Here is a 259,448-nt window from a genome sequence, read left to right on the forward strand (position 1 = left end):
TTTGAAATCAGAGAATAAAATACTTATGCTTTCAAAAAGACATTTAACAGTGTAATAAAATAAAATCAAGAAAAAATCTGTAAACACTCAGCAGGTCAGGCAGCATCTATGGAGCAAGGTACAGGGTGAACACATCTGGCTGAAGAGCCTTATTTTGATAAATTTATTTAGAAATAAGAAATTCTCATGGGTGGTGGAAAAAAATAAAAGACAATTATTTCGTAATAATTCAGTTTGGGCACGAATAGTGATCTTCTTCATTATTTTATGTTCTAGGAGCTTGCGAAAATAATTACCGGCATATAAATATACTCTTATTGTTTGGAGAGGTCAGTACAGGTAACCTGAGATGTAGCAGCCAAGACTTCTTTTTGGACTGGTGTGCTGTTTCCTGCAGCTGTGTGACTTGCTAAACTGCTTTGGAAAAGATTGACTGAAAGTCATGTCAAGGGCAGCAAGTTCTCTTCCCCAAAGGGAATGTGTAAAAAATTTGGGTATTACACATATAGATACACTCATTTTGAGGTTTTCATTTTAAATCAAATTCATTTTTTCAAACTGCCGCCAAGAGGATTAGGTTCTTGAATTTGTGGTTCAATAATATAACCATTATGCAAACAATCAAATTTCTATTGCTGCTGCAACGTGGAATTATTTGCAACTTTGGATCAGTTTAGACCCTTCATGGCCTGAATTTTCAAAACTGAGTTTTGTCGTATTTGTTCATTCATAGAGCGTGCATGCTGTTGGCAATGCCAAGATTTATTGTTTCTCAAGAATTTCTCCTCTGTAAAGGAAGCAGTTAAGTGTCAAGCTTATTGGAGGGTCTTTAGTCACATGTAGGTCACACTGGTTAAGGATGACAATTAAAATTCTTGATGAGCATGGTAGGTTTCAAAACCAATAGGACATAATTTGAAGGTGAGAGGCAGGAGATTTAAACAGGATCTTATGGGCAACTGTTGTCTACACAAAGAGTAGTTGACACTTGGAATGTTCTGCAAGAAAAGGTGGTAGAATCAGATACATCCACTAATTTTAATAGATATTTATGCAGACACTTAAGTAGGCAAAGAATAGAGGGATATGTTTCCTTTCTTTTTCAATCTTTTTATTAATTTTGAAATATAGAAACAAAACATAGCAATAATACAAATAGTAGGAGATATATTGTTACACTTAAGAAAAGTAATTGTAAAATCAAATAGTGTAAATTAACAAGGCTCCCAATCATGTAGAGCTAACAACGGATAATACAAAGCAAAAAAAAACTGGAAAAAAAAATCATGAAAAAGAAAAAAGAAACAAACAAAAAAAAACAAACCCCATCCCCAAAGAAAAACAAAATTAATCAACTAAACTAAAAGACTTGAGCAAAACTAACAACTTAAAAATGGAAAAGAAGAAAACCTTAGTGTCGACGACTCCATTCCCCTCCAACAACAGTACAGAGAGATAAAACAAGTTTGGAAATGATCAAATTACATCAAATGAAAATGCTGAATAAATGGCCTCCAAGTTTTTTCAAACTTAATGGAAGGGTCATAAACTGCACTTCTAATTTTCTCCAAATTCAAACACACCACAGTTTGTGAAAACCAATGAAATACATTAGGAGGGTTAATCTCTTTCCAATTCAACAAAATGGACCTTCTAGCCATTAAAGTAAGAAATGCAATCATCCTTTGTGATGAAGAGGTTAAATTATGTTTCCAATGTTGGCAAATTGTAGATGGGCTAAAAGGTCATTGATATGGTAAGTCGAAGGAGCCACTTCTGAGCTGTACAACTCTATGACGCAATGACATCAGTGAACTAACTGGTTTCATGGTTCCTGTAACGATGACTACCTTTAAAAAGACGTACTTAAATTACCTGATTTAAATTTATGTCTTTGATCAATAGTCTAGGAACTTAACTGCTGCACTGGATTTATAAGTTGATATATTGAGAACATCTTGTTTTCTTCTTTGCCTATTTTCAAGATTTACTAATTCAGGTTAACGTTAAAGAAATATGTTTGAAAATTAAGTAGAAGATAATGGTTCATGAGCAAAGTAAGGTTTGATTTATATCTCTTTATTGACTGATCACAGGCAGAATTTATACAAATCAGGGAACATCTTATTTTCTTATTTTTTTCTTTTGCAAATGGCACGGGTGAAGAGTGAAGGTCAGTGCAAAAAGGGAGGTGCCTCTGATGCTTCAGCAAATTCACAGAACATATGGGTGGTCCTGGCTTTGTTTCACTGTTAGTGCTAGGTCAGCTAACCCAGTCAAGCATATGCTGGGAGGAAGACATGGACTGGGTTGTTTGTGGCCTGCAATGGTTTTTGGTTTGGGAACACCTGGATTGTCCTCCTCGGTGCACAGTTCTCAACACAGTTGCTGATAAAGTCCATGACAGCAGTGATATGCCCATCCAGGTTTGCAGCTGAGTCTTTGACATGAACCAATCTACCAACACAAAACAGTCACTATGAAGCTCGTATGTTTTCTCAGACTATCAATGTGGACTCCTTGTACAGGATCCTTCTATTTCAGCTTCTGATAACATGCAGGGAGTAGGTGCTCTGATTTACTGAAGTGTGGATGGTGGGGAGAGGGTAGAGGTGGATAGGTAGGCACTTTGATGGTGGTATAGTAATGGTTGAGGGTGATCAGACCCCTGGTGGGACAGGAGATATTTTGGTGATGTGGTCTTGAATTTGGCCTGGTTGAAGTCACCAGAATAATGAAGTGGGCTTCTGGGTATCCTATTTCACCACAGTACAGGCTTTGTGGCTGTCTGAGGTGGGATGCAGATTGCCAGCAGGAGAGCTGAAGTGAACTCTGGTGGCAGGTAGTACAAGTGATACTTCATCATTACATATTCAAAACTGTGTGGCCAGGAGTTTGACAGAATTGCCAGATCCTAGCAGCATAAGGCATTCATTAAGAATCAGGCACTCCTGCCTCTAACTTTGCCCAGGGATGCCATATGGTCCATCCGTTTGAATGGTGCAATCAGGTGAAGCAGGTATAAGCCACATTTCGGTGAGACATATCACACAGCATAGAAGGCTACCGACTAAATGTGGGTAGAATGGTTGGCATGGACATGTTGGGGCATAGAATATGAATACAAATTACAACAGAATTATGATACAGATCCAGTCTATTTTCAAAACTACAGCCCCTCCATAAAAAAGCACTGTTGTTGTTATCTTCTGTTCCTCCCTAATCCTAAAGAGGATCCTAATCCTAATCCTAAAATTAGAAGTGTCTCTGTGCAATCCATGCTCAATTTTCCTGCAACTTACTGTTTGTAGCCCTCCAAAAGTGTTTCTATCCTGGCACCACTGAAATAGCCCTAATTTAAGATACATCCTCTGTGACTGTAAGTGTAGTGAACTATTCTTCCTCCTGCTTCTTGAATTTGGCATCACTGCTCCTCCTGAAACATTTACTTATTCTATTTTTCCATATTACCTAGTTGGGTTCTTTGTTCAATCCTCAGCAAGGCTAAGCTCCCCTGTTGCTCATTTCCTAACAAGCATCAAGACCTGCTCAGCCTTCTGCCCTGGACTTGTTGGCCCACTCCACTGGTAGCTCAGTTGGAAGATTCTTACCTAAATGCAGAAATCCCCATTTCCTTCTCTTCTACCTTCTGCATTCCTATCATCTTCCCATTGCTTTCTGCCAGTCCTTTCCTTTGATGACTGTCTGGGCACCAAGCTCTGGAATAAGCACTCCACCGATTTTGCTTGTGCCTCTATCACTCATTTTTTTAAATCAAATAACTGATGCTCTTTAAAAACTACTTCTTCAACCATGTAGTTGGTCACATCAAGCATGGTGTTAGAAAAGCTTACCAGAACCTGTGTTATAGGTTCAAATTGTTTTTGACAAGGAAAAGTGCAAACCAATTAGAAGATAATATCAAATCTGGGTTTTAAAAAAAAATGGTGTATTGCAAGGAGAAAGGAGCAGCGATGATGTAAAGAATTCCACAGTTTATTGGAAAGAATGAGTGAACAATGACGTGAGCAACAACGTACGTAACATGGAGGGGAACAACCAGTTGACATTTTGGGCTGAGGCCCTCCATCAGGACTGGAAAGGATGGGGGCAGAAGCCAAACCCCTCCCGTAGATGCTGCTTGACTTGCTGAGTTTCTCCAGAATTGTGTGTGTGTTGCTCAAGATTTCCAGCATCTGAAGAATCTCTTGTGTTGTGAAATATGATGTGAAGTGTTTATTATAATGAGGTGGTAGGTGTCCAAGATTCCATTGGACATTTTGACTACATTATTGAGAAACATGATTGTCTTGCTTCTATGCAATGATGAAACTTATTCTCACTCTTGTCCTTGTTTGAAATTTTTGTGGTTGAAAAGACTCCACAAATAGTTGCAGATTTCGAAATGTCCCTTAGTTGTTAAGTTAATACATACTGGTAATGCGGTGGAAATAAAGATGAACAGGGAGTTGTAGGGAGGGGTTTGAAGCCCCCCAATTTGGAGAGATGGGATCATGGAGTCAGTTAGAAATTATAAGGTTTTAAATCATAGTAGTAAAGACAGCGAATTGTGCCGTGGTTGTTGAATTTGTAGTTTAAAAACAAGTTTCTCATTACTTTGTTTCTTTGTTTCCTTTGCTTAATCTCCTTTTTAGCTTGTTAGTTTTCAGATTCTTCTTATCACTATTTCTTAACATTACTATTCTACTTCCTGACTAACACATGGAGTCTCAGTTGCTACTTACTTTCATTTGATTGTTTTCTTGATACTTTGGCTCAGTCTAGCTTATGGAATTTATTTTTCTGTTTTCTCTTCCCTCTTTTGTACATTGTTGATCCCACACTCTCTGCTCAGGGACTGTACACTATACAGATTGCTACATACCAAAAAAAAGAGATGCAATGTACTTATTTAAAAAAGATGGATTCTCATCATACAATGTGCTGGTGTATCATTTCGTAATTGCTGGAAGTTTGCCAGGATCAGTTAGTCTAAATGCTAATCTTGATGTAAAAAGCTGAGCAGTAAATACTGGCAGACTTCCAGGATGGAAGAGAAGGTTCATAACAGCCAAGATGGATCTTTTCTTGATCAATCATATTTCAGGAAAATCAAGAGAAATATAGGCCGATGTTCATTTTCCACTTAACCGTTGTTTCCAAGGCCATGATTATTGCCCAGATTGCCACCAGACATTGATCAATAGTGATCCTATTTGACTTTAATTTAATATCAATTGAAAGGCTGAAATGAAGAACAGAAAATACTGTAAACACTCAGCAGATTAGGCAACATATGTGGATGGAGAAACAGGGTTAATGTTCCAGGTCTGGGACATTTTTTCAGAAGTGAGAAAAAGAGAAAACAAGCTAGCAAAGGTTAGGACAAAGAGAATATCTCTGATTGGCTGAGGCTAGGGTTGCCAAGGCAATAAGCTGTTGAAGTAGCCAGCTTTTAAAGTGTTGGATGCACTTTCTAATGAAAGGTCATCCATATGAAGCTTGTTCTGAATATCCAGTTGGATGCCAACCAATTTGCAGTCACAACTTGTGATCTCTGGTAACCCCTCTTCCAGCTGCCAACCAGGGTCAGAAGGCTGGCCTTCTGGCAAATTCTACACCACTCAACAGTGATCAGAAGAGCTGGGGAGATGCTGGTAGGACAAGTAACCATCCACATACAAGTTTCTAATGCACATTATTCAGTCCTCCCAGTGCTCGTCTGGAAAATCCTTGGAGATTTTTGTCAGTTGTGTCATCTTTGACATTGCGATCTCATTTCCAAACAAAAATCAAGTCACCGTGTCAGTCACCTGAGAGAAAGGATTAATTAAAAAAAATACTAATTAATATGCAGCTGGCATAAAATATATCAATGGCTCTCCTACCAAAGATCAAACATCTGCATTCGTCCCCAAACTCAATTCACCAAGTCTCTGTCTTCCCAAGGACACCAGGGAATTGCACAGCTACCCAATGTCTTCACCCCATTTTCCAATCCAGAGACACATAGTCCTTTCCTGAGTCTTGTTCAGTCAGAGGCCTCTTGCTGATCAGTGATCTAGTTCACCAAAATGTCTCAGAAGAGTCACTGATGGGAAAAGCTACCCACTGAAAGTCAATCCAGCAAATTAAGTTGTCAGTGGTATGGCAAAGAATTCTCTTCACTAGCTGGCCATTCTCTAGGTGGACCTATTGCCAATGTCTGTCGGATTTTGGCCATCTGGCCAACTTCTACTTGGGATAAATATTCAACAGGTCAGGCAGCAGCAGTGGTGAGAAACAGAATTTCTACTTCTCGTGCTGCAGATCACTTCTGTGCTTGGAGTACATTTCCCGCCGCTAAGGGGGTATTTGACCAGAGAACACAGTCTCAGAATAAGGAGTAGGCCCTTTAGAATTGAAATGAAGGATGTCTTCATGTGTGGCGTGGTGAATGTTTGGAATTCCCTATCCTGGGGGCTGTGGAGGTTCAGTCATTGATTTCCTTCAAGGTAGGTTTTTAGGTACTGAGGGATCTGTGGGATAAAGGTGAGGATATTCCAAGAAAGGTTGATGAATGGGAGACCAGGCTTGAAGGGTTAAATGGCCCACTCTGCTTCTATTCCTTATGTTCTTAGATCCTGTCTTATTTCAGAGTTCCAGTTTTTTATTGTTTTTACACCAACCCACCAGTTATGCAGCAATGATATAAGACCATAACATATAGGAGCAGAATTAGACCATTTGGCCCATTGAGTCTGCTCCACCATTTCATTATGGCTGATCCACTTGTCCTCTCAGCCCCAGTCTCCTGTCTTCTCCCCCATATCCCTTCACGTCCTGACCAATCAAGAATCTAAATCTCTGCCTTAAATATATGTAAATACTTGGCCTCCACAGCCACCTGTGCCAACAAATTCCACAGATTCACCATTCTTTGGCTAAGGAAACTTCTCCTCACCTCTGCTCTAAAAGGACGCCCCTCTGTTCTGAGGCTGTGTCTTCTGGTCCTAGACTCTCCCACCATAGGAAACATCTCTTCACATCCACTCTATCAAGATGCTTCACCATTCGATAGGTTTCAATGAGGTCACCCCTCATTCTTTTGAATTGTAGTGAATAGAGGCCCAGAGCCATCAAATGCTCCTCATATGACAAACCGTTCAATCCTGGAATAATTTTCATAAACATCCTTTGAATTCTGTTCAGTGTCAGCACATCTGTTCTAAGATAAGGGGCCCAAAGCTACTTGTAACACTCCAAGTGAGGCCTCACCAGTGCTCTATAATGCCTCAACATTACATCCTTACTTTTATATTCCAGTCCTTTTGAAATGAATGCTAACATTGCATTTGCCTTCCTCACCACAGGCTCAACCATCAGACTAACCTTTAGGGAATTCTGCACAAGCACTCCCAAGTCCCTTTCAGCATCAGATTTTCGTATTTTCTCTCCATTTAGAAAATAGTCAACCCTTTCATTTCTTCTATCAAAGCGCATGACCGTACCCTTCCCAACACTGTATTCCATCTGCCATTTTTTTGCTCATTCTCCTAATCTATCTAAATCCCCTGTAGCCTTTCTACTTCCTCAAAACTACCTGCCTCTCCACCTCTCTTGATATTGTCTGCAAATTTTGCAACAAAGCCATCAATTCCATCATCCAAGTCATCGACATATAACACAAAAAGAAGCGGTCCAAACACAGACCCCAATGGAACACCACTAGTCACCGGCAGCCAACAAGAAAAGGCTTCCTTTATTCCCACTCTTTGTCTCCTGCCAATAATCCACTGCATCATCCATACATCTTTCCTGTAATACCATGGGCCCTTAACATGTTTAGCAGCCTCATGTGTGGCACCTTGTCAAAGGCTTTTGAAAATCCAAGTACACAACATCCACTGAATGTCCTTTGTCTATCCTGCTTGTTATTTCTTCAAAGAATTCAAACAGATTTGTCAGGCAAGGTTTTCCCTTGAGGAAACCATGCTGACTATGGCCTATTTTATCATGTGCCTCCAGTACACTGAAACCACACCCTAACAATCGACTCCAACATCTTCCCAACCACTGAGGTCAGATTAACTGGTTTATAATTTCCATTCTTCTGTCTCTCTCCCTTCTTGAAGAGTGGAATGACATTTGCAATATTTTCATCTTCCAGAACCATTCTGAAACGTAGAAAATCTACAGCACAGTACAGGCTGTTCGGCCCATAAAGCTGGACTGAACATGTCCTTACCTTAGAACTACCTAGGTTTACCCATAGCCCTCTATTTTTCTAATCTCCATGTATCCATACAGGAGTCTCTTAAAAGACCCCATTGTTTCCGCCTCCACTACTGCTGCCAGCAGCCTATTCCACACACTCACCACTCTCTGCATAAAAAAAATTACCCCTGACATTTCCTCTGTACCTACTTCCAAGCACCTTAAAACTATGCCCTTTCGTGCTAGCCATTTGAGCCCTAAGGAAAAAGCCTCTGACTATCCACACAATCAATGCCTCTCATTATCTTGTACACATCTATCAGGTCACCTCTCATCCTCCGTCGCTCCAAGGAGAAAAGGCCGAGTTCACTCAACCTATTCTCATAAGGCATGATCCCCAATCCAGGCAATATCCTTGTAAATCTCCTCTGCACCCTTTCTATGGTTTCCATGTCCTTCCTGTAGTGAGGTGACCAGAATTGAGCACTGTACTCCAAGTGGGGTCTGACCAGGGTCCTATATAGCTGCAACATTACCTCTTTGCTCTTAAACTCAATCCCACGACTGATGAAGGCCAATGCACCATATGCCTCCCGGACGTCTACATCTGTGTCAAGTGCATCGAGATGCAACTCCTAAGGGACCGCATTACAGAACTGGAGCTGCAGCTCGATGACCTTCGTCTGGTCAGGGAGAGTGAGGAGTTGATAGAGAGGAGTTGCAGGCAGGTGGTCACACCGGGGCCACGGGAGGCAGACAAGTGGGTCACGGTTAGGAGGGGGAAGGGGAAGAGTCAGGTAATAGTGAGTACCCCGGTGGCTGTGCCCCTTAACAATAGGTACTCCTGTTTGAGTACTGTTGGGGGGGACAGCTTACCCGGGGGAAGCGACAGTGGCTGTGCCTCCGGCACAGAGTCTGGCCCTGTAGCTCAGAAGGGTAGGGAAAGGAAGAGGAGAGCAGTTGTGATAGGGGACTCGATAGTAAGGGGGTCAGATAGGCGATTATGTGGACACAGTCCAGAGACCCGGATGATAGTTTGCCTCCCTGGTGCCAGGGTCCGGGATATTTCTGATCGTGTTCAAGATATCCTGAAGTGGGAGGGTGAGGAGCCAGAGGTCGTGGTACATATAGATACCAATGACATAGGTAGGAAAAGGGAAGAAGTCCTGAAAGGAGAATATAGGGAGCTAGGAAGGGAGTTGAGAAAAAGGACTGCAAAGGTAGTAATCTCGGGATTACTGCCTGTGCCACGCGACAGTGAGAGTAGGAATGCGATGAGGTGGAGGATAAATGCGTGGCTGAGGGATTGGAGCAGGAGGCAGGGATTCAAGTTTTTGCATCATTGGGACCTCTTTTGGTGCAGGCGTGACCTGTACAAAAAGGACGGATTACACTTGGATCCTAGGGGGACCAATATCCTGGCAGGGAGATTAGCAAGGGCTACTGAGGTGACTTTAAACTAGAATGGTTGGGGGTTGGGAATCAAATTAAAGAGGCTAGGCGAGAGGAGGTTAGTTCACAACAGGGGGATGGGAACCAGTGCAGAGAGACAGAGGGGTGTAAAGTGAGGGTAGAAGCAAAAAGTAGTAAGGAGAAAAGTAAAAGTGACAAATCCAGGGCAAGCATCAAAAAGGGCCACTTTTCAACATAATTGTATAAGGGCTAAGAGAGTTGTAAAAGAGCGCCTGAAGGCTTTGTGTGTCAATGCAAGGAGCATTCGTAACAAGGTGGATGAGTTGAAAGTGCAGATTGTTATTAATGATTATGATATAGTTGGGATCACAGAGACATGGCTCCAGGGTGACCAAGGATGGGAGCTCAACGTTCAGGGATATTCAATATTCAGGAGGGATAGACATGAAAGAAAAGGAGGTGGGGTGGCGTTGCTGGTTAAAGATGAGATTAACGCAATAGAAAGGAAGGACATAAACCGGGAAGATGTGGAATCGATATGGGTAGAGCTGCATAACACTAAGGGGCAGAAAACGCTGGTGGGAGTTGTGTACAGGCCACCTAACAGTAGTAGTGAGGTCGGAGATGGTATTATACAGGAAATTAGAAATGTCTGCAATAAAGGAACAGCAGTTATAATGGGTGACTTCAATCTACATGTAGATTGGGTGAACCAAATTGGTATAGGTGCTGAGGAAGAGGATTTCTTGGAATGTATGTGGGATGGTTTTTTGAACCAATATGTCGAGGAACTGACTAGAGAGCAGGCTATTCTAGACTGGGTTTTGAGCAATGAGGAAGGGTTAATTAGCAACCTTGTCGTGAGAGGCCCCTTGGGTAAGAGTGACCATAATATGGTGCAATTCTTCATTAAGTTGGAGAGTGACATAGTTAATTCAGAAACAAAGGTTCTGAACTTAAAGAGGGGTAACTTTGAAGGTATGAGACGTGAATTAGCTAAGATAGACTGGCAAATGACACTTAAAGGATTGACGGTGGATATGCAATGGCAAGCATTTAAAGATTGCATGGATGAACTACAACAATTGTTCATCCCAGTTTGGCAAAAGAATAAATCAAGGAAGGTAGTGCACCCGTGGCTGACAAGAGAAGTTAGGGATAGTATCAATTCCAAAGAAGAAGCATACAAATTAGCCAGAAAAAGTGGCTCACCTGAGGACTGGGAGAAATTCAGAGTTCAGCAGAGGAGGACAAAGGGCTTAATTAGGAAGGGGAAAAAAAGATTATGAGAGAAAACTGGCAGGGAACATAAAAACTGACTGTAAAAGCTTTTATAGATATGTAAAAAGGAAAAGACTGGTAAAGACAAATGTAGGTCCCCTACAGACAGAAACAGGTGAATTGATTATGGGGAGCAAGGACATGGCAGACCAATTGAATAATTACTTTGGTTCTGTCTTCATTAAGGAGGACATAAATAATCTTCCAGAAATAGTAGGGGACAGAGGGTCCAGTGAGATGGAGGAACTGAGCGAAATACATGTTAGTAGGGAAGTGGTGTTAGGTAAATTGAAGGGATTAAAGGCAGATAAATCCCCAGGGCCAGATGGTTTGCATCCCAATGTGCTTAAGGAAGTAGCCCAAGAAATAGTGGATGCATTAGTGATAATTTTTCAAAACTCGATAGGTTCTGGACTAGTTCCTGAGGATTGGAGTGTGGCTAATGTAACCCCACTTTTTAAAAAAGGAGGGAGAGAGAAACCGGGGAATTATACACTGGTTAGCCTAACGTCGGTGGTGGGGAAACTGCTGGAGTCAGTTATCAAAGATGTGATAACAGCACATTTGGAAAGCGGTGAAATCATCGGACAAAGTCAGCATGGATTTGTGAAAGGAAAATCATGTCTGACGAATCTCATAGAATTTTTTGAGGATGTAACTAGTAGAGTGGATAGGGGAGAACCAGTGGATGTGGTATATTTGGATTTTCAAAAGGCTTTTGACAAGGTCCCACACAGGAGATTAGTGTGCAAACTTAAAGCACATGGTATTTGGGGTAAGGTATTGATGTGGATAGAGAATTGGTTAGCAGACAGGAAGCAAAGAGTGGGAATAAACGGGACCTTTTCAGAATGGCAGGTAGTGACTAGTGGGGTACCGCAAGGCTCAGTGCTGGGACCCCAGTTGTTTACAATATATATTAGTGACTTGGATGAGGGAATTAAATGCAGCATCTCCAAGTTTGCGGATGACACGAAGCTGGGCGGCAGTGTTAGCTGTGAGGAGGATGCTAAAAGGATGCAGGGTGACTTGGATAGGTTGAGTGAGTGGGCAAATTCATGGCAGATGCAATTTAATGTGGATAAATGTGAAGTTATTCACTTTGGTGGCAAAAATAGGAAAACAGATCATTATCTGAATGGTGGCCGATTAGGGAAAGGGGAGGTGCAACGAGACCTGGATGTCATTATACACCAGTCATTGAAAGTGGGCATGCAGGTACAGCAGGCGGTGAAAAAGGCGAATGGTATGCTGGCATTTATAGCAAGAGGATTCGAGTACAGGAACAGGGAGGTACTACTGCAGTTGTACAAGGCCTTGGTGAGACCACACCTGGAGTATCATGTGCAGTTTTGGTCCCCTAATCTGAGGAAAGACATCCTTGCCATAGAGGGAGTACAAAGAAGGTTCACCAGATTGATTCCTGGGATGGCAGGACTTTCATATGAAGAAAGACTGGATGAACTAGGCTTATACTCGTTGGAATTTAGAAGATTGAGGGGGGATCTGATTGAAACGTGTGAAGTCCTAAAGGGATTGGACCGGCTAGATGCAGGAAGATTGTTCCCGATGTTGGGGAAGTCCAGAACAAGGGGTCACAGTTTGAGGATAAAGGGGAAGCCTTTTAGGACTGAGATTAGGAAAAACTTCTTCACACAGAGAGTGGTGAATCTGTGGAATTCTCTGCCACAAGAAACAGTTGAGGCCAGTTCATTGGCTATATTTAAGAGGGAGTTAGATATGGCCCTTGTGGCTACGGGGATCAGGGGTTATGGAGGGAAGGCTGGTGCAGGGTTCTGAGTTGGATGATCAGCCATGGTCATAATAAATGGCGGTGCAGGCTTGAAGGGCCAAATGCCCTACTCCTGCACCTATTTTCTATGTTTCTATGTTTCTAACCACAGAGTCAACCTGTGCAGCAGCTTTGAGTGTCCTATGGACTTGAACCCCAAGATCCCTCTGATCCTCCACACCGCCAAGAGTCTTGAAGTCTAGTGATTCTTGGAAGGTTATTACTAATGCCTCCACAATCTCTTCAGCCACTTCTTTCAGAACTCTGGGGTGTACACCAGCTGGTTCATGTGATTTATCTACTTTCTGACCTTTCAGTTTCCCAAGAACTTTCTCCCTAGTTATGGCAATTTCACATACTTCTGACCCACGATACTCTGGAACTTCCACCATACTGCTGGTGTCTTCCACAGTGAAGACTGATGCAAATTACTTATTCAGTTTGTCCACCATTTCCTTGTCCCCAATTACTATCTCTGCAGCATTGTTTTCCAGCAATCCAATACCACTCTCACCTCTCTTTCCCAGTTTATGTATCTGAAGAAACTTTTGGTATCTTATTTAATATTTATTGGCTAGCTTACTTTTGTATTTCATTATTTCCTTCTTAATTATTTGTTTAGTTACATTCTGTTGGTTTTTAAAAGCTTCCCAATCCTCTGACTTCCCACTAATTTTTGGTCTATTATATGCCCTCTCTGTGGTTTTTATGTTGCCTTTGACTTCACTTGTTAGCCACAGTTGTGTCATCTTGCCTTTAGAGTACTTCTCCCTCTTTGAGATGTATATATCCTGTGATATAGAGACTGCAGATGCTGAAAATCCAGAGCAACACACAGAAAGCTGGAGGAACTCAGCAGTCAGGCAGCAGCTATGGAAGGAAATGAGATCTGACCTGACCTGATGAGTTGCTCCAGCTTTTTGTCTGTTGATGCATTGAACCTTCCAGCTCCTCAGTCATATTGATCGTAAGTTTCATCATTCCAGCAATCTCTCCATGCTTCCATGGTTTCAAATTCTTCTGATCAACTATAAATACATTTACAAAAATTAAACATTGTATTAAACATTGTAAGAGAATATATTCTTCCAGAAGGCCGATTTACTACCTCATCTTGAATGCCAAGCGACTGAACCTTCTTGACCAACCTCCCATGTAGGAACTTGTCAAATGCTTTGCTAAAGTCCATGTAAACAACATCTATTGCCTCACTTCCATCAACTTTCCTGGTAACTTCTTCTAAAAACTCTATCAGATTGGATAGACGTGACCTACCATGCATGAAGCCATTCTGACTATCCTTAATCATGTATCCTGTCTCCTAAAATACTTTTCAATAACATTCCCACTACCTATGTCAGGCTAACCGGGCTTTAATTTCCTGGTTCAGTTTCAGATCCTTTCTTAAACACTGGAACAACATTGGCTATCCTCCAATCATATGGCACCTCACCTGTCGCTAAGGATGTTTTCAATATTTCTGCCCTTGCCTCCCATTGGGTCGAAGGGAACACATGTCAGGAACTGGGGATTTATCCACCTTAATTTGCCTCAAGGCAACAAACCTCCTCTGTAATCTGTATAGGGCTCATGAAGTTGATGCTGTTTTGCCTCTTCAGGCTCTGTGTCTCCTGAGTAAATACAGATGTAGAAAACCCATTTAAGATCTCCTCCATCCCTTTTGGCTCTAGACACAGATTACCATTCTGATCATCCAGAGATCAGCATTGAAGAATTTAAATGTTAAAGACTCAGTGACACTTTAAAATTATGACATGATCCATGGCTTGGTATGGAATAGCTGACAAAAAGTAATGGATACAGCCCAGCCCGTCACAGGTAAAGTCCTCCCCAGCATTGAGGCCATCTACGAGACTCACTATCACAGAAAGAGGTGTCCATCATCAGGAAATTCCACCATCCAATCTAGGCTCTCTTCTCCCTGCTGCCATCAGGAAGGAGATTCTCAGCCTTAGCCCCCAAACCACCAGATTCAGGAACAGTTATTTACCCCTCAGATGTCAGGCTCTGAAATCAGAGTTGATAACTTCACTCACCCCAGCTCTGAACTGAGTCCATAATCCATTGATTCACCTTCAAGGGCTCAACAGGCATGTTCTCAAGTGTATATTTATTATTATTACTATTATTTTCTTTTTGAATTTTCTTTTGCACGTTGGTTGTCTCTCTTTTTTGTGTGCAGTGTTTTTTTTTCATTGATTCTACTGTCTTTCTTTGTATTTAGAATCAGAATCAGGTTTATTATCACCGGCATGTGTCATGAAATTTGTTATCTTAGCGGTTCAATTGAATACATAATATAGAAGTGGTAAAATACGAAATAAATCAATTACAGTATACATATATCAATTACTAAAAATACATATATTATAGACTAAAAATTGTGGAAAAAACCAGAAATAATATGTATGAAAAAAGGTGAGGTAGTGTTCTCGGGTTCAATGTCCATTTAGGAATTGGATGTCAGAGGGGATGTCATAGGATGGTGGCTGGGAACAGACCCAAATGCAAGACACAGACACTGAAGTGTTAGGGACAGGACTAGGATACAGGGTGAGGGTTAGGACATGGACACAAAAACTAGGAACCTGGAACAGGACTGGACAAGAGAGCTAGGAGCCTGGGCTTGCACTCTGAGCCAGAGACTGGACAAGGACCTAGAACCTCAGTCTTGCCTCTGGCTTGGACCCCAGAACTAGGCAAGGGCATGACTTGGCTGGCAGGCAGGACGAGGCTGGAGTCTTCAGGCCTGAGGCGAGGCCGGAGACCAGGGACTTGAGGCGAGGCCAGAGACCAGGGACTTGAGGTCTTGAAGCTTGGCTTGGTGTGAGGCTCGAGGCTTGGGGTCTTGAAGCTCCTCCTGGGCAGGGCGCGGTACTCCACCCAACGGAGGCAAGGGACAGAACCAACCACAGGGTAATGGCAAGACGGCCTGACTTACCCGGCGGAGGCAAAGGACGGGAAGGGACAGAACCAACTGCAGGTAACGGCAAGATGGCCTGGCTTACCTGGCGGAGGCAAGGAACAGGAAGGGAGCTAGGTACAGGGTGGCTCCAAGACAAGACTACAGGTGAAGCGAGGCGAGAGTTACCAGCAAGACAAGGCAGGGCTTCGGGCCAGGTAACAGAAGGCAGGGGAAAGGATACAAGGAGTAAGGACAAGAACAATCCAGCAACCACGCACTGGTCTCTGGAGGTAGTTATGCAGCCAGCCCCAACGAGAATCAGCTGACTCAATTAGTACTCAACAAGAACAGAAACTTCAAGAAGATTTTGACAAATGGATGATACTACCAATAACATTAGTAGGTAGAGTCAATGTTGTAAAAATGAATATATTTCCTAGATTACAGTATTTGTTTCAAACATTACCAATACAATTGCCACAGAAATTTTTTCAAGAGTTAAATAAATGTGTGAGAAAATTTCTTTGGAAAGGTAAAATGTCAAGAATATCATTGGAAAAATTGACATGTAAATTTGGGTTAGGAGGGTTACAACTTCCAAACTTTAAAAACTATTATAAAGCAAATCAACTTAGATTTATTGCATCTTTCTTCGATGATCAAAAACCAGCATGGATTAAAATAGAACTAGATAAGATAGGAGAAAATAGACCTGAAGATTTTATATATAAATGGGAATCTAAATGGATACGGGAAAAGAAAGAATCTCCTATATTAACATATTTGATTGATTTATGGAATAAGATAAATGTTGATAATGAAACACAGAAATCTCTGTTAGCAAGGAGACCTTTGTTTCAAAACAGACTTATTCCTTTTACAATGGACAATCAACTTTTATATAATTCGTACCAAAAAGGGATTAAATTTATAGGAGATTGTTTTGAACGAGGTATATTGATGTCATTTGAACAATTAAAGGATAAATATAAAATATCTAATAATACTTTCTTTTGTTACTTTCAATTAAGGGCTTACTTAAAAGGTAAGCTGGGTCAAACAATGTTTTTGCCAAAACCTAATGAAATTGAAATTTTAATTCAAAAAGGGAAAATTAAAAAATTTATTTCTTGTATGTATAATTTGATTCAAGAACAGACAATTAAACAAGGAACCCATAAGTCAAAGCAAAAATGGGAAACAGATTTGAATATTAATATTGATGAAACAAATTGGTCAAGACTCTGTCTTGACAGTATGACAAATACAATAAATGTTCGACTTAGATTAGTACAATATAATTTTTTACACCAATTATATATTACACCACAAAAAATAAATAAATTAAATTCAAATCTATCTGATAAATGCTTTCGGTGTAATCAAGAAATTGGTACTTTTTTACATTCTACTTGGTCTTGTTTTAAAATTCAACCCTTTTGGATAAATTTAAGAGTCTTATTGGAACAAATTACTGGAACTCAACTTCCACATAACCCTGTATTATTTCTATTAGGTGATATTGAAGGGATAAAACCAAAATTTAAATTGAATAAATATCAGAAAGAATTTATAAAAATTGCATTGGCAGTAGCTAAGAAGACTATAGCAGTTACTTGGAAATCTGATTCGTATTTAAGTATGGATGGTTGGAATAATGAAATGGCTAGTTCTATTCCACTGGAAAAAATTACTTATAATTTAAGAGATAAATATGTAACATTTTTGAATATTTGGCACCCTTATTTACAAAAGATAGGATGGCATATTTAAGTGCTCCGATAAAGACCTTGGTCCCTTGGGGAAAGTAACAAATAATTATACCGAATTTATTTTGAATCCCATGGAGCATGTGGAAACCTTCCAACACCCAGGTGGTTCTTTTCTTTTTTCTCTCTTTCTTTCTTTTTAGGTAGGACTATATATATGGGAGGGGGGAGGGTTAAGGGGAGGGGGGAGGGTAGATTTTATCTTTTCATGTATTCTTTTTGAAAACTCAATAAAAATTATATTACAGAACAAGAACAGAAACAGGGTAGACAGGAAAACCTGGAGCAAGGGTCGATGGTCTGGACCGTGAACCAGAATGCGGACTTCATGGACTGGACCATGACAGTCCCCCAGCTTAAGGGTGCCTCCTGGTGACCAAACAGGCTATCCAGACTATGGACAACCCGGGCGGGTGGGAAGGTATTTAACAGAAGGGAATCCCGGGCGACAAGAGGGAAACAACAGTGTCTGTGTCACTGGGTCCATGGTTGGGTGGATTGTTCTTTCATTGGATGGTGGCTTGGAACAGACCCAAGTGCAAGACACAGACACTGAAGTATTAGGGACAGGACTAGGATACAGAGTGAGGGTTAGGACATGGACACGAAAACCAGGAACCCGGAACAGGACTGGACAAGAGAGCTAGGAGCCCGGGCTTGCACTCCGAGCCAGAGATGGACAAGAACCCAGAACCTGGGTCTTGCCTCTGGCTTGGACCCCAGAACTAGGCGAGGACATGACTTGGCTGGCAGGCAGGACGAGGCTGGAGTCTTCAGACTTGAGGCAAGGCCAGAGACCAGAGACTTGAGGTCTTGAAGCTTGGCTTGGGATGAGGCTCGAGGCTTGGGGTCTTGAAGCTCTTCCTGGGCAGGGCACGGTACTCCACCTGACGGAGGCAAGGGACAGAACCAACCACAGGGTAACGGCAATATGGCCTGGCTTACCCAACGGAGGCAAGGGACAGAACCAACCGTAGGTAACGGCAAGACGGCCTGGCTTACCCGACAGAGGCAAGGGTCAGGAAGGGACAGAACCAACCGCAGGGTAACGGCAAGATGGCCTGACTTACAAGGCTGAGGCAAGGGACAGGAAGGGAGAGAACCAACCGCAGGTAACGGCAAGATGGCCTGGCTTACACGATGGAGGCAAGGGACAGGAAGGGACAGAACCAACCGCAGGGTAATGGCAAGACGGCCTGACTTACCCGGCAGAGGCAAGGGACAGGAAGGGAGCTAGGTACAGGGTGGCTCCAAGACAAGACTACAAGCGAAGCGAGGCGAGAGTTACCGGCAAGACAAGGCAGGGCTTCAGGCGAGGAAACAGAGGGCAGGGGAAGGGATACAAGGAGTAAGGACAAGAACAATCCAGCAGCCACACCCTGGTCTCTGGAGGTATTGATGCAGCCAGCCCCAACGAGAATCAGCTGCCTCAATTAGTGCTCAACAGGAACAGAAACAGGGTAGGCAGGAAAACCTGGAGCAAGGGTCGATGGTCTAGACCGTGAACCGCAATGCAGACTTCATGGACCGGACCATGACAGGGGAAGAAGCTGTTCCTGAGTCGCTGAGTGTGTGCCTTCAGGCTTCTGTACCTCTTACCTGATGGTAACAGTGAGAGAATGGCTTGCCTTGGGTGCTGAAAGTCCTTAATAATGGACACTGAGACACCACTGCATGAAGATGTCCTGGGTACAGGTACTTTGTTGGCTAGTACCCAAGATGAAGGTGATTAATTTTATGATCGTCTGCAGCCTCTTTTGGTCCTGTGCAGTAGCCCCTCCATAACCAGAGAGTGATGCAGCCTGTTAGAATGCTCTCCATAGAAACATAGAAATAGGTGCAGGAGTAGGCCATTCGGCCCTTCGAGCCTGCACCGCCATTCAGTATGATCATGGCTGATCATCCAACTCAGAACCCTGTACCTGACTTCTCTCCATATCCCCTGATCCCTTTAGCCACAAGGGCCATATCTAACTCCCTCTTAAATATAGCCAATGAACTGGCCTTAACTGTTTCCCGTGGCAGAGAATTCCACAGATTCACCACTCTCTGTGTGAAGAAGTTTTTCCACATCTCGGTCCTAAAAGGCTTCCCCTTTATCCTTAAACTGTGACCCCTCGTTCTGGACTTCCCCAACATCGGGAACAATCTTCCTGCATCTAACCTGTCCAATCCCTTTAGGATTTTGTACGTTTCAACAAGACCTCCCCTCAATCTTCTAAATTCCAGCGAGTATAAGCCTAGTCGATCCAGTCTTTCATCATATGAAAGTCCTGCCATCCCAGGAATCATCTGATGAATCTTCTTTGTACTCCCTCTATGGCAAGAATGTCTTTCCTCAGATTAGGGGACCAAAACTGCACACAATACTCCAGGTGTGGTCTCTCCAAGGCCTTGTACAACTGCAGTAGTACCTTCCTGCTCCTGTACTCGAATCCTCTTGCTATAAGTGCCAGCATACCATTCATCTTTTTCACCGCCTGCTGTACCTGCATGCCCACTTTCAATGACTGGTGTATAATGACACCCAGGTCTCATTGCACCTCCCCTTTTCCTAATCGGCTACCATTCAGATCTGTTTTCCTATTTTTGCCATCAAAGTGGATAACCTCACATTTATCCACATTAAATTGCATCTGCCATGAATTTGCCCACTCACCCAACCTATCCAAGTCACCCTGCATCCTCTTAGCATCCTCCACACAACTAACACTGCTGCCCAGCTTCATGTCATCCGCAAACTTGGAGATGCAGCATTTAATTCCCTCGCCTAAGTCATTAATATATATTTTAAACAACTGGGGTCCCAGCACTGGGCCTTGTGGTACCTCACTAGTCACTGCCTGCCATTCTGCTCAATACCCAGTCTAGAATGGCCTGTCCTCTAGTTGGTTCCTCGACATATTGGTTCAGAAAACCATCCTTCATACATTCCAAGAAATCCTCTTCCTCAGCACCCTTACCAATTTGGTTCACCCAATCTATATGTAGATTTAAGTCACCCATTATAACTGCTGTTCCTTTATTGCACGCATTTCTAATTTCCTGTGTAATGCCATCCCCAACCTCACTACTACTGTTAGGTGACCTGTACACAACTCCCACCAGCATATTCTGCCCCTTAGTGTTATGCAGCTCTAACCATATCGATTCCAAATCCTCCCGGCTAATGTCCTCCCTTTCTATTGCGTTAATCTCCTCTCAAACCAGCAATGCTACCCCACCTCCTTTTTGTTCATGTCTAACCCTCCTGAATATTGAATATCTCTGAATGTTGAGCTCCCATCCTTGGTCACCCTGGAGTTATGTCTCTGTGATCCGAGCTATTTCATATTCATTAAAAACAATCTGCAGTTTCAATTCATCCACCTTGTTACGAATGCTCCTTGCACTGACACACAAAGCCTTCAGGCTTGCTTTTACAACTCTCTTAGCCCTTATACAATTATGTTGAAAAATACACCTATAGAAGTTTTTGCTTTTATTTGTTGACATACCAAATCTCTTCAAACTTCCAATGAAGTATAGTCGCTGTCTTGCCTTCTTTATAACTGCATTGATATATTGGGACTGTGAATGCCCACAAGAAAATCAACTTCAGGTTAGTATATGATGACATATATGTAGTTTGATAATACATTTATTTTAAACTTTGGAATTCATTTCCTTACGGACCCTGTTTCACGCTTTTCTTTATCCCTTTGTATTGCAAAAGTAAGCTGCTTTAGTGATGATAGGTTAGATTAGATTATGAGGACACTCAGTCCTCGTTTATTGTCATTTAGAAATGCATGCATTAAAAAATGATACAATGTTCTTCCAGAATGATATCACAAAAAAAACAGGACAAACCAAGACTAAAACTGACAAAACCACATAATTATAACAGATAGTTACAACAATGCAAAGCAATACCGTAATTTGATAAAGAGCAGACCATGGGCATGGTAAAAAAAAGTCTCAAAGTCCCGATCGAGGCACCATCTCACGCAGAAGGTAGAAGGGAGAAATTCTCCCTGCATGAACCTCCAAGCGCCGACAACTTGCCGATGCATTGGAAGCACCCGAGCTCAGCTGACTCTGTGTCTGTCTGAAAACTTCGAGCCTCTGACCAGCCCCTCCAATATAGCCTCTCCGAGCACCATCCTCTGCCGAATGCTTTGACCCTGCCACGGCCACTGAGCAATAAGCAAAGCCCAGGACTCGGGAACTTCTCCTCCAGAGATTTTGGACCACACAGTAGCAGCAGCAGCGAAGTAGGCATTTCAGAAGCTTCTCTGGATGTTCCTTCGTGCTCTCACGTCTATCTCATCAAATCAGGATCGTGCATGGCACCCTACTTGACAAATAGCAGACATCACCACCGGAGAGGCTGCTGCGAGCTGCGTCGTGCTGCCATCTTCTCCTCCTGACCGAGCAAGTATTTTGGTTACTTGAATAATATGACTGGAATGTCATCAGCCCCTATGATCTCCACAGCTACAACTGATAAAGCTGCCGACTCAGATTAAATGTAATCCTGTGGATTCATTGCATGGCCTTTTACCTCTTGTCCATTGTCCCACCAATCAATACGTGACCTTCTAAAGAGCTCCAAAGTAAGTGACATACTCTGAGTTCTTAAACAGTATTTTCACATGTTGATGCAAACATGAGAAAATCCTCAGATGCTGGTAATCTGAGCAACACACACAAGATGTGGAGGAACTCAGCAGGCCAGGTAGCAGCTATGGAAAAGTGTACAGTCGACATTTCAGGTCGAAATCCTTCAGTAGGACTTTCGGCCTGAAACATTGACTATTTACTCTTTTCCTAGATGCTGCCTGGCCTGCTGAGTTTCTCCAGCATTTTGTGTGTGTTGCTCACATATTGAAGCTGGATTATGAGGAAATTCAATCGTGCTTTAAGATGACAGTATATTTGAATCTTATTAAAATGTTTGCTTATATTTGGGGCATATCTGTTATATATCCTTGTTTCCTGTATATTTTTCTAATGACTTCTTTGTTACTGAGAAATAATTGAATTATAAAAATGGCAAAAGGAAATGTAGTGATGTGACTAACAAATTTGCAGATGATATAAAATCTGTTGTCTACACCGAAAATGCAACAAAGCAAGGAGATAATGCTAAGCCTTAATAAGACACTAGTCAGGCTGCACTTGGAGTATTGTCAACAGTTCTGGGCCCAATATCTCAGAAAGGATGCGTTGTCACTGGAGAGAGTCCAAGAGGCGGTTCACCAGGATGATTCCGGGAATGAAGGGGTTAACATATGAGGAGCGTTTGGCAGCTTTGGATCTGTACTCACTGGAATTGAGAAGAATGTTGGGGGTGGGGTGAAATCTGATTGAAACCTACTGAATGTTGAAAGGACTAAATAGGGTGGATGTTTCGTATGGTGGATGCTTCAACCATGTTACCAAGGCTAGAACACTGCCCAACTTCACGCAGTACGTGAGCTGTACAACCAGAGGAGAGAGGACTCTGGATTTGATGTATGCTAACGTTAAGGATGCATACAGTTCCTCTCCCCTCCCCCCATTGGGAAGGTCAGATCACAACCTGGTGCATCTAAAACCCTGCTACGTGCCTCTGGTGAAGAGTAAACCTGCAACCTCGAGGACAGTGAGGAAATGGCCGGAGGAGGTTTATGGGGCTCTCCAGGGTTGTTTTGAGGTGACAGACTGGCAGGCACTCTGTGAGCCACATGGAAAGGATATTGATGGGCTCACAGAGTGCATCACTGATTACATCAACTTCTGTGTGGACTGCAATGTTCCAACAAGAACTGTCCTTTGTTATTCAAATAACAAGCCATGGGTAACAAAGGACATTAAGGACATCCTGAACGCTAAAAAGAGGGCGTTTAGAGATGGAAATAGGGAGGAGCTGAGGGCAATACAGAGGGACCTGAAAGCCAGGATCAGGGAGGCTAAAGACAGGTATAGGAGGAAGCTTGAGTGGAAACTCCAGCAGAACAACATGGGAGAGGTCAGGAGGGGGATGAGGACCATCACAGGGATCCGGCAAACTGGCAACAGAGGAGCTGAAGGCAGCATGGACAGGGCCAATGAACTTAATCTGTTCTTTAACAGATTTGACATTGTGGCTCCTGCCCATCCCCCACATGAGTCATCTGCTGTCGGCCCCCAACCAACACATATTCCACTCTCCCCTCCTACCCCTCCTCACGGCCCCCCACCCTGCTCTCATGACTATACCCCTCCCCCACACGAAACCACCATGGTGGGCTTCACAGCTGAACAGGTGAGAAGACAGCTGAAACATCTCCACCCAAGCAAGGCTGCAGGACCGGATGGTGTCAGCACCAGGGTGCTCAAAGCCTGTGTCCCTCAGCTATGTGGAGTACTTCGCCATGTCTTCAACCTGAGTCTGAGGCTCTGGAGGGTTCCTGTGCTGTGGAAGACGTCCTGCCTCGTCCCTGTGCCGAAGATGCCGCGCCCCAGCAGCCTCAATGACTACAGACCGGTGGCATTGATGTCCCACATCATGAAGACCCTGGAGAGACTTGTTCTGGAGCTGCTCCAACCTATGGTTAGGCCACACTTAGATCCCCTCCAGTTCGCCTACCAGCCCCGTCCAGGAGTTGAGGATGCCATTGTCTACCTGCTGAACTGTGTCTACGCCCACCTGGACAAGCCAGCGAGCACTGTGAGGGTCATGTTTTTTGACTTCTCCAGTGCGCTCAACACCATCCGCCCTGCTCTGCTGGGGGAGAAGCTGACAGCGATGCAGGTGGATGCTTTCCTGGTGTCATGGATTATTGATTACCTGACTGGCAGACCACAGTACGTGTGCTTGCAACACTGTGCGTCAGACAGAGTGATCAGCAGCACTGCGGCTCCACAGGGGACTGTCTTGTCTCGCTTTCTCTTCACCATTTACACCTCAGACTTCAATTACTGCACAGAGTCTTGCCATCTCCAGAAGTTTTCTGATGACTCTGCCATAGTTGGATGCATCAGCAAGGGAGATGAGACTGAGTATAGGGCTACGGTAGGAAACTTTGTCACATGGTGTGAGCAGAATTATCTGCAGCTTAATGTGAAAAAGACTAAGGAGCTGGGTGGACCTGAGGAGGGCTAAGGCACCGGTGACCCCTGTTTCCATGCAGGGGGCCAGTGTGGACATGGTGGGGGATTACAAATACCTGGGGATACGAATTGACGATAAACTGGACTGGTCAAAGAACACTGAGGCTGTCTACAAGAAGGGTCAGAGCCATCTCTATTTCCTGAGGAGACTGAGGTCCTTTAACATCTGTCGGACGATGCTGAGGATGTTCTACGAGTCTGTGGTGGCCAGTGCTATCACGTTTGCTGTTGTGTGCTGGGGGCAGCAGGCTGAGGGTAGCAGACACCAACAGAATCAACAAACTCATTCGTAAGGCCAGTGATGTTGTGGGGATGGAACTGGACTCTCTGACGGTGGTGTCTGAAAAGAGGATGCTGTCCAAGTTGCATGCCATCTTGGACAATGTCTCCCATCCACTACATAATGTACTGGTTGGGCACAGGAGTACATTCAGCCAGAGACTCATTCCACCGAGATGCAGCACAGAGCGTCATAGGAAGTCATTCCTTTCTGTGGCCATCAAACTTTACAACTCCTCTCTTGGAGGGTCAGACACCCTGAGTCAATAGGCTTGGGTCCTGGACTTATTTCCTGGCATAATTTACATACCATTTTTTTTATTGTTTTATATTGCTAATTTTATACTCTATTCTTGGTTGGTGCAACTGTAACGGAACCCAATTTCCCTCGGGATCAATAAAGTATCACTATGACTATGACTATGGTGGGGTGTCCATAACTAGCGGGCACAATCTGAAAATTGCATGGCGACTTTTTAGGACAGCTGTAAGGAGGATTTTTTTCGCCAGAGGGTGTTGAATCTGACGAAGGGTGTCGGTCCGAAACGTCGACTGTACTCTTTTTCCATAGATGTTACCTGGCCTGCTGAATTCCTCCAACATTTTGTGTGTTGCTCACCTATGGTCTGCCAGTTTAAGCTTCAACCTCCCACACCTTCTTATTCTGGCATCTGCCCCCTTCCTTTCCACTTAGAGTCTCCGCCTGAAACGTCGACCATTTTATGCCCCTCAAAAGATGCTCCCTGACCCGCTGAGTTCCTGCACAATTTTCAGAGAGAGGCTCAAAAAGTCTAGCATCTGCAGAATCTCATATGTCTATAGCTGCAGGTCTCATCCCTTCAGTTGCAAACTTGCACGAAACAGCCAGGGGTATGTAATTCAGCTCAGATACAAAGCTCATAATAGAATAAATCTGAATTAATTTAAACTGTAAACTGAAACTCGTAAGTAATAGAACAACTCCACAGCCTGTCGGGACTGTGAATGAATGCTGCCGCGGGTGTTGTCGGGATAGCGGAGGAGCACCGGGCGCGCTACTTGCTGGGATACTGGTAGAGTGTCTGCAGGCGGGTGAGAATGATTGATTCGTGTGAGGCCTGAGGAAAGAGAGCTGGATTCACAAGAGAACTTCTGCGTAAGTAGCGTGGAGTAGCGGCTCCTGAACGGTTGCATCGCTTAAAAGCCGAGGCTACCGGGTATCCTGGAATCGGACAGCCGAAGACTGGGTTCAGAAACGATTCGCCCGAGAGAGGAATGTGGGAGGGATTGGAGTGGCGAGAGCTGGGGCGAAGGGGTTGGGGGTCGAGGGAGAGACTGGAACTAAGTGCGAGGGGAGAAAACAGTTTGATGAAATAAAAAGGCTTAATATTAGGAAAGACACAAGTAGAAACTGGTCAGAAATGAATCTCGTTCACACGCAAAATGCTGGAAGAACTTAGCAGTTCCAACAGCATCTATGGAGGGAAATAACAGTCGACTTTGCGGGGGGTGGGGGAAGAAGGTCGACAACCTCCATCAGTACTCATCCTGTTTAACATCCCCCCTACAGTCTCTTCAATAGCACAGCTGTCTAGTTAGAGACATACTGCGCCAAAATGGTCTATTTCTATCAGTTTCTCGCTTTTTGTAAGGTCTGTATGGTGTCCTTTTATGGTGTTAGCTGCCTATGCAAAACAGGCAGGTCACCTCAACTATTATGCTGCTAGCTGGTTTTTGGACACAAGTTCTTGGAGCTCAGGGTGCAGCCATCAACGGATATAATTAACTGGTCTGGTTCTAAGCACATCCTCATTAAAGCCATGTCTACATGGACCAAAATGTCTTTGAATATGAAAATGGCTTCCTACTATTTAATGTCCATCAAAACTAAGCAAATTCTATTCAAAACACTTACATTAATATGCTTCAGATGAGGTGTAATACTTGCAGGTGTAAACATTCTGTTTTTCAACTCCAAGTAATGAAATAATCATGCCCTCTGTCTCATTCAAGAATAGGCTACATCCACACCTTTTTCTTTTTAAGGTACAGTTTCTCCCTTGAAACATTCTGTGGCAGCTTGCCAAGTGAAGAGTTCAGTTCAGTTTCTGCAATTTAAACCCTTACTAATTCTCAGATTATACCTGACCATGCGAAACTGCAGTGCTTTTTAGTTCGCACCATTTTAACTTCTGAATTGTCATATATCCTATTTTTTCTAACTCATTTCTTCCATCGACCAGTTATGTATATAACTGTGGTTAGTTGTGGAGGTCCCATCTAAAGAAGAGTAAAACCAGGAACTAATGCAGCACTGACCTTTGAGACTTTTTCCTTAAATATGTTATCTCATTGATCTTCAAATGATGAGTGCTTATACTCTGCCAGTTTCTGTAGTATTGGTCACAGTCTGAACCTGGCCTTCTCTGTGACTCATAGAAGAGTACAGCACAGGAGGAGGCCACTTGGCCTACAACGTTATACTGAACCAGCTAAAGAACAAATCAAAAACACTCAAACGCTAACTCCTCCTACCTATTCCGTGTCAATATCCTTCCATTTTTCTTGCATCCATACACCTATCCAAACATCTCTTAAAAACCTCTAATGTATTTGCCTCTATCACCATACCAGACAGTGCATTCCAGGCATCCACCAAGTAAAAAAAAATTGCTCCTCACATCCCCGTCGAACCTTCTGGTATGAGACATCTCAACCCAGAGAAACAGATACTCTCTGTTCATTCTATGACTCTCATAATCTTATAAACCTATCAGATCTCCCCTCAGCCCCAGCGCTTTAGATAAAATAAACCCGTTTATCTAACCTCTTGAGATAGCACATGCCCTCTAAACCAGACAAACCTTTTCTGCACTCGCTCCTCAACATCCTTGCTATCACAAACAGAAAATCTGATGCTGGAAATCCAAGCAACACACAGAAAACATTAGAGGAGCTCAGCAGGCCAGGCAACATCTATGGAAAAGAGTACAGTCGATGTTTTGGGCTGAGACCCTTTGGCAGGACATCCTTCCTATAGTGGGGCAACCAGAACTGTAAGCAATGCTCCAGATGTGGCATAATTGGAGTTTAATAAAGTTGCAACATAACCTCTTGACTTTTGAACACGGTGCCTCGACTAATAAAAGCAAGCATTCTTAACCACCTTATTGACCTGTCTGGTCACTTTCAAGGAGCTATGAACTTGCACTCTGCACAGCAATACTCTTAAGGATCTTGACCATAACAGCGTACGTATCGTTGCATTTGCCCTGCCAAGGCGTAAAACTGAGGGTTGGAGGGATCAGCATGCTGACTTGAGAGTTTTTGTAGAAGAAAATATTCTCTTAAATATTAGTTAATGATATACCTAGCGGTACAGAAATACGGAGAAAAGGATGCATATGTTCTTAAAAATCCCAATTTAATATAGAAATTTCTCTACCTCTCATAAGATTAAACTATATCTGCATGGTATGAGCTATGAAGGAAGATTGAAAGAATTAAATCTTTTTAACTTAAATAGATGTAGAATGAGAGAAGACGTGATAGAAGTGTTCAGAAACATTTAGGGTGTAAGTAGATGGATGCCGGCTGCTGCTTCAAAATTAATCGATCAACGAAGACACGGGGCAATAGATGGAGACTGGTTAAAGGAAAATTTTAGACTATCATCTGTAAACATTTCTTTACACAGCAAGTTGTGGACACATGGAACAAACTACCTAGTTGCGTAGTTGAGAGTATTACCTTAAGAGACTTTCAAATCTAAACTCTTAAATTATTTTAAGACCAAGTGTGAATAGGAATTTGCCAAGCATCGATGGGCCGAAACTTTCAAATGTTGTAATATGAAATTAACAATTTTAGATATAATCAATCAAATATAATTTATAAGTTTTTTTGGTTGAAAATATTTTCTCATTCTGCAGACCACTGGAGAGGTGATACTAAAATTCTTCACAATGTTTCAGACATGACTGGCCATGATTTCCTTAATGATTCTTATTCTATATTTTTCATAGTGTAATTTGAAATAAGCTTTCACAAATATATTCTGAGAACCCAGAGAGGTGAACCACAATTTTTTTTGTGTGGTGTACCAAATATCTTTAAGTATATTAACCGCAGAAGTTGATAGGTTCTTGATTGGTCAGGGGATGAAGGGATACGGGGAGAAGGTAGGAGACTGGCCTGAGAGAGAAAATGGATCAGCCGTGATGAAATGGTAGAGCAGACTTGATGGTCCAAATGGCTAAATTCTGCTATATCTTATGGTCTATCTGTTTCTGTTGTGATAGTTCATAGGTTTAGGTCTATAATTGTACAATTAATCCTCCTTATTTGGTGGATGTCACGATGTGTGGAAGCCCTCTGCTTCCTATTCAAGATAAGAAAAATGGAATGCTATCTCATGAAACATATGTAATCTGTGTAGAACTGTAAACAAGTTTATGTTTTTGTTTTTTGGTAAAAGATGGGCTTTAATTTTATTTAGGTTCTATTGTAGCTTTCAAAGCAGCGTTTGGGGGAAAATAGCTGAATGTAGTTACATTAAGTGGATAATGACATCTTTTGCATCCTATTTGATTACAACTGGTTATTTTTCATTGTCATTTCCTTGAAATGTTGTTGAAATCCTGATTATTGCATGTATCCTGTTCAGTGGCTAGCTGCCTTGGAGTTGGAGGATTCCAGTTGGAATATATTCCTTCTTGATGAATGTCGTAATTTAATGGGAAATGCATGTTCTCATTAGATAACAGTTTGCTGGAGAATTCTTGGTTTACCCTTCCTTTGGTCTGTCCAGTGCACTGGAGCCGGTATAACATCAAACTTTTATCCTGGCATCAAGTTTGATGGTAAATGTACACTCACTGGGTAGTGATAAGTAGAAGGATCGTTGGTTTTCTTTCCATCCTGAGTCAATGGCAGTGAAGGTAATATTAACATCAAGTCCTAGAGCTTCTTCATTGGTATAGAGGCGTTTGTTGTTCTTATTAGATCATTTGTTGAATATATGCCATTAGAGTGGATCATCTTGAATTTTGAATACACTTTTTTTTAAAAACTTATCTTTATATGTTCTGTAATTTTTTTGCACATGATGAAGGTTGATAGTTTAGGGGTGTCCAAATTTGTGGATTTGCTGTTGTGTGTCGCTGCAGTTTGTTGGAGCAGGAATTTCTTCTGTCTTTATGCACATTACTTAGATGGAAGCATTCCAGATAAAGCAAGTGGTTTGCAAATACCAGACTTGTTAAACTCCGGTATGAGGCTTAAATTTGGAAATCAGGGATTGAAAACCCATTAGGAAGTATTTTATATCTCGGCGAGACACACTTTATGCGGACCTGTTAATAGGACTCTCAGATTGAAAGATTTACTGTGTGTGTGTGTGTGTGTATATATGTATATATATATATATTCTCACATCCAAGACTAGTGTACAAGGACTGAGTTAAAACGGTGGGAGTATTGAGTGAATGGATTGTAGCATCGGATCTAGATTGTTATGAAGTAACTGTTTTTATTTTAAGGGTGGAGAGCGTTGTTGTCTGGGAATATAACTCCTCTGTTCTCACTGCATGCTTCCTCTTTACAAGGTATTGTACATCCTGATGTTTTACTCCAACCCTGTCCTTTGTGCATTCTCTGATATGCCATGAGTTAAATCTGTCTCTCCAAATTTTCTGTTGCTGCTCTATTTATTCATACAGACATAATCTGTGTCCCACAGCAGAGCAGAGGACGTGGTCTTTCATTCATTTGACGTACTGAACTTTGATTTTTGGCGCACAAAAGCTGCATTTGTTGAATCCTTCTAATTGCTGCACCTTTGTCAATTCAGTTTTAAAGACATTTTGGTAAGTGATGTACAAATGTATTCATTTCATTCATTATTTAACCATTAGAGAGGGAATAACAATATTATATTAAAAAGAACTTTTAGAAAGAAAAAATGGTGGAAAATCCTGTTGTAAAAAGAATTAAGGTAATTTTGAAATTATATATTTAGTCTTGCCTTTATGGAAATTATTTGAAAGATCCGTACTATTGATTGAAATTAAGGGATGTTTAAAATAGTGTGGGTTAATTAGGAACTGCTGGTTGTAATGCATAAAACGTGTCCAATGGAACCAGATTCATTTCTTATGCATTGACTATGTAAAGCCATCACTAATTGTGATTACACAGTAATATCATCATCATCATCAGGTGCCACGCCCAGTTTGAGCTTTGACTGCCATGGCCCACACACTCCTGTTTCGGGTTAAGTGGATCAATTCATTGGTATTCATTTCCAGTTCTCTGGCTGCTGTCTCCATCATCATTTGTCTTTGTCTTCCTCTTGCTTTCTTCCCTTCAATCTTTCCCATAATTACTGTGCATTCTAACTCCTCTTTCCTAATCACATGTCCAATGAAGTTACATTGCCTTTTCATGATCTCATACATTATTTTTCTTTTTGTGTTTGCTCTGTTCATGACATCCTCGTTAGATATTCGTTTCGTCCATGATATTCTTTGCATCCTCCTTGAAAACCACATCTCTGCTGCTACAATTTGTTTCCTCATGTTACTAGATACAGGTTTCCCCTGCCATCCGAAGGTAGAGCGTTCCTATGAAACGGTTCGTAAGCCGAAATGTCGTAAAGCGAAGAAGCAATTACCATTTATTTATATGGGAAAACTTTGTGAGCATTCGCAGACCCAAAAATAACCTACCAAATCATGCCAAATAATACATAAAACCTAAAATAACAGTAACACATAGTAAAAGCAGGAATGATATGATAAATAAACAGCCTACATAAAGTAGAAATACTTTTCCACAGTCATTATTGCACTGTTCTCCGTAGCTCAAATCTCACGCAAGTGCCACCAGCAGAAAATCTCACGCAAGCGCTCTCCAGTAACCTTTAAGCTATGAAGCTGCCAAGTCATACCAAATAACACGTAAAAATACACAGCCGATATAAAGTAGAAATAATGTATGTACAGTGTAGTATCATGGAAATTGGAAAGACAGCGCCGAGCACACTGATGATGGTGTGTTAGACTGAGTCGTCACAGGTTGGGTCGTGCAGTAGCTCCCACCCTCCAGGCTGCCGACTGATACATTGCTGCGAGGCACGCAGGGGTCCAGCAGTAGCTGGAAGTCATGCAGCACATCTTTAAGAAAAAAGCTGAAATAAACATGCTAATTAATTAGGTGCTGCCCGGCACATAATTGTTGGCCCAGATCAGTGCCGATTTCATCGCCTTTGGTCTGGGCCGACATATATTTATTTTATTATTCTCCGCGAATCGGTACAGTATACGTCCGGGGCCCGGGTGTTGGGGTGGTGGGACACGGGGGTGTCATCTCATCGTCGATCAGGGCAGGCAGCTCATCTTCTCCTATGATTGCCCGCCTCGATGTCGAAGGTTGAGGGTAGTTGTCTGCTGAGGCTGATGTGGAAGGCTTGCTTGACTGCTGAGCCTCGTGCATTTTTCTACCACACGGTTCTTTGTAAGGACTCAAACCATCTTGAAAATATCCCCTAAACCTACGTACCCTTTCAAAATTAAAGTCGTACTTTATCATTGCAGCAAAAATCTCATGTAGTTGCTTCACTTTCGCTACTGCATTCGGTTTCGATTGTTATCCTTTCCTCTTCCAATTGCATCAGCTCTTCAACTATCAGTTCTTGGTCATGGGATGCCAAAACCTCTTCAACATCATCTTCGTCAGCTTCCACAAACCAAACTCACTTTGTCCTTACTTCGTTCACCAAAATCGAAACGCTTAATTATGTCTAGTTTTACACTAAATGTAACACCCTTACGAGTTCTTTTAGGCTTTTCCGATACCATAGAACTCTTGCAAACGGCTGCTCACAGGCATATGTTAAAGCAATGCCGGCGAGAATCCAGGGGAGAGCGGCTGCTCGGGGCGCGCGCTGCCTTTTATTGCGCGCTGATTTTTTCCATAACAGTGAAAACACCTTCTGAAAGCGGAAACAGGTTACTAATGTAGGTCTTTCGTAACAGTGAGGTTTCGTAAAGCGAACCTTCGAAAATCGGGGGACACCTGTTTTGTCTAACATTCTGAACCACATAACATAACTAGACAAATATAACATTTCAGTACTATGAAATACACAGTAATATATCACTCATATAACATTAAGTCCATTGTTGATGAGTCGAAACGTCATTTCCTCACCTCGATCTATGGAGCGTGGGTGTTGCTGATAAAACCAGCATTTATTGCTCTCGATTGTAATAAGTAACTTCATGGCACAGCTCCTTGTGGTTGAGGTGCTCCGATAATGCTGTTGTATAGTTCCAGGAGTTAAACTGAGTTCCTGATCCCTGCCCTGATCTCTTCAGAACAACTCAAACCAAATTCATGGGATAAGATTTTGCCAAACACAAACACTGTTTTTGAATTTGATTATTTTGCAGTTGTCAGGGAACACAATTCCCTATTATATTTTTGGAGGTTATTGATTAACCAGCAGGAGCTGCTTGATCTCATGATATTGCCTTGATGAACATACATAGCGATTGATTTCCAACAATCACAACAATCCACCTTTTATATTATGTGTGTCTACTATGTATGTTTTCCCATTGATGCTCATTGACTTCAGTTTACATAGAAACATAGAAAATAGGTTCTGGAGTAGGCCATTCGGCCCTTCGAGCCTGCACCGCCATTTATTATGATCATGGCTGATCATCCAACTCAGAACCCTGCACCAGCCTTCCCTCCATACCCCCTGATCCCTGTAGCTACAAGGGCCATATCTAACCCCCTCTTAAATATAGCCAATGAACCGGCCTCAACTGTTTCCTGTGGCAGAGAATTCCACAGATTCACCACTCTCTGTGTGAAGAAGTTTTTCCTAATCTCAGTCCTAAAAGGCTTCCCCTTTATCCTCAAACTGTGACCCCTCGTTCTGGACTTCCCCAACATCGGAAACAATCTTCCTGCATCTAGCCTGTCCAATCCCTTTAGGATTTTATACATTTCAATCAGATCCCCCCTCAATCTTCTAAATTCCAACGAGTACAAGCCTAGTTCATCCAGTCTTTCTTCATATGAAAGTCCTGCCATCCCAGGAATCAATCTGGTGAACCTTCTTTGTACTCCTTCTATGGCAAGGATGTCTTTCCTCAGATTAGGGGACCAAAACTGCACACAATACTCCAGGTGTGGTCTCTCCAAGGCCTTGTACAACTGCAGTAGTACCTCCCTGTTCCTGTACTCGAATCCTCTCGCTATAAATGCCAGCATACCATTTGCCTTTTTCACCGCCTACTGTACCTGCATGCCCACTTTCAATGACTGGTGTATAATGACACCCAGGTCTCGTTGCACCTCCCCCTTTCCTAATCGGCCACCGTTCAGATAATCTGTTTTCCTATTTTTGCCACCAAAGTGGATAACTTCACAATTATCCACATTAAATTGCATCTGCTATGAATTTGCCCACTCAGCCAACCTATCCTAGTCACCCTGCATCCCCTTAGCATCCTCTTCACAGCTAACACTGCCGCCCAGATTGCACACCAATCTCCTGTGTGGGACCTTGTCAAAAGCCTTTTGAAAATGCAAATATACCACATCCACTGGTTCTCCGCTATCCACTCTACTAGTTACATCCTCAAAAAATTCTATGAGATTTGTCAGACATGATTTTCCTTTCATAAATCCATGCTGACTTTGTCCGATGATTTCACCGCTTTCCAAATGTGCTGTTATCACATCTTTGATAACTGACTCCAGCAGTTTCCCCACCACCGACGTTAGGCTAACCGGTCTATAATTCCCTGGTTTCTCTCTCCCTCCTTTTTTAAAAAGTGGGGTTACATTAGCCACCCTCCAATCCTCAGGAACTAGTCCAGAATCTAAGGAGTTTTGAAAAATTATCACTAATGCATCCACTATTTCTTGGGCTACTTCCTTAAGCACATTGGGATGCAGACCATCTGGCCCTGGGGATTTATCTGCCTTTAATCCCTTCAATTTACCTAACACCACTTCCCGACTAACATGTATTTCGCTCAGTTCCTCCATCTCACTGGACCCTCTGTCCCCTACTATTTCTGGAAGATTATTTATGTCCTCCTTAGTGAAGACAGAACCAAAGTAATTATTCAATTGGTCTGCCATGTCCTTGCTCCCTGCAATCATTTCACCTGTTTCTGTCTGTAGGGGACCTACATTTGTCTTTACCAGTCTTTTCCTTTTTACATATCTATAAAAGCTTTTACAGTCAGTTTTTATGTTCCCTGCCAGTTTTCTCTCATAATCTTTTTTCCCCTTCCCAATTAAGCCCTTTTTCCTCCTCTGCTGAACTCTGAATTTCTCCCAGTCCTCAGGTGAGCCACTTTTTCTGGCTAATTTGTATGCTTCTTCTTTGGAATTGATACTATCCCTAATTTCTCTTGTCAGCCACGGGTGCACTACCTTCCTTGATTTATTCTTTTGCCAAACTGGGATGAACAATTGTTGTAGTTCATCCATGCAATCTTTAAATGCTTGCCATTGCATATCCACCGTCAATCCTTTAAGTGTCATTTGCCAGTCTATCTTAGCTAATTCACGACTCATACCTTCAAAGTTACCCCTCTTTAAGTTCAGAACCTTTGTTTCTGAATTAACTATGTCACTCTCCATCTTAATGAAGAATTCCACCATATTATGGTCACCCTTACCCAAGGGGCCTCTCACGATAAGGTTGCTAATTAACCCTTCCTCATTGCTCAAAATCCAGTCTAAAATAGCCTGCTCTGTAGTTGGTTCCTCGACATGTTGGTTCAAAAAATCATCCCGCATACATTCCAAGAAATCCTCTTCCTCAGCATCTTTACCAATTTGGTTCACCCAATCTACATGTAGATTGAAGTCACCCATTATAACTGCTGTTCCTTTATTGCACACATTTCTAATTTCCTGTTTAATACCATCTCCGACCTCACTACTACTGTTAGGTGGCCTGTACACAACTCCCACCAGCGTTTTCTGCCCCTTAGTGTTATGCAGCTCTACCCATATCGATTCCACATCTTCCCGGTTTATGTCCTTCCTTTCTATTGCGTTAATCTCATCTTTAACCAGCAACGCCACCCCACCTCCTTTTCTTTAATGTCTATCCCTCCTGAATATTGAATATCCCTGAACGTTGAGCTTCCATCCTTGGTCACCCTGGAGCCATGTCTCTGTGATCCCAACTATATCATAATCATTAATAACAATTTGCACTTTCAATTCATCCACCTTGTTACGAATGCTCCTTACATTGACACACAAAGCCTTCAGGCGCTCTTTTACAACTCTCTTAACCCTTATACAATTATGTTGAAAAGTGGCCCTTTTTGATGCTTGCCCTGGATTTGTCGGCCTGCCACTTTTACTTTACAGTTTACTGGGGCCTTTAATGCCATCCTTGGTCATATTCAAGTGTATTCACTTTCAATTTGTCTGCAGAATTCAGCCATTTTGTCCATATTTGGGTCAAGATTGTAATTGGATCTGAAGTTAAGTGAGAAAATTATTGGTAAATTCTTGTTGCCAATAGTGCAAACAGCACATTTTTAAACCTTGCTGTTTGTGCAAAGATCATAGAGGATTAAAAAGTGCAGCACATTACAGGCGCTTTGGTCATGAGGTTGTACTGACTTTTTAACCTACTCCAAGTACAATCTAATTCTTCCCTCCTGCATAGCTCTCCATTTTTCAATGTACCTATCTAATTCTGCCATGGATGATCCCAAGCCCAGCTGCCTCTGACATCCCCCCTGTACTTTCCTCCAAACATGTTAAAATTATGCCTTCTCCCGCCGGCTGGTGGCGCAATGACATTGGCGCCAGTCCCAGGAGTGGAAGTTTCCGGGATTGAAACCAGTTGGGTCCGCTCCCGAGTATGCTTTCCATCCGTGCTGGGTTGAGTGTTGGGATCACAACTCGACCTCATAAAATAAAGGGAGAAATACTGCGAAAATGTCTGTGTGAGGAGTGGCGCGCCACACAGTCTCTCACTCTCGCTCCGCGCCTTGTAAAAGCCATCATCATGCACGGACACGCACAGTCATGGACGCGCACACACACAGACTTGGACACATGCAGGCACACGCCCGAAAAAAAGCCTTCTCATTTTGGCTATTGCTGCCCTGGGAAAAAGCCACTGGTTGTCCAGTTTATCTGTGCCTCTCATCATCTTGTTCACTGCTGTCAAGACACCTGTCATCCTTCTCCACTCCAAAGAGAAAAAACCCTAGCTGGCTCAACCTTTGAGACATGCTGTCTAATCCAGACAGTATCCTAGTAAATCTCTACATCTTCTCTGAAGCTTCACATCCTTCCTATAATTAAGTGACCAGAACTGAATACATTAGACTGGTAATCTGCTAGATTGGATCTGTCTTGTATTCGTGGACAAAATATCTGGGCAATCTAATTTAAGTGATTTATTTATAGAGACAGCATGGTAACAGGCATTTCTGATGCAATAAGGTTTTGCCACCCAATTACACTCGTGACCAATTAACCAACTAACCGATACATCTTTGAAATGTAAGAGGAGATTGGAGCACCTGGTGGAAACCCACGTGGTCTTTGGGAGACCAGACCAACTCGAATGATCTAATGAGTATTACATACTAAAGCAGCTTGGTTGGAAACATTATTGTTACGAGGGCACAAATTTTCAGCACAATAGTGGTGACTGTTTTGTCTGTCTTGCCTTTACTATCACCATTTGTCTCAGAGCATGGCCCCCCATTCCCCTCTCTTCCACGTACCTAACCAGACTTCTCTTCAATATTACAATTGATGTCATTTCTGTGGCTATTTGTTCCAGAATCTCATCACCTTCTGAGTGAAGAATGGAGAGTGAGCCTGTACTCTCTGAAGTTTAGGAAATGAGAGGTGTACATTTTTAAATATACTGCAGTTTTTATGGAATTTGATTATGTAGATAGGGATGGTTTCCTTAGTTGTGGTGCTGGAAATGGATCACAGTCTCAATGTTAGGATTGCACTTTCAGGACAGTAACAAGTTAAAAAAAAAACATTTTTATACAAAGGGGAGTGAATCATAGAAACTTCCAAAAAGGAGCTGTGAAAACTGAGATGTTTGGTGTTTTCAAGATTGATATTGAAAGCTTTTTTGATATTTAAGGAATTGAACAAAATGGGATTTGTGCAGGAATGTGGGTTGAAGTGAAAGATCAAATGTGATCTTCATGGGTATAGAGGACTGAATAGCATCCTCATGTTTCTTGTATTCTTAATTCTGTTATGTTTGTAAGACAGATTTTGTAAGGTTTATTGAGGTGGGGTTGATGTTGCCACATCAGGATCTAGAGAATTCGGTGTGGCGGATTTTGAAATCTTGTCTTGAGATCATCAGTCCAGGCCTCTGAGTAATTCAGCTGACTGCTAAGTGAAGTTTAGTGTGTCATAGAAAAGATATTAAAACCTTGCAAAACTTGCTGTATGTTGCCAAGTGATCCAAATGACTATTTGAAAGAGAATATATGAATTTGGTTAGTGCCATGACCAACACTTGTCCCTTAGAAAAAAACATAGAAAACCTACAGCGCGATACAGGCCCTTCGGCCCACAAAATTATGCTGAACATGTCCTTACCTTAGAAATTACCCAGTGTTACCTATAGCCCTCTATTTTTCTAAGCTCCATGTCTATCCAGGAGTCTTTTAAAAGACCCTATCGTATCCGCCTCCATCACCAACGCCGGCAGCCCATTCCACACACTCACCACACTCTGCGTTAAAAAAAAACTTACCCCTGACATCTCCCCTGTACCTACTTCCAAGCACCTTAAAACTGTGCCCTCTTGTGCTAGCCATTTCAGCCCTGGGAAGAAGCCTCTGACTATCCACATGATCAATGCCTCTCATCATCTTATACACCTCTATCAGGTCACCTCATCCTCTGTCGCTGCAAGGAGAAAAGGCCGAGTTCACTCAACCTATTCTCATAAAGCATGCCCCCCAATCCAGGCAACATCCTTGTAAATCTCTTCTGCACCCTTTCTATGGTTTCCACATCCTTCCTGTAGTGAGGCAACCAGAACTGAGCACAGTACTCCAAGTGAGGTCTGACCAGGGTTCTATATAGTAATAGTCATACTTTATTGATCCCAAGGGATATTGGGTTTCGTTACAGTTGCACGAACCAAGAATAGAGTATAGATATAGCAATATAAAACCATAAAAAATTAAATAATAATATGTAAATTATGCCAGGAAATAAGTCCAGGACCAGCCTATTGGCTCAGGGTGTCTGACCGTCCAAGGGAGGAGTTGTAAAGTTTGATGGCCACAGGCAGGAATGACTTCCTATGACGCTCAGTGTTGCATCTCGGTGGAATGAGTCTCTGGCTGAATGTACTTCTGTGCCCACCCAGTACATTATGTAGTGGATGGGAGACATTGTCCAAGATGGCATACAACTTGGACAGCATCCTGTTTTCAGACACCACCGTCAGAGAGTCCAATTCCATCCCCACAACATCAATGGCCTTACGAATGAGTTTGTTGATTCTGTTGGTGTCTGCTACCCTCAGCCTGCTGCCCCAGCACACAACAGCAAACATGATAGCACTGGCCACCACAGACTCGTAGAACATCCTCAGCATCGTCCGATCCCCACGACATCAATGGCCTTACGAATGAGTTTGTTGATTCTGTTGGTGTCTGCTACCCTCAGCCTGCTGCCCCAGCACACAACAGCAAACATGATAGCACTGGCCACCACAGACTAGTAGAACATCCTCAGCATCGTCCAACAGATGTTAAAGGACCTCAGTCTCCTCAGGAAATAGAGATGGCTCTGACCCTTCTTGTAGACAGCCTCAGTGTTCTTTGACCAGTCCAGTTTATTGTCAATTCGTATTCCCAGGTATTTGTAATCCTCCACCATGTCCACACTGTCCCCTGCATGGAAACAGGGGTCACCAGTGCCTTAGCCCTCCTCAGGTCCACCACCAGCTCCTTAGTCTTTTTCACATTAAGCTGCAGATAATTCTGCTCACACCATGTGACAAAGTTTCCTACCATAGCCCTGTACTCAGCCTCATCTCCCTTGCTGATGCATCCAACTATGGCAGAGTCATCAGAAAACTTCTGAAGATGGCAAGACTGTGCAGTCGTTGAAGTCCGAGGTGTAAATGGTGAAGAGAAAGGGAGACAAGACAGTCTCCTGTGGAGCCCCAGTGCTGCTGATCACTCTGTCAGACACACAGTGTTGCAAGCACACGTACTGTGGTCTGCCAGTCAGCACAGTCTGCCATATAGCTGCAACATTACCTCTTGGCTCTTAAACTCAAGCCCACTATTGATGAAGGCCAATGCACCATATACTTTCTTAACCACAGGGTCAACTTGCGCAGCAGCTTTGGACTATGGACTTGGACTCCAAGATCCCTCTGATCCTCTACACTGCCAAGAGTCTGACCATTAATACTATATTCTGCCAACATATTTGACCTACCAGAATGAACCACCTCACACTTATCTGGGTTGAACTCCATCTGGCACTTCTCAGCCCAGTTTTGCATCCTATCATTGTCCCGCTGTAACCTCTGACAGCCCTCCACACTATCCTTAATCAATGTCACCAAATCCTGTTAGCATCCTGTTGCTTGAAGGGGTTGCAGAACCTCAAATTGGGCAATTTATTTCACCGTTATTCTAGCAAAGATGCTTCCTAAATCCTGCATTCACTTTGGAGTGATGAGATTATATCGACACAATGTTCTTTGCGTAGATGTAGTTCTGTTATTTTTCCAAGATGGATTATCTAGATGTACTTGTGAAGAAATACCAAACAAATTGGTATTTTTTTTACTAGAACAGGACAAGTAAATTGACGAGGGCAACAATGACCTTCATGTTTCTAAAATATATTATGAGAATACATCCTAAGTATGAGTCGTGAATTAGTAATTTGGCAAAGTTCAGGATTATCAATTGAACAAAGTGGGTGTGTCAGAGGAAATGCTTTTACAGTTGGCTGTCGTGGCATGGAATGCTTTAGCATAAGCAACAATGAGCTGAGATTTATCATTCTTTCAGAAGTGATTGGTTAAATAATTGAAAAGGCAGAACATGGAAGGAGAAAAGGGATTACAAAACAATTAATTTTATTGAGGTTTAGTATGGGTAGCCCTTTTCCTTGCTGTATTTTATTCTTGAAGCTTGCGGTTTCTTCATGGCTAAGTCAGTACATTGCATCAGCTCATTTAGTGCTGTGGTTAGTCCATGGATTCCTTTTGTTTTTGGACTTGGTTCTCTTTATGGTTCATGGTGCCATTAGTTGCCCCTCTTCATATTTAAAAGTATCTGTACATTGGGATTTTACGTAATTTACTGCAAATCCTGATGCTTTGTCATTGACTCGGTCCCTCTGTGCTCTTTGATTCGGAAATCTAGAGTCTCAGTTGTGTAGTGTTGCCATGTTACCCTAAGGAAATACATTTTTCTGTCTTTCAATGGAGGAAAGCGATTTTTAGTCTTCGGTAAATGTGTTGTTTTGCAAGACTGTTGTGGAACCAAGATTGTAGCATGTTTGAACATGAGTGCAAAGTAGACATCTGTAGAAAAGAGTTAACAGTCGATGTTTCTGGCCAAGACCCTTCAGGGTCCTGATAAGCGGTCTTGGCCTGAAGTGTCAACTGTTTACTCTTTTCCACAGGTGTGGCCTGGCCTGTTGAGTTGCTCCAGTATTTTGTGTGTCACTTGGATTTCTAACACCTGCAGATTTTTCTTGTCTGCGATTAAGGTGTCTGGATAGACTGTCTGTTGATTTAATACACTCAGTGTTTACTTCATTAGGTACCTCCTGTACCTAACAAAATGGCAAGCATGAGAAAATCTGTAGATGCTGGAAATCCAAAGCAAGACACACAAAACGCTGGAGAAATTCAGCAGGCCAGGCAACATCTATATGGAATTACTGTTCTATGTGATAGTTGGTGAAATTAACTATTGAATGAATGTGTGAAGTATGTACAATTTGATATCCCTTAGTTTATGCAACTGTTGAAAATGAATTACTGTGTATCTGGTTACATTCCTACCAGAATAGGAATATTTTACTTGCATGTTTTTAACTTGTTGTGGGTCAGGGTACCTGATTATTCTGTTTTTTATATATTCCAGTGTCACTGAGGGAAATTGTGCACCTGATTGTCATTGGTGAGTTGAGAAGTGGAATTGGAGGTATGACATCTGAAATTTGTTAACTAATGCAGAACCTTATTGAACCAGCTGGGAGCTTGAAGTGGGTATCAAATGTACCAGAGGTTAAAAACATGTAACCAAAGAAGGACAGAAAATACTAATTTATAGCTGACATCTGAAAGAGATTTCATCAACAACCACTTTCTGGTAACTTCTGGCTGTGGTAATGCTGTTTGATTTAGAATGAAGTGCTTTTGGGATGGTATCTCTGTGAAATGATATGCCTGGTGAGTTGTATAAATGCATTCATATTAAGAGGTGCAGGATAGATACATCTCAAAAATGAAGTAGTATTCCTAAAGGAAGAAGGAGGCAACCAAGGGATGTCAAAGACAGCATAAAAGCAAAAGAAGGGGCTTATAATACAGCAAGCATTACGGGCAAGCTGGAGGATTTGGAAGCTATTAAAAACCAACAGAAGGCAACCAAAACAAGCGATAAGTGAGAAAAGATAAAATATGAAGGCAAGCTAGCCAATATGAAAGAGGTTACCAAAGGTTTTGTCAGATATATCAAAAGTAAGAGAGGCAAGAGTGGATATTGGACCACAGGAAAATGGCACTGGAGAGGTAGTAATGGGGGTCAAATGACCAAAAAAATGTGGTAGACAAACTTAAGTATTTTATGTTAGTCTTCACTGTGGAAGACACTAGGAGTATGCCAAATGCAAGAGTTTCAGGGTGCAGAAGTGAGTGATGTTACTGTTACTAAGGAAAGGTGCTCAGGAACCTGAAAGGCTGAAGGCAGATAAGTCACTTGGACTAGATGGATTGCATCCCGGGATTCTGAAAGAGTTACCTGAAGAGATTGTGGAGGCGTTAGTAATGGTCTTTCAAGATTCGCTAGATCCTGGAATGGTTTCGGAGGATTGCATAATTGCAAATGTCGTTCCACTTGAAGAAGGGAGGGAGGCAGAAGACAGGAAAATACAGGCCAGTTGGACTGACTTCAGTGGTTGGGAGTCCATTATTAAGGATGACGTTTCGGGGTACGTGGCTCTTCGGGGCACATGATAAAATAAGCCAAAGTCAGCATGGTTTTCTTCAGGGGAAATTTTACCTGACAGATCTGTTGGAATTCTTTGAGGAAATAACATGTAGGATAGACAAAGGAGAGTTTCTTCCACCAGAGAGTGGTGAATCGCTGGAATTTATTGCCACAAAATGCTGTGGAAGCCAAGTTATTGGGTATATTTAAAGTGGAGGTTGATTGATTCTTGATTAGTCTGGGAATTAAAGGTTACAGATTGAAGACATTAGCAATATACCTGATAGCCAGAGCTCTCAGGGAATAGAGTTAGGTACAGTCAAGATTACTAGAGAGAAAGTGCTTGGGAAGCTAAATGGGCTAAGAATAGATAAGTCTCTTGGACCGGATGAGGTGCACCCACGGGTCCTGAAGGAGATGGCTTTGGAGATTGTGGAGGCATTGGAAATGATCTTCCAGGAATCAGTAGACTCTGGCATGGTTCCGGAGGACTGGAAGGTTGCAAATGTAGTTCGGCTGTTTAAGAAAGGAGGGAGGCAGCAAAAAGAAAATTACCTATTAGTCTGACATCGGTAGTTGGAAAGTGATTGGACTTGACCCTCAAGGATGATGTTATGAAATACCTCGAGGCGCATGACAAGATAGGCCCAAGCCAGCATGGTTTCATGAAGGGAAGATCCTACCTCATCAACCTATTGGAATTTTTTGAGGTAATCTCAAATAAGATTGATAAGGGAGAGGCTGTGGATGTTGCGTATTTGGATTTTCAAAGGGCCTTTGATAAGGTACTGCATAAGAGGCTGCTTAATAAGATGAGAGCCCATGGAATTACAGGAAAGATATTGGAATGGGTGGAGTATTGGCTGATAGGCAGAAAGCAAAGGGTGGGAATAAAGGGATCCTATTCTGATTGGTTGTCGGTTACTTCTGATGTTCTGCAGGGGTTGGTGTTGGGGCTGCTTATTTTTACGATGTATATCGATGATTTGGATTATGGATTAAATGGTTTTGTGGCTAAGTTTGTGGATGACACCAAGATAGGTGGAGGAGCAGGAAGTGTTGAAGAAACGGAAAGGTTGCTGAGAGACTTGGTCAATTTAGGAGAGTGGGCAAAGAAATGGCAGATGAGATACAATGTTGAGAAATGTATGGTTGTACATTTTGGAAGAAGAAATAATCGGGCAGATTATTATTTAGATGGGGAGAAAATTCAAAAATTGGAAGTGCAAAGGGACTTGGGGGTCATCGTGGAGGAGACCCTAAAGGTTAACCACCAGGTTGGATCGGCAGTAAGGAAAGCGAATGCTACGTTGGCATTCATTTCAAGAGGAATAGTGTATAAGAGTAAAGAGGTGTTGATGAGGCTCTATGGGGCACTGGTAAGACCTCATTTGGAATATTGTGTGCTGTTTTGGGCCCCCTATCTTAAAAGGGATGTTCTGATGTTAGAGAGTTCAGAAAAAATTTACGAGGATGATTCTTGGAATGCAGGGGCTAATATATGAGGAGCATTTGTCGGCTCTTGGACTGTATTCATTAGAGTATAGAAGAATGAGAGGGTATCTCCATAAGACCATAAGACAAAGGAGCAGGAGTCAGCCATTCGACCCATCGAGTCTGCTCTGCCGTTTTATCATGTGCTTGTAGCAGTGTGCTACACACAACGCTAGAATAACGACATGTAGTCGGAGAGTTGGAGTTGCGATAAAAGAGATTTATTCAAACTTTGCGGCCTCCTTTAAACCCTTCCCGTTCCCGCCCTCCCTGGGTGGGACTGCTGTGGGGAATGCATATTCCCAGATCCTTTCTGTGCGCGGGATTTTCCCCCTGCTGGTGAAGATGGCCTGGTGCCCTTTTTGGAGCCGGCCTCTCTGCGGCCGTGCACTATTTCATGGGCTGGTTCATGTGTGCTAGAAAGTGGGTCGCCACATAACCCCCCCCCGCGAACCGGCGATACATCCCCCAATGTTCACAGTCTGGATTGGCCTCTGTTTGGGATGTCTGCCCCTGTGCCGCGGTGCCTGAGCCCGGACTGGCTGCGCCAAGTCCACATGGGCCGGTTTGAGTCCTCTCTCCCCCCAATGTCCAGCACGAACGTGGACCCGTTGTTCCTGATCACCTTAAACGGCCCCTCGTAGGGCCGCTGTAGCGGTGCCCGGTGTCTGCCCTGTCGTACAAAAAGAAACTTACAGTTCTGCAGGTCTTTGGGTACGCAGGTCGGGCTCTGTCCGTGCTGTGAAGTGGGTATGGGGGCCAGGTTACTGAGCCTCTCCCGTAGTCTGTCCAGGACTGCTGCGGTTTCTTCCTCTTGCCCCCTTGGGGCTGGTATGAACTCTCCTGGGACTACCAGGGGTGCGCTGTACACCAACTCGGCCAACGAGGTGTGCAGATCTTCCTTGGGCGCCGTGCGGATTCCGAGCAGGACCCAGGGAAGCTCGTCCACCCAGTTAGGCCCTTCCAGGCGGGCCATGAGAGCCGACTTCAGGTGACGGTGGAAACGCTCCACTAGCCCGTTCAACTGTGGGTGGTAGGCAGTTGTGTGGTGTAGCTGTGATCCTAAAAGGTTGGCCATAGCTGACCACAGGCTGGAGGTGAACTGGGCGCCCCTGTCGGAGGTAATGTGGGCTGGTACCCCGAAGCGTGCTACCCAGGTTGTGATCAGTGCTCGGGCGCAGGATTTGGAGGTGGTGTCGGTGAGCGGGACTGCCTCTGGCCATCTGATGAACCGGTCTATCATAGTTATGAGGTACCATGCTCCTCGCGACACTGGCAGGGGCCCCACGATATCCACATGAATGTGGTCGAACCTCCGGCGGGTGGGTTCGAACTGCTGCAGCAGAGCCTTGGTATGCCGCTGCACCTTGGCCGTTTGTCACTGCATGCACGTTTTGGCCCATTCACTGACCTGTTTACGAAGCCCATGCCAAACGAACCTGTTGGAGACCAGCGGGATGGTTGTCCTGATGGAGGGGTGCGCTAAGTTGTGAATGGATTTGAAAACCCGCCGGCGCCAGGCTGCCGGGACAATGGGGCGCGGTTGGCCGGTGGCTACGTCACACAGTAGGGTCCTCTCACCTGGGCCTACGGGGAGGTCTTGGAGCTGCAAACCGGAGACCGCAGTTCTGTAACTAGGGATCTCATCGTCTGCCCGCTGTGCCTCCGCCAGTGCTGCACAGTCCACCCCCTGGGATAGGGCCTGTGTGGTCGGTCTGGAAAGTGCGTCCGCCACAACGTTGTCCTTTCTGGAGGCATGCTGGATGTCTGTCGTGTACTGGAATTGTAGGACAGATGTTGCTGCTGGCGGGGCGACCAGGGGTTGGACACCTTCGTGAACGCAAAGGTAAGCAGTTTGTGGTCCGTGAACATGGTGAAGGGCCTACCTTCTAAGAAGTACCTGAAATGCCGATTGCCAGGTATAGTGCCAATAGCTCCCGGTCAAAAGCACTGTATTTGAGTTCGGGTAGCCGTAGGTGTTTACTGAAGAATGCCAGGGGTTGCCAGTGACCCTCGATGAGTTGTTACAGCACTCCACCGACTGCTGTGTTGGATGTCCACCGTGAGGGCAGTAGGAGCGTCCGTTCTGGGGTGCACTAGCATCGCGGCATTTGCCAAGGCTTCTTTGGTTTTGACAAAAGTGACTGCAGCCTCTTCGTCCCAGGTAATGTCCTTGCCCTTACCCGACGTCAGGGTTGCTGAGGGGAGGAAACTGTGGTAGAAATTCACCATACCCACGAGTTCCTGCAGGTCTTTGATTGTGTTGAGTCGCGGGAAGTGGTGGACCGCGTCTACGTTGGCGGGCAGCGGGGTTGCCCCGTCTTTAGTAATCCTCTGGCCCAGGAAGTCGATAATGTTGAGTCCGAACTGGCATTTGGCCAGGTTGATTGTAAGGCCGAATTCGCTCAGTCGGGCGTAGAGTTGATGGAGGTGGGACAGATGCTCCTGACGACTGCTGCTGGCTATGAAGATGTCGTCCAAATAGATGAATGCAAAGTCCAGGTCGCATCCCACTGCGTCCATTAGCCGCTGGATTGTCTGTGCGGCATTCTTTAGGCCGAACGGCATTCGGAGGAATTGGAAGAGGCTGAACGGGGTGATGAATGCTGCTTTGGGGATGTCGTCCGGATGTACTGGGATTTGATGGTATCCCCGGATGAGGTCCACGTTGGAAAAGATCCTTGCGCCGTGTAGGTTTGCTGCGAAGTCTTGAATGTGCGGCACAGGGTAGTGATCTGGCGTTGTAGCCACGTTCAGTCTGCGGTAGTCACCGCATGGTCTCCAGCCCCCCCCCCCCCCCCCGTTGCCTTGGGCACCATGTGCAGGGGGGAGGCCCATGGGCTGTCGGACCGTCGTATGATCCCCAATTCCTCCATCTTCTTGAACTCCTCCTTCGCCAGTCGGAGCTTGTCTGGGGGAAGCCTTCAAGCATGGGTGTGAAGAGGTGGTCCCTGGGTTGGGATGTGGTGCTGTACTCCGTGTCTGGGCATGGCTGCCGTGAACTGCGTTGTCAGTACTGATGGGAAATATGCCAGGACCCTGGTGAATTCGTCGTCGGACAGCGTGATGGAGTCCAGGTCTGGGGCTGGCAACTTGGCTTCACCCAGGGAGAACGTTTGAAAAGTCTTGGCGTGGACTAATCGCTTCCCTTGCAGGTCGACCAGCAGGCTGTGGGCTCGCAGAAAATCCGCCCCCAGGAGTGGTTGGGCCACGGCGGCCAGCGTGAAGTCCCACGTGAACCGGCTGGAGCTGAACTGTAGCCGCACCGTGCGGGTGCCGTAGGTCCGTATTGTGCTGCCATTTGTGGCCCTCAGGGTGGGTCCCGGTTCTCTGTTGCAGGTGTCGTAACTCGTTGGAGGTAAGACACTGATCTCCGCTCCGGTGTCGACCAAAAAGCAGCGTCCCGACTGCTTGTCCCAGACATACAGGAGGCTGTCCTGATGGCCAGCCGCCGTAGCCATCAGCGGCGGCTGGCCCTGGCGTTTCCCGGGAATTTGCAGGATGGTCTACAGCAGCGGGCATCTGTGCTCCACCGCTGGTGGTAGAAGCACCATTGTTCGTTGGGCTCCTTACTCCCGTCGCCGGGTTTTGTTGGCTCTGCTGCCGGGCCTGGTCTGGTCTGCCGTTGGACACGCGGCTTGGTGACCTGTGCGATGGATGCCCCTCTCTCTTTCCTGGCATTCCACAGTACATCTGCCCGGGCCGCCACCTCCCAGGGGTTGCTGAAATCTGTGTTGTACAGCAGCAGGCATATGTCCTCGGGCAATTGCTCTAGAAACGCCTGCTCAAGCATGAGGCAGGATTTGTGTCCTTCAGCCAGGGCCAGCATTTCATTCATTAGTGCCGACGGCGGCCTGTCTCCCAAACCATCCAGGTGCATTAAGCGGCGTGCTCGTTCGCGCCGTGAGAGTCTGAAAGTCTTTATGAGCAGGGCTTTGAATGCTGTGTATTTGCCGTCCTCCGGGGGCGACTGTATAAACTTCTTCAAGGGAGCTCAGCACATAGTAGTAGCGAGTGGACTCCGAGGTTATCTGCCAAATGTGGAATTGTGCTCCCGCATAAGCGGGGTCGCAGCGTCCAGAAGCTTGGCAGTTTTAATGAAACTGCGTGAACAGATGCGGTGTTGGTCATCTCTGGTCCAAATATTGTTTGGGCCGTCAGGGTCACCTGTTGTAGCGGTGTGCTATACACAGCGCTAGAATAATGACATGTAGTCCGTGAGTTGGAGTTCCGATAAAAGAGATTTATTCAAACTTCACGGCCTCCTTTAAAGCCTTCCCATTCCCGCCCTCCTTGGGTGGGACTGCTGTGGGGAATGCATATTCCCAGACCCTTTCCATGTGCGGGATTTTCCCCCTGCTGGTGAAGATGGCCTGGCGCACTTTTTTGGGGCCAGCCTCTGTGCCGGCGCGCGCTATTTCGTGGGCCGGTTCATGTGTGCTGGAAATTGGGTCGCCACAAACTGATCCATTCTCCCATTTCATTTCACTCCCCTGCCTTCTCACCATAACCTTGATGCCCAGATACCTATCAATCTCTGCTTTAAATACACCCAATGACTTGGCCTCCGCTGCTGCTCGTGGCAACAAATTCCATAGATTCAGCACCCTCTGGCTAAAAAAATTTCTTCGCATCTCTGTTCTGAATGGGCGCCCTTCAATCCTTAAGTCATGCCCTCTCATACTAGACTCCCCCATCATGGGAAACAACTTTGCCACATCCACTCTGTCCATGCCTTTCAACATTCGAAATGTTTCTATGAGGTCTCCCCTCATTCTTCTAAACTCCAAGGAATACAGTCCAAGAGCGGACAAACGTTCCTCATATGTTAACCCTCTCATTCTGGGAATCATTCTAGTGAATCTTCTCTGTACCCTCTACAATGTCAGCACATCCTTTCTTAAATAAGGAGACCAAAACTGCCCACAGTACTCCAAGTGAGGTCTCACCAGCGCCTTATAGAGCCTCAACACCACATCCCTGCTCCTATACTCTACTCCTCTAGAAATGAATGCCAACATTGCATTCGCCTTCTTCGCCACCAACTCAACCTGGAGGTTAACTTTAAGGGTATCCTGTACGAGGACTCCCAAGTCCCGTTGCATCTCAGAACTTTGAATTCTCTCCCCACTTAAATAATAGTCTGCCCGTTATTTCTTCTGCCAAAGTGCATAACCATGCACTTTCCAACATTGTACTTCATTTGCCACCTCTCTTCCCATTCTTCCAATCTATCCAAGTCTCTCTGCAGACTCTCTGTTTCCTCAGCAGTACTGGCCCCTCCACCTATCTCCGTATCATCAGCAAAGTTAGCCACAAAGCCATCTATTCCATAATGCAAATCATTGATGTACAATGTAAAAAGAAGCGGCCCCAACACGGACCCCTGTGGAACACCACTGGTAACCGGCAGCCAACCAGAATAGGATCCCTTTATTTCCACTCTCTGTTTCCTGCCAATCAGCCAACGCTCTATCCATGTATGTAACTTTCCCGTAATTCCATAGGCTCTTATCTTGTTAAGTAGCCTCATGTGTGGCACCTTGTCAAAGGCCTTCTGAAAATCCAAATATACAACATCCACTGCATCTCCCTTGTCTAGCCTACTTGTAATTTCCTCCAAAAATTGTAATAGGTTTGTCAGGCAGGATTTTCCTTTAAGGAATCCATGCTGAGTTCTGCCTATCTTGTCATATGCCTCCAGGTACTCCGTAACCTCATGCTTGACAATCGATTCCAACAACTTCCCAACCACTGATGTCAAGCTAACATGTCTATAATTTCCTTTTTGCTTCCTTGCCCCCTTCTTAAATAGCGGAGTGACATTTGCAATCTTCCAGTCCTCCGGAACCATGCCAGAATCTATCGACTTTTGAAAGATCATTGCTAATGCCTCTGCAATCTCCACAGCTACTTCCTTCAGAACACGAGGGTGCATTCCATTTGGTCCGGGAGATTTATCTACCTTTAGACTATTCAGCTTTCTGAGTACTTTCTCTGTCGTAATTGTGACTGCGCACACTTCTCTTCCCTGCCACCCCTGAGTGTCTGGTATACTGCTGATGTCTTCCTCAAAAAATACTTGTTCAGTTCCTCTGCCATCTCCTTATCTCCCACTACAATTTCTCCAGCATCATTTTCTATCAGTCCTATATCTACTCTCATCTGTCTTTTACTCTTTATATACTTGGAAAAAGCTTTTAGTATCCTCTTGATATTATTTGTTAGCTTCCTTTCATAGTTCAACTTTTCCCTCTTAATGACCTTCTTAGTTTCCTTTTGTAAGCTTTTAAAAACTTCCCAATTCTCTGTCTTCCCACTAATTTTTGCTTCCTTCTATGCCCTCTCCTTTGCTTTAACTTTGGCTTTGAATTCTCTTGTCAGCCACGATTGCATACTTCTTCTATTTGAAAATTTCTTCATTTTTGGAATATACCTGCCTTGTACCTTCCTCACTTCTCGCATAAACTCCAGCCACTGCTGCTCTGCCGTCCTTTCCGCCAGCGTCCCTTTCTGGTCAACTTTGGCCAGTTCCCCTCTCATGCCACTATAATTTCCTTTACTCCACTGAAATACCGACACATCAGATTTCGGCTTCTCTTTCAAATTTCACAGTGAACTCAATCGTGTTATGATCACTGTCTGCTAAGAGTTCCTTCACCTCAATCTCTCCAATCACCTCCGATTCATTACACAATACCCAATCCAGTACAGCAGATCCCCTAGTGGGCTCAACAACAAGCTGTTCTAAAAAGCCATCTCGCAGACATTCTACAAATTCTCTCTCTTGAGATCCAGTGCCGACCTGATTTTCCCGATCCACTGGCATGTTAAAATCCCATAGAAACATTTTGAATGTTGAAAGGGTTTGACAGAGTAGATGTGGAAAGGCTGTTTCCCTTGGTGGATGAGTCCAGGACAAGAGGCCACAGTCTTAGAATTAGAGGGTACCCATTTAAAATAGAGATGAGGAGAAATTGTTTTAGCCAGGGGGTTGTGGATTTATGGAATTCGTTGCCACATACAGCTGTGGAGGCCCGATCATTGAGGGTGTTTAAGGAGGAGATTGATAGGTATCTAATTAGTCAGAGTATCAAGGGATATGGGGAAAAAGCCGGAAATTGGAACTAGATGGGAGAATAGTTTAGCTCATGCAGACTCAATGGGCCTAATGGCCTACTTCTCCTTTGTCTTGTGATCTTTTGAAGGTAGGAAAATGGGTTTTTGAGAGGGATAATAGATTGGCCATGATAGAATGGCGGACCAGATTTATTGGGCCAAATGGCCAAATTCTGTTCCAGTATCTTATGGTCTCATAGACTGGAAATTGAACAGGTTCTGTACTGCCAGAGTAGCATGTTGTGCTATCTGTGCGTATATTTGTTCTCAAAATAAACATATACAGATCATGGAATCTCACCTAGAAGTTGCTGTTTTCTGTGCTGGTGCGCTGCAATCTCATCCAAGGTGCTTTTCTTGGGCTCTGAGTTGATAGGAGTATGTCTTTGAGATAAGTCTCATTAGTCTGCTGAAAAATTCAAGATCCAGATACTGTGGAGCTTTATCTATGGCACTGATTATGTGAGTGGGCTGGTGAGATTTAAAATGAACTCAGCAGTTGTGTCTGGAATATAGAAACTTTTAAGTGTTTGGAACAGGGGGATTCTGGAATGTTTGTGTCATTGAGTCAGGGTGGAAATGTCTTCATGCGGGTCAATAATGTATAAACTCCAGAATCCTCTGTACATTTTATTGTTCAAATATGTCACAGATGTGTTCTGGTGCAGCCAATTGCTTGGTCTAATAAACAACATAATGGAAGATTTCTGATGCTCCAGACGATACAGTGCCTTGTAAAAGTATTCAGCTCCCAACCCTTTGGTCACATAAATGAGTATTGCAACCAGGGACTTTGATTAATTTAACTGAGAATTTTTATTTGTGTATCACATCGTCCTTTTTTTTCCACAGTACAGCCCAAAAGCAGGGAAAGTAGTAAAGTATGAAAAACTAGAAATTCAAAAACTGGAATGTCAGCAGTTCAGGAAGTATTCTTTGCTTAGTATTTAGTTGAAACACCTCTCCCAGCTATTACAGTTTCTTCTTCTTTTTGGATATATCTCTTATTAGCTTTGCACAATGTGATAGAGCAAGACTTGTCCATTCCTCCTTGCAAAATTGCTCAGGTTGCGTCAGATTAGTTGGGGAGCGGCAGTGGACAGTGATCTTGAGATCTTGCCAGAGATGTTTGATCAAGTTAAGACCATAAGATTAGAAGGCATAGAAGCAGAACTAAGCTAATCAGCCCATTGAGTCGGCTTTGCCATTGATCGTGACTGATCTATTTTTCTCTCAACCCCATTCTTCTGCCTTCTCCCGTAACCTTTCATCCCTGACTTATCAAGGATCTATCAACCTTTGCCTTAAATACACCCAATAACCTGGCCTCATACCTACCTCTGGCAACGAATTCCATAGATTCACCAACCGTCTGGCTAAAGAAGTTCCTCCTCATCTCTGTTCTTAATGGATATCCCTCTATTCTGAGGTTGCGCTCTCTGGTCCTAGACTCCCTCACTATAGGAAATATCCTCTTCATAATCACTCTATACCTTTCAACTTCCAATAGATTTCAATATGATCTCTTCTATATTTTAGTGAATACAGGCCCAGAGCCATCAAATGTGCCTCATATGATAAGCCTTTCGCTCCTGTGATAACTCTCGTGAACCTCCTTTGAGCCCTCTCCAATGTTAGCATATCGTTTCTTAGATAAGGGATCCAAAACTGCTCGAAATTTTCCAAGTGAAACCTCACCAGTGCCTAATAAAGCCTCAGAATTACATCCTTGTTTTCACATTTCATCCTGTAAGGTCAGGGCTCTGGGCCACTCAAGGACATCAATTTTCTTCATTTGAAGCCACTCCATGGTTACTCTGGCAGTGTGCCTTGGGTTGTTGTCCTATTGAAGCTGCAGAAGATCATGAACATGGCGCAGCACATCACACAAACCAATCTTCCGTCCGTGGACTCATTTTACACCGCACGCTGTCAGAGCAGTGCTGCCAGGATAATCAAGGACACAACCCACCCAGCCAACAGACTTTTCGTCCCTCTTCCCTTTGGGAGAACTTTCAGGAGCTTGAAGACTCGTACGGCCAGATTTGGGAACAGCTTCTTTCCAACTGTGATAAGACTGCTGAACGGATCCTGACCCGGATCTGGGCCGTACCCTCCAAATATCCAGACCTGCCTCTTGGTTTTTTTGCACTACCTTACTTCCCATTTTTCTATTTTCTATTTATGATTTATAATTTAAAATTTTAATATTTACTAATTTTAACTATTTTTAATATTTATAATCCAGGGAGTGTGAAGAGCAGAATCAAATATCGCTGTGATGATTGTACGTTCTAGTACCAATTGTTTGGCGACAATAAAGTATAAAGTAAAGTATTGAAAGATGTATGTCCTCCCCAGTTTAGGGGAGGCTAGAAGGTGTTTAGCGAGGATCTCTCTGTATTTAGCAGTATTCATCTTCCCATCAAATCTGACCAGACTTCCAGTCCGTGTTGCTGAAAGGCATCCCCATAGCATGATGCTACCTTCACCATACTTTACAGTAGTGATGGTGTAACCAGGCTGATCCACAGTATTAAGATTTACAGCACACTTAGTGTTGAGGCCAGAAAGTTCCACTTCAGTCTCATCCAAGCACAAGACCTAACTTCCACGTCTTTACAGTATCTTCTGAGTGATGCCTTGCAAAGTTTTTACAGGCAAAGATATGGCTTTTTTTTTTTAGCTGGGGCTACATCCTTGCTACTCTTCCATGAGTACCCTTTTTGTGCAAAGCCTTAGAGATTGTCGAGCCATGAACTTCGTCTTCAGTTGCGGCCACTGACTTCTGCATCTCACTCGCACTGACTTAGCATCACAGTGACCTCTCTTACAAGTGTCGTTCTTCGGTGATTAAATTTAAAGAGGCTGCCTGACCTAGGTAGTGTGGCTGTAGTTTCAAATTTTTTCCACTTTCTCATGATGGACTGCACTGAGCTCCAAGGTATGTTTAGTGCTTTTGAGATGGTCTTGTATTTTATTGTCAGGAATTGTTTGTTTGAAGACTTACATCAGCTACCAACATGTTGTTCAAAAACATTTGTACAATGGGTGTTTAGTGAAGGTTGTTAAGTCGCAAAATCAGTTTTAAACTCTGCTGGTATATCTGTAGTGAGTAAAGTGGTTTTGTTATTATTGATTCTAGTACAACATATTCTCCCAGCTTTTGCACCCCAGATAAGTGTTTGTTTTTGCTTCAGGAGTGCATATTTATAATAAATTAGATGATATAGGCCTGGTGTTATCCTTGATTCATATTTGAAGTTTAAATTCCACATAAAGTAACCAGAGCAGTATTTCTACTCTTAAGAAATATTGCAAAGGTACATCTGGTTCTGTCATGTAATAATGCTGAAAAACTATTTCATGCTTTTATATGGAATAGACTAGGTTACTGCGATGCACTTTTTACTGGCCTTCCTAAGCAATCTATTGACAAACTTCAACTCATTCAGAACAATGCTACTCAATTTTTAACTAAAACCATGATGAGGGAGCATATCACTCCCATCCTAATTACTCTGCTTTGACTTCCTGTATCTTTTAGAATTGATCTTAAAGTTCTCTTACTTATTTTTAAAGCTCTTCATTGTCTGGGACCAGAGTTCATCATAGAACTGATTTTGCTTTATAATCCTTCTCGAGCTCTCAGGTATTCTTTTGCCGGTCTATTAAATTTAACCATTGTCCCTCAAAAGATAATTAACAGGTCAGCTTTTTTGAACTACACTCTTAAACTGTGGAATTCAATGCCTAAAACTATAAGGGATGTAGACTCAGTTTAAACACCAGCTTAAAACCTATTAATTTAGCCTTACTTTTAACTAACATCTTCTTGTCGTTCATTGTCATGCTTATGTTTATTTTTATTTTTATGTTTGCACTTTATCTAATCGTGAAGCACTTTGAAGTACATCATCTGTATGAAAAGTGCTCTATAAGTTACCTTTATCATTTTGAGTTAAGTTTGTTTATTTTCCAAAATCAGCAGGCAATGACAATGTGGTTCAAGTCATCACTCTAGTTAATTTTGGCTTCAGAGTGCACAAGACCATAAGATATAGGGGCAAAATTAGGCCATTTGGTCCATCGAGGCTGCTCTACCATTCCATCATGGCTGATTTATTATTCCTCTCAACTCCATTCTCATGCCTTCTCCCTGTAACCTTGGGCACCCCGATTAATCAAGAAACTGTCAACCTCTATTTTAAATCCACCCAATGACTGTAGAAAACATTCTCTCCACGTGCCCTCTCTCTAGTCCTTTCAATATTCAGCAGGTTTCAGTGAGAATCCCCTCATTCTAAATGCCAGTGGATACAGGCCCAGAGCCATCATGTACTTTTCATATGTTAACCCTTTCATTCCTATAATCATTCTCATGACACATCTTTTCTTCGATAATGGGCCCAACACTGCTCACAATATTCCAAGTGTGGTCTGACCATTGCTTTATAAAGCCTCAGCATTGCATCCTTGCTTTTATATTCTAGTCCTCTTGAAATGAATGCTAAGATTGCATTTGCCTTCCTTACCAGTGACTCAGCCTGCAAGTTAACCTTTAGGGAATATTGCATGAGGACTCCCAAATCTATTTCTACATCTAATTTTTGAATTTTCTCCCTGTTCAGAAAATAGTCTAGGCCTTTATTCCTTCTTGCAAAGTGCATGACCATATAATTCTCTGTACTATATTCCATCTGCTACTTCTTTGTCCATTCTCTCAATCTGTCTGAATCCTTCTGCAGGCTCTCTACTTCCTCAGCACTACCTGCTTTACCACCTATCTTAATTTTGCATCATCTGCAACAACATCTGATGAAGTGAATGGCTTTCAGCACCATTTCTTCATTGTGTGTTCTGTGCAGGTAGTTTTAATGTTCCTGATTTGTTCTGTTAATTCCATGTATGTATTTTTTTCCTTCAGATTTTGAGCTGTGAAGTTAAACGCCAGCATGTCAACAGAAAAGGCAAAGGTTAGTAACTTAAATGAGTAGCTACACGATTGCATTCGTTGAACTGAAATTCGGCGTGGTTTAATAATGCCCGCTTCACTTACATAATTCATTTAAAATGCCTTTTGATAAAACATTCCTGAAATGGCCATAGGTGTTGTTGTAAGATGTTTGGAGAAGTGTGTGTGTGTGTTGCAACATTGGAGCTTTGTTACATTCATGCTTGTGTGAAGTCTGAAACAGATGGAACAAGTTGAAGCTCTCGCAATTGTAAATAATGCAAGAAAACGTGTATATTTTCCCTTGGCTGACGAGTCCACACTTTTGTTGGGGCGGGGGCAGGTGTTGGGTGGGTGCAGAGAGTAGTTAGTCTTAAAGTATTTGTAAACCCATTCAGAACAGAGGTGGAGAAATTTAAGCTAAAATTGATTATTAACTTTCAATTCCAAATTCGTCGGACTGTTCTTCATTTGGTTTACTTTCCAGTTAACTGGTACAATTAAATGACATCAATAGCTTTGATCAACCATAAATTTTAGTTATAAATATAAATTCCTTATTAAGGAAGTTCCTGGTACAAGTTTTAGGTATTTCACTGCGTTATCTGGAATTGTTTAATTATTTGCAACTATTTCTTGAACAGTATGAGAAGAAAGCAGTTCATTAAGTGCAGCGATTGTTCAAACTTCAAACCAGTTTTCCTGTATATACATGATTGTCTTTGCAGTTTCTGTTTTCTCTGATTTAAGGTTTACTATCTGTGCCCCACCTAAACAAAGATCTAGGAAATGTGAACAATACACCAGATTGAAGAATTATGGTGAACCCAGGCTTACTAGACTATTAAAATTAAAATAGGCTAATAAAACAGTGGGATAAGTTGCAACAGTATCTGGAAGAGTGGCGGAGGGAGGAGTGCATGATTTGTGATACATGTGTATTCTAGTTAGTACACATGAACTAAAAACTGTTCACATGTCAGCATTTATTGTCAGTGGCAGTTCTGGTGTCGGGGCTCAGCTGCCATCTTCTCCTCCGCACAGGTTCATTGTGTTATATACACATTATTTTTGTGCACAATAGCCTATGGATTTAATGTTCTTTTATCTATTCTTTAATACAATCTCAAACTCAAGCGAACATTTGAATTGCTGCTTATCTGATTACTTTAAATGCAGAATAGTCTTCATGTCACATTCAGTGATCTGCAGTGTGGGCAGTTATATCCTTAAATCCTTCTGAGGTTTGTAACTTTTCTCATAATGTTTTTATGGAAGATGCCTAATAGTTGCCTGAATAGCTCAGGATGAAGAAACAAACTTTTTAGTTTTAAGAAGGGATACACTTGGTATGCATCTGTTGTTTAGTTTGCATTTCTATGAGTTCTGTCTGGAGCTCTCTTCAGATGTGTTTAGTTTTTTCATACAACATGTAGTGGTAACTTGTGTTCCATGTGCTGTGCATGTAAGCATTACAGTGAACTGTGCCTTTTCATTCTCCAAAGGGCTGAGGAAGTTCTGTTTCTAAACAACAATATGCCATTACTGTGTTCAGGGAAAACGGTTGCATGCCATGCTTTACAATTCCATTTTATACCCTTTGGCAAATTTAGCTTTGCTCCTTTTCATCTTATCCACAGGTTTCAATTTTGTTAACAAGTTTAATGTACGGTACTTTTTTATTATGAGTCATTCATAAACTCAGCATTACTGCATACTGTTGTCCATCTCATCAAAAAATTCTGTCAAATTAGTCAGATAGGATTTGATCTGAACAGGTCCATGCTGCTTCTTTATTGGCTTGTGCTGGTTCAAGTGGTTTATCAATTCGCACCCCCCCTCCCCCAACGCACAATGTTTGAACACATAAGACATAAATGTTTCATTTTACTTGGCTAACAATTTCCATATAAAAATTATTAAGAAGATTTAAAGGGATAAAAGTAAAAATTAATGTTTCAATGCAAGTATAAATTAAAACGATGAAATCATTAGTGGCTGTTTTGAATCCTTTACATATCTTGGATAAGATCTAATTATGTTATATTAGCCCAGTTACATTTCAGGAATGGTTTCTAGGAGCTCAAAGTATCAGTATTGTTGAATACAGTTTCTTCTTATTGATCAAGACTAGTTTAAAAAAAGGTAGTATGCAATGGTGAACAAATAAACAAATGATCAAGTTCAGCACAGCTATCCTGATAACAGAGGAGTAGTTCATACATTTCTCTTAAAACAATACAATTAAATTAGATTTACTGATGGGACACTTAAAAATGCTTTAAATGGAAAGTGTAATTGAGTAGACATTGATAAGTATTGCTCTGCCATCTGAGGCTCTAAGGTTATGTTGAACTGTAGAGACAGCTTCTCTCTCCGGCATAATGCTAAGAACGCATCCTTGGTGGGGGAGGAGGGGCGGGGAGGAGATTATATGATTAGAGTCATAGAGTTGTACAGCGTAGAAAGAGCTCCTTTGGTCTAACACTTCATGTTTATTTGCATAAATTCCCTATCCCTCTATGCCTTGGTTATTCAAATACATATCCGGGTAAAAGAACAATTCATTTGAAAACTCAATTTAATATTACTTAATATAGTGATTGAGAAATTTGTACTAAGGTAGAACATTGTTAACCTGTGGTTTGCTTGTTCTGAAATGCTAGTGGTTTGGCATTCCGTCCCTATTTCTCTTTAAATTCTCACAGCTCTATTTCCCACACTTTTAAGTTCATAAGGCTTTGTGAAAATATTGTCATACTACTGTGTAATATCTAAAAACATGAATGTGTTCAGATGTTAATAGTTGCAATAGCTGATAGTCTGGAAAATCTGCTGGCCTGGAATTGCCAAGGCCCTGAAGGTGCTGGGTTATCAGAATTTTATTGAATGTGTGTTGGCATAAGCTGAACAGGGAACCAGCTTGACCAAACCAATAATTTGTGGAACTCTGTATGTATTTAGCTCATCCCTTAGAAGTTGAACTTGTTAAAGTAGAGAATATGTCATGTAAATGATAGCATTGTTTATGTGGTGCAGTTTCATGGTAAGCTATTGTAAGCTGAGAGCAGCACATGTTTATTATGGCTTTACAGTGTATTGAGGAATTTGGGTCATGCCCTAAACAGATGAGCATCTGTGTCAAGAAGGATTTACTCAGGAGTTGTGAGGATGGATTTTGGATGGAGTGGGAATGGTAGTGGTAAATTTCTCGTAATTGGTGAACTACCTTTCTTTGTGTGTAGGACTTCCGTAGTTTGGTTTCACCACCTAAATTTGGTTTATCTTTTATATGTGACTTGGTAAGTGGTTATACGGACCGCTCTTGTCTCTTTCCTGAGCTGAGTGGGTTGATACAGTGCCTCCCTATTAACTGTATTTATTCGTTATTTTAACCTAGGTGTGAGATTTATGATTTGATAAATGATGCTGTTTCGTTCCATGTTGCAGCATTAACTATTCAGACAGTTGTGCATCAGTATAGCTTATCATGCCAGTCGCCAATTTGTTAGCAATGGGTTTTGTTTTTTTATATATATATATATATATATATAGTTCCTAAAATGTTGAGTGTGTGTATTCAGGATTCTGTACCACCTCTCTGAGGGTAGTAATAAGAGAGCATGTCTTGAGTAATTGGGAGTGTGTTCTTAATAATGGATGCCAACTTTTTCAGCCATGGCCTTTTGAAGATGTTCTTTGCTGGTGAGGCTTGTGCCCATGATGGAGCAGTCCGAATTTGCAACCCTCTGCATCTTTTTCTGATCCTGTGCCGTGGGCGCTCCATACCAGACAGTGATGCATCCAGTTGGAATGCTGTCCGTGGTACATCTGTAGAATTTTACGAGTCTTTGGTGACAAATCAATTCTGAATTATAACTGCTGTTGTGCCTTTCTTGTAATTACATCTATATGTTCGACCCAGGATAGATCTTCAGAGGTGTTGACACCCAGGAACTTGAAAACTGGTCACCTTTTCCACTTGTGATTCCTTGATGAGGAGGACTGATGTGTGCTCCCTCAACTTGCCCTTCATAAAATCCATAATCAGTTCCTTGGTCTTACTGATGTTGAGTGCAAGGTTGTGACACCACTCAACCAGTTGATCTAGCTCGCTCCTCTAGGCCTCCTGCTCACCATCTGAAATTCTACCAACAATCAGTGTTTTGTCAGCAAATTTGTAGATGGTGTTTCAGTTCAGGGGTGTGGCGCGTGACCAAGTGGCTAGGGCGTTGGGCTCACAACCTGAAAGTCGTGGGTTCAAGTCTTGGCCAAGGCAGCGTGTTGTGTCTTTGGGCAAGGCACTTAACCACACACTGCTCCAGTTTCACCCAGCTGAAAATGGGTATCGGCAAATGCTGGACGGTTAACCTCGTGATAGACTGGTGTCCTATCTGGGGGGGGGGGGGAGTCTCGTACTCTCAGTTGCTTCACGCCACAGAAACCGGCATAAGCACCGGCCTGATGGGCCAGTTGGCTGGGGACAGACTTTAACTTTAACCTTTAACAGTTTGGGGAGGGGTGGGATTGCTAATTCTACACAGCTGAAACTTAGTCACCTTATTTTTGCCGGAAAAGGTTGCGCAAACTGTTCTGACAATTTTCTTATTTTTTCCAATGCCTCTGACGACTAACTATGGAAAAATTAAATAAAAATTCATAGTCCTCTTATCTCAGTAATTTTCTTAAAGGCATCCAGCATTGTTGGAGACTTAGCCTCATCTGCACAGACTCTTACAGTTGTATTGAGATAAGCATAACGTCCTCATAGTCATGAGATTGAAGTTTCAGGTAACTGTTATGTGCATGGTCATAGAGGAAATGGCATGGAGGGGGTGGATGAAGTCACTTTTCACAAATCCCTGTGCATTCTGTGAAAAGTGTCTTCCAGTTTTTAAGGCCCAGTGTATTTTTTGCAAAGCTGCATTCAGACTCAGTTGAATGAGAGGTAAAGCTTTCAGCAGAATCATCACCAACCCTTTTGTTTGTTGTAGAAAAAATGAACCAGGAATCATTTTATTGGCAGGACTTGTCACTTCTTTTTCTGTGACTAAGCAGCTAGTGTTTAGCCTTCACTATAGTCCCCAATAACGAAATTCTCAAATGACAATAGCTATCAGTGTTTTGAGGGTAAATAACATATTCAACATACTTAATTTATAGATGAGAGATAATTAATTGAAGCTGTTTGTGGAATTGGTTATTAATTTGTATTAGAACTTTTATGCATTACATTCTAGTATGGAAACACCAAGGCCCTTGAACAGAAAATCTTCAAAAAAGTAGTGGATTCGGCCCAGCACATCAAGGGTAAAGCCCTCCCCACCATTGAGCACATCTACATAAAGTGTTGTCACAGGAAATCAGTACCCATCCTCAGGGACCCCCACCACCCAGGATGTGCTCTCTTCTCACTACTGCCATCAGAATTAAGGTACAGGAGCCTCAGGAGTCGCATCACCAGGTTCAGGAACAGTTACTACCCCTCAACCATCAGGCTCTTGAACCAAGGGCGATAACTTCACTCAACTTCACTTGCCCCATCATTGAAATGTTCCCATAACTCACTTTCAAGGATTCTTCATCTCAGGTTCTCAATATTTATTATTTATTTATGTAATTCCCACCCCCCCCCCCCCCCTGTAATTTGCCCAGTTTGTTGTCCTTTGCATAGTGGTTGAGTGCCCGAGTTTGTGTGGTCTTTCATTGATTACATTATAGTTAAAATTCTATTATGGATTTATTGAGTATGCCTGCAAGAAAATGAATCTCAGGATTGTATATGGTGACATGTGCACTTCGATAATAAATTTACTTTTGAACTTTGAGCTTTTGTTCTTGGTAGAGTAATTTCCTTTATTAATTGACAGAGGTCTATATTAAAAATTGAGCTGAGGTAAACAATTACTCTGCATTTTATAGGATAAAAATATAAAAGATTGATAAAGATGCACAGCATTTTAAAGTACTGTGAATTTCTGTGGGGGGGGGGGTGGTGTGGAGGCATGTGACCAACAAGCCACCACTGTATTTTTAATGACCAGCGCAAGTTATTGTTGTGTTAAAATGTTTTTGCAGGATTATGGTGGGAAGTTCAAGTTCATTTATTGTTACGTTTTAGCTTGGGTTATACAGTTATTCGCATGTATGTTTGTGGGTCACCCTGACTGTAACTGGGGTGTGTAATAATCAGCTCCCTCATCTGTATGTGACTGAGCAAGTTCTTCCCTGGGTCGTAGTGCCCGGTCTGTTTTTGTGTTTATCACAGTGAAAACAGTTGTTAAGTTATGCAAGCTGTTCTCGTCTGTTATCCAAATATCTATCTATCTATATATATATATATATATATATATATATATATATTCTGAAGTAGACAACCTAGAATAATTATATTATATAAGTAATTGGATTGTTTTGCAAGGTATTATTATAACAGGAGTTGGTACGTGGCCAAGTGGTTAAGGTGTTGGTCTAGTGTTTTGAAGGTCGCTAGTTCGAGCCTTGGCTGAGGCAGCGTGTGTGTCCTTGAGCAAGGCACTTAACCACACATTGCTCTGCGACGACACCAGTGCCAAGTTGTATGGGTCCTGATGCCCTTCCCTTGGACAACATCGGTGGTGTGGAGAGGGGAGACATGTAGCATGGGCAACTGCTGGTCTTCCATACAACCTTGCCCAGGCCTGCGCCCTGGAAACCTTCCAAGGCGCAAATCCATGGTCTCATGAGACTAATGGATGCCTATATTATAACAGACGAATGTTCATTTCATTGTAGTACTGTAATTAAGAGTGAATCCTGTGCTGGAAAAGTGTGCTTTCCTCAGAAGAAATAAGGTTTTGATAGGACTCAAGTGTGATGATGAGTCTCAGCATCAGACACTCTTCCTTCTGACTTGCCAAGGAGTGGTGGGTAACTGCGGTAAACACATTGGGGAGTTGGAGAATTTTATTCTCAAAATATGAAGATATGAGAATAGTCTGATGTAAGTTCCATATCACTTAGGGCACATATTCTAGTTAATTCATTGTAAATATTTTTATTTTGGCAGTATATTTCACATTGTAACAAACACTGTCAATAACATTCTTCTGGGCGATCTTCTAGTCCAGTTTCTCTCCACAACTCAGGATTTGTGGAGAGAACTTGCCTCACTACAGGAATGATGTGGAAACCATAGAAAGGGCGCAGAGGAGAATTACAAGGATGTTGCCTGGATTGGGGAGCATGCCTTATGAGAATAGGTTGCGTGAGTTCGGCCTTTTCTCCTTGGAGCGACGGAGGATGAGAGGTAACCTGATAGAAGTGTACAAGATGATGAGAGGCATTGATTGTGTGGATAGTCAGAGGCTTTTTCCCAGAGCTGAAATGGTTGCCACAAGAGGACACAGGTTTAAGGTGCTGGGGAGCAGGTACAGAGGAGATGTCAGGGGTAAGCTTTTTACTCAGAGAGTGGTGAGTGTGTGGAATGGGTTGCTGGTGACGGTGGTGGTGGCAGATACGATAGGGTCTTTTAAGAGACTGCTAGATAGGTTCATGGAGCTTAGAAAAATAGAGAGCTATGGGTAACCCCCGGTAATTTCCAAGGTAACGACATGTTCGTCTCAGCTTTGTCTGCTGAAGGGTTGTGTTATAGGTTTTCTATGTTTCTACGTAAATGCTCACCATATTGGTGTCAGGAGTGGGATCAGAAATTGATGATGAGACGGAAGAGCTGAAGACTGGGTGTGCGGGAGAAGGACCTGGGAACCGAGCATTGTGCCTTCCCAGGGAATGCTGACAGGCTAAGTGTGCCCAGGTTCCCCAAGCTGGGGGACATAGCGGGGCACCTCACCCACCTCCGTCTTGGCCCGCCGTGGAGAAGCAAATACACCAGAGCCATGGGAAGATCGGCACCATGACAGAATGCCGCCTGAGCAAGAGGAAGACTTACGGCCCTTGACAATTAATGCCATAAGATCCATCCTGAACCTCCCAAATACAATGGTACCAGCAGCCTAGAGCCTTACCAGGAAGTCAAACTTGCCACATGGCACAATGGGTGGGGCCCCACCAAGACGGTGGTATTCTTTGTCCTGGCATTGGACAGTGCCTGTGGGCCCTCCTTGACCTGACGCCGGCTGAGCTGCGTAACTATAGAGCCCTCAGAGCGGTACTTCGAGCAGAGGCCTTTGGAGGAAGCAGTGACGGAAGAACTGTGCAGCAGACAGCTCCCTATGGGAGAAAGCCGGGGGTGTTTGCAGCAGATCTCCATCACTGTGCTGGGCATGGCTACCTACAGTTCCCACTTGTGGCCTGGGGAGAGCTTGCTCTCTATGCCTTTGTAGGCCAGACGCCAGAGTGCCTTTGGCAGTATGTTTGCCTGGCATCACCATCATCGCTGGCTGAGAATGCTGGCAGAGCTGGAGAAGCAATTTTAGGTTCCCAAGGTATGCCAGCCTCCCCCACATGCCATGAAGCCAGTCTTGTGTCACTGAGGCAGTGGTGGAGCCTGTGAGAAAGGCCCAACCAGCGCTGTGCTGACCCCACCGGGTACCACAGAACAATCTCTGATACTGTTGTGGCGAGGCAGGCTACTGGGCCTGGAACTGCTCTGTACCAGCACCACGCCACAGCCCAGTGCAGCCATCGGAAATGGACGGTGCTTCTCGAGACCTCCAGCAGGGTCGCTCCATTGTTGCCTCTTTGGGTGAGCCGTTTGGGTGTAGAGCTAGGCTCATATGTGGACTGTGTGGTGGAGGGCATCAGATGCCATGCAGTGGTGGACACGAGGTCAACCATCACCATCATCCGTCCGGGTGTCCTCCCCAGCATGGACTAGCCATCCCCGCCTGGCTGGACAGCAACAGTGGTCCAGCTGGCTATGGTCACCTACGACTGTGCGATGATGAGAGGGAAGAGGTGGGAAAAAGAAAAAAAAAGACCACAATGTCTGGCAAACGGACATCCAGTTGTCCTGCATCATTGGGCTGGACTTACTGTCCCACTGGGGTGGGGGGGTGGTGGTGTGCGGTGGGAGTGGCTGGCAACACTACCTTGGCACTGAAACCGTGGCTCTCCGGCAGGGCAGCTCCAGGAAGTGGACCAGGCAGGCGCAGCAGCAACCACCACCAGTCTTGCAGAGGCCCATGGTACTGCAGCACACTTTGCATTGGCTCAATGCACTGCAGCGGAACCAGGGGCAAGATGCAGTGGCAGTGAGGTAGACCTTTCCACCATCGACCAGCAGCTGCGTGGCGAGCAGGTGAGCAGTCCTATGCTGGCCTGGGTGAGGGGGATGGCTGAGTGTGGGACAGCGGCTGGAGTGGGCAGGGGTCTCCACGCTGGATTCAGAGACCAAAGTCCTGTACTCTCAGTGGGGAATGCTGAACATGCACGACTGGTTGCTGTTCCAGCGGTGGCTGATTTCTGACGGCAACAGACATCTCCTGCAGTTGGTGGTCCCCCAGGAGCTCCGTGCCACGGTGCTGCAGTCAGTGCATGGGCTGGTGGAGGCCGGCCATTTCAGTGTTGCAAAGACATTGGGCAGGCTGCACAAACGCTTCTACTAGCCTGGGTACAGACAAGACAAGACGTGGAGCTGTGATGCTTGCACATCCCAGAGGGGCCAGGCCATGTGTCTAGGCACCAATGGAGCAGCACCTGGTGGGGACCCCACTATGGGTCCACTGGATCTCCAAGAAGAAGGGACTATTTCTTCAAGCTGGGAAGCCACTGAAGAGGGGCTGGGAGATGTACTCGACCGCATCTTCGATGTGGTATATCGGACGGCAGAAGGCAGTTGTGCTGCACTGGGACTGGCTGGCGCTGTACTGGCCCTTGGCCATCACCAGCACAGCGAGGCTAAAGAAAGGAAGTGACACACCATATGCCCTGCCTCTTGCCTCATCAAACACTACCTACCCTGGGGGGGGGGGGGGGCTCCAGAAATCCTCCGGCGCCCCAGGCGGCAGCGTTGACTACTACCAGGACTTTTGGACTTTGTTATGGTTTCTGGGGCTGCCGAGGATGGCAGACCCCTCGGATGGGAGCAGTGTGATGCTCCAGGGTTGGGGGCGGGTGTTGCGTGTGATTGTCAGCCTGCCCCTGAATTTCTGATGATTTCTGTTTACTGTTCTTGTGTTAAAATGCTTTTGTGAGATTATGATGAGAAGTTCAAGTTCATTTTATTGTTACATTTTAGCTTGGGTTGTACAGTTATTCGCATGTGTGTTTGTGGGTCACCCTGACTGTAACTGGGGTGTGTAATAATCACCTGCCCTGTCTGTTTGTGACTGAGCAAGTTCTCTCCCTGGGTCATAGTGCCCGGTCTGTTTTTGTGTTTATCACAATAAAAAGTTGTTGAATTGTCTAAGCTGCTCTTGTCTGTTGTGGACCAAATGCTCGCCACAGTATTTTTAAGGCAAAACTTATGACCCATTTTAAAACACTTAAGTTCACGTCCAAGTTGTTGAACATGTGTTACATGCTCAAGGAGATCTGTTTTTTTGTGAGAATGATGTAATGGTCTTTTGGAGGTCACCTGATGTGATTTTCCCGCCGATGTGAGGTCACATGATGACATGTGCCCCGTGACTATATAAGGGTCGACCCAGGTGACGCAGTTAAGTTTCTTGAGTTTGTAGATTTCCGGGTAGAATGTGCTGTATCTCTGTTTCTGTTGTGTGTTTGTTTTTGTGATGCAGTTTCATTTTTAAAACGATTGTGCGTTCTGTTGAAAGATTCCATATTATTGGACTGGAAATTTGTGGCTGGATGTGCCAATTTACTCAATTCCAACAGTTGAAGGGAGAGTGAAGAATTTATCGAAGGATTGAGAGAAGTTGGCATCGTTTGGTGGTTTAATAAAGAATCGACCTTATTGAGTCTTCGTTGGAGGAGTACCTGCATTGAGATAACTCTTGCCAGAAAGAGCAAACAGTTCATGCAAAAAGGTTCTCTCTCTCTCTCTCTCTCTCTCTCTCTCTCTCTCTCTCGCTCTCTCTCGCTCTCTCTCGCTCTCTCTCGCTCTCTCTCTCTCTAAAAGAATTTAAGGTCAGTCGATTTAAACTGTTTATTTTCGGCATCGTGAATCCTGTGGACAGGACCAGCAGTAAAGGTGCGTCTGTGAAGAAATCCTTCTCCAGAGAAGTCTCTCCCAATTGAAAGTGTAAATCTGTTGGATTTTTAAAGTTATCGCTTTAAGAACTATATCTGACTATCGCTTTAAGAACTGTTTTTGCATTTAACGCTTTAAGAACCAGAGCCGAGTGGAGTTGGTGAACGGCTGCGTACCTGTTAACCTCCGGTTAAAGTTTTCGTTTGTTTTTTTTTTCCCTTATCGTTTATACGTGTTTAATAAATGCTTGGTTGTTTTTATATAACCTGTCTCGATTGATATTCATTGTTGCTGTTTACGTAACACATGTTATGATAAATTTTGCTGGATCTGTGATGAAAAGTTAGCTTGATATCTACTGTGAGAAGCACTTTATAGTTATAATTTACTATTGTAACAGCCTGTGATGCAGAAATGCAGGACCCCAATAACACCATAGTAATGACAGTTGAATGATTGCATTTTCTTTTTCCCTGCCACAAGTTGATAATGAATAGGTGCTGTCACTTGATATCCTTCAGTTTATGGAGCTTGATGGGATTGTGAAGCCATCTTTATGAGACTGAAAGTGTAACGAGGGAAATTTATATTTAATTTCAAATGCCATTGGGCACTTGTTGATAATGTACAATGTAATGAGTGGAGTGGAAACTGGCCTTTTTGTCACAGTCAAATTTGTTTTGATGTAGTGGAATAGGAGGAAGGCATAATACATCTTAAAAGCATTAATAAGAAATCGAGGTTGGGAAGGGAGTGTGAATTTGTTTGTGGCTGACTGTACATGATAATGTGTGTGAGAAATAATGGGAGATGTGAGAAAGGAGAATTTTGTGTTCTGCCTATTTTTTTCCTATTTTCTTCAATGATTCAATAGACTGGAATTTTTTTTTCTCTCAACAGTTTCCAGATGTTGCTGGATATGTGGGATTTGCAAACCTGCCCAACCAGGTCCACAGGAAGTCTGTGAAGAAAGGATTTGAATTCACACTGATGGTAGTTGGTGGGTTGTGCTGCTTATTTAGGCTCTCAATGGAAACAAATGTTCCTAAAGCTTGTTAACTAAATTTTGTCTGTGATTTCAAAAGTTTCACGATAGACTTTGAAAATTGAATTTATAAATGACCGAATTTTAGGAGAGGAGACTTGTTTTTGTTTTGTCTTTCCGGTTGTTTGCACCTGAAATGCTGGCCATTCTTAATCAAACTCACAGTAAGAAACCTGGCATTGTCCTCCCTGAATGGACGCAGTCTACAGCAAATGAAATGATTGTGTAACTTTTTCTTCAGATACGATAATTGGTTACAATTTTTTAAAGAATGTTATTTATAAATTCCATGACTTAATTGCTCTAAGTCATTGGTTATATAACTAGTTAATGTTATTAGATTGCTGAATGAATTGGAGAACTACAGTATGTTCTCAAAGATGTCATTAAAACTCACTTTTGCATCTAATATCAACTTCTCCCTAAGACTGGATGAATGATCTTTATAGTAGCCATTATTCTCGTTTGCTCCGAGTATCTAATGTTTACTTGGCCATTACTTGGTCTAAATACAAACTGAAAGCTACTTACTGTATATACCTTAGAATAATGGCCTAGTGTATGAAAACTGTTTGTATACCTTTGAACAATGGCCTAGTATATTTTGACAAATTTTCAAAATGGTCATGAGAATTATGTCATTTATTCCTGGCAGTGGTGTGTATAAATAAAGCCCATCTGTCAGGATGACATTTCCTGTCAATTAAAGTAAAATAAAACAAAATTGAATTATGGATATTGGTCCCTCCTAATCTGTTTTGTTTTGTTTCTTAGTTTGCCTTCATTTTGTACTTGATTCCCTTTACCATATATTTGATTACTCTTATGATTTCATTTTGCTCCATTCCTCCTTCCTTAGGTGAGTCTGGTCTTGGAAAGTCTACATTAATCAACAGCCTGTTCCTGACTGACCTCTACCCTGAACGCTATGTACCTGGGGCTGCAGGTGAATGAATTGCTGGAGGATTTCCAAAATATAAGATATTAGTAACAGAGACATGATATCACATTAATAATAATGATTACACTGTTTACCACAAAAGAACAGTGCTTCATTGCTGACTTGCTGAATTAGGTAGTGTAAACTGTGGTAAAAGTTCAGATGGCTTAAATAGTGTTCTGGAGCATCAATGGAAGAAATAGCTGTGCAATTTTTTTGTTCCTGATAATTATCATATGCTAGGTTTTGGAATGTGTTTATGTTTTAGTACAATTTTTAAACTTGATGTGCAGTCATAACTGATGCCCTCCTTGGCTGAGTAATCAGTGCACTCCCAATTTATGCTCAAACAAAAGGAGTAGTAGTTGAGTTATATTGGCAGCCTTTGAGCCTAATGAAATTACACCCAGTAACAGTTAATTGCTGCAGGGAAAGAAAAAGTGGACAGTGAGAGAGAAATAAAAATTAAAGCCTGCAGCTGCAGTATATTTAAACTGGTGTTTATAGTTTTTCTGAAATTGCCTTTCTTTGTTTGGGTTTCAAGGTCAAGGCTCATGAGCTGTCTGTCATGCTGAAATCCTCTTGTTGAGTGCAATGTAATAGCTATAGTACCGGTTATCAAAACTACATGTGTTTGGATTTAATGTTCTTTTTCCAAAATATCGTTGTTTTTCCTCAGATAATTTGATAGTATCCCACAGCAGAGGCGTAGCAAGGTGCTGTCAAGTTTAACCAAACATTTATGTTGGACTCCTTTATTTGTCTCTCTTTTAAATTCTACTACCCTCTTCCAAAAAGTAACACAGACCTCAAATAGATAGTGAATCATTAAAGTTATCTAAGAATAATGTGTGAGCAATCACAGAAAAATGGTTTCTTTGTACACAGATTGATGTACAATTCGGCCTTCATTCTGATAAGTTGTAGCCCTAAGCTTGTCTTATGGCTTCTTTCATGGTTGCCCATTTGTAAGCCTTTAAACAGTTGTATAAAAATACTTCCATGTTGAGAATTTTCATGCTTTTGGGAGCTTTGTAGTGAGAGGGATATGTCTTCACAGCAAATGGTAAATACAGCTGTTACAAGAGATAAAGTGTTCTCTCCCATTTCTCTTGTGAAGTTAACTGCAAGGTTGATGCTTTTCAGTAGGTAATAACCTTGGCCAACCAATACTTTTGCTGCACATTAACCCGAGGGCTTACCTGCAGTAGATGAGAAGCCATGCTTTTGGGCAGATTGTGAGAGAATGTAATTGACTCAGACAGTAGCCTTTAGGTGTTAATAATTCTGCTAGTTAAGAAAAAATATCAGAGTTTGAAAGCCTGCTGCTAGTGCCAAAAATATTTTCTTCAAGAATAGGAATAGTTGAAGTATAAAACAGAAATCTTCAAGAATTGATAAATGGGGCCAAAAATGTTGCTGGCTTCAAATAGGAAAAGAATTATATTTTAAAAATGGAAATTTTGACATTGGAATTATCTGATGGCTCCCAGAAACATGACTAGCAAAGTGTAGAATGACTGAATTTGCATGAGACTTTTGAACCTTAAATTTCATTGTGTAACGTCACAGAAGTTTCAAACAGAGCCTAAAGTAACATCAGCTACCTTCAAGGCTGTAATAATATTTGTTTCTTGACTGTACTTCGAATAGATTGTAAACAAATTGTTGTGTTACCTATTACCTTCACAGAAAAGATTGAAAGAACAGTACAAATTGAAGCCTCAACGGTGGAAATTGAGGAGCGAGGAGTCAAACTACGCCTGACAGTTGTAGACACCCCAGGATATGGTGATGCTATTAATAGTCAAGATTGGTAGGTTCCATATTTCTCATGTGAACAATTTATTTGCAGTTCCTCAAAGTAGAATGTTTCAGCCTATTGGTTTTAATTAGCTCTGGAGTTTGTGCCAGCTGCTGTGTATGGGAATTTCATCGTGGAATTCTTAACCAACACCTACATTGTGGCTTAATTAGATATTGCTGTGAATTAATTAGATAAGGATGCTGTTATTTCTGTTCAAATGTTTTTTTTGTTTGTTTTGAAACAAAGGGCACCATGAGAGTTAGATGTGGAACCCCTTAAGATTTGGTATTTTCTTAGTTAATAATAACATTTCCTGGAGGTTGATCTAAAATCAATGTTAAGTTGATGTAAAATGAACAAGAAAGTGGGGAAATAATGTTACAATTTCCTTTGTTATAGTTTATTTTAGTAATTTCCAAAACTAGGATAATGCCAATCACTGCAGAGGTAAAATTTAACTAAGGAAATTGGCGTCAGCCCAGAGAAAATGTATTTTTCTCTTTTGTGCAGCTTCCTTTAGGAAAATGAACTAAGTGCAACACTAACTATTGTTGCAATTGAATTGCTTGTAATCAGTGCATTTGCTCTTAAGGAGTTGTCTGTCAATGTTTAGCCTGTTTTCCTTTCAGTAGGTTTAGTCTGGATTTTCAGTTTGCTGTGTGCTAATTGGCAGCTTTATGGTTGCTAAAGAAATCCTACGGTAATTACAGAAATGTTTTGGGCATTTTTAAGATCTCCCTAATATTATTCCCTTGTGTTTTTTTAAAAAATCTTTCAAGAATAAAATAATGTTTTGCTGAATTTTGTTTGCATTATTTTTGTGTTCTCAATTGCTGGAACGCTGCATCTGGAAGTCCATTTGCAATTTTGAAAGTTTGGAAGTCATGACATTTGAGAACTGGGATTGTGGCTAGTTTTCAAAGTTCAAAGTATATTTGTTATCAAAGTACACATATGTCACCGCATACACCCTATCCTTGTTATATGCAGGGGATACGTTCCTCGAAGTTGACGCATAATGTAAAATCGCATAATGTGAATAATTATTTAAATAGAGAAAATAGGGATGCGTTCCAGAGGGCTTCCTAAAGATGTTTTATCTGTAATTTATTCACATTTTCATACCAATACGACACAAAAGCAGTACTACAAGACAACATTTGTATTATATTTCATCAATTTAAGGTAATATCCAATTTAATAAATTATAGAAAGTTAACATCTGAGGATGTACAGTACTCATCAACAGTGGCAGGTTTGTTCGCTCCAGGAGGTAAGTGATTGTTGTGGTGTCGGGCAGCTTTACATGATAAGGTGGATGGTTGTGGTTGTCAGGATCATATCAAGCACAGCAAGGGGTGAAGGAAAGACTCATAGAACTCTTAGAACTGCCGGCAGCAGAAGGTGTTACCGATTTGAATGAAGTGGTGAGGGTTGTTCGCTTGGTAGCATTTTGGTTTAAATTTGCTTGTAGGGAAGAAGGGTTGACGGCAGGGAACAACTAAAATGTGGACTCCGTTCTAAACGTGGGCCCATGCCCATCGCCATTTGTGCCAAGTGTTCTGACTTCCACCATTCCCTCACCGTTGGTAAACTCCTGGGATTTTCAAAATCATCTGTTGCTTGCAGTATCTGAGAGATAGTTTGCGGTAAAAAAAATACGTATGCCTTGAATGTGGATTACACCTTGGTTAAGTGGTTGAATCAGCGATGTTGTGTTAAGTGGCAGGAAACGCACTTTTATGTTAGGATGAATGCTGTCCAAATGCTTAGGATGGGCTGGTGCATTGTCAAGCAACAAAAGAACTTTAAAGGCAAGATTCTGTTCCCGGCAGTAGCGTCCCAGAGCTGTGTTACCTTCAGCTGATGCCGCGCTGTTTATAATTTCCAACTTTTTTTCAAGTGTTAAAGCGGTTCTCTGCTGCTCGGCTGACAGCCCAGGACATGACACCGGACGCTTAGAAGGCATAGTTAAATATTTCAAGCGCAAAATCACTGCACCATTAGGTAAAATCAACAGAAGTTTAAGATCACGCATCCACACCTTGCCAAAGCCAATGCGAGAGTGGCGGGAGAGAGATTGTGAGGCGCGCGCACCTGACTTGTATTGGCCGGAAGGCGGTGCTTCTCATCCCAACAGTGGGACTGTGAGGTGTGCGCACGTGACTTGTATTGGCGGAAAAGCAGTGCTCCCCACATAACTGTGAGTTTTGGACGCATACAACGAGAAGTTGGTAGAAATGGGTTCCTCCCATATCTGTGAATCCACATTGTCTGAAGACGCATTTAACGAGGATAGGATGTATAATGCTGAGATTCATCTTCCAACGGGTATTCACAATAAATACAAAGAAACATCATAGAATTAATGAAAAATCACACCAGCAAGAAGGACAAACAACCAATGTGCAAATGACAATTTGTGCAAATACAAAAAAAAAGTAATAAGTATTGATCATAAGGTGAGTCCGTGATAGTGTTGGGAACAATTCAGTGATGGCACAAGTGAAGTTGATTGAAATGATCCCCTCTGGTTCCAGAGCCTGATGGCGAATGGGTTATTAAAGTTTATTTATTATCAAAGTATGAATGCAGAATACAATTCTGAGATTCTTCTTCTCTATATAGTCACAAAGCCAAGAAAAAAGAATGGCAATGTGATCGTCAACCTCTAACCACCTCCCCCCCGCATAAAATGCAACAAGAATATCGGCCTCCAAATACCCCTCACCCTACGCCAAAAAATGAACAAAAACGCAACAAGAGCACCCCCTCCCTTCCCAAGCACCCTCTCTCTTCTCCCCCCTCCACCCCCCAAAAGAAGAGCAACAATAACCGGCTCCAACAGTTCCAGAAACACATTCAAGATGAAAAACAGACATAAAAGATGTGGAAAAAATAGTTTCGTAGTCTATCCAGAAGATGTCGACTGAGGGAGCATTGTACGCAGGTGCCATCTTGACCAGAAATAACCGTTCCCAAATCTGATGGTATGAGTCCTGAGGCTCCTGTACCACTCTCCTGATGGCATCAGTGAGAAGAGCGCATGGCTTGGGTGGTGGGTGTTCTTGATGGATGCTTCTTTCCTTCCTTTTCTCTATCATGGGGAGGATCTTACCCTCGATGAACAGGGCTGTATCCACTACTTTTTGTCAGCATTTCTGTTCAAGTTCATTGGTGTATCCATACTAGGCTATGATGCAACTAGTTAATATACTCTCCACCACAAATCTATAGAGGTTTGTCAAAGTTTTAGATGATATGTTGAATCTTCACAAACTTCTGAGGAAGTAGCGGCGTTGTATTTTCTTTCTAATGGCACTTGCGTATTGGACCCAGGATAGATCCTCTGAAATGATAACACCGAGGAATTTAATGTTGCTGACTGATTTCCCGATGAGGATGGGCTCATTTTGATTTCCCCCTCCTGAAGTCAGTAATCAGCTACTTGGTCTTGCTGACATTGAATGAGAGGTGGTTGTTGTGGCACCACTGAGCCACTCCTTTCAATATGCTGATTCACCGCCACCTTTGATTCAGCCAATAACAGTGGTGTAGTAATCAAACTTGAAAATGGCATTGGACTTGTGCTTAGCCTCACAGTCATAAGTGTGAAGCAAGAAGAGCGAGGGGTTAGGCACACAACTGTGGTGCGCCTGTGCTGATGGAGATTCTGCATTTTCACTGTCCAGATGTTCCAGGGTTGAGTGAAGAACCAATAAATTGGCATTTGCTGTTGACCTCTTGTGATGGTAGGGAAATTAGAGCAGATCAAAGTCGCCTCTCAGAAAGGAATTTATAAGTTTTATGACCAATCTCTCAAAGCGCTTCATCACAGTTGATGTAACTGCTACTGGACAATAGTCATTGAGGCAGGTTGCCACATTCTTCTTAGGCACCAGTATAGTTGAAGCCTGCTTAAGAAGGGAGAGGTTAATGATCTCAGGGAGTATGCCAGAAACAGTTCCTTAGTACTTGGCCAGGTTCTCCATCTGGGCCAGATGCTTTCTAGGGTTCACCCTCTTGAAGGATGCTCGCAAATTGGCGTCAGACTGAAATCACAGTGTCATCGGGGTTGTCGGCGTTCATGAAAATGCCTCTTTGTTTTAATGGTCAAAGTGAGCATAAAAAGTATTGAGCTCATCTGGGAGTGAAACAGTTTTTTATCACCTATGTTGCTTGGTATTTTAAAATCTGAAATTCGTAATGCAATAAATAAGATGAAGAAAAGAAAGGCAGCAGGTCCTGATGAATTAGTAATAGAACAAATTATTACCCTTGAAGATAATGGAATTGAAAAACTTACTGATTTAATCAATGACATTTATGAGACTGGAATAATACCAGAAGAGATGAAAAAATCAGTATTTATCACTCTTCCTAACAAAGTTGGAGCAATAGAATGTGAATTACATAGGACCATAAGTTTAATGAGTCATATCACCAAGATACTTCGAAGAATTTTGATGACAAGAGGTAAAAGTAAGATACAAGCTGAAATAGGCAAAGAACAATGCGGTTTTGTGAAAGACAAAGGAACAAGAAACGCAGTATTGATGTTAAGGATACTATCAGAACGAGCTATTCAACTGCAAAAAGATTTGTTTGTTTTATGGACTACACAAAAGCATTTGATGAAGTGAAGCACAATAAATTATTTGAAATATTACAGTAAACTCTAGATCTAGATTCGAAAGACCTCCGCCTAATCAGAAATCTGTACTGGGAACAAACTGCCACTGTAAGAATAGATGGAGAAGTGAGTGAGTTTATGGAAATCAAGAGAGGCATTAGACAAGGGTGTGTTGTCTCCCCTGATTTATTTAATGTGTACAGTGAACCAATAATACAAAAAAAAGGAGACATCTTGGGCATCAAAGTTGGCGGTGAAAACATCAATAATTTCAGATATGCAGATGACACTGTGTTAATTGCAAGTATGGAGGAAGACTAAAAAAATTAACTGATATAATTGTTGAAGAAAGTGCAAAAATGGGTCTATCAATTGCAAAAAGACAATGTATGGTGATATCTAAAAAGAAGGAGAATCCTTCTGCAGGCTGAGAATAAATAAAGAATCTGCAGGCTGAGAATAAATGGGGAAGACATAAAACAAGTAAAGAACTTTTGCTACTTAGGAAGCTGGGTGACATCAGATGGCAGGTGCAACTTGGACATCAAAAGAAGAATAGGGATGGCAAAAGACACCTTTACGAGAATGAAGAGTATACTGACCAATACTACACTAGGCATGACAACCCGCCTCAGAGTACTGAAATGTTATGTTTATCCAGTTATTTTATATGGTTCAGAATGTTGGACAATATCTAGTAACATGAGAAAACGAATTGTAGCAGCAGAGATGTGGTTTTTGAGGAGGATGCAAAGAATATCATGGACGAAACGAATATCTAGCGAGGATGTCATGAACAGAGCAAACACAAAAAGAGAAATAATGTATGAGATCATGAAAAGGCAATGTAACTTCATTGGACATGTGATTAGGAAAGAGGAGTTAGAATGCACGGTAATTATGGGAAAGATTGAAGGGAAGAAAGCAAGAGGAAGACAAAGACAAATGATGATGGAGACAACAGCCAGAGAACTGGAAATGAATACCAATGAATGGATCCACTTGACCTGAAACAGGAGTGTGTGGGCCATGGCAGTCAAAGCACAAACTGGGCATGGCACCTGATGAAGATGATGATGTTGCTTGGTTTCATTTTGTGGGAGGTGGTAGCATGCAAACAACTGCTACAGCTGTCAAGCATCCTTTAGTGATTCATGTTTGGTCTGGAATTGCGACTTCACGTGTGAGATGGTTTTCTCAAGATTGTACCTGGACCTCTTGTATTTTTCTTGGTCGCTAGACATGTATGCCACTGATCTGGCCTCAGTTGATTGCGGATTTTGTGGTTCATCCAGGGCTTCTGGTTGTTGAAGACTCTGAATGAGTTTGTGGTATGCAAGTTCCATGACAGACTTTATAAAATTCCTGACGACCATGATGTATTTGTTCAGGTCCTCGGAGTCCTTGTACACAGACAGTCCACCAACTTGATGCAATCCCACTGCACTCCTCTTTGCTGGAGCCTTGCTCTTTAGCCATTGCCTGTATGCAGTTGGGAGGACTGCCAGGTGATCAGATTTGCCTAAATGCAGTCGAGACATGGAATAATAGGCATTCTGAATCATAGTAGTGGAATTTTTTAGGACCCCTGGTGCTACAGGTTATACGTTGATGATAACTGGGCAGAGATTTCTTCAGGAAGCCTGACTGAAGTTCCTGACTATGATTTGAAAGGTGTTGGGGTAGGCTATTTCTTGTTTGCTGATGGTGCCACTCAGTACATCGAAGGTCTGTTTAATATCGCCTTTGCCAGTATGTAAACTGCAGTTAGGATTAGAAGAACTGTCTTGGTATGTAGAATGGTCGGCATTTATTTATTAGAATTTCCAAGTTGTGGTTACAAGAGTATGACAAGATCATTAAATCTGAGTTTACCATGAAACACAGACCCCCACTTTTTGCCTTCTCCAAATCAGCAGTCTGGTCCATTCTGTATTGGGAAGCCCTTGGGTTCTACTGACGTATCTGGCTTGTCCAGAGTGAGCCATGTCTCCATGAAACATAATGCAGCAATTCCTGATTTCCCAACGATAGAGCAATCTTGTCCTCAGATTCTCCATCTTGCCCTCCAGCGACTGTAGATTTGCTAACAAGGTACTGGGTAGAGAACTTTTATACCCCTTTGTATTAGTCTGGCTTGGAGCCCTCCCCACCTTCCTGTCTTTTGGTCAGTACCTTCATTTGCTTAAAGGTGCCGTACTTGAACGCTTAAGAGTTTAGTCAGCCAAGTCCTTTGGAAGTATGCAAAATCGCTAGCTCGTTAAGATGGCACTAATGTACATTACTGAAAGAGAAACTACAGGCTGCAGATTGCCATGATAGGACAGAAGAAGTATATTTAGAAGTTTTGGGTAAGTTGGCTGCAATATGTCAGTATTTCACCAGCGCCATCTCGCAAATTGATATTTCTTCAAATAAGAAGTTTGATTATTGAATGTGGGGGGAAAAGGTGACAGGTATATTGCAATAGCACCGACACCTTTTCTTTAATCTTTTAATTGCATAAGCCTGGATTGGCTTTGTAATTGGATGTCGATACTGTACTGCGCAAAAGTCTTAGGCACATGTGTATAGGTAGAGTGCCTCAGACTTTTGTACAGTACTGTATTTGTCAATGTGGAGTGGAGAACAAGTTTGTAAATCTAGCGGGAGCAAAGTGTGTAGGCAAAGGTGAGGGTGGAGAGGCGTCTGGTACAGGTGGTAGAGAAGGACTGTTGGAGCGGAGGCTGGTGTGGGTGCAGATGCACCCACACTGTAACACTGGGCAAGGACGTTTGATTCTAAACAATTGGTTTATTGATCATTACAGAATGTCTCTCTGGTGCTTCCCATTCCCTCTCCTCTTGCTTCCTTCTCCCTTCCCCCTTCCCCTTTACCAAGCCATGATTCCTGTCTTCATTCTCTCTCCTTTCGCTGTCTCGTTAATATTCAGCTTTGTCAATTTCTGTTTCTAAGTATTTGGCTAGTGAGCATTTGCATAAATAGCTAAAGTTATTAACTACTTTCCCTTCATCTTTCGTTACAAGGTTGCATGATCAAACCAGATTTGTTTCATACCTTTCTGATTGGTAGGAGCCGGTTAGCTACAGAACTCCCATTTCAAGGAGACAAATTATAGTCGCTTTCATTCTGCATTCAATTCAACAATTTTGGATTATGAACGTTTCCTGCATATTTATTTCAGACTTCTGGCATTTATAATATTATCCTTTACGATTTCAAATGATGATTCTGCTTTTCCCATTTGTCTCTCTCCCTTTAATTACTATGATGGCACGTTCTTTCTCCTTGCACTATCATTTCATTTTATATTAAATGTCTTTTGGCTTGTGCTCATTCATTTTCCCTTTTTTTTCTTTTATTTGCCTGTATTTAAAAACCTGCTTATCTCTAATAGTTCCTACTTTTGATGAAAGATTATTGACCTGAAACATAAACACTTTTTCTGTCACCACAGATGCTGTCTGCCCTGTGGAGGTCAGAATTTTCTGTTTTATATCAGATGTTCAGAGTTGCAGCAGCTGGAGTGCTTTCCTTTAGAATGAAAAATTAATTCCAGACTTAAATGTATTCAAAATGCCCTTTTATTTATCTCTCCATAGAATGGCTCAGGTGCTGCACATTCTGTGGATGAATGTGATCAGCAATTTTCACACAGCAGTTAATCCTGTTTTGGTGATGTTGGCAGAGGATAATATGTTAGCCATGGTACTTGATCTGGATATTTAGGACCTTGGCTTGGTGTATAATCTCTGTATTTTAAACTCCCTTAAGAGCAATCAAGTGCCAGTTTGAATTATTTGATTTAAAATGTACAGTATTGTGCTTTGGTTACAAATTCGATTGCAAATGTAGAATAGTACAGCACAGTACAGGCCCTTCGGCCCACAATGTTGAGCTGACCCTCAAGCCCTGCCTCCCATACAAGCCCCCAACTTAAATTCCTCCATATACTTGTCCAGTAGTCTCTTAAACTTCGCTAGTGTATCTGCCTCCACCACTGACTCAGGCAGTGCATTCCACGCACCAACCACTCTCCGAGTAAAAAAACCTTCCTCTAATATCCTCCTTGAACTTCCCACCCCTTACCTTAAAGCCATGTCCTTTTGTATTGAGCAGTGGTGCCCAGGGGAAGAGGCGCTGGCTATCCACTCTATATCTATTCCTCTTATTATCTTGTATACCTCTATCATGTCTCCTCTCATCCTGCTCCTCTCCAAAGAGTAAAGCCCTAGCTTCCTTAGTCTCTGATCATAATGCATACTCTCTAAACCAGGCAGCATCCTGGTAAATCTCCTCTGTACTCTTTCCAATGCTTCCATATCCTTCCTATAGTGAGGCGACCAGAAATGGATACAGAACTCCAAGTGTGGCCTAACCAGAGTTTTATAGAGCTGCATCATTACATCGCGACTCTTAAACTCTATCCCTCGACTTATGAAAGCTAACACCCCATAAGCTTTCTTAACTACCCTATCCACCTGTGAGGCAACTTTCAGGGATCTGTGGACATGTACTCCCAGATCCCTGTGCTCCTCCACACTTTCAAGTATCCTGCCATTTACTTCGTACTCTGCCTTAGAGTTTGTCCTTCCAAAGTGTACCACCTCCAGGCTGAACTCCATCTGCCACTTCTCAGCCCACTTCTGCATCCTATCAATGTCTCTCTGCAATCTTCGACAATCCTCTACACTACCTACAACAGCACCAACCTTTGTGTCATCTGCAAACTTGCCAACCCACCCTTCTACCCCCACATCCAGGTCGTTAATAAAAATCACGAAAAGTAGAGGTCCCAGAACAGATCCTTGTAGGACACCACTAGTCACAATCCTCCAATCTGAATGTACTCCCTCCACCACGACCCTCTGCCTTCTGCAGGCAAGCAATTCTGAATCCACCTGGCCAAACTTCCCTGGATCCCATGCCTTCTGACTTTCTGAATAAGCCTACCTTGTGGAACCTTGTCAAATGTCTTACTAACATCCATATAGATCACAACCACTGCACTACCCTCATCTATATGCCTGATCACCTCCTCAAAGAACTCTATCAGGCTTGTTAGACACGACCTGCTCTTCACAAAGCCATGCTGACTGTCCCTGATCAGACCATGATTCTCTAAATGCCCATAGATCCTATCTCTAAGAATCTTTTCCAACAGCTTTCCCACCACAGATGTAAGGCTCACTGGTCTATAATTACCCGGACTATCCCTACTACCTTTTTTGAACAAGGGGACACCATCCGCCTCCCTCCAATCCTCTGGTACCTTCCCCGTGGACAACGAGGACATAAAGATCCTAGCCAGAGGCTCAGCGATCTGTTCCCTTGCCTCATGGAGCAGCCTGGGGAATATTCTGTCAGGGCCCGGGGACTTATCCGTCCTAACGTATTTTAATAACTCTAACACCTTCTCTCCCTTAATATCTACATGCTCCAGAACATCAACCTCACTCATATTGTCCACCCCATCATCAAGTTCCCTCTCATTGTTGAGTACCGAAGAGAAGTATTCACTGAGGACCTCGCTCACTTCCACAGCCTCCAGGCACATCTTCCCACCTTTATCTCTAATCGGTCCTACCTTCACTCCTGTCATCCTTTTTTACTTCACATAATTGAAGAATGCCTTGGGGTTCTCCTTTACCCTACTCGCCAAGGCCTTCTCATGCCCCCTTCTTGCTCTTCTCCCTGCTTCCTAAACCTCATGTATGCTGCCTTCTTCCACCTGACTAGATTTTCCACCTCACTTGTCACCCATGGTTCCTTCACTCTACCATTCTTTATCTTCCTCACCGGGACAAGTTTATCCCTAACATCCTGCAAGAGATCTCTAAACATCAACCACATGTCCATAGTACATTTCCCTGTAAAAACATCATCCCAATTCACATCTGCAAGTTCTAGCCTTATAGCCTCCTAATTTGCCCTTCCCCAATTAAAAATTTCCCTGCCCTCTCTGATTCTGTCCTTTTCCATGATAATGCTAAAGGCCAGGGAGCGGTGGTCACTGTCCCCCAGATGCTCACCCACTGAGAGATCCGTGACCTGACCTGGTTCATTACCTAGTTACTAGATCTAGTATGGCATTCCCCCTAGTCGGCTTGTCCACATACTGTGACAGGAATCCGTCCTGGACACACTTAACAAACTCTGCCCCATCTAAACCCTTGGAACTAATCAGGTGCCAATCAATATTAGGGAAGTTAAAGTCACCCATGATAACAACCCTGTTATTTTTGCACCTTTCCAAAATCTGCCTCCCAATCTGCTCCTCGGTATCTCTGCTGCTACCAGGGGGCCTATAGAATACCCCCAGTAGAGTAACTGCTCCCTTCCTGTTCTTGACTTCCACCCATATTGACCAAAAGAGGATCCTGCTACATTACCCACCCTTTCTGTAGCTGTAATAGTATCCCTGACCAGTAATGCCACCCCTCCTCCCCTTTTTCCGCCCTCTCTATCCCTTTTAAAGTACTGAAATCCAGGAATATTGAGAATCCATTCCTGCCCTGGTGCTAGCCAAGTCTCTGTAATGGCTACTACATCATAATTCCATGTATGTATCCAAGCTCTCAGTTCATCACCTTTGTTCCTGATGCTTCTTGCATTGAGGTACACACATTTCAGCCCTTCTACCTTACTGTCTTTACACCGTTTATTCTGCTTCTCTTTCCTCAAAGCCTCTCTGTATGTTAGATCTGGCTTTACTCCATGTACTCCTTTCACTGCTCTATCGCTCTGGGTCCCATCCCCCTTTCAAATTAGTTTAAACCTTCCCGAACCATGCTAGCAAACCTTTCTGCAAAGATGTTGTTCCCTCTCGAGTTCAGGTGCAACCCATCCAATCTGGACAGGTCCTATCTTCTCCAGAAGAGATCCCAATGATCCAAAAATCTAAAACCCTGCTCCCTGCACCAACTCCTCAGCCACGCATTCACCTGCCATCTCCTCCAATTCTTACCATCGCTATCATGTAGCACTGGCAGCAATCCTGAGAACGCCACCCTTGAGGTCCTGTTCTTCAGCCTTCTGCCTAATTCCCGAAACTCACACCTCAGGACCTCATCCATCTTCCTGCCTATGTCATTGGTCCCAACATGTATCACGACTTCTGGTTGCTTTCCCTCTCGTACCAGGATGTCGTGCACCCAGCCAGAGACATCCCGGACCCTGGCACCCGGGAGGCAACAAACCATGTGGGTGTCCTTCTCACGTCCACAAAATCTCCAGTCTGTTCCCCTGACTATAGAGTCTCCAATGACAACAGCTCTTCTCTTTTCTGCACCACTCGGTCAGACTCAGTGCCGGAGGCCCTGCCACCATGGCTCACACCTGGTCGGTTGTCCCCGCCAACAGTATCCAGGAGGGTAAACTTATTCTTCAGGGCAATGGCTACAGGGGTGCTCTGCACTACCTATCTGCTCACCTTCACTTTCCCCCCTCTGACTGTCACCCAATGACCTGCTTCCGACAGCCTCGGTGTGACTACCTCCCTGTAGCTGTCATCTATGACTGTCTCATTCTCCCTTATGAGACAAAGGTCATCCAGCTCCTGCTCCAGATTCCTTACACGGTCTTCCAGATCGCCCAGCCGTATGCAGTTCTGGCAGGTGTGACTCTGTCGGAGTGGGGCGTTCCCCCAAGTCTGCCACATCTCACATGAGAGGCACATCACCATCTCAGGAGGCATTGTAAAGACTAACTGCGAGCAAGCTTGTCCTCCGCCTCCTGTCGTCAAAGCCTCTCGAGTCAAAGCCTCAAAGCTCCACTCCTTCACTGGCCCACTCACTCACTGGCCGCTTTCCACAGGCCACTTCGCTTGAGCTATCCCTCTATTTATCTGTTTGAGCTTTTCAAAATGCTTGGTCACCTGACCTTGACTGTCCAATCAGCTGCTTTCTGCAAGAGCAGAGAATTTTCGGGGGGTGTGAGTACCCAAAAGTAATGACAGTCTTCGTGTCAGTTTCACTGATCAATTGAAAAGGGAAAATAATACTGGGATCACCTTAGATAATACATACATGTGTCTGGCAGAAACTGATTTGCAAAAGGGAGTAGAGAGTGAAGATAAAGTAATAAGACTAATTCAATTTAATGTTGGGAAATGTCTAGGAGAGCTGATCAAATTTCCACCTCACAATTTAGCTGGAGCCCATTTTGGGCTAAATATATGTAAGCTCATCACTATTATGAAATAAACATTGTATTGCATGGTGTGAGCTTTCTATGACTAATTGTTCCATTAATTGAAACAATTCCAGTTCAGCTTTTATAAACAGCATAGGTTTAATTGCTGAACATCTGTATAAACACTATTTTAATTGGTCATGGAATATTGAATGTGGTGTCCTTGCATGAGCAAAAGAATAAATGTTAAATGTGAATTACAGCTTTGTTTTCATTCCTTTGTGATTAAGGATAGGGAGTGCAATGTGTGTTCAGAACAGTTGCTCTCATTCAATGAAATATGGGTGTTCAAAATGTTCAGTGTACTGAAAAGATGATATGTGATAGAGTTATGATGGCTTTCAAGCTTGACTGTCTCTGGGGAGTACATTCTGAGCAGAGGAACGCCTGTAGAAAACAGTGGTTGCAGAATTACTATTATTCTGTCATGGGAGCATTTTGAGGTGATGAACCAATGTATTATCTAAGTATATTGATTTTATCTTCTTCACATAATTTGATACTAGTGCGCTATATTATTGTCATTTATTCATAGGATCTGGGAGCTTTCTACCTATCTCCCTTTTATTTTTTGATGAGATGGCAATGAATCCCTTTTTAGTACCTGCAGTCTCTGTGGTGTAAGAAAATGTGCAAACAACTTTGGATCCAGGAAACGCGAAGAGATAGTGCCATATTTCTAAATTGGGTTGGTGTCTATCTAGGGGTGGTTGTAAATGTTGATTTTGGCTGCTCTTACCATCTATATGGTAACAATTAATTGGAAAGTCCGAACAAGAAACTTGGGCAAGTGGCTGCTGTGTATCTTTTGTGGCATATTCTAGCCTCAGTGAGGTAATGAAGACCTGACTAAGGTGTTTGGAAAGCTAAACAAATGGAATGCCAAGGAAGGAAGAGACTCTGTTCTAGTTGATCATTGCCTAGCACTAACACATTGTCAATAGATGGCTTCAATATTTGAAAGGTTATAATTGAAACTGTAATCGTGTCAAAATCCTGGAACTTTCTCACTAACAACATTGTGGGCATCTCGAAGAACTCCTGCAGACAAGTTCTTAGACTTCAGACAGTGAAACAGAGCAAGGCCTTTGTTCAGCTAGGCTAGAAGGATGGCAAATAACATTTATGTGCACAATGTTAAGCATTTACCATTCAACAAGAGTATTTTACTGCTTTGCCTTTGGCATTTAATTACATTACCAGTGTTGAGCCCCTATATTTGGCCAAGTACAGGAAGGTGGCAGGGACAAATGATTTGCTACCCAGTAGCCATGGTCATCTTCCTTTGCATTATGATTGACTTTAGCCAGTGAAGAGTTTTCATTCTGATTAGCTTCAGTTTTGCTGAGATTCCTGAATATGATACACTTAAGTAATGACTTGGGGGCACACCTAACAATGTCTCTGGATTTTGTTGTTAAGTCAAAGCTATGACTGAGACTTGGAGATAAATGATCTAGGGAGATCTGAAGGTGAATGTTATTGTGCGGTGTATTTGGTAAACAAGTGCTTCAGAATAGTACTGTCCTTGATACTTTAATTTTTGTGCTAATGACTGAGAGTATTCTGATGATATGGTCACTGACTGGAATGGATACTGCATCTCCTGGCAACCTTGGGTGAGTTTGGACTCGACTAAGCACGTTGTTGAAAAACCTTCAGTTGTTGACTGAGAGACGTGCTTCAGCCAGTGCTTGATGGCCCTTCCAAAGTTATTCTTTTTATACTTTATTACAAAGGTTTTGACCTTCTTGGCTAGTTTGTCACATTGCTGTAAGCTATGAATTGCAGAGTCGTAAAAGAATAAGGATTGTTAATGAAGCAAATGATATTAAATAACCATTTCTTGCTAGCATATCATTTTAAAATCATCTAATGCTGATTTAAATTTCTTGGTGATTGGATTTTGATTTGTCTCCAGGTTTTTGAATTGCCAGTCGATAAATGTCATGTTTTTAAAACTCACTAATTAGCATTAATTGCGACAGCAAAAGTGGCAATGTGTATATTCAAATCCAGCTTCACTCAGCATTTCCTGGGAGTGTCTTAATGCAAACAGTATCGTCATCATTCACATTATCAGTATCACTTCTACCAATTTAGTGGTTTACATGAAATTCAATATGTGTTGCACTTTTTACACTTGAACAGAATGCTTTCATTTTTGAGTTCTTCAGCTATTTCATACACCAAAAAGCAAATCAACAGGTCATCATCTGTTTACTTGTTTGTTGGATTTTTTCATGCTTAAGTTGCTTCCTTTGTGTTAATACTATGCATTCACTTCAAAGTAGCTCATTGCACTTGAATAATTTGGGATGTTCGAAAGATGTACAATATGAGATTTAAATTTGTATTATTAATAAGGGCATTCTCTATTTAACATTCTTCAAATTAATATAAATATATCTTTTGTGAAAGAAAGTGCATTGAGTTTCAGTGCAAATCAGGCTAACTGATTAATAAGGTACAATGCTTGGAATCTGCTATTCTGATATATTGCCTTTTAAGTTTGGCTTTAAACATGAGAAATTTGATGACCGAAAGTTATGCCACTATTGATGTGAAAATGGATGTTGTCAGGAGTAACCCTCTGGGTATGGATTAGTAATATTTGAATTTCCATTTATGGGAATTGTTGGCATTTTTGTGAATACTTGATATAAAGGACTTGAAAGATTCCAATTAAAGAGCAGGTGACTTGGAGGGCTTGCATTCGTAGAAAACTCTCGTGTATTACAACTTTTCCCCAATGCAAATATCCCTCAGCTGTTTAATCCTGTGTTATAAGTGGAAATTAATTTCCGCAGAGACTTGCAGATTTTATTTTATGGTGTTAAATTAATCGCACAAATAGTTTGCAGAGCATCCAGCTAATGAAAGTTCTAGTGAAATCCAGATGGAGTTCTTTATGGGTTGGAGATTTATTTTGTCCAAATGTTATTGTGTTTGCTGAGACATTTTAAGGAACGTTTACGCCAGTACACACACTGTCGTCATTTATTTTCATCTGGTGGAGGTTGTCCATGAGGACCTCAGACTTGGGACAGTAACAACTCTGGTTGCCAACTTAGTTTGCCAGTCACTGTGCACTGGGCATGGATAAGGGTGGTTCAGAGTTCAATTCTTTAGCAACACACATCAAAGTTGCTGGTGGACGCAGCAGGCCAGGCAGCATCTCTAGGAAGAGGTACAGTCGATGTTTCAGGCCGAGATCCTTCATCAGGACTGGAAAAGAAGGTAATAGGTGAAGCCAAGTGGGTTGGGGGGGGGGGAGATGAAGTATGAAGCTGGGAGGTGTAAAAGGTGAGGAGCGAAGAAGGAATCTGATAGCAGAGTAGAGTGGACCATGGAAGAAAGGGAACACCAGGGGAGGTGATAGGTGGATGAGGAGAAGGGGCAATTACCAATAGTTAGAGAAGTCGAAGTTCATGTCCTCAGGTTTTAGGCTGCCCAAATGAAATATGAGGTGTTGTTCCTCTAACCTGAGTGTGGATAGATCTGAGTCTTGGCCCGAAACATCAACTGCTTGTTCCCCTTGATAGATGATGCCTGCTTTGTTGAATTTTTATGTATCCCAGACTCAAATCATTTTGAAGGTCCTCCCAAACACACTAAGGCATTCTCACAATCACATTCCCATTACAACAACCCCCCCCCATTTCACAAAGGCTTCATAATCCTGATACCCATCCATTCCGTGCTTTCTTACCCAATGACGCATCACACTCCTGCCATCAGCGGGGAAGCCCATAGACAGGAAAGATAGGAGATTTGGGGGGGAGGGCCAACATGTAGAGGGGAACATAGGGGGAGGGTGGGAGAGAAGGGACATGTGGAGGGGATGTAGGATGATTCCAGGGACGAAGGGTTAACATATGAGGAATGTTTGGCAGCGTTGGGCTTGTACTCACTGGAATTTAGAAGAATGCGGGGGTGGGTGGGAGGGATCTCAATGAAACCTACTGAATGTTGGAAGAACTAGATAAGGTGAATGTGGAGAGGATGTTTCCTCTGGCAGGAGTATCCAGAACTAGAGGGCACAGCTTCAAAATTGAGGGGCAACCTATCAGAACAGAAGTAAGGATGATTTCATTTAGCCAAAGAGTGGTGAATCTCTGGGATGCTCTGCCACAGTCTGTGGTTGAGGCCAAGCCCCTGCATATACAGGTGTCCCCCGCTTTTCGAGCGTCCGCTTTATGAAACCTTGCTGTTATGAAAGACCTACATTAGTTACCTGTTTTCGCTAACAGAAGGTGTTTTCACTGTTACGAAAAAAGGCAGCGCAGCCAAACTCCTCCCCCAGAACTGCATTCTAGCCCGCATTGCTTAAACACATGCCTGTGAGCAGCCGTTAGCAAGATGAGTTCTAAGGTATAGGAAAGCCTAAAAGAGCTTGTAAGGGTGTTACACTTAGCATAAAACTAGACATAATTAAGCATTTCGGTCGTGGTGAATGAAGTAAGGACAAAGTGAGTTTGGCTTGTGGAAATTGATGAAGATGATGTTGAAGAAGTTTTGGCATCCCATGACCAAGAACTGATAGATGAAGAGCTGATGCAATTGTAAGAGGAAAGGATAACAATCGAAACCGAATGCAATAGTGAACGGACTGAAAATGAAGTCGTCCAGGAACTGAACATGAAGAAGATGACCTGCCTGCCCTGATGGAAACAGAGGACGATGAGATGACACCCCAGTGTCCCCCCACCCCAACCACCGGGCCGCGGACCGATACATTATTGCGGAGAATGCAGCGGTAGCCGGGATGCGCCCAACACATCTTTAAGAAAAAAGCCAAAATAAACAAGCTAATTAATTAGGTGTCGCCCGGCACGTAAATGTCGGCCCAGATCAGAGGCGATTGCCGATTGCGTCGCCTCTGATCTGGGCCGACATTTACGTGCCAGGTGGCATCTAATTAATTAGCTTGTTTATTTTGGCTTCTTTCTTAAAGATGTGCTGGGTGCGTCCCGGCTACCGCTGCATTCTTTGCAGATCGGTATCGGTCGGCAGCCTGGAGGTTGGGGACCACTGCACCACCCCAACTTCTGATGATTCAGCCTAACACACCATCATCAGTGTGCTTGGCGCTGTCTTCCCGATTCCTGTAGGTGATACTACACTGTACATACATTATTTCTACTTTATATAGGCTGTGTATTTTTATGCATTATGTGGTATGATTTGGTAGCTTCGTAGCTTAAAGGTTACTGGAGAGAGTGTTTCTGCCGAGAGCACTTGTGTGAGATTTTCGCTATGGAGAACAGTGCGGCAATGATTGTGGAAAAGTATTTCTACTTTATGTAGGCTGTGTATTTATCATATCGTTCCTGCTTTTACTATATGTTACTGTTATTTTAGGTTTTGTGTTATTTGACGTGATTTGGTAGGTTATTTTTTGGGTCTGGGAACGCTCACAAATTTTTCTCATATAAATAAATGGTAATTGCTTCTTTGCTTTACGACATTCCGGCTTACGAACCGTTTCATAGGAATGCTCTACCTTCGGATGGCGGGAGAAACCTGTATATAGATTGTAATGTGCATTTGCAGCTGAATTATTGACCATCTAAAATTAAAACAATAGCCACTTTCAAGTGATAGTTCATCACAAATATCCTTTTACCCATTCAACATGTGTGACTGTTGTCTTTACATTTGCTCTTTTTGCTATAGTTCTTACTGGTTGTTGGATTCTATATGTGTTTTACTTTCTCAGAACTTTAGCTTCCTGATCTTTAACTTTGTTTTCCAGATTTGCATTAAAACTTAAAAGAATAAGGTGGAGGAAAGTGGTTAATTGTGTTTGCGTTCCTCCATATTTATATTTAGGAAAACTGATTTGCAAGAAATAAGGCCTTTAAGAATTTTTCCAGAGGTCAATAAATTGTATCTTATTCCAGAGCAACTGCAGTGACATTGCTTCTTTGCCAACAGTTCACGAGGGAAGTTTAGTCTTGGATCATCTACAGTGTCAATCTGGAGTTGTCTATCTGGAATTCTCCTAGCACTGAAGATGCACAGCTAATAATGTTTTGGGATTGGGTGTGTTTGAATTGGCTCTGATAATGTTTTAAAAATGTGACCTCACTCCTACAAAAATGATCAAAGCTGCCTCAGGATGCAGCTGGCTCCTCCCCTTCATGTTTTTAGTGGCAATGATCCAGTGTAACTCAAAGTGATGGGCCAGGGTTAGCTCTGCAAATTTTATTTTTATTTTAAAATAGATTGCCTGTCTGCTCCATTCTTTACTTTAACACTGATTCTTATTAAGACTTCATTCCTGAAATGCTAGAGATTGTCCATTGCATTCCCTAACTGGCCAGAATTCATGTGTGAACATTGACAGTACATACATGTGGTCTGGCTGATAGATGGTAATCTGAATGTCAACTGTAATGCAAAGTGCACACTTTGAAGTCTGGGTCATGGAATTGTGAGATCATCTAATGCCACCCTCATGCACTTCAGGTGGCATTAAAAAGTTAAAAGCTGTGCGAATTATATGAATTAGTGCAGGAGTATAACAATCCTTTGTATAGGCTGCACCATATAATAGGATCATGATTGGTTTGGTTATAATTTGAACTTGAAATTCCCTTTTATCTCCAGTAACCTTTCTTTTCAAGAAACTATTCACCTCTATCTTTTAAAAAAAATTCAATGCTCATTTATCTCTGCCCAAAGACTCTCAACCTTCAGGATTTAAAAACAAAAATTGCCTTATTGGTCTCTTAAATGACCTCATTTACAAGCTGTGACCTGTAGTTATAGGTTGGCCCAAGAGGGGAACCATCCTCTCCACATCTATCCTTGCAAAGTTTTGTGTTTCATTCATCTCCTTTCACTTTTCTAAGTTCCTATACATACAATCAAGTCTATTCAACAATTTCCAGTAAGAAAGCCTGCTCATTTCAGACATTGATCTAACAACTTCTCTCTGAACTGCTTCCAGCCATCAACATCCTTCCAGAAACAAAGAAGCAAGGCCATGAAAAGAATTCCAGATGCGATCTCATCTGTATTTATACCTTAATCAAAGTCACTTTTTTGCTAATTGAAAATCTAGAAATGAAATGCTGGAGATCTGAAAAAGAAACAGAAAATGCTGGAAAAATTGCTGAATTGGTTTATTATTATCAGAATCAGGTTTAATATCACTGGTATATATTGTACAATTTGTTAACTTTGTGGCAGCAGTACCAAGCAATGGATGATAAATATAGGAGAAAAAGTAAGTATGTATATTAAATAGTTAAATTAAAATAAATAGTGCCAAAATAGAAATTTAAAAAATGTAGTGAGGTAGTGTTCATGAGTTCAATATCCCTTTAGAAATAGGATGGCAGAGGGGAAATAACTGTTCCTGAATTGGAGTGTGTGCCTTCAGGCTTCTCTACCTCCTTCATGATGAGAAGAGGCATATCCTTGGTGGTGGGGATTCTTAATAATGGACATTGCCTTTCTGTGGCGCCGCACCTTGAAAATTTCATGGATGTTATGGAGTCTGGTATCCATGAATGAGCTAACTAATTTTACAACTTTCTGCAGCTTATTTCACATCCTGTGCAGTACCCCCCTCCCCCCCACCCAAACCAGGCAGTGATGCAGCCAGTCAGAATGCTCTTCATGGTACATCTGCAGAGGTTTTTGAGTGTTTTAGGTGACAAATCAAGTCTCCTCAAACTTCTAATGAAATATAGCCACTGTCTTGCTTTCTTTATAGCTGCATCAATATGTTGGGAACAGGTTTGGACCTCAGAGATATCGACACCCAGGAATTACTCACTTTCTCACTTCTGGTCCGTCTGTGGATTGATTTGTGTTCCCTCATCTTACCCTTTCTAAGGTCCACAGTCAGCTCTTTGGTCTTGCTGACGTTGGTTGTTGCTATGAGATTCTGCCAACAATGGCTGTATCATCAGCAAATTTATAGATGGCATTTCAGCTGTACCTAGCCACACAGTCATGAGTGCAGAGAGAGTAGAGCAGTGGGTTAAGCCCATACCCCTGAGGTGTGCAGTGTTGATTGTCAGTGAGATGGAGATCCAGTCCTCACAGATTGTGGTCTTTCGGTTAGGAAGTCGAAGATCCAGTTGCTGAGGGAGGTACAGAGGCCCAGATTTGGTAGCTTTTTGATCAGGACTGTAGGAATGAAGGTGTTAAAAGCTGAGCTATAGTCAATAAACAGTATCCTGACATTGGTATTTGTATTGTCCAGGTGATCCAAGGCCACATGGAGAGCCATTGAAAGCCATAGAACTATTGTGGCGATAGGCAAATTGCAGTGGGTTCAGGTCCTTGCTGATGCAGGAGTTGATTCTAGCCATGACCAATGCATTTCATCACAGTAGATATGAGTGCTATTGGGGAGATAGCCCTTAAGGCTGTTCTTCTTGGGCACTGGTATAATTGAAGCAGGTTTGGAACTTTCAAGCATAGCAGTAAACGTTTTTCAATATCCCTGCTGATTGGTTGGCACAAGTTTTCAGAGCCTTACCAGGTACTCCCATTGGGACCTGCCAACTTGTGAGTGTTGACTGTCTTGAAAGACAGCCTGACGTCAGCCTTGAGACAGATCACTGCACAAATCCTCACAGTTGTAGTTTTATTGTCCCTTTCAAAGCAAGCATAACAGGCATTAAGCTCATCTAGTAGTGAGGCATTGCTGCCATTCATGATGTTGGGTTTCACTTTGTAGGAAGTAATGGCCTGCAGACCCTGCCAGAGTTGATGTGCATCCGATATTGTCACCAACCACACTCGGAATTGTTTTGTGGCTCTTGAAATAGCCCTCCGCAAGTCATACCTGTTTTTTTATATATATACAGACTTGAGTTGCCAGATTTAAATGCCAGAGATCTCGCCCTCAGCAGATTATAAACCTGGTTCATCCATAGCTTCTAGTTTGGGTAAGAATGCTAAGCTTTTGTAGGCACACATTCATACACACAGATTTAAATGACGTTGGTGACAACTGTGGTATAGTGATCCAGACTCAAAAATGAATCGCTGAATACAGTCCAGTCCACTGATTCAAAGCAGACCTGTAAGTGCTCCTGTGCCTCCCTAGTCTTTATCTTCTTGGTCCTCTCTACTGGTGCTGTAGTCTTCAGTCTTCAGACTCTGCCTATACCCAGGGCTAGAAGTGACTTTCCAAAGTGTGGGCAGGAATAGCACGGTAAGCACTCTTGATCTTAGTGTAACAGTGGCCCAGTGTGTTGTTTCCTCTGGTACTGCAAGTGATTTGTTGATAATTATTCAGTGACTTTCCAAGCTGGCCTAGTTGAAATCTCCCAAAATGTGGGATGTGCTGTTTCATGCCTGTTGATTGCATCACTCAGTTCACCTAGAGTAATGTTTCCCAATCTGTTTTAGACCAATGCCCCCCTAAAGCACTTTAATACTTGCCAATGCCTCTCTTAGGCACATTATACTTTCTGGCGCCCCCATAGAGTAAAACTGTGTCTACCATATGCTAACATGAGAAAAATGATTCTGCTTTAAAGTTATAATTATTTGTCTTTAAACCCAGCTTTCACAGTACTTGTGCGCTGTATAGCAGCTTCAACGTCAACATTATCCTTGAGCTTGATGGTTTTTCGCAAGAGTTGAAATATCTGGTTCAAGTTGCGACAGCAAAAGTCTTAAGTTCCCACGCGTAACAATGTCAATGTCCAAGAGGTTTCTGTTTTTTGAGAGTGTATGGTTCACTGCACTGAAGCCTCTTTCAATGAACAGTCTAGGTTGATGGAAATGCAATGAAGAGGAGTTTGGTTTTTCCAAGGACCAGGAAACTTTGTATGACAGTGTAGCCACATACCACAAAAGCCAACATTTTTGAAAAGCATTTTTGCTCTTTCATTATTCTGAGTTTTGATAATCTCTTCTTGGAAGCTCTGTTCCTGTTCTTTCACCTTGCAAAGAAATGGGTTAATTATCCAGTCCGGAATTTCCAGTCATTTAAATCCTTGAATTGATTCCTAAATACCTTCTTCAGGGACTGTAGGTGTAAGCAGAACTCTTGCAAATCACAGTCTGTGAAAGAGAGTGCCATACTTTCAGTGCAGGGAAACGGTGAGAACTTTCTTCTCCTGATGTTTTGCTTATATATTTCCAATTTTCTGATAAAAGTGGACAGTGTACTTTCTGCCTGGTTTAAATTGAAATTCTCACCCTGAAATTTCATATATAGAATGTTCAATTTGTCATACAAATTGGCTAGGTGTGCCATATCTCCACATGGAAGTTCAGTCTTGTTTCCCAAGCTCTTGTTGACCTTGAGCAGAAACTCAACCACAGTGTCAAAAAGATCAAAGAAGGGATTTAAGCAGCAGCCTTTTGATAGCCAACACACTTCAGTGTGAAGAAGCAAGCAGTCAAACTTTTCATCATTATCTTGGCAAAACTGGTGGAAAATTCTGCTATTTAATGGATGAGTTTTAATTTTGTTGATAGCAGATCTTACAAGAATCATGTTTGAAAAAATTCAAAAAGTCACTGGCTGAGGTTTTTGGCTGTGAGATGTTGATGATGAATTACATGTAACCTCCTGGGAAAGGTTTCACTGCTAATATAATGTTTTTTTCCCTGTAGAAGCACTGCTAATGTAATGGTTTTTCTGTAGCAGCAGTGTTTGGGTTATGACTAGAGATAACGGGGGCTTTGGAATGTGCGCCGACCAATGAAGGGAGTGTTTTTTTTTCTTGTGTGCCTGAGAACGAGGTGATCTGGGTCTTTTGTTCAGTGGAAGATGAAGTGAGAAGATACCTGAAAGGAGAGGTCATGGACACCCAAAAGGCGTGGACTTGGAGTGGGGCCGTGAGTTGACGGCGCCCAGGGGGAAATTGATGGAGGACCAACGGAAGGGAAACCCTGAGCTCCAACATGCACATTAGACTGTTTCATTAAAGTTGGCCCTTTTCTTTTTGCTTTTCTTTACCAACCCTTCAGTCAAATTTAGGATTATAAAGCTAAATTGTTTAATTGCATATGGTGTACTGTCTGTTATTTCGTGGTACTGATTTGTAACAGGGGAACACATCACGCAGCATCCACACAAACAAGAGGTTTTGCACCTCAGATTTCACACGTTTGGTGGGGCCACAGTCTGTCTTCATTAGACTAACACCGCTGGCCGAACCTGGGCGTCATATACACAATAGGTTGCAAACAGATTAGGGAGTTATTTTTTTCATAAATGCCACTCAACCAACATGGCGACCTGTCCTATATGGTGCTCCATCTGTTGCACATGAAATCATCTTCCTAATTGGAATACTTTTATCCTCAATATATAACTCACCTTTCCATAGAAAATTGTTACCATGAACCTTAGGCCAGACTTGGTTCTCTGGTCCAATTCATTACAGGTTGTCTACATCATGGAACTCTCAGTCCCATGGGAGGATTCAGTGGTTGAAGCATATGAGCACAAGAGGCTACGCTATGTAGATCTAACAGCTGAAGCTTAGCGACGAGGCTGGAAAACCAAAGTCTGTCCTGTGGAGTAGGTTGTAGGGGATTTATAGCCACATTCACCATCAAATTGTTAAAGGAGCTAAGGATCTGTGGTCAGACTCCACGGCAGACCACCAGAGTCGGTGGAAAGAAACAGTCACTGGCTTTGGATCAAGCGAAAAGACCTCTTCTGGGCTCCAAGATAGCATCAAGAGACCGTGCAGACAGAACGGTGGGTGACTCTGGGACGTCAGAAATCATTGTCAAGCCCTCCGAGATATAGAAACACTGAGATACGAGAGTGCCCACTTGAAAGCCCGTGTGTCAATCCTGTGCCACTCCCAACATCAAGGCAGTCTTGAATGAGTGCTCCCGACCCATTGGCACACGGGATATTATCATTTTATCCTGTGTTTTTGATTTTTTTTGAGCTCACCGTAGATTGATTTTCTATTGATATTTGCTGTTAACTTTTTACAAAAGAGAATCTCTTCATAAACTTTTCCATTTTTGATAAACCATTAGCACTGTGCCATATGCTATTAGCAATGCCTTGTTGTCTTGCATAGTTATAATGTTAAACCAATTAGAATTTAGAAAATAGTAATTTAAATGAAAATATGACAAGTGATAGAGAGAAAGTACAATGGATTCTGGTTAATTGGGACATACTGTGACTAGTATATTTTGGCCTATTTAAGCATCTGCTCCAATTAGCCAAAGTTTAATGGAAATAGTTAAAAAGGTATAAGACAAAGACAAACTACCATTTTACTGAGTAACAAATTATGTACAGTTGCAAGAAAAAGTTTGTGAACCCTTTACAATTACCTCATTTTCTGCATTAATTATTCATAAAATGTGGTTTGATCTTCATCTAAGTCACAATAATAGACAAACATAATCTGCCCAAACTAATAACACATAAACAATTGTACTTTTCATGTCTTTATTGAACACATTGTTGAACTATTCACAGTTCAGGTTGGAAAAAAGCTGGAACCCTTGGAAGCAATAACCTCCACCAAACATTTCCTGTAGCTGCTGAACAGACTTGCACAATAATGAGGAAGAATTCTGGACCATTCCTCCATACAAAACTGTTTCAGTTCATCAGTATTTGTGGGATACCTTGCATGAACAGCCCTCTTTAGGTCATACCACAGCATCTCAATTTAAACCATTCTGTTGTTGTTCCAGTGCAATGGCTTTTCTACTTTAAAAACTCTCATTCATGTTTCACTGTCATCATTGGATACAACAGACAACCAACACGCTGGTGTGTTCTTTTGATTGATTGTAAATGAACAAAATTAACTCAAACACCTAGTGCAGATAATGGACTGCCTTCATACAATGCTTTTGATGATTACCTCTTCCAAATTGTGATTTTCATTGTAACATTCAAGGTGTTTGTTGATACCTTCAAATTCTTCATAATTTCTAACTTGTTGAAGTAGTGAAATTGTTTCATTTTCACTCTGAGCCGTTTCTGGCATCTCCAAACCTGAATGCTTGAAACTGTAATGAGCAAAACAATTTTCAATTTTCTTGCTGCTTATTTCTCACCAAATATCAGTGACAAAAATTGTTGCCATTTGAGCACAAACACACAACTGATGCTATTTAAATACTGCTTCCTCCAAGCACAGTGTAGTGTCTAACTGCCACTCATGTTTATGTGACTTGACACTAGAATGAAACTGCTCGGCCACAGTCTCCTGCCCCAGTTAAGCAGAATATGTTCAGGGAAGGGAATCCCGACTAGTTTTTCAATTACTTTTTGTTCTATAAGAGTTGTCCCAAATAGGTGGCTGCCTCAATTAACCGATAGGCCAATAAACTGGAATCCACTGTACTTACATGTGCTAGAAGTACAAATCAGTCATGGTCTAAGTTTTTGTTATGTATCTATTGAATGCCATACTAGATCTAGTATTAGGTAATGAACCGGGTCACGTCGCAGATCTCCCAGTGGGTGAGCATCTGGGGGACAGTGACCACTACTCTCTGGCCTTCAGCATTATCATGAAAAAGGATAGAATCAGAGAGGACAGGAAAATTTTTAATTGGGGAAGGGAAAATTATGAGGCTATAAGGCTGGAACTTGCGGGTGCGAATTGGGATGATGTTTTTGCAGGGGAATATACTATGGACATGTGGTTGACGTCTAGAGATCTCTTGCAGGGTGTCAGGGATAAATTTGTCCCAGTGAGGAAGATAAAGAATGGTAGGATGAAGGAACCATGGGTGACAAGTGAGGTGGAAAATCTAGTCAGGTGGAAGAAGGCAATATACATGAGGTATAGGAAGCAAAGATCAGATGGGTCTATTGAGGAATATAGGGTAGCAAGAAAGGAGCTTAAGAAGGAGCTGAGAAGAGCAAGAAGGGGGCATGAGAAGGCCTTGGCGAGTAGGGTAAAGGTAAACCCCAAGACGTTCTTCAATTATGTGAAGAACAAAAGGATGACAGGAGTGAAGGTAGGACCGATTAGAGATAAAGGTGGGAAGATGTGCCTGGAGGCTGTGGAAGTAAGCGAGGTTCTCAATGAATACTTCTCTTCGGTATTCACCAATGAGAGGGAACTTCATGATGGTGAGGACAATATGAGTGAGGTTGATGTTCTGGAGCATGTAGATATTAAGGGAGAGAAGGTGTTAGAGTTATTAAAATACGTTAGGACGGATAAGTCCCCGGGGCCTGATGGAATATTCCCCAGGCTGCTCTATGAGGCAAAGGAAGAGATTGCTGAGTTTCTGGGTAAGATCTTTATGTCCTCGTTGTCTACAGGAATGGTACCAGAGGATTGGAGGGAGGTGAATGTTGTCCCCTTGTTCAAAAAAGGTAGTAGGGATAGTCTGGGTAATTATAGACCAGTGAGCCTTACGTCTGTGGTGGGAAAGCTGTTGGAAAAGATTCTTAGAGATAGGATCTTTGGGCATTTAGAGAATCATGGTCTGACCAGGGACAGTCAGCATGGTTTTGTGAAGGGCAGATCGTGTCTAACAAGTCTGATAGAGTTCTTTGAGGAGGTGACCAGGCATATAGATGAGGATAGCGCAGTGGATGTGATCTATATGGATTTTAGTATGGCATTTGACAAAGTTCCACACGGTAGGCTTATTCAGAAAGTCAGAAGGCATGGGATCCAGGGAAGTTTGACCAGGTGGATTCAGAATTGCTTGCCTGCAGAAGGCAGAGGGTGGTGGTGGAGGGAGTACATTCAGATTGAAGAGTTGTGACTAGTGGTGTCCCACAAGAATCTGTTCTGTGACCTCTATTTTTTGTGATTTTTATTAACGACCTGGATGTGGGGGCAGAAGGGTGGGTTGGTAAGTTTGTAGACGACATAAAGGTTGGTGGTGGAAATAGTGTAGAGGATTGTTGAAGATTACAGATAGACATTGATAGGTTGCAGAAGTGGGCTGAGAAGTGGCAGATGGCGTTCAACCCAGAGAAGTGTGATGTGGTACACTTTGGAAGGACAAACTCTAAGGCAGAGTGCAAAGGAAATGGCAGGATACTTGGTAGTGTGGAGGAGCAGAGGGATCTGGGGGTATATGTCCACAGATCTCTGAAAGTTGCCTCACAGGTAGATGGGTAGTTAAGAAAGTTTATGGGGTGTTAGCTTTCATAAGTCGAGGGATAGAGTTTAAGAGTCGCGAGGTAATGATGCAGCTGTATAAAACTCTGGTTAGGCCACACTTGGAGTACTGTGTCCAGTTCTGGTCGCCTCACTATAGGAAGGATGTGGAAGCATTGGAAAGGGTACAGAGGAGATTTACCAGGATGCTGCCTGGTTTAGAGAGGATAGATTATGATCAGAGATTAAGGGAGCTAGGGCTTTACTCTTTGGAGAGAAGGAGGATGATAGACAATAGATGCAGGAGTAGGCTATTTGGCCCTTCGAGCCAGTACCGCCATTCACTGTGATCATGGCTGATCATCCACAATCACTATCCAGTTCCTGCCTTATCCCCATGACCTTTGATTCCACTATCTTTAAGAGCTCTATCCATCTCTTTCTTGAAAGCATCCAGAGACTTGGCCTCCACAGCCTTCTGGGGCAGAATATTCCATATATCCACCACTCTCTGGGTGAAAAAGTTTTTCCTCAACTCTGTTCTAAATGGCCTACTCCTTATTCTTAAACTGTGGCCTCTGGTTCTGGACTCACCCATCAGCGGGAACATACTTCCTGCCTCCAGCATGTCCAATTCCTTAATAATCTTATATGTTTCAATAAGATCCCCTCTCAGCCTTCTAAATTCCAGAGTATACAAGCCCAGTCGCTCCAATCTTTCGACATATGACAGTCCCGCCATCCCGGAAATTAACCTTGTGAACCTACGCAGCACTCCCTCAATAGCAAGAATGTCCTTCCTCAAATTTGGAGAGTAAAACTGCACAGAGTACTCCAGGTGTGGTCTCACCAGGGCCCTGTACAGCTGCAGAAGGACCTCTTGCTCTTATACTCAATTCTCGTTGTTATGAAGGCCAGCATGCCATTAGCTTTCTTCACTGCTTGCTGGACTTGCATGCTTGCTTTCAGTGACTGATGTTCGAGAACACCTAGATCTCGTTGTACTTCCCCTTTTCCTAACTTGACTCCATTTAGATATAATCTGCCTTCCTGTTCTTACCACCAAAGTGGATAACCTCACATTTATCCACATTAAACTGCATCTGCCATGCATCTGCCCACTCACCCAGCCTGTCCAAGTCACCCTGCATTCTCATAACATCCTCCTCACATTTCACACTGCCTCCCAGCTTTGTGTCATCAGCAAATTTGCTAACGTTACTTTTAATTCCCTCATCTAAATAGGAGACATGATAGAGGTATACAAGATATTAAGAGGAATAGATAGAGGGGACAGCCAGCGCCTCTTCCCCAGGGCACCACTGCTCAATACAAGGGGACATGTCTTTAAGTTAAGGGGCGGGAAGTTCAAGGGGATATTAGAGGAAGGTTTTTTACTCAGAGAGTGGTTGGTGCGTGGAATACACTGCCTGAGTTAGTGGTGGAGGCAGGTACACTAGTGAAATTTGAGAGACTACTAGACAGGTATATGGAGGAATTTAAGGTGGGGGGGGGGTTATATGGGAGGCAGGGTTTGACGGTTGGCACAACAATGTGGGCCAAAGGGCCTGTACTGTGCTGTAGTATTCTGTGTTCTATATATCTTAATAGCACACATTGTTCCTTTGACTGCATTTTGATTTGTACCATTATTGTACAGTAAGGAACAAAATGTACTTGTACTTGTTGAATAAACTAGGACTGAATCTGAATCCTGTCAATTTCTGTTTGGCCTTTAAACAGAAATTGCTAAGTGTTTTTTTTAATTCCTGAGGGCAGTATGACAAAATACTGAGCATGTTATCTGGTAGGTGTTGGGGAAATGAATTTGGATCATTTTTGGGAAGTTGGAAGAGTTGAGTTTTATAAATGAGAGAGATGTGACGTTCTGTGGCCTGGTGGTTGTCCTTCATGTCCAATGATGACAGAAAATCCTGTGTGGGAGAGTTTTTAAAGTGGACAAGCCATTGCACTGGCGTAGTTCCACTCTCTCGATGTCAGAAGTCAGAGTCCAGTGGTACGAACAAGCATCACAAACAGGTGTTCCTTGGTTAAGTGGATGACCGTGGTGTCTTCTGTGCCTTGTTATGCCCTTTGGTCTCCATGGAGCGTTGCCCTACCACCTTCCTTCAATTGGATCTCACTGTAGATCTCATTGCCCAGAACGCTGGAGCTGACTTTGCAGGCTGGAGCTATCATATCCTTATCTCACCAGGGTGTATAGGATACAGGGCGTATAGGGTATTGGCCGCTCTCCAGCTTCTTGGAGCCAAGGGTGAGAGCTGAGTGTGCAGTGTCGACCAAAGGTGAGTGAGTTGCCCAGGAATGGACGTGATAAGCCCCTTCGCCAGAGGTGCAGCCCTCCCTGGACGCCCCACCCCTTTTGTAATCGCCCATATAATCTATAATATATGGAAAAGGGTTTCATTTATTTTTATCTGAAATATTTATTGCACACTCAGATATCTAAATATGACGTTCCAGGTTCAAGCCTCGGAGCTTAAGCAACTTGTTTAGGCTGATATTTTGATGTAATTCTGTAAGACTGCTGCACATAAGCAGTGGCTGTCGGTTGTAATTTTTAAGCTCCTGCTGTATTTAGATGAAATGCAAAAAATACCATTACAGTGGTCAAAATAGTAGATTTTTTCTTGTATCTTGGCCAACACATGTTATTCTGATACTCAGATTACTTCTATGTAGTTCCAATCTCCAGGAACAGAGGGCATTGAAGTATCAGAGAGGATAAAATATTTCTAAGGATGTTATTGCAGCTTCTAAGCCTTTTCCTTAAATTCAATACAATCTTTAAGTTCTTTTTATCATGGTGAGATAGTTTCTCCTGCAGTTTGTTTGTCTTAAATTCAATGAGAATTATGAAATATTTGTTCAGAAGTCATATATACCAGCTGTACATTTTTAATTTAATTTTCCAAACTGCACTTCATACCATATTATATATTGGCTGAAGTAGTTTGAGGGAAAATAAAAGGTAAGAGGATGAGATGATATTTATTGAGATTTTAGTGCTGTTTCTTTTAATATAGGAAGTCAAACGTACTACAGAAGAAATAATTCAATGCATGATATCTGAAGAAACCAAGGATGTATTGGGTTAAAAGAAAAAAAACTTACAAAATTACAAGGATCGATCTGTGGGAGAAGCTTAGAATTCAGCAAAGAATTTTTAAAATATGACATGGGAAAATACAATGAGGGAAAAATGTTAGATGGAAATTAATAAAAAGGATATACAACTTGTAAGTACATAATAGAGCAACAGAGGTAAATCTTGGTCACTTAAAAGCTATGTCAGGAGGATTAACACATGAGGAATTAAAAAAAAACTGGCAGAAGTGTTAAATATTTTGTATAGTAGAATACACCGGAAGCATTACAGTTATAGAAAGTAACCAAGGAGCAAGAGAGACTGAGGATAAAGACAATTAATGCCACCATGGGGAGGGTGGTGGGGAGCCTGAAAGCCTATATCCTCAGGGTCTAAAAGAAATAGCAGATACATAGTTATTATGCAAAATTTCGTTGAGTTTGGAAACATTGTAGCAAACTGAAAACTGAAAATTCATTAAAAAAAGGAAGAAAAATGGGGGAGGGAGGAGCTTCAGGCTTTACGTTAAATTATCACTCTTGCTAGTATCGGTTGTTGGTAAAGGAAAGGTGAAAGGTATTGAAGAAGTGATAATGGTAGTTATAATATAACTAAGTAGAGATGACATTTACTATATGAAAGGAAAATTTAACATTTATAAGTGTCTGAGGGCTTAATTAGCAAAGCAGATTAAGGGTAACCAAAATATGCATTTTTGATATCCATAGAGCATTTAAGTAACTACATAAAAGTTTGCTGCACAAAGTAGGGTTTGTGCTGTAGGGTTAAAGTAACCATATCAGCACAGACAAAGGATTGTTTAACATATAGGAAACAGGGTAGGTATAAATGGACTATGTTCAAGTTGGGAAACTAATTATTTGGGTCAATTCTGATTCAGATGTTTTGCAATCTATATAATTGGTATGAAAGGATAGAGTGTAATATTTCCAGGTTTTCTAGCAGGACAAAGGTAGATAGAAAAGTATGGTTGTGAGGAAGTTACAAAGGGATACCGATTTATTAAACAAGTGTTCAAAACGGTAATAGGAAATGGAAGTGAAAAGAGAAGGAAATTAACATTTAAATTATTGAAGCCTATTAAATTTTAGTTATTGGAGAAATATGGGAGATTTGTACAAGAAAAAGATAATTGGAATGCAGATACAACAAATAATTAGAAAGGCAAATGAAATATTTGTCATTTAGTAATGGAAAACAGGTGTAAAGGAGGCCTTGCTATGAGCGTGCAAGATTTACAAAACACAACTTATTGAATACTGCTTATGCCATTGACCTTACTTGTGAAGGATAGATGTAGCTTTTTTGGGTGGTACATTGAAGGATCACTAGTTTGATTCCAGGGATTAGAAAAGATCAAGAAAAATGGGCTTATGCTGCCTGGAGGAAGGAAAAGTGGTCTCAATGAAAATAAGATTGGGAGAGGACTGAACAATGAGTTTTAGTTTGTTTCCACATCGGGGGAAATATTCTCATTCTCCAAGAGAGTTGTGAATATTTGGTATTCTTTACATTAGAGATCTGTGGATACTGAGTCAATAGATTCTGGATTGCAGTGTTTAAGTGGATTGCACAGGAATATGGTGTTAAGGTGAAAGAGCAGGGGTCATAAAACACTATTTTCTTATCAGTAAAGACTAAGCTGTATTTTTCTTGATCTGGACTAGAGAAAGCTGAGTGATATAAGTTTTCTACCGTATTAACATTAAGAAATGATTTTTATTTTGTTTACATATAGGATGTTTGAGGAATATAGAGCCAAGATTCATAAATACACATTACTATCAAGTACAGCAGGGAGTTGAAGAGCAACTTTATTCTACACAGCATGGTTAAAAAGGGGATTTTGTTACCATGTATAGATCAAGAGGCAATTAGAGGTGCTTCTGGAAATCATTGCCGCAGACAGCAGTGGAGGCCAAGTCATTGTGTCTATTTAAACCGGAGATTGATAGGTTCTTGATCAGTAAGGGCTTAAAGGTTATGGGGGAAAAGACAGGGCAATGGGATTGTGAGAGAGAAAATAAATCAGTTGTGATGAATGATGCAGCAGACTTGATGGACCATATGGCCTAATTCTGCTCCTGTGTCTTATGGTCTGAATTTCTAAACCTGCTTTTAAGGGTAAGCTAAATAAGAAGAAGCTAGAAGGTGAAAGGTTTTGATGGCATGCAGTGAGAGAGGGTTCATGCCTAGAACTGAATGGCCTGTTTCTGTTCTGTAAGATCTCTGCAGTTCACCTTTATTATTTCCTCTTTTTTTGTTTGGGAACTATGCAGACAAATCAATTCCTATACGTGTCTACATAACAATCATGAAGTTAAGTTGCTTGCCGTAATATTGAAATTGTCCAATAGTATCTGCAGCTAGAGGAGTTCAGTTACACAGATAATCACTTTATATAGAAACAGTGAGCAGAACATTCTGCAACTGCTGCTGCATTAAAACTGTATAAATGTATCACAGACCTGAAGCAAAAGTCAGTTGTTGTAACACTGTGTCACCATATTCTAACAATGAAGAGAATGTGGCTCTGTGGGGAGACACCCACCATTGTAATTCTGCCGTACTGTTTTCTGTTGAAATTTCCTTTCATTGGCAGAACGCAGGCACATTTTGGCCAGCTACAAGATTTTTTTTTTAACGGATATGAAACTCCAAAAATGTTTACAGTGTGAGTAATCTGTTTCTAGTTGTGATATTTTGTTTTACAGAGCCTGAGTAACAACATTCCCTCTAATTTTTTTTTAACAGCTGCTTGGACCAACCATTGCTCTAAGTAGAAAATTTCACACGACCTGAAAACTGCGTGGCACTTTAAGTGTTCTTTTTTGTAATATGCATCTATGAATATGTAAAATGAAAGTTGAAAAATCACATACTTTTGATTTTATTTATTAATGGAAGGTTATAATGAATACAGTACAACAAAGAAAATCTTCCACACTTTGTAAACTTTTTCTCATCTGCCTTTGTTACAAATACATTTTCTATAAAAACTGTTAATTAATTTTGCATCCATATGAAAGATGCATCTTAAACCTCATTAATCATCCAAATGTTCCACTTCTAGTCTGTTTCTGAATTTACATTTGATTGAATTCATAAGACTGAATCCACATTCACAGTCATCCTGAAAAGCTTGAAGAGTTCCAGTTTTTCAGCATTAGTTAACAATGAGCTACCGAATTCCATTTTGCATTTGTTGTTACATTTTGTAAATGTGTTGTAATTTTAAACACTGAATGTAAATATGTTGAAGCTCTAAAATGTTTCAAAGTAAAGGTTATGACATGTTTATTATTTAGAAAATTTATGGATTATATTCATTAACACATTACAGGGTATTTCACAATTATATTAACAAAAATTCCAAAATTATATTAGCACAATCTCAAAATTATATTAGCATTATATGAAAGAGAATTCCAGCTGTGTGCAACAAAGGCTATATGTGTGGGAGCATCTCAGTTACTGTGCATTTGCTTACCCAGCGCAGCTTAGAGGGAGCAGTGCTAGGTGACTATTATCTCTGAAGTAATGAAGATGTTTGGATGGGTAGATTTTTCAGTGTGTATTATTTCCAGAAAATCCAAAGTAATTGCTCACTTGATGCTATGAAAATCACTGAAATGCTTGTGACAAATTAACATTGGAATTCCCACTATTTAGTTTGGTCTAGTAAAAGGCAGAAATGCTTTTTGCAGTTTTACTTAAAAGTATTTAGTCTTTGACGAGGTCTCTTTGAGTCACAGGTGCAGTGATGAGACAAACTTGATGGTGACTGGAGTAACACAGATTTGTATGTATGAACTTGTTATAGGGAAAATGCATCATGGTTTGGAATCCTTGCCTATCTAGATGTCTCTGTGTATTGTCTTAATTAGAGGAATTATGATCAGCCTCCATAGCATAGTGTTAAGAGATTAAAGATCAACTTTGTGGCATGTACATCAAAACATACAGTGAAATGCGTCATTTGCTTGAACGACCAACACAGTCTGGGGATGTGCTGACGGCAGCCCTCAGTGTTGCTGTAACAGGAATCGAACCCTGGTCGCAATAGCTGATGCTGTAAAGCATTACGTAACCGCTAAGCTGATCTTTCACATTTTACCATCCTGTATCTGGGAATATTTCAACAAGCTTCTGTAATGTTGCTCTGCTATTTTGTAATATCTAGGCCATGTAGACCTGTTCTTTTCCCCCCACATGCCCAGTTGAATTTCATCATGTGTTTCCTCCCACGGGTGCAGTTAGCTCTGCAGCTTGAGTAAGGCATTGCACTGGCCTTTCTTTCTCTTGTTTTGCTGCCAGGTTGCAGTATGCGCCAAGCGGTGTGTGTAGTTTCATTGGTATATAACGCAAAAGCCTGAGACAGAATGAGGTCATTGTAGCTTTAACGCACATAGTATCGCTGTGAATGTTGATTTGGTGTTCATGAGATTGGAATGTTCTTGTTGTCCCATTTGCTGAGTTCTATTTTTCATAAATTCACCAAAGGGATTTGAAATTGAAAAGGGAGTATTTGTCTTGGGAATATTGCCTTGCTGGTCTTAGAATTAGATTTATAACATAGTGATTTAATCGTATTGATTGATTTATTATTGTCACATGCACCAAGATACAGTGAAAAGCTAGGCTTGCATTATGTTTATACAGATCAAATCATTGCACAGTGCATTGAGTTAGAATGAGGTAAAACAGTAACAGTGCAGAATAAACAATAAAGTGCAAGATCATAATGAGGTAGATCGTGAGGCCAGGAGTCTATCTGATTGTACAAGAGATGGACTTTTGGCCTTGCAATCTGCCTGATAAATGAAATCGCAAAGAAGGATTGATGCCTCGTTAGACCTGAGAATGTTGATCATTTTGGACCATTGTTCAATCTCCCTTGCTGTACGATTTTCGTTCATGTATTTATTCAAGATTGTGCAAATTGAAAGATATGGAGCTTCCAAGCCTTCTGATAACTGGGTATAAGAGGCCACAACTTCAACCCTATAGACAAAAAAAAACTGCCTCAATGTGGAGTGTAGAACGTTAGGCCAGAAGGATGACCTGGTATAAATTGCTGTGTGGCAAAGCTGCAACACATCTGGTGCATGCTGATCAATAGAGCCAGTTTGCTGAAGAAAAGAGCCAAGTGATCTCACAACCAGTAGAATCTTATCAAGATCAGTGCTGATTGGAGACTGCTGTGTGATGCTTCCCATCAATAGATGTAGAGGTAAGAAATTAAAACAAAATTATGCTGGAGGAAATCCTCAAGCAGATCTGGCAGAGGTTGGCACATAAGCACAAGAGACAAAGCTGAAATATCAACTAGAGGTGCTCTGTGGATGCTCCAGTTTGCTCGTCTCTAAATTTCTTGTGGGCACTTAGGGTGAAACAAAAGTACGATGGAATCAATGAGAAACTACACACAAAGACTGACAAACAACCAATTTGCAAAAGAAGACAAAGTGGAAATATAAAAAAGCAAATAATAAATAAATAATACTGAGGACATGAGTTGTATAGTCATTGAAAGTGAGTCCATAGGTTGTGGTTCAAAGTTGAGGTGAGTGAAGTTATTCTCACTGGTTTAGGATCCTGATGGTTGAAGGCTAATAATTGCTCCTGAACCTGGTGGTGTGGGATCTAAGGCTCCTGATGGCAGCAGTGAGAAGAGAGCATGGCCTAGAGTGGTAAGGCACCACTCTAAATTTTTACTTCCTTGAACACTGGTATCCCACCCCTGCAGTGTGTACCATCTTGTACATGTACTGCAGCATGTCATGGCCTCTTCTTCCTAAGAGAACCAAGCATTGCAAGCACGTTGTAATGCTATTGCCTCCTAGTTTTTGGTACATTGGCCTTCATAAATCGAAGTATTGAGTACAGGAGTTGGATTGTTATACTGAAGTTGTACAAGATGTTGGTGAGGCCTAATTTTGAGTATTGTGTGCAATTCTGGCCACCTACCTACAGGAATGATTTCAATAGGATTGAAAGAGTGCAGAGCAAATTTGCAAGGATGTTGCTGGGACTTGAGGATCTGAGTTATAGGGAAAGGTTGAATATAGGTTGCAGGTAAATAACCTGGAAGACTTGTAATTAAGGAAAGCAGGATTACTTACTCTCTGGTGGACTGAAGGAGTATAGAGTTGTAGGATTTTATTCCCCAGAGCATGAGGGGAGATTTGACAAAGGTATGCAAAATTATTAAGGTATAGATATGGATAATGTAAGTAGGCTTTTTCCTCTGAGGCTTGGTGAGACTAGAACTAGAGGTCATTGGTTAAGGGTGAAAGGGTGAAACATTTAATATGAGGGGCAACTACTTCACTCAGAGGGTGGTGAGAGTGTGGAACAAGATGCCAGCGGAAGCGGTGGATGCAGGATCGATTTGAGCATTTAACAGATGTTTGGATAAGTATATGAATGGGTGAAGTATGGAGGGGTCGATGGGACTAGGCAGAATCATAGTTTGTACAGACTAGATGGGCTAAAGGCCTGTTTCAGTGCAATAATATTCTATGATTCTAGTAATGCACCAGTGTGATCCATTGTATAAAGTTATTTTATCTTTGCCTTGTCAAAATCTTAAGAGCTTTCTAATTAACAGTGATGTTGGAAATAGTTCCAGTGACTGGTTGATGACTACCTCAGTGTGTGGGATATATGCTAGCTATGCCAGTGATGTCCATATTCTTTTAAATCATTAAAATGAAATTGTTTACAGATAATGTAGCAAGATTTACAAAAACCAGAAATTGTAGTGAGCAGGAAAAAGACAGATGTGCATGATGAAGTCTTCTATTCTGCTTTCTGTAGCACTGCAGGATGTCACTCAACTATAGTTTGCTGCTGTAGAAGTCAGTAAAATGCACCACTGTCTCTCGAGATGTGCCAACAAGACACTTATAGCTCAATAATCAGCCATTATTCTTGTGTGAACTTGAATACTATTAACAGACATTTTCATTTATGCGTTTGTTGCAGCTGAACCTAATCTGGTCCCAGTGTATAAGGCTTTTTTTCAGCTTTTGTAAGTTAGAACCTTGCATGTTCCTAACAGACAGCACTGAAGATCTAAGTGCAATGTACCAGCTACAGCTTTCGCTAAGAGTGACTAGTTCTGTACAAAACTTGTATCAGGGATGTTTCCAGTTGGTTCTTTGAATAAGTAACTGTTAGGAAGCTAACCTATTCTCTGAGTGGCAAGATTATAATTCATTGTTAGCTTGAGTCAATTTCAAGTCCATTTTGGGCCAGCTTTAACATAATACTGGCAGGAAGGAGATCACAGGTCAAATTATGTGATTGCATTGTGAATACATACAAATTTTCATTGCCACAGTGTGAAGGCTATTGTATATAGGACAATAGGTGGCTGGTAATCACATTGTACTGTTTCATTTATTCAGTTCTCATGATTTTAAAAAACATTCTGGAGACATGAGACTCCAGATATTGGTATCTTGAGCACCAAACAAGGTGCTGGTGGAACTCAGCACGTCAGGCAGCATTGGTGGAGTGAAATAGACGATGAAGGGTCTGAATGTTCAGCGTCAACTAATCATTTTCCTCCATGTGTATTTGCTGAGTTCCTCTAGCATGGTAGTTGTTCTACAGATTTGTGTTACTTACTCTCTTAGGGACTAACTTTCAGACTTCTGGAGATAAACTAAGGAGGATCATTAATTTAAAGTTCTCATTAATCTCAAGTACTTTACTTAACTAGTGATCTGTACTTATTAATTGTACTCAGTAATGAGCCTATATGATGAATCACCAGCAATAAAAGGCAGTTATCTGTTGGTGCTCCTGTAATTTCATTTCAATGTTTGTTTGACTAGCTGCCTTTTTAAGCAGCCCTCTTGAATGAAGGACAATTTGTTTCCATTCTGTTTCTGTGAATTCTGAGGTAACTAATGGACTCCAGTATCCTCAGTCTGCCATAGGTGGAACAAGTGAAACTTGCTGAGTCAGATGGGTTTATCGAACTGTTGTTTGCCTGTCCACATCCTCCTCATGCTCCCATTCTGTGCTTGCTCTTCAACTTTCTCTGCTGAATCAGTGAAAATGTTACATTTTTTTCAAGGTGACTTTGAGAACTGGAAACATTTTTTCTATCCTCTTGGAAGCTGCTTACTATGTTAGAGCAAGTTGAAGTTATATGCTTGTTTAGGGATATGCGTGCAGGCAATTGGAAGTGATTGTACTTGATCAGAGCCTCATTGCTGGGAATATCATCCACGAAAGAGAATGCTGATTACTTACTTGCCTTTGGTGCCAATTGGGTATTCTGCAGAATCACTGTTGATGATATTCCAGTGCTTCAAGGCGTCTACTGTTCACTACATCTCCAGAACATACAGGATAGTGCATTCACTATTACATGCTGGGATTGAGGACTACAAACACACCTTTATCCTTTAGGTGGTGATTGGAGGAGATGGTAGATCTTCTTTTTGATACTGTTTCTGCTGGGAGGTAGCTTCTGGGAAATGGGGATAATTTTTGTTGAATAGGGTCACATTTGGATGATTGTCAGAGCATAGTGTTGTGCAGTGGGGCCTTTGTCTTTCTTTTGTTTAATCTGAGACCCATCCTCTTGCAAATCCTGAAATACTGAGATATGGTTTGAAGCTTGACCTCTGAATGTAATTGTGTTCTGTAACTGAATGAGGTTGGAGTAATTTTTTTTCTGGAATGGAGGTGAAGAACGTTGGACAGTTTACACTCTGATGAGGTGACTTACTGTAGGAAAGATTATTGAGAAACTTGTGTTCAAAGGAATTCAGAATCTGGTGGATTTGTTGGTATGGATATTGTGCACATCATTGTGAAGTACTTCCTTGCCCTCTTTATAAACTTAATTGATTTTGTTAAATGAAGGCTTCTATGAAATAAAAAAATGGCTATGTATGGTGGTTGATGTATTTTTCATGGATTTCTCGCAAGTGGATACAATTTTCACTGTGGCTCTTGCTGGAAAAAATCAGAATTGCAACTCTATGGAGCTTCATAGCCATTGAGGAGGGTTCTTGCAGTGACTTCCTATAACAGATGGCATGAAGACTTTTGTAATTACTACATTTGGACTTCTTGAAGATTCTACTGCATTATGATTATTGCTGTTATATTAGCTAGTAGGTTAAAGACCTGACATTTGCAGTATACTGTATAGGGCTTGTTTCTATTTAAGCCATTCATTTCAGATTTCAATTTACAATATCTATTTAAAGAATGCTTATGAACTACAACAGATAATACCTATACCGGATACAGCAGCAAGGTATCACTGTATTTAAAAAAATAAGCGAGCTCCTTCAAATGTGACGAGAGAATAGTTTTTGTGATTAAAAATGAATCTCAGTTCTGGCCATCAATTGTGATTGCAAGCAACCCCATGTCCCTAGGAAATAGCCTTTATGCTATGATCTGTAACATGGGGCTGCATGATCTGTGCTTGTTTCAAGAAATGAGAGTTGAAAACGAAGTTTGTTGTTCTTTAACTTACTGTCTTTCAGTTTAAAGTTCACAAGTGAATTTTCCATATCCCAGATTATTGGATAGTGGTTTGTGAATTCTGTAAGGATGCATTCCTGTTACTCAGCATGCCATAATGAAAGATTGCTGAAAAATTAATTATTCACTTTGGCTGGGAGTTGTGTCATTTGTAGACCATTGCCTCCGATCTTAGAAGTCAGTCCCATTTTGCAATATTGGCAATTAATTTGAGCTGAAGCCAATTTTTGGACCTTGCTGAAGCGCAAGACTCTTACAATTTATTTATCTTGATAAAATTAGTCTGGAAAATGTGGTGAACAATAGTGGCAAATCAAGATCTGAAGGGGTATGCACTCATTTAATTAGTCCTTCAATAACATCTGGAAAGATTATTTCCAAGGCTACCTTTGCATTGTAATAAAATTGATGGTGAAACAATCTGGTGGAATTGCACAGGCTCTCTGACAAATAATCATCTTCAGTGGGGAGTTAGCACATTAGTACTAAGGTTTGAAAGGCTGAATTTTATGGTCGTAGAACAATCTGTTGTTGTTTTTAAGACCATATTGTTTGTCTCCTTACAGCTTCAGACCTATCATTCAGTACATTGACAATCAGTTTGAACGATACCTTCATGATGAGAGTGGCTTGAACAGACGCCATATAATAGACAATCGAGTACACTGCTGTTTCTACTTCATTTCTCCTTTTGGCCATGGGTAAGTAAAAATCCTGATTCCAGAGAGATTTGTTCATATTCCTACCTTAGTCTTAACTGCATTCAAGCTTAGTTAATATCACTGTACATCTTTCTGCAACTATAAGTCAGTAAGCTAATGTGTGTTTTGACTGTTTTAGCATGAGATATGTACAAAAACAGTTACTGCGTAAAGTGTGTGGCCACTCAGTATAACAATAAGAACCAGTTGTATGAATTGGTGATTGAGGTAGGGATCCAATGAGATCATAGCTTTGGACATGAAAACCATCCATTAGCTCCATTCGGATCAATGTAGTTTTTGGAAGCATCTGCATCCCAATCCCAATCCCAGTGTCCTACTTCCTGCATCATTTGTGTTAATTTTTTTCAAACACTTTCTTAACTTCCCTTCATATTCTTCAACGGCCAGGCCATCTAAAAGCCTAATTTTCCAAATAAACTGTGAACTTTCTGTTGTCAATATTTTAGGTATGTGAGACCTTTGTTTGACCATCTTTTTACCCAATCCTGATGAAGGGTCACGGCCGGAATTTCATTTCCAAGAATGTTGCCTGACCTGCTGAGTTCCTCCAGCACTCTAGTGGATCTGCTGGTTTCCACTAGAGGAATTGGGTTTAGTTTATACTGTACAGTACTGAGAAAGGTCCTTTGGCTCAACATATCCACGCTGACCATTAATTGCTGTTGTATCCCTGTTTATTATCCCTTGGCAATGGAAGGCTCATACAGATACTTAAATGTGAGGAATCCACTTCCACCACCATGGACAGTGTATTCCAAACTCCAAATACTCAAGTTGTTCTTAATTCTTCAACCAGCAAACTTTTCTGGAACAATGTACATTATTGCAGAAAACAGAACCTCCCCTGCAAGTGTTATACTCTGTCACTTCCCTTTGACCAGCAATTGCTCGAGTTTGTGTTCAATTCCATGCAGGCAGCGGATTATTTATGACCATGAATTTGGATCCTTAATGTAATAACTAGTGTTAACACAAATATAAATTCACGGTACTTGATTAAGAGATGAAATTGCACATACTGTACGTAGTAGAAACTTTCAGATAAACTATTTGATTTGGATATATTAGCAATTACACTGTCTTGAAATCTGTTGAGAAGGTTTGGAGTTTATGCATTGCCTTGTTTTCTTGCACTTTGACAATTCACCTATAAATATATATATATTAAAAATATTTTTTGCTCTTGGTGGAGCTGTCTGTTGTCACAGTATTTGGGTAAGTTTGGAGAGCCAAATCACTGCAGATTGAACTTCTGAACCTTTGCTTGGGAGTTCAAATATGCACTGTTGGGACTATTTTTTTTCTTTCTAATTTTACTACTTTGAAGTATTTTTTCTTCACTATTTATAGATACAGTCAGCAATCCTTATTTAAAAAAAAATCTTGTTTTTATCTGAATCCTGCTGATGTTATTGCCAGTTTAGTAAAACTATCTTGTGGTTTCATCCTCTTGTTTCCACTCCCCCAGCAATTTTGTTACTTTTATGGGTCATTGTTTCATAGACTTCTGACCCTTTATCCATTTTTTTGTTCTTAAGGAGCCTCAGCTAACAAGTCAGGTGATTAACTTGCTGTTGGGATATCAGAGCCAATCTGAATCATGTCTGAATAGAAGAGCATATTGTAGCCATTGATGGATGAGAAAGATGCTCCAAAATGCCATTTTTCTTCCCTTTTGGTACAGATTATGACTAATTGGAACAGGGTTATGAAAGTAAGCCAATGCCAATGTTTACAAGAATCACCCCTTGTAATAATGCTCGGGAGGCACAGAGAGAATCTGTAATTACCAATAAGTAACTTTATTGTCTCGACGGAAGAACACGTGAACTTACAGAACCAAATACTTGTGTTGGCATCTACTAAGTTTTCCTGAACTTCCATGAACAGTCAACGAACACAATATAATACCAGTTGAAAAGGATTCTGCTGCTGATCACATGTTCCTCCTAGCCCTGTTTTGAATCTTCACGTCTGTGTGGACCTTCTCATCAGCGATCGTTGTTCTCCTACAGAGTTACCGCTACATTGTGTAAAAACCTCTGCTTTAAACTTATTCCTTATCAATTCAAATGTTACATTATAGTGTCACTGGCTGTGGGTGACGTGCTTAACTCTAACACCTTTTTATTGGCTCTACTCCAGCCCATCATCCATTTATTCCCTCTTCTCAGAAAATAACAATCAGTAATTTATGACTCTTTGTTCTCAATCAGCAACCGACTTGAATCAATAGACAATAGGTGCAGGAGTAGGCCGTTCGGCCCTTCAAGCAAGCACTGCCATTCACTGTGATCATGGCTGATCATCCACAATCACTATCCAGTTCCTGCCTTATCCCCATAACCTTTGATTCTGCTATCTTTAAGAGGTCTATCCATCTCTTTCTTGAAAGCATCCAGAGACTTGGCCTCCACTGCCTTCTGGGGCAGAGCATTCCACATAGCCACCACTCTCTGGGTGAAAAAGTTTTTCCTCAACTCTGTTGCAAATGGCCTACCCCTAATTCTTAAACTGTGGCCTCTGGTTCTGGACTCACCCATCAGCGGGAACATGCTTCATGCCTCCAGTATGTCCAATCCCTTAATAATCTTGTATGTTTCAATCAGATCCCCTCTCATTCTTCTAAATTCCAGTGTATACAAGCCCAGTCACTCCAATCGTACAACATATGACAGTCCCGCCATCCCGGGAATTAACCTTGTGAACCCACGCTGCACTCCCTCAATAGCAAGAATGTCCTTCCTCAAATTTGGAGACCAAAACTGCACACAATGCTCCAGGTGTGGCCTCACCAGGGCCTTGTACAGCTGCAGAAGGACCTCTTTGCTCCTATACTCAATTCCCCTTGTTATGAAGGCCAGCATGCCATTAGGTTTCTTCACTGCCTGCTGTACCTGCATGCTTGCTTTCATTGACTGATGTACAAGAACACCTAGATCTTGTTGTACTTCCCCTTTTCCTAACTTGACTCCATTTAGATAATAATCTGCCGCCTTGTTCTTACCACCAAAGTGGATAACCTCACATTTATCCACATTAAACTGCATCTGCCATGCATCCGCCCACTCACCCAGCCTGTCCAAGTCACCCTGCATTCTCATAACATCCTCCTCACATTTCACACTGTCACCCAGCTTTGTGTCATCTGCAAATTTGATAATGTTACTTTTAATCCCTTCACCTAAATGATTAATGTATATTGTAAACAGCTGCGGTCCCAGCACTGAACTCTGTGGTACCCCACTGGTCACCGCCTGCCATTCTGAAAGGGACCCGTTAATCGCCACTCTTTGTTTCCTGTCAGCCCGCCAATTTTCAATCCATGTCAGTACTCTGCCCCCAATACCATATGCCCTAATTTTGCCCACTAATCTCCTGTGTGGGACTTTATCAAAGGCTTTCTGAAAGTCCAGGTACACTACATCCACTGGCTGTCCCTTATCCATTTTCATAGTTACATCCTCAAAAAATTCCAGAAGGTTAGTCAAGCATGATTTCCCCTTCGTAAATCCATGCTGACTCGGACCTATCCTGTTACTGCTATCCAAATATGTCATAATTTCATCTTTTATAATTGACTCCAGCATCTTTCCCACCACTGACGTCAGGCTAACTGGTCTATAATTCCCTGTTTTCTCTCTCCCTCCTTTCTTGAAAAGTGGAACAACAATAGCCACCCTCCAATCCACAGGAACCGATCCTGAATCTATAGAACATTGGAAAATGATTACCAATGCGTCCACGATTTCTAAAGCCATCTCCTTAAGTACCCTGGGATGCAGACCATCAGGTCCCGGGGACTTACCAGCCTTCAGACCCAACAGTCTATCCAATACCATTTCCTGCCTAATATAAATTTCCTTCAATTCATCCATTACCCTAGGTCCTTTGGCCACTATTATATCTGGGAGATTGTTTGTGTCTTCCCTTGTGAAGACAGATCCAAAGTACCTGTGCAACTCGTCTGCTATTTCCTTGTTCCCCATAATAAATTCACCTGTTTCTGTCTTCAAGGGCCCAATTTTGGGCTTAACTATTTTTTTCCTATTCACATATCTAAAGAAGCTTTTACTATCCTCCTTTATATTCTTGGCTAGTTTACCTTCGTACCTCATTTTTTCTCCACGTGTTGCCTTTTTAGTTACCTTCTGTTGCTCTTTAAAAGTTTCCCAATCCTCCGGCTTCCTACTCATCTTTGCTATGTTATACTTCTCTTTTATTTTTATACTGTCCTTTACTTCCCTTGTCAGGCATGGCCTCCCCTTACTCCCCTTAAGATCATTCTTCCTCTTTGGAATGAACTGATCCTGCACCTTCTGGATTATTCCCAGAAATACCTGCCATTGTTGTTCCACTGTCATCCCTGCTAGGGTATTGTTCCATTGAACTTTGGCCAGCTCCTCCCTCATAGCTCCATACTGTAATACTGACACTTCCGATTTTCCCTTCTCCCTCTCAAATTGTAGATTAAAACTTATTATATTATGGTCACTACCTCTTAATGGCTCCTTTTCCTCGAGGTCCTTGATCAAATTCGGTTCGTTGCACGCAGAATCACGCAGAAGAGATACAGGGCCCAGGAGTCAAAAACCTGCATGTTACTTCCAACCAAAGAACACCTCACAAATAATTCTTATTTGGATATTATCTCTATTCCAGCAGATTACCTGGAAGCAACATTGTGTCTGCTTTAAAACACTGATCAATTTTAGCTCACAATATGGAGACGAGCCTCCTCATAAAATGGCAGCATCCATCTCCTCCCTCATGACAAGAACAAAGGCATTGGTCTGTTTGCTTCCACTGACCTTCATTCATTCGAATTCATTGATTTGTAGACTGTAGTTTTTTTCTGGCCTACACAATGATTAAAAGATTTCAAAGATAGGACTTTATTTCTGTAAGTTTGGGAACGGTGAGTTCAGCTTTTAATACAGTATGTAACTATTTGCCATCTTGTGCAGCCTGAAACCACTGGATGTTGAATTTATGAAGGCCATTCACAGCAAAGTAAACATTGTACCTGTGATTGCTAAGGCAGACACACTAACATTGAAGGAACGAGAGCGACTGAAGCGAAGAGTAAGTAGTTATTGCTATAGAAGTTTCACTTTTATTGACTGCTGTTCTACCAAGTTTTCTGTAATATATCTCAATTATTATTGGAAATTGGCCATAACTATGTAATAAGTGTTCTAAAATCCTTAAAAAAATTTAGCTTTTTCTGCAGAGAGATCAGAATGCTGCCTGGATTGGAGAGCATGTCTTGTGAGGATAGGTTGAGTGAATTAGAGCTTTTCTCTTTGTAGCAAAGGAGGATGAGAAATGACTATAGAGATGATGAGACATAATTTGAGTGGATAGCTGGAGACTTTGTCAGGGCAGAGATGGCTAATAAGAGAAGGCAAAATTTTAAGGCAATTGGAGGAAAGCATGGTGGGGGGGGGAGGGCTTCAGAGTTAACGTTTTTTTTTTTTACATAGAGAGTGGTGGGTGTGTGGAATGTCCTGCCAGGGGTGATAGAAAAATGGAGGCTATAAAGGAGAGAAGGGTTAGATTGATCTTGGAGTAGGTTGAAAGGTTGATACAACATTGTGGGCTGAATGGCCTATATTGTGCTTTTATGTTCTGTATTGCATTGGCAACAATCTTCCATGGAGCTAGGAATCTGTAACTCTGATTAATGCTATCCTTTCCTGTAATTTATGGATGATGGATTCCCTTGCAATGCCCTCACATGCAGTGCTACTTGAAATATCCTGAGTCCATTGATATGGAGTTTGTGATGGTAATTCATAGCCATATTATCCTGTAGACCAAAGAAACTGCAGATGCTGGAATCTGGAGCAGCAAACAAGGTGCTGGAGGAACTCAGCAGATCAGCAGCATCTGTGGAGGGAAATGGTTGGTCTCTTTGGGTGGACACTCTTCATTTGAACAAAGATAGACAGGAAATAGCTAGTATAAAGAAAAGAGGGAAAGGGGTGGAACAAGAGCTGGCAAGTTGACAGATGGATCCAGATGATGAGGGGTGATAAGCAGATGGAAAAGGGAAGTGGAAATTGCAACAGAAGTGATAGTTGCAGATAGCAGAGGACCGCACATGATGGAATCTGATAGTAAAGAAAGGTGGGGCCTAGACTCGGATAAGGGAGATGAGACGGCCATATGATAGCAGCAAGGTGAGGAAACACAGTAGGACTATGTGGGTGATAGGCAGCTGGAAAAAGTGGAAGTTTGGGAAGGACACTGGGGGGGAGGGGCAGGGTCTGGAGTGGGTGTGAGAGGAACTGGGTAGATCAGGAGGAGAGAGCAAAGGACAGAGGGGGAACAGTTTGCCCAAAATTGACAATTCACTGTTCATGCCATTGGGCTTTAGACAACTGAGGTCAAAGACGTAGTGCTATTCCTGTAGTTAGAGTTTAGCCTCCCAAAATCATATGACACTGTGACTGCTAAGGTGGGCAAAACTGATCTTGAGGTAATGGGAACAACTGAGACAGGGCACATTGTTGTTGCCTTTGGCCTTTGTCAAGTCAGAGTGGAGTAATGACATGCACAAGATCAGAAAATTCAAGCATTGCACTTGATACAATTTTCAGATGGTGCTACTGTTGAATTGGTGCTTAATCTAGGATTGATTTACAGAAAGAGCTACTCAGGTGTGTCCTTTCTAATTTGCTTGCCATTGCTTGGTACTTTGATGTTGGAAAGGGTTAACAGTAACGGCACACTCGGTGGAGGCATTCGTTTTGCTAGTATTCTTTGTTTCAGCAGCCCTTGCAGCTTAGTAGGTGGGCTGCATTGTGCATAAATTGTAGCTGTCTGTTGTAAAAGGCATAAGGAAACATAAAAGTTTTTATCAGTAAACTAAGTTATTGCAGGAATTGTAAACCAAGCCATTTATGTCTCAGTTATTGTTCTCATGAACATGGAAATCAACACAGTTTATTGCTGCAGAAAATCACAAACCAGTGAAAAATAGTTCTTATAACATGGTTTTCGGGGGAAAAAAATAAAAGCTGGTATCCAGTATTGTTTCCTTGAGGGCTGATTTTGATCTTTGTAAGTTATTTTCTTGAATCCTGTGAAGTGTGAGTATTTTTCACTTGTGTAAAACTGTGCAACCTGTGCAACCTGTGAAGTTCTTCACAAGAATTTTACCAAGTGAGTTATACTTCTGGGCAGAAAAGAAAATCTGGTACTGAAAAATAATCATTGACAGAATTGTATCAAACAATATATATGCATACCTAGAGGCCATTCAGCCCATTGTGACATGCTGAGTGAGTACAAAACGCCCTGTAACTTTATTAATACTGATACCATCAATGCTGCCTTCACCCACAGCTCCATTTCCCACAGACCTGCCCTTGCCCCATCTACCCACTGCCATAACAGGGATAATGTTACCTTGTCCTTATCTCCGCTCCATAAGCTTCTGATTCTAGCACATTATTCTCCATAACTTCCACTGTCTACAAGAGGATCCTACAACTAAGCACATCTTTATTCCCCCTGCCCTTGCACCACTTTGCACTTTCCATATGGGCTGATCTCTGCATGACTCCCTTGTCCACCTCTCCCTCCCCACTGACCTTCCTCCTGGCACTTATCCCTGCAAATGTGACAAATGTCATACCTGCCCCAACACCTCTTCCCTCACCACCATTCAGGTCCTCAAACATTCCTTCTAGGTGAGGTGACACTTCACCTGCGAGTATGTTGGGGTCATCTGCTATATCCGGTGCTCCTGGTGCGGCTTCCTCTACATTGGCAATACCCAACCTTGATTAGTGGACCACTTCTTCGAGCAGTTTTGCTCTGTCTGCCGCACGATGCAGGATTTACCAGTGGCCACCTATTCAGTTCGACTACCCATTTCCAATTCCATGTGTCGGTCCATGCTTTCCTCTACTGCCACAAAATGGCCACACTCAGGTTGGAGGAGCAACACCTCATATTCTGTCTGGATAGCCTCTGCGTTGATGGCATGAACATCAATTTTCCTAACTTCCGGTAATTTCTCTCACTTCCCTTTTTCTCCAGTCCCCATTTTGGTTCCCCTCTTACCCCTCCTTTTCTTCTCACCTGCCTCCCTCTGGCGGCCATCATCCTCTTTTTTCTATGGTCCACTGAATCCTTTTTAGCCTTTTACCTCTTCTACCTTTCACTTCCCAGATTCTCACTTTGTCCTTGCCCCCCTCCCCCCCAGTTTCACCTGTTTCTAGCTTGTACCCCTTTCCTTCCCCCTACTTTCTTATTCTGTCTCCCCTTCTTTTCCAGTTCTGAAGGGTCTCAGCCTGAAACATCGTTTATTTTCCTCCACAGATGCTGTGACTTGCTGAATTATTCTAGCATTTTGTGTGTGTTCAGATTTTGATGTGTAACCAGGGTGCACAAAATACTGGGTGTGAAATGGATTAATATAGAATATATTATACTAAAGGAAAGATCATTTTCAAGATTGTTTAATGTAATTTCCAGTGCACAAGTGTAAAGGAGAATTAAATAATTGTTGCTCCAGATCTGATGCACCATGAAAAAAAAACTAAGATAAAGAACACATTAATTAAAAAAACGCAATAAATATAAATACATAAGATAGCTGATATATACAGATTGGTGGTATGTCCATCAAGTGACACTAGGTATGGGATTGTCTGTACATTAGCTGACTGATGGGAAATGATAAAATAGTGGTGGAATTAGTGGATAGAGTTGTTAATTAGACTTTATTTATGGATGTAGTAACTGTTTTTGAGTCTGGTCCTCGTGTGGATGCTATGTAGCCTCCTCGATGGGAGTGTGCAAACAGGGTGGGTGAGATCCTTTATGTTGTGCCACCAAGCGTAAAGCCTAACCTCTAAGCTTAAAAGGGAAAGCATATTTTCCATTCTCAATCACAGAGGGAAAGGAGGCCATTCATCCCTTTGGAAACCCTTTCCTATTTTCATGAACTGAATTGCACTTTCCAGCTTTTCTGCCAAAAGTATTACTAGAAAGAGCACAGATTTCTTGATTAAAGAAGAGAGAAAAAATAATTGCTGTCACTTTAAAATCTGATCTGACTCCTTTTAAAAAGGGATTTAAAAAAAAAAGGGGACACACACACACACACACACACACACACACTCCAAGTCACAAAATGCTTACTTGAAAGCAGTGGCAATGTGAAAACATAGTTACATGGAGTCTTTTTGATCTGTGGCACTCCATATTACTGCTTAGTACAGGATAAATTGAAAACTTACAGCTGAAATAATCTTGTGTAAATTATTCTATATATCCTCTGAGAGCACTTAAAGCAATAAGATGAAACTTCCAGCAGCTCAAGTTACTAATCCTGAGGCAGATTTTTAGAACTCCCTGCTCTGCACTTACCATCAGCAAAGTTCAAAGAGCTGCAATGTTCAAAAAGCCTCATTGATATTGAATTATTACTGTTACATGTATGAAGTTACAGTGACAGTACGCTTGTCTTGCATACCGTTTATGCACATCAAATTACTATGCAGTGCATTGAGCTAGGATGAGGGAAAACAGTGATAATGCAGAATAAAGTGTAAAAGCTATCAAAAATGTACAATGAAGGTAAGTGATTAAGTGTAAGACTATAATTTTTGAGACTGAGGACTGTGCAGTACATCCTTAAGCCTGGTGGTATGTGCTTTCAGGCTTTTGTAACTTCTATCCAATGGTAGAGGGGAGAAGAGATAACCTCCTAAGTGGGTGAAATCTTAGATTAATCTGGCTGCTTTTCTAAAGCAGCAACAAGTATAGCCAGTGTCCATAAAGGGCAGACTGGTTCCTGTGATGTGCTGAGGATGTACAGAGACTCATTACAGAGCGGTGCAGGAGTTGAACTCCAAAATCTGGACCGCCCTGAACTGTATTAACGTTGTGCTAACCCCTACGCTACCGTAGTGCCTATTTGGCCAAGACATCAATGTAGTTGGACTAGAAAAGGGAATTGGTGATGTTCAAACCTAGGAACATGAAGCTGTCAATCCCCTTAACCGTAACTTTGTCTACATAGAAGGGCATATGCATCAGCTGTCTTTCTGAAGTCAATGACCAGGTTGTTGTTTTGTTGTCATGACACTATGTGACTAAGCTCACTATCTCCTTCCTGTATCTGACTCTTCGTTATTTGAAATGTGGCCCACTACTGTGGTATCATCTACAAACTTGTAGATAGAGTTGTACAGGGAGTAGAGTTAGGGCTGAGAATGCAATCTTGTGTAGCACCAGTGTTGAGAAAATCATGGTGAAGGTGTATCTGCCTATCCTTGTAGATTGTGGTCTGTTGGTCAGAAAGTCAAGGATCCAGTTGCAGAGGAAGGCATTAACATCCAGAATCTGTCGTTCAGTGATGAGCTTTCGAAGAATAATGGTATTCAAAAATTACTTGAAGACATTGGCTTCAGAAATTAAGTTTACGATGTGTAATTATCAATTTGCTTATATTGCTTCTTTCCCAACATATAGCAATTTTCCCACAAGTACAGTGGGAGTGGTGTCTTTGTAGGCTCCAGTTAAATGCAATAAGGTCTTTCAATTTGATATTGGTATGAATTTGTAAAGTTTATTTCAGAAGGGGTTGACTTTTTATATAAAGATACTTGCACTGTTGTAAGCACCCAGGTGCATTGGGATAGGGGGAGGGTGGTAAAAGGTGATGCAGTGGAAGACTTTAGACTGATACTATAATGAGGTTATTTTGTATATCTGTTCCAAATGTGGCTGTTAAATGTAACTAAATGGTTAGCTGTAATTAAGATTGAAAATGATAATGGCCTTGGTTGAACTTGAAGATGTTTTCTGGGAAGGCTTTTTAAAATCTTTTTGACATACTTTCTGAAAGAGATCTTTTCCCATACTACTATCATCCTAATTCTCTAAATCTGAGCTTCCTATTTTTTTTCTGTTACGGCAGCGTTCTAACTAGTTAATATTAAACTGTTCTTGAGCTCTTCAGGGGTTTCATTTGATCAATTTGACATTGACAATTGCTTTGGGATCTTTTATTAAGACAATGGCTCAGAAAACTACTTTGCTCACTTGCAAGTCTTCATCTTCAAATTAATTCAATCTCTTCCGAGCTGTGACTATGGAATTAGAGTAATAGAGTGCTATGTACAGAAACAGGCCCTTTGGCCCATCTGTTCTGTGCCAAAGTATTATTCTGCTTTGTACCATTGCCCCACACCTGGACCATAGCCCTCCATACTCCTCATGTGCATGTACTTAACAAAATTTCTCTTAAATTTTGAAATTGAGCCTGAGCCTGCATCCACCACTTCCACTGGCAACTTGTTCCACACTCTCACCTCCGAGTTAAGAAACTACCCCCCTCCCAACTTTTCCCTTAATTATTTCACTTCTCACCTTTAACCTTTGGCCTCTTATTGAGTCTTCTCTAACTTGAGTGGAAAATTTTGTACGCCTCTATCAAATCTCCCCTCATTCTCCTATGCTCCAGGGAATAAAATCCTAGAATTCTATACTGCTTCATTCTACCACAGATTCACAGATTACATAATTCTGTTTTCCTTAATTGCCAAATCTTCCAGGTTATCTACCTGCACCCTATTTCACATTTAAAAAAAAGAAAGAACTGCCCTTGGTTTTGATGCATTTCTATGATGTCCTGCTGCTGGCATGTGTTACTGAAATTTTGTAAGATTTTCAGAAGGTGGTAACTGGAATTCTTTATGTACTGACATGGTTTAGAAACTTAAACTCATGTTTGCTGATTGAGTACATAAGGCATTGATTCATGGCAGGTTGGCTTGAACAGCGGCCAATCAGCGATCGGGATTGATGGGCAAGAACAAATAAAAATAAGGCAGGGGTAAGTGGAGAGACTATTGTTGGAGTGAATAGTGCTAGGGTGGTTATTTGAGCCTTTAGTTCTTTGAGGCTTGAGTGAGAGAAGGTGGAAAAGCTGTAGGTAGATTTTCCCCCCAGTTTATTTATTGCTTTCTTCTTTATATTTGCACAGTTAGGATGCCAGGCAGGATAACTGAATGCTCCTCTTGTGGGATGTGAGAAGACAGGGAGACCTTCAGTGTCTCTGACAACTTCAGCAACAAGAAGTGCATCCAGCAGTAGCTTCTAATAGTCTGTGTTGAGGAGTTGGAGCTAGAAGTGGATGAAATCTGGATTATTTGGGATGCTGAGGGGCTGACAGGTAGTTACACACAAGGTGCAGGGCACAGGAAACTGGATAACAGTCAGAAAGGGGAAAGGGGTTAAACAGCCAGTGCAAAGTACTTCTGTGGCCACCCCCTCAAGGTATACGACTTGAAATACTGTTGGGAGAATGATCTAGCAGAGGAGAGTCACCATGCTCTGCTACTTGGCTTGAAATTCTAAACTGGAGAAAGGGTAATTGTTGCACTTTGGTAGGACAAAGGAAGGTCTTATACAGCAGGGGTCCCCAACCTTTTTTGCAGTGTGGACCGGTTTCATATTGACAATATTCTTGCGGACCGGCCGATTGGGGGGGTGGGGGGGGGATGGTTGCCAACGGACAAGAGTACAGTAGCAGTCAAATACGTTGTGTTTACCCTGAAAAGACTACAATGACCATGAAGCCTTGCGCGGGCACCAGTGCAAATGCGTGACTTGCGTATGCGTGCACGTGCGGTTTTTTGCTACAAATCGTTTTTGATGATTCTGTTCGGGAGGGGGGCGCTGTTAATCACGACCGGAATATCGGTGATAAGTGGCTAATACACTCAATTTCATTTCTAAAAGGGTTTATCTAACGAATTTAATACTAAACATACAGCGCATATTTTCCTCGCATGAATATAGCGATAAGTCAATTATCAGGGGAGGACGGGGGCTTGAAATACGTGTTGAACGAACTCCCAGTAGAAGTGGCAGAAGCAGGTTCGATATTATCATTTAAAGTTAAATTGGATAGGTATATAGACAGGAAAGGAATTGGGGGTTATGAGGTGAGTGCAGGTCGGTGGGACTTGGTCAGAGTAGTGTTCGGCACGGACTAGAAGGGCAGAGATGGCCTGTTTCCGTGCTGTAATTGTTATATGGTTATATAAGTAAGTCAATAGCATCATAACATTTTAAGTAACGTTTGGATATTAAACACAGCGCATATTTTCCCCTTATGAACGTATAAAATCATTGCAATGCACCAGTATCGCTGAATCAGTGGGAGCCCTGGGCTGGTTTTCCTGCAACAAGACGGCCCCATCGAGGGGTGATGGAAAACAGCTATGCTCGAAGGGGGTTCCTTATGTCCAGTCTATTCCACAGTTTAGTTTTTGTTACATTCATCGCAGAGATATGTTGGAAATGGAAGCAAGGTTTTCAGTGCTTCCGTGGCTATCTCAGGATATTCGCCCTTGACTTTGATCCAGAATGCCGGCAGAGATGTTATGGCAAACATAATTTTCAGCGCGCCGTCATTTGCAAACTCGAGGAGTTGATCTCCTTCCCCCGCTGACATGGATGATACGTGGGTAACGACCTCGCGTGCGTTCAAGCTCAACAGTGTGCGTGATAGGAAGTGAGGAAAGGTGCAGCTGACTCATATTGCCAAATCATATCGTTTCCTTGCGGCCCGGTACCGGTCCGCTGCCCGGTGGTTGGGGACCGCTGTTGTACAGTGAATGGTAGGGCACTGAAGAGAGCGGTAGAACAAAGTGACCTGAGAATACGGGTCCATAATTCATTTAAAGTGGCGGCACAGGATAGGATTGTAAAGAAAGCTTTTGGCACATTGGCCTTCATAATCAAAGTATTCAGTACATGAGATGGATTGTTATGTTGAAGTTGTATAAGACATTGGTGGGGCCTAATTTGGAGTATTGTTTGCAGTTTTGGTCACTTACCTGCAGGTAAGATGTACATAAGGTTTAAAGAGCACTGAGAAAATTTACAAGAATTTTGCTGGGACTGGAGGACCTGAGTTATAAGGAAAGACTGAATAGGTTAAGACTTTATTCCTTGGAATGTAGAAGATTGAGGAGAGATTTGATAGAGGTGAACAAAATTATGCGGGGTGTAGATAGGGTAAATGCAAGCAGGCTTTTTCTTCTGAGATTGGGTGGGACTATGACTGGAGGTCATAGGTTAAGGGTGAAAGGTGAGTAGTTTAAGGGGCACCTGGGGGGAAACTTCTTCACTCAAAGGGTCATGAATGTGTGGAACAAGCTGCCAATGCAAGTAGTGCATGCAAGCTGGATTTCAACACTTAAAGAGTAGTTTGGATAGGTATGTGAATGGGACGGCATGGAGGGCTGTGGTCCAGGTGTAGGTTGATGGGGCTTGGCAGTTTAAATTGTCTGGTATGGACTAGATGGGCCAAAAGGTTTGTTTCAGGCTTTACTTTTCTCTGGGTATGACATCATCAGTTGAGTTGTCAACAGTTTTTACAGCTCTTCTGCAAGGAAAGCTTGAGCTGGAAATCAGTACTAGAGCAATTTGTTTCTCATGAGAAAGTTAATTGTATGAAGCCCAACTTCTGAAAGAAGTAGGGCAGAATTAAACAGACTGTTTCACAAAGGGAATGACAGGCTCTCTTGCATTATAAATGCACATTTCCACAGGAAAACTGAAGACAGATAGGGTGTAATAAATATTTCAGCCATGCTAACTGAGGCTTTCCCTTCATTGTTTTACTTCGTGTTATCGGAAGAATAACACTAAGGTTCCTTAAGGTTGATGTAGCCAGGGGTGGTAATACGGATAAGCTCGCTCTACCTATTAAATGCTTCCAATGGTGTGTGTCTCAAATAGTCTCCCTGACAACCAAGACCAGCTCCTGGGCTTCACATGTGGCTTAGCTACTAAGCCCCTCAACTGTTTCTACTGACAGGAGATGGTGCAAAGCCAAGTTGCTGCTGCCTTAAAACCAGTCACTTCAGGCTGATGGGGTTTGTCAGCTGTGGTTGGCAGCTCATCTGGAAGAAGGACAACTGATCTCAAATCTCTGCTGCCTTGCGGCTATACCCACTTACGGTGAGGGCTTTGGGTATAAACCCTGAAGGAAAAATCTGGAGCTGGATCCCCAAGGCGGTCCAACGCTGACTGACAACTCCTGCAATGCCATTGGTGCCAAGCTGTATTGGTCTCTGCCATTTCTTTGGATTCATCAGCTGCATGGAGAGGGGGAGCCTGCGGCATGGGCAACAACTTGGTCTCCATGTTGTACTGCTCAGGCTTGCGTGTCAGATACACGCAATATCCATGGTTGATCCCAATTAACAGAGGGCCTCCGAAGAATCTCTACCACAGCAATGATTTACTAACTTTTCTTGGGCAGAATTTATTAGAATTTTGTTGAAATATGATAAAATACTCTGCTCTAACTGCTTAATACTTGACGGGTGATATTTTAAGGAAGAAAATTATCTTAATTAGCACATGATTGAATGGTGGAGTAGACTCGATGGGCCAGATGATCTAATTCTGCTCCTGTGTCTTATGGTGTCATCGTCTATGGTCCACCTCCTACGCTGTGCAATAATGGTGATCATGCAGTGATTGAAATAGGGGTTCTATACTGTAACAGGCCAACTTTGGTTATTGTTTGGGCTTTAATTATCAATCTGAGCCATTAATTTGTGATGATTTGGCCAACTTTAAATGAATATTGCAAAGATGAAGATTAGTTTTAAATGGAGGGCATTAACTTTGGGTTAGAATATGGCTAGTTACAGTGTGGCTTCCACTTCCGACTTCAGCCTTGTCACTAAACATAAATTTGTCTTTATGCTGAACTGAATGTGATCTAAACAAGTGTAATAATATTGAGAGTCTATATTACATGTAGCATGTTGAAATGCAATTGCAATCTTGAATGCAGAAATATTTCCCTGAGAGTTTCATATGGAATTCATTTCATTTTGGCTGACATGACTGATAAGAAAATAAGAAATATGATGTGGATAATAATCACTGAATTTATTATTTTATTACTTTCCTGTCTAGATTTTGATAAATTTTATTTGATAATTATTTAGTATATGCAGTTAGAACAACTGGTTTTTAGCTGTAAACATGTCAAGGTTGTGTTCAAACCTAGGACATTCTTTTACTACTTAACTGTTCCTTGTGGGAAATTATACTGTTTTAATCTATCAGTTTTATTACTTTTGGACACATGGGCTAGTGTTTGATAAGTTAATGGTTCAAATCTCCTGTCAGTGACTACTGGGCAGAAGTGTTCTTGTATTTTATACTCCTGAATGCATCAAAACATGCATATATTTCAGCTTCTGTAATTATATTTGTTTTTATTGAAATGTTGAAGCATAGTTTCAAGATGTTTTAGGATGACCATCATAGAACTTTAATCCTAGAAGAGTCCATGTTTGAAGCCTTTCCCAGTAATACTCACCAACTCTTCCTCTGCTGCAATGACGACTGCATTGGTGCTGCTTCGTGCACCCATGCTGAGCTCGTCAATTTCATTAACTTTGCCTCTAACTTCTAGCCTGCCCTTAAATTCACTCAGTCCACTTATGACACCTCTGGATCTTTCTGTCTCCATCTCTAGAGACGAGATGTCAGTTGACATCTTTTATAGACCTATCAATTCCCAGTTATCTTGAATGTAGCTCTTTCCACACTATCTCCTGTAAAAATGCTATTCCCTTTTCTCAGTTCCTTTACCTCCACCACTTCTGTTCCCAGGATGCTGCTTTCCTTTTCAGGACATCAGAAAAGACCTTCAAAGAACATGGTTTCCTTTCCTCCACTATTAATATTGCTCTCATCCCCATCTCTTCCACTTCTCAAACATCTACTTACAGTGATAGAGTTCCTCCTGTCCTTAGCTACCACCCCATGAGCTTCCCTCCGCATCCAACACATCATTCTCTGCAACTTCTCCAAAGGGGTCCTACTACTAAATATATCTTTACCTCCTCCCTCCTCCACGTTCCATAGGGACCGCTCCCTCCATGATTCCCTCATCCACTTGACCCTCCTCACTAATCTCTCTCCCAGCACTTATTCCGGCAAGCGGCTTGAGTGTTCATGCACTTCCTCCCTCACCTCCATTCAGGGCCCCAGACTTCACCTGCAAATCTGCTGGGGTTGTCTATTGTATCTGATGCTCGCAGTGTGGCCTCCTCTACATTGTTGAGACCCATTGTAAAGTGGGGGGCCTCTTCACCTAGCACCTCTGTTCCATCTGCTAAAAGCAGAACTTCTTGATGGGAAAGCATTTTAATTCTGATTCCCATTCCAACATGTTGGTCTCTGGCCTCCTCTTATGCCAATTTGAGGCCAACCTTAGGGTGTAGGAGCAATACCTTGTATTCCATCTGGTTAGCCTCCAACCTGATGGTATGAATATCAATTTCTCCTTCCAGTAAAAAAATCTCTCCCCCTCCCCTCTTCTTCTATTCTCCACTCTGGCCTTTTGCCTCTAATTACCTGCCCTTGTGCGCATGCAGCCTGGTACAGTCATTCCGATCTATTCTTTTACTCTCTTCTTCTTACTTTTTAATTTACTTTATTTTTTGTATTTTTTTCTCACGGTAACACGTCGAAGCTGCACCCTCTCTAATATGCTGGTAGAGAGAGTTTTATTTGGGTTTTCTTTAGCGCTGGAAATGGTTACATCCCGACACGCGGGACAGAAGCAAGGTTGCATTGTGTATCCCACGGACCAGCAAATTCCGGTCGGCTTAGCGAACAGAGCGGCAGACACCCCTGCTGAAATCCGGAGGAAAACACACAGACGGGGTCACAAAGCCGAGGAGAGAGGACCGAGTTGAGACAACAGAGACTTTTGGAGAAGAGGAGTTTGGTGGGTAATACCGTTCCGCCTGACCGGAAGTGCACCGAGAGCGGTAAGCGGCGTGAAGGAGTGGGGTGCTTACTGATCTGGCTAACAACGGATGGTGCAATCCGGGGTATATTATGGTCAAGGAACGTGTTTGCAGACCGGACATTGAACTTTTTACTGTTGGACTTCGCCACATTCCACCGTGATACAACACTTGGCAGCACGGGAGGTCGTTCCTGCCTGTGGCCATCGAACGTGCAGCTCCTCCTGTGGAGGGTCAGACACCCTGAGCCAATAGACTGGTCCTGGACTTATTTTCCATCTGGCATAGTTTTGCATTTTGTTGTTTGATTGTTGGGGTTTTTTGTATTGCTATACTTACGATCTATTCTTGGTTGGTGCGGCTGTAACGAAACCAAATTTCCCTCGGGATTAGTAAAGTATATCTATCTATCTATCTATCTATCACCCCCCTCCCACCTTCTGGTTCCATCCTCCTTCCCTTTCTGTTCTGGTCCACTCTCCTCTCCTATCTCCATCCCTTTACCTTTCCAACTACCTGGCTTTGCCTATCACCTAACTAGCCTCCTTTGCCTTCCTTTATCTTTTTATTCTGACGTCTTTCCCCTCCCTTTTCAGTCCTGAAGAGGGATCAGAGCCCGAAACATCGACTGTTGATTCATTTCCATAGATGCTACCTGACTAACCCCTTCTGCCTGGTCGTGGTCCATATCTGTACATCTGTGCCTACTAATGTGCTTCTAAGTGCTTTTTGAATGCCTCCATTGCATCTGATTCCACTACCACTTTGCATCTGATGTTCTGGTAAATATGGACTGTGCAGAGGAGAAGCTGGTTTCCATGATGTGCTGAGCTTTGCCCACAGCTGTCTGCTGTTTTATGTGGTCATATGCAGAGCAGTTGCCATGTCAAAGCCAACATGCATCCAAATAGGATGCTTTCTATGATGCGTTGATAAGAATTGATGAGAGTTGTCAGGAACATGCCAAATTTATTTAGCCCCCTGAGGAAGTAAAGGTATTGGTGAGCTTTCTTCGCAGCAACTTCTACATAGTTGAGTCAGGATAGGCTATTGGTGATGTTCAGTCTCAGGAATGAAGCTCTCAACCCTCTACCTCAACACTGTCCTTATAAACCGGAACATGTGCACCTTCTTTCTCTCACCCCCCGCCCCACCCCACCGAGGCCAATGAGCAGCTCTTTTGTTTTGGTGACATTAAGGGAAAGGTCGTTGTTATGACACTGTTGCTTTCTTGTATTCCAACTCATTATTTTTTGAGGTGCAGCCCATTATGATGGTATCATATGGAAACTTTTGCATGGAGTCAGAATATAATTTGGCCATTGATTCATAGGGACTAGAATAGAAGTCTGAGGAAGCACACTTGTGGAGCTTCAATATTGAGAATAATCATGTTAGATGTGTTGCCCATCCTTACTGATTGTGGTCTGCTGGTCAGCAAGTAAAGGATCCAGTTGCAGAGGATGTTTGGTGATGAGTTTGTTTAGAAGTAGAATATTGAAGGCATGCAGTAGTTAATAAGAAATAGTCTGATATAGGTGGCTTTACCTTCCAAGTACTCCACAGATGAGGGTAGAGCCATGGAGATGATGTCCATTGTAGAGCTGTTTTGGCAGTAGGCAAATTGCAGTGAGTCAAGGTTGTCCAGGAGATTGGAATTAAAGTGTGCTATGCCTAGCCTCCTGAAGCAGTTCATGATGATAGATATCAGATCCACTGGGTGGAGCTCTTTAGGCATATTCTCTTGTTTTCCTTGAGTAATAGGAGGATAATAATCTTCTTAAAGTGGATGGGAACCTCAGATTTTAGCAGGGAGAGGTTACAAATGTCTGCAAATTGTCTGTGATTTCATAGCTCTAGCAATTGGTAACAGTATGGCAGAAGTCTGAATTTAGTAGGTACACCACTCATGCAACATTTAGCATTATTTCTGAAATGATAATCAGGTACATATTCAACATTAGTCCATAGCGATTCTTTCTCACCGATGTTAATGACAGTTTTTTTTGAGGGGTGATATTCAGAAGTTCAAAGTAAATATATTATCAATGTACGTGTCTGTATATACTACCTGAGATTTATTTTCTTATAGGCATTCACAGTACATGACAGTAGATTCAGTGAAAAGCTATACAGAATGACTGACAAGCAACCAATGTGCAAAGGAAGTCAAACTGTTTAAAAAATAACAAATAATACTGAGAAAATTAGTTGTAGAGTCGTTGAAAGGGTTTCTCATAAGTTTTGGAATCCATTCAGAGTTGAGGTGAGTGAAGTTATCCAGGCCGATTCAGGAGCCTGATGGTTGAAAGGTAATACCTGTTCCTGAACCTGGTGGTGTAACTCTTGTATCTCCTACCTCGTAGTAGCAGCAAGAGGAAAGCACGTTCTGGATGGTGGGGTCCTTGATGATGGTTGCCTCTTGTGGCAGTAAATGTGCTCAGTGGTGGGGAAGGTTTTGCCTGTGATAGACTGAGCTGTGTCTATTACTTTTAATAGGCTTTTCCTTTCATGGGCTTTGGTGTTTCCATACCATGGCCGTGATGAAACCAATCTGGATATTCTCCTCTGTGCATCTATAGCAGTTTGTCAGTTTTAGATGAAGTGCTAAACTTCTAAGATAGTAGAGATGTTCTTTGTGATGGTACTTGTGTGCTGGTCCCAGGACAGATCCTCTGATATGATAAATAAAAGGAATTTAAAGTTACCGATCCTCTCCGTCTCCAATCCTTTAATGAGGAACTGGCTCATTGGCCTTCAGCTGCTGCTTCTTGTTGTTGATTAACAGCTTTTTTGCTTTGCTGACATTGTTTTTGTGCCCCAGTAATGTATACTCAGTGGCCATTTTATTGGGTACAGGAGTGGAACCTGGTGTGCTCCTTTGTTGAAGTCCATCCACTTCAAGGTTTAATGTGCTGTGTGTTCAGAGATGCTTTTCTGCATACCACCATTGTAAACTGTGGTTACTTGATTTGCTGTCGTCTTCCTGTCAGCTTGAACCAGTCTGGCTATTCTCCTCTGACCATTCTCACTAGCAAGGAACTTTCACCCACAGAATTGTTGCTCACTGGATGTTTTTCCCGCACCATTCTTTGTTGTATGTGGAAATCCCAGGAGATTGGCAGATTCTGAGATTCTCAAACCACCTGTCTGACACCAACAGCCATTCAATGGTCAAAGTCACTAGATAGCCTTTCTTCCACATTCTGATTAGATATTTGCATTAGCAAGCAGGTGTAGCTAATAAAGTGGCCACTGAGTGTACTTTTTTCTGACTTCAAAAAAAAATTGATGAAAGCCTTGTATGAAAAGTTGTAGTACACAGAGTAGTAATCAAGGGTTTGGCGTTAAAATTTGTGAAAGGTTTAGGTCATAGCAGCAGTGATGTTAAGTGTACTATCTGTGATTTTGGTGCTAGAAAGTGACCAATTGTTGTAATCCTAACACATTAAAAATGTGGACTTTATTGTTTTCAAATAACTTGTATTTGGATGCTTGATCACAATTTGTCATATTTTTAGTTGCTGGCCAAGTGCTTAGTTTAGATCCGAAAAATAAAAATGTACTTTAGAACCATAAAATGAGTTGGTCAAATTCACAAAGAAGAACATGGAACAAACATGGGTAATACTCCCTGAATTACTTTGCAATGCTTTGTGAAATAGACTAGCAGATGGCAGGTAATGTGTCCAAGGCTGCAAAAGAGCATCTAACAGATCAAGTAGAGTTTTGCATAGGAAACTGCCCTCAATATATATTGAGTTCCTTAACTTTTGAATGATCAGCTGCTCCAGCTTTTGAATTTCATATTGTTGGAGTTAAGTTGTGTAACTGAGGATAACTGCTCAGTTTTTCAGTACTTTGTTTTTTTTTAATTAACTTTTCAGATCCTTTCTTCCAACATGGTCTAGTCTCAGGTAGCCAGGGTGGTATTCCTCTATTACATACGGAGCGTGAACTAAATTAAATTTTACATCTGTGACTTTTTATGTTTTGTTGGAAAATATAATTATAAACCAAGCAACTTACTGTTTTAGTCTTGATTAAGGGTCTTGGCCCGAAGCACCAACTGTTTTTTCATTTCCATAGACACTACCTGACCTGCTGAGTTCCTCCAGCATTTTGTGTGTGTTACTTTGGACTTCCAGCACCTGCAGCATTTCTCCTGTTTATAATTTACTGTTTTGTTCTAGTTATTATGTATTCCAGTGTATTGTACAGGATAGGATTACATATTTATTGTGAGTATGAAGTTTACCATGCATAATTCTTTAAATTCAGAGTATAGTCCTTTTATTCAGAAGAAGTCAATCAAGGAAAATTGTGCGATTGTAATAAAGGTTAGAAATCAAGTTAATCTGGACAAAAGCAGATTAAAACATTAATAAAACAAAGAAAATGTGAAAATTAAGAGGAATAGGGAAAGACAAATTTTGACTTGATGCGAGAAAGTAAGTCACAACAGGTGATTGATGCAGACCTCTAGATTATGTATCCTTGGAGCCTTCCACCAAGAAAAGTAGAAAGTGTAGTCGGGCAATTTCAGGTTTTTCCTCAATTGAAGTACGATGAACCAAGGAGCTCCCTTGCTTTTTGTGACTTGGGCAATTCAAAACCTTACCCACAAGCATGAAATAACACCACAATAAATCAAATAATTGCATTAAATTACATGCAGAACTACAGTGTCAATTTAAGTATTTTTTCAGCATAGTGATTCTCTTTAAATGTTTGAATTGCACTATTGCTCAAGGTATTTAAATATGGGGGTGGGGAGACTTACATAAAGGCAGAAATGTACATGTACAACCTTTCTAAAGAGATACAGTAGTGGATCTTGAAGTTACTCTTGTGTAAGCTAGTCTGTGTGTTCTTTTGTGTTGTTCTGCAATTTATGTTACAAATGTTCCACTGTGTTTATTGGCACAGTTGTGATTTCTTTTGTTCCTATACTTTAAAGCTACTTTTCAAAAGAAGCTGAGCACCAAACGTTGCCCACAAATGCACGTATTTAAAATGGGGGGTGGGTGGGGGTGCCTCTGGTGCCACTTTGCATCTGCACATCCATTTTGTCCATATTCCTAGCAAATTGCTTAACTAGGACTGTGGATGGGGCTTTAAACTAAATAATAAGGGGGGTGGGTTCAGTAGATTGGAGAAATATGGATAAAGTAAAAGAGAAAAGTGTGGATAAAGATAAAGTAAAAGATAAAAAAAAGAGAAAAGTAAAAGTGGAGTGAAACGAAGTCAAGTGCAAAAGAGTAAAAGATTACAAGACATCAAAAGCACAATGAGTGTAAGGGCACTTTATTTGAATGCCCGTAGTATTCGAAACAAGGTCAGTGAACTTGTGGCACAAATCAGTACAAAAGGGCTGTTGTGGGGTGGAGAGGATTGAGAATTAAATTTACGAGGATATCAGGTAATACGGAAGGAGAAGCAGGAACGGAAGGGAGGTGGGGTAGTGCTCTTAATTAAAGATGAGATCAGGGCCATAGTGAGAGACGATCTAAGGAGCAGGAAGTTGAATCCAATTGGGTAGAGATTAGGAATAGTAAAGGGAAAAGAATCACTGGTGGGAGTTGTCTATCGGCCACCGAATAATAATATTACAGTGGCACAGGCATTAAACATAGAAATATCTGAGGCATGTAAGAATGGAACAGCAGTTATTGAAGGGAACTTCCGAACTTGCACATAAGTGGGGTGAGTCAGGTTGGTTGAGGTAGTCTTGAGGCTTTATAAGGCACTGGTGAGATCTTACCTTGAGTATCGTGAACAGTTTGGGGCCCCTCATCTTAGAAAAGATGGGCTGGCACTGGAGAGGGTCCAGAGGAGGTTCACAAGGATGATTCCAGGAATGAAAGGGTTATCATACGAGGAACATTTGATGGCTCTGGGTCTGTACTCGCTGAAATTCAGAAAGATGGGGGAGGGGTGGATCTCATTGAAACCTTTTGAATGTTGAAAGGTCTAGACAGAGTAGATGTGTAAAGGATGTTTCCCATGGTGGGAGAGTCTAGGGCAAGAGGGCACAGCCTCAGGATAGAGGGGCGCCCTGTCAAAATAGAGATGTGGAGAAATTTCTTTAGCCAAAGGTTGGTGAATTGTGGAAATTGTTGCCACATACAGCTGTGGGGGCTAGGTCATTTGAGTGTATTTAAGGCAGAGATTGATAAGTGATTGATAGGTTCTTGATTGGACATGATATTAAAGGTTACGTGGAGAAGGCTGGGAACTGAGGTTGAGGAGGAGATAGAAAAAAAGGATCAGCCATGATTTAATGGTGGAGCAGACTTGATGGGCCAGATGACCTAATTGTGCTCCTATGTCTTATGGTCTTCGTGATCTTATGGACTTCATAGAACGTATTCACAGTGGCTTTCTGAACAGCATGTTACTGAACCTGCAAGATAATGTGCTATCTTAGCTATGAGGCAGGTAAAGTTAGTGATCTTGTAGTTCAGGATCCTCTTAGAAAGAGTAATCACAGTATGATTGAGTTTCTCATACAAATGGAGGGTGCAATACTTGATCTAAAACCAGTGTATTATGCCTAAACAATGGAGACTACAATGGGATGAGGGAGAATTTGGACAGTGTAGACTGGGAACAAAGGCTATATGGTGGGACAGTTGAGGAACAGTGGAATACTTTCAAAGAGGTTATTCACAGTGCTCAACAAAAGTACATTCCAGTTTAAAGCAAGGACAGTAAGAGTGGGGAGAGCCAGCCTTGGATAACTAAAGAAATAAAAGAAGGCATAAAACTAAAAGCCTGTGTATACAAAGTTGCCAAGAGTAGTGGGAAACTGGAAGATTGGGAAAACTTTAAAAAGCAACAACGAACCACTAAGTGAGCAACAAAGAAAGGGAAGCTAGATTATGAAAATAAACTTGCACAAAATATAAAAACGGATAGTAAAAGTTTCTATGATTATATAAAGCAGAAAAGGGTGGCTAAAGTAAACCAGGTACTTTGGAAGACAAGAAGGGGGAGTTGATATTGGGTAATGAGGAGATGGCAGAGGCTTTGAATGTCTATTTTGTGTTGGTTTTCATGGTGGAGGACATGTCTAACGTGCCAAAGAAAGATGATATGGATACAATGGGAGGTGAGGACCTCGATACAATAGCCATCACTAAAGAGTTAGTGCTGAGCAAACTTGTGGACCTAAAGATAGACAAGTCCCCTAGCCCTGATGGAATGTATCCCAGGGTATTGAAAGAAATGGCAGAAGTTATGGTAGAGGCTTTGCTGATAATTTACCAAAATTCTTTGGACTCTGGGCAGGTCCCAGTGGATTGGAAGATTGTGAATGTCATGACACTGTCCAAAAAGGGACGTAGGCAAAAGCCAGGTAACTTATAGGTTAGATAGTTTAACATCTGTAGTTGGGAAAGTGCTTGAAGCTATCATTAAAGAAGAAATAGCAAGACACCTGGAAAGAAATTGATCCATTAGGCTGACGCATTATGGATTCAGCAAAGGCAGGTCCTGTTGGACAAACTTACTGGAGTTCAATGAGCACAGTAGTAAAGGGAAACAGATGGATGTTACTTATTTGGATTTCCAGAAGACATTCAATAAGGTGCCTCGTAAAAGACCTACCAAAAAGAAAAGGATGTATAGAGTTGGGGTTGATGTATTAGCATCGATAGAGGATTGGTTAACTAATAGAAAGCAGAGAGTTGAAATATATGGGTGTTACTCTGGTTGGCAATCAGTGGTGAGCGGTGTGCTGCAGTGGTTGGTGCTGAGCCTGCAACTGTTCACAATATATATTATCTGGAAGAGGGGACAGAGTGTTGTGTATCTAAGTTTGTTAATGGTACTAAAGTGAGTGGAAAAGCAAACTGTGCAGAAGATGTGGAGAGTCTGCAGAGAGATATAGATAGGTGAAGTGAGTCAGCACGGGTCTGGTACAATGTTGATAAATATGAGGTCATCCATTTTGGAAGGAAAAATGAAAGAGCAGATCATTATTTAAATGGTAAAAAAATGGCAGCATGGTGCTGTACAGAGAGACTTGGGGAAAGCTTGTGCATGAATCACAAAACGTTGGTTTGCAGGTGCAGCAGGCTATCAAGAAGGCAAATGGGATGTTGGCCTTCATTGCTAGAGGGATTGAATTTAAGGACAGGGAGATTATGCTGCAACTCTACAGAGTACTGGTGAGGCTGCGCCTGGAGTACTGCGTGCAGTTCTGGTCTCCTTACTTGAGGAAGGATATACTGGCTTTGGAGGCAGTGCTAGAGGAGGTTCACCAGGTTGATTCCAGAGATGAGGGAGTTAGACTATGACGAGAGATTGAGTCGCATGGGACGGTACTGACTCAAATTCAGAAGAATGAGAGGAGATCTTATAGAAACATATCATATTATGAAAGGGATGGATAAGATAGAGCAGAAAGTTGTTTCCACTTGAGACTAGAACTAGGGGACATAGCCTTAAGATTCAGGGGAGTAGATTTAGGACGGAGATGAGGAGAAACTGCTTCTCCCAGAGAGTGGTGGATCTATGGAATTCTCTGCCCAATGAAGCAGTGGCGGCTACCTCAGTAAATATATTTAAGACAAGGTTGGGTAGATTTTTACATAGTAGGGGAATTAAGGGTTATGGGGAAAGACGGGTAGGTGAGATGAGTCCACGGCCAGATCAGCCATGATCTTATTGGATGGTGGAGCAGGCTCGACGGGCCAGATGGCTTACTCCTGCTCCTATTTCTTATGTTCTTGTGTTCTAAAATGAAGGACCGGACAGTGTGGTTTTTATTTCGTAAAATGCATTAGTATTGAACTTTGAAAGATGCAAAGCAGTTTACTCTGAGAACTCAAGCTCGTTTGTCAAAATGAGCTGCTACAAATCTAATTGTTTCAAAGCCAAGAGGTGGAATAGCAACAGACTATGCACAGTGTCTATATAGAGTATTTTACCAGCTGGTACTAAACCAAGCAAGGGAAACAGAAACACTGTTTGTTTCACCACAATTAATGACAGTGAATAAAGGGACATCTGGTCTTGCTTGGGCTGGGTGCCCTGATTTTCCCTAGGTGGTGTCTTCAACAGGTCTACTAATTGTAAAATTAGGTGTTTAGCAGAGCTTGCTGTGTTCCTAGTGTGATCTGTACAGGAACATCATTTAGAACGATGCAGGGGTCTGGTATCCTAGTGCATGTTCACAGCACATGTAAATCATGTAGAGAGGAAGATTAGCTAGATGCATAATTAGCAGAGGGAAAAATAACTTGAGCCTTAACACAACTACTGATCAATTCCTGCTGCTTATTGTCCTTGATTTCATTTAATTTAGATTTGGGCTTGCAATTTGAATCTGCCAGTTGACTTTAATAGATTATACAGTTGTCTCCTGTCTGAGTAACTATGGTATCTATCACAACATTCATGTGCAATCTCTGGGATCGCTGGTCTTCTCAGTGATTACTCATGTGACCTGTGGGATCGTTGACGTTTGATCGTGGAGCAATTCGACCTGTACTTGAACTCTTGCCCACGCTTGTCATTCACTACCCTGACCTCTAACTTGCCTTCATCCTTGCCCCTAAACTCTAACCTGGCCTCTAACTCACTGTGCTGTCCCCCAAAACATCCTACAAACCTTTAAAAAAAAAAGAAGCAACCAGGTGTAAGCCACGACTTCAGTGGACCATCTTGGTGGTGTTTTGACTAAAATTTCGAAATGGAAATTTGCTTTTATAGAATTCACAAGTCACTTCTCAAAAACTTGTACTCAGTAAGTTTAAGTTTATATAGATAGCTCATCTATTTTGTACAACTTCTGTTTCTTGACATTTGCACACGTAACACACCTATTATGTTATGGAAAATTGTGATGCAAGCCATTTTCTTGGATCACAGCCTCTACCCACCCAGCTTTAGCTTTTAAAATTTTAGGCCATCTTTATTAATTGGCAAATATACCAAGAAAAAAATCAGTTGATAAGAAAGGTTTCTGATTGGAATAAAAATCTGCAGCATTTCTTTCTTAGTTGAGCTGAGAGCAGGTGCATCTAGAAGAGATTTGGGAAGGAGAGGCTTGGGTGGATGTCAGGTGTGGGAAGAATCGGGAAGTATGATTGAGAGAGGCCGAGGTATGTTGAGTAAGTATGGGAAATGAAGAAGGTTCACATTGGAGGGAATACAGAGGTAGGCTTGTTGTCTATGAAGACAATGTTTTTCTTTCACTGCACAAGCATCAAAGCATTTATAATTTCAGCCTTTCTTTTGGTTCCTTTTATATGGCAAGTTTCCCAAAGGCAGAACAACTTGGCCAGATATTTTCAAAAATAAGGAATTTTATTAAAGTGAAATGCACTTGAATTAAATTATTTGAATCACTAGTCTGGAGTTTGGAATTGGTCACCCACTTCTCATGCTACCTCTGTTAAATTGGAAATGAATTCCACGAAAATAGTCTGTTTTCTATTAACTTGGTAGCTATTCAATCAACCCTTTACCAGGTTAAAATCACTTGTGTACTTGTGATGCTGCTGTATACAAGTTTCTCATTGCACCTGTATATACATGGACTTGTACTTGTGATAATAAATTTCATTTTGACTTTGACCACCATATTTGAGAAAGTATGGAAGTAGGTTTGATATGCTATCAGAGACTTTGATTTGGTGCCTAAACGAAGGAAGTTATTTTCCCAAGGCAGAGAAGAGAGTTGACAAGATGGTAGTGGCTCTTTTTTAAAAGTATGTATATGCGACCATATGCAACCCTGAAAATCATTTTACTCAATAAATCCATAATAGAATCAATGAAACACTGCACCATCTTGGGCGTTCAGCCAGTGTGCAAAAGAAAGCAAATGGGAAATACAAAAAGAAAGAAATAATATATAAGCAATAAACTGGAAATGAAGTCTAATTGTAAACCCTTTTAAAAAAATTGGGCCAAATAGTTCATTCTATTGTATATTTATGTTATCTTGCTACCTTGCTTGCCTTTTCCAGCTTGATAACAAATAATTCTACAATTCAATTGTATTCTTCAGTCTTTAACCAAAAAATATAAAAGCCTACAATGTTTATAATATCATGTTCTGCACTATCATCATCATCATCAGGTGCCATGCCCAGTTTGAACTTTGACTGCCATGGCCCACACACTCCTGTTTTGGGTCAAGTGGAACAGTTCATTGGTATTCATTTCCAGTTCTCTGCCTGCTGTCTCCATCATCATTTGTCTTTGTCTTCCTCTTGCTTTCTTCCCTTCAATCTTACCCATAATTACCGTGCATTCTAACTCCTCTTTCCTAATTGCATGTCCAATGAAGTTACGTTGCCTTTTCATGATCTCATACATTATTTCTCTTTTTGTGTTTGCTCTGTTCATGACATCCTCGTTAGATATTGGTTTCGGCCGTGATATTCTTTGCATCCTCCTCAAAAACCACATCTCTGCTGTTACAATTTGTTTTCTCATGTTACTAGATATTGTCCAACATTCTGAGCCATATAACATAACTGGATAAACGTAACATTTCAGTACTCTGAGGTGGGTTGTCATGCCTAGTTTAGTGTTGGCCCGTGTACTCTTCATTCTTGTAAAGGTGTCTTTTGCCATCCCTATTCTTCTTTTGATGTCCAAGTCGCACCTGCCATCTGATGTCACCTAGCTTCCTAAGTAGCAAAAGTTCTTTACTTGTTTTATGTCTTCCCTGTTTATTCTCAGCTTGCGGATAGGATTCTCCTTCTTTTTGGATATCACCATACATTCTGTCTTTTTGCAATTGATAGATAGACCCATTTTTGCACTTTCTTCAACAATGATATTAATTATGTTCTGTAGTTCTTCCTCCATACTTGTAAATAACACAGTGTCATCTGCATATCTGAAATTATTGATGCTTTCACCACCAACTTTGATTCCCAAGATGTCTCTTATTTTTTGTAGTATTGTTTCACTGTACACATTAAATAAATCAGGGGAGAAAACACACCCTAGTCTAACGCTTCTCTTGATTTTCGTGAACTGACTCACTTCTCCATCTATTCTTACAGTGGCAGTTTGTTCACAGTACAGATTTCCGATTAGGCGGAGGTCTTTCGAATCTAGATCTATAGTTTTCTGTAATACTTCAAATAATTTATTGTGCTTCACTTTATCAAATGCTTTTGTGTAGTCGATAAGACAAACAAAAAAATCTTTTTGCACTTGAATAGCTCGTTCTGATAGTATCCTTAACATTAATATCGTGTTTCTTGTACCTTTGTCTTTCACAAATCCATATTGTTCTTTGCCTATTTCAGCTTGTATCTTACTTTTACCTCTTGTCATCAAAATTCTTAGAAGTATCTTGGTGATATGATTCATTAAACTTATGGTCCTATGTAATTTACGTTCTATTGCTCCATGCTTCTTAGGAAGAGTGATAAATACTGATTTTTTCATCTCTTCTGGTATTATTCCAGTCTCGTAAATGTCATTGATTAAATCATTAAGTTTTTCAATTCTATAAACTTCAAGGGCGATAATTTGTTCTATTACTAATTCATCAGGACCTGCTGCCTTTCCTTTCTTCATCTTATTTATTGCATTACGAACTTCAGATTTTAAAATACTTGGACCTTTAATGTTTTTCTTAATTTCTGCACTATAGATTTCCTAATTATTGTGGCTTTTACTTTAGATACTGGAGGAGATCACTGAGCATGGTATCAGAATTTACCAACTGCCAGATGCTGACTCTGATGAGGACGAGGAGTTCAAGGAGCAAACCATGATTCTAAAGGTAAGGAGGCATTAATGGGTTGCAACTTAGTAACATTTTGCTAAAATGAGCGGGTTCTAGTAGAGTGGTCATGGAATAGAGATAATGAAGTGGGAAGAATGGGCCAACTAGATATGAAGAATGTGATACAAGGATAAAATTGAGAAACTTATTTTTGTTGAAGCTGAAGATGAGACAAGCAGATTTCATGTGCGTAAATTATTCTAGAGAGAAATTAGATTTAACTAACTCTTAGAGTTATGCAGATGCTTACGATTATCTTTGAAATTTGAGAGTTATGTTACAGATGCTTAAAGCTTGGCACAAGTCAATTTGTGTACTGTGTTCAGTTTGGGCTGCAATTTCTAGAAGTTAAATTTTTCCTTTGGTATTCAAATGATCAGGTTAATGTGATTAAATTGTATGGAAAGTTTGCATTAAATAGGTGCAGTTGCAAGAAAAAGTTTGTGAACCTTTTGCAATTACCCAATGTTCTGCATTAATTATCCATAAAATGTGGTCTGATCTTCATCTAAGTCACAATAATAGACAAAAAGCAATATGCCTAAATGAATAGCACACGGACTATTGTACTACTTCTCATCAATACGAGTGCACGTTTTAAACAGTCATAGTCTAGGTTCAAAAAAGTATGTGAACATCTGGGGTAATGCCTTCTACAAAAGCTATTTGGAGTCAGGTATTCCAATCAATGAGATGAGATTGGAGGTTTGGGAGGTAGAGGTGCCCTGTCCTATAAAAAAAGAGACACAAAGTCAGGTTACTGACACAGCCTGCTTCTCTCAAGAAATATTTGTTTATGTGCACCATGCCTCGATCAAAACAACTTTCAGACAACCTAAGTAGAAGAATTGTAGAGATGCATTAAGCTGGAAAAGGCTACAAAAGCATTTCTAAAGACCTGAATGTTCATCCACAAAAAGAAATTGTCTACAAATGGAGGATATTTAGTACTGTTGCTACTCTCCCTAGGAGTGGGTATTCTGCAAAGATCACACCAAGAGTACAATGTGCAATGCTGAAGGAGGTGAAAAAGAATGCAAGGGTAACAGTGAAAGACCTGCAGAAATCTCCAGGACTAGCTAAATTCACTGTTCATGTGTTCACTATAAGAAAAACACTGAACAAGACTGGTGTTCGTGGAAGGACACCTCAGAAGAAACCACTTCTGCATGTCTCAAGTTTGCAAAAGACCACCTGGCTGCTCCACAAAACTTCTGAGGCAATGTTCTGTGGACAGATGAGATAAAAGTTGACATTTTTGGTAGAAATGCACACCGCTATGTTTGGAGGAAAAAGGATACTGCAGACCAACACCAAAACCTCATCCCATCTGAGAAGCATGGTATAAGGGGCATCATGGTTTGGGGCTGCTTTGCTGCCTCAGGGTTTGGTAGCTTGTAATCATTGAGGGAGCAATGAATTCAAAATTGTATCGACATTTTACAGGAGAATGTCAGGGTAGTGGTCTGTCACCGGAAGCTTAATAGAAGTTGAATGATGCATAAGACAATGATCTGAAACACAAGAGTAAAGCAACAACAGAATGGTTTAAAAAAGAAGAAAATTTGTGTTTTGGAATAGCCAAGTCAGAGTCCAGACCTTAACCCAATTGAGATGCTGTGGTATGACCCGAAGATGGCTGTTCATGAAAGGTATCCCACAAACATTGAACGGAAACAGTTTTGTGTGGAAGAAGGGTCTAAAATTCCTCCTCGCTGTTGTGCAAGTCTCATCAACAGCTACAGGAAATGTTTCGTGGAGGTTATTGCTGATTAGAAAGGCTGGCTCTATTATTGGAGTCAAACTGGACATACCGGAGACTGCGATAGAACAAAGGACCCTACGAAAAATCCTGGTAGCTCTGGACAATGTTTCCCACTCTCTGTGTGCCACCTTGGCTGAACAGAGGAGCGCTTCTAATAATAGCCTAAGACAACTGCGCTGCTCCAAAGAGCGCTATATAAGGTCATTCTTATCCCTGGCCAGCAGGCTCTATAATGAGTCAATCTATAGCTGAGGAAGTGATGACTCCCTCCTGTTAGACTGTTTGAGGTAACTTTTTTTTTATTCTTTCTTCTAATATTTGTATATCTGTGCATATGTAATGCTGAAATTTCCTTTGGGATCAATAATCTATCTATCTAAAAGGGGTTCTACCAGTTATTAAATACAAGGGTTCACATACTTTCTCCTGGATTGTGAATGATTAACCAATGTGCTTAATAAAGATACAGGAAGTACAGTAGTTTGTAATTAGTACAGGCAGGTTATATTGTATTATTGTGACTTAGATGAAGATCAGACCACATTTTATGAGTAATTAATGTAGAAAACCAGGTAATTACAAAGAGCTCACACACTTTTTTTGCAATTGTATATATTCTAAAAGAAATGTATAAGATGGTCAAAGGAATTGATAGAGTAGAAAAGTAGTAGTATTTCCCAATTAAGGAATCGAGAACCAAAGGTGCTGTTTTATCACAAGACAGTTCATTGCACTAATGGTAGTTAGAATCCACTGTTATAACTGATTAAAACTAAGATTGCCCAGCAAAATCTATCAACAATAAAAGGGATTGTACAATTAAGATGAAGGAACAAATCTTAGCAGTAAATCTATTCTTGTTCTTGTGTCATTTGGATCCAAATTTCCTTTTGCTCCTAGGCTAGTGTTCCCTTTGCTGTGATTGGGTCCAACCAACTGATTGAGGTGAAAGGCAAAAAGATCAGAGGTCGCTTGTACCCATGGGGTGTGGTTGAAGTGGAGAATCCAGAACATAATGATTTCCTCAAGCTACGCACAATGCTGGTGTAAGTATCCTAGTATGTGGTGAAGCACCAAACTGGCATACGATAATGTGCAAAACCAGTACAGCTAATAGAGCTTCCTTAAACTTGTATGGCAGCCAAATGTGCATACATAATTGAACGTAAGATACTGCTGGAACAGGAAGGCTTGCTACATTGAAGCACTACTGTGTAGCCATCTAGGATGCTGGTAACCCATGGACAGGCTTTGGTAAGAAGTCTTTGAGTGATTTGTTGACTTGTTCATTGTAACAACACCCACGGGTTCTAAAGTGAATGCTTATGATACAAAAATATCGTCTTGTTCCTATTAAATAAATTATTTTAATGCAGTTGGATAACGGAGAGAGAAAGGTACAGCATAGTGTAATGATTCAGGTATTTTGGTAATAAATTTCACTTCAGTGGCTGCTGAATTCTCTGTGATTCTTGTATCCATCTAATTATGGGATTTAGGCAACCCTGTTTAATTAATTCTCATAAACCCAATATGTTGAGAGAGCTAGGTAATGTTAGAGATCTAGAAGATTATAAGGCTAATAGGAAGGAGCTTAAGAAGGAAATTAGGAGAGCCAGAAGGGACCATGAGAAGGCCTTGGCGGGCAGGATTAAGGAAAAACCCAAGGCATTCTACAAGTTTGTGAAGAGCAAGGGGATAAGACGTGAAAGAATAGGACCTATCAAGTGTGACAGTGGGAAAGTGTGTATGGAACCAGAGTAAATAGCAGAGGTACTTAATGAATACTTTACTTCAGTATTCACTATGGAAAAGGATCTTGGTGATTGTAGTGATGACTTGAAGCAGACTGAAAAGCTTGAGCATGTAAATATTAAAGAAGAGGATGTACTGGAGCTTTTGGAAAGCATCAAGTTGGATAAGTCGCTGGGACCAGATGAGATGTAGCCCAGGCTACTGTGGGAGGTGAGGGAGGAGATTACTGAGCCTCTGGCGATGATCTTTGCATCATCAATGAGAACGGGAGAGGTTCTGGAGGATTGGAGGGTTGCAGATGTTGTTCCTTTATTCAAGAAAGGGAGTAGAGATAGCCCATGAAATTATAGATCAGTGAGTCTTACCTCAGTGGTTGGTAAGTTAAGGGAGAAGATCCTTTGAGCCAGGATTTATGAACGTTTGGAGAGGTATAATATGATTAGGAATAGCCAGCATGGCTTTGTCAAGGGCAGGTCGTGCCTTATGAGCCTGACTGAAGTTTTTGAGGATGCGACTAAACACATTGATGAAGGTAGAGCAGTAGATGTAGTGTATATGGATTTCAGCAAGGCATTTGATAAGGTACTCCATGGAAGGCTTATTGAGAAAGTAAAGAGGCATGGGTTCCAAGGGGACATTACTTTGTAGATCCAGAAATGGCTTGCCCACAGAAGGCAAACAGTGGTTGCAGACGGGTCATATTCTGCATGGAGGTCAGTGACCAGTGGAGTGCCTTAGGGACCCTTACTCTTCGTGATTTTTATAAATGACCTGGATGAGGAAGTGGAGGGATGGGTTAGTAAGTTTGCTGATGACACAAAGGTTGGAGGTGTTGTGGATAGTGTGGAGGGCTGTCAGAGGTTACAGTGGGACATAGGTTGCAAAAGTGGGCTGAGAAGTGGCAGGAGGAGTTCAACCCAGATAAGTGTGAAGTGGTTCATTTTGGTAGGTCAAGTATGATGGCAGAATATAGTATTAATGGTAAACCTCTTGGCAGTGTGGAGGATCAGAGGGATCTTGGGGTCTGAGTTCATAGGATGCACAGAGCAGCTGCGCGGGTTGACTCTGTGGTTAAGAAGGAGTAAGGTGTATTGGCCTTCATCAGTCGTGGAATTGAATTTAGGAACTGAGAGACAATGTTGCAGCTGTATAGGACCCTGGTCAGACCCCACTTGGAGTACTGTGCTCAGTTCTGGTCTCCCCACTACAGGAAGGATGTGAAAGCCATAGAAAAGGTGCAGAGGAGATTTACAAGGATGTTGCCTGGATTGGGGAGCATGCCTTCTGAGAATAGGCTGAGAGAACTCGGCCTTTTCTTCTTGGAGCGACGGAGGATGAGAGGTGACCTGATAGAGGTGTACAGGTGTACCCCGCTTTTCGAACGTTCACTTTACGACACCTCGCTGTTATGAAAGACCTACATTAGTTACCTGTTTTCGCTAACAGAAGGTGTTTTCACTGTTACAAAAAAAGGCAGCGCGCGCCCCGAGCAGCCGCTCATCCCCCGGAATGGCATTCTTGGCGGCATTGCTGAAACATGTGCCTGTGAGCAGCCGTTTGCAAGATGAGTTCTAAGGTATTGGAAAAGCCTAAAAGAGCTCGTAAAGGTGTTACACTTAGCGTAAAACTAGACATAACTTAAGCGTTTCGATCGTGGTGAATGAAGTAAGGACAAAGTGAGTTCGGCTTGTGGAAGTTGACGAAGATGATGTTGAAGAGGTTTTGGCATCCCCTAACCAAGAATTGATAGATGAAGAGCTGATGCAATTGGAAGAGGAAAGGATAACAATCGAAACCAAATGCAGTAGGGAACGGATCAAAAGTGAAGTCATCCAGGAACTGAACGTGAAGCAACTGCATGAGATGATAGAAAAATGCGCGAGGCTAGCAGTCAAGCATTCTGTCGTTTTTCAAGCCTTCCACATCAGCCACAGCAGACGATGAACCTCGACCTTCGACATTGAGGTAGGCAGACATAGAAGAAGATGACCTGCCTGCCCTGATGACACCCCAGCCCCCGGGCCGCGGACTGATATATTGCTGTGGAGAATGCAGTGGTAGCCGAGAGGCACCCAGCACATCTTTAAGAAAGAATCCGAAATAAACAAGCTAATTAATTAGGTGCCGCCCGGCAGATAAGCGTGGGCCCAGATCAGAGGCGATTGCCAATTGTGTCGCCTCTGTTCTGGGCCAACATTTACGTGCCGGGCGGCACCTAATTAATTAGCTTGTTTATTTTGGCTTTTTTCTTAAAGATGTGCTGGGCGCGTTCCGGCTACTGCTGTACCACTGCATTCTTCGCAGATCGGTATCGGTTCAATGCCTGGAGGGTGGGGGCCACTGCACCACCCCAACTTCCGACGACTCAGCCTAACACAGCCTAACATTTGTGTGCTCAGCGCTGTCTTCCAGATTCCCATAAGTGATACTACACTGTACATACATTATTTCTATTTTATATAGCTGTGTATTTTTATGTGTTACTTGGATTTGGTAGCTTCATAGCTTAAAGGTTACTGGAGAGAGTGTTTCTGCAGGGAGCGCTTCCGCGAGATTTTCGCTACCGAGGACAGTGCGGCAATGATTGTAGAAAAGTATTCCTACTTCATATAGACGGTGTATTTATCATATCATTCCTGCTTTTACTATATGTTATTGTTATTTTAGGTTTTATGTGTTATTTGGCATGATTTGGCAGGTTATTTTTGGCTCACAAAATTTTCCCATTTAAATAAATGGTAATTGCTTCTTCACTTTACGACATTCCGGCTTACGAACTGTTTCATAGGAACGCTCTACCTTCAGATGGTGGGGGAAACCTGTATAAGATGATGAGCGGCATTGATCGTGTGGATAGTCAGAGGCTTTTCCCAGGGCTGAAATGGTTGCCACAAGAGGACACAGGTTTAAGGTGCTGGGGAGTAGGTGCAGAGGAGATGTCAGGGATAAGTTTTTTACTCAGAGTGGTGAGTGCATGAAATGGGCTGCCCGCAACAGTGGTGGAGGCGGATACGATAGGGTATTTTAAGAGGCTTTTGAATAGGTACATGGAGTTTAGAAAAATAGGGGGCAAAAGGTAAACCTAGTAATTGCTAAGGTAGGGACATGTTCAGCACAACCTTGTGGGCTGAAGGGCTTGTATTGTGCTGTAGGTTTTCTACGTTGCACTGAAGAACGTTCAGAAATCTAATCAACCTAACCCAAGAAAATCTTGAACTCTGGTTCTGATTGTAATTATGCAGTTACATGGTATTTGGACCATAAGACATAAGAGTTGAACTTGAGTGAGTTGTCTGCTTGCTCTTTACATGTTTTGTTAGGTTTGATTGGAATTTAAAACTTGTACATATTGTACTTGCTTAGAAGAGATTGACTATATCACTGAAGTTTTGGAATTTGTCAGAGTCGAATTTTTTCACCTTCAACCCTGCTGCTGCCTTTGTGTAATTCAAGTCTTCTGTGCAATGTTGTCTTGGTCAAGCTGTGATTTCTACCTGTTAAGTTTAGGGCTGACTCAGAGACGCCATATTTTCACCGAACTTCCGATCTCAACTATCCCTTGATGCTCCATATTGTTGTTGCCTATTTTGAAGCAGATGTCCAGAAATGACTGTTCTATTCGAATAAACTCTTCTTGGGCTTCCAGCCAGGTACAGTTATTGATTTTAACTGACGTTTTGATGACAAACTTTGCCATCTTCATCAGTGATGATGCCTAGGCATGTCTAGCCCAGTGGTATATATACCCCCCCCCCGCATCATCTGTCTCTCCTGATTGGATGAGGACTAACTAATCAAGTTTCCACTGTCCCACCTTGTTTACAGTTACATTCCAGTTCTTACTTAAAGTGAGACCTTTGTCTTTATTAAAATTCTTTTTCTCTAGTTTTATTTCAATGGCTTCCTTCACCAGGTGGTCCCAAAGCCACTGGAAAGGTAGTGTGGTGGAAATTGATGAGAATATGGGATTAATTAGCGGTACTACAGATGGGTTCTGATTGTCTGTTCAGGCTTGAACTGAGGGGACTTGGTCTGTTTCTCTGGTTTGGCCTCTTCTGGATCATGTCTTGATCTTGGTGAACTGTATGCCCAAGAATTCTCTTACCACAGCACCTCTGTCTCTCTCTTTTAAAGCTAGATTCTGAGCAAGTTTTGTTCCCTCTAATAACTCTTCATTATTAAGAGGCGTCTCTTTTTGTCTCATGATTCTCAAGTGTCAATAGAGATGTTAGGTATTTTTCATTACTGCTGGTTGTCATTCCCATTTTATTTTATCACTGTGTGCTGCTAATTAGTTGGCAATGGCAGGGAAGTTTGTTGGGTAATTTATATGAATCATTGTTGCCTATCCCATAAAGTGCCAAACCTTAGTGGTTCTGTGTGTCGAATTATTTGTGTATGTACTTGCAAATCAAAAAGCGGCAACTTCTATAGACACATCTTATGTACTCTGTTTTGACCCTTCCTATTGTATTGAGAGAAAAGGTGAAATTGTGCAATGGAAGCAAAAGGTATTACTTCACCTGTGAGTCTTTTGGGGTCATCTGCTATATCTGGTGCTCCCAGTGTGACCTCCTGTATATCGGTGAGAGCTGATGCAGATTGGGAGACTGCTTTGTCAAGCGCCTGTGCTCTGTCTGCCAGAAAATGTGGGGTCTCCCAGTTGCCACCCATTTTAATTCCACTTCCCATTCCCATTCGGACATGTCAGTCCATGGTCTCTGCTGTCGCAATGACGCCACGTTCAGGTTGGAGGAGCAACACCTTGTATTCCGTATGGTTAGGCTCCAACCTGATGGCATGAACACTGAGTTCCTCAACTTCTGGTAATGCCCCCCCCCCCCTCACCATTCCTCATTTCATATTCCCATTTTCCTCTCACTGTATCTCCTTATCTTCCTATCACCTTACTCTGTCTGGTGCTCCTCCCCCTTTTCTTTCTTCCATGGCCTTGTGTCCTCTCCTATCAGATTTCCCCTTCTCCAGCCCTGTATCTCTTTCACCTACCAATGTCTCAGCTCTTTACTTCACCCCTTACCTTCCCCTTGCCCCCCAGTTTCACCTGTCACCTTGTAGTTCTTCCTCCCCCTCCCCCCGCTTTCTTACTCTGTCTCCTCATCTTTTTTCTGATGAAGGGTCTTGGACTGAAAAGTTGACTGTATACTCTTTTCCATAGACGTTGCCAGGCTTGCTGAGCCTCTCTAGCATTTTGTGTGTTGAGTGGCTCTAAGGTCATTTAAGAGGTGCAGTTCATTTGTGTCACATTAATCATGTTATTCATCATATTATTAAATGTTTTTCCATTATTGCTGTCTTTTTACTTTTTGTCTGAGTAATGTTCTATAATCCATTTAGTTTAGTTAAAGGCTTGTTTTGTGAGGTTTTCTTGACTATTTGCATTCATCACTTTGGTCTCTATGCCAAATCTTTTCAAGGAACTCTCTCCCACTTGTTTTCTCACATCCTTAGATGTTACTGACTTGCATGCATTAGGTTACTCATCTTGAGCCAGTTTTTTCCTTCTGCTTGTTAAATAATGGAATATGTTGAAAAAGATAGCTGATAGTCTGATTTTGTGTCTTGTGTATGTATGCTGTATTTTTCATGTATGTGATCAAATCATAATATAGATCATCCATTTAAAGGTTTCCAACAAAGAGTTCTTTGCGTTAATTCCAAACCTTTGCACTAATTCCAAACCTTTGCACAAAATTCTTTAATGCTTCTTGTCATATAATTTCCTTTGCTGAAACTACATACGTCTATCTGCCATGTTTGAAAACTGCCAAATTCTGAAAGTAACTCAACAGGACCATTAGTATTATTTTGCTTGTTGTATTGACCTCATTTTGTCCCCTTAATTTTGGATTTTGTAAAGCTCGAGAGAGTGAATTCCTGAATTATAGATAATATGTACAGTTAAGGTTGTATTAGTATCCCGTTCCTTTTATGGCCGATAATTTAATTGCCAAACCTAGCATAAGCATTTCTAAGCATCACCTTATTGTTCTCTGCAGATCTGTTTGCTGCTCCGGAAACATCCTAATGCAAAGAAAATCCTGACTTTTTCCCCACCACTACTACTACTACCAGCAGCATCTTTATACGTAGATGGATGAAACTGAAAGAGTCTGTAGCAATAAGCAATCTATTAGACAAGCTCAGTGGGTCGAGCAGCCTTAGTTGACCTGCTGAGTTCTTCCAGCAGATTGATTGATTGTATATCCTTAAATGTATCTGCACTCCCTTCTCTTTATTTACCTCTGAGGAGCTCATGAACTTAATATTAAAATATCAACAAATTGTTGAGCTGCTACATCAATGTCATGGGCCAGCAAGCTAAACTTCAATAACCACCTGAACTCTTGTTTAAAGTCATGCCAACTTTTGGTCTCAGGCATTCTTCATGAGATTCTTATAAATGAGAACTAGTCCTATTCTTCAAGCTGTTTTGCCAACAATGTTCTGTCAATCCAATTGGCCATCTGTGTAAGTAGGTGACCTTCTCTGTAAGCTGTTCCCTTTTCTCTGTTGCAGTTGATTCTTCCAATTTTGCCAACATCACTGTATCTCCCATAACCCCTGCCCTTGCATGAGAAGCCTATGGTCTACTCTCATTGGGAGAGAGATGGAGGTTTGAGGGGTTGGGCAAGGAGAAGATAAGCCAGCAGGAGTGGGAATCCTATCGAAACATAAAAATATGAGAAGTGTAGGTAATATCGAGGCAAAAAAAGTTGTATCTACTAGGATAGAGCAAAGGGATATAGTCTCAATATTCAGGGAACAGATTTAGGACAAAGATAAAGAGAAGCTGCTTTTCCTAGAGAGTAGTGAATCTGTAGAATTTTCTGCCTAGGGAAGCAGCAGAGACTACCTCATTAAATATATTGAGGCACAGACAGATTTCTGCATAAAAGGGCAATTAAGCAGTGTGGGGAAAGGGCAGGTAATTAGAGCTGAGTTCGTGCCAGATCAGCCATGATTTTACTGAATGGCAGAGCAGGCTCAGTGGGTTAGATGGCCTACTCCTGCACCTACTTCTTATGTTTCTTCTTAGGAGGGAAGGTGACTCTCAGGTATTAATCATTCATGCAGCTGTTAAGTGGTGTGCAGGCTAGAGTTACAGGGAACAGAAAAGGCATTGATGAATGAATTGTAGAATGATATAGCATTATTCAAAAAGATAATTGATTCCACTGTTAGTCACGAAACCACTTCTTCACTTGGCATTTGTCCAATTCACTTCTTGAATGTTGTTATTGAACCAGCTTTTCTCTCCCATTTAGGGAGTATATTCTAGAACATCATCACTCAGATTTTATTCAGAATGCCTCTCGTACTTTGGCCATTGTTGTGATATTTATGTCCTGTAGTTTCAGAACTGCCAGTGGATAAAATTTCTCTTTATTTCATCCATCAAAGTTTTTCCAGATTTAGAACACATATCTAATTTTACTGAAGCTATTCTGATCTGAAAAGAGCAAATGCAATTCTTGAGCCTTTCAACGTAATCAAACCTCATACCCTTCTGGTAAATACCTCCCCTCTTTAGCCTAAATTGTGATGCCTAGGATTCGGCACAATACTCCAGTATGTTATATGTTTATAGCAATGTTTTTCTACTCTATAGGCCTTTTTTTCAATATTCTTTTGTTGACATGACCCTTAACAGTGTTGATGTGCAGAGGGATCTTATTAGTCAAGTCCATAGCTTCCTGAAAGTGGCCTCTTGTGGGCTGATAGGATGACATGCTTGCCTTTATTAGTTAGGAAATGAATTCAAGAGTCAGAATGGTGGTGGTGGAGGAGGCAAATATGACAGAGATTTCCAAGAGGTGCTTAGAGAGGCACATGAACGTGCAAGAAATGGAAGGATAGGGAAATTTTGTCTGCAGAAACAGTTAGATAAGCATTTGATAGCTAATTTAATTAATTCAGCACATCATTATGGGCTGAAGGGCAGTTCCTGTGCTGTACTGCTCTAATTAATTCTAATGATTTTGACACCCAGAGCTATAGTTTGTAAAATCACAAATGCATCCACAGGATGGATGGAACTATACAGTGGTGCTGGGAAGTTTGTGAACCTTACAGAATTTTCTGTATTTCTGCATAAATATTACCTAAAATGTGATCAGATCTTCATGTATGTCCTAAACTAGATAAAGAAAACCCAATTAAATAAATAACACAAAAATATTATACTTGTTCATTTAATTATTGAGAAAAATGATCAAATATTACATGTATTTGTTGGAAAAAGTATGTGAACCTCTGGGGTAATGCCTTCTACAAAAGCTATTTGAAGTCAGGTGTTCAAGTCAATGAGATGAGATTGGAGATGTGGGTTGTAGAGGTGCCCTGCCCTCTAAAAAAGACACACAAAGTCAGGTTACTGACAGAGTCTGCACTTCTCAAGAAATATCTGTTTATGTGCACCATGTTTTGATCAAAACAGCTTTCAGAGGACCTTAGAAGTAAAATTGTAGAGATGCATGAAGCTAGAGAAGGCTACAAAAGCATTTCTAAAGACCTGAGTGTTCATCAGTCCACAGTGAGAGAAATTGTCTACAAATAGAGGATATTTGGTACTGTTGCTATTCTCCCTAAGAGAAGGCATCCTTCAGAGATCACACCAAGAGCACAACATGCAATGTGAAAGAGGTGAAAAAGAACCAAGAGCAACAGCAAAAGACCTGCAGAAATCTCTAGCACTTGCTAAAGTCTGGGTTCATGTGTCCACTATAAGAAAAATACTTAAAAAGTATGGTGTTCATGGAAGAACACCACAGAAGAAACCACTGCTCTCCAAACAAAAAAACAATTGCCTCATGTCTCAGATTTGTAAAAAAAAACAAACAAACTACCTGGATGTTCCACAATGCTTCTGGGACAAAGTCCTGTGAACAGATGAGAAAAAGCTTGAACTTTTTGGAAGAAATGCACATTGCTATCTTTGGAGGAAAAAAGGCACTGCACACCAACACCAAAACGTCATCCCAACTGTGAAACATGGTGGAAGGGGCATCATGGTTTGGGGCTGCCTCAGTGCCTGGAGAGCTTGCAATGGTTGAGGGAACAATGAATTCAAAATTGTATCAAGACATTTTACAGGAGAATGTCAGGGTAGCAGTCCTAGCTTAATAGAAGTTGGATGATGCAAAAAGACAATGATCTGAAAGAAAAATGTAAATCAACAACAGAATGGTTTAAAAAGAAAAATTGTAGCTTGGAATGGCCAAGTCAAAGACCTGACCTTAATGTTATAGAAATGTTGTAGAAGAACCTGAAGCAAGCAGTTCATGCAAGGAAGCCCACCAACATCCCAGAGCTGAAGCAGCTTTGTTAAGGATTCCTCCAAGCTGATGTGCCTGACTGATAATGTATACTGGAAGTGTTTGGTTGAAGATATTGCTGTACAAGGGGTCACGCCAGTTATTGAAAGCAAAGGTTCACACACTTTTTCCACCAAATGCATGTATTATTGGATAATTTCTCTTTAAAGAAGTGAGCAAGTATAATGATTTTTTTTGTGTTATTTATTTAATTGGGTTCTCTTTATCTAGTTTTAGGACTTGCGTGAAAATTGGATCACATTTTAGGTCGTATTTATGCAGAAATAGAGAAAGATCTACAGGGTTCACAAGCTTTCTGGCAGCACTGTAAATGCTATAATACTAGAAAATTACTAAGTAATGCGTTAGAAGGTTGTCCTACATGTTTCAGATCAATGGCGTGAGCTTTACTGTGGGATTGTGGGATAAACTGACGTTCATTGTAACTTTGTACATATAGCCAATTTCTATCGTGTGTAGGAGAAACTAAGTATCAGGTTATTGTGGTACTACAGTATGAATAGGTAAAGCAGTTGCAGCAACAACTTTATTGGGAATTGTCTTTTTAATTAAAGGTATAATTGTATTGTTCTCTCCCGATTTTTCTGATGTAAGCAGTATCAACTAAACTAATTGTAGTGTATAACAGAATCATCAGCTGTCTAGTCTCTATTTTCTTGAGCCATAGAGCACAGAAACAAGCCCTTCAACCTATGAAGTTCTGTACAATGAACCATCCATTTAGATCAATCCTACATGAATCGCATTTCTCTCCAGGTTCTCATCAACTCCTTCGAAATTTCACCATTCACCTGAGGCTACTTGCAGTGGCCAGTTAAACTGATGGTGTATATGTCTTTGGGATGTAGGAGGAAACCAGATTATCCAAAGGGAATCCAAGTAGTAGTAGTAGGGAGATTGTGCAAATTCCACACAGGCAGCATCTGAGCTCAGGATCAAATCCAGCTCTCTGATGTTGTGCAGCAGCAGCTGTACTATCCGCGCCACTGTGCCCGACACCAACCTGCCAGGTCAGTGGTTGAGCAAGGTAATTGACCACTGCTGCCTTCGCACAGACAGAGGACGCCGTATGATTTTGCATCCTGTCCGGTGCCCCAGGTGAAGCTGTATACAGTATATAGATGTCAGATAAGAACAATACTCATTTGGGATATGATGTCACCTGTAGTAAAATAGCTAGGAAAAGGGTTTCTGTCAAAATATGGAGAATGCTACCATTGGATATGGAAGAAGAGCCAGCAAGGGTGGAGGCAAAGAGATGATGGACAATGGAAATTAAAGTATGGTCCTCTACTTCCTCTACCATTGTTGATAAAGGAATGTACATTGGGATCTTAACTATAAATTATGAAAAATCAAAAGTTTCAAGGGTACATTTAATGTCAGAGAAACGTATACAATATACATCCAGAAATTTATTTTTGCAACCATCCATGAAGACAGAGGAGTGCTCCAAAGGATGAATGACAGTTAAATGTTAGAACCCCAAAGCACCCCCCAGCTCCCCCCTCCCACGCGTAAGCAGCAGCAAAGAAATGATCCCCCTCCCCCACCAGCAAAAAAAGCATTGGCTCCCCCCACCAAGCACTCAAGGGTGCAGCAAAGCATCAATAAAGACACAGAGTTGCAGTACCCCAAAGACCACTTGTTCACCCAGTATTTGACATACCACAGGCTCTCTCTCTCTTCCTAATAAGGGAAAAAGAGATGTCTCCGTTTCAGAGAGAGGGGTGACATAACAAACAGCTTGCTGATTTATGCTGGTAAAAGTCTGTTGCGTCGCTTTTTCCGAGCTCTGTGCCCAAGGAACTCAGGTCTCTGGGCATGCAGCCAGCTTGCTGCTTTCGATCTTCCATCTTCCACAACACAAGAATTTCCTGCAGAGCTCCAACCTTGTCTGCCTGTACCCAGAGCCACGAAATCCCAAAACTTGGAAGGTGAGCTGATCTTCTCGGTCGCGCCCTTGTTATTATCGAATAACAGCCAGTCATGAGACTCCGAGAACTGGTCCCATTCCCACAAAGAACCAAAGTCAACGTGTGACTCCAGGTTAGGGTCTTCAAAAGAACCCTGAAAGGGAAAGATAGAGATATTAAAGATAGAAGTAGAGCTGTTACCGAAGATGCAAGCAAAGGAGTCGCTGTTAGGCGCCGTTGTCTGCTAAGCTCCACCTCCTTTTCTAGTTGTCAAATCTATTTGACATTTTGCATTACAGATCAATCTTTTGTAAGTTTTCCATTTGGCTTGGTTTTAAAATTAATGATAATTTCAAATGTACGATTTAATTGGTGAACTTTAATACTCTCTGCTACTAGTAGGTGTAACCAGAGTAGTATTATTTTCACTTTTAAGACTGACTTGCCTAGTGAGTGCCAATTTCAAGGATGAACTGCACAGTTATATGAAGGCAATCACATTTAACACATTTTTCTTTGAAGGATTTTCTTCCCTGTGGACAACAAGGCATGAATGAATAATTTGTTATTTGCTTCAATAGGCAGCCTGGCATAAGATCAGTGGCTGCCTTTGAACCTATGTCAATGTGCTTAGTTTCAGCAATCTCGTTTTACTCTTTTGGGGAAGTTTAGCAATCTTCTATAGGACTCCTACATCCAATTAAAAACATTAAACCAATACTTTAGTTTCTTAAGTAAAATGAAATCTTGTTTGTCAGTGGGCTTGTGAAATTGTCGCCAAGGATCAGTTTTCCTTCTCCAGGTTTCCAGTTAATTGATGGAATAACAGACCCCTCTAGTGGCCAAGAGGATTACAATGAATCAGTCATGACTGCAAAACAGGAGCTAGATTAGTGGTTCACAATTTGTTTTCATGACGAACTCGAGTAATAATCTGAAACACACTGGAGGACTACTTATGCAAGCCCAGTCGTTTGAAATGCCCCAAGTGATGATTCAGATTTATTTATTACATGTGCTTTGAAATATAGAGTGAAATGTGTTATTTGCATTAGCAGCTAATGGAACTGGAAGTGTGTTGGAGGCAGCCCTGAAGTGTCAGCACCAGCATAGCATGCCCACAATGGTCGGCAGAACGACACAGAACACAACAAGCACCAAGATAATGTTTAATACTGTGTTCAATCAAGAACCTATCAACCTCTGCCTTAAGTACACCCAACAGCCTGACCTCTACAGCTGTCTGTTCTAATAAATTCCATAAATTCACTACCCTCCAGTTAAAGAAATTTTTCTGTATCTCTGTTTTAAATGGATGCCCCTTTATCCTGAGGCTGTGCCTTCTTGTCCTAGACTCCTTCACCATGGGAAACATCTATTCCACATCTACCACGTCTAGGCCTTTCAACATTTGAAAGGTTTCAATCAGATCCCCCCTCATCTTTCTAAACTCCAGCGAGTACAGATCCAGAGCTAACAAACTTTCCTTGTATGATAACCCTTTCATTCTCACCAGTGCCTTATAAAATATCAGCATCACATCCCTGCTCTTGTATTCTAGACCTCTTGAAATGAATGCTAACATTGCATTTGCCTTCCCCACCACCGATTCTGCATGTGAGTTAACCATTAGGGTGTTCTGCACAAGCACTCCCCAGTCTCTTTGCATCTCAGATTTTTGGATTTTCTCTCCATTTAGAAAATAGTTCACACATTTATTTCTAGTACCAAAGTGCATGACCATGCATTTTCCAACATTGTATTTCGTTTGCTACTTTTTTGCCCATTCTCCTAATCTGTCTAAGTTCTTCTTCAGCCTTCCTGTTTCCTCAACACTACCTGCCCCTCCACCAATCTTCGTATCATCTGCAAACTTGGCAACAAAGCCATCTATTCCATCATCTAAATAATTGATGTACTGGTTTCCCCTGCCATCCGAAGGTAGAGCGTTCCTATGAAACGGTTCGTAAGCTGGAATGTCGTAAGGTGAAGAAGCAGTTATCATTTATTTATATGGGTGTAGCTGCGCTGATACGTGATGAGTGAAAACAACACACTGACTCGGGCAGGGTCGGGTTGAACTGTTTATTGTTTGAATCAGCGCGGGCTTAAATACCCGCTCCCAGCAACCTCCACTCTCTGCGGGGCGGAAGCGATGTCGGCCTCCGGGCCGAGGTCTGCCCCGCACTCAGATTCCTCTCGGTTGCCGCTGGCTATGGGTTTGCCGGTGACTGCTGGAGCCAGTTCGCTTGCTACGTGGGCGAGCCGCCACATGACCCCCCCCCCACCCCCAGAACCAGCGATAGGAGGTTCAGAGTCCGCAGCCTGCACACTTTCAGTTCTTTTAAGTGGCCAGCCTCGACGTCGTGGGGATGGTACCGCAACTGGGCGTTCAAGGTCCAGATGCGCCAGTTTGAGACGGTCAGTGGTAAAAGTCTTATCCCGACCGCCGATGTAGAGACTGCAGGTCGCTCCATTATGGCGTACCACCTTGTAGGGTCCCTCGTATGGTCGCTGCAGGGGTGGTCTGTGCGCCCCTCGGCGAACGAAAACATACTTGCTCTGTTGTAGGTCCCTGGGCACGAAAGAGGGTTTGTTCCGTGGTGGGATGTCGGGACTGGAGCAGGTGTTCCAAGCCGCTCCCGGAGTTTAGTTAGGACCCCAGCAGGTGTGTCCACGGGGTGCTGGCACAAACTCACCGGAAACTGTGAGCGGGGCACCGTAAACCAGTTTGGCCGATGATGCAGCCAGGTCCTCCTTGGGTGCCGTGCGGATACCAAGCAGCACCCAGGGGAGTTCGTCCACCCAGTCTGGCCCTCGGAGGCGTGCCATCAGGGCTGACTTCAAGTGCCTGTGGAAGCGTTCCACCAGGCCGTTAGACTGCGGGTGGTAAGCAGTCATTCGGTGGAGCTGGGTTCTGAGGAGTTGTGCCAGCGCAGACCACAAAGCCGATGTGAACTGCGCACCCCTTTCTGAAGTGACGTGGGCTGGGAGTCCGGACCGTGCCACCCAGGTCGTAATCAGGGCTCTGGTGCATGTCTCCGTGGCCGTGTCAGTGAGTGGGACAGCTTCTGGCCACCTCGCGAACCTGTCCACCATGGTGAACAGGTACCTCGCTCCTCTCAAAACCGGCAGTGGGCCGACGATGTCCACGTGGACATGTTCGAACCTCCTATGTGTCGGCTGGAAGGGTTGCAGTGGGGCCCTCACGTGCCTCTGGATTTTGGATGTTTGACAGTGCATGCATGTCCTGGCCCAGTGCCCGACCTCCTTGCTTAGGCTGTGCCACACAAACCTGTCTGCGATCAGCCGGATGGTTGCCCGGATGGAAAGGTGGGCTAAATCGTGCAAGGTGTCAAAAACGTGGTGCCTCCAAGCAGTCGGAACAATGGGCCGAGGTTTTCTGGTGGACACATCGTAAAGGAGTTTCTTACCTTCGGGCCCAATGGGTACATCTTCAAGCCGGAGTCCTGAGACTGTGGTTCGGTACGCCGGCATCTCTCCGTCCAGCCATTGCGCCTCAGCTAACACCGCATAATCCACCCCCGGAGACAAAGAGTACATTGATTGGACGGAGGTTCGTGACAGCGCATCTGCTACCATGTTGTTCTTCCCGGAGATGTGCTTGATCGTGGTGGTAAACTCCGAGATGTACGACAAATGGCGTTGTTGGCGGCCTGACCACGACCCGACACCTTGGCAAACGCAAAAATGAGGGGCTTGTGTCTGTGAAGGCCATGAACTCTCTTCCCTCCAGGAAGTACCTGAAGTGCCAGATGGCAAGGTACAGGACCAGCAGCTCCCTGTCGAAAGTGCTGTACTTAAGTTCGGGGGGTCGTAGGTGCCAGTTGAAAAAAGCGAGTGGCTTCCACTGGCCTTCGATGAGCTGCTCGAGCACGCTACCAACTGCCACGTTGGAGGCATCTACAGTGAGGGCAGTGGGGACGTCGACCCGGGGGGGTGGACTAGGAGCATGACGTTTGCTAGCGCATCCTTGGCTTGTTCGAAAGCCGCCTTCGCCTTCTCTGTCCAGGTGACCTCTTTGACCTTGTCGGACATCAAGCCAAAAAAAGGGCTGCATGATCCGGGCTGCTGAGGGCAGGAAACGGTGGTAAAAGTTAACCATCCCAACAAGCTCCTGCAGGCCTAACAGTGCTGGGCCTGGCGAATTGGCGGATGGCCTCAACTTTCGCCGGCAGAGGAACAGCTCCATGGCGGTCAATCCGGTGTCCCAAGAAGTCGATAGTGGATAGGCCGAACTGGCACTTGGCGGGGTTGATAGCCAGGCTGTAGTCACTTAGGCGGCGGCAGAGCAGATGTAGATGTGCTAGATGTTCCTGGTGGGAGCGGCTGGCGATAAGTATGTCATCCAGGTAGATGAACAGAAAGTCCAGACCTCGCCCTACTGCGTCCATCAAGTGCTGGAAAGTCTGCGCTGCGTTTTTGAGCCCGAACGGCATCCTGAGGAACTCGAGCAGGCCAAAGTGGGTAATGAGGACCATCTTGGGTACATCATCCGGGTGGACTGGGATCTGATGATACCCTCGGACTAGGTCAATCTTCAAAAAGATGCGTGCCCCATGCAGGTTGGCCGTAAAGTCCTGGATGTGTGGTACCGAATAGCGGTTGGACATGGTGGCGTCGTTCAGCCTCCAATAGTCGCCGCACGGTCTCCACCCTCCCGCAGACTTGGACACCATATGGAGTAGGGAGGCCCACGGGCTGTCGGAACGCTGCACAATCCCCATCTCCTCCATCATCTTGAATTCCTCCTTGCGAGGCGGAGCTTGTCGGGCGGTAGCCTGTGGGCCCGGGCGTGAAGGGGAGCTCCCTGTGTAGGGATGTGGTGCATCACGCTGTGCTTGGGGTTTGTTGAGGAAAACTGCGGTGTGATGATAGATGGGAACTCCGATAACACTCTGGCGAACTTGCTGTTGGAATGAGTGACGGAGTCCAGGTGTGGGGCTGGTAACTTGGCCTCACCGAGGGAGAAAGTCTGGAACGTCTTCACATTGACCAATCCTTGTTCCTTCAAATCCACAAGCAGGCAGTGCGCATGGAGGAAGTCCGCCCTAGCAATGGCTGTGACACTGCGGTCAGCGTAAATGTCCATGTAAAGCGGCAGGAACTGCACTGCAAGGGGATGGTTCTTGTGCCGTAGGTGCGGATGGTGCTGCTGTTGGCTGCCGTAAGTTCCGGTCCCGTTCTTCTAGTTCGGGTATCGTGGCTCGAGGGGGGTAGGACACTGATTTCCGCACCTGTGTCCACCAGGAATCTTCACCCGGAGAGCTTGTTCCAAATGTAGAGGAGGCTATGACGGTGACCAGCTATCGTAGCCATCAGTGACAGCTGGCCCTGGCGTTTTCCCTGGAACAAGCATGGCAGTCGGCAGTGGCGGGCCCCGGAACCCCACCTTTGATGATAAAAACACTAAGACTCAGAAGTCCCTTGGTGTGGGTGTTCGGTGCTCCGCTGCTGGGGTGTGGGAGGGCTGGGCTTCGGCCGTGCTGCAGCACTAATTCCGATGGTGGTTCCATCCATTTGTTTGACATGCCAAAGCACGTCTGCGCGGGCAACCACCCCACGCGGGTCTCTGAAGTCTTCATCTGCTTGGAGGAGGCAGATATCTTCCGGCATTTGCTCCAAGAAGATCTGTTCAAACAGCAGGCAAGGCTTATGGCCGTCTGCCAGTGCTAGCATGTCACTTATCAGGGCTGATGTTGCGCGGTCGCCCAGGCCATCCATATGCAGTAACCGCGTGGCCCGTTCATGACAGGAGAGGCCAAATGTGCGGATTAACAGGGCCTTGAGTGCCTCATACCTGTCTGCTGCCAAGGGCTGACGCAGAAAGTCGATAATGCGACTCGCTGACTCCTGGTCAAGCACGCCCACCACATAGTAATACTTGGTGGCGTCTGAGACAATTTGCCTGACTTGGAACTGGGCCTTCGCTTGCTCAAACCAGACCAGGGGTTGGGTGGTCCAGAAGGTTGGCAGTTTAAGGGAAACTGCATTCTGCTGAGCCGAGTCGTTCATGTTGGGTCCAAATGCCGTTGGAATGCCGGGGTCACCAATTAGCCGCGCTGATACGCGACGAGTGAAAACAACACACTGACTCGAGCAGGGTCAGGTTGAACCATTTACTGTTTGAATCGGCGTGCGCTTAAGAACCTGCACCCAGCAACCCCCGCTCTCTGCGGGGCAGAAGCGACTTTGGCCTCCGGGCCAAGGTCTGCCCCGCACTCAGATTCCTCTCGGTTGCCGCTGGCTGTGGGTTTGCTGGCGACTGCTGGAGCCGGTTTGCTTGCTGCGTGGGGGAGCTGCCACATGGGAAAAATTTGTGAGCGTTCACAGACCCAATAAATAACCTACCAAATCATACCAAATAACACATAAAACCTGAAATAACAGTCACATATAGTAAGAGGAATGATATGATAAATACACAGCCTATATAAAAGGAAATACTTTTCTACAATCATTGCCGCACTGTTCTTGGTAGCGAAAATCTTGTGGAAGCGCTCTCGGCAGGAACACTCTCTCCAGTAACCTTTAAGCTATGAAGCTGCCAAACCATACCAAATAACACACAAAAATACACAGCCTATATAAAGTAGAAATAATGTATGTACAGTGTAGTATCACTTACTGCAATTAGGAAGACAACGCTGAACCATCGGCAATCGTCTCTGATCTGGGCCAACATTTACTTGCTGGGCAGCACCTAATTAATTAGCATGTTTATTTTGGCTTTTTTCTTAAAGATGTGCTGGGTGCGTCCCGGCTACCGCTGCATTCTCCGCGGCAATGTATCGGTCCGTGGCCCGGGGGTTGGGGTGGTGGGACACTGGAGTGTCATCTCATCGTCTGTTTTCATCAGGGCAGGCGGGTCATCTTCTATGTCTACCTGCATCGATGTCGAAGGTCGAGGTTCATTGTCTGCTGTGGCTGATGTGGAAGGCTTGAAAAACGACAGTATGCTTGACTAACACACATCAAAGTTGCTGGTGAATGCAGCAGGCCAGGCAGCATCTCTAGGAAGAGGTACAGTCGATGTTTCAGGCTGAGACCCTTCGTCAGGACAAGCTGAAAGAAGAGCTAGTAAGAGATTTGAAAGGGGGAGGGGGAGATCCGAAATGATAGGAGAAGACAGGAGAGGGAGGGATGGAGCCAAGAGCTGGACAGTTGATTGGCAAAAGGGATATGAGAGGATCATTGGTCAGGAGGCCTAGGGAGAAAGAAAAGGGGGAGGGGGGAAGCCCAGAGGATGGGCAAGGGGTATAGTGAGAGGGACAGAGGGAGAAAAAGGAGAGAGAGAAAAAGAATGTGTGTATAGAAATAAATAAATAAATAACGGATGGGGTACGAGGGGGAGGTGGGGCATTAGCTCACACCCTTCAACATCTGGCACACTGCTAGTGCCTTCTACAGTGAATACTGATGCAAAATACTCACTTTGTTCATTTGTCATCTTCTTATCCCCCGTTATTATTTCTCTGGCTACATTTTCTAATGGTCGTAAATCCACTCTCAGCTGTTTTGTTTTTTACATATTTGAAAAAGCTTTTACTATTCACTTTGATAATGTTTGCTGGCTTGCTTTCATATTTCATCTTTCCCCTCCTGATGATTCTTTTAGTTGCTTTCTGTAGGGTTTTAAAAGCTTCCCAATCCTTTGTCTTCCCACTAATTTTTGCTTTGTTGTATGCCCTCTCTTTTGCTTTTACGTTAGCTTTGACTTCCCTCATCGGCCACAGTTGTACTATTTTGCTGTTTCAGTATTTCTTTGTTTTTGGAATACATCTATCCTGCACCTTCCTCATTCCTCCCAGAAATTCACGCCATTGCTGCTCTTCTGTCATCCCTGTGAGCATCTCCTTCCAATTTACTTTGGCCAACTCCTCTCTCGCACCACTTTAATTTCCTTTACTTCACTGAAATACTGCTATGTCAGACTTTACTTTCTCCTTATCAAATTTCAAGTCGAACTCAATCACATTGTGATCACTGTTTCCTAAGGGTTCTTTCACGTTAAGCTCCCTAATCACCTCTGCTTTATTACATAACACCCAATCCAGTATAGCTGATCCCTTAGTACACTCAATGACAAACTGCTCTAAAAAGCCATTTTGTAGATAGACATAGAAACATAGAAAATAGGTGCAGGAGTAGGCCATTCGGCCCTTCGAGCCTGCACCGCCATTTATTATGATCATGGCTGATCATCCAACTCAGAACCCTGCACCAGCCTTCCCTCCATATCCCCTGATCCCCGTAGCCACAAGGGCCATATCTAACTCCCTCTTAAATATAGCCAATGAACTGGCCTCAACTGTTTCCTGTGGCAGAGAATTCCACAGATTCACCACTCTCTGTGTGAAGAAGTTTTTCCTAATCTCAGTCCTAAAAGGCTTCCCCCTTATCCCTTATCCTCAAACTGTGACCCCTCGTTCTGGACTTCCCCAACATCGGGAACAATCTTCCTGCATATAGCCTGTCCAATCCCTTTAGGATTTTATACGTTTCAATCAGATCCCCCCTCAATCTTCTAAATTCCAACGAGTACAAGCCTAGTTCATCCAGTCTTTCTTAATATGAAAGTCCTGCCATCCCAGGAATCAATCTGGTGAACCTTCTTTGTACTCCCTCTATGGCAAGGATGTCTTTCCTCAGATTAGGGGACCAAAACTGCACACAATACTCCAGGTGTGGTCTCACCAAGGCCTTGTACAACTGCAGTAGTACCTTCCTGCTCCTGTACTCGAATCCTCTCGCTATCAATAAACTGACTCTTGAAATCATCACCAACCTGATTTACCCAATCGCCATGCATGTTGAAATCTCCCATGAGATTGCCCTTTTGACATGCCTTTCCTAATTCCCATTGTAATCTATGGTCCACATCCCAGCTACTGTTGGGACACCTGTATATAACTGCCATCACGGTCTTTTTACCCTGGCAGTTTCTTAACTCAACTCAGAACGATTCAACATCTTTCAATCCTATGTCACATCTTTCTACTGATTTGAAGCCATTCTTTACCAGCAGAGCCACTCCACCCCCTCTGCGTACCTTCTTTTCCCTCCAATACAATGTGTAACCTTGGACATGCAGCTCCCAACTACAACCAGACTCGATGGACGAACTGAATGAGTATTTTGCATCACTCTTCACTGTGGAAGACGCTAGCAATATGGTGGAAGTTCCAGAGTGTCAGGGGTTGTGATGTTTGTGAAGTTACCCTTATTAGGGAGAAAGTTCTTGGGCAACTGAAAAGTCTGAATAAGGTGGATAAGTTACCTGGACCAGGCAGAGTCCACCCCAGGGTTCTGAAGGAGGTAGCTGAAGAGATTGTGGAGGCATTAGTAATGATCTTTCCAGATATTGGAGTCGATTGTTATTGGAGTAATGATCTTTCCAGATATTGGAGTCGATTGTTATGGGTGTGGTTTTGGGGTAAATGGAGACGCTTGGTTAAGTAGGCCGTGGTCAGCATGGTTTCCTAAAGGGAAAATCTTATCTGATAAATATGATGGAATTCTTTGAAGGAATAATAAGCAGGATAGACAAATGAGAATGGATTGAAGCTGTGTACTTGGATTTTCAGAAGGCCTTTGACAAGGTGCCAGACATGAGGTTGCTTAACAAGCTAGCCCATGGTATTACAGAAAAGATTCTAGCACAGATCAAGCAGTGCCAGATTAGCAGAAGACATAGAGTGGCAATAAAGGGAACCTTTTCTGGTTGGCTACCGGTGACTTGTGCTGTTGCACAGGGGTCTGTGTTGGGATCGCTCCTATTTGTGTTATATGTCAATGATTTGAATGATGGAATTGACGGCTTTGTTGCACAGTTTGCAGGAGGGGCAGGTCGTTTTGAGGAAATAGGCTACAGAAGGACTTAGACAGATTAGGAGAATGAGGAAAGAAATAGCAGATGGAATATGGTGTTGGGAGGTGTATGGTCATACACTTCTGTTGAAGAAATGTAAGGGTAGACAATTTTCTAAATGGACAGAAAATACAGAAATCTGAGGTGCAAAGAGACTTTGGAGTCCGGAAGGTTAATTTTCAGGTTGAGTCTGTGGTGAGGAAGGTTAATGCAATGTTGGTATTCATTTCAAGAGGACTGGAATATAAAAGCAAGGATGTAATGTTGAGAGGCTTTATAAAACTCTGGAGAAGCCTCACTTGGATTATTGTGAGCAGGTTTGGGCCCCTTATCTTAGAAAGGATGTGCTGAAATTGGAGAGGGTTCGAAGGAGGTTCACGAAAATGATTCCAGGATTGAGTGGCTTGTCATATGAAGAGTTGTTTGATGGGTCTGGGTGTATTCACTACAATTCAGAAGAATGAAGGGTGACCTCATTGAAATCTATCGAATAGTGCAAGACCTTGATAGAGTGGATGGGGAGAGGATGTTTCCTATGATGGGAGTGTCTTAGACCAGAGGATATAACCTCAGAATAGAAGGGCGTCTTTTTAGAATGGAGATGAGGAGGAATTTCTTTAGCCAAGGTGGTGACTTTGTGGAATTTGTTGCCATAGACAGCGGTGGAGGCCATGTCTTTATGTATATTTAAGACAGAGGTTGATAGATTCTTGATTGGTCTGGGCATAAAATGATTTGGGGAAAAGACAGGAGATTGGGTCTGAGAGGAGAAATGGATCAGCCAGGATGAAATGGTGGAGCAGACTCAAAGGGCCAAATGGCCTGAATCTACTCCTATATCTTATGGCCTTATGGTCAAAACAAGCCTCTTTCCTGCCACACACATATGCACATGCACAGACTGCAATTCAAGAACAATTTCCAGACTCCAGGTTCTGGCCATTGATCTTTGATTTCCGGACTACTGATTGACCTTTGGGGTCCAATTTTAGCTATCAACCCACAGACTAGCTGATGATGGAATGCAAAACTCCAGGCTTCCATGCCCTAATGCTTCCTGCTTGCATAGGCATCCGATTGTGGGACCCACCGACTGGGACAGCCCTACAACCACAGGTGTCTTACGACACCTTTCCATGTCACTGGCCTTCAAGCACAGAGTGGATGCCTGGACTGCAGATGTCCTTTGTCACCGGTCCATGTTACTGAACTTGAAATACGGAACAAGACCTGACTTCCAGCTTCCCCACACCTCTGTCCCTGGACCGTAAACTGATCTCTAACTCCTCTTTCTGTTCCTAAAACCATCCCTACGAATAACTAAGTCTGAACCACGATCTTGATGAAGATAATGTTTGCACTTTTCATAGACTCTAGTGATTCCTACAGTTTTCTAGCACCTAGATTGAGAAATCTGACCACTGAATTTGCAGTATTTGTCTTTTCCACCAGTGGGAGTGATTTAAACAAGGTAATACAATTATACAGTGTGGTCATTTAAAACTGAGGTGTGTAGAAATTTCTTCTTACAGAGGAAGCCTCTCCACCAGAAGGTTGCAAAAGCTAGATTGCTGAAGGCGCTCAAAGAGGAGTTTAAAAAAAAGTTTGGAAAGATTGTGGAATCTTTCAAGGTTATGGAAAATTGGGACAGAACTGGAGATAGGCCTGGGGCAGTCAGCCATGAGGTGGCACAGCTGTTGCGACAATTGTTGCACAGTTGGTCAGCCAGTTTCTCTCTTGACCTCTAATCTCTTTTGGTTTGCCACTGTAAATATGTCCCAATGTGTCGACGAGTGGTAGAAACTTGGAAGGATTGATAATAATGCAAGGAGAATAAAGTGGGGTTTGTATAATTGTGTATTCCATGGTCAAGGCAGATTCTTGATAGGCTGAATGGCCTGTTTCTGTGGTGGGTGATATTATTGTTCTCCATCACTTCATGTGGCATGGCAGGGCAGGCTTGATTGACCTGGTGGCCTATGCCTGCTCTTGTTTTCTTGCATCTTCTGACCTTGAACTAGATCTAACTTGGCATAGTTTCAATGATTGATTCAATTCAGTTGAAACTAAATGGCTTTGAGGATGAGGATGAGGAGCAAAGGACCAAATAGAATCCATGTGTATGTTCTTTTTTTAACTGCTTTTTTCTGTCAGAAATTATTTTGATTGCTATCCACTCACTCTGAAAAGTGAGTGTTAGCATTGTTGGTACATCTCCAGTTGAGTGATCTGCTTGAGATTTGCAGGTTGATTTTATGAAGAAGGCTCCACATTCAACTTTACCAGGTTCCTGTACTTGTAGGAAAGATAGTTGAAAATAGCTAAGAAGCGTAGAAACAGAAGAGGACGCTGACTAAAATTTCATGTTTGAATTTTTACTGTTTTGCAGCACACACATGCAGGATCTGCAAGAAGTCACCCAGGACCTACACTATGAGAATTTCCGTTCTGAGCGGCTGAAGCGTGTTGGCAGGTTGGTTACAGTTTTTCTTCTCTCTGCCATTCTTGGTTGTTATTGGGTCCTGTATAAAAATTTTACCAAATGTTTGTTGTTTTTTTTTAAGTCATCTGGTGTGAATTTAAAATTGTTTTTAATATGTTAGCAATTTAAATTCAAGGATCATGGAATCCTTATGGTTTATAGGCTGATTGAGTAGAAATATGCCAAGTCATTGAAATTGTAGCTTTTATCTCACATCTGTGTTGAATTAATTAATCTCAACTAGACAATGGTTCGACATTGGCTTCTGCAGCTTTTGGAATAAGAATTAACAAAACAAAGCTTGTTTCCTCATCTTGATCAAAGTTTTAAGTTCCCGGAATGTGTAAGCTACAAATAAAAATAAAATGACTTCTTGGGTGAGGCAGTGAAAAGCAGCTGCCTCCTGTGGGAACTTCTTGCAACATGTGGCTGTGATTCAAAAAGGAATGGTGAAAACTGTTTTGGGTTTCTGAAGAGGAAAGATTCAGGTGGGGAAAAAAATTAAGGGCATCTTGTATATTATTTTTTATTTCTTAATGAAAAAAGGTATGAATTTATGGAAGAGAAAAAATCTTGCAGATTCCACTTACAGTAGATAAATCGCTAAAGACTAGGGCACCGGTCAAGAGGTGATCAAAAAAGGCTACTGGCATGTTGCTCTGTTTCTCAAGGGAGCTATAATACAAAGAGGAGGCAGTGACAGAAACTGTCAGACTTTGAACTCCCTGTGCATTTACTGAAATCAAAAGGATAAAACAAATTGATAGAATGGAGGCAGATTAATAATATCCTTTTCGAGGTAAGGGTGGGCAGGGATGGGGTGGGGGTCTAGGATGAAAAGGCACAGCCTCAGAATAAAGGGACATCCACTTGGATAAGTTGAGGAGGGCAGTGAATCTGTGCTTCTTTGGTCGGATGGTGGTGAATCTGTGAAGTTTATTATTGTGGATGGGTGTGGAGGCCAAGTCATTGAGTAAATTTAAAATGGAGGTTGATAGGTTTTTGATTAGTCAGGGTGTCAAAAGTTAAGGGAGAAGGCAGGAGAATGGTGTTGAGAGAGATAATAAAACAGCCATGATGAAATGGCGGAGCAGACTCGATTGGCAGAGTTCCTAATTCTGCTCCTTTGTCTTTTAGTCTTATGGTTATTTCTGTTATCCAAGGGCCTTATGCCATTCATTGTCAGGATTCTAAGTCAACAATGTGAATTGCCCAAATGAATTATGATGCACATAATGGCAAGGAAGGTGCGGTTGTGGGAGGGCATTCAAGGCATGGTAAATTTAAGAGGATATTCTGGAAGATTAAATACATTATATAATTAAAGCAATGATTAATAGAGTACTTTTTATCTTAAGTTGTGGAACTCTCTTATTATGGAAGATTTATGATTTTTCAAGGAAGTAATTGAGAGGGTGGATGAGGATAGGGTAGTGGATGTTGTCTCTCTGGACTTTATAAGTCCTTTGGCAAGGTCCCTCATGGCAGGCTAGTTTGGAATGTTAGATTTCACGGGATAGAGGGGTAGATAACTGATTGCACACATTTGCTCAGTGCTTAGAAGCAGTGGGTGATGGTTAAGGATTGTCTTTTGGATTGGTGTTTTGCTTACAAGGGCTGGTGTTGTGACCTTTACTGTTTCTGATTTATATAATTAAATTGGATGTGAATATTCAAGGCTTGGTTAGTGAATTGGAATTAGTTATATTATTGTCACACGTACCAAGGCACAGTGAATAGCTTGTCTTGCATATTGTTTGTATAGTTCAGATTATTACAGCACTGTATTGAGGTAAAACAAGGGAAAACAATACAAATGTAAAACAATAGAGTGTAACAGTTAGAGAGTGCAGGGCAGGTAGACAATTAAGGTGCAAGATCACAACAAGGCATATCGTGACATCAAGAGTCCAGCTCATAATAGTTGGGTATTAATCGATAGTTTTATAAACAGCGGGGCAGAAGGTGTTCTTGAGCCTAGTATTATGTGCTTTCAGGCATTTGTATCTTCTGCCTGATGGAAGGGGGAAGAAGAGAGAATGTCCAGGGTGTGTGGATTCTTCGATTATGTTGGCTGCTTTACTAATGCAGTGAGACATATAGACAGAATCTATAGATGGGAGGCTGGTTTCCACGTTTGCTACTGTTGTTCAGGAGGATTTAAACTAATGTGGCAGGGGGATGGGAACAAGTGCAGAGAGACAGAGGGGTGTAAAATGAAGGTAGAAGCAAAAAGTAGTAAGGTGAAAAGTAAAAGTGGCAGGCAGGCAAATCCAGAGCAAAAATCAAAAGGGGCCACTTTTCAACATAATTGCGTAAGGGCTAAGAGTGTTGTAAAAGCAAGCCTGAAGGCTTTGTGTGTCAATGCAAGGAGCATTCGGAACAAGGTGGATGAATTAAATGTGCAGATAGTTATTAATGAATATGATATAGTTGGGATCACAGAGACATGGCTCCAGGGTGACCAAGGATGGGAGCTCAACATTCAGGGATATCCAATATTCAGGAGGGATAGACATGAAAGAAAAGGAGGTGGGGTGGCGTTGCTGGTTAAAGATGAGATTAAAGCAATAGAAAGGAAGGACATTAGCCGGGAGGATGTGGAATCGATGTGGGTAGAGCTGCATAACACTAAGGGGCAGAAAACGCTGGTGGGAGTTGTGTACAGGCCACCTAACAGTAGTAGTGAGGTTGGGGATGGCATTAAACAGGAAATTAGAAATGTATGCAATAAAGGAACAGCAGTTATAATGGGTGACTTCAATCTACATAAAGATTGGGTGAACCAAATTGGTAAGGGTGCTGAGGAAGAGGATTTCTTGGAATATATGCGGGATGGTTTTTTGAATCAACATGTCGAGGAACCAATTACAGAGCAGGCCATTCTAGACTGGGTATTGAGCAATGAGGAAGGATAGTTAGCAATCTTGTCATGCGAGGCCCCTTGGGTAAGAGTAACCATAATATGGTAGAATTCTTCATTAAGGTGGAGAGTGACATAGTTAATTCAGAAACAAAGGTTCTGAACTTAAAGAAGGTTAACTTCGAAGGTATGAGACGTGAATTAGCTAAGATAGACAGGCAAATGATACTTAAGGGGTTGATGGTGGATATGCAATGGCAAGCATTTAAAGATCGCATGGATGAACTACAACAATTGTTCATCCCAGTTTGGCAAAAGAATAAACCAGGGAAGGTAGTGCACCTGTGGCTGACAGGGGAAATTAGGGATAGTATCAATTCCAAAGAAGAAACATACAAATTAGCCAGAAAAAGTGGCTCACCTGAGGACTGGGAGAAATTCAGAGCCCAGCAGAGGAGGATAAAGGGCTTAATTAGGAAAGGGAAGAAAAATTATGAGAGAAACCTGGCAGGGAACATAAAAACTGACTGTAAAAGCTTTTATAGATATGTGAAAAGGAAAAGATTGGTTAAGACAAATGTAGGTCCCTTACAGTCAGAAACAGGTGAATTGATCATGGGGACCAAGGACGTGGCAGACCAATTGAATAACTACTTTGGTTCTGTCTTCACTAAGGAGGACATAAGTAATCTTCCGGAAATAGTAGGGGACCGAGGGTCCAGTGAGATGGAGGAACTGAGGGAAATACATGTTAGTCGGGAAGTGGTGTTAGGTAAATTGAAGGGATTAAAGGCAGATAAATCCCCAGGGCCAGATGGTCTGCATCCCAGAGTGCTTAAGGAAGTAGCCCAAGAAATAGTGGATGCATTAGTGATGATTTTTCAGAAGTCTTTAGATTGTGGATTAGTTCCTGAGGATTGGAGGGTGGCTAATGTAACCCCGCTTTTTTAAAAAAGGAGGGAGAGAGGAACCGGGGAATTATAGACCGGTAAGCCTGACATCAGTGGTGGGGAAAATGCTAGAGTCAGTTAACAAAGGTGTGATACCAGCACTTTTGGAAAGCGGTGAAATCATCGGACAAGTCAGCATGGATTTGTGAAAGGAAAATCATGTCTGAGAAATCTCATAGAATTTTTTGAGGATGTAACTAGTAGAGTGGATAGGAGAGAACCAGTGGATGTGGTATATTTGGATTTTCAAAAGGCTTTTGACAAGGCCCCACCCAGGAGATTAGTATGCAAACTTAAAGCACACGGTATTGGGGGTATGGTATTGATGTGGATAGAGAATTGGTTGGCAGACAGGAAGCAAAGAGTGGGAATAAACGGGACCTTTTCAGAATGGCAGGCAGTGACTAGTGGGGTACCGCAAGGTTCAGTGCTGGGACCCCAGTTGTTTAAAATATATATTAATGACTTAGACGAGGGAATTAAATGCAGCATCTCCACGTTTGCGGATGACACAAAGCTGGGCGGCAGTGTTAGCTGTGAGGAGGATGCTAAGAGGATGCAGGGTGACTTGAACAACAGGAATTCTGCAGATGCTGGAAATTCAAGCAACACACATCAAAGTTGCTGGTGAACGCAGCAGGCCAGGCAGCATCTGTAGGAAGAGGTGCAGTCGACGTTTCAGGCCGAGACCCTGACGAAGACCCATATGATGAAAGACTGGATCGATTGGGCTTATACTCGCTGGAATTTACACAAGATTGAGGGGGGATCTGATTGAAACGTATAAAATTCTAAAGGGATTGGACAGGCTGGATGCAGGAAGATTGTTCCCGATGTTGGGGAAGTCCAGAATGTGGGGTCACAGTTTGAGGACAAAGGGGAAGCTTTTAGGACTGAGATGAGGAGGAACTTCTTCACACAGAGAGTGGTGAATCTGTGGAATTCTCTGCCACAGGAAACAGTTGAGGCCGGTTCATTGGCTATATTTAAGAGGGAGTTAGATATGGCCCTTGTGGCTAAAGGGATCAGGGAGTATGGAGGGAAGGCTGGTGCAGGGTTCTGAGTTGGATGATCAGCCATGATCATACTGAATGGCGGTGCAGGCTCGAAGGGCCGAATGGCCTACCCCTGCACCTATTTTCTTTGTTTCTATGTGCTGGAGTGGTGTCGTGAGGTCTGTGCCATTTCTTGCTGTCATGTGCAGAGCAGTCGTCATACCAAGCTGTAATGCTTTCTTTGGCGCACTGATAAAAATTGGTCAGAGTCGACAGGGACATGCGAATTTCTTTAGCCTCCTGAAAAAGTAGGGTTGTTGCTCAACTTTTTTGGCTGCTCACAGATGATACTAAAATAGCTGCTGTTGTCAATAGTGTGTAGAACAGGATTTCTTTTTCAAATGGGGTTCCGTGAGAGATGGTTAGGGGTTTTGTGAGAGAAAAATTAAAGAAAATTAAAAATAAACATCAATTCTTGAACTTCACACAACCTGCAGTGCTAAAGCTTGCAGTGACCAAGCAGCCCAATTTTAATAAGGGTAAGGACAATCTCCTAAGTCATTAGTGGTCTTTCAGCCCAGTATGGCAGTGTGCAGTAGAACTGTATTTGTTTGGTTGACTCCATTCTCAGTTTTTGATGCAAGATAGGCTGATAATTGGTGAGTGCTATACTGCAGGGAGGGGAGGATGGTAGGCTGATAATTGGTGAGTGCTGTATTGCACGGAGGGGAGGATGGTAGGCTGATAATTGGTGAGTGCTATACTGCAGGGAGGGGAGGATGGTAGGCTGATAATTGGTGAGTGCTGTATTGCACGGAGGGGAGGATGGTAGGCTGATAATTGGTGAGTGCTGTATTGCACGGAGGGGAGGATGGTAGGCTGATAATTGGTGAGTGCTGTATTGCACGGAGGGGAGGATGGTAGGCTGATAATTGGTGAGTGCTGTATTGCACGGAGGGGAGGATGGTAGGCTGATAATTGGTGAGTGCTGTATTGCATGGAAGGGAGTATGGTAGGCTGATAATTGGTGAGTGCTGTATTGCACGGAGGAGAGGATGGTAGGCTGATAATTGGTGAGTGCTATATTGCAGAGAGGGGAGGATGGCAGTCTGATGAGCAGCATGAAGTACGTTTTCTGGGCATTGAATGCATTCTCCCAACTTGAGCTGTGACGTCAGTGTCTCCCACATGAATTACCTCCCCCAACTTTCCCTCGGCTGACTGACTTTTAGGAGTGAACAAACTTGACCAGTGTAAAAAAAATTTGGAGCTAAATTCGCATTCTACAGGTGGTCAATATGGCGATTTTTGAAGAGGAAGTGTGAGATGGAGGAGGAGAATTCTGAGCCTAGGCCTATGGACAATTTTGATAAGGGTAATGATGAAGAATTACAATCTCCTGAGTCATTTCACTGAAATAATACAACAGCAGACTAAAAAAGTCCATCCTTTTTTTTTTACAAAACAATGAAACTTTATTTACACAACAAATACACAAAGTACAAACATTAAGCATTTACAAGACGGTGAATAAGTTCAAATTAAAATATGATTACTGTCTATAAAACAGTCAATTCCCCCAGAGGGCCCACTGCTCCCTGAAATCCCCCACAATACCCGTTGTGATCACATGCACCCTCTTCAAGGACAGCTGGGCACAAACATATCCTCGGAAGAGGGGCAGGCAGTCATCCTTGGCAGAGCCCTCGATTACCCAATGCCTAGACCCATGAATGGCCATCTTGGCTAAGCTCAGGAGCATGCTCACCAGTACATCCTCTTCCTGACCTGCACCGTTCAGTACTGAGGCCATTATACCGTATATGAAGAGTGTGGGGCTGAAGTTCAACCAGAACTTGAGCAGCAGCCCCTTCAGAGGACGTGCAACCTCTCACACTCCATGTACGCGCGGTACACTGACTCCTCCGGACCACAGGATGGACAGGTGGACGGGGTGTCAGTACCCGTTGCATGGCACTGCCCTATGTCAGACTTTCCACCCCAGTTCTTCAATGTGAAGGGACCTGCATAAAGATATTTCTACTGGGAACCTCCTCCACTGCCAGATGGTAAAACAGACCACCAAGCTAAGTCTGGTCAGCAGACAAAGTGAAAGTGCTTTGGAGGTCACGGAAGGGTACAGTAGGCATCCCTGTGAGACAGCTCGTGTTATGCAGGGCCTTCTCCCCACGTGGTCTCCTGAGGCCTCGGTCCGACGAGCACTTCTACTCCTCCAAATGGTGGTGCAGCCGGAACCCCTCCGCTTTCCCAATCCCCCTCCTCACTTACTGTGATAGGATGGGGACCAGTCCCCTTCACAGTTAGAGCACCGTCCCCCAGCATCCTGTCTGAATGAGACTAGACCCCATACCCTCAACAACTCTCGGTAAAAGTGAGGCAGTTCCCTCAAAGTGGCGCAGCTGGTGCTGTTGCAGGCTGGTCCCCTGCTGAGAAAGTGCATCACCAGCACATGCCGTCTCAGAGGGTGGTTGCTGTAAAGGTATCTCTGCAGGGTTCTGAGGCAGAGAGCTGCCAGCTGGGTATGCACTCACCAATGACTGACCACTTTCTGCGATTGGAAGACTCAAGACCATAGCAGAGACCCAGTGCCTCCTGTTGCGCCAGAAGAAGTCCATCAGCCTCTTCTGGGTCCTGGAGACAAGCAGTGGGCGGGACTAATGTAATTAACTGCTACCATGTCTTTACAATGAAAACTACTTATCAATGGGTTTTACATGGACTGGTGATCCAAGTTGTCCTATTCCATTGTGTCTAGTCTGTGGCAAACAATTTACAAATGTAGTAATGGTTCCTTCAAAATTAAAAAGACACTTAACTACAAATCACAGCCATATGACACATAAAAGTGCTGATTATTTTAAACGACTAATTAAATCTCAAAACAAAAGTCAGTAAAAAGATTCAGGAGGCAACTTATTCAGTAGCTTTAAGACCAGTTCACTCGAGAATGAATATTTTGCTGCAGTTTTCATCTTCTTACAAGCTTTTTCTGTTTAACAAGCATCAAGAGCAAGGATAGAAATGGTCTCATTTCAGTTGAAGTTGAAATGCATGTGTGCTTATCCCAAGTTCAACCCAGAATTGAGAAATTTATTATGTTTACCTTTTACGAAAGAGAAAAAAAGTAATTTCAAGAAAGGTAAGCTAAGCTTAACTTTTTTTTCCAGAAAAGATTGGCTAAAAATTCATTCTCTATTCAAAAGAGCATTGACAATTATTTTTGGATTGTTATATTTACAGCTTACCGATCATGCTAATGTCCCATGAGCTCTAGATATAATAACTTTTATGGGGGGGTGGGGGCGTTCCCTGAGAGCTCAAAATGATTTCAAGAGTTTCTCCAGGGAAAAAAGGTTGAGAAAGGCTGGTGTAGAATGTAGGGAAATCTTGATCAGCTGGATATGTGGGCTGAAGATAGGCAAATGGCTTTCATTTTGGGTAAAGGTGAGGTTTTGTGTTTTGGGGATCAAGCCAGGTAGGGCTTGTACAGTGAATGGTAGGACCCTGCAGAGTGTTTTGGAACAAAGGAATCTAGGAGTGCAAGTGTATAGTTTACTGAAAGCCAAGTCTCAGTTAGGGTGGTAAAGGAGGCATAGGGGGTACTAGCTTTTTGGAGAGAAGGAGAATGAGAGGGGACATGATAGAGGTGTACAAGATAATAAGAGGAATAGATAGAGTGGATAGCCTGTGCTTCTTCCCCAGGGCACCACTGGTCAATACAAGAGGACATGGCTTTAAGGTAAGGGGTGGGATGTTCAAGGGGGATAGTAGAGGAAGGTTTTTTACTTAGAGAGTGGTTGGTGCGTGGAATGCACTGCCTGAGTCAGTGGTGGAGGCAGATACACTAGTGAAGTTTAAGAGACTACTAGACAGGTATATGGGGGAATTTAAAGTGGGTCTTATATGGGAGGCAGGGTTTGAGGGTCGGCACAATATTGTGGGCTGAAGGGCCTGTACTGTGCTGTACTTTTCTAATTGGTCAATGCACTATTGCAGTCAGAGTATTGTGTACAGTTTTGGTCCTAGGAAAAATATTATTAAGCTTGAAAGAGGCAGAAAAGATTTTTCAGAATGTTGCATGGAGCTGAGGGCTTGAATTACAAGAAGAGAGGTTTAAGATCAGAGGTGAAAGATGTAAATGGAGCATCAGGGAAGCTTTTTGTGGTGATGCATATTTGGAATGATCTGCCAGAAATGGTGGTTGAGGCAGGAAAATTAACAACACTTCAAAAAACAAGTACATGGATAGGAGAGGTTTAGAGGTCAATGGGCCAAAGGAAAGCAGGTGGGACTATCTTGCCAGGCAATAAGTTGTACAAGTTGGGCTGAAGTGCCTGTTTCCATGCTGTAAGACTATAAATCAATGAACTCTTGATCTCTTAATCTACTTTGTCGTGGCCGTTGCACTTTATTTTCTACCTATAATGCATTTTCTGTGTAACTTTAACAGTATATCCTACATTCTGTTATTGTTTACTATTTTGATTTACTTGTATGTGCAATGATCTGTCTGGATGGCATGCAGACAAAACTCTATCTCAGTACAGGTCGACCTTCACTAATCCGGCACCATTGGGACCTGAGGAGTGCCGGATTTGTGAAAATGCCGAATTACAGAAGGATCACATTAAGCATAATCAGTGCTGGATTATCGAAGGAACCGGATTATAGGTAGTCAGATTAGTGAAGGTCGATCTGTACATGTGACAAGTTGAAAAAAACTGTTTCCTTGCTTCTGATTGCACATGTACATTGAGAATGCCTTTGTAATTGTAGTAAAACCTGAAAGTCACTTTCTATTTTGGTTGAAGAAGTTAGATTTGATTGATGAGAGTCCAGAAGAATGTGTGTTTGTAATTTATTGTTGCATAGACTGTTGTTCACATTGAATGGATTTTATAATGATCAAAGGAGTTTTATTTAAATGTTATTGTGCAGAAGACATTTACATAATGACATTTGTACATATGTTGCAGTTTCTTTATTATGTGCACATCATTGAAGAATTTTCTGTGAAGTGTATTAATGATCATAATGCTTTAAGTATCTGCAGTACTCATTAAAGTTTATAATATATTAAGGTATATGGTGCACAGACCAGGTTAAGCAGCATCTTTGGAGAAGGAAATAGCAGTAACATGCAGCTCATTGATGGTTAATCAGAAATGCTCTGATAGAAGGGTTTCAATTTATTGCTTTTTCCGTAAATAATCTCAAATCACATTCAGAGCATTTTTCTGCTCTTAATGTAATTAATCAGTAGATCAGTACAATGGAAGGTGTATTGTGTTTGCAGCAGTTGACTTTTGAAAGATATATACCAAAGCAATTTACTCCATAAAGTGTGTTGTTATTTAGCTGGTCTCTGTGTTACTGTATGGGGTCTTAAAGTGTTACTGTGTAGAAATAAGCTGCTCGGTTCATTGATTTCAGTGGTTCCATTTAATATCAGAGGATACCTACAACCTGAAATTCTTACTCTTAGCATACATCCATGAAACAGAAAACCCCAAAAATGAATGACAAAAAGACAAAGAACCTCAAAGCCCCTTCCCCTATCCATGCAGAAGTAGCAATAAAGCATCAACCTCCCCCCCCCCCACTTGTTCCAGCAGGTAGCATCAGCCCCCCACCACCCACCGTGCAAGCAATAGCAAAGACCCCAAAAGAGACCATGATCTAGAGACCATTAAAAATTGTAGCTCATAACCCAGCTCTTCAACATGCCACAGTCTCGCCCGCCCTCTCTCGCCACCCCTTCTCTCTCACGTGCGCAAGCACTCGGCCCCCCTCTCTCTCTTGCCCGCATGCCCCTCTCTCTCACATGCATGCTCCCTCTCCCTCACTCGCTCATTAATAAGGGAGAGAGAGGTATCACCTTATCCTAAGTGAGAAGGGAGAGCTACAGTTTTTCGCATTCTGTAATTATTTATTCCATTAGAAAGAATTTCTGGGTTTTGGTTTCACATTCCAATCACTACAGATTTCTTTTTATATCTTCCCTTTTAGTTCTGCCTATGATTGTTTCATAGCCAATTGGTGCAGAGAACTTAGTTACAGTATTTATATTTTATATAGACCAGAAATTCTGTATGTGTATCAATATTACCATTTTAGATAATGGTTGTCTTATGACAATTATTTCAGGTTGATAAATAATAACCTGTCTATTTGCCCATTCTGCTGCCCAATATGTTTATTTATAAAATTGTGGTGCTCCAATTTGGGGTAGTCCTCATGCCCTTAGTGTATCATCAATGTCTTATAACAAATTAGTTGTGTATGGAAGTGTACAGAGGCCCAGACGTAGACTCTTGTTTAGTGTTATTTGCCACACTTTTCCACTCCAGATGGTTTCCATTAAGCACTGCTTCCGTTTGTATTAGTATGGTTTGATACCTTTTCTCCTCAATACATTCAGCTTCCGTCCCTGAAGAAGGGTCTCAGCCTGAAATGCTGACTATTTATTCATTTCCATAGATGCTACCTGACCTGCTGAGTTCCTCCAGCATTTGAACATGTTATTCTGCTCCTCCTTTCCCATTTTTATTTATTATATTTCTCAGTATTTTCTATTATACCAACAAAACCTTTTACATATTAAGACACACTTTTTGTTTACATGATTTTTAAAATCTCTAGTGTTCTGAAGCTAATTATATTGTGGTTGCCGTATCTCAACTATTTTAACCTCTGGTTGCTGATTCCCTCATTTCAGAACCAGACTCAGGCGATTATTGCTGCCTTGAATCCATGAATTAGAAGTCTTGTACCAACATGCCAGCAGGAGTCATTGTTATTTCCAAGACCTCAGTTACTAAGAATGTTCTCTTCATTAAACCTCATTAAACTTCAGATTGATAAATTTCACTGATAAAGTTAGCAGCTTACTGATCTTGAAAATGGTGGCTGCAGCAGTTACGCAGTTTTGATGATTGCCAGAAATTCACGCAAGATGGCTGCTATTTATTCTAGATCTTAGAGCAAAGATGGTGCCCCTCTATTGCAATGCAGTTTACTTAAAACATCTTGGAACTGCAAGTAACTTTGTGTTTTCAAACTTCATGGGAAGACCAATTCACTGGACGTATTGAAAGATTAAAAACAAGTGAGGACACAGTATTCATCCAAGGAGGGAATGTGTTGAGTGACATTTTGGCTTTGGTGAAGTGTTACTGAAGAAGCTCTTTGGTAGCCATGCAGCTGTTGGCTTCTGCCGTAAACCTCATTGTTCTACTTCGCAAGCTGAAATAACCTGAACATCCTTTGAGACAAATTGCAACATGATTCATGATGATAAATTGCTTTAAAGTAAATTAAACCAAATTTAAAAAACGTTGACACTGGAAATTATTTTGGATTAATTTCCAAGAAGCTCACAATTACTTAAATATGGAGAAGTCACTCATCATTGCACCTTATACCTTAGTCCAATCCTGTAATAAAAATGTAGCTGTTGTTGCGGTTATAAAATCCATTAACCATTTAATATTTCTACTTTCATTCAATTTTTATACATTCATTCAATTCAGCATATTTCTTCTGTGTAGCCACACCCCGAACTCCTTCATTGATGCTGGAGATTTCATTAAGAATTATTATCCTTTTGCCCTAGTTGCTAAACCAGGATTTTCCTAGAATACTGTGGTAATGCCCGGCTAATGTTTTGTTGAGCGAACTGTCATCTTAGCCCTCTTATTTCCCTTTAAAGAAATCTGTAGAATTGGTCAGATGTGATTTTCTTTTCATAAAGCAATGTTTACTTTATCTGTTGCCCTTTAAATGTATCACATTCCTCCTGCCTCTGGATCTCTGTAATTCTGATATTGTTTGTGAATAGCTTTGGGCTCTTTGTTATGTCACAGAAAACAGAATTTAATTTTGTTAACTATTATTGGATTTGGTCACAATTTTTATATATAGGCTATCCTGGGTTATCAATGGGTTCCCGTTTTGCAGGGGTTGTGGGAATGGGTAGTGCAAGAGATAGAGAAGAATAGAGCAATAGAGAGAGAGAGTTTCCAAACAAATGAGACTTATGATTAAAAGCCTTAACTGAACTGCTATCTTCTGCTTACATAAAGTCCATGTCCTTTCAACTTCTGCATATTGTGGCTGTCTAACTACCTCTATTGTAATTGCATCCACTACCAACCCTGGCAGAACATTCCAGGTACCAAAAATGACCCCACACATCTGCTTTGAAATCTTCTCACCTTAGGTGCATGCCCTGTAGTCTTAAAATGTAGGAACTAAACGTAAGTACAGACTTCTGAGTTTTGTAATATTACTGGAGCTCATTTGCATGTGTGAGTGTCTACAAGTTTGGTGTATGTAACCTGGGAATAGCCTGTATATAATATATATTTCCCATTTCCCCCGAGTAGATTGATGGGCTATTTCATTGGGTAGTTAAGGTCAACTGTATTGAGTTGAGACTCACTTGTAGGCCATACTGAGTTTATGAGCTGAAAGCAGTCTGGTAGTTTCATGATAACCATTATTGGTTCTCTATAATTATTTGAATTTAAATTTCCTGACCTCTGAATATTAGTCTGTTAAACTAAAGATGCAATAATGCACAATTGACTGTGCTCAAAGATTGCATAAGCTACTTTAGAACTTTGCTAAACTTCCCCCAACAATTCAGCCTTTCTGGCTTGTTGTGCTCTTTTTTACATTGAGATGCTGCTTTGAAAAGACTTTCTTTGCTAACATGCACTGAAAGCAGAGGGCAGCATGCATCCTTTCTGACATTCAGACAGCCGTATAATTGATATCCATGTTCAGCGTATTTGAAAGTAATTCAACCAGTGGATCCTGTTAACCATAGGCTTGCCTTCATATGGCAAATCTGTTAAAAAGTGAGAAAGTATTGAGTGTGGGAAGAGTATCAGAGTTACAGGACATCAGTTAGTTCATAGAGGCAGGGTAACAGCTAGCAGTCACTTATTTTCTCTACTTAGATGGGCAATAGTCCTGTTTAGGCATGTGAGCTTACGATAAAGTTCAGTATGTTAGAAGGACCTTACTGTCTTTTGCACACCCCCCCCCAATACATTTCTTCCTATACCGATCTGACCTATCACTATCATTACTAGAGGGTAGGCAGGCAGGTAAGTGCTTTGAGCTCCTCGGAAGTTGTCTGTGCTGAAGATTAGTTACTGGGCATCCTGTGTAGCTTAATTTATTACCTGTGTAAAGTTTGGATTTACCCATTCAGTTCCTAAACAACATTATTGGAAACTTCCACTTCAACATGTATATCCTTTGTTACATACCCCGTAACTGGGTTGCCAAACCAGCAGAAATGGATCACTAGTTGGAGCCTGGATTACTGGAAACTAATAAAGTTTTATTAAAGAAATAAGTAACACAGTACTCTAATCGTAAGGATATAAATGCAACAGGTTAGCAATTGTAAAACACACATGTACACAGAACTAGGGTAATAGGAATTGTTACGTACCCCGTAACTGGGTTGCCAAACCAGCAGAAATGGATCACTCAGTTGGAGTCTGGATTACTAGAACTAAGAAAGTTTTATTAAAGAAACAAGCAACACAGTACTCTAATCAAAAGGATAATGAATGCAACAGTTCAGCGATGATAAACATACATGTACACAGAATTCAGATAACAGGATCAATCAAGCTCTATCGTTGTCTAGGGGCAAATGACCAGTTTCAAAGTGACACAAAGTTCAGTTCAATTTAGTTCAGTTCGCAGTAATCGTTGCCATGGCGATGGACAGTGGGGGGGAAGGAGAGAGAGCAAAACGAATGAATATTCAACACAGCTTCCACACAGACCTTCGCAGTCAGCTTTCGGGCGAGCCCTCTGTGATGTCAACTGAGGTCACCGACCGTGACCCCTGCGTTTCCAGATACGACCGTTTCTCTGCGCTGAACCTGGCACCCAGGCAAGGGTGGACACACACCAGGTTCCCGCCGATCGTGCCTTTCCACCCTGGGCGTTTATGGCCTGGTACTTCCCACCGACTTGTGAGAGGCGCACCGCTTACAGGGTCTCGTTACCTCGGGTGTCGTGTGTGTCCTGCCTTAGCGAGCCTGTCCCTTTTTATCCCCCTGCTGGGGTATCGCCTGTCCATCACTTCAAACAGTTCAGGGTTCAAAGGGGGGGCCGCTCTAGACAGCTTCTGTTATTCTCTCTCCCGTCCCTTCATTACACATCTCCAAATGTTGCTCCATTGTTTCCCTTATCTCTCTCTCTCCTGAAGACAGGTGGCAGACCAACTGCTGATCACACAGGACAGCTAACATCTTATCTATGTGTATTCTTGTCACAGAATCAACCAAGCCCTATCGCAGTCTAGGGGTAGAATGATCAGTCTTAAGTGATGCAGAGTTCAGTTCAGCTTAGTACAGTTCGCAGTAATCGCTGTTGTGCTGTTGGAGAGAGAGAGATGCAAATTTTGATTGAAACAGACCTTTGATGTTCTTCGCAGTTGGCTTTCGGGCGGATCCTTTTACATCTTCTATCCCGCTGTGGTCACCAACTGTGACCCCTCCGTTCCAGATACGACCGTTCTTCCGCGGTGAACCCGGCACCCAGGCAAGGGTGGACACACGCACCAGCTTCCCGCCAATCGTACCTTTTCACCTTGTGAGTCTATGGTCGGTTCCTGCAAACTGGACCTCCAAACTCCCACCAACTTGTGGGGGCACACCGCTCTTCCAGGGTCTTGTTATCTCATGGTGTGTGTCGTGCCTTAGCGAACCTGTTCTTTTTATCCCCCTGCTGGGGTATTGCCTGTCCATCAAACTTCAAACAGTCCAGGTTCAAAGCAACCGGTCTGTCAATATTCTGAGTTGTGTCTCTTTTCGTTAACCTCTCTCTCTCCTCTCTCATTAACATTTTGAACGTTTCTCCATTGTCTCCCTTATCTCTCTCTCATTAGCTTCAATCTTCTGATAACTTGGTTTGTCATCACACCTTAATGCAGAAGTTCTGCTGAAGGGTCTCGGCCTGAAACGTCGACTCTACTCTTTTCATTAGATGCTGCCTGCTGAGTTCCTGCAGCATTTTGTGTGTGTTGCGAGAAATTTTAATTTAATTGTTACAAAGAATGTCCAATTGACTGTGCAGCTTTGTAGACTAGGCCTGTATTATCTGGAGTTTATAGTGGGGCGAAATCTTAAAATTCATAAAATTCTTATGAAGGTATACAGACTGGATGCAGGGGGAAGATTTCCCCTGTATGAGGGTCTGGGATCAGGGGTCACAGTATCACAAAAAGAGGCTGTCCCTTTAAGACATGAGATGAGGATAAATTTTTCTTTCAGAGAGTCGTGAACCTTTCCCAGAAGATTTCTCTGTCCCAGAGGGCTTTGGAGGTTCAGTCAATATGTTCTTTAAAAGCAGAGATTAATCAATTTCTGGTTATTAAGTGAATAATGGATGTGAGGATTGTGTCGGGAAATGACACCAATCAGCAATGATTTTGATGAAGGGTTGTTTTATTTCTTCGTTTCTTCTACACTCTTACTGATGAATCTTCAGCTTTGCTTGAATACTTCATTTAGCTTATCATGCCATATTTACTTGCTCTCTTTTTTCTCTAACATATCATGTTTCTTTTTTCAAATCACTGCACTTCTTTATCTGTGACACACCTTTTTTATTGTGTGCCCTTATTTTGGTCATGTATTAGCATATTTTTGGCAAGAGTTGCTTGTTGAGCATGATTCCTAGACAAAACATTCATACAAATGTCTCAATCAAGATTTGGATCCATACGCATAAAAACATACGGTAGACAAAAAGGAAACTTGGGTATGATTGCAGCAAGATGGTAGGACTGCATTCCAGCGGTGAATCTGGGAAGGTTCTTGTACAGCCCACATAGTTACATTTTTTAATGATTCTGTCACTGAGCTTCTCCCTGCTTGCAAGCGTGAAGGGCTATTTTAACTTGTGAATGACGCTTGCATTACATTCAGTAGCTTGTCTGTTAGTTAGCATATGGTCTTAGTTGTTTGTCTTCAAATTTAAAAACTTTTATGTTTAAGAGGCTTATCTGCACCATCTTGTAAAATAACAGATTTTGATAACAGTTGTTTACATTTATCCCACGTTGTGACAGCATTCTGAAGTGCTGCTTGCTTGTAAATTCACAAATAGCAGCCTTGATAACAGTTGAGTCCTGGACAGGAACTGATCGCATATCAAGAGGTGGACAGCTGATTGCCATTGGAGAGACCCTCCCCTGCTTAGTCTAACGTGGGAGACTGGCAAGCTGAGGTGTTTTGCTTGTCATTTGAAGATCAGGGTAAACAGTATTTTAAGATTTAATCTCCCTTCTGCCAAAATCATAATGAATGTATTGATGTTTACTTTCCTCTCTTCCGCCCCCATACTGGTCAGTGGCTGAACCCTGACAAATAAGGAAAGGTCTTCCATTGAGTTTGTGAGCTGGGGATGCAAAACTGAAGTTGGAAAGGAACTTGTGTCTGACCTATGGATTATATGTTTGTAATTAACTATTCTTAGTAAATGCATTCTTTGATGTTGAAACAAAGGCCGACTGTCCAGTATATGAATGCTTGGAGGTGTGTTGTAGAGAGGAATAACAGAGTACTCGTGCATTCAGGTTTTATGGCAGGAGTAAGCTGTGTCATCAGGGTGGCATGAACCTGACAGGAATTTCACAGAAATGTTCATTTGAACTTGGGATAAGTTACTGAATGGAAAGAATGGATGGGTTACTGAATGGAGCAGGCAAGCTTGAAAAGCAAAGAAATAAGCAGCAGTGGGAATTGTTTTCAGACTGGGTACACAGAAAGTATGGAGAGAATTCTACAGGTCAGTGCATGAAATAGGATTGTGGACGGGTAGCTCAGATGAGGAAAAAATACAAATCCAAGCTAAAATGTGTTGTAAGTTGATGCACAAGAGGTAAGAATTGTAGGCACCCAAGATAATGCAGATGTGAAGTCTTGAGTAACAATCATAAGTAGGTATCTGAACAGAATAGAAAATAGTAAATGGCAGGGCCTGACTCATTAATGCAACTCAACCAAGATTTGGAGTTAATTATTGCTTGGTAAAAACCCTTTGGACATGGTTACAGAAAAAATGGAGTGGTTATTATCACATGTCTAAGGGTTAAACTGGTTATAAATTGTGCAATAGTGAAGGCTTGATTATATTGTATGGGTTGTATTCTAATTCTCCGAAAACTGGAATGCAGAAAGTGCATGAAACATTCACATACATTTAAAGAGCATTTATTACTAATAGAGTTGTATTTTTTCATTATATGCTAGGCTAGACTGAAATGGGAAAATGTGCCAAAAGTACTTGATCATGTTTTTGCTGTTTAATGAAAAAGATATTGTGCTTTGAGTATATGCCGGTATTTGAGCAAAAGAATTTGAAGAATTAGAGATATTTGGGCAAAAGTAAATACTGTGTTGTAATTAGATACACTTAAAAAATAAAATGTTAAACGATGTCAAAAAGGGATGATAGGCAAAATTTAGCAGAGCATGATATATAAGGTATTATCTTTCTCCCAGCATATTGATGAAGGATTGTCATGGTGAGGATTTAGTTGCTAAGTGATGGAACTGGCCACAAATCAATGCTCCCTATTTGAGCCAAATTGTCAGTGCTCTCTAGAAAAAGATAGAATATAAATTCACTGATCATTCTTTGGTTAAAAACTCCTGGATTTAGTATTTATGTTCCAACAATATAACGCAGTACAATTAGGTGGCTGACTTTGGTTTGGGATAAACTTTATCATTTGTGATTGTTAAGCAAAATATGGTCACGCTGGTACGGTGATTGTTGCAATTCTTTAAGTTTATGTACAGATAATTTCCAGGTACTGAAGTATTGCAAAATTTTCATACTTTCATGTGGAAATGCTTGGCATAGGGATTTACTGCCTGAGTTCTAATCAACAGAGGTAATTTGAGTTTCCAATTTACTTTCTTTATCTCTTTGTACTGATAGGAATGTGGAAGATGAAACGGTTGACAAGGACAAGATGCTGTTGCAGAAGGAAGCAGAGGTGAGTGCATTAACTTGTAAGGAGAAATGTGCAGAAATCAGTAAGTAGTAAGATAAACTATAATTTGAGTTCTCAACATCTTATAGTGTGTGCCTTCTGTTTACGACTATATCGACTAACGAATCAAATCCTTCCGAGTCATCAGTTCATTATTTACATTTTTCTTGCCTGCTCTCTTTGTTTTTAATGACCCTTTATTTATCTTCTACCAGAAGATGCACTTTACTGAATGATCTAGCCCAGTGTTTCTCAGCCTTTTTTTAGCCCAACACCCTGCTAAAGCACTTTCCTATTTGCCAACACCCTCTTAGGCCCAGTACCTCTCTGGTGCCCCCGTAGTGCAAAAACATGTCTACCATATGCTAACAGGAGAGAAATGATCCTTCTTTAAATATTCATTTGTCTTTAAACCTGGCTTACAAGGTACCTGTGCACTTTACAACAGCTTCGAATTCAGTGTGGTCCTTGAGCTTGATGAATGGTTTTTAAGCAAGAGTTGAAATATCTGGTTCAAGTTGTGACAGCAAAAGCTTTCAGTCCTTACGCATAACAAAGTCCAGGTGGTTTCTGTTGTTTGTGAGTATGTGGTTCACTGTATTGAAGCCTCTTTCAACAAGATAGGAGGATAGAAATGCAATGAGGAGCAGCTTGGCTCTTCTCCAAAGATGGTGTAGTCATATACCACAAAAGCCAACCTTTTTGAAAAGCGTTTTTGTTTTTTCATCATTCTGAATTGTGATATGTTTTTCTTGCAAGCTCTCTTCCTGTTTTTCCACCTTGCAAAGAAATGGATTAATTACCCAGTCAGAATTTGCAGATCATTCAAATCCTTGAATCGATTCTGAAAATCCTTCTTCAGTGACTACAAGTATAAGCAGTACCCTTGCAAATCACTGTCTGTGAAAGAGATTGCCATTCTTTCTGTGCAGGGAAACTGTGAGAACATTCTTCTCCCAATGTTTTACTTATATATTTCCAATTTACTGATAAAAGTGGACACTACGCTCTTTGCCTGGATTAAATTGTGATTCTCACCCTGCTGTTTCATATTTAGAATGTTCATTTTGTCATTCAGATCGGCGAGGGTATGCCATATCTCCATGTAGTTCAATCTTGTTTCCCAAACTCTTGTCGACTTTGAACAAAAATACAACCACAGTGTCAAAAAGATCAAAGAAAGGTTTTAAGGAGCTGGTTGTGGACTACAGGAGGAATGGAGATGGGCGAACCCCTGTAGACATCAATGGATCTGAGGTTGAGAGAGTGAACAGCTTTAAGTTCATCGGCCTAAATGTCACCGAGGATCTCACGTGGTCTGTACCTACCGGCTGTGTGGTGAAAAAGGCACAACAGTGCCTCTTTCACTTCAGATCTTTGAAGAAGTTTGGCATGGGCCCCCTCAAATTCTAAGAACTTTCTGTAGGGACCTGATTGAGAGCATCCTGACTGGCTGCATCACTGCCTGACATGGGAAATGTACTTCCCTCAATTGCAGGACTCTGCAGAGAGTGGTGTGGACAGCCCAGTGCATCTGTAGATGTGAACTTTGCACTGTTCAGGACATTTATAAAGACAGGTGTGTAAAAATGGCCTGAAGGATATTTGGAGACCCGAGTCACCCCAACCACAAACTGTTACAGCTGCTACCATCTGAGAAACAGTACTGCAGCATAAAAGGCAGGACCAATAGGTTCCGGGACAGCTTCTTCCACCAGGCCATCAGACTACTTAATTCATGCTGATGCAACTGCATTTCTATGTTATATTGACTATCCTGTTGTACATAATAGTTATTATAAATTACTATAATTGCACATTGCACATTTGAATTGAAAAGTAATGTAAAGATTTTTACTCATGTCTATGAAGGATGTAAGTAATAAAGTCAATTCAATTCAGTTAAGCAGCAGACTTTTGACAGCCAACACACTTCAGTGTGAAGAAGCAAGTGTTTAAAGTCTTCATCATTATCTTGGCATACTAGCGAAATATGCTGCTATTTAATGGTTGAGCTTTAATTTTGGTGATAGCAGATATTACAAGAGTCAATGCTTGAAAAAGTCGCTGGCTGAGGTTTTTGGCTGCGAGACGTTGACAATTAATTACACAATAGATTACAAACAGACTTGGAATTTCTTTTTTCATAAATGCCACCAAACCAGCCTGGCGACACGTCATATAAGGTGCTCCATCTGTTGCACAAGAAATCATGTCCCTAATTGGAATATTTTTATCCTCAATACACATTCTGAGCTTGTCGTAGATTGATTTTTTTTTAAAAATACTTTTTACAAAGGAGAATATTTTAATAAACTTTTCCATTTTTTGATAAACCGTACATATCCTGTTAGCAATGCCTCCTTGTCTCACACAATTGATTCATTCACTTGTATCCCAAATTCTTTTTTTTTTGTTGCTTTATAAATTGTTGATACTCAATGTCTTCACTCATTCTGTCAATACGACGTGATAGAGTTATTGCTCAGAGGAATAATTTTAAAATACCGGCATCAATTTTGAGAACAGTGGTGAGCACTTCTGATACAGCAGGCAATATTCATCTTTCACCAAATGTATGAGATTTTCCACACTTTGCTATCATTTTTGGAAATGTTATTAGAAGCAATGAGACCACTATCAAGGTCATTTTTAGTTTTCTTGGCAAATAATTCGATGTGCAATGCTTTTCAAATGCTTCTTTCCTCTTCTGGAACTAAGTAATACCATGAATAGCCTTTCCAGGGTGTCTTTTATGGAAGAGTTCGGGCAATCTTGATGGTTTCATGGCTTCATTAGACAGTACAGTATTACAAATAAGACACATGGGGCATTGCTGATCTGCGGGGAATGAAATAGAACCGTACTCCAAGTATGTAACATTGTACTGATGCACTTCCTGCAGTTTCTGTTTCTTAGCAGGATTAGAATTCACAGCTTCACCATCTTCAGACTCATAGAGATTGCGCCATACATATTTATTCATCATTAATAGGGCTAAATTAAAATAGAACATTAACACATACTGGGGATGCCTATCGGATGTTGACGACCGCAGCATGTTGGTCCCACGTAAGATCTCATCATCCCTGTAATGGTTCTTGACTGCATGGTTGCTTTGAACAATTCTAGAGGAATCCTTAGGGTCAGCAGGTTCCCTGATTGGCTCTATCTCACTATTTGGTTCCAGTGAATGCTGTATCGTTCTGTGACCTGTTTTCTGTAGATATGTAGAGAAAGTTGAGAGAGTGTACTTGACTTATCAACTGTTAAATTGCACAACTCGTTCCGTGCTGTGGGTCAAAGGGTACTGTTGGGCACCCTGGTTACTAATTTATGTATCCCCAGTAATGTCTGTTTGGTTGATAAGGTTGGTTGGGATTGCCGAGTTTCAGGCGCATTTTGACTATGAGTGCTCACTGCCTGCAGAGCTGTGGTTCTTCCTATGTTCCAGTACCTCATTCTCTTTTTTTATGGAAGTGCCTGCTCTAGTAAAAGTCGGTCAGGTCTCATACCTGAAGTTAGGATGCCATTTACCGGCACCACAGCGCCACCCCCGCCCCCACAAGAATCTTGAATGCATCTCAATAACTTCTATTTCACCTACACCCCCTTAGAACACTTAATTGCCCCTTGGGGGAGAGAGTTCCACCCCATTGGGAATCACTGATCTAATCAAATATCAGTGCTCAGGGGCCTACAGAGGGTTGTTTTATGTACAGAAATGGGAATGGAGACTGGAATGTAGCAATACTGTACCAAGTATTTGACCTCCATTTGGTCAATTTTGTCTTGTACTGAGTAATACTTTCAGTAAGGTGCAACCAGTGTGTTTGCAAAGGAGCTGCAGAGTGTTTCATTACATTCATCATCATCATGTTTCAAAGTACATTTATTATCAAAAGTAAGTATACAGTCCTGAAATTTGTCTTCTTGCAGGCAGCCACGAACAAAGAAACACCATAGAACCAGATTAAAAAAAGGACCACACAACAAAGACCATCAAACACCCAGCACAAGAATAAAAGAAAATAATTTGCTTAGACAACAAGCAATTAACACATAGAACATTAAACATCAAGCTGCAGAGTCCCCGACAGACGCACCACATCTGTGAGGTGCCAGGGCAAGTGAAGCCTGTCTCAAAGGCAAGGGCCGCAAGCCACAGCCACCGAGTCAGTCAGTTCAGTGCTGCAGGCCATCGCCGCATAGCTGCTTCCGCACCGAAGCGCCTTGATCAAGTCGCACAATTAGTAAAAAAAAAAAAAAGGTAAACAAAAGCACATGGAACATCAACTGCACTGTCCCCAAAATGAGCCACAACTACAGAGCAGGTTCTGCGTTATGGACATTAAACATCAAACCACTGAATTCACAGCCACAAGCCAGTGAGGAATAGGAGTTGAACCTTGTAACGTGGAACCTAAGACTCCTACACCTTCCATCTATAGCAGCAAGATGGTGGCAACGCGCTGAACACTTGTTCATTTTCTGCTCTTGTCCTCGTTGATTTTAATCTTGATGCATTAACCAGTACGGAGTAATGGAACTGATCATGGATTTGTGTTCCGCTGTTACAAATCGAGGGCCTTCCCTTTCATCCTTGGTGAATCTTCTAGGAGATCGGAAAAGTGGCAGATCATTTAGTCAGCTCAAAAATACATCTATAAAATGTAGTTTATAAGCTGCGATCGATTGCAGTTCAGAGCAAGGATATTTAAAAGAAGGGAGAGTATCTAGTAGTTTCGAGCTGTCTGCAGGATGTCGCCCTTGGTCGCTGGCACCATCTTGCTGGTTACGTACAAATAGAAAAACTGGTGCACTTGGTAACAATAACTTACCCCTGTACTGGTCACAGGCAGCAATGTTTTGCTGCTTAAGGTTCCTCGGAAAGGTTTGCCTCGCTCCTTATATAGAACCCCTTTTCTTTCTTCCATGGCCTTCTGTCCTCTCCTATCAGACTCCTCCTTCTCCAGCTCTGTATCTCTTTCACCAATCAACTTCCCAGCTCCTTACTTCATTCCTCCCTCTCCCGGTTTCACCTATCACCTTGCGTTTGCCTCTCCCCTCTCCCCACCTTTTAAATCTACTCACCTTTTTTTTTCTCCAGTGCTGCCAAAGGGTCTCGGCCCAAAACGTCAACTGTACATTTTTCTATAGATCTACCTGGCCTGCTGAGTTCCTCCAGCATCTTGTGTGTGTTGCTTGGATTTCCAGCATCTGCAGATTTTCTCTTGTTTGTCGTGAGATGGAACAAATGTTTTAAGGGAGCAAATTCCATGCAAGGTCCTACCTTCATGATAATGGCTCAGTGAAAAGCTCAATAAAAGCTGTGGAATTTAAAACACAAAAAGTGATAAAAAGAAATACTTAAGTACCAGAAAAGGTCCAAGAGTTTTAATGCTTGTGGATGACGTGCAATTGTGCAGCTGTTGGCTGGCTATTCTATAATATAAGCAGAAGTGGAGAAGCAGGTCACATCAAAGACTAGAGAAAATGATGAGAAAAGTAATTATTTTTTATGATTCCTGACCCGCACTGTGGGCTTCACTGTCAAGGTGCAACAACTTTAGAGATATCATTTATATATACTCTGTTCATGCTGTTTTCCCATTTAGGAATTTCCTTTGTTATCTTCTGTAGATCTGGCTAATTGTCCAGGTATCAAGATAAAACGGAAGGAAAGAAGGAGTTGGAGATTATAGACATGATTGAATATTAGAAGAGCTGAATGATGTAGTCTATAAAATCACTTCACCAGAACCCATATTTTCTTTCACATTCTTTGATGAATCGTCACATGGAATGTGATTGTAGTATTACTGGCCTCTAGCACTGTCTCATCACCATTTCCCTTAACCTTTCCACTGTCGTCATTCTACCTGGGAGAAATAATGTGGAGAGCAGCATAATTTAAATGATGTTACTTTGAAGTGCATTAATGAGAATTGAGAGTGTGATTGTTTACAAATTATTCATTTGTCAGAAGAAGCTAAGAAACAAAGTGGGGTAGATAACTTTGTGAATAGAGTTTCTGAATGAAAAATAGTCTTCAACATATGTCTTATTCTGGTTCAATTCCTATGTATAGTTTTGGGCAGTCCATTTTAGAATGGATGTTGATGTAGTGGCAAGAGCACAGGTGATGTACTGAATGGTGTGGATAAGAGTTCAGTTATGCTGGATGATTAGAGAAACTGACCATTCATCTTCAGGATAAAAGATTGACAGTGACTCAGGAGTGTTGCTCAGTTAATATAGAATTTGCACTGCAGAAGCAGGCTATTCAGCTTGGATTGATTTATCCTGGTGTTTGGGCTCTGCTTGAGATGACTCCCATTCTGTTCATTTCTCCTCAATAGATTAAATATATCTAATACTCTTCTTTGGTGATTGGATTATGTTGTTGGTGCCTTCCCCATACGGAATCATACTAGATTAACCTAATTTTGAAATCTTGTAGATCATCTTCCTATTCTCTCATTTCATGTTGTCAGGTATTTTATCCTTGCCTTTTCCATGGAATCCTGGTAAGTTTTGAAAGGGCATGTAAGCCATTTTCCCTGCAAAACTTGGAGGGGTAGCCCAGGTTATGTATTTATTATATCTGGGGATATGGTTGGAGACAGAAATAAGGAAATTGTGTCATTTGGAGAGTTGTTATGAATCTGGAACTCATCATCCAATGGCATCAGGTTCTATGGGAACTTTCAGAAACCATATACTGGTAGTAAGTAACTTAAAATGTAGAAAATTACAGCATAGTACAAGCTCTTCAGCCCATGATGTTGTGCTCTCCCTTTAATCTACTCTAAGATCAATCTAACCTTCACTCCTACATAACCCTCCATTCTTCCATCTCTTTGCCTCCTGTAGTAATCTGGGGTATATCCCTTCAGGCCCCAGGGACTTACCTATCCTAATGTTTTTCGAAAGTTCTAGCAGATCCTCTTAATATCACCATATTCGAGCATATCAGCCAGTTTTACACTATTCTCACAATCGTCAAGGTCTCACTCACTGGTGAATACTGAAACAAAGTACCCCTCTCTACCTCCTCAGACTGAAGGCACAAGTTTCCTCTTCTGTCTCTGATTAGTCCTTGCCTCAATCTGGCCGTCCCCCTGTTCGCCACAAAACATTTAGAACACATTGGGGTTTTCCTTAATCCTACTTGTCAAGGGCTTCTCATGCTCTCCTGTCCATTCTTAAACTCCTTCCTGGCTACCCTGTAACTCTCCAGAGCCCTGTCTGATCTTAAGCCTTATGTAAGCTATTTTCTTCCTCTTAACTAAGTGCACCACATTGCTTGTCAACCACGGTTGCTTCACCCTACCATCCTTTCCCTGTCTCAGTGGTACAAATCTATCCAGAACCCTCAGCAAGTGCTCCCAAACATCCACCACATATCTGTTGTGGTGTGTGGTCCTGAAAGTTGTAGGGTTTTCGCCCAGCAAATATATTCGTAGGTCATACAACACAGAAACATGTCCTTTGCCCATTGTTACTTTGTTGACCAGCAAAGTTTATTATCCCCATATTCCTATCATCGCCTCCCTGATCCCTCAGTCACCTTTGGATGTGGGTGGAAACTGGAGCACCATGTCACGGGGAGAACATCCAAACTCCACACAGACAGCACTAAGTCATTGATGCTGAGGCGATGGGTGAATGGTATCCTTTTGTGATGTAAGATTCTATGGGATTCCAATGGGAGATAAGGAGATGGCAGAGGAACTGAACGAGTATTTTGCATCAGTCTTCACTGAGGAAGACATCAGCAGTATACCGGACACTCAAGGGTGGCAGGGAAGAGAAGTGTGCGCAGTCACAGTTACGACAGAGAAAGTACTCAGGAAGCTGAACAGTCTAAAGGTAGATAAATCTCCCGGACCAAATGGAATGCACCCGCGTGTTTTGAAGGAAGTAGCTGTGGAGATTGTGGAGGCATTTATGATGATCCTTCAAAAGTCGATAGGTTCTGGCATGGTTCCGGAGGACTGGAAGATTGCAAATGTCACTCCGCTATTTCAGAAGGGGGCAAGGAAGCAAAAAGGAAATTATAGACCTGTTAGCTTGACATCGGTGGTTGGGAAGTTGTTGGGGTCAATTGTCAAGGATGAGGTTACAGAGTACCTGGAGGCATATGACAAGATAGGCAGAACTCAGCATGGATTCCTTAAAGGAAAATAGTGCCTGACAAACCTATTAAAATTTTTTTGAGGAAATTACAAGTAGGCTAGACAAGGGAGATGCAGTGGATGTTGTATATTTGGATTTTCAGAAGGCCTTTGACAAGGTGCCACACATGAGGCTACTTAACAAGATAAGAGCCCATGGATTTACGGGAAAGTTAAGTACGTGGATAGAGCGTTGGCTGATTGGCAGGAAACAGAGAGTGGGAATAAAGGGATCCTATTCTGGTTGGCTGCTGGTTACCAGTGGTGTTCCACAGGGGTCCGTGTTGGGGCTGCTTCTTTTTACATTGTACATCAACGATTTGGATTATGGAATAGATGGCTTTGTGGCTAAGTTTGCTGATGATACGAAGATAGGTGGAGGGGCCGGTAGTGCTGAAGAAATGGAGAGTCTGCAGAGAGACTTGGATAGATTGTAAGAATGGGCAAAGAAGTGGCAAATGAAATACAATGTTGGAAAGTGTATGGTTATGCACTTTGGCAGAAGAAATAAACGGGCAGACTATTATTTAAATAGGGAGAGAATTCAAAGTTCTGAGATGCAACGGGACTTGGGAGTCCTCGTACAGGATACCCTTAAGGTTAACCTCCAGGTTGAGTTGGTGGCGAAGAAGGCTAATGCAATGTTGGCATTCATTTCTAGAGGAATAGAGTATAGGAGCAGGGATATGATGTTGGAGCTCTATAAGGCGCTGGTGAGACCTCACTTGGAGTACTGTGAGCAGTTTTGGTCTCCTTATTTAAGAAAGGATGTGCTGACGTTGGAGAGGGTACAGAGAAGATTCACTAGAATGATTCCGGGAATGAGAGGTTTAACATATGAGGAACATTTGTCCGCTCTTGGACTGTATTCCTTGGAGTTTAGAAGAATGAGGGGAGACCTCATAGAAGCATTTCGAATGTTGAAAGGCATGGACAGAGTGGATGTGGCAAAGTTGTTTCCCATGATGGGGGAGCCTAGTACGAGAGGGCATGACTTAAGGATTGAAGGGCGCCCATTCAGAACAGAAATGCAAAGAAATTTTTTTAGCCAGAGGGTGGTGAATCTATGGAATTTGTTGCCATGGGCGGCAGTGGAGGCCAAGTTATTGGGTGTATTTAAGGCAGAGATTGTAGGTATCTGAGTAGCCAGGGCATCAAAGGTTATGGTGAGAAGGCAGGGGAATGGAACTAAATGGGAGAATGGATCAGCTCATGATAAAATGGTGGAGCAGACTCGATGGGCCGAATGGCCGACTTCTGCTCTTTTGTCTTATGGTAGTATGGTATTCTGTTGTCGAGATACCCGCAGAATGTGTTTGTGGTGAAGTCAGTTGGTTGTTACTTGTGGAATAAAATTTATTTTATATACTGTATGTTAAGCATGTTCATCAGACAAATCAAATATGGTTTAAATAATCCAGCCTTCTGAACCCTGAAATCTGTAACTCAGTACTGTAACCTAGGAATGCAAATCCATCTTTCATATCTGTGTCTCCACGTGCAGATCTATTTCCAGCCACAAAAATGCCTCATTTTGAGAAGAAAGCTTCAATCAAAATCAAACATATGATGGAAAACTTTCTTTTTGATGAAATTCTCCTGGAGTTGGGTTTCCCCAGGGTTATTGAATTAAACCAATGACAGCACCTTCCTTACTTTCCACATACATCTGACTCCATTAATTGATATTGGATGCTGAACTAGTACATGTTGTAAATAGGCATTGAATATTCTGTAACAACAGTTTAAATAATGCCAATGTCATTTCCTTCCTTCCTTGCTTGTTTTATAAAGCAGATGCTGCTCAGAAGAAAATTATAAAGTGGGAAACTTCCAGTTAGCCACCCAAGTGTAAAGTGCATTGGGTAACCCATCCATTAACAAAATTTATTACATTCACATTCTGATTTATATAACCTAAAGCTGCAATCCACATCACAGTAATTAAGTGGTTCAGGCTATGGTGGCTAGCAGTCATTTTCTCTGCCAGCACATTTTGACAGGACATGTCACCAAAGAAAACCAGGACTAGCTTAAAAAAAAAGCTGCTGTTTATGTGAAATTCCCAAAAGCCACAAGTGGTCGTCTGATTTTCTCACAAGCCACCCAGTGAGTGTTCTGATGATAAAGGCATATTTCACAATAACTGTTAGCTTTAACTCAGAGACTCTTACGACATAAAGTGATTAAAAATGGTTGGGCAAAAGTGCATCAGTTTTTTTAATAATTTGAGACATTATGGTGAATAAAAAAAATCCATGTTTATGGCTATCCTCTCCAATCTCTGAAAGAGTACTTAGTCTATTCAAAATATTATTGAAATGACAGTTTTAAAGTATTGAATTCCAACATTGGATGATTTTTCTTGCTGTTGTAAAACACTGTTTATTCTGTATGTTAAATCAGGGTCTGGTAACTGTGAGAGTGTGTGAACTTAGCTTGAAGTTTCACATAAGCAGTTTATTTCATTGTACTCAAGTGATGTATATGACAAACTAATCTGAATCCAAATTGCCAAGGATGGTTAAAGAATCACTTTGGTCAGCAAGTAAAACAGTACTGTGAATATCTATGAGACCCCATTAAACTGGATGTCTCTAGAGATGCGGCTTGATAGCCCCTTGCTAACAGCCACCAGACTCAGCCGTGAGAAAACCACCTTTCTGAAACTCTGTTTGTCTAGGGTAGATATGACCTTGGTCCCGCCATACCCCTGAGGTACGCATGTCTTGCTCACCCAAACTCCTGATTTGTGTGAATGCTGTGTAACTTACTGCTCTCATGCAGTTGCCCATGGGCAAGAAATAACAGGCCATCACAAAAACCTCTCCATCCAGCGTTCTCTAGTACCTTCTCCCAATTCCACCATCCTGACTGGCTGACACCACATTCCTAAGTTGAACAACAAAGCCCCTTACCTTAGCTCAAGCCCAAACAGGCTGAAAGCAGAACAGACTGCTCTTACAGAACTGTTAAAATGAAGTACCTACAGCATAGCAGTAAAAATCTTAACCAGGGTGTTACATAAACATATTAACAACAGTAGACATTCAGGGTGGCAAGGTAGCATTGTGGTTAGTGCAACCGCTTCACAGTGCCAACGATCACCGATTGGAGTTCAATTACTGTCACTGTCAGTGAGGAGCTTGAGTCTCCCCATGACTGTTTGGGCTTCCTGCAGTTGCTCAGATTTCATTCCACATTCCAAAAACATACAGTTAGGGTTAATAAGTTGTGGACGTGCTGTGTTGGCGCCGAAAAAGTGATGATTCCTGTGGACTGCCCTCAGCACAATCCTTACTAATTTGACACTAACATCGTGTATCACTCTATTTTTTGATGTACATGTGACAAATAAATCTAATCTCAAAATCATTATTCCATACAGCATCCAGCACCCGGCTATTTAAACTCTTAAGCTCAACAAATCCCTGTAGTGCCATTTTTATTTGGTATATATGTTTTCTCACATATCCAAATAAAATGGCAATTCAATTAAAATTGACAATTTTTTTTGGCTGTATGTATTAGGCTTAGAATGGTAAGGAAGCAGTTAACTCCAAAGCAAAGTCTGGAGTAACATGCACCTATGCAACAGCAGTCTCCTGCTTCTCTAAGACATCAGCTGTTTGTACATTTGCAAATTGGTTATTAGAGTGCTCCTTAGAGCCCCACAGGCACGCACACACACATAAACACATACTCAACATTATACACAATTGCCTTGCAGTTAAAGTGTAGCTATCATCTGGCAAGAAGCCAAGTCATGCAAGCAACAAGAAAATCTCAGGGCAGAGAACACAGTAATTAGATTAAAACAGATTCATGCACAAAGCAATGGATTCATTCCTCACAGCAATCTAGCTAGCTGGGGGCGAGCAACTCAACAGATCATCTGGTAGGACTTTTTGTCCTTGATTGGCAGAACTGATGAACTGGATGATCGTACTATTCTGATTCAATGAAATCTGTCTAATCCATTTGCAACCATTTGTTAGAATGGAGCAAATCTCAAAAATAATCATCAGAGCTAAAGTGAATTAAGTAATTCATGCAAAGAAACCTTCCATTCATTCTCTCTAATCTATTAGTTATGCTTCTCGACTTCAGCTACCAAATTATAGCTGACAAATATTATCCTGTGAAAAAACAATGGTTTGGGGGAGCTGCAGTGCAAAATTCTATTCGCCTTCTCCTGCAACATCACAAAATGACACACACAACACCCACATACAATCTATCTGGAATAAGATGTTATTCTGTGGACAAGTTTACATGAAAATAATGCATATGAATGATTATCATTACATGAAGATAATTCAGGATTTTTTTTCTTTCTATATTAGGTTTTCAACAAATACAGGTAAAAATTTGCAATGAGTGGTTCCATTATTAATGAAATCGACTCTTCTACTTGAGATAACTTATTCTGTTCCCTTCCCTTTCTGTACAAAGGTGTGTACAGAATTATATGAATAAATATTTCAAGTACTTGCCCAGTGGCTGAATCTTAGTTGTTTTAGAAATACTTTTCAAACAAGAAGAAACTTGCCTTCAGTGTCTGTGAGTTGGCTGCATTCTCCCAGTATTTCTGAGGCTGCAGGAAAGAATTGTGATTTGTAGTTCCATCTTTCACTGCTCTTCAAGCTCATGTTAGAAGAGGGATAGATTCTTTTGCATTCAGTTAAGAATGCAAGAACATTGCTTATTTTGCCACTAGTCTATTTACTGGCTCAACCCATTATGATCAGTCCAGCAAGCAGTGTTGCAATTACCATACTTTCGTTTAGAATGTGCTATTTTATTGTGGTGGGTTTTTATAACTGCAGCATCTTTCTCTTTGGTATTGATGTTTCCCAGTCATTATTTTGACATCCATGCAGAACGTGTCTGGGAGAGGAATGACTTGTTAACAGTATAAATAAAGATGCCGAATTGGGGAATTTGCCGTAGAGATTAGCTTGGGTTGTTTGAGAGATGGATTTCTTACCAGTTGGAGGCAATAGTGATAATTCCATAAGACATGGGAACAGAATTAGGCCACTCAGCCTATTGATTCTGTTCCGCCATTCAATTATAGCTGATTTATTGACTCTCTCAAGCTCATTCTCCTGTCTCCTTCACGAAACTTTTGATGTTCTTACTAATCAAGAAACTTATCAACCTCTGCTTTATATATACCAATGACGGCCTCCACAGCTGTCTGTAACAATGAATTCCACAGGTTCGCTACCCTCTAGCTAAAGAAACTCCTTATCTCTGTTCTAAAGAGATGTCCTTGTATTCTGAGGCAGTTTCCTCTTGCCCTAGATTGGTCCAGCATTGTAAACGTCCTCCCTGTGCCTACTCTATCCTTTCAATATTTGATGTTTCAATGAGATTCCAACCCCCCCCCCCCAATTTGTCTCCAGTGAGTGTGGCCCAGAGCTATTAAATGCTCCTCATACATTAACCCTTTCATTAACTGGATTTTTATAGATAATTTTGAGTTATAACTTGATTGTTTGTGAATTTGAAAATATCATCTTTAAATTTACTGACATTTGGAAGACCATTCCTAGTTTTTGTCTCTCTCGGTCTCACTCACTCAAGAGTTGGGCACAAGAGCATTTAAATTTGTTTCCCTTTATAATTTAATGTGGAAATATAGTTGATGCCCTGCAACTATTTACATTCTATTTTGCAAATGATCTCTAATTGCAGTTTGCCCTTCAAAATTAATTTGCTTCTTGTACATGAATGTCTTATAGTTGGAGTTACATACTCCACATGTATTTGCTCACCCTGGAAGTTGGAAATGACAGCATCAGTTATGTAGAATGTATTTTTGTTTCGATTTGTAGAAAGTCTAAATTTTTATAAATGTTTCCATTGTCAGAGCTGTTGTGTGAAGCTCAATGTGCCCCATCATTTCCTTTAGTAAGCAATGAAGCAGATGCCAGAGGCGTGTAAAGGAAGGGATTTCCTTAGAGAGCATTACCTCTCGAGGAAATTATTTGGGACTGAGTTCAGCATTAAAAATGCCAAATATACAAGTGTAGGTTAATATATATAAACAAGAAAGACTTACACTTGTTAGGTATTTTTTCACTGCCTCTTTACAGCCAAAGCCAGGTTGTTGGGTTTGTGGAACAATCTATGTTCCGTGCCTATTCTGGTATCTGTCCCCCACTTTTACTTCGCTACATCGACGACTGCATTGGCGCTGCTTCCTGCACGCATGCAGAACTCGTTGACTTTATTGACTTTGCCTCCAACTTTCACCCTGCCCTCAAGTTTACCTGGTCCATTTCCGACACCTCCCTCCCCTTTCTAGATCTTTCTGTCTCTGTCTCTGGAGACAGCTTATCCACTGATGTCTACTATAAGCCTACTGACTCTCACAGCTATCTGGACTATTCCTCTTCTCACCCTGTCTCTTGCAAAAACGCCATCCCCTTCTCGCAATTCCTCTGTCTCCGCCGCATCTGCTCTCAGGATGAGCCTTTTCATTCTAGGATGAGAGAGATGTCTTCATTTTTTAAAGAAAGGGGCTTCCCTTCCTCCACTATCAACTCTGCTCTTAAACGCATCTCCCCCATTTCACGTACATCTGCTCTCACTCCATCCTCCCGCCACCCCACTAGGAATAGGGCTCCCCTGGTCCTCACCTACCACCCCACCAGCCTCCAGGTCCAACATATTATTCTCCGTAACTTCCGCCACCTCCAACGGGATCCCACCACTAAGCACATCTTTCCCTCCCTCCCTCTCTCTGCATTCCGCAGGGATCACTCCCTACACAACTCCCTTATCCATTCGTCCCCCCCATCCCTCCCCACTGATCTCCCTCCTGGCACTTATCCGTGTAAGCGGAACAAGTGCTACACATGCCCTTACACTTCCTCCCTTACCACCATTCAGGGCCCCAAACAGTCCTTCCAGGTGAGGCAACGCTTCACCTGTGAGTCGACTGGGGTGATATACTGCGTCCGGTGCTCCCGATGTGGCCTTTTATATATTGGCGAGACCCGACGCAGACTGGGAGACCGCTTTGCTGAACATCTGCGCTCTGTCCGCCAGAGAAAGCAGGATCTCCCAGTGGCCACACATTTTAATTCCACATCCCATTCCCATTCTGACATGTCTATCCACGGCCTCCTCTACTGTAAAGATGAAGCCACACTCAGGTTGGAGGAACAACACCTTATATTCCGTCTGGGTAGCCTCCAACCTGATGGCGTGAACATCGACTTCTCTAACTTCCGCTAGACCCCACCTCCCCCTCGTACCCCATCTGTTACTTTTTTTTATGCACACATTCTTTCTCTCACTCTCCTTTTTCTCCCTCTGTCCCTCTGAATATACCTCTTGCCCATCCTCTGGGTCCCCCCCCCGCCCCCGTCTTTCTTCCCGGACCTCCCGTCCCATGATCCTCTCGTATCCCCTTTTGCCAATCACCTGTCCAGCTCTTGGCTCCATCCCTCCCCCTCCTGTCTTCTCCTATCATTTTGGATCTCCCCCTCCCCCTCCAACTTCTAAATCCCTTACTCGCTCTTCTTTCAGTTAGTCCTGACGAAGGGTCTCGGCCTGAAACGTCGACTGCACCTCTTCCTACAGATGCTGCCTGGCCTGCTGCGTTCACCAGCAACTTTGATGTGTGTTGCCAGGTTATACAGTATAATTTTTTCGATAGGAGTTAAATAAGTGCCCAAACATAATTTTTGAATAGCTTTTGAGAGATGATCAGTATTGTAGGACACCAGGGAACTTGCTGTGTCATTTCCTGCTCAAATAGCTTGTCTCATGGGATTTTTACATCCAGTAGGATGGACAGGTGAGCTTTGATCTTGTTTGAAGCAAGACACTCTGCTGCAGTAGTTCCTCAGCACCCCACTAGAGCAACAGCCTGATCTCATGCCCAAATCTCTACAGTGGGACTTAAATCTACAACATTGTGGTAGTTGACAGGGCTTTCAATTGTTGGCAATCTTAAAAAAAGGATAAAAACTGAGAGAAATGTACTGCAGATTGGTCATTGAACAAGGAAAGCAGGTGAAGATGATAGGCATTACATCCAGATTGATAATCTATATGTCTATTTTGGTTATGACTGACTGTGCTACTGATAATCTTTGTAAATAAAGTAGCACCCCATAAAATATTTTGAAGTGGGAAAGAAAAAGATGCATAGAGTATGTAATTATTGAAGAGCTGTTTATTATATATGAAGAGCTAATGGAAATGTATTCATTCACATTGATTCCTCTCTTCATCTTCTCTGCTCCCTAAATAAATCATTTACCATTAGTTCTCCTTCAGATGTGACCAGTTGTGGGTATGGCAATAGTTTGGCATTCTTGTAATCCTAGCCTTTTCATATATAGCCACGTGCAATAATTCCACCGCTTCAGAAGCTTCAAGTGGGAAAAGTGATTTTTGTAGGCTTTTATGGATAAGCTTTATAATATTGGAGCATGGAAGTTGATGTGGCGTTGAGTGTACATAAATATTGAAGTGCAGAACATGAAATGACTAGTTTAATTATTAACAAGATTGAACCCAGGCATTTGCCTCCTGTCTCAAGTGCACATGATCCCCCTTATAAAACCAGGTTTTCATTTTAAGGAGGGGATCCTATTGGCTTTGATGTGGTTTTCCTGCAAACACATTGAATCTCACCTGTTTAAAACATTCCCAGTTGATGAAAACCTTTGAATTCATGCATTTGAAGTATAGCCAAAAAACTAGTAATGTCGGCAGAAATAACAGTTCTTGAAAGTTGCTCCATTTATGCTTGGCTGCTCAGAGCACTTGAAGACTCCTGCACCTAACAGATCCTTTGTGTTTGTAATTTAGTAAATAGATTGGAAGTTGCTGGAGGCCATTTTGTTGTATTTTTATCCCTTTTGTGTTTCATGACAGCTGTGTCCTTACAAATTGTAAAACAATGACTTTATTACTGCTGGGCAGCCATCAGGGCCACCTCCATTAGGAAAGGAAGGATTGAGGTGATATGACTTGCCTGCTTTGTTGGTAGGAATATCCAACGGAAGAAGATAAAATAACTTATGAAATTCAGTGCTGTAAACATACTGTCTTCCAGCATGCAAAGAGGATAATAATACTTTTATTAAAGACTTGGTCTTATATTTTTAGTGATTTTACTTTTTACATTCTTCTTTGGAATTCTTTTTCTGCAGAGAAACATATTCAAGCTTAACACATTCTGATATATTTTGTGCGGGTTAATGACTATCAGACTATGTCCCCAGTGCCTTCATTATCAAAATGAATTTTCTACATCACATGTTTTTCCAGTGCCGAAGCAGGTTTGTTCATTATGTGCTCTGTTGCCTAAGCCGGATCATTTTCATAATTTGAACATTGGCTAAGTAAATGTGCTCTTTGCTGAAACGCACCATGTGTGGCCATCTTGGGCAGAATCTACCCAAAGCTTTTCATACAGCAGTCACCACCACTTCATGTTTCAACTCATCCAGAGTCTTCTTCCTCTCCAGATCCTCGTTGTGCAGACCTATCCTTGCATGTGTTTCCACTTCCTCTCACATTCTTTTCTGTACTTTCTACAGCCTGCTTCAGGAGTCCTCTCCATCCATGAATCCTAAAGCAAGTAATTTTTCCTTAATTTCTCGACTACTTTTCTAGTTCCTTTCATTGAGTTAACTTGTTTTAAATGGATTCCATTCACATCATTGAAGATGGATGATTTTTGTTGACTGCTATGAGATGGAATGCGCAGGTCATTGGGGAAAACTACATTATTGGCTGTTTTGGGGTGCTGTGAATTCATAGCCATATGCAAAGTTAGAATGAGCAAAACAGGCTGAACTGATACCCTAGAGCAGGGGTTCCTAATCTTTTTTTTTTATGCCATGGACCCCAACCATTAGCCAAGGGATCTGTGGACCCCTGTTTGGGAACCCTTGCCCTAGTTCTTTACAGTTAGTAGGAATTTCTAGCAAAAGTTCTTTTTTAAAAAAAATCTTTGAGAGAGCCCTGTACCTTTAGTGCTTAGGGACAGATGGATCAGACAGCAAGGTGGCCACTGGTGTCCTTCACACTGTAGCAGACCAGACAGATGTAACATCAGGCATGCATTTTCTCAATGGCGTTAGCGAGATTGTATATATAACTCTGTGATGGAGAACAACTACTAGTTAATTGTTTGCTGGTGATGCCTTGATCCTAAACAATATTAATATTTTTTAAAGTTTCAGTTGAATGCAATAGGGGTTCAATAGGTGCATTTAATGTCAGAGAAATGTATACAATATACAACCTGAAATTCTTTTTCTTGCAAACATCCACAAAACAGAGGAGTGCCCTAAAGAATGAATATTAGAACCCCAAAGTCCCCCCAAGCCCTCCCTCCCATACACAAGCAGCAGCAAGGCAACGGCGCACCCTCCCCCACCAGCAAAAAAAAAAGCATCGGCGCCCTCCACTGAGCACTCAAGCTTGCAGCAAAGCATCGATAAGACTCAGACTTGCAGTACCCCAAAGACTACCCATTTACCCAGTGATTTGACATACCACAGGCGCTCTCTCCCTAATAAGGGAAAAAGAGGTGTCCCTGTTTCACAGCGAGAGGGGAGACATAACAAATAACTTGCTGATTTACGTTGTTAAAAGTCTGTGCGTCACTTTTTCCGAGCCCTGTGCCCAAAGCATTGGGTCACTGGGCACATAGCCAGCAGCAAACCCGCTGCTTCCGATCTTCCGTGTTCTCCCACGACGCATCAGGCAGTGGTACCAGTCTTGAATTAGCCCGCCTCCAGAGCCACGAAAATCTAGAACCCTGAAGGAGTGCTCGCCTTCCAGGCCGCGTCCTTGGGATATCAAAAAGCCACCGGTCGTGAGGCCCTGAGAGTGGGCCCCATTCCCACAAAGAACTGAAGTCAGAGTGTAACTCCAGGTCAGGGACTTCAAAAGAACCTTGCAAGGGGAAACGATATTAAGGATAGAAATAGAGCTGTTTCCGAAGATGCAAGCAAAAGTGTTGCCGTTCAGCACCATTATCATAATAATTATAAATCTGCAAGGTACATGCATTATTTCAGTATTGGTGAGTTTGAAGCAATTCCTATTGCACTTTAATGATTAAAACTTGCATTGAACACTGCCAAAACTAATGATTTTAGTATAGTTTGATCCTGAATAAAGACTGTTCCATATTCAAACTGGCATAGAAACCATGGAGGATAGCATAAGTTTACAAAATAACTTAATAGTTTAGATTGTAATTTTTCTTGGCCAGGAGGTGGAGAAGCTTCATTTAGTTCTGTAATGTAAGCATCAAATTCCTGGCCTGTGCTGATGAGTTTATGCCAGCTCACGTTAAAATTCCTGTAATTTACAATCTTCATATTCCCATCAACTTTGCATAGATTTCACCCCTCCCTTGTAGCCCAGGTGATATCTATAGTGGGCAATTTATCAGCCAGCCAGCTTGTCTTGTGATGTGAGTGAAAACAGGAGACTTGGGAGAAATCCACACCATCACAGAGAGAATGAGCCAAGTCCACACAGGCAACATCAGATGTCAGGATTGAATTCAAAGTAACTTTGTTATCAAAATTCATATGTGTCACCATATACAACCCTGAGATTCATTTTCTTGCAGGCATACTCAATAAATCCATAATAGAATAATAACCATAATGGAATCAATGAAAGACTGCACCATTGAACATTCAACCAGTGTGCAAAAGACAGTAAGCTCTGCAAATACAATCAGAAAGAAATAATAAATAAATAGCATATTATCGAGAACAGGAGATGAAGAGACCTTGACATTGAGTCCATAGATTGTGGGAATGTTTCAATGATGGCGCAAGTGGAGTGAAGTTATCTCCTTTGGTTCAAGAGTTTGATGGTTGAGAGGTAATAACTGCCCTGAACCCGGTGGTGTGAATCCTGAGGCTCTGCTATGTTCTTCCTGATGGCGGCAGCAAGACAAAAGCATGTCTTCAAAGGTACATTTAATGTCAGAGAAATGCGTTTTCTTCACAACCATTCATAGCAATAGAGAAGCGTTCCTAAAGAATGAATGACAGTTAAATGTTAGAACCCCAAAGTCCCCCCTTCCAAAGCTCCCCTCCCTCCAGCACGTAAGCGGCAGCAAGCAACGACTCACCCTCCCCCCACCAGTAAAAAAAAAGCATCAGCACCTGCCACCGAGCACTCAAGCATGAGCAAAGCAACATCAAAGACACAGACTTGCAGTACTCCAAAGGTTGCTCGTTTACCTGGTATTCGACATACCACAGGCTCTCTCTTTCCCTAATAAGGGAATAAGAGGTGTCTCCGTTTCTTGGGTGTTGGGGTTCTTGATGATGTGACAAAACCGTGTAGACGTGCTCAGTGATTTGAGGAGATTTGGTTTGTCAATTAAAACACTCAAAAACTCTACAAATGTATCATGGAGAGCATTTTTACTGGCTGCATCACCGCCTGCAGACTACTGAACAAGATCAAAATGAATTGCAGAAACTTGTAAAATTAGTCAGCTCTTTCATGGGTACCAGCCTCCATAATATCCAAGACATCTTCAAGGTGTGGTGCCTTAGGAAGGTGGTGTCCATCTTTAAGGATGCCCACCACCCAGGACATGCCCTCTTCACATTGTTACCATTGGGAAGTGGGTACAGAACCTGAAGGCACACATTCAGGGATTCAGGAACATCTTCTTCCCCTCTGCCATCTGATTTCGAAATGGACATGAACCCATGAATACTACCTCACTACCTCTTGTTATTTTGCACTACTTATTTTAATTTAGCTATTTAATAGACATAAGTATTAATGTAACTCGTTTTTTTTCTCTTTCTCTCTTTGTCATGCATTTCATTGTACTGCTGCCATAAAGTCAATAAATTTCATGATATGCGCTGGAGATTCTGATTCTGGTATGGAGGGCTTTGCCTGCGATTGACTATGCTGCATCCATTGCCTTTTGTAAGATTTTTTTGTTCAAGGGCATTGGTGTTTCCATACATAGCTATGTTGCAGCCAGTCAATATACTCTTCATCACACATCTATAGAAGTTTGTGGAAGTTTTAGATGTTATGGCACCACTCAGCTAGATTTTCAATCTCCCTCCTATATGCTGATTCATGACCACCTTTGATTCAGCCTGAGATAGTGGTGTCATCAGCAAACTTGAATTTGGCATTGGAACCACCCACTCATAAGTGTAAGGCAAGTAGAACACCTAGTCAATAGAGATGCGATTCAGGCACTCTGTGAGTTGCCACACTGCTAAAGTTCCCTTGCTGTCTAATGGTTCCTCGTCTACATTTCAACATTATAACAACTATGTGGGCAGTACGCAACCACACCATTTGATCTCATGGAGCACGAACCAAGCTTTGACGCTGTCTGTAAATGGTCTTGTTAACTGCTATAGTATTTTGAATAGTTTCTGCCACATGTGCAATACAGGTGTGTGCTTCAGTTTCAGTCAACAGCTGCAACCTTTCCTTATTCCAGCAGCCATTAAGTATTGACATTCAAAGCTGTTCGGTGTGTAATATCTTCAATATTAAAATGATGGTTCTTGTTATGTATGACATGGTCATTGATCTGTTACATACTTCAAGTGAATTTGTTTTAGTTCCCAACAATCCCAAAGCAGTCTTCTGTGTTGATGAAGAATCTCTTTACAATTGGTCATCTGCAAGTAATGATCTTTTTTTAAGATACTCTATTCCTGTGTTGTGAAATAGCACAAACCTATGGCAATTTGCTTGTAGAAAGCTGAAGTGAATCATGTTTCTTGGAGCACACAGTGCTGGCAGATGACAGTGTTCAGTACTAAGTACTGTTAACTTGAGAAAAATGATCTTCTACCATGTTTACTTCTACCTTCCTGAGAGCTGTTCCAGGATGTTCAACCTTCGACAATGAGGGAACAGTGATCTGTGTCCAAGTTTGGCTTGTATTGACAGCAGTTGCACATCCCAAAGTGGTAATTTTATTTTTCACTGAAGATGTGAAAATGAATAAGAATTGTCCAGTATCAGGGCCATTCAAATACAGCATAAATTTCAGATTGGTGCCTTGATATCCATTTGACTACATGGAGCTTGCACCCTGTTTTATTAGTACTGAGTGTTGTTATTCTGACATTTGTTCTGTATTTTCACCTCTTCTGGCTTTTGTTTTACTTAATGCACCCCGTGTTTTATTTAATTGTTCCTGTGCTCTATTGTAGAACAGATCTTCCCCTTCACTCTCTCTCTACTTTCTTTCCCTACTGCATCTCAAAACCTGTATTTCCCTGTTCCATTGCATAATCATTGACCCTGCCCAGATGCTAAGTATTTCAAGCATTTTCTGTTTGTTATTTCAGATTCCAGCAATTTCAGTATTTTGCTTTTGAATCCATTTGGATAGATACCATTTTTGGTTTTGCAGTTCTTTTGTGAGTTTAATTGAATACGTGAGAGCTCAATCATTAGTTGATGCAGCTCCATGGTTCAAGACTGTGCTGAAGATTTTTGTGTTTTGGCAGTTAATGATACAGGATATACTATAATGTATATATAGTTTATATAATCAGGTAATGATACTTGATTCTAGCCCAGATGTACCTGATATCGGACCATCCTTACTGCCAAACCATGACCATAAGATATAGGAGCAGAATTAGACTATTTGGTCCATCTAGTCTGCTCCTCCATTTCATTATGGCTGATGCAATTTTCATCTCAGCCCCAATCTCCTGCCTTTGCCCCTTATCTCTTCATGCCCTAACCAATCAAGAATCTATCGATCTCTGCTTTAAATATACATAAGGCTTGGCCTCCAGAACTACCTATGGCAACAAATTCCACAAATTAACCACTCTCTGGCTAAAGAAATTCCTCTTTACCTACATTCTAAAAGGACTGCCTTCCATTCTGAGTCTGTGTCCTTTGGTCTTAGAAAGCAATGCCAACTGTGTAGAATGAATGCTGACTTTAATTTTCATCAGTAATTTCAATGCCAGTGGGAGTATTGATGCCTGCATTTTGCACAATTGCAAGATGAAGATCATCTTCTAAATCTTTTAAATTCTATTTGGGATAGAATACAAAGGTAAACTATCTCAACTAGTCAGAGAATTTAGCCAAGTGATCAGAGTGCAGAATTCTGTATTTCCATAACCAATTTAGTATAGATTGGGAGTTTAAATTCTGTGTTGGTTCTTGAGTCTGTCCAAACCAATGAGTCTGGAGACTGTGAAGGTGCAAATAATTGATCATAGCATCCATTAATTTAAAATAATACTCATTTGAGGCATGAAATCATATTCTATGAGCGAGACCACAGTTCTCTCAAACCTGGCATATCAATATTCAAACAGACAAAATAATTGGCCTGAAAAATTCTTGCTGAGCTCTGAGAAGTTTAAGTAGTAACTACTGAGTTACTAAGGTAATGCCTGAAAGTGTCTGATGAGTATTAATTTGTAGGGATATTGTTGCCTAGTAGGTAAGTTACCAGACTAGCATCCATAGCCTGGAAGGAACATTGCTTCATTTATTGAATCTCATCATAGCAGCATGATTCATTTGATTAAATAAATTTGGAATTCACATACATAGTCAGTATTAGTAACCATAACTATCTGAATGTTTTTAAAAAAAACTCATCTCATTCACCAATGCCCTTTGGATAAGGAATTCTGCTATGTAGGTGCCTTCGGATCCACTAATATGGTTGACTCAACTGTCGTCATAGTGCAGGGACAATTAAGAATTGACACTACTTGCTGGCATTGCCAGTGACTGCTACATCCTATGGATGAATAACTTTTAAAAGGAATTTAATTTGCCAAACATCTCAATTGTAGGCTGTAGTACTTGGATTTCATCTTTTCTCTGTCCGATTATTCAAGGGGATCATTTACATCAGTAAACCATTGAACCTTAAGGAACAAACCTTACCGGAGATATTTTCATTATACAGACTTTGCTGCTTCAGGTTTGACTTTTATCACATTGAACTCACATGCGGTACCTGCTCTTGTCTGGCAACTACCTGTATGTGGAAGCTCACCATCTTGTGGATATGTTACATTTTTGTCAGTCATTTTTCCCTGCTTTTTTTCCATCATTTTTTTCCTATTGTTATATTTGCAGAAAATATCAGACCTGATAAACCCTTCCACTTTGTTCAGTTCCATGCAATCTGCAGAACAAAGCTTTCCCTGCGAATTTGCAATTTTTCACTCCTCACTTGTTATATAGGCTTGCCTGCTGAGGATAGAATTAAATATTCCCAGCCAGTGGTCTGGAATTTAATTTCATTGTGAGTGTTCAGCTGCTCTGCAGAAATGGGCGGGTGTGGGGGAGGGAAAGAGAAAAGGCAGTCGAGTGATTAGCAGAGCTTGCCACTGGATGGCACAGTACTGTCAGTGTGAATGCTCAGGGAAACTAGAGACTGACCAGTGCAGAGCATGTCCTCCACCAAATCCAGGTTACATATGCAAAGAAACAGTCATTCCTAGTAAACTGAGATTGAGGAGCATCTATTCATCAATAATTTGCTAAATAGTGCAATGCTCAGGACTGCATTCACTCAAGGTTAATTTCTATCAGTGTAACATAATGACTAAGACAGTGTCTCCATGCATATTAAGAGAATGCTAATAAGTAACCTCTATGATTGCACCTCTCCAGGTTCTCGCAATCTATTAGGGCTGTATAAATTTAGATTATGAGGACACTAATTGGCAATGTTTAGGATGTAAGGTGATTTTTAATTAGTGCCATCCATTCAAATCTGTTTCAAATCTCCAATACACTTTATTAATGTATGAGTTATTTCATTTTGTGCTCCAGAGTAAACAATCACTCAACAAATGATCTCACTGTCAAAGAAATTTCATAGAATAAGAAACTAAATAGCATGTTTTAGTTAAAGTTTCACACAGACTGTTTCAGAGCTGCCAGTATTGGGCCTGAAAATATTGTTAACAGTATATAACCTTGCACTGTTTGAATGCTCTGGACTTTGAAGCCAGTATTGGTATTGATCTACAAGCCATTGCTAGAGACAGAAGTTGATTTTCTAAATCAATGTATTGTGCAGAATGAGTTGATGTCTTTAAAAGCACTGAGTATGAGGCAGAATGCAAAACCCCGTTGTTTTTTTTGGTATAAAAGGATCTTTGAAGCATCCTACCCTTGCCCCAGTCCAAGCATAGTATTGTCATTATAATGTAGCCTCATAAAGCCGATAATATATTTTGTAAGGAATATACCACAAGTGGAGTGTGAATTATATTCCGTAAAAGTCAGGAGACCCTGTCCTTGCTGGGAGCCTTGCTTTGGGGGTCCTTTTTTTTTTACAAATCAAAATTATGTTTATGACATAACTATGATTATCAGTTTACCTCTCCATAATTAATCAAAGAACTTCTTAGTTAATGTTCTATATATTTGTGTACAAGGAATATAACACTGTGTCATATCTAGTTACATTTTTAAATGAGACTTGCTGATTGATGTTGTGTAAGTGTGACATTGCTCACTTTGTGCAAGTATTTGCTGTGAACCGTGCAGTAAAATTATGCTATAAATGAACAATTATTTTCTCCTCAGTTGCGTCGAATGCAAGAAATGATTGCTCAGATGCAGGCACAGATGCGAATGAAGCCTGCAGATAATGGAGATGGACTGTGAGTGATGAACTAGTTCTACTCTTATTTACAGGTAAGAACCGTTAGTGATCTCAGCCTACCCCACAATCTCTCTGTGGGTTATTGGAAATTGGATATCAGTTAAATGAGTGGAATTGCACCTGAGAACCATCAGTTGCCTGAATCTTACAACGGAGTATCCACATAGTTTCTTCCTTGAGCCCATAGAATCAGGATTATTACAAGCCAGAAGCCATCCTGCCTAATGAGCCAATGCTGATGCTCTGTAGATCAATTCAGGCAGCCTTCCGCTGGTTTACTTTTTGCTTTCTTTTTGAAATCATTTATTGTTTTCACTTTCTCCACCCTCATGTCAGTGGTTCCTGGTTATTGCCAATTGCCCCATTGTTTGAAAAAGGTAGTTCTCACATTCCCCCTAGAGTTCTTGGCCAAAATGCTACGTCTGTATTCTCTAGTGCTTTACCTTTAGCAGATAGGAATAGCTTTCTCCCTGGAGGAAGGCAAGGTAGAAAACCAGAGCTGTAGTGTGACAATTCTTGCTGGAAAGGCCTTCTTCATTTTATGACCATGTTGTGAAAATGGCTTTTTAAAGCAGAGAGTTAATGTGAGAACTTTCTTGATTAATTCAAAAAATACAGCCAGGTCTCTGCTGTCGAACGTTCTGTCCTTTTGGCTGAATGAAGTCTGGCTGCAAAACAGAATCGAAGAAGCAAAAGCTGGAAGATGGCTGTGAATTTTTTTTCATAGATGTTTAGAATCGTACAGTTCGACCACAGAGTTTCTAATTTGGGATAGGAATGTATGTGAAAACTTGAAACTTTGGAGAAAATAGGGAAACTGTCAGCTGCATTTTAAACAATGCCCCAAAGAATCCTCCCACTGCTTCTGTTTAATTGCTTCCACCTCGGCATGTTTCTCAAGCTGTCCAATCAAACTGTTGTGCAGATCTGTGGAATTCAAGCTGTGAGGCTGGCCAGAGGTCAAATGGACCACAAGATATGCCTTATATTTTTTCCCCACTTTCCTTCATTTTTCTATGCAAGGTGAGGGAGTTATGTTTACATTTCAGAATGCTTCAAATTACCGACTCTTGAGAGTTGTATCTCTGAACAACTTCCTGTTAGTGTGGGTGGTTTGAGTTATTTTGTCTGTAGCTGATGATTATAAGTTTGAGTGACAGGGCTGGCTCTGAATGTTCACAGTGCTCATTCTGTTGCTGTTTTCCTTCAGATTAAAGTTAGTGTTTTTCTCCATGTTAACATTTTCAAAGTTGAAATTCCAGCAGTGTTAGTCTTTGGAGGTAATAGGGGTAACTCAGTGTTGTTCAATTAATCATATAATACAAGTCCATTCAGTTCTTTTGCTGATGCTTGTTCATTGAAAGCATGATCCCAATTTGTCTCTCGTCCACCCCTATTCATAGCCCATCAAATAGTTAATGTTAATGTATATACCTAACTGAACTTTGAAGGTTATTTTTACATCTGATTTCATCACCCTTTCAAGTGATGCAATCTGTTTGGTTGTAACTCCCAGCATAAAATAATTTGCCATTTTCCCTCCTCTTCCATCTGCCAAGAATGAAGGACCTGATATAAAATTTGAATCCATTCCTTTCCCATTTTCAACCAAGAGCTTTGTTGTATGGATCAAACAGTCAGCAAAGGTCCCTGACAAGAGGAATCCCGTATTAGCTGAAAGCAGTGTTTCATTCCTTAGTTTGTGCTGAATTAGCAGACTTGTGGTTGGGGAGAGGTTTACAAGAATAAAAGGAAACTGTGTATTCTCTCAAAGCCAGTTTGCTGAGATCCTTGCTTATCTGTGAGCTAAATCTAAATGGCCTATGCTCCTACATTCTTCAAGATCTTTAGTTCACAAAAATCTATCAATTTTGTACTTAAATTTTTTTAACAATTCACCTTACTTCAAAGGGTGAATAAGCTCCAAGCTTGTACCATCTTTTTAAAGTATTTTTTTTTTCCCAGGTTCAATCCCGAATGGACTGTCTTTAAGTTTTAGGTAATGGACTCTCAAACTGATGAAATAATTTGCATTCACTCCATCAGTGTTCTACAATATCTATAAATTTTTGATAAAAATCACATTGTCAGGGTTCTGAATGTCAGAGTTCTGAGGAAGGGTCTTGGTACAAAACGTTGACGATCTATTCATTTCCATAGATGTAACCTGACCTGCTGAGTTCCTCCAGCATTTTGGATTTCCAACATCTGCAGACTTCCTTGTGATAAGGAATACACTCATAGTCTTGTAATCTGTCTCATCATTTAATCTTTGAATGCAGAGACTTAAGAGACTGCAGATAGAACCATAGGACCATAGAAACTACAGCACAGAAACAGGCCCTTTGGCCCTTCTTGGCTGTGCTGAACCATTTTCTGTCTAGTCCCACTGACCTGCACACGGACCATATCCCTCCATACACCTCCCATCCATGTATCTGTCCAATTTATTCTTAAATGTTAAAAAAGAACCCGCATTTACCACCTCGTCTGGCAGCTCATTCCATACTCCCACCACTGTCTGTGTGAAGAAGCCCCCCCTAATGTTCCCTTTAAACTTTTCCCCCCTCACCCTTAACCCATGTCCTCTGGTTTTTTTCTCCCCTTGCCTCAGTGGGAAAAGCCTGCTTGCATTCACTCTATCTATACCCATCATAATTTTATATACCTCTATCAAATCTCCCCTCATTATTCTACGCTCCAGGGAGTAAAGTCCTAACCTATTCAACCTTTCTCTGTAACTGAGTTTCTCAAGTCCCGGCAACATCCTTGTAAACCTTCTCTGCACTCTTTCAACCTTATTTGTATCCTTCCTGTAATTTGGTGACCAAAACTGAACACAATACTCCAGATTCGGCCTCACCAATGCCTTATACAACTTCAACATAACATTCCAGCTCTTATACTCAATACTTCGATTAATAAAGGCCAATGTACCAAAAGCTCTCTTTACGACCCTATCTACCTGTGACGACACTTTTAGGGAATTTTGTTTCTGTATTCCCAGATTCCTCTGTTCCACTGCACTCCTCAGTGCCTTACCATTAACCCTGTATGTTCTACGTTGGTTTGTCCTTTCAACGTGCAATACCTCACACTTGTCTGTATTAAACTCCATCTGCCATTTTTCAGCCCATTTTTCCAGCTGGTCCAGTCCCTCTGCAGGCTCTGAAAACCTTCCTCACTGTCTACTATACCTCCAATCTTTGTATCATCAGCAAACTTACTGATCCAATTTACCACATTATCATCCAGATCATTGATATAGATGACAAATAACAATGGACCCAGCACTGATCCCTGTGGCACACCACTAGTCACAGGCCTCCACTCAGCGAAGCAATTCTGTACCACCACTCTCTGGCTTCTTCCATCGAGTCAATGTCTAATCCAATTTACCACCTCTCCATGTATACCTAGCGACTGAATTTTCCTAACTAACCTCCCATGCGGGACCTTGTCAAAGGCTTTACTGAAGTCCATGTAGACAATATCCACTGCCTTCCCTTCATCCACTTTCCTGGTAACCTCCTCGAAAAACTCCAACAGATTGGTCAAACATGACCTACCACGCACAAAGCCATGTTGACTCTCCCTAATAAGCTCCTGTCTATCCAAATGCTTGTAGATTCTGTCTCTTAGTACTCCCTCCAATAACTTACCTACTACTGACGTTAAACTCACCGGTCTATAATTTCCCGGATTACTTTTTGATCCTTTTTTAAACAACGGAACAACATGAGCCACTCTCCAATCCTCCGGCACTTCACCCGTAGACAGCGACATTTTAAATATTTCTGCCAGGGCCCCCACAATTTCAACACTAGTCTCCTTCAAGGTCCGAGGGAACACTCTGTCAGGTCCCGGGGATTTATCCACTTTAATTTTCCTCAAGACAGCAAGCACCTCCTCCTTTTCAATCTGTACAGTTTCCATGGTCTTTCTACTTGATTCCCTCAATTCCATACATTTCATGCCAGCTTCCTTAGTAAATACAGACACAAAAAACCTATTTAAGATCTCCCCCCATTTTCTTTGGTTCCGCACAAAGCTGACCACTCTGATCTTCAAGAGGACCAATTTTATCCCTTACAATCCTTTTGCTGTTAATATACTTGTAAAAGCTCTTTGGATTATCCTTCACTTTGACTGCCAAGGCAACCTCATGTCTTCTTTTAGCCCTCCTGATTTCTTTCTTAAGTATTTAATCCTGAAAATTGGAGAAACTCAGTGAGTCGGGCAGCTTTTATGGTCAGTTGATGTTTTGGGTCAAGACTTCTTGTTCTTCCTCTCCCCTCAGCCCCCAAGGCTTTCCCTGGTCGGTTCCACCTCATATTTTCCTCAGCTGTCCAGTCCCTGTGCCCTATACCCTGCCGTTCCCCTTCAGGAAGGTCTCAGGGCTCTTTTGTTTCCTTGTGGAATAAAGCACAGGTCATCTGTCCATTTTCCTCCACAGATGCTTCCCAGTCCACTGCTTGTCCAGTTTTTGTGTGTTGCTTGATATGCAGAATTTAGAAGATGCTCTGTTCTTTTGAAATCATAACCCAACATTTGCCAGTATTGTAACATATTTGCCATAATCTGTTGCAGTCACTTTGCAAGTTCTTGCATCCTTCCACACTGTGGCAGAACAATCAACTAATGTCTCTAGCAAAACATAGTAAATTAGGATTAATTTCTCTATGGCACACCCCACGAATCATGTAGTTAGTGAAATGCATTATCCCCAGAGGTAGTTCACATTCTTGTTCCATTATGGATGTGTCACATACTTCATGGATATCTTGTGACTGTCTTATGAGGATGATGTAATGGTCTTGCGGAGGTCACATGATGTAATTTTCCTGCCAGTGAGGTCACATGATGACCTATTCTCAACAGGTATATAAAAGAGACTCTCGATGTGACGCAGTTAGTTTTCAGTTAGATTGTCAGTCAGATACTCCGCTATGCTGCGTATTCGTCCCATGATGCAGTTTAGTTTTAAAACGGAGTTTTACTTTCTAGTGTAAGGTACAGAAGTGTTAGGCCAGCAGTTTCACCAATAGCTGCTAGCTTTGTTGGTGTACTTTTTCAGTAGTATTGGAGAGTGAAGACATTACTAAGGTACAGAACCCGAAGGAGTCGAGTAAAGCTGATATCGTTTGTCAGTATTGGATAGGATCGACCATTGTTGAATCTTCATTCAAGAAAGAGTGATCTGCATGAGATAACCTCTGCTGAAGCAGAAAAGGTTGTGCGGTGTCTATTCTACAGGTCAGTTCCTTTAAACAGTTTTATTTCCGTCGTCGTGAACCCTGCGGACAAGGCAGGTTCCGGCTGGGATCAGCAGTAATGTCAAGTCTTCGAGGAATTCTTTACTTCAGGAAAGTCTCTCCTAATTGACTGTATAAATCTCTTGGACTTTCGGATTTACCATTCTAAGAACTGTGTTCTAATTTACCACCTTAAGACCGTGTTCGCATTTACTGCTTTAAGAACTAGTACTGAGTTTGGTGGTTTGTTAAATGGCCGCATAGCAGTTTACTTCCGGTTAAGGTTTTCGTTTGTTTATCTTTTTACTAATGTTGAGCAAAGTTTAATAAATGTTTGTTTGTTTTTATAAAACCCGACTCATTTCTATATTCATTGTTGCCGGTCATGTGACAGATGTAAAAACTTAGAGAGTAATAGAGATTTAGGCTTCATTTAATTAATGAACATTCAGTTGTGCCCCAAGGAACACTTTACTGAATGTAATCATTGGGAAATGGGTGTTCAGCCTGTATTGTAGGTTAATCAGACTCTAGGAATCTTGGTAGCAATACTACATTTGACTTCTATCTAAGATTCCTATATGGAGTGCTCTAAAATACTTACCACTGGATTACAGTCAATCTTGCTTTCCTTTTGATTGAAAAGCTTTGCTGTAACTGACTTGTTGTAGACTCCCAAAGAAAGGTGGCATATAGGATTACACGATCCCTGAAGGAGAGAAATAGAAATTATTTTGTTTTTTTAAAATAGAGAATTGTTGTGTAGGAGTATGAGTTGGAGCAAGATGTATCATGGAGACATTCAGTATTTGATTTATTATGACTGCAATATGTGTGAAATCTGTTTTACTGTAGCAATACAGTGCAAAGACACAAATCTATAAATTACAAAATTAAGTAAATGGTGTTAAATAAAGTGGACATTGGACAAGACATTCTGAACACCATGTCAAAGTATTTCTGCTCAGATATTGTGCAATATGTTCAAGGTCTAGTATTGTCTGAATCAGAGGCAGCAGTAGAGGCCTTTTGGTCCATTGTATCTGTACTAGTTCTTTAAAAGTCACCCAGTTAGTTTCACACCCTTGTGGTTTCTGCATTTTAGTGTATTCTATCACTTTCCTGATTAAAGCTACTATTGAATTTGCTTCCACCTCCCTTTTATGGTGTGCTTCAGATTGTAGCCACACTCTGAATCCTTAAAAATATTTTATATTGTGCCAATTTCTCTTGGTTCTCACTTTAAATCTGCTCTTTGACTAATGACCCTTCTGCCTCTGGAAGCGATTTCTCCTTGCTTGCTGTGAGCAAAATCTTTCACCATTATTTTAAGTTCTCCTCTCTTGGCTTTCTCTGCTGTTTGGAGAATGATCCCAGTTTATCTAGCTTCTTCACACAACTAAGGCCCACCACCCACGATAAAGATTTTATATATCCTTAATGTAACCTCTAAATGATATTGTCATCCTTTGCAATACATGGTACCAGAAATAAGTGCATAAGTTCTAGGAACAGACATTCCACCTCTCTTGGAAGTTCTGGGAGTCTCCTGCATATTGATAATGGCTCCCTGATGTCCGCAAATTATATACAATATCCTGGAAATCAGTTTTTTTGAGAACGAGCGAGCGGGGGTGGGGTGGGGAAGAGAGAGAGAGAGAGACAGAGAGCGAGTGACAGATGTAGCGAGAGAGTGACAGAGAGAGCATCTTGATTGGTCTCTCTCTGTGCTAAGTAGACCTATCAGTTTTCTCTGTGGGCGGGCTTTACAGTCGACCTCTCTCTCTCTTTCATTGTCCATCAGTTCAGTTTAGTGTCCTGCAGCACCATGGCAGAGTGTTCCAAAATGAGAAAATATAAAATGTACTTCATCCCAGATTACACTAAAGTGTACCTCTGCCTAATAGGGGTAAAAAATAATGACAGTGTTGCTCGCTGCACTGTTTGCAACAATGACTTTTCTATTGCCCATGGTGGGTTAAATGACTGTAAAAGACGTGGTGAGTATAACAGGTGTCATTCATTCATTAGCATAGCTAATGTTATTTAAACTAGCTGGCTAGCTGCTAAGGAACTACTCTACTGATGTCCTACGTGATGAGGCCAAACTCCCTGTAGATTTGCTTAATGTTGTAATAGAATAAAAAAAATTACTCCATGATAATGTAACATAATATAATATAATACAGGCCCACCTTCACTAATCCGGCACCATTGGGACCTGAGGATTGCCAGATTAGTGAAAATGCCGAACTACAGAAGGATCACATTAGGCATAATCAGTGCCGGATTATCAAAGGAACCAGATTACAAGTAACACACATCAAAGTTGCTGGTGAATGCAGCAGGCCAGGCAGCATCTCTAGGAAGAGGTACAGTCGACGTTTTGGGCCGAGACCCTTCGTGAGGACTAACTGAAGAAAGAGCTAGTAAGAGATTTGAAAGTGGGAGGGGGAGGGGGAGATCCAAAATGTTAGGAGAAGACAGGAGGGGGAGGGATGGAGCCAAGAGCTGGACAGGTGATTGGCAAAAGGGATATGAGAGGATCATGGGACAGGAGGTCTGGGGAGAAAGACAAGGGGGAGGTGGGGAAAACCAGAGGATGGACAAGGGGTATAGTCAGAGGGACAGAGGGAGAAAAAGAATGTGTGTATGTAAATAAATAAATAATGGATGGGGTACGAGGGGGAGGTGGGGCATTAGCAGAAGTTTGAGAGTCAATGTTCATGCCAATAGGTTGGAGGCTACCCAGATGGAATATAAGGTGTTAGCTTCATCTTGAGTGCTACCTCCCTGAAATGAGTTTTTGCAGGATGGGATGTCTAGAAATATTTATGCATACTTGCATCTGAAGCATATTGCTGTGACAAAAGCCCTTGCAATTCTTATTCTTCTGGGTAGCCCTGCTGAAATCGTGTTTATTTAGCAAGATTCTGATGTATGATCCTATAAGCAATGACATCACATTATCTGTAGGGGTTCAGATATTGAAACACATCTGAATATTTATATTAACTTTACCATATCAGAGTTCACTAAAAATATGATTACGTAAGTATGCTGTGGATGATTTAACTTTAAAGTGTCTTAGCTTTGTTACATTAATTATATTGGACTTGAGAGAAGCACTTATGATCAGTTTCTAGGATTATTTAATGTTTTGCCAGTTGAGAAATAAATTCAAAGAAACATTAAGAGAAAGATGCCATTTCGTAACACCTTTCTATTTTTCTGCAGGGATGGAATATGATGCATCCCGTGGTTGCAAACTCTCTTTATCTCTCAGATGCAATACTGACTCTATAGTGAAGCTGAAGAGGAGGCGGCCTTTACAAACCTTGCATGGAATTTTGGTATCACTTTACTGTAATCACAGATATATTTTCTACCCTCCTGTTTGTACTGGTATTACTTGATTACAATGGGAATCTTTATACGGTTTTTATATAGTTTGTAAACCTTCATGTATTATGGCTGCACATTTTCGAGCTTTCACAGGCATATAATCCTTTTCTTCCAAGTGGCAGATTTTGGTGCCTATCACAGCTCCTATCAACATCAGAGATACAGTCATTAATGAGGAGAAGGGAAACCCAGCAGAGTTGCCCAATTGAAGCCCCAATGGGATCCATTGAAAAAAAAATTGGTACATGAAACGCTTCTTTAATTTGCCAACCATGTAAAAATATGCTGCTGACAGTATTCCAATGTGTTAAGTGAATCAAACACTATGATTGTTTTTCAATTCTGTGTGTTGGCACAGTTACTTAGTGTCACATGGCGTTCCTGCTGACAAGTTTCCCAATAAGTGAGAACGGTTAATGGTGATAATTACTTTCTGTCATATTTTAAAGCTTGATGAAGGGCTGAAATAAACTTATAGTTACCCATTTACTTTGTAGTCTGCAACAGATGCAGCTAAATTGCTTACTCATTAATCTGTGGTAGACTTTGATAATCCTTGAGGTTTTCAACATTAAGTAACTTGGGGTTTCATGCCAGCAAATGTATTACTATACAAAATTCCTTAAGTTGAAACTCAAAACACTAAAACGAAACCTTGTAAACCAGTGTTTTGAAGAAGTGAGTCTCAGACATGCCCAAGATTTTGTTAAACATGGTGCAGTGTAGCATGTTGAAGGATAACTGTACTGATAATTAGAATTTCATGTATTTATTATATGTGTATTCTTAGTCATGTGTTTGCACATTTTTGGTATCTTTAGCATTTTGAAATCATGAGATGCACTATATAAGTACAGGTTCTTCATAATTCAATTGATGGCAGTTTTGCACATTAGTCAAAAATTTGGGGTTCAAGTTCATCTCAAGGACCAAGTGCACCATCTATTGCTGATGATCAGTGCTGGACCAAAGATGTACAGAATTTTGGAGTTACTGATATTTAGATTGAATTTTGATCTTTGGTAACTCAGGTAGATGTTCTTAATCTCTTTGCTCTTTCAAAGGATCAGATGTTCACCTTTTGTCCAGTCGAAGTTAATTAACACTGACAATAACTGACGATGTGTTAATTTACCTTGCTCCAATTTGCAAGACTGTGCAGCATTAAAAGGACCTGAATTTTGTTTACATAACTCCAGTATAACTAATTGTGCAGGAAACCCAGAGGTATTTACAAGTTCTACATATGTCTTTTTGGCTGCTTACTAAGATGGGCCACTGATATTCCTTATTAGAATTGCTGCAGATCATTCCAGGCAGATTTTTTTTTTCAAATCACATACTGCAAATCTAAGCATAATTTATTCACTTTAATACTGACTCTTTTTAAATCTACAGAACTATGAACGGTTAATAAATGCTGTTTTAACTGAGGCAGTTGGGATAAGTCTGAATTTGATTAATTGCATAAACACAGATCCTATATTTAAAAATTAAATATATCAAATTTACTGCTCTTTCAGAGAAACTAAAATATGCCAATTATAACTCCAGTCTTTCCATTTTAATCTTAATTACTATTTGAATAGTTAGGTAAGGTTTTTTTTTTGGAGTGCAAGTATTAGTTTGCAGCAATGTGGCAACAACATGTAGTTTATTTTAAATGGCTGACTTAAATTATATGACCTGATCAGAGTTTAAGTAGGTGTCTGAAAATGGGGAACCTGCATCCCTTGGGAAACTCTTAGTACCAGGTCACCTGTTAGATCTATAGTTTTGAAATTGCAAACACTTAAAAGTACTAAATGCTAGATATGATTTTCAAGGACCGACAGACTAAATGGCATTGTTGCCCTTGCTGTTCCCCATTTTCAGAAAACTCCCCACCTGAGTATGATTAAAATACTTCATGGCACCAATGTTCCTGGAAGTGCGTGTGCTCACTGTTTTGTTGTGCATAATATCGCTGCCATCTTGTGTATAACTTGTACATGTTATTGATGAAATTGCATTTCATTATATTGGAAGGAAGAATCTTGGTGCTTGGATCTGTGTTTCTAATATTGTTTGCAAAGCCAGCTACTGTTCTGTTGACCAAATTGCCTTAAGATTGACTTCAAATTTTCTAGGGATCTGGGACTCTTTGTTTTTGGTTAAATGCCAATAATCTGCCACGAGGAGCTTTCGTTAGTTATTCCAGACATAATCATATAATGCTTTTATCTTTGTACACTGCATTTGTTTTTATATCAAGTAGTGAGCAATAAACTGTACAGGAATGAAATAACTAACTGTGCTTATTTTAATATATTTAACCTGATTTTCCCACAAGGCGTTCATTAACCAAAAGATTATGGTAGTGCATAACTGGAGCGGTTGTGGGTTCAGTAGAAAGGACTGAAATAAAGTGAGAATGATATACAGTGCATTTTGCTTAATTGCTCCATTGGTTAATCAGGACAGCCATTTATTTTGGACATCTCTTCAAGAACAAAAACTAATTGAGAAAATAGCTGAGATTCCCTTTGTTTATTTTGGACACTATGCTGCTTAATTGGGACAGGGAACTGTTGCTGAACAGTTTCTAACTAGTGTCAATCACCTGAACTTGTATGGCCATTAGATACTACACTATGCTTAAAGTGAACAATTTCTAAATAGCATCAGTTCACTTTTGCTTGTATTTAAAAAGCAGTGATTGTTGTCACTGATATTTGGTGAGAAATAAGCAGTAAGACAATTCAGATCTGTTTGGCTGTCTGAAGTTTCAAGCATTCAGGCTTGGAAATGTCAGAAAGAGCTACTTCAAGTTAGGAACAACGTAGAATTTGAAGGTATCGACAATCATCTTGAAAGTTACAATGAAAATGAAGATTTGGAGGATATAATCGTTGAAAATTTTGTATGAAGGCAATTTATTATCTGCTCTAAGTGTCTGCACTTATTTTGTTTATTTATAGTCAATCAAGCGAACACAGCATCTGTTGGTTGTCTGTTGTATCCAACAGTAACGGTGAAACCTGTGCAGAAGAGCTTTTAAGGTGGAAAAGCTGTTGCACTGGGATAGTTTTGCTCTCTTGATATCAGATGTCCAGGTCTACTAGAACAAATAGTCGTCACAAATCGGGGTCTGTCTTGGTTACAGTAGATAACCATAACTATTTCTGTACCTTATCATGCCCTTAGTTTTCCACAAATGTTGAAGAACCGCCTTTTTGGCCATTGTATCTCACTGTTGATCTCAAGCACCCAGTCCGCCGGAGCTGACTTCACTGGGGTATGAGGCCCACTGGGTATCTTCGCCTGGTTTGCCCCACCTGTTGAAGGGTGTGGCTGCTGTCACATGCAAACGGTTACTTGGAGCCATAGGTGAGAGCTGAGTGTCCGGTGAGCTGCCCCAGAATGGACAGGACAAGCCCCTTCACCAGAGGTGTTACCCCCGCCCGGGACACCCCGGAGACAGTAGTGGACACCAGATAAATTCCTGTATAGGAGGAATACAACAGGAACTAATACACTGCTTTTTACCACTGTAGAAGCATTGGTAGTGTCCTAATTTATTCTGTATTTCATTTAAATACATAATTTGTTACTCAGTTAAACAGTAGTTGGTCTTTCTTATAATTTTTTAACTACTTCCGTAAAACTTGGGGTCATTGGAGCATTTGTTTGGTCCTGATGTGTTCCAATTAATCAGAATCCATTCTATCAATAAACTTGATGTACTGTACATGTATGTGAACGTGCAGCTGTGGTTTATAAGTTTGGTGGGAATATAATGTGATACTAACAGAAAACTTGTGGTAGAACTGATCTTTAAATATTCTTGCAAACATGTTTAGGAAGAAAGGACAGTTAAAGAGAGTATTAGTGCTAAAGAAAGAGGATGTTGCAGAAAGGTCAAGATAAAATCTGTTTTGGTTAAGGCTATAAAACGGTAGACGGAACTGGGACTGGGTGTATTCTGTAGATAACCAACTAGTGGGAGAGATGGAGGGAATTTACCGAGACATGCAAATACCACAGCATCATTACAAAGTGGGACTTTAATTATCCAGTGTAAAATTAGAGCAATAATAGTAAGGATAGAGAAGGTGAAGTGTTTCTAAGCCTCTCCAGGATAATCTTCCAGAACAGTATGTTTCTAGGAGACAACATTGCTGGGTCTAGTGAATGAGGTAGATTAAACGCACCAAACTCTGGTGGGAGAACATTAGCATACAGTGATCGTAAAGTTGCAATATTTAATGTTACAATAGTAAAGAGACAACCATCCAAACTTTAAAAGTGACTATTTAGAGAAAAGGGTTGATATTAATGGGATGATAGTCAATTTGACCTGAGTAAAGCAAAACAAAAAATAGCAGACAGAACTGTAAACAGAACACAGAAAAGGAAGGATCTCAGCCCGAAACATCGACTGTGCATTCCTCAGTTGTTGCCTGCCCTGCTTAGTGCCTCCAACATTTTGAGTGCGTTGTTCCGGATTTCCAGCATCTTCAGAATCTTTTGTGTTAAGGAAGAAATGAATCGGGTGCAGTTGAGCACATTCCATTCAGGGACAAGGGTAACACAAATACCTAGACCTCCCTGATAATTGAAAGAGGAAAATAAAAGGAGTTTAAAAGGTTATGTATGATACATACACTCATGCCCTGCATAATGCTACCTCTGGTGAAGTGGCTAGTGCAGAAACAAGGCAGCCCAGGATTTTCCTGCAACACTGAAGGCCATAATTGAAAAGGACGATTATCCTCCCGAGCTTGCCTTCAATGTGGATGAAACGGACCTATTTTGGAAAAGAATGCCTTCTCGTACTTTCAGCCCCTGAGAAGAGAAACAGGCATCTGGGTTCAAGGCTGCAAAGGACCAATTAACTCTCTTGCTAGGAAGCAAGCTAAAGGTGACTTTAAGTTAAAACCTATGATTGAGTATCACTCTGAAACCATCACAAGCAATGAAAGACATTTTAAAGTCAGGTCTACCAGTTATTTGAAAATTGAACAAGAAAGACTGGGTGACGGTTGAAACAAAAGTGGTTTGTTTCACATTTTTGTCCAGCAGTGAAGCGGTATTGGGAGGAGCATAACCTAGAACATCGTTGGTGATTGATAAAGTCCTGGCCACCCTGAGAATCTTGACATGCTTCAGACCTGCATTCCTGTAGAAGTGGTTTACCTTCCATCCAACACCACTTCATTACTCCAACCAGTGGGAACAATGAGTAATATTGAATTTTAAGTCCTCCTATCTTAGTTGCACATTCAGACAACTTGTGGAGGAAACAAATGGTCAAGACAATTTTGGAACCAGGCAATTTTGGAAAAACTACGTCATGGAAGCAGTAGACAATATTATCAGAGCAGCCTGGAATGAAGTAACTTCAAACTGCGTGAGCAGAGTGTGAAGAAGCTACGGTCAGAAGCATGCAACAACATCCTATGGTTTCAGGTGGAACCAGTCATCCAGAACATTGTTGAACTAGCCAATGAAGCGGGAATAGAGGATGTTAACAATGGCGATGTTGAACTGTCACTGCATTCTCATAGTGAGAGCCTTAATAATGAAGAGCTCGGAGAATTGGTGGAGCAGTGCATCCTAGGTGAATCTGAGGACACGGATGGAGAAGAGGAAACACCAGCAAAAACCACAAAATTCCTCAGCACTGGCATCACCAAGATCACACAAATCATGGACCAGTTCATCTATGATGACTCTGACTGGGAACGAAGAACTAAGGCAAAGAGAGGTGTTCTTTACATGATTTCCTGCTGCCGACAACTGCTTCATGAGAGGAAACTTAAGCAAAGGCAGGCAAATCTTGACGTCTATTTGAAGAAGAAGGAGCCAAAGTCAGAGGAGGACCCACAGCCTGGTCCCTCCTCTAAGATGTAACACTACCCACTTCCCTCTGCTGCTGCTGTTCCACTGATGTACAGGTTTGGCCTATTTGTGTGTTTGTTACTCCACAAATTACTGTGTATACATAAAATAATACATTACATATCTTAAGTTTGATTTTTTTAAAAAACCAGGCACACATTACGTAATGTTATAATGATCCGGCAAAGAGCTGATTTACATGGTGCTCCATCTCTGAGGAACACATTCTCAGCGTTAAGTGGGGTCTGAGTTTACTGGATTGACATACTAGCAGGAAGTAGCCTGATTACAATAAAATTAGTAGTGAATGTGAGAGAAGAGGTGTGTTTGTGGAAAAGATTAACTCAGTATAAATGGGATTTCAAAAGTGTTCCTACTAAGGATGAAAAGAAACTCTTACATGAATGCTGAGGACATTATTAAGATAATGAAGCATTTCGAGTGCTGGTTTATTCCGAGGTGCCATATTATAGGAAAGATAACGATTCATTGGATCACGGGAACAATCACAAGGTTAAATTAGAGAGCCTGGGACAGTTTAAAGTAAATTTAATATCAAAGTATATATATGTCACCATATAGAACCTGAGATTTGTTTTCTTGTGGGCATACACAGTAAATACAAGAACCATAATAGAATCAATGAGACTGGACCTAACAGGACAGACATTGTGCAAAGAACAACAAACTGTGCAAATATGAAAGAGAAGGTGGCACTGGTGAAGCTCAGCAACTACTTACTGGCAGCAAACAGCACCAAGGAAACAACAAAGTACTTCATTTACCAGAAAAAGTGCTATTAATAATCACCACAAGCAATAGCCTATAACTTCCCTTTGGAGCTGGAGATAATTCAATGAAGCAGAACTGAGGCGAGGTAGTAGGTCTGCTGCCAAGAATGAGGAAAGACCTGAGGTTTACTCAATTGACATGCCAGGCTGAATTGGAAAGGTCAGGTATAGGCCAAATTGAGGCTGTGGCAGGCCCCAGAACCTACTGGAGTGACTGGACCCATTGTTTGGACGAAGTACTGAGCTAGATTGGGAAGATTGGGTACAGGCTGATTCAAGGCGGTGGGGTCCAAGCCCCCAGCACCTATCAGAGTGACAGAGCCCAATGTTTGGACAATGATTTAAATGCCCGGCCAGATTGAAAAGGTCAAGACCTCAGGGCCAGAGGTGAGGGACGGGCAGGTTCAGATTACTGCTCTGTAACATTTACTTGGCTCTGCGCTGAACTGAGTCTCCAGATGCTCTCACATTGGCCTCGGAATGAAAACACAGGGTCATCAGGGGCTGTGGGAGCTTGTGAAGATTCCTCAGTGTTTTGAAGGACAAAGCAAGCATAGAAAGCTTATCTGGGAGCAAAGCTGTGTTGTCATCTGTGTCACTTAGTTTCAATTTTTCTTTGAATAGAGATTGAAGGGAGATTTGACTGAAGTGGTTAAAATAATGAGAGGCAAGGACAGTGACAGCTGTTCTATCTGGAAGTCACAGTTGTGAAATAAAGAAGAAAATTAAGAGTAGCATGAGGAAAATCTTCGGTGTGGTGTGGCTAGAACAGCAAATGTACTGCCTAAATTATGGCCTTCAACACTACCGATTTGATCAACACAAAGAAAAATTCCCAGACCTATGGGGAATGATTCTGTGGGAGGACTTTTAGGTTGCTCTAAAAGAGAGCTTGCACAGACTGGATAGTTAGAATGTCGTGCAATTAACCATTATATGTCTTTCCTCTTTTTGTGTAGCAGGACAGAATGATAGACACAAACTTCCGTAATGCCTAGCATGTTAAGGTGACTTCTGTTTTCATACATGATAAATGTACTGTTGTGAAGAATGTATTGTGTCCAATTACAAGTTATTTACTCGTACATGAAGATTGGCTGGAAGTAGCCATTAAGAAGTTGTTGATAGTAACTATGCGAGATGTCTGGCTTAAAATGTGACATGGTTTTATATAATATTTTAAAGTATGGCCCTTTGTCTGCACACTCTGCCATGTAGTTACTCGGTGATTTATTAAAGGAAGTTGTGTTGATATTTCCTCAATGGCCTTTGTGAGGTTAGCCAAAATGAAGCTGAGGAAATAGCTTTCACTTAGTCCTCAGAAGCAGTCAGTTGGCTGTGCAGTGGGTGTACAAACAATCATCTAGTGACAAGAGAATCTTAAACTGTCAAAGGATTTCAGTGCTAGTGCTGTGCCATAAGAGTATAAGGAAGAGGAATATTTTGTCTGGTTTTATGGGTGTAATAATTTTATTTTTCTGTATACAGTGGATTCCAGTTAATTGGGACACATTAGGTTCAGAACAGTTTGGCCCAATTAAGCAGCTATACCATTTAATCCAAGTTGCATGGAAATAGTTGAAAGGGTATATTAAAAAAAATCAAACTACCATGTAACTGAGTAACAAATTTTGTATTGAAATGAAACACCGAACAAATTAGAACACTACCAATGCTTCCTTCCTAGCATGTCGCACCAGACAGTCAGCCATTCTTGTCTGGCGTGTGGTGTCAGGATTGGTCTCCTTTCGGATTAACTGGGTCACAATGTGAACGTTCCTGACTCGACCCTTGTTTTTTATGAGGCCGAGTGACTAGCTCGACGCTCAACCCGGCATGGATGGAAAACGTGCTCGGGGGGTGGCCTGACTTGGATTCAAACTCAGGAGCCTTCGCTCTGAAGTCCGGCACTGATGCCACTGTGCCACCAGCTGGCACTACCAATGCTACTACAGTACTATAAAACTATATTAGTTCCTACCAGTTATCGACGGAGGAATTCATTTATTGATCGTTTATTGATCGTAAGTGAACAAAATCAGCGCAGGTACCTAGTGTAGATAACGAACTGCTTTTAAACAATGCTATCGACATTTGCATCTTTCAAACCTTCATTTCTATTGTAACATGCGAGATGATTGTTGATGCCTTCAAATTCTTAATTCCTAACTTGGTGAAGAAGTGACATTCTTTCAGTTCCACTCCCGACCGTTTGTGGCATCTCCAAGCCTGAATGCTTGAAACTGCAGGAAGAAAAACAGTTCTGAATTGTCATGCTGCTTATCTTTTTTGCCAACCATCAGTGACAAAAATTGTTACTTTATGAACATAAGCACACGCAACTGATGCTGTTTAAAACCAATTCACTCTAATTATTGTGTAATGTCAAATGACCACACAAATGCACGTGTCTGGCACTAGTTCGAAACTATTGAGCAACTGTCTTCTGCCCCAATTAAGTGCCTTAGTGTACCAAATAACTAAGGGAATCTTCCCTGCTATTTTCTCAATTAGTTTTTTTTGTTCTTTTAAGAGTTGTCCCAAATAAGTGGCTGCCCTGATTAACTATGGCCCAATTAACTAGAATCCACTGTATATCCAAACAGTTCTCAATGTTTTGCCTGTGATTATTTCATTCAGCAGTGGAAGTCAGCTACAATGCATTAACTGGTTATATGCCCATTGGGAAGGAGAAGTACAGATTGGAGAGCATATTGGTCCAAGCGTCTGTTATGCACCTGACAAAGCTAAAGAGGGACTAAAAGAATCCTAGGCACAGGTTGCTAGTAAGTGCAGTTATCCAGGGAGCTCGGAAAAGGAAGAACTAACATTTTAAATTGAAGAAATGGAGAATTAGAAACGTAGAAAACCTACAGCACAATACAGGCCCTTCAGCCCACAAAGCTGTGCCAAGCATGTCCTTACCTGAGAATTTACCTGGGGTTACCCATAGGCCCCTATTTTTCTGAGCTCTATATACCTGTTCAGGAGTCTCTTAAAAGACCCTATTGTATCCACCTCCACCACTGTCGCCGGCAGCCTATTCCACGCACTCACCATTCTCAGCGTAAAAAAAACTTCCCCTGGCATCTCCTCTGTGCCTACTTCCAAGCATCTTAAAACTGTGCCCTCTCATGCTAGCCATTTCAGCCCTGGGAAAAACCCTCTGACTATCCACATGATCAATGCGTCTCATAATCTTGTACGCCTCTATCAGGTCACCTGTCATCCTCCGTCGCTCCAAGGAGAAAAGGTCGAGTTCACTCAGCCTATTCTCATAAGGCATGCTCCCCAATCCAGGCAACATCCTTGTAAATCTCCTCTGCACCCTTTCTATGGTTTCCACATCCTTCCTTTAGTGAGGCGACCAGAACTGAGCACAGTACTCCAAGTGGGGTCTGACCAGGGTTCTGTATAGCTGCAACATTGCCTCTTGGCTGGAGTGTCCTATGGACTCGGACCCCAAGATCCCTCTGATCCTCCACACTGCCAAGAGCCTTACCATTAATACTATATTCTGATATCATATTTGACCTACCAAAATGAACCACCTCATACTTATCTGGGTTGAATTCCATTTGTCACTTCTCAGCCCAGTTTTGCATCCTATCAATGTCCCGCTGTAACCTCTGATAGCCCTCTACACTATCCAACTTTTGTGTCATCAGCAAATTTACTAACCCATCCCTCCACTTCTTCATCCAGGTCATTTATAAAAACCACGAAGAGTAGGGGTTCCAAGACAGATCCCTGAGGCACACCACTGGTCTCCGACCTCCATGCAGAATATGACCCGTCTACAACCACTCTTTGGTTTCTGTGAGCAAGTCAGTTCTGGATGCACGAAGTAATGTCCCCTTGGATCCCATGCCTCCTTACTTTCTCAATAAGCCTTGCATGGGGTACCTCGTCAAATGCCTTGCTGAAATCCATATATACTACACCTACTGCTCTACTTTCATCAATGTGTTTAGTCACTTCCTCAAAAAATTCAATCAGGCTCGTAAGGCACAATCTGCCTTTGACAAAACTATTCCTAATCTTGCTGACTATTCCTAATCATATTATGCCTCTTCAAATGTTCATAAATCCTGCCTCTCAGAATCTTCTCCATCAACTTACCAACCACTGAAGCAAGACTCACTAGTCTTACTTGAATTATCAAGAAAAACAAGAAAAGAGATGTTAACTGGTTGTAAAGCCTGTTTATTTTGAGTCAACTGTAAAATGTTATCTTCAGCCTCTAAGCAAATATAAACAAAAAAAGGTAATCATTTACACACAGACAGAAATTTACAGCAGGCATACTTGGAGCTATGCCGACAGCTTGTCTGAAACGGATTTGTGTACAAAGTCATGCTTGCCTAAATATCAATTTGAGTTTGTGTTCTTAAAATGGAATTCATCAAAATCTCAATAAAATGCATTCTATTTTACATGGTATAATATATTTCTATTGTTAACAAGTGTTGCTTCTTACACTAGTTCTTGTGATGTGGTGTCTGTCTCCAGTTGGGCTTCAGAAGGTGCAGGTACCGTGCCTCGAATTGCTGATGTCCATCAGTACTGTAATATTAAGCAGGGTTCCATGATTTTGTCATAAAGGAATGCTAGTATATGTTCAACATAATTTGTGAGGTGTAAATGTCTATTCAACTAGCTAGTAAAGATCATGGGGTTAGAAGGCTCTGCTGTAGATGATTCTGTTGCTGTCATGTACTCTGTAAAGGTGGGGGCGGTTGTGAAGCGCTCTGAGACACTAATGGTGGAGGGAACAGGTTTTAAGATGGGATGCCAATCAAGTGGCAGCTTCATCCTGGATTCGGACAACTAGGGCCATCATAAATGCATAAAATCTTCTACCCCATTCTTGATATGCCCTGTAGGTGATGGAAAGTCTTGGGGAATCTGGATTAGTCACTCAATATGGAGCTCTTAAGTTTATAATATAGGCAAATATTTATGTCTCAATGGTGGTACTGAGGATGTGGGATTCAATAATGATAATTTTCTGGCAAGGTGGTTATAATTTGAGAAGCACTGCAGGAGATTCTTGAAGATCACAGTTGGAATGTTTAGCAGAAATTTACAGAATATTCTATTTAATTTGTCTTTTATTTTAAAGTAACCGATATAAATGGATTTATTGTGGTGCATACAGCTCTGCAACAGGGCCACGATATTTGTAGTCTTGTTTTGAAGTGGGAATCATAAATATTTAGGAATAGTGATTTAGGTTAGATTGGTGCTTGAGGGGAACTGGGATTTAGAAACACAATGGGCAGTGCATGATTTGCTATTAAATATCAACATGCATCAATGGGACTGAAAGGTCATGGTTGCAGTGTAGCTTTGGTTGCCCTTCCTGCCAACAGCCTGCATTTTGGTCTGAGTTACAGTTTGTTCTTTAATTAACTAATGCCAAATTTACATTAATACCAAGGCTTCAATGGCAATTGTCAGTTTAGACCATGAAAGATGCTTGTATACTATATGTTCAGCATAATACGTGAAGTGTGAATGTCTTTTCTACCAGCTGGTGAAGATCGTAGGTTTAGAAGCCACATTTTGTCGATGTTTTCTGTTGCTGTTATGTACTCTGTAAAGTTGGTGGGGAGGGGGCAGTGGGGGGAAGCTCTCTGAGATACTATTACTAGCATTCCTTCATGACCAAAAACTGGCACTTTTGCAGTAGAAATCTGTTTTACATGGCAAAATATTTCTATCAGTAACTGCAAGCAGCTTCTTGTAATTTATAGTAAATAAACAACAAAACTTTGGTTGTTACAAAAGAAGTTAAGTGCCTTAAAATGCTAAGATCTGTAATGGGTCATTGACATTTTGTACCTTTCATTTTAGTGCAACTTTACTCACTTTGAGAAGTGGAAATTTAGTTTACAAAAGAAAGCAAGCAATTAATTTTGATTTGCTGTGAGAGTGTGTGTTGGTTTGTTGAAAATTCCGTTGAGGGATGTGTTAATAAGCTGGACGCTCTGGGTGGATCAGATGAACTGGGACTTCTTGTGAGCTAAAGCTTCACATTAGGGTATGTCTGGGAGAGTTATTTCAAGTTCTGTGAAACAAACCGAAGTATGCTGTCATTTCAGTGTCAATGAACTAATAATCTATCAACAATCAAAAGGCTAATTTTCAGCGCATTTATTTATTATTTAGTGCTGATTTTTTATGGAATTAATAATTTTATGTAACTTCATCCTTGAACAGTAGATTAAGCTTGCACAAAAATGCATTCTAAAAATGTATTTCTCTCTATTGTAAGACACCAACTCTTGTGCATTTAGAAGGTACATGAGGAATTTTTGTTACTCTGTTTTAAAGGGAAATTTGATTGCTATTAGTTGTTGCATCGAACTTTCCAACAGCTTACTCACTAATAAAAGCCTCTGGTAAATGTCCTGATTATCAGGAGAAATCCAGTCCACGACATTGCATACTTTTGTTACCAGGGGAATTGCCATCGCCTCTCTGAAGTGCCTTTTAGTGAACGATGGCGTAGCTGAAGCCAATTTTTGCTCTAAATCCTTCAAGTGAAATTTGTACTGTAACGTTCTAACTATGTTCATCAGCCAAAGTTCTGTGGGAAGTTTTATTTTTACCTAATATATCTACAGAGCTGCTCACATCAGTCACTTCCTACTCAGAATTAGTACATGCCAGTGCAGTAACTCTCCTGGTGGTAACCAAATTGCATTCTATCCAAACAAAAAATTACATAATTCTGTCAAGTCAGTAGAAATTGAATTTTTGAAGTTCAGAGAAGAATTGTGAACTTGCTTCCCTGTCTTTCAGGTCTTTTTCTCCTTTTCGCTCTTGGAGTGCTTTGACTATCTCACCAAAGTGGCTGTTAGTCCTGAGATACAAGGTTGTGTGACTGTTTCACCATCCACCACAATAGTATCAGGGCTAGCCAATTTGATCATCTTCCTTTACTCTGAGGCTGCATTATATCTGGGAAAATTAACTAACCAGGCACGGGGATGGTTTTGTCTTTTGTTTAGCTTCCAGCTTCTTCCCCTTTCCTTTCCCGTCTTGATAAAGGGTCTTGGCCTGAAATACCAACTCTTTATTCCTCTCCATAGAGAGGAATTCTGAGCTCCTCCAGCATTTTCTGTGTGTTATTGTATTTCCAGCACCTGCAGAATCTCTTGTGTTTAGACTTTGGCCCAGTTTTCACTCTGAGAGATTTGTTTTCTGTTTGCTGTTTGTAGAGGCTGTCATGCTTAAAACAATGAACACTACGTAGTTCCCAATCTAATTCAGCAGAGGAACTGAAAGGGTGCATTGGCATGACATCAGAGAAATGGGATGTGATGACATCAGAGAAATAACAGCTTTCCACCAGCCTTTGAGCAGTTGATTTGGAGTCAACAAAAATAACTCATTTGGAGTATGTTGGTACACTTCCTGAAGTACTGTATAAATAGTGTAAGAGGGCATGTGCGAAATCTCACTGGTGGTTGCAGGGGTGGGGGTGAAGGCATTCCTTGCTGCAGTTGGAAGAGTGGAAAATTAAAAAAAAAGAAAATTCCGACAGCGCTTCGGCCACAATGACACTGAAGTTATGAAATAGTCAAAAACTCAAGAACAGGAGGCTTGAATAATAACAGAAAAGGCATTTTCCAAGTTACTGGAGCTTTTCATTACTATTATCTGATATCGTGCCAGCAGTGTCTGATCATGGTGATAAATACAAATGTCTCTTAAGACCATAAGATATTGGAGCAGAATTAGGCCATTTGGCCCATTGAGTCTGCTCCGCCATTTGATTGTGGCTGATCTATTTCCCATTCTCCTGCCTTCTGCCTGTAACTTTTCATGCCCAGAGCAGAATTAGGCCATTTGGCCCATTGAGTCTGCTCTGCCATTTGATTGTGGCTGATCTATTTCCCATTCTCCTGCCTTCTGCCTGTAACTTTTCATGCCCAGATTTATCAAGAATCTGTCAGCCTCTGCTTTAAATACACTCAATGACCTGGCCTCCACAGCCACCTGTGGCAGCGAATTCCACGGATACAGTACTCTCTGACTAAAGAAATTCGTCCTAATTTCCATTCTAAATAGATGCCCCTCTGTTCTGAGGTTTGCCCACTGGTGTTAGACCTCAGCAAAATGGGAAACATCCTCTCCACATCAACTCTTTCTAGGCCTTTCAACAGTCAACACATTTCAATAGATTCCCCCCCCCCCCACCCACCCCTCATTCTTCTAAATTCCAGTGAATACAGGTACAGGCCTGGAGCCATCAAACACTCCTCGTATGGTGAGCATTTCCATCACGGAATCATTTTCTTGAGCCTCCTTTGAACTCTCTCCAATGTAAGCACGTCCTGAGATAAGGGGGCCAAAACTGCTCACAATACTCTAAGTGAGGCCTAACTAGTGCCGTATAAAGCCTCTGCATTATATCCTTGTTTTTATATTCTAGTAGAAATTGAAATGAATGCTAATATTGCATTTGCCTTCCACAACCTGCAAGTTAATCTTTAGGGTGTCTGCGTGAGGACTCCCAAGTCCCTTTGCCCCTCAGATTTTTGAATTTTCTTGCCGTTTAGAAAACAGTCTAGGCTTTTATTCCTTCTACCAAAGTGCATGACCATGCACTTCCTGACACTGTATTCCATCTACCACTCCTTTGCCATTCCCCTGATTGGTTTACGTTCATCTGCAGCCTCTCTGCTTCTTCAACAATATTTGCCTCTCCACCTATCTTCGTATCTTGGCTACAAAGCCATCAAATCCGTCATCCAAATCATTGACATATGATGTATAAAGAAGTGCTCCCAACACTGACCCCTGCAGAACACTGCTAGTCACAGGTAACCAATCAGAAAAGGTTCCCTTTATCCCCATTCTTTGCTTCCTGACAAACAGCTAATGCTCCGTCAATGCTAGTATTTTCCCTGGAGTACCATGCGCTCTTGTCGTGCTAGCCTCGCGTAGCACCTTGTCAAATGCCCTTTGAAAATCCAAGTACACAACATCCACCAATTCTCCGTTGTCTGTCCTGCTTGCTATTTTCTTACAGAATATCAACAGATTTGTCAGGCAAGATTTTCCCTTAAGGAAACCATGCTAACTTTGGCCTATTTAATCATGTGCTTCCAAGTGCCCTGAAACCTCATCCTTAACAGTCGATTCCAACATCTTCCCAACCACTGAGGTCAGGCTAACTGGCCTACAAATACCTTTCTTCTGCCTCCCTCACTTCTTGAAGAGTAGAGTGACATTTACAATTTTACAGTCCTCCAGAACCATTGCCAGAATCTAGTGATTTTTGAAAGATCATTACTAACGCCTCCACAATCTCTTCAGCTACCTCTTTCAGAACTCTGAGCTGTAGTTCATCTGGTCCACGTGACTTATCTACCTTCAGATGTTTCAGCTTCCCAATAGCACCTCTGCACCCTGATGCTCTTTCTTTTTAATGAACAGACCCAGTCTACCCCCTCTGCCTCCCTGCTTATACTTTTGATGCAATGTCTATCTTTGGATGTTCAGCTCCCAACTATAATCTTCTTTCAGCCACGGTTCAGTGATGCCTACAATGTCACACCTCCTAATCTCTAACTGCACTACAAGATCATCTGTCTTACTTCATATAGTGCATGCTTTCAATAACCCCTTCGGTCCCCTATTCATCATCCTTTACGATTTTGTCCCCTGTTGCACTGCATCTCATTCCACTGAGTGCAATTTTGCCCTATCATCTGCCTGTCCTTCCTGACAATCTCACTACATACTGCCTCCACTTGTATACCAACTGTCCCATTATCAGCCCTATCACTCAGTTTCCCATACCCTTATCAAATCAGTCTAAACCCTCTCCAACAGTTCTAGCAAGCCTGCTAGCAAGGATGTCAGTCCCCCTCGGATTCACGCGTAACCCTTCCCTTTTGTACATGTCATGCTTTCTCCAGAAGAAATCCCACAGGTCCAGAAATCTAAAACCCTGCCCCATGCAGATCCTCAGCCATGCATCAATTTGCTAAATTGTTTTCTTATCCTCATTGGCATGGCACAGGCAGCAATCCAGAGATTACTACTCTTCTCAGTTTTCTACCTAGCTCCAGAAATTCACTCTTCAGGTTCTCCTCCTTTTTCCTACCTATATTGTTAGTGCCAATATGTTCCAAGACTTCTGGCTGCTCAGCCTCTCACCTTGAGGATGCTGTGGACCTGATCCATGGGGTCTCTGACCCTGGCACCTGGGAGGCAACATACCATCCTGTTGTCTCTCTCATGTCCATAGAATGTCGTGTCTTCTCCTCTAATTATGGGATCACCTATCATTACTGTTGTCCTGTTCTCCCCACTACCCTTCTGAGCTACTCAGTGCCAGAGACCTGATCACTGCGGGTTCCGCCTGGTAGGTTATCTCCCCTCCTCCCCCCCCCCCCCCCCACAACAGTATCCAAAGTGGTGTGCTTATTATGGAAGGGAACAACCACAGGGGTACTCTGCTTTAGCTGCACATTTCCTTTCCCTCTCCTGACGGCCACCCAGGTACCTCCCTGTAGCTCTTCTCTTTCATCTCCACAATTTTCCTTCTCAGCTGAAGGTCATCAAGCTGCGACTCCAGTCCCTCACTTTCTCTGAGGTGTTGCAGTGCGGTGCACCTGCTGCAGATGTGGTTATCCAAGAGGCTGGATGTATTGCTGAATTCCCACATATAATGCAGAACACAACACAGCACCTGGCGCTATCCTCATTGCACTATGTACTAAGAGGAAGAATGAAGAAGAAGAAACTTACCCAGTACTTTACCTCGCCCAAGCTAAATGAGCCAAGGCCTGCCCACTCCAACAGAACTTATCTCTGCCTTATTTTTATTTGCCCATGCTAAGAATCTTGATTTTTTTAGGTTGTCAGAAATTGGCAAAAACCTCCTTTGTAGAATCTTACGGGCCAGTGAGTAACCTCCTCTTTTGTTCTCAATTTGACTGGGCTGCCAGGGAAAAAAAAAGATAAGGAGGAATTTCTTTAGCCAGAGGGTAGTAAATCTGTGGAATTCATTGCCACAGACAGCCAAGGAGGACAAGTCATAGGGTATACTTAAAGCAGAGATTGAAAGGTTCTTGATTAGTAAGGATGTCAAAGGTAACGGGGAGAGGCAGACTCAATGGGCTGAATGGCTTAGTTCTGCTCTTATGCCTTATGGTTTTATGTAAATAAATTTAAAACTGAGAAATTCCACTGCTTTCAAAACTTTGCATCCATTTGAAATTTTGGAAATTTTACACAACTTAAATTGCAGTCCTGAGTACTGGAATGTGGGGTTAGTGGGGTGCTATAGTGATCAAATGGCATTGTATCATATTGAGAAAAGAGACAGAAATATGGCTAACTGGATCAGTGGTACTGTTCTACAGCTGGTTTAATGTATTTATTTGTAAAATAAACTTCATAACACAAGAAAATAGGAGCAGGCCACTTGACCCCTCAGACCTGTCCCAGCATTCAGCATAATCCTGGCTGCTCTATCCCAGCCATCAGCTCCTCCTTTCTGCTCGTTCCTTAGACCGCTAAGACCACCAATCTTTCAAAAAATTATCTAATTCTATCTTAAGTACTTTGTATGATTTATCCTCCACAACCCTAGTCGCATGCCCACTGAGTCCACACCGACAGTTAAGCACTCACTTTACGCTAGTTGTGTACGTGAATAACTTCATTCACCTCAACACTGAACTGATTACAGAACACAACCTATGGACCCACTTTCAAGGACTCTGCGTCTTACATTCTCGGATATATATATTTATTTATTTATTGTTTTTGCACAGTTTCTCCTCTTTTGCACATTAGTTGCTTGTCAATCTTGATATATCATTTTTCATTGATTCTATTTTTCTTAGTTCTGCTGTAAATACTTGCAAGAAATTGGATCTCAGGGTAGTATATGGTGACATGTATGTACTTTGATAATAAATTTACCTTGAAGTTCGAACCCACATATTTTTCGACGTGGGAGAAAAGCAGAGCGTACCGGGGAATCACATGTACAGTAGGGAGGCGGTATAGACAGGATCTGAGGTGGGGATTGAACCAAACACGCTGAAGCTCTGAGGCAGCAGTTCTACCAGCTGTGCCATGGTGACATGTATCTAACCTGTTAGAGGCAAGTTTGGAGCAGCACATACAATAATCGACACTTACTGAGTGAATTCAGTAAAGGAAATCTGAGGGAAGTCCTCTTTCGAACAAAGTAAAATGGTAGGCAAAGAGATTTCTTTTCCAAAAAACTTAGCATTTTATTGTGAATTTTCACCCTCAGGCACTTCATCCAATCTTTTTCTGAGATGTTATAGCTGATGCGGTGAAGTATGTCATACATTTGTGCATTGCAGGATCCACGCACAATGATTATGACTAGTTAAGATGTTCAACTGATTTTACTGAACATCATGTAGTCCTTTTACATTCTACTTTGCTTGTCACCAACAAAATTTATTCCTTATGGTTGGATTTTGTCTGTAACATTGATTATAAAACTACTGGACTGTCTATTACTGTGACTGCTTCTTGCTGCAGCCTCTCTGGCCAAGAATTTCCTTTTGTTCACCTCCCAACTACTAACCACATAGTCATAGAGAGCTACAGCATGGAAATAGGCTCACTGACCATCAATCACCCATTGAACAAACCCTACATTAATACCATTTTTATTCTACCAACATTCTCTTCAGCTCTAACACACACACACACACACACACACACACACACACACACACACACACACACACACACACACACACTCCCGCTCCCTCTTCCTCTCCCCCACTCACTCACACACACGCACACACTCTCTCCCCCCCCCTCACTCTCTCTCTCCCACTCTAGCACTCAACTGCACATTACAGGCAATTTATAGTGGCCAATTAATTACAAAACTGCACATATTTGGGATGTGAGATTGAACTAGAGGAAATCCACATGGCCTCAGGGGAAACATGCAAACTCTATGCAAACACAAGTTGCTGGGTTACTAGCTGCTCCACTGTGTCACCCATCTTTCCGTCCATCCCATAAGGAACATTATTAGATGCTGGTTAATTTTTAAATGTATTTTATATATGTTGTAGAGTCAATAAAACTGACAGTGTTAAATGAAATTTAAATTAATTTTCAGAGTAGGAGAAAAAGGCAAAATTTGATTAGTACATAGAAAGTTAAAAATAACCCTAGGTGTACAATATAGTGGCATAAAATTAAGGAGTAGTGTAACTAGTACCAAGATGTTACCATAAACCACAGCAACATGTTGTGCACTGCTTACAAAACCTCTAAATATATCTCTTCTAAATTACTCTCACTGTAATCTCCAGCCTGTAATTTCCCTTTAAGCAACATACTTTTGAACTGTCTTAATGAACTAGTGACTTCACTATTTCCTGAGGACTCAGCGGATTTAACTTTCGAGCATGCAGGTATGGCACCTTTAACTTAATGGAGGTACATCGCCATGGCTGGAAGAGAGGGAGGACTTCAAGCCAGACTGAAACACCAAGCAATGAAAGTTCTTCTACCCAACATCATATTAGCAAATGTACATTTGCTAGAGATCAAGATTGAGGACCTAAGGGCAAGATTGCTGTATCGGAAGGAAATGAAGAATTGCTCCATCCTATGTTTCAGACACATGGCTCACTCCAGACATGCCAAATATGTTGATACACAGGATGGGCCGCACTGCTGATTTGTAGAAGGCAAAATGTTGGGGGGGGGGGCTGTGGGGTTGGGTCTGTGCTTCATAGTAAACTCATTGTGGTACTGGGACATGACAGTTCAGTCACACTCTCGTTCCCCCAACCTAGAACATCTAGCAATAAAGTGCCAGCCATTCTGCTTGCCACCAGAGTTCTCCTCCATGATCTTGACCGCAGTTTACATACACCAAAAGCTGACGTTAATCAGGCTCTGAAGGTGTTGAATGTTGCCATCACCAAACAAGACATAGCCCACCCCAACGGATTTCAATTCATTGTCAGGAACTTCAGTCAGGCTTGGTTGGACACATCTCTGCCCAACTATCATCGGTATATAACCTGCAGCACTAGGGGTCTCACACACTTGACCACTGCCATACTATGATAATAAATGTCTACTGTTCCATGCCTGGATCGCATTTCAGGAAACCTGATCACTTGGCTGTCCTTCCCCTACCTGCACACAGGCAGAAGCTAAAGAACAAGGCTCCAGAGATAAGGACTACGAGGAGGTGGTTGCGAGTGGCAGAGTGGCTATGGGGTTGCTTCAAGTTGGTGGACTTCATCAGAGGATCTGAATGAATACACCACTGTAGTCATGGACTTTATAAAAACAGCCGTAGACGAGTGTGTCCCCACAAAATCATTTAGTCTTCCTCATCCGGAAGTCCTGGATGAACCATGACATCGGCAATTTACTGAGGGACAGATCAGTGGCATTCAGGTCTGGCAACAAAGTAAGACATAAGAGGTCCAGAAATCGTCTCTGGAAAGCCATCTCACATACAAAGTGGCAAATCTGGATCAAATTTGAATCACTGGAGAATACCCAACAGCTGTGGCAGGGCTTACAAAGTGAAGCCAAGCAACATACATGACAGCAAGACTTTGCTCCCAGATGAGTTCAATGCCTTTTATGCAAGTGAACCCGTACAGCATCTGGCTCAGATGGGGTACCTGACTGAGTACTTACAGACCTATGCTGAACATCTGACTGGAATGTTCACTGATAGCTTTATTTGCAAGCTTTAATAGTCTTGGGTCCCCACCAGCTTCAAGCAGGTTCCAGTGCCTTGGAAACCTGCCTCAATGACTTCCATCAAGTAGCATTTACATTCACTGTGATAAAGTGCTTTGAGGGGTTGGTGATGAAATATAGCAACTCCTGCCTGAGAGTGACTTGAATCCACTCCATTTTGCCTACCGACACAAGTCCACAGCAGAAGCTATTTCTTCATCTTTTCACTCAATCCTGGATCATATAAATAGCAAAGGTGCATACATCAGGATGTTCTTTATCGAATAGAGATTAGCATTCAATACTATCATCCCATTAAAACTAATGAATAGCCTTCAAGACCTTGGCCTCAATACTTCATTGTGCACTTGTATCCTTTATTTCCTCACTTGCAGATCCCACTCAGTTTGGATTGTCAATGAAGTCTCCACAATCTTGATCAACACAGCTGCATCACAAGGCAGTGTGCTTAGCCACTTGCTATATTTGCTTTACTCTTATGACTGTGATGTACACACAGCTCCAATGTCATATATACGTTTATTGACGACACCATGGGCATTGGCTGAATCAAAGGTGGTGATGAATCAGCATACAGGAGGGGGTTTGAAAATCTGCCTGAGTGGTTCCACAACAACAACCTCTCAATGTCAGCAAGACCAAGACTGCAGTAGAAGGAAATTGGAGATTCATGAGCCAGTCCTCGTCAGATAATCCGTGAAGGAGAGATTCAGCAACTGTACGTTCCCTGGTGTTATTATTTCAGAGGATCTGTCCTGGGCCCATCACGTAAGTGCAATTACTAAAAAAACATGGCAGAGCTTCTACATCCTTAGAAATTTGCAAAGATTCAGGGATATGTTGAGAAGAGTATATTGCCTGGTTGCATCACAGCCTGGTGGAAACACCAATGTCCTTGAACGTAAAATCCTACAAAAGGTAGTGGATTCGGCCCAATGCATCCTGGGTAAAGCTCACACCACTATTGAGCACATCTGCAAGGAGCGCTGTTGCAGGAAAGCAGGAACCCCACATCCTGGTCATGCTGTCTTCTCGCTGCTGCCAACAAGAAGCAGATACAGAAGGACCCACACCACCAGGTTTAGGAACAATTATTAACCCTCAATCATCAGGCTCTTGAACCAGTGGGGATAACTTCACTCAGCTTCATTTGTCGCACCACTGAACTATTTCCACAACCTATTGACTCACTTTCAGGAACTCTTCATCTCATAATCTCAATATTTATTATTTATTTATTTTTCCCCTCTTTTGTATTTGCGGTTTGTTGTCTTGTGCATAGGTTGTTTGTCCATCCTGTTGGTTACGATCTTTCATTTATTCTATTGTGTTTCTTGGATTTATTGAGTATGCCTGTAAGAAAATGAATCTCAGGGTTGTATATGCTGACATATATGTACTTTAAAAATAAATTTATTTTGAACTTTGAGATATATAAAGTCAGTAAAATTTTCTGGGTTTTGTAATATATGATTCAGTTTATAAAATCTGGATCCAGTTTGCATTTTTAATGTGCATAAATTTTTGAGGAAGTATTCTGAGGTCCTTTCCTTGCACTTCTTTCGAAATTTATTATTTAGCATATGTTGTTGATGAACAATTCCCTATTAGCGGTGGTCACCTCACCTTTCTGGCTTAAATTTCATCGAGCATGTGTCCATTTAGTCGATTCGCCCATCCATGCCCGTTTGATTTATCACTGTCAGAGTCATTTACAATGGAAACATGCCCCACCAGCTCACTGGGTTTCTACTGACCACCAGGCACCCACTTAAGCTAATCTTGCATTGTTCCCATTTTATTCTGCACACATTTCCAACAACTCAGTCTGCACCTTAACTAACCTACCTACTGGCATGTTGTTGGGATTGGGTCATAAAGCACCACAGTACAGAGCAAACCCTTTGGCCCTCCTTGTCTATGCCAAACTATTATTCTGCCTAGTCCCATCGACCAGCACCTAGATCATAACCCCCCACACCCCTCCCTTCCATGTACTTACCCAAATCTATCTTAATTGTTGAAATTGAACTTGCATCCGCCACTTCTGTTGGCAGCTTATTCCACACTTGCACTACCGTCTAGTTGAAGAAGTTCCCTCTCAGATTCCCCTTAAACATTTCACTTTTCACTCTTAACTTATGACCTCTAGTTCCAGTCTCAGCTGACCTCAGTGGAAAAAAAAACCTGCTTTCATTTACCTTGTTTATACCTCTCATAATTTTGTTGAGCTCTATCAAATCCCTCTCATTCTATTTATTTATTTTGTTTTTTACTTCTAGATACAGCACGGAATAGGCTGTTCTGCCCTTTTCAACGGTGCTGCCAGCAGCCCTTGATTTAACCCTAGCCTAATCACAGAACGATTTACACTGACCAATTAACCTACTATCCAGCACATCTTTGGACTGTGGAAGGCAACCGGAGCACACAGAGGAAGCCCACACATTCCATGGGAAGGACATAAATCTCCTTACAGAGGATGTTGGGATTGAACTCCAAACTCTGTCACCCTGAGCTGAAATAACGTCACGCTAGCCACTATGCCACTGCGACACCTCCTAGTCTCCAGAGAATAAAGTCCTAACCTCTCCAGCCTTTCCCTATAAACTCAGGTCCTCAAATCCCAGCAATATCTTTGTAAACTTTCTCTGTACTCTTTCAATCTTATTGCTGTGGGGGCAAACCGGGTATCTGGAAGAAACCTAGGCATTCACAAGTAGAACATGCAAACTCCACACAGACAGCATTGAGGTCAGGGTTTAACCCAGATGTCTGAGATGTGAGTCAGCAGTTTAAACCCGAACCACCCCACTACGTCTTCCTCCCTCTTTATGAATCTTCCAATTTTATGTCATCTGCAAATTTTTAATATACTGTATATGCCACATCCTTCCCCATCCCTTACCAATCATCCATGTACTGAATCTTTGGACTGTTATTATGTACCGTCCTCCTGCCCCAAACACTACGTTTCACTATAATTTCCAGCATCTGCAGATTTCCTCGTGTTTGTGTTTCACTATAATTGTTTTCTATCTTTTTTCCATTATTTGTATGCAGGATGCATTACCCTTTTTGGATATCTCTTGGCCTCATTTTCCCTAGCAAGCCTGATGAGTGTACTGCTTTATTGAAGTCTCAATGAAAATCCACTTATACAACATTGCAGTCTCATCCTCCCAGGTTATTTAATCAAAAATTGCATCCCATTTTTTTGTTATTCTCTCCCCCCCCATGCAGATTCTACCACTTACCTGGACATTGGTGGCAATTTACAGTGGCCAATTCATGTACAAAACTGCACATACACTTAGTGGCTACTTTATTAGGTATATTATGTTGATGTTATATTATGTTATTATCACGTTATGTTATTACGTTGGGCACATGGCCAAGTGGTTAAGGCATTCGTCTAGTGATCTGAAGGTTGCTAGTTCAAGCCTCAGCTGTGGCAGCACTACACATTGCTCCAGTGCCTGTGTGAGGAGTGGCACCCCACACAGATTTCCAATCTGCGCCTTGTAAGCATGAAAATGCCTGACACAGGCCTCTCATGGTCTTAGTCGACGTTCCCTATGTTAATACAAATATCTAATTAGCCAATCATGTGGCAGCAACTCAATTCATAAAAGCATGAAGACCTGGTCAAGAGGTTCAGTTGTTCAGAATGGGGAAGAAATGTGCCCTTTGAATGATGATGTTGGTGTCAGACGGGATGTTTTGAGTATTTCATAAACTGGTAATCTCATGGGATTTTCACACAGAACAGTTTCGAGAGTTTACAGAGAATGGTGTGATAAACAAAAAATACATCCAGTGAGTGGAAATTTTGTGGGTGAAAATGCCTTGCTAATGAGAGAGGTTAAAGGAGAATGACCAGACTGGTTCAAACTAACAGGAAGGTGACAGTAACTCAAATAACCATGAGTTACAACGGGTGTGTAGGATAGGATCTCTGAATGCACAACACCTAGAACCTTGAAGTGGATGGGCTACAGCAGCAGATGGTCACAAACATACACTTAGTGGTCACTTTATTAGGAACAGGCCTATTTAGTGATTTCTGCGGTTCAACGACTTGTTAACTTTCTTCAACTGCTGTTCAACATCTTCAGAAGAAGCTGTCAGACTAGTTCAACTGGTAGAGCTGCTGCATCATAGTGACTTTGTTTCAATCCAGACCTGTTAATGTGGAGGTTGCACGTTCTCCCTTGACCATCTGGGTTTCCTCCTGCATCCCATAAATTGTCATTATTGTGTAGGTGAGTAGAGGAGTTGATATTGAATTAGCATAACCTATGATTTACAGTGAGAGCACAGGACATTTGAAGTTTAGGATGAATGGAGGTTTGAAAAGAGAGATTGGAGATGGAAGATTTCCAGTTGGTGCAAAATGACAAGTGAAGATTTGTAATGGGCCTCAGCTTTTAACCAAAAATGTAAATGGCCTGGATAAAGGAATAACATTGTAGATTTTAATTTGTTGTTCACTGTAAAGAGGCCAGTAATTTACAACTGTGGCAGACTGAATCCAGTCTGAGGAATGTGAGGTCATGTACTTCAGATTTAAAAGAACATCCAGAATTGTTGAGAAGTTCAGTTGTGGAAGATTGAAGAAATTTGAGTTTCTCTGTAAATAAATCACTAAAATTTAGTGCAAAGGATAATCACAAAGACTTAGAGAATTTTGAAAGGCAAAATGTTTTTATGCACCATGCCTTGTAAAGATCTGCTGGATTTCAGGAAGGTAAAGCTCTGATTTGTCAGCTCTTAGTATTTGAGAGGCGCAGGTGAGTCTCCTGCTTGCTGGAGTCAAACCAACCACTACCTGAGTGATTAACATTGCAGATCCATGAAAGGTCAGTTTATGAACAATGAAAGGGCTTGTGAAAGGCGAGGAATCCAGATGAATAGAGAGGCGAGGCAAGCCTTGGAAACCAGTGTAAGAATGATCAAATTCAGATAATCAGCCAATCAGCTTAGTTGATCAGCCAATGTAGATAATATAGTACATCACTGGCGGTGAACAGGAGGTGACGTTGTACACAGCAGGAGAAATGTAGATGACAATATTATCGGGGTGTGGACAGTGGGAGAGTGCATAGGATTAATTCAAGAACAGAGAACAAAAGGAATGGCTGAGCTGGCAGAAAGTCAGGCAGTAATAGAATGAGGTGATGTTAATGCTTGAAGGTTAAGATCACCTCAGTAGGTTTTAAAGCATGAACAAAGTCTATACCTAGGATGCCTGGAATTCAACATCTTTCAATTAGGACAGATCGTCAGCAGAGGGTATGAGCGTAAAATCTTCATTGGCTATTCCTACTGTCTGGCTACTTTTAGAATATGGTACACTACAGCACCATAGAGGCCCTATGGTCCACATTGTAGTGCTGATTTTATACTCTTAAGTTTGATCTAACCCTTCCTTCTCACATAGCCTGCCATATTTCTGTCATCCTTGTGCCTATCTAAGAGTTTCTTAAAAGACCCTAATGTATCTGCCTCTACCACCAGTGTTGGCAATTCTGCTTGTGTAATAGCATCCCCCTCAGAATCACCTTAAAATTATGCCCACTCGTATTAGCCATGCATTTTCTATCTTGCATTGTGACTTATTGGTCTTCCAGTACAGGAAAACTCTTAAAAGCAAAATTAGCTGGTGCTTTCTAGACCACAGTTCTTGGAATCTTAGTCAATTTTGTAATGGCAACTTGTCTGGTCTCAGATCAAGAGGCTGGAATAAAATTTCAGTTTGACACATAGTTCTATGCAGAGACGGAAGGACTTCCATTTCTGGAACTAAATGGCTCTTGTGATAGATGTGAGCGCCAGAGAGGTGGTCACTCATAAGTTGCCGGAGGCAGGTACCTGGATGAATGACAGGAAATGAAAAAGATCTGGGCAGCCAATGCAGAGTACCCCTGTGCTGTTCCTCTCAATATTAAGCATACTTCTTTAGGTGCTGTTGGGGGTTGACCTAGCAGGGGGAAGCTGTAGCGATAGGCTCTCTGGCACCGAGGGGCTCAGAGGGAAGGAGGGAGAAGAGGACTCCACTAATGAGAGGGGATTCCATAGTTAGGGGAGTAGACATGAGATTCTGTGGATGTGATAGAGACACTGGGATGATATGTTGCCTCCCAGGTGCCAGAGTCAGGGGCAACTCAGATTGGGTCCACAGCATTTGAAAGGTGAGCAGCCACAATTCTTGGTACATTTTAGCTCAATTACATAGGCAAGAAAAGAGAGGAGGTCCTGAAAAGCAAATTCAGGGAGCTGAGTAGAAAGCTGAAAAGCAGGACCTCCAGGTTAGTAATATTTGGACTTCTGCCTTTGCCACGCACCAGTGAGGGTAAGAATAGGATGATTTAGCAGATGAATGCGTGGCTGAGGAATTGGTTCAGGGGACAGGGTTTTAGATTCCTGGATCATTGGGATCTCTTCTGGGGGAGGTATGACATGTACAAAAGGGATGAGTTACACCTGAATCTGATGGGAACCGATATCCTTGTGGGTAGGTTTGCTACAACTGTTGGGGAGAGTTTAAACTGATTTGACAGGGGGATGAGAAACTGAGTGATAGGGCTGACAATGGGGCAGTTGGTATACAAGCAGAGGCAGTGTGCAGTGGGATTGTCAGGAAAGACAGGAAGATGATGGGGCAAAATTGCAGTCAATGGAATGAGTTGCAGTGTAACAGCGGGACAAAATTGAGAAGGGTGATGATTGAAGGTGTTATATTTGAATGCATGCAGTATGGGAAATAAGGTAAATAATCTTGTTGTGCAGTTAGAGATTAACAAATATGACTTTCTGGACATCAGTGAGTTGTGGCTGAAGGAAGATTATAGTTGGAAGCTGAACATCCAAGGATACACATTGTATCATAAGGGTAGACAGAGGGCATGGCCTTGTTCTATTGGTAAAAAAAAATGAAATCAAATCCTTTGAAAGAGGTGACATAGAATTGGAAGATGTAGAGTCATTGTGAGCAGAGTTAATGGAACTGCAAGATTAAAAATATCCTGGTGGTAGTTATATACATGTGTTCAAACAGTAGCCAAGGTGTGGGCTACATATGACAATGGAGGTAGAAAATGCATGTCAGAAGCGCAATAGTCATAAGGGATTTCAATATGCATGTAGATTGGAAAATCAGGTTATTGCTGATTTTTGATCCTGAGAGAGGGAGTTTGTAGAATGCCCAGGAGATTACTTTTTAGAGCGGCTTGTGGTTGAGCCCACTAGGGGATCAGCTATTCTGGATTGCTTGTTGTATAATGAACCAGATTTAACTAGGGAGCTTAAGGTAAGGGCACACTTAAGGAGACAGTAATCATAATATGATAGAATTCAGGCTGCAATTTAAGAGGGAGAAGCTACAGTCAGATGTATCACCATGACAGTGGAGTAAAGGGGTTTATAGAAGCATGAGAGAGGAGCTGGGAAAAGTTGATTGGAAGGGGACACTAGCAGTGATGACAGCAGAGCAGCAATGGCCGGAGTTTCTGGGAGCAATTTGGAATGCACAGGATAGATACATGCAAAGGAAAAGTATTCTACAGGCAGGATGATATACCTGGCTGACAAAGGAAGTCAAAGCCAACATAAAAGCAAAAGAGAGGGCGTATAACAGAACAAAAATTAGAGGGAATTTAGAGGATTGGGAAGCTTTTAAAAATGAACAGGAGGCAACTAAAAAGCCATAAGGATTAAAAAGATGAAATATGAAGGTAAGGTAGCCAGTAATATCAAAGAGAACACCAGAAGTCTTTTCAGATATAGGTTTGTATAAAGAGTAAAAGAGAGGTGTGAGCAGACATCAGACCACTGAGAAATGAAGCTGGAGAGGTAGTAATGGGGAACAAGGAAATGGCAGATGAGCTGAATAAGTATTTTGCATCAGTTTCACTATGGGAGACACCATCAGTATGCTGAATGTTCAAGAGTATCAGAATGCAGAAGTGAGTGCAGTTACCGTTACTTGGGAGAATGTGTTTGGGAAGCTGAAAGGTGTGAAGGCAGATTAGTTACTTGAACCAAATGGACTACACCCGTGGTTCTGAAGCGGGTACAGCAGCTGAAGAGATTGTGGAGGCATTAGTAATGGCCTATCAAGAATCACTAGATTCTGACATGATTCCGGAGGACTGGAAAATTGAAAATGCAATTCCACTCCAAGAAGGGAGGGGTGGAGAAGAAAGGAACAGAACCAGTTAGTCTGATCTCAATGATTGCAAAAATGTTGCAGTCGATTGTTAATGATGAGTTGTCAGGGTACTTGGAGGCACATAAAAAAATGGGCCAAAGTCAGCAAGATTTCCTTAAGGGAAAATCTTGCCTGACAAATCTGGAATTCTTTGAGGAAATAACAGGCAGGATAGACAACAGGCAGGAGAATCAGTGGATGTTGTGTGCTTGGATTTTCAAATGGCCTTTGTCAAGGGGCCACACATGAGGCTGTTTAGCAAGCTGACAGCCAATGTTATTACAGGAAAGATACTAGCATGGTTAGAGTGTTGGCTGTTGGCAGGAGGCAAAAACTGTGAGTAAAGGCAGTCTTTTGATTGGCTGTTGGTGATTAGTAGAGTTCAGTAGGGGTCACTGTTTGGACCGTTTCTTTTTATGTTATATATCAATGATTTGGATAACAGAATTGATGTCTTTATGCCAAAGTTTTTGGATGATGAGAAGAGAGGTGGAGTGGCAGGTAGTATTGAGGAAGCAGGGAGGTGACAGAAGGACAGATAAATTAGGAGAATGGGCAATGAGTGGCAGATGGAATACAATGTCGAGAAGTGTATAGTCATGCATTTTGGTAGACCGTTTTCTGAACAAGGAGAAAATTTAAAAATCTGAGGTGTAGAGGGACTTGGGAGTCCTCATGCTGGTTTCTCTAAAGTGTACTTGCATGTTGAGTCGGTGGTGAGGAAGGCATTCACTTCGAGGACTAGAATATAAAAACAAGGATATAGTGCTGAGGCTTTATAGGGCATTGGTGAGGCCTTATTTGAGGTTTTGTAGCAGTTTTGGGTCCCTTATCTAAGAGTGAATGTGCTGACATTGGAAAAGGTTTAAAGGACATTCACAAAAATGATTCTAGAATGGAAAGGCTTCGCATATGAAGGCTCTAGGCCTGTACACTGGAATTTAGAAGAACGCTGGGGGGGGGGGGTGCGGAATCTCATTGAAACCTTAGACAGAGTTCATATGGAAAGGATGCTTCCTATAGTGGGGGAGCCTAAGATCAGAGGGCACAACCTCAGAATAGAGGGACATCCATTTAGAATAGAGATGAGGAGGAATTACTTTAGGGAGAAAGTGTTGAATCTGTGGAATTCATTGCCTCAGGCAGCTTTGGAGGCCAGATCATTGAGTGTATTTAAAGCAGAAACTAATTGATAGCTACTTGATAAATCAGAACGTAAAATGTTGTGGGGAGAAGGCAGGAGAATGGGGTTGAGAGGGAAATAGATCAGCCATGATCATATGGCAGAGCAGATTCAATGGGCCAAATGGCCTAATTCTGCTCCAATGTCTTATTTTATAGAAATCTCTTTTAAGTACCAGAACCTGCATCTACCAGATAAGAGGATGACCAACTTCCAGGAGGTGCAATAAAAAAGCTGGGAAGCACAGTTTAGAAAGAGAAAGTGTAATACGTTGAAGAGTGTTGTAGAGCAGATGGTATTATGCCGGAAATGGAGTAATATACAGACTGCAGAAAAATGTTAATGTTTCTCTAGAGACAGAGGGAAGAAGCAGTTCTCAGCCTCTCCACCCAGAATATCTAATCGTTGTCTCCTTGTTGTCTCTTAACTCTCTCCCGGTCATCTTGCTGCATCAATACTTGTCTTAAAATAAAGTAAGAAGGCGTTGCTCAGTCCTAAAAAAGGCAGAGGTTAAAGTCTGAAACCCAGCAATTTGCATTTTCACAGTCCATTTTTATAATTATTATTTACAAGCATTCTTGCTTTGCTGTGAGATTCTCCAGACCTGCACCTAGGGCTTGGGCCAAAAAAAGCATTCTTTTTAAAAAAGATTGTAAGAAATAGAAGCAAGAGCAGACCACTCAGCCCCTTGTGCCTATTGCTCCATTTATTTAAATCGTGGCTGATCCTATACCTCAGCCCTACTTTCCCACATTAGTTCCATTTCTCTTGATTTCTTCAGCATCTAAAATATCTGTTGTGTTGCTCTATGACTATGTGCGGTATCTAGAAATAAACATCCACAACATTTGATTCACTCCCTCCATGTTTTCCCTATTGTAAGGAGATTAGACTTGTACATACAGTAGTATAATACAGGGCACCCTTTTGTTGCAGCTCAGTTCTCTGTCAATAGCAGGACCTCCATTGTACATTACTATTTCTGGATGCTAAGTGATGAACAGTAAAACTCTGATGATCCGGCAGATCAGACTGGCATATTTTCTGGACCATTGGATACTACTCACATTAATACCCAAGCATTTTTTTAATGTGTACGCACCGGTATAAGGAATTTCACTGAAAACCTGGTAAGTTGAAAGAAAGTGGAAAATAAAGAAACACTTGGAACCTGACTACAGCTGCAAACTGACACACATTCTTGGGAGTTTTGGATGCCTGGACACATTTCCAGAGGTGGTGGTAGAGGCTAATACAATAGGAACATTTGAAATACTCTTAGATGGGCACATACATGGAGGGTTATGGTCTCTGTGGGTGGAAGGGTTATATTGATCTTGGAATAGGTTGATATATGTCTACAGAACTTTGTGGGCTGAAGGGCCCATATTGTGCTACAATGTTCTATTATCTATGTTCATAAAATACTTGGTGTTAATAGTGAAAATAATATCATAGTTGTGTGATTATATCTGCAGGTCTGAGTCATATTTTCAGATTAGAGAAGAATAAATACAACCTTGAATCTGATGTAAACTAAAGACAGCTTGATGTGTGTCCTACTCTAGTAGAGGTAGCAACTCGCTCCCAACAATTCATTCTTAGGAAAAGACCAGCATTCCACTGATAGTGTTTCATAGGGTGCATTCATTATCTCCATTGGAACCTCCCTATTAATAACCATCTCATGCCTAGAACAAGGCATCTTGTAATTAATATTAAATATTTTCTATACTGGTACCTCTAAGAACATCAACATGGGTTATTAGAAAATTCCCACTCCACATCCTATACATTAAAAAATATATAGATATCTCAGAGTTTGGGTAAGATTAGAACTAGAAATTATGAGTGAAGAGTCAAAGGGGAAAATACTTAAGGGGAACTTCTTCACTCAGAGGGTGGTGAGAGGATGGAACAAGCTGCCAAAGGAAATGGTGAATGCATGTTCGATTTCAACATTTAAGAGAAGTTTGAACAAGCACATGGGTGGAGTATAGTTGCCCATGGTCCAGTTGGTTGGTTGTACGGGGGAGAATAACAGGTCAGCATCAACTAAATGGACTTGAAGGTCCTGTTCCTGTGCTCTGGTGCTCTATGACTCTGTTAGTGTGTAATATAAGTTGTAATAATTTTCCTCAGAGTTCCTCATTGTCAACAGATGAAGCACAAGTGTGTGCTCCCCATTCTTAGTGTATTCCATTTGGAAATAATTGTTCCCTTGCATTGAAGGCAAGAAGGAGAATAGTTGCCAGAGAGTAGAACTCTGGTCCAAAGGGTGGAGAAACCAAACTCAGGGGTGGAGTAGCTGCACAGGAAATTCAGCCCTGGGCCAGAGACATTTGAAAAAGTCATTCCAATAAATTTCAGTGACTCCTGAGTCTGACTGCTGATTCAACAGGCAGTAGAAATCCCTCAAGCTGATATCATAAGTTAATGCTGAACAGATCTCAACAGGTATACGGATACAATCTACAGATCGACCTGGGGATTCAGAAATGTTTAAATGGCCCGAAGGATAGCTTGGAGAGCAAGAACACAAATTCAGGGTATGTACAATATTCATAAGACAAAACCTACTGACTCATTCAACAATATTCTTGGTTTGATTCAAGACTCTAGTTTATTTATCGCAATTATAATGAAACGTACAGTGAACTGTGTTGTTTTCTTTAACAACCAACATATCCAAGGGTGTGCTGGAGGCAGCCTGCAAGTGTTGTCACACATAACGGAGTCAACATAGTATTCCCACAACGCTCAGCAGAACAACACAGAACACCACAAATAAGAAACAAACAACAGCAAAACAAGCTCTGTTCCTACTACCCACCTACCCACGTAAAATCCTCTAACCCTAAGATGGGCCATTTTCTTCTGCCTCCAGCAGACTGGGATTCACACTCGGAACTCAGAAAATGGGCCTTCAACTACACCAGCAGAGGTCAGAATGGAGATGAGGAAGAATTTCTTTAGCCAGAGGATAGTAAATCTGTGGAATTCGTTGCCAAAGGTGGCTGTGGAGACCAAGTCACTGGGTGCATTGAAGGTGGAGGTTGATAGGTTCTTGATCAGTCAAGGTGCGAAAGGTTCAGCGGGAAATGGATCAGCCATGATCAAATGGCAGAACAGATTTGATGGGCTGAACAGCCTAATTCTGCCTCTATGTCTTGTGGTCTTATGATCCAAGTTTGGATGTGGACTTTTCAATACTGGAGCATGTTTGAGGTGCAAATGACTGACCCGGGCTTCTGTTTCTTATGAATCTTTTAGACTGTGGTGTACAAGAAGATCTTCCTTTTGAATTCAGTGTAAGCAGCTGTTTCAGCCCATGGAATGAAGATGAAATTCATAGCTTTCAGAAAGAAAGCCGAAGTATTTTCTGTTTCATGTAATATGAACAATTTTTCCTTTATCCTATCTAAATCTGGCAGCCCTTGACCTACATTATTAAGGATTCTTCTCCATCCAAAGTAATGTAGTCAATTGCACTACTCTGAGCAAAACAGGCCCACCTTGCCTTATTTTCTGTAACATGGGCTCATAAAGGTGATAGTATCAAAAATAGGTTTGTATGTTTTTGTCTTAAGAATACTGACTAGAAAAGGAACAAAGTTACACTTAATAATTATGACATTTTCCCATGGAGAAATAATAAATAAAACATTAACAATAAATATTCGGCAGGTCATAGAATTCACTTTCACACCATGGAAAATGTAATGTGCTTCAGAGAGACTGAGACTGAATTGTGTGAAATGGGTGACTGTTGTGTAGGTAAAATGTCTTTACTAAATAAAAGGCACCACAGGCATGCATTTGGTTCCTGTTTTGTGACGAACTGAACTTAAAAGCTGCTTGAAAACATTAAGGAATGTGAAATTTTTGTTTAGCTTGGCATATTGCCTTGGTACTAATATAGCAGGGTTTCAGAACCCAGTCCAGGAAATGTGGTTCCTTCAAATACAGACATACAAGAAAAAAAACACTTGTTCTCACTTAGACAGAGTCTGAGATTCATTCTTATTCACCTCCCAAAACTAAAAGAACCTAGCCTATCCAGCCAGATGACTTTATGTGGAAGTGCTACACTGGTGTGCTGCCATCTTTTAAACAGGACAATAAACCAAAGCCCTGTTTGGCACTTCAGGTAAACTTGGCTGAACCCAAAGAAGATCAGAAGAATTTTCCTCAGTGCCATAGCCAATATTTATTCCTTAACCAACACGTAAAAATATATATTTGTGTTTGAAACCTTGCTATGTGTAAATTGGCTGCCATATTACCTGCATCTCAACAATAGCTCTATTCAAAAGTTCCTCAAATGCTCTAAAGTACCATGGGAAGTCATTAAATATGGTACAGAAAAGCAAGTCGATCTCTTTTTTTTTTGGAGCCAATCAGATTTGGAACATCCTAAGCATCTTTAAGCCAAAGAGTGAAGAGAAGAGCTCAGAAGTAATAACAGGAAAATATTATTTTTTTTAAATTAAAGCAGACTTCAGGTATAAGTATTCCAGAGTCTTCTGTCCTTGGTTATAGGCTTTATAAAGAGCTTTGTCATGCAGAGATTTTGAAGGGTACCATTTAACACGTGTTTCTTTTGAATCTAATTTACATCAAGAATGAGAAATAGGTAAGTGTCTAATGCATAAAAATTATCAGCATAGGTGAAGAAGGCAAGGTTAGGGTTTCTTCACTGGAAGAAGTCTTTCCAGTGGAAAAAGCTATAAAATCCACAAGGAGCACTGACATAATCATCACCAAGG

The 259,448-nt window shown here is 41.7% G+C and overlaps 1 protein-coding gene across 7 annotated transcripts; it reads left to right on the forward strand.

Moving 5' to 3' along the window:
* Positions 1-25,807: 25,807 nt before the first annotated feature.
* LOC140188835 (septin-2) lies at positions 25,808-226,236 on the forward strand. Of its 7 annotated transcripts, none has more exons than XM_072245489.1 (15): positions 25,810-25,910; positions 30,495-30,621; positions 41,938-41,997; positions 56,546-56,594; positions 68,568-68,667; positions 69,572-69,658; positions 71,345-71,468; positions 112,551-112,685; positions 117,677-117,794; positions 143,193-143,294; positions 145,963-146,108; positions 170,371-170,454; positions 189,276-189,333; positions 215,106-215,216; positions 223,677-226,236. In XM_072245489.1, the coding sequence occupies exons 4-14, from the start codon at positions 56,574-56,576 to the stop codon at positions 215,184-215,186; spliced, it is 1,056 nt and encodes a 351-aa protein (XP_072101590.1). In that variant the 5' UTR covers positions 25,810-25,910; positions 30,495-30,621; positions 41,938-41,997; positions 56,546-56,573; the 3' UTR covers positions 215,187-215,216; positions 223,677-226,236. The 7 variants fall into 7 exon arrangements, with proteins under 7 accessions (XP_072101598.1, XP_072101590.1, XP_072101622.1 ...); XM_072245521.1 differs by having other exon boundaries at positions 41,938-41,973; XM_072245513.1 differs by having other exon boundaries at positions 25,838-25,910; positions 30,498-30,621.
* The last annotated feature ends 33,212 nt before the right edge of the window (positions 226,237-259,448 follow it).

The sequence above is a fragment of the Mobula birostris genome, chromosome 2 (genome assembly GCF_030028105.1).
Source record: "Mobula birostris isolate sMobBir1 chromosome 2, sMobBir1.hap1, whole genome shotgun sequence".
Classification (NCBI taxonomy): Eukaryota; Metazoa; Chordata; class Chondrichthyes; order Myliobatiformes; family Myliobatidae; genus Mobula; species Mobula birostris.

Coding starts and splice junctions, on each gene's coding strand:
- LOC140188835 (XM_072245497.1), top strand. CDS start 56,574: ATGTCAACAGAAAAGGCAAAG. Junction 143,295..145,962: donor AGCAAACCATGATTCTAAAG/GTAAGGAGGCAT, acceptor TTTTGCTCCTAG/GCTAGTGTTCCCTTTGCTGT. Junction 189,334..215,105: donor TGTTGCAGAAGGAAGCAGAG/GTGAGTGCATTA, acceptor TTTTCTCCTCAG/TTGCGTCGAATGCAAGAAAT.